The sequence below is a fragment of the Podarcis melisellensis genome (assembly GCF_964234715.1).
Source record: "Podarcis melisellensis genome assembly, chromosome: 4".
Classification (NCBI taxonomy): Eukaryota; Metazoa; Chordata; class Lepidosauria; order Squamata; family Lacertidae; genus Podarcis; species Podarcis melisellensis.
The window spans coordinates 28,834,769-29,111,201 of record NC_138531.1 but is presented as its reverse complement, the minus strand read 5'-3'; the positions used below and the strand labels follow the sequence as shown (position 1 = coordinate 29,111,201).

Below are 276,433 nucleotides of genomic sequence, written 5' to 3'. Positions count from 1 at the left end.
TTCTGCTTCAAGGTGAAAGTGCAATCGCTGCTCAGCTTCCAGGCTTCTATTTGGCTTCTGACTTGCAACCAGGTGAGCAGTCTCCCTGGCTCCAAATGTTAATGGGAGGCAACTTTCAATGGGATCACTGCCTGAGGGGAAAGTGTTGAATACTTCCTTTTCCTCTCATGGCACTCCTGATCATGACTGTCCCCCTGCTGCAATATAAATCAAACTGATTTATAGTGCCCCTGTCTAAGGCCAGCATTAATGTTTTAATGTTGTATTTTAATCTTAAATTGGTATTTTAATCTTGTTTCTTAAGCTGTATTTCAATCGATTGTTTTTATATTTGGTGTTAGCCGCCCTGAGCCCAGTCTTGGCTGGGGAGGGTGGGTATAAATAAAAATTATTATTATTATTATTATTATTATTATTATTATTATTATTATTATGTCTAATGTAAGCAGGGCTCCCCCCCCCCCCGTGGAAACTCAGCAGAACTCAGTTCCGGCACCTCTCAGGTGAGCTCCGTAACCTCTCAGGTGAGTTCTGGCACCTCTCAGGTGGGTGCCATTCTGAGAGAAAGAGGGGGGTGTTCAAGGTGAATTCTTTTTCTAGAAAAAAATATCACTGAATGTAAGCATGTACCTATATCTCTAACATAATTGTTCTAATGTCCACGCGGGTCTCTGAGCCATTGGAAATGCAGGTACTGAGATTCCAGTGTACACACTACAGTGAGAGCCAGTGTGGTGTAGTGGTTAAGAGCGGTAGTCTTGTAATCTGGGGAACCGGGTTCGCGTCTCCGCTCCTCCACATGCAGCTGCTGGGTGACCTTGGGCCAGTCACACTTCTTTGAAGTCTCTCAGCCCCACTCACCTCACAGAGTGTTTGTTGTGGGGGAGGAAGGGAAAGGAGATTGTTAGCCGCTTTGAGACTCCTTAAAGGGAGTGAAAGGCGGGATATCAAATCCAAACTCTTCTTCTTCTTCTTCTTCTACCTCAGGTTACATACGCTTCAGGTTACATACGCTTCAGGTTACAGACTCTGCTAACCCAGAAATAGTGCTTCAAGTTAAGAACTTTGCTTCAGGATGAGAACAGAAATCGTGCTCTGGCAGCGCGGCGGCAGCAGGAGGCCCCATTAGCTAAAGTGGTGCTTCAGGTTAAGAACAGTTTCAGGTTAAGAACAGACCTCCGGAACAAATGAAGTACTTAACCTGAGGTTCCACTGTATACCTTTGAAGTACATTCAAAGTACATTCTTCCCCTCAGAGAATTCTGGGCCCTGCGGTTTTCCCCTTCACAGAGTTACAATACCCAGCATCCCTTAACAAACTACAGTGCCCATAATTCTCTGAGGGAAAGAATGTGCTTTGAATGTGTTTTAAAGGTATAGCGTGTGCACAGCCTTTGTCCTAGTTGCGGACTGAGATGTTAATCAGTTCTTTTACAAATGTGCCTAAAATATACAACCACATGGAATGGAATAGCAGAGTTTTTAAACTGTGCAATGGTTTGGTGGGGATTGCCCTGAAGCAGCAAGCTAGTACATAGGATCCAGGAAAGACCGAGAGTACGAAATGGCAGGGGAAAGCGGGCTTAGAGGGACAACCAGAGATCTGTCACTGCTGCTGCCCCCAGAATCTGCATGGTGTATCTTCCATGGTGGAAGACACAAGCCCATCTCCACGTTCTTTGCCATGTACAACATGTTTTTGGAATGCTGTTATCAGGGGCTCAGTTTTAAATGAAAAGCAGCTGGTTCCTATTAGATGCTATCGGCCTTTCTCTCGAATGACCTTGCTAAAACGATTTCTTGTGCAAGACCTAATGCCTAATCCTAGCTAGCAATTTCTTGCATCACTTCCAGAGCAGACATCTCAGCTACAAAATACTCCCAGATACTTAGATATTATAACTTCCAGGCTCTACTTGGAATTTTTTTGACGTGATACGTCAACATCTTCTTCTTCTAAACAACGTTTTGAAATGCCAGACAAATATTTGGACAGTCTACAGTGCAGATTTTACACACTTCGCTGAAGGGAAATTTAGGGACATCGGTAGTGACTGGAGGAAAAAGAGGTGGGTGGAGAGATCTGTAAACACTGTATCTTGAGGCTTTAGTGAGGGTGGAGATATAATCAAAACCAGCGGTAGTTTCAGTCCACCAGCCAAAATGAAGATAAAATGCAGGGAATAATATTTTTAACAAATATTTTCCTATGTCCACCTTCTTCAAGAAGTTGTTAACAAATTGTCTTTTAAGGAATATCATGTTGCTGATATTGTTGCCTGTTGCTTCAGGTCTATTTCTTTCCATGAACAATGCGCACAATAGTGCTCATGCGATAAGATGTCATTAGTTTGGAACAGCTTTTCATGGTTGTTTAAAAAGAAGACGATCTAAGTCATCTGGGCCTGAGTGGGAAAGGTCTCAAAGCAGCAGAGTACAGAGAGATTAAATGAGGCAGCTATTGCTCCAATTCCCTTATTTTGTTTCAAAGCACTCAGAGCTCACTCAGTGCCCAAAGTGATGAAATTTACCAGTGTGTAACATGTCTTCGTACGGACCGTATTCCCAGTCACGCTCTTTCCTATTCTGAGCCAGTGTGGTGTAGTGGTTAAGAGCGGTAGACTCGTAATCTGGTGAACCGGGTTCGCGTCTCCGCTCCTCCACATGCAGCTGCTGGGTGACCTTGGGCTAGTCACACTTCTCTGAAGTCTCTCAGCCCCACTCACCTCACAGAGTGTTTGTTGTGGGGGAGGAAGGGATAGGAGAATGTTAGCCGCTTTGAGACTCCTTGTGATAAAGCGGGATATCAAATCCAAACTCTTCTTCTGTGCCAAACTAAGAGCACTGGTACAGGGCTATCTGTTCACTCTTCTTCCTCAGTTACATATGGTTAGGAAAATGTAACACAAATCTTCATTCTGCTGCATCAGAATAAGCCATCCAAGGCTTGCAGCCTCTGGGATCAATTGCACACTCAGTCATTACAAGTGGAGAAAGAGACCTCAGCAGAATCCCCTCCTCCACTTGCCCCGCCATTTTGGAGCTCCTGGTCCACTTGCCTACCAACACCTTGACAAGAGTCACGTACACCATGTATGAAATTAGAAGAGTTCAGCCTTCTGACTGGAGGTTATCTGGGTGACGAGAACAATGCTATTTCAAGCACTTTGCTGGGCAAAACATTAGCAAACCGATAAATCTCTTATCTGTGGCTGAGCCCATCATTTGATATTTTGACCTACGCAAGTTGGCGTGACTGAGCGCTGTCTGATAGCCTGTGCTTCACAAAGTAGGACAGAAAAGGCCAAATTTTGCTCGTAGCTTTACACAGAGAGTGGAGTGGACAAACATTGACTGCTTTCTCATCAAATCTAGGGCTGGAAAGTGGTTCGTTCGTATAGTGCGCAGAGCTTTCTTTGTCAAGTCCACTGATTAATTAGGGGTCAATTTTTAATTAAAAGCCTTAGCCGATTAACTGCATTGTTGAGTCCTGCCATGTAGCAAGCAAAATGACTCACTTTGGGCAACAAGAAGGAGGCCAGTCCCTCCTTCTTGGTGTCTGAACAGTGCAGCAATTTGGGCTCTGCTTCATGCAGGAAAATGTCTTAGGCCAGCGCTGGATTTAATAAAAGCAGGAGCAATCTTCAGCCTTTCAGGTCCTACCCACTACCCCCAGCCTGGAATGTAGAAGTCACATCATCACCATGATGTCCCTATTCTCTCCAGAAAGCTAAAACAAACAGAGAGAAAATGGCACCAGTGAGATTGTGCCAATGCCTGCTGAGCAACAGATCCACTGGATTCTTGGGAAGTGGGGAGTAATGTGCTTTAAATGTGCATTAGATTTGTTTTGAATGCATGGTGTGGATCTGTCCCCATTGCTGGGGCCCAGCCATGGGCACCTACATGGATTTTTCCAGTGTGGGAGGCCAAATTGGAATACTGAAAGGGAAAGCAGACTGCCAGTAGTTTCTCACATGCAAAAATAAGATTAGTGACAGTACATTTTGCCTGATACGTTGAGGTTCCAAAAATCCTAAAAACTCTCTCTCTCTTTGAATGAAAGTTGGGAACCTGGGAGGTCCAGTTTAACTGGGGGAAGAAACTGCCCCTCTTGCCCCCTCCCATGGACACCCAAGGTCCCAGCACACCCTTTGAAGAGAGGAATGTATTATCCCTCTTTTATTCACCCATAAGGAAGTCTCTGTGGTGCCTCAGCTGTTGCCCTTTTTAAGTCAACGCGCAGCCATGTGTCTTATCAGGGTTGCATTTGGACATGCGCCTAATCTTGGCTTTGATGCCTGGCTGCTACTGCTGCCTCTGAGGTGTCACTTCGTGTATTCACAGTTTGCACCCTGGCCCTTCTCTCGCTCCTCAGCCTTTACAAGAAAACAGATTCTGAGAACTGCCTCTGCTTCTCTGGCCTGTATCTGCTCCTCTCGCTCTCTGAGGCTGGCTGATTCATCTCCAGAGGTGATGAATTGCTGCTGATGTTTTCAAGGTAGTAAACAGCGCATTGGAGAACCGTGTAAGGCACACGACCCCCTTCAGAGCTTCTATATATAAATCTGCCTGAGGGATAACAGTTGTTCTCATGATATGCTCATGAGATACAGTGAGGTATCTGAAATAACTTTCTACCAAACAGAGCAGTGGAAGGTCCGAGGGTGATGCCGTTTTATGTATTCCCGTTAGTAGCAGAGCTCTGCCTCAGATTCCAAACCATCACCAGCGTTGCCTAAAGTATATGCCACATAGTTCAGCACTGGCCTGCAAGCTTTGAAAATGCATGCTTCACCCACGTTCTGCATTAAACCTAAATTCTGTGCAAAGAAAAACTGAATTCTGCAACCTGAATGATTTAAGGAAATTTACATTTGCTTATTTTGTATAATTTGGTTCTGGCTCTCCTTGTCAAACGAGTGTGCAGGAAACTGAAGCCACCAATCCCTGGCTACTATTCAGAACATGCGCCATGCCTCATGTCACAGGCCCCATGTGATGATTTGTCCGGAGCATATCTTTGCTCAGCTTGCTGGTTTTACACAGACAGCCAACCATAAGAAATGGGGGGTGGGGGATGGGATGGGTTAATGATGACGTATGCATGCCAGGGACACAACTTCATTTCTAATCAGCATTATCATCAGCAGCATCCAATATGTCACGCATATGGCCAGGGTATACATTGCATTGCAGGGGGCTGAACTACTGGGACCCAACTGGACTACTGCAAAGAGTTCTACGTGGGGCCACCTTTGAAGGTGACCCAGAAACTGCAACTAATCCTGAATGCAGCAACTAGACTAGTGACTGGGAGTGGCCGCCGAGACCATATAACAGAAGAAGAAGAAGAGTTTGGATTTGATATCCCGCCTTTCACTCCCCTTCAGGAGTCTCAAAGCGGCTAACATTCTCCTTTCCCTTCCTCCCCCACAACAAACACTCTGTGAGGTGAGTGGGGCTGAGAGACTTCACAGAAGTGTGACTGGCCCAAGGTCACCCAGCAGCCGCATGTGGAGGAGCGGAGACTCGAACCCGGTTCCCCAGATTACAAGACTACCGCTCTTAACCACTACACCACACTGGCTCTCGACACTGGTCCTGAAAGACCTACATTGGCTCCCAGTACATTTCCGAGCACAATTCAAAGGCTTGGTGCTTACCTTCAAAGCCCTAAACAGGTGTGGCCCTATATCTGAAGGAGTGTCTCCACCCCCATCATTCAGCCAACTGAGGTCCATCTCTGAGAGCCTTCTGGCTGTTCCTTCACTGCGAGAAGTGAGGTTACAGGGGACCAAGCAGAGGACCTTCTCAGTAGTGGCGCCCTACCTGTGGAATGCCTTCCCATCAGATGTCAGGAAATAAACAACTATCTGACTTTTGGAAGACAGCCCTGTTTAGGGAAGTTTTTCATAATCTGTTGGGAGCTGCCCAGAATGGCTGGGGAAACCCAGCCAGATGTGTGAGGTGAAAGAAAGAGAGAGAGAAAGAAAGAAAATAAATATTACAATTCTGTGGTAACATAGTTCACCAAAGGTATGTTCATATAATTTAAGATTCAGCAAAGTCCAAAGACAGATACATGCAAAATGTCAACATTCCCATCTCCTTCATGGAGGGAGTTTGTTCAATGCAGATTGCAGACTTCTGGGTTCTTGACAGCAAAAGGTTACCATTTCACTGCTCTCACCATGAGATTGGGGCCTCCATGTTGGCAACAGGTATTTAAACAGCAGCAGCACTTTATACATAGTTAATGGATTGTTTGGTTTGGCCCTGAGATACTTCTCCGCAGTGGAGAATGTTTATTTCCCCTGAACAGCCTCCACCACAAGTTGTCAAAGATCTCCTCTTTCTGTGCCTCTTGCTAGGGTAGGGAAGAGGGAGTCTAAACCCCGTTGGCCTCAGCCTGCACGGCCAAAGGTCTGGACTCTGAAATGATGGGAGTCATTGTCCAACGTCTGCAGGGCCACAGAGTCCCCATCCCTCCGCTGGGATGACACCAGCAGTTGCCTGCATCTAGAGAGAGGTTGCTTCAGAATGACTGTCCCATTATTCCCTTAGAGCAGAGGTCGTGACTGAGCTAGAGGATATGACGGAGTTGGAAAGGAAAGGAAACTGTTTCGCCGGGGAAAGCGGGAACATCTGTCGGTTGCTTGCGGCACAGAAAGTTGTAGAGAACAAATTGGAAGGCTTTAGTGTGGATTTAGACTGTCTTTCTGGCAAACAAAATGTTCCCGGAAAACGTTTTTGTGCTGTTGTTTTTTTCAAAAAGAAAGAAGAAAAATTCCCAGAAAGTACTTTGTTTCAAAGGAAATAGCAATCAATTAAAATGACTTTGTGTTCTCAAGAAAGGGGCTGAATAAACTCTCATCATACCTTATTAGGAAAACTGTCCTTCAAACATTCTTCAGACATTTCAGATATAGCGAAACGGAATCCAATCCTGAATTCCAGCTACAAATACACTATCATGGAATGATAGGAGGGGAGGAAATGTAATTCATATTTCCATACACTGGTTTGCCATATTCCATCTGGGGAATGCAACCACGTGTGTGATAGAGCTTTGGAGATATTGTGCAATTCAAGTCTGTGCATGTGTTGGTCTTCCTGCAGTCTAGCCCCCTTTTTCTTCCAGGTGGCTGCTTTGTGCTGAGATTTCTCAAGAAGTCTGCACCACATAACTTTCCTCAGTCACTCCACTAATGCCATGGGCGATGCTGAGTACACAATGTGCCTTGTCTTTTTTCTTGAAAGATGGTGGGTGTCAGAGTTGTCAGCAGGAAAGAAGCTTAATCAAGAGATTGCCTTGAAGACGTCTTTAGCTCTGCAGATGTACACAGGTGGGGAAGAGATAAGAGAGAGGGCAGAAAATGAGGTGTGTGGGGAGAAAAACTATTTCATTGTTTTATTGGATGTAGTTCATTCTCAGAAATGATTGTGTTCCAAATTATAAGTCGGAAAGAGCAGCCTATTATGAAACCCTTTGTGGCTGAAACCTCCCCAAACTTTTAAAAGATGTTAATGGGCAGGTGTTTGGCTCTGTAGTTGTTGCCCGCTGAGCAATCTTGGACCATAGCTATGATGGCCTGGGATTTGGATTCGGATGCTGAACCTGAAGAATCCCAGCCTGCACAGGATTCCCCGCCTCCAGAACCAGCTGAGCCAGGGCTGGGGCCTGAGCCTGAAGGGTCCTCAGCTGTGCTGGATCCTCAGGGGCAGGCACCAGCTGAGTCTGCTCTGGCTCCTGAGGGGGTGGAGGACCCATTGCCTGCAGGTGCTCCACTCTCAGCCCCGGCAGAGGAAGCTGAGGTTGCCTCTGGGTCCAGTAACCCTCCAGCCTCTCCTGAGCTCCAGAGGCTCAGGGCAGAGAGGCGGAGGGAACTAAGTTCCTGCAGTAGGAGTGCTCGCCTCCAGGCCAGGAGAGGCGAGTCACCTGAGGATTGGGGCTGCCCTGTGTCTCAGGGCAGATAAAAGCCAGTCAGCCGCAGTCCCAAGTTGCAGGAGCAACTTCGTTGGTTGACAGTTCCTGCCTGAACCCTGTCCTGCTATCCTGCTGGAGCGCCTGACCTCACCCGACTACCTGCCCTGCATCCAGCTTCAACTTTTACAAACTGCCTTCATACTGCACCTTTGACCTTGGACTGGACTCAGACCTCGCCTCTCGGTTAGCCCACAGGACCAGCATAATAGCTGTCAACTTACAGATTTGAAAATAAGGGACCAGTAGCCTCGAAAATAAGGGATCAGCAGCCAAAATAAGGGATTTTAGTCAACCAGCAGCCAAACAAAGCCTCAAGCGGTGGTTCCCACATGCAGCAACCTGGCAAAGGGGATACAGCAAGGAAAACCACCGTCACCTCACTGCTGGGAAGCGCTGAGCAAAGATGAGTCCCCACACAATGTGGCCGATTTGATTGGCACAAGGCATGCAAGCACCACCACCCCAGTCGTTCTTAGACTCCTTATTGGGTGAGCAATGCAACCAAGCAACACAGTTGGAGCCTTCCTCCTCCCTGGCCGGCAGGGAGGGAGGGAGAGGAGCTGCTTCCTTTGAAACCCGGGAAATTTAAGGGACATCATCAATCCGGGACAGCAGCGGGAAACGGCGCTGGGATAAGGGAGTTTCCAGCCAAATAAGTAACGGTTGACAGCTATGTCTTGGACCAGTCACTACTTTTCAGCCTGGCAGTGTTGTGAGGACAAAATAGTGACGGGAATAGTGCCTGATACCTGTTCCTCCTTGGATGAAGTGCAGAATAAAAATGTACTAGTACAGTCGTACCTTGGTTTTCAAACAGCTAAAGTGGTGCTTCAGGTTAAGAACAGTTTCAGGTTAAGAACAGACCTCCGGAACGAATTAAGTACTTAACTCAAGGTACCATGGTATAACTTTGAAGCACATCTCAAACGCTTTGGCTCCCGAACACTGCAAACCCAGAAGTGACTGTTCCGGTTTGCGAACTATTTTTGGAAGCCAAATGTCCGACAGGGCTTCTGATTGGCTGCAGGAGCTCCTTGCAGCCAATCAGAAGCCACACTTTGGTTTCCGAATGTTTTGGAAGTCGAACGGACTTCCGGAAAAGATTCCGTTCGACTTCCAAGGTATGACTGTACTCATAATTACATCATCATCATCATCATTGGAATCATTATTGTTAGTAGTGGTAGAACCAGAAAATGCATGGCTTGAGACTGAGACCTACCTTGATGAGTCACCTGGGACCGTGTTCCCAGGCTTTCTTCAGATACTGGGTGGTCTAGGTTCAATAAAGGACTAATCTATACTGGTGAGTTATAACATTATAAATGCATTTTTAAAAAGTGGCACCAGGGGCCACTGTACTGTAGTCAATGTAAATTTGCATTGAGAGCTATAGAATGTTTCTTTTCCTTAGCGTTTTTTTTTTAGATCAGTATAGATCCAGCCTCATATAACTGAAGCAGGGTTGGCAAAGAGTTTTGTCCCTCTCCCTTGGGAGACATAATGGAGGCTGCTCCACAGCTGGCCATGCCACTTAGTCTGCTACAGTATACTGCGATTATTTGGATGGATTATTTGAGGGAGGTACAACCTCCCGCCTCCTTTCTAATATCCAAGATCTGTAGCAGAAAGAGGCTTATTACTATACTATATAGTCATCATGTTCAGAGACGGTACACTATTCAGTGTGATTTAAGTGTGTAATTGGATAGCCCTCTCCATGGTTATAGCATCTGAAATGGGAGCAGGCAAGTGAAAATAGCTTGTTAGTATAACCGTGTGAATAGAATACAGAGAGAACTATAATTGCAGACCACAATACGGTTGATTGGATGCGACTGAAATATGAAGGGGACAAAGAAGAGAGTCAGGGTGGGTAGCCAGGTGGACATGGGCGGCTCAGGATACTGACCTATTGTGTGCAAGCAGAGATGGGCAAATGCTGATAGGATAAGAGGTGATCAAAAATAGATGTAAGAGGAAACAAGAGGCATTAAGTGGGTGGAGGCCAAACCCTCCTCGAGAAACAGTAACCTTTTCAAAAAAATAAAACAAAATTCAGCACTATAACATGTGAGTGCCTCACAGTTCTTCAGATGCTTCTTCCAGCGGCACACTTAGGATGTGCAGATCTGGCCAAAGATGAACAACATTTTTCCACCTGGGGGTTAACATCCTCTTCGAGCAGTTTTAGCCTATTGCTCTTTTATACCTAGCTCCCAAACATACTTACATAGTTGCAAATCCCAGTAATTTTACCAGTGCTGGCTAAGACTGAAATCTTATGTGGTAAATTTCACTGGAAACAGCAGAAAATGCTTCCCGGGACATGGCTGAGCTGTTAGTGTTTCTGTTTTCCCAAAGCTCTGATGAAACGCAGAGGGATCTGGGAGCAGAGGGTCTTGAGTTCAAGTCTTGACTCAGCCGCAGACATCTCAAACAGCCTTGACACAAATGTGTGAGATTACCTTACGGGGAAAATAAATGTTGTTGTTGTTGTTTAGTCATTTAGTCGTGTCCGACTCTTCGTGACCCCATGGACCAGAGCACGCCAGGCACTCCTGTCTTCCATTGCCTCCCGCAGTTTGGTCAAACTCATGTTGGTAGCTTCGAGAACACTGTCCAACCATCTCGTCCTCTGTTGTCCCCTTCTCCTTGTGCCCTCCATCTTTCCCAACATCAGGGTCTTTTCCAGGGAGTCTTCTCTTCTCATGATGTGGCCAAAGTATTGGAGCCTCAGCTTCAGGATCTGTCCTTCCAGTGAGCACTCAGGGCTGATTTCTTTCAGAATGGAGAGGTTTGATCTTCTTGCAGTCCATGGGACTCTCAAGAGTCTTCTCCAGCACCATAATTCAAAAGCGTCAATTCTTCAGCGATCAGCCTTCTTTATGGTCCAGCTCCCACTTCCATACATCACTACTGGGAAAACCATAGCTTTAACTATACAGGCCTTTGTTGGCAAGATGATGTCTCTGCTTATTAAGATGCTGTTTAGGTTTGTCATTGCTTTTCTCCTAAGAAGCAGGCGTCTTTTAATTTCATGGCTGCTGTCACCATCTGCAGTGATCATGTAGCCCAAGAAAGTAAAAACTGCCACCATTTCTTCCCCTTCTATTTGCCAGGAGGTGATGGGACCAGTGGCCATGATCTTCGTTTAAATAAATAAATACAGCTGAATCAATAAAAATGTTAATGGTGTGACAATTTCAGTCGTTGATGGCATGAGTGCATGTGTGTCACCTGACCTTTCCCTTGCTGTGTCTCTACTGCATACAAAGAAGTGTAATGAGATAGTTGTGGGTGGGAATTCGGCAGCAGGAGAACCAGATCAACTCCACCTATGCGTTTGCACCACACTGACCTCAGCACCACCTCTCCTTACAGTGGATCAGCAAAGGTTTCTGACTCCTTTTTGTTTTTTCTCAATAGCTTCTCTACAGTAAGAGATAATTTGCAGGTATAAAAACATAGCATATGCAAATGGTATGCAAACTTGTATCTTATTTTTTCGGGATGTGTAAGTGGTCACCCTACAAAAACTTGCAAGCCTGAAGTTTGCTCTTGCATGCTTTCAAAGATGTCTCAAGTCCTCTTCCAGGGTGTAAGGCTTGCACAGAAGACAAGTCAATGCAGAAAGTGTTCCCTGCAGGTAAAAAGTCTGAAAACCACTGTCCTAGATTGATGGAGAGATAGATACCTGTGTTTTGGCAAGGGAAGAGCATTTTGAAATCTAAACTTGTTTTTCCCCCACCCTGCAACTAGCATTAGACAGGGACTTAAGTCTAAAAACAACAACACATAATTAACAGCATGTGTTAACTGACCACTAAAGCTGTAATGCAGTGCGACTTTTCTTTTTTAGTTTGCAAATCACACATGAACACACGTTTCCTTGACAAATACGTGATGTAGCATTGGGCTGCTATGCGAAATGCGCAATTCAGATCTCGTGCTTTATGACGCTTGAGTGCTGTATAGACAGACTTCCGCTTACATATCCATCATTTGATATTGACAGCGTACATCTTTAACCTTTCGGGCAGATTTAAATATCATAATGAAAGCAGAAACAGTTCTGCCCTCTTGTGTCCAAGTCTGCTACTGCATGGTTTTCTATGCTGCAAAATATATTTAAAATGCATGTTTAAATATAGTAAAATGCAGCTGGGTGGTATCTTAAGATTCCTTGGAAAACAGAAAGAAGGTAAGCATGTATAGTTAAGTATCAGAAGAACATTTTTTGCATTAATCACTGTTTCTTTTCTTAAAAAAAGAAAGAGCTTTTCTTTTATATCATAGAATTGTAGAGTTGGAAGTGATCCTGAGTATCACCCAGTCCAACCCCCTGCTGTGATCTGGTACACATTTACCTGAAAGCAATATTTAATGACACCTGTGAAACTTACTTCAAAGTGACTGACTCCAGCAACAGGGGCTCAGGGTTTTATCTTAGATCTAAGAGCAGAGACACTTCCCACATTACAGACAGTGATGTCGCCACATGTTTAATATGTGCTTTTCACAATGACTCCTGCAGCATTCATCTCACAATGTGTTCACCATGAAAACGTGTTATGGAGAACCTCGGCTTATCACAGTGTGAAGGTGTTATATTCTCAAGTGAACAAAATTAGAAATAGATGTAGCTGCCATATAAGGTTCATCACACACACACACCCATATGGGGGAAAGGTAATTAATCCTGCAATGTTTGAAGCAGTCCTGAGAATCCAAGCTCCTAGATTCTAATTGCAGTTTCTCATGTTTGCAAGGGAAAGAAGCGGTGGGAATATATTTTTTGCTAAATGTTGGGGAGTGAGATACTGGGAGTATAACAGCAGGGGGCAGTGAAGGGCTTAAAATACAACTAGATTAATCAGTGCAGCACCTAAATGAGATATGAGATATTCATGATGGTCATTCCTAACATTCCCTTTATTTGTTTAAACCATCCACAAAGCAGGGCTCCAGCATTGCAGATGGGGTGGTTAGTCCTTTCTCTTGCACCCATCTTCCCCATTCATTTTCAGTTTTGCTATTTTCCCCACTGGAGAGTTCATAGTTCTTCCTCGTGGCTGTTTTTAAACTGAAATTCAGTTTCCCAGCTAACATACCATTTGGTCCTGGGAAATAAGCTAGGATGGGCTGGGAGATTGTTATCCATTAGCAGGAAATACAAGTGCATTTGTATTCCACTTCCATGACTCAGGGAAATCCAAGACCAGACACCTGCAAAGCCAGAGCATAGCTGTCAACCATCCCTTATTTGGTGGGAAACGCCCTTATCCAGTGCCATGTCCCACTGATGTCCCTTAACTTCTCCAGGTTTCATGCTCGCCCGGCTCAGGAGGGAAGGAGCGGCTCGGGGTCCTCTGCCTTGAGAGAGAGAGAGCGCGCACAAGCTGCCACGTCTCCATCTCTCCCTTTTCCTCCTCAGGGGCGTGTCGTGAGGAGACGGGTGGCGGTGGGCGGGCGGGCAGGCAGCCCCTCTCTTGCAAGACTTCCGCCACGCTGCCAGTGGAAGCCGGAGGCGGCAGCGGCGGCTGAGGAGGTGGCCTGAGGAAGGAGGAAGAGGAGGAGATGGGGAGGGACGCAGAAGGGCGGTGCCTCAACCACCTCATGCCGGACTTGCAGGTGGCATGGGTGAGAGTCTCTCTTCCTCCCTCCGTCTCTCTTGGGCGGGGAAGGGCCGATGGAACTCCTCGCGCCAGGACGACAGCAGCCCTGACATGCTGCTTAGCATACCCTCCAACCAGTGCAGCATCTTAATGTAGTGATTTCCCCCTCTGCATCCCTTTCATAACTCTATTTTATAAATCATTTGTCCATCCATATTTCAAATTTTTACTACAAGTTTTCTGTCACTCCTACCAATGTATGTAACTCTTTACAATAGTTTTTCAACTAAATTATAAACTTTCCCCATTCTTTATTAAAGAGGTCCTCTTCCTGGTTTCTAATTCTGCCTGTAAGCTTTGCCATCTCGACGTTGTTCATCAGTTTTGTCTGCTACTCTTCTTTGGTGGGAGTTGTAGACCCTTAGGATCATCTAGTCCAACCCCCTGCAAAACACAGTCAGTCGCAGCCAAAGCAGCATGGCTCCATCAGTGCTGGATTTCTGTATAAGCTAAGCAAAATGCCTTATTTTGACTGCTGATCCCTTATTTTCGAGGCTGCTGGTCCCTTATTTTCAAATCTGTAAGCTGACAGCTATGAGCCAGAGTTGAATTAGACGGGATAGCTCAGTGAGCAGAGCTGACTGAGTTGAGCCCCACATTGAGCAAAAAGATTCCTTCATTGCAGAGGGTTGGACTAAGTGACCCTCACAGTCCCTTCCATGGTTCTTTGAAATTAAATTCCTTTACGTTCCCTCCTCCCTTTACCTCTCTTTCTTTCCTTTCTCAATAATTTCTTCACAAACAAGGCTTCAGTTGGCTTCATGTTAAAATGGCTTCCACAATGAATGTAAATTCTACATTGACTTTGATATCTCTCCTAAAATATCACTGGTTTGCTCATATCTATATATAGGGTGCCTACATTCTGCATAGACTGGTTGCATGGCAACATGCGCAAATGGCTTTAGATAACTATTAGGTCCATAAATTGCCATATAGCATATATTCAACACAAAAAAACAGCGACAATTTGTTGTTGACAGAGGACAGCTGGACATATAAAGGGCCCCATTACCTTCTGTAGCTTAGGGTCTCATCAAACCTCAATCTGGCCCTGCTGGTGAGATGTGATATATTGCAAATACGATACATTGTGGTGGGCCAGAATGCTTGCATTGTTGCTGTGGGTTGCTTTTCTTTCATGAGAACAAAACCGTCTCTTTCCCTCCCCATTCCAATACTGTATGTACCTGCTTCATTCTATATTTCCCAGCTCCATGAATTGAGGGGGGGGGGTATTATTTTGGTAGAACTCGATTTCCTTCTATGAATTAATCAGCCTTGACAGATTTGCGACTTTCCGTGACCCTTAAATTTTACTGTCTGCTAGCGTGTCAGGCACCGATTTTCTTCTACCCCTACCCTAGAGCACACATGGCAATGATCTTCCTCTAACCTGACAAGGGCAAGGACTCATGCCCAATAAAAGGGCATCGTCTGTATCTCTGTAGAGCAACTGAGGTCAGAGAAGGAGGCTGGTGGAAATAATAAGGGCAGGCTGAAGCTGACTCGGTTTGAAGAGACATAATACGTTCCTTTGGGCCAGCCTCACTCCCTTCCTATTTCATTTGCCTAGATAGACCTACAAACAATGTTCAGAATCATAAGAGTTAGAAGGAGGCCAGCCACCTGGAAATAGCTATGGGAAAAGGTTTCACGTTCTTCCTAAGGCATTCTTGCTAAACCACCCTTAGGCGTGCCATATATTCATCCACTTTAATCAATGCTTTATTTTGAAGGTGGTGCCATATCTCAGAGGCTTTGCACGCAAAGTCGTTTTTATGCTCAAAAATATTTTGTTTCTTTATTTATACTTTTCAGGTTTGTACATTTCACTAATTTTATACATTTCACTGATTTCACAATCATTTTGACATTTCAAAACTTGACTTCCTCCCCCCTCTTTCTGTGGTTCCTGAAATTTGTTTGGTTAATATCTTCAGCATATCCAAATTAACTTAATTTGGTCATATATTCAATTCTTTAAAATGCAATAATCCTGCCAATGTTTTTATCTGTTTATAATTTATCAATAATTATTCAATAAACCATTTCCATTCACACACACACACACACACACACACACACACACACACACACACACAAGGTTATCTTGATTTCTTATTCTTCCATTAAGTTTCGCCATTTCTGCATATTCCATAAGTTTCCACGATCCATTCTTCCTTTGCTGGGACTTCTGTTTCTTTCCGTTTTGGTACAAATAACATTTTTGCCGCTGTCGTAGCATACGTGAGTAAGTTTCGATACATTTTGCATGCAAAATCTTTCCTGAAGACACCAGTGGCTTGGGTGCTACATTTGCAGGGCTGACTCAAGAAAGGTTGTTGCCTGAGGTAAACAAGATGACATCTCCCAGCCCCACTCCATATTCCATGTATAGATGGACATTGGAATCTAAGAATCACTTAGGAGGCAAGTGGCACACACAGATCTGTCATCTAACACCTTGGTCCTTTCCCCTACCTGCCTTCATCTGCTACCAGAGGCAGCCACCTAATGATAGAGCCATCTCTGGGTATTTCTGCTGCTGTGGAGACAAGCCTTTTTCTGTAGTATGTTATCAGTATGCATATGATGAGACAACACTGGAAGGACGCGATTTAAAGGGGAATTAGCATGAATGATACCGTCCCATACACAATAATTTATGGACTCTGGTTGTGTAAAATGCAGAGTCATAGCTTTCTTAACTGTTTGCTAATATGTTCTACTCCGAGACGGGTTAAAGACAAGTCCTGTTTAAAGAGCAGGATTTCTAGGTCGCCTGCATATCACCCAAGCTCGTGTGGGCTTCCAGGTTTCACAGAGAATCTGAAAGAGCTGGAGTGCAATACAAGATTGTTGCTATGGCAACACGCAGACGGCATCAGAAATGACAAAGTTGCTTCATTTTGCTGCACACTCTGTGACATCTGTTTCGCCCAGGAAGAAGAACCTATCTTGCAAATCCACGCACCTTCTCCAGAACAATGGTGGATAATTTGTACATATGACATGAGTGACATGTAATAGGGAGCAACTGAGGGCAAATGCTAAAAACATACTGAAAACGGGAGGCAGCAGGAAACACACGCTTGGGAATGATGAAACAAAAATAGTTGGCTCTCACAACACAATTACGCCACACCTCTGGGAATATGAAGCGCTGACAGCAGGCCCTCCATGTGTCCCTATTTTCCAGGGACAGTCCTGGATTTACAGAAGCCGTCCTGGTTTCTGATTTGGTCCTGGAATGTCCCACTTTTCCTTAGGATGTCCCTATTTCCATCACAGCAATGTTGGAGGGTATGGTAGGACGTCGCTGTTTTCATCGGAGGGTATGGAGCTATGTGAGCCCTGAGCCAAGGAGATATGTAACTCTGCAACCTTTAGAAGACTTCTGAAGGCAGCTCTGTACAGTTGTATCTTGGAAGTCAAACAGCTTAGTTCCTGAACATTTTGGCTTCTGAACGTTGCAAACCTGGAAGTGACTGTTATGGTTTGCGAACTATTTTTGGAAACCAAATGTCCGACAGGGATTTTGCGGCTTCTGATTGGCTGCAGGAGCTTCCTGCGGCCAATTGGAAGCCGTGCTTTGGTTTTCGAATGTTTTGGAAGTTAAACGGACTTCCGGAACAGTTTCCGTTCGACTTCCAAGGTACGACTGTATAGGGAAGTTTTTAAATGTTTAATGCTTTTATATAGGAAGCTGCCCAGTGTAGCTGGGGCAACCCAGTCATATAGGCAGACTAATAATAATAATAGTAATAGTAATAGTAATAATAATAAATAATAATAATAATAATAATGGGACGCCCCTATTTTCATTAGAGAAATGTTGGAGAGTATATGAGAGGACAGTTCTCGCTTTCTCGTCAGCTTCTGCTATGCTCCCCCTCTCATATCCCTCACTCATTGTGACAGTATGCCTGAAACGATTCGCTAAATCTGTAACTGACAGCTAGAAGAGGGGAGAGAGAAGGCCTGGTTCTTAAGATACTAAGCTGAGTTGATTTACTAAAACATGAGCCTCGGGGCATCCCAGTCTAATTCATGGCTCTGACATGCACTCCCCGGTTGACCTTGAGCAAATCACTTAGGCCATGTTTGTACTCGATGTCTCCGGTGACCCTCGGTTCAACAGCAATCAGAGGTCCAGAGCCAAGAACCGTAGGCCTTTCCACACATTGCCAGGACCTCCTTTGTTCTCTGCAGAGGTGCGCTGGAATCAGACAGAGGCTTGCACCTTTCCCCTTTGGGTTTAGCAACGGGCATGTTCCTTCAACTTTTCCATTAGTCATACGGCCGAAAATGAGAGAGGCGGATGGCCAGGAACAAAGGATTCCGACGCTCCCATACTGAGGCCCTGGGGTTGCAGCTGAACTCAGGGTTGCAGGAAGCATTATATATAAACCTGCCCTTAGGCATTTCGGGGAAACTATGTTTTTAAAACGGCCTTAAAGAAGAAAAAAATTCACTATATGTGCAGTGCTCCCTGGCAAAAAGTACCAGGTGCCTAGGTGCTAATTTTACACATTAAGGAAAACCGGGGAGGAAGTCAGAACTGGCTAATCGAAAGTTACAAAGGTCAAGCATTGTGGTCCCAGGGATAAAAGGTTTAAATTCAGTTGGATTGTGCCTTTTGTGTGCAAACCTGGCACTAGCATGGTGGGAGCGAATTGGAGGGGTGGGGAGTTAGAGATTGGCAAATCTGTCCGTGTCGGCTTATCCCAATTTCTCATTTTTCCCGTCTTATATTCGGCTCTTCACATTTCCACATCTGTTTCCTATTTACTTATTTATTAAAAGATATCCTCATGGAAATTCATCAACTTCTTCATGTGTGCATCTCCTTAATATACAATTTTTTGCATGCAGTTTTGCCTAACATGCACAGTTTTGCAAAGCGTTTTCCATAATGTAAAGCATATTTGTATTTTATTTTCACGAACATATACTGTATACAGCACTTTTTTTCAGTTGCAACTCACAGGAACTCAGTTCTGGCACCTCTCAGGTAAGTAACATTGCTATTCTAAGAGAACGAGAGAGGTGTTCATGGTGAGTTCCGGCACCTCTTTCTCTAGAAAAATAGCACCGACTCTGTCTCTGTGTGCATGTGTGCGTGCCTTTTTGTGCATGCTTTACTCTAGTCTGTGAATTTTTGCATGCGCTACTTGGCTGGAGAACCGTGCCGTGAAATCTGGAGCAGCGTGTATCTTGAAAAGTGATCATGTCTCAGTTCACACACATTGTTTCAAAAAGTTTTGGATTGTGAACTGAATCCAATTTCTCCTGCATCCTTAGTGAGAAGGAATGGGCATCACAGGACAGCCACATTGGGGGGGTGGGGGTGGGCAAGGAGGCAAGCCACAAGTTTACTGAGTGCAGCATACAAGGAGCAAGGCAGAGCGGACAGGAAAAGGAACCTGTTTGTGATTACCCACGTGCTTGGCGAATCCTACTGTTATGTACTGAAGTTCTCACCCTGGGCCAGCAGGGGGATACTGTAGATAGTTATGCAAATGAAGGATTGAAAAGTGGCGTTCAGTGATTGGATTATTTTGTATGCAAATGAAGGATCGAAAAGTGACGTTCAGTGATTGGATAGTTTTAGAAAATGGCAACAGTTACAATTGTTCTGGAGCTCTATATAGTGGTACCCCGCAAGACGAATGCCTCGCAAAACGAAAAACTCGCTAGACGAAAGGGTTTTTCGGTTTTTGCGTCGCTTCGCTAGACGAATTTCCCTATGGGCTTGCTTCGCAAGACGAAACATCTTGCGAGTTCTTGCAAGTTTTTTTCCTTTTTCTTAAAGCCGCTAAGCCGCTAATAGCCGTGCTTCGCAAGGCGAAAAAACCGCAAGACGAAGAGACTCGCGGAACGGATTAATTTTGTCTTGCGAGGCACCACTGTATAAGCAGGCTGACTGAGCCCTCAGCTTAGTTCTGTTCTGACATCTGAATAAAGAAGAGCTGTTTGAAGAATCGCTGTGTTGTCTGCTATGTTCGCCCACAACTTAACACCTACTATTGGGTGGAGACTGGAAAGAGGAAAACAACAGCCACCCAATTTTCTGCAACCACTAAAATGGCCTTGTCCATGCCCAGTGCCTCTGAAGCCTGTTAGGGGCTGGGAATGTCCCCAGCCTGAAGACCTGAAGACCTGCTGCCTGTCAATGTTGACAACACTGATGTAGATAGACCAAAAGTCTGACTTGGCTATTCTGATGTTCCTATTCTGATGCACACTGGATGTCACTTAATGTGTCTTCTGGGCTTAAAATGCTACACTGAGTGTTTTTGATCAGGATACTCTGATCATCTAGTGTGGAATGATGATTAAAAGCATGAGCTTCAGAGCTCACTTCAGACATGAACTCACTCCTTTTATTATTATTATTAAAACTATTTCACCTATGTATTGGAAAGACTCCAAGGCAGGTAAAAATAGAATCCGTTCAACAATGCAGCATTAAGCGGCCATTATCTCTCAACTCTCTTACGAGATTAATATATGCGGAGCACGTAGGGGAAAGCACTGCATAAAACAGTAATTATTATTATCGATCTCAAGTGACTACAAATATTTGTACTCATAACCAGCCGTGCTATCCTTGCAGCGGAATAATAACTATCTTTTAGACACTGGAGGGTGCAGAATTCAGGGCAGCTAGAAAAATTGCAATAGATCTGCTAACAAGGGACGCTGGTCCAATAAAGTGCTTTCTTGTTCTTTGGAGCAAACTTGCCAACACGCAGTGCTAAGCATTCTTCATGCACTTTTCTTTTCCTGCCACAAGAGGTCATCTTCTAAATAGCCCACTATAACAATCATCAGCCATCAATCTCTGCAGAAATTAGAACACACAAAGGAAGCAGCTGCACAGTATTCTTTTCCAGATATAAAACTATTTTTTGGGGGGGGTGATTTTATGTTGTTTTAAATTTCGCATAGTGTTGCGTTTTCATATTAGCATTGCATTTTAATTGGGCGAAGGGTGGGTCATATAAATTGTAACAACAGCAACATCTCTCATGGGTTGGAAAAGTGGGCGAGGAATAATAACAATCTGTGCTAACTGCTGCATCTGATGGTGGAGGTATCGCATCTATCTGAAGCAAAATACAACCAGTGTGTGGGCCCTTAAAGACGGGAGCTGCCTTATTTGAGCGTGTGCATCTGTAGGAGAAAGTCAGTGAGATGCGTCGAGTGGGCCGAACAGTTATGTCTGTTATACGGTGTTTGCGCGCACACATTATTGTAATATAGTGTTGCCATACATGTGGGGGGCCAACATGCCCGTCCAGGTGGATTTTTACATTTTTAAGGAAATGTCCAGTTTTTTTGGGGGGGAGGCTTGGGCTTGGGGGGTTGGGCTCGGGCTGCTATGCACACCATGGTCACTGCCAGCCTGAGTTGGTGAAAGAAGCATGTGGACACGGTGGCGGTCCTGCAGTCCTGCACGCTTCCCTCCGCCCTGGCTCGGACTAGCAGTGGCTTGGGCTGTCCTCTTCTTTGCTCTTTGAGATGTTGTTGTTGTTTAGTCGTGTCCGACTCTTTGTGACCCCATGGACCAGAGCACGCCAGGCACTCCTGTCTTCCACTGCCTCCCGCAGTTTGGTCAAACTCATGCTGGTAGCTTTGAGAACACTATCCAACCATCTCGTCCTCTGTCGTCACCTTCTCCTTGTGCCCTCCATCTTTCCCAACATCAGGGTCTTTTCCAGGGAGTCTTCTCTTCTCATGAGGTGGCCAAAGTATTGGAGCCTCAGCTTCACGATCTGTCCTTCCAGTGAGCACTCAGGGCTGACTAATATCTCCTAACTTCATGAACTGTACCATTTTCTTCTTTCTTTCTGCTTGAATGTTGCTGTTGCTATTGCTGTTGTTGCTGTTGTTGAATCTACTCCAAAGTTCATATGCAGCCTTTAAAAATCAGAAAGAAGAAATCCTAGATTGAATGATATTGATGTGGACGGGAGCTGGGTCTCATCAGGGCCAGATGGAGTAAGGACAGTAGAATGGAACCAAGGTTAGATGGAGGAGACAAGAGGCAGACAACTGGGGTTGTCACTACCTTTCCCAGCGCTCACATTTTCCTTCAGGTCACTTCTGGTGAATCCTCAAGCAGTTGAAAGAAGCTAACCTGTTTCCTGTCATTTGGATTTAGGGCATTTCTCACAAAATAATCTTTTGCTGAGAAACCTTTTTTATTTTTTGGAGCTGTCCCTGGACCAGAAGCAGCTCACCCAGTGGGGAGCAGCCATAAAGCTAGCTGCCTGGCATTTTACTAGGAGGAAGATGGGAGGTATATAACGCAGCTTGGTGTGGATGTTCTCCAGCAGTACATCCGCCCTGACCTCTCTGCCACTCCTCCTCTCCCTACTGGTCAGCGCCAGCAACGTTGCCAATCCATAAACTTCGGCACAGCTGTGGATTTGGTTTTCATATCCTCTAACTTGATTCTACTGTTTTTAGTGGAAGCAATGACCTTTTAACTTCCTCTTCCATTTCTCTGATGAAAATAGGGACATCCTATTCCATACCCTCCAACTTTCTCCAATGAAAATAGGTAAAGGTAAAGGTAACCCTGACTGTTAGGTCCAGTCACAGATGACTCTGGGGTTGTGGCACTCATCTCGCTTTACTGCCCGAGGGAGCCGGCATACAGCTTCCGGGTCATGTGGCCAGCATGACTAAGCCGCTTCTGGTGAACCAGAGCACCACACAGAAACACCATTTACTTTCCTGCCAGAGCCTATTTATCTACTTGCACTTGACATGCTTTCAAACTGCTAGGTGAGCAAGAGCTGGGACCGAGCAACGGGAGCTCACCCCGTTGCAGGGATTCGAACTGCCAATCTTCCAATCGGCAAACCCGCATCCCTTCCCAATGAAAATAGGGGTGTCCCAATCCCTAATAATAATAATAATAATAATAATAGCCCACCCATCTGACTGGGTTGCCCCAGCTACTCTGGGTGGTTTCCAAAATATATAAAAACATAATTAATTAAACAAACAAACAAACAAAAAACTTTCCTATACAGGGCTGCCTTCAGATGTCTTCTAAAGGTTGTATATCATCCTGGCTCAGAGGTCACATAACTGCATACCCTCCAACATTTCTCCAATGAAAATAGCAACGTCTTAAGGAAAAGCGGGACATTCCTGTTTATCAAATCAGAAACCGGGACAGCTTCTGTCAATCTAGACTGTCCATTGAAAATAGGGACACTTGGAGGATGTATTCCATACCCTCCGACATTTCTCCGATTAAAATAGGGACTTCCTAAGGAAAAGCGGGACAGTCAAAATGGAAACCAGGACGGCTTCTGTAAATCTGGGACTGTCCCTGGAAAATAGGGATACTTGAAGGGCCTGCCATTATCCCCTCACAGAGCTATGATTCCCAGTGGGAAGAGGGAGGGATTGTTAAGCCACTTTGGGGTGAATCTCTGAGGGATCTCCTAACAGCTCTCATCACCCATAACAAACTACAGTTCCCAGGTTTCTCTGGGCAAAGAAGTGACTGTTCAAATGGCGTCACAGTAGCTTTTGAAGGTAGCTTAGTCCACCCTTCCATCTGCTGCTCGTGACACCGATAGCCCACAGCTGTCTTCCAAGTAAGATTAGCACCTTCTCCTTAATGTGGGCTCCTGAGGGTGGCCTCTCCTCGCTGACTATAATTAAGCTCGTGTTTACAGGCAATGCGAGATTTCATTATTTCAAGGAGCGTTTGTGGCTGAGGAGAAGTGAGCGGATTTATTTCGCTCTTTGGTTTCACAGGTAGCGTTAGTCGGAATTTCCGCATTCTCGGTGATTTTTTAGCTTGAAGCCTAATGGGACTGGAGTTGGGGGCTGGGAGATGTGATTAAAATGGGCCTGCATTGCATCAAGGGAGTCCGGCTTTTGAATTAATCTAATACCCTTCATTAATTATTGACCAAAATAGTTATTCCTACTTCCACACTAGTTCATTACATACGAGGGAAATCGCAGGGGAGATAGCGCAGCAACAATAATAAGCCGTAAACTAAAACTCTTTCCCATTACTGCTTCATTTCTTTCCCTTCCCTTCCCAGATAAGGATATGGGTAAGAACACACGGAGGCATAAGAAATAAAGGAGTAATTAACAATTAAAGACCCTGTGCAGAGAAAGAAAAACCTGACTAAAAACCTTCCCTCAGAGTGGAACCGGCGTGCATTTTGACGTAGAGAGCTCCGTTATTACGGACAGTAAAATTCAATTTATATTCCAGTATTGGCAAGGCTTAAGGGTTGGGAACAACAAATGAGAACGAAGGTTTCTGCCAGGAGTGAATTATTTTTTACCTTTTTTTTTTTTTTTGGAAAGAGGGGTTTATTACCGCCATCTTGACAGATCATTAACTATATTTGTATGAACGGAAGGAAGGAAATAAATTGTCTGTCGCCCCTTCATCCTCACAGCAAAGCCAGAGTAAAACAAATTAGCTATTTACTTCTCACACGCACTATATTTGCTTTAATTAAATGCCATCTGTTATTCCTAATGCATGATCTCAAAGTAGCAATGGAAATATGGCATATAATAGTTATCCCTTCAGTCTTAGTGGGCCACGTGCAAGCAGGCAATGATTAGGGCTCTGCACCCACCATTGGTTGCGTAAATTAAAAGGAAATTTGGAATTCATAGGTACGTCTAGCGACAGTGGACGGACACTTTTGCTGAAAGCAATTAGTCTGCCATTTGATAATGATGTGATTAAAACCTGTAAATGACTTCAGCTTCAGCCTCTTGCAGTTCAATTAGGGTATGCACATGATGGATTGATGTGGAAGATATTTATAGTGCACAGTGGAGGACAGAGAGAGAGATGGCCAGTTGGCCTGAAAACTCATTGATGGAAGTTCAGATTTAGGCCTGAGAACTGAAAACAAAAGAAAACACACACTTATTTATATTATTATTATTATTATTATTATTATTATTATTATTATTATTATTTCCTGAATAGTCTTATTCTGCAAGGTCAATGAATTTTCTAAAACTTCAGTCATGCAGTTTCAAAACACGGACTTGCCAAATGTAATTCAGTGCCTGCTCATTCGTTTAGTAAGCGTGTACTAAAATGTTTGCCTTGTTCGTTGGATAGAAATGTGTATATAATTACATATTGTATGTTGTGCCTTACAGAGCAACTTGGGACCCAGCTATACAGCTGCAAATATAACGTTTTAAAGTGTTTTAAGTGCATTATACAAATGTGACACTAGGTGGCAATGATGAGCTAATGACAAATTCCGTATCCTACGGGGTTTGTTTGTTTTTTGAAAAAAAAAAAAAGCATTTTCACAGTGTTTTTTAATATCTGTGTAGATTCAGCCTTGGTGTTACCCTGAATCACAACCAGACTTAGAGAGTTCTTCCTATTACTGGCTTCCTTTCTGAAGATGGCTCCTGGGTGACCTTGGCTACTGTACTTGAGACGGCTCTGTTTTGTGGGTGGGTGGTTTTGGTTCTATGAGAAGCAGTGTGTTTCATCTGAAGCCAGAGTATGCTGGTCACTCACTTTAGGCTAAAAGAAATTAAAAAATGCTGCATCTAATCAGAGATGCTTTTTGCAAGCTTCTTAATAGTGTACTTTTTCTTTCTTGGCATATCTCCTCCTCCTGTTAGTTCTGGGGAGAAGCAACGAGCTGGGCAGCAAATCCTCCCACCTGGCTTCTGAGATTTCACTAAATGTCGCCCCCATTTTCATGCTTACCTTCACAAACATATGGCCTAGAAACTTGGGCTGAACATACACCATGCATTTATTTTTATTTTTAAAAAATAATATTTATTAAAGTTTTAAGTGTTACAAAAAGGGGGAAAAAAGAAAAACACCAAATTAAGCAAAAACAAGACAACACATCACAATATGGAAAAAGAAAAAAAGAAAAAGAAAGAAAAAACAGAAAAAATAAAAACAATTAAAAAAAATACAATTAACCTTCCCATAACTTATCTTTCATTTGCTTGTTTCCTTGACCTCCTCACACCTCCCTTTTTTGTATTCTAGTTCAGTTAGCTATTTCAGCAAATCGTTTCCATCTTTCCCAGTTTTTGCCCTATAATTTATCCTAATATAATGTAACTTTACTTTCCCTCCTTTTACCAATTAACAGTCTATTTTTATTTAATCCTTTATAACATTTCTGCTAAAACCACATGACTTCATTCCAACATCCTTCTAACATTCCTTATGTTATGTACTGAATTGAATAGGATCCAAACTGCAGCAGTCTGATTGGTCCTAGAACAATAGGATTCAGAATGCAGCAGTCTGATTGGTCCTAGAACAATGCAGCAGTATGATTGGTTGGCAGGAACCACCCAATCATGCTCCAGATAGAAGTGAATCCACAACCTGATTGGCTTACAGTAGAATTCTGGAATTAGCCAATCATGTGCAGCCCATTGTGTAAATAATGTATATAAAGCAGATACTTTGAGGGGACATTCATTCATTCCTCCTCACCACTATGAGCTGAATAAAGAGCATGAAATCACCTTGCGACTCTGAGTATATTTCACCTTTATTTTACAATGTTTCTGTAAATAAACTTTAAGTTTCTTCCAATCTTCTTCCACCGACTCTTCTCCCTGGTCTCGGATTCTGCCAGTCATTTCCGCCAGTTCCATGTAGTCCATCACCTTCATCTGCCATTCTTCCCGGGTGGGTAGATCTTGTGTCTTCCACTACTTTGCAATACACCATGCATTTAGAGCACATTCAATGCATGCCCCCCCTAATCTGCCTAATCCTTCTCTAGAGTAATCTAAGCATGGCTTTCATCACATACTTTGACAGCATAGGCGTAGCCAGACTTTATTGGAGGGGCAAGCTTCATGTGGGGAAGGGGCAGAACCGAGTTATCTGTGACACAATTGGTCAGTTAGTTAGTTTTATTTATTTACTTGATTTAGGGGCCACAAATGCTCACCCTGCCCCCCCCCAGCTACACACATTTCAATAGTGATTTGTTGAGGGGGGGAGTTTTTAGCCTCATATACTCATAGAATTGTAGAGTTGGAAGGGACCCCGAGGGTCATCTAGTCCAACCCCCTGCAATGCAGGAATCTTTTGCCCAACGTGGGGCTTGAACCCACGTCCCTGAGATTGAGACTCTCATGCTCTACTGACTATCTTGAATGTTCCAAAGATTTACGGAGCAGGAGCTACAAGGGAGAGTGGAAATTGTTGGAAACTGCTTCCCTTCCCTTTCTGCTGACGAAAGCCTTGTGTCAGCCAAGCGACCCAGGACTCCGCTACATTGGGAAAGAAAAAGCGCTTTATATGCGTTGTTTATGCATTCTAACACTGTGGCACCAGATGACGCTGTGGAGTTCCGTTTTTGCCAACCTGATTTCTCACACAAAGTTTACGGTGCGTTTAACTGAAACGCTCTAGATACAGCAACAAACTCAGCTGACAGCTCCTGGGTTTAAAGGGTTTGGGTTTTTTGTTTGGCTACCTTTTTGAATGAGAAGATCCAGTTTTGCTCCATACCACAACTTTCCCCCCCTGAAGCAATCCCTCCCCCAGTTCCTTCATGGCTAGGATTGGCTCCCCTTGCTTCACAGAGATAGCTGTCTATTCACAGCCTTTGCCCCATCTGTTAAAGTAGCAAGTAATTAAGAGTAGGACATTATCTATGGGTTAGGGAAGCAGGCACTGGAAGGTTTAGCGCTTAAGCTAATTCCATAAATCCATGGCAAAACCAGGGATGGAATTACAAAACCTGACCACTCTTGAGTATCTTGCTGACATATCCGAGCGAACACCCACCTCGATCCATCTGCAAGCCTATTTTTCTGTGGAAGGGAAAAAATGGAAACATAAGCCTTTCCTAGAGGACATATGGATAGTTAGTTGAAATTTAATGAACTGGGGCTGCTGTATTAGTCAGTATGAGCAGCGCACTGGTCAATAGGCAATCTGATTAAGGAGATTAGGGATCAGAAAGAAAGTGCACTTATTTTCCACACATTTATTTTCTCAGCCAGGCTTTTCACCATGAGTAATAGGGTGCGCTCCCTTCGGAACTGTAGACACCACTAAAGTGCTTTGGCTAAGAAAATTTTGCCCATCCGTTATGCGGATGGGCAAAATAATTTAGCCATGATATGTGCTTGTACAGAAACACAACAAAGGATTAATCTCCTGTGCGTTTGCTGACTGCTCAAGCCGCGGGCCCCAGGTCGTAAACACATCTCAGTCTCATCCTTCTTTTGGCAGGATTTACAGAGTTTTCTGTGCACTTAAGCCAGCGAGCTCTGCCCTGGCTGGTTCTTATTTTTAATGAACTATAACCATTAATTCTGAAGAGAGCATCCTTTCCCATATGTATGTATATATATATATATATTTGCTTTCGTAGATTTTCACGGGTACAGGAATGCAGGTTTTGGTGTTGATTTGCTGAGCATGGTAAACCAAAGTACATCTGTAGCTACTGGGACCATGTGAATGCTATGGCTGCCAAAGAGGAAATCAGCCCTACTTTTCTCCTTGGCTACAAATTATGGTTAAGGAGGAAAGAGCTTAACCTCAATCCTAGGTTCAGGTGACACACTAAGACAGGTGTGGGAACCCTATGGACCTCTAGATGTTGGTGAACCTCAGCTCCCATCACCCCTGGTTATTGGCCATGCTTGCTGAGGCTGTTGGGAGTTGCAGTTTAGCAATACCTGGAAGGCCCAAGGATCCCCTAAGCCAGTGATGGCCAAACTTGGCACTCCAGCTGTTTTGGGACTACAATTCCCATCAACCCTGACCGCTGGTCCTGTTAGCTAGGGATGATGGGAGTTGTAGTCCCCAAACAGCTGGAGGGCCAAGTTTGGCCATCACTGCCCTAAGCCATACTTTAGCTTAGCTGCCGTGATGAGTTAAAAGGACCAGAGACAAGCAAAGTGGCTGCAGTTTCTTCTGGGGAGGCAGCGTGTCTATGCTAAGCCAAGATTTGGCTTCGCGTTATGTGTGAACACAGCCATTACAAGGTGTTATGAGTAGAGGCCAAACAGACTTTTGAAGCAGGAGTAGGACTTGAGGAGCTGTGGCAACCTTCAGATGTCTGGCAATATTGCAGAAAACCGGAGAAAACTCCTGCCAAGATGCTAACTTTTATCTGGTTTCTCCCAGGAGTGGGAGGAGGGGGGAAAAAACCCTGACAAAATGAAATCCTTCCACCTTGCTGCATGTGGCGGGAAAGGAAGTGTTGGAGGTTTACAAGAATTTCCAGAGGAAGTCAGGGCACACAGCCTTCAAAGAACCCGATAATGGAATAAAAGATACAATGTTCACAAAACTACAGAGGGAAACTGCTGTCCGCCCACTTCATTTTTAGACGGCTACATGAATGCCAATGCTTGAGTGATAAATCAAGGAAAGCCTCAGTATCTAGTCTTCTTTTCCCCCCCAGAAAAAATAATAATGAAATTTTTGGATAGTCACACAGGATGCTGCCTGCATAGAACTTGTGCTGCACCAGGAGTAAGGATGTAGCTGTGCTGCTTACAGCTCCGCCATGTTTCACAATTGCAAGCGATGTAATGGGGGGGGGGGTCAACCTTCAGTTTTCTCTGTGATTAAATTAATATTTGCCATTTGAGTGCTTGGTGTGTGTGTTGGGGGGGGGGGGTTATATTCCCAAAACAGGACCACCCTTAACTACTGACAACCATTACATCTTAATTTTTTCCAAACAAGCAAAAGAGCAACCATTTCCCGGAAGTCCCCCAAATGCCCAACTCAAAGGAACTGCAACACAGAGCTATAACACAGAGTTAACCCAATCGTTTTTTAAATGCATTTAAGGAGCGGAAGGAACTGTCGGAATAGGGGGGTCGATAGGCCAGCTGACTCGGTCCCAGCTGGTGTGTCTTCCCTCAGCCTTGCCGCTGCAGAGCTCCATCAACCTCTGCTCCGACGTACATCAGTGACTCAAGCTTGCAGACATGAGCACACTTTACTCAGCAGTGTAAACTGCGCAACAGAAGAGGCTTGAGGCTGTAGACACATATTAAACTATGCATTTATTATACATAAATCAGGACAAAGAAAACATGGCATCTCTCCTTGCCATCTTCTTAGAGAGAGACTAAAAACAAAAGCAATACAGAGTGGAAGTTCTGCTCAGGCCAGCAATCTGTGCTGGAATGTAAACAGACATGTGACATGCAACAATCCCAGGTCTGCAGCAAAAGGTGGAATAGAATCCGAACAGAAACCATTCTTGATCCCCTCATCTGACTCCCTTGACCGAAATCTTTTCTTTAGTCATTCCTGCCTCAAATGGAGATATTTTTGGCTACACTCCTACACTTATCCCCGATTTAATGTGCCAGGCTTAATTCTCTCCTGTATCCCCACCTACCACGTGTATTTATAATTATAATTAGGTTGTCTCAGTAGGATGAGTAACACAAGCGTAATTAGGTTGCTTGGCTCCAAGGTGTGTTTCTTTAAATTAAATCAGGAAGTGAATAAGGGAAGTATAGGTGTAGGGCTAGAGCTGTTATGTGTTGTGTGCAAGCGGATGAGTAATGAGGCAGTATTATGCACCGTGAAGTGACAGCTCTGCATTCCATTTCTGGAATGTACGGCAAATAAAGAGATGAGGTGTTAACCTTCCCACACAGTAATGAAGTAGGCGGCTGGGCCTGCAAGAGTTGAAAGGGACAACTCAGCCACCAAAGGAAGCTCATCCTTGTCATGTTTTATTGGAGGTATGGGAAGCCTGTGGCCTTCTATGTGATGTTGGATTCCACCTCCCATCAGCTCTGGTCAGGATGGCCAAGGGTCAGAGATGATGGGAACTGGAATGTACCAGAATCTGAAGAATCACAGGCCTTCATTCCTGCTTCGCCACAATTGGGACAAGAATTACTAAGAGAGAGAAAAGGAATCCCAGCCAAATCCAGTGAAACATTTTTGTCGTTTGCCAACAAATACAGAACTGTTTGCGACTCTTGCCCTTTTTAATGCACACAGCACAGTTACACTGACTTATTCACTTTTGAGTAATAACTGAATGTTGCTCTCCTACACTTATGGAAAGAGCCCACACAGCCTGTGCTGTTGTATCAGTTTCTCTTTGGCTCAAGGAACCAACAGTGGGCAAAATTCAAACAAGGCTGCGTACACACCATATACCGGTATTTCAAGTACATTCAAAGCACATTGCTTCCCCCAAATGATTCCTGAGAACTGTAGTTACCGTATTTTTCGCTCTATAAGACGCACCAGACCACAAGACGCAACTAGTTTTTGGAGGAAGAAAACAAGAAAAAAAATATTCTGAATCTCAAAAGCCAGAACAGCAAGAGGGATCGCTGCGCAGTGAAAGCAGCATTCTCTCTTGCTGTTCTGGCTTCTGGGATAGCTGCACAGCCTGCATTCGCTCCATAAGACGCACACACATTTCCCCTTACTTTTTAGGAGGGAAAAAGTGAGTCTTATAGAGCAAAAAATACGGTAACTCTCCACAGAGTTGCAATTCCCAGCACCCTTAACAAGCTACAGTTCCCAGGATTCTTTGGAGCAAATAATGCGCTTTCAACATATAGTGTATACGCCACCTGGAGTACTTTTTGTTGTCAGGCTTTCTAACTTCAGAGAACCCTTTCCATTTGTCACTTCAGCCAAGCAAAACCCAGCAACATTGCAAAGGGCTCTGCAAGCAGTGGCGGAGGAAGGGGGTGTGATAGGGGTGGTCTGCCCCGGGTATCACCACTGAGGGGGGTGACAAACTGGGAAAAATAAGTATTTAAAAAATAAACTCATTGAAGCTCCTCTCCGAGAGGTGGGCGGGGCTTCCCGGGTCCCGGATGCCACCCTCCTTGCCTTGGGACCTTCAACCCGCCCCCAACCCAGCTGGCCAATCGGCTGGGGGCTGGGGGCGGGGCGAAGGCAAGGAAAGGGCTGGTGCTGTTGAGGCCGACTTCCCGATGCTGCTGAGGACAACTTCCTTAACCCCCTGCCAGCAGCGGTTGGGTTTTTTGGGTCGCTGCGGTGGCCTGCTGAGGAAGCAGCAGCCTACAGAGGCCAAGGCCTCCTGTGGAGTCTGTGGAGGCCACCAACAGCGGTTGGGCTCTGGGGCGCGCGGTCGCTGCGGATGACCTCCTGGGTTGCTAAGCCAAAGCTGCTTATGCTCACAATGTTCAGTAAATAAACCAGAAAATAACCCTTGAGGTTACATACTCCGCTAACCCAGAAATAGTACCTCAGGTTACGAACTTTGCTTCAGGATGAGAACAGAAATTGTGCTCCGGTGGCGCAGTGGCAGCAGGAGGCCCCATTAGCTAAAGTGGTGCTTCAGGTTAAGAACAGTTTCAGGTTAAGAACGGACCTCCAGAACGAATTAAGTTCTTAACCCAAGGTACCACTGTATCTTATTTTTCCTTCTTTTAATAATTTCAATGGGGTGGGGGGAGTGACAATAAATTTTCTGCAAGGGGTACCACTTGACCTCACTATGCCTCTGTCTGCAAGGAGTGCTTCAGAATTCCTGCCCCCAGCAAAGTAGAGAGGAGATCAGTGCTGTGCAAAGATATCGGCTGTTGTTAGTTCCACAATGCCTGCACTGGTGCACCCCCCTGTCAGTTGAGCCAGGATGGAGGATTTATCCAACACAACTTTGGCCGAATTGGGATGAGCCCTGGCCGAGCCCAGCCAGTTCAGCCAGAGATCTGTGGATTCCAAACTCTCTTCATTCTTGTGGGGATTTGGGTTTGGGCTGCAGCCTAAACTATTAGAGGCTCAGAAAGGTCACTTCCCTCCCTTTCCGTTTTCTGGTTTTCTACCCCCGTCCCTTGCCCCAGCACTACTTCTGTTGACCCATGGCTCAATGGCCCTCAACTTCCTGTAGTCAACTGAACTGCTGTCAGGTGTTTGGAGTGGCTTTAAAATTTCTTGTTAACCATCAAGACCTGATTATGTACACTTAAGCATGTCAATGGCCCATGAGGTGAAAACAAAGAAGTAGACCACACCTCTGCTGTATGCAACCAGTGTGGTTTACCTGTGTCGGTTTCCAAACAGAGGTGAGTGGGCGAAAAGGATGTGCTTTGTTTCCTCCCGCTCTTGCAATACCATGATGTAAGGCATAAAAGCTTTCCTAGGGAGGAAAAAGGAGACAGGTCGGCCATTTAATCAGGCCATACTTGTACTGTTGGTCACCACACTGCTCTCTATTGCAGTATTGGTTGCCACTGCCAGCACAATTGTATCTTATCAATGGTGCCCGTTCTCGTGTATTAAAAAAGACACATTGATGGGCACAGCATGATTCACGAAATTACGTTGATGTTGAACATTCTAGGGCACAGGTATACTAATAAAGGCAACCAAGTGTATTTCCTGTTCAGAGATTTGTGCTTTACTTTTGTAATAGCTTTTTTAAAAGGTCATCTGCCAAGAAGGGGGATAACTAACATACACCTTTCTGTGTCCACCAAGCTTATTCTCCAACTGCAGCAAATGTTGATGGCTCTGGCTGCTCCTTATCGCCAGCTGGATCAGTGACATCAGTACTTGACAAAGGTGAGGATGACAAGAATAAAGTTTTCCCCATCCTTACAACAGTAGGTCATAAGAATTCAACATGTCTCAGGCCTAAATGCAATAGGAAAATCTAAAAAGATAATGAATCATTAATATATTTATTTTTGCAGTTTGTTGTTTGTGTGTGTCTGACTGGGGGCTCTTGTCACGTGCTGTGTCCCACACTAGGACTTTGAAATCAGGCTTCAGCAGGCATGGGTGAATCTGTCAATTTTAGTTTGTTTCTTGTTTTTCAAACCTGCAGTCCAGTTCTGCACATTTCCACATCAGTTTGTTACTTTAAAAAAAAAGTTCCCGTGAAAATTCACCAGCATTTTAGTGCAATTTTGTAGCCAATTTCCCCCTAAAATAATGCATTTTTGTATGTTGTTTTCACCAATATATTCTTTTTTAATGCACCTTAGTAAATGCATTTTTGAACACATAAATATTTTCCTGGAAAGCTGCTTTGCAAAATTTTGAGAAGTGCAAATTTCAGACAATGACATGTTTCGGTTCTGCTTTTTTTACTACACAGCTTAGGTTGGTCCACCTTCAAATGTGAACTAAACCCAAATTCTGTTCCATTCATAGTCTTCAGAGACTAATCTGTTCTGCTGCTGGCAGAGTGATGGCTTTATGTGAAAGGGAGCCTCAGTGACTTCACACAGGGCTAGGGTTGCCATATTTTGAAGGGCAAAAAAAAGAGGACACATTTGCCAACTTCTACTTTTAACTATGACGACTCTCATTTTACATACCCATGAAAAAGAGGACATGTCCTGGAAAAAGAGGACATATGGCAACCCTAAATAGCACGAAAGGGAAAAGCAGTGGCATGCCTCATTATCAGCCTGCCCTGCCGTGGCAATTTGGTGCCATATCAAGGAAGGAGGCTGTGCTGGCAGTGCCATCACAATACTCAGAGGGTGACCTGCAAAGGACAGAAGATGTACAAAAGAATGCTAGGACTCCAGAGACTGCTCCATCCATATATAGAAGTAACTTCTAATACCTCGGAAAGTAATAATTATCGGTTTTCCCCCAACTGGCAGAGATTGCAGTGAGGATGACGGAATCTGTAATTATGTGTGCTATCTGCAGTTCAAATCTATATTAGAAACAGACTCTAGGTGAGAAAAGAACCACTAAGAGATCCAGGCCAGAAATGCATGCTAGGGAGAAACAGCAAGGAGTTTTTATGCCTCTGTTCTACTATTTTAGAGAGGATACAGAATCCAAAATATAGGCATAATTTAGAACTTGTAGTTGACTTTCTTTTACTTTTACACACACACACACAAAATATCTATATATTGATAGATAGATTGTGTGTGTGTGTGTGTGTGTGTGTGTGTGTGTGTGTAGGTTGCACTCCAAACCTTGACTGAGATACCACTGCATCTGCTCCCTGCTGATTCTGCCAACCAGCAGAGATTTTTTTTGTTCCCTTTCTGGCACAGCAATCACACCTGATGCTGTAGCATAGACCTGGAACTTTCTGCATGCCAAGCAGGTGTTCTCACACTGAGCTATGGCATACCCTCCAACATTTATCTAATGAAAATAGGGATGTCCTTTCTTCTTCTTCTTCTTCTTCTTCTTCTTCTTCTTCTTCCTATTTATTATTATTATTATTATCTGCCCATCTTGGCTGGGTTGCCCGAGCCACTTTGGGTGGTTTCCAACATATATGAAAACAAAAATAAAACATTAAACATTTAAAAAACTTCCCTATACAGGGCTGTCTTCAGATATCTTCTAAAGATTATACAGTAGGATGTCTGGTTATGAACTTAATTCGTTCCAGAGGTCCATTCTTAACCTGAAACCGTTCTTAACCTGAGGCGCGCTTTCGCTAATGGGGCCTCTTGCTGCCACTGCACAATTTCTGTTCTCATCCTGAGGTAAAGTTCTTAACCCAAGCTACTACTTCTGGGTTAGTGAAGTCTGTAACCCGAAGTGTTTGTAACCTGAGGTGTTTGTAACCTGAGGTACCACTGTATGGTTACTTCTTTCCTTGGCTCGGGGGTCACCAACATTTCTCCAAAGAACACAGGGACATCCTAAGGAAAAGCTGGGCATTCTGGTATGAAATCAGAAACCAGGACAGTTTCTGTAAATCTAGGACTGTCCCTGGAAAACAGGGTCACTTGGAGGGTTTGCTATGACACCTTCCTCTTTTTGTTGTGATACTTTGCTTGAGAAGTTGGTTTGAGGTCAACAAAGAAAAAAGGAGTTGTACACAACAGACAATAACAACATATACTGTAGATCTGAGCCATAAGAGACTTCATTACGGTGCGTAGGCTACAGCTAATTAAGTTGAATTTTAAAGAAGACTTGCGTAGCTTTGGTTCTCCGATACTGTTTGGCTGTCTGATATTGAAACTCTCCCATCAGGTATTAAATAATGAAGAGTGGTTTAGGCATAATAATAACTAGCTAACAGTGGATTAGACATCACAACACTGAACTAATATGACATGCCTACGCATTTAAAAGTGGAGCAGTCCAACAGGTCTGGGTGTCTCCCAAGACTCTTTGTTGTTCTCAAGTTAATTGTTTGTGGCGTTGTAGGTATCTAGTAATAAAACAAAAAAAAGGGGTGTAGTTCATTCAGGCAGTAATTCCACTACAGCACTTTGATTGTGTTGTATCTCCTACAATCTGCATTATCTATTATCTCCAGACCTAGAAATGTATGTCAACTGCTGCCACCTTCCCCACTCCCTTTTTATATTCAGGAAGCAGTTAAGAAAAAATCAAAAAGAAAATATCAGACCTATGGGATGTGTGGGTGACAAATAATAAGAGGTAATTACTGTGCAACTGAGCTAAGTATAGAGCATTGTGAGTAGCATTTGTTGTGTGTTTCCTGTCATAATTTGGAAATGAGAAGATGGAACATAAGATAACTTTGGCTGAATAAGGTTTTGCTTTCACGCTACTGAAGAAAATTGGACTAAATGTATTAGACAACTATTAGCAGCATCAGCCACCTACTGAAGTCTTAAGTCTTCGGAAGACATTGCAGGGAGAAGGACCAGTGTGTTTGACAAGTCCCATGCAATAGATATTGCACTTCAGGCTCGTGGGATCTACGGTATTTTGTTTTTGACTAGAATCTCAAAGTCTGCCAACTAGAGCCAAGGGCAAAACAATGATGTGGGGAGGGTGGTGTCAGCTTCAAATTGGTGAATCAGGAGATGGAGTTAATCACTGCACGCACACACACACACACACCATACAACTCTACATCTGTGTTACTATAGTTTGGGGTCTCGAACACAGAACTTCCAGACTGGCTAACACAACTACACAAGCAACTCAGTCAAAGGCAACCAATTAATACCCCAGGTGAGGAATAATAATAATAATAATTTATTATTTATACCCCGTCCATTTGGCTGAGTTTCCCCAGCCACTCTGGGCGACTCCCAATCAAGTGTTAAAAACAATACAGCAACTGGAACACCTGAGAGACAAGCACTTGGTACATGCAGTGCTACTCTTCTATAAGAAGAGGTGTTGGAACTCACTGTGAACGCCTCCCTTGTTCTCTTATACAGTAGTACCTTGGTTCTCAAACTTAATCTGTTCCGGAAGTCTGTTCCAAAACCAAAGCATTCCAAAACCAAGTCATGCTTTCCCATAGAAAGTAATGCAAAATGGATTAATCTGTTCCAGACTTTTTAAAACTACCCCTTAAAAAATGAATTTAACACGAATTTTACTATCTAATCATAAAATGAAAGCAATAATCAATGTACTGTACTATAAGATAAATAAGACAGTATTGTAGATGATAAAAAGTAAAATTATTTTTTTTCTTACCAGCACTGGTGATAGTCATTGTTTTATCCATTTCCGCAGTCACACAATCAATCAGTAGCTGAACTGGGTTCCACACAGTCACAAAAACAAATTAACCGAAAAAGCCTCAAAAACAAAAAAAAATAGATAGCAAAAAACAAAATTGCCAAACTTAATCTATTCCGGAAGTCCGTTTGACTTCCAAAATGTTCGAAAAACAAGGCGCAGCTTCTGATTGGTGCAGGCACTGCGGAAGCAATAGCCGACAACTGTATTGGACGTTCTGCTTCCAAAAAACGTTTGAAAACCGGAATACTTACTTCTGGGTTTTCAGAGTTTGGGAACCAAGGCATTTGAGTACCAAGGTGTTTGAGAACCAAAGTACCACCGTAATGGCAATGGCGCCCACCTGAGAGGTGCCGGAACTGAGTTCCAGTGAGTTCTGGCTGGAAAAAGCCCTGAGTGCATGACTAACCATTAGCAAAAGTTTACTTATATTTTAGCAATTTAAAAAACAGAGACACCACCTTGCCGACAAAGGTCTGTATAGTTAAAGCTATGGTTTTCCCAGTAGTGATGTATGGAAGTGAGAGCTGGACCATAAAGAAGGCTGATCGCCGAAGAATTGATGCTTTTGAATTATGGTGCTGGAGGAGACTCTTGAGAGTCCCATGGACTGCAAGAAGATCAAACCTATCCATTCTGAAGGAAATCAGCCCTGAGTGCTCACTGGAAGGACAGATCATGAAGCTGAGGCTCCAATACTTTGGCCACCTCATGAGAAGAGAAGACTCCCTGGGAAAGACCCTGATGTTGGGAAAGATGGAGGGCACAAGGAGAAGGGGACGACAGAGGACGAGATGGTTGGATAGTGTTCTCGAAGCTACCAGCATGAGTTTGACCAAACTGCAGGAGGCAGTGGAAGACAGGAGTGCCTGGCATGCTCTGGTCCATGGGGTCACGAAGAGTCGGACATGACTAAATGACTAAACAACAACATTTATATTTTACATGGGCAAAGAGGAACGGCATCACAAATTGCTATTAAGAGATTCATTAGAGAATGCTTCTCTGGAAACATCCTGTTAGCAGGTGAAATGCTTGTTTACGTATTTGCAGGTGCATTTACAGGGATGGGGAAGGGAAGGGCAGGACAGTGGCGAAGTTGGGGTTGTGTGGGCACAGGGACAACACCAATCCTGCGCTCTGGCAGGTGCACTTGGGGCAGCCCCAACCTTGCTGTCACCCTGCTCCTCCCCGTCCTCCCAGTGGCAGGGACCCCACACTGGCTGCTCCTAAGTTTGTATGATGCCCAAGTACCAAAATTACACTTGTTTGTTGCAACAGCTTCCCAGCCACGGCCATTCTCATTGCACTTCAGTCCTAGCAGTCTCCTGGCACAGGACGCTCCGCCTGGCTGTTTACTCCGACTCCTGTGCTCTGGAGGGAGGGAAGGAAGACTGGGGAGGGCGGCTGCTCTATTTCTTTATCAGCACAAGCTGTTGCCTTCAAACGTCAGCCCCCACCCCCTTTGTTCCCTAGCTGCGTATTTGCCTCCCATCAACACCTGTCTCCTTTTCAAATCAATTCTAAGTCAATCAATAACCTAAACAGATAAGCCATGTGTCTTCTTGGCTTAACATGCACGCATTCAATACAACTTAGTTAAATAATCAAATGATGAGTCATCGGCTCTTTTGCCCAACGTCTGGAACTCTTGACACTGTCCAATCTGTTCCACTCCCGGAGACTTTATTTTTCATGTCAACAATAGAGCCCTGTCCCCTAGAAACGCTGCTATCGGTGCATTCGGGCACAGATTAATTTTCAACCTGATTGCTGGTGACACACATGCATGCTCTGTAGCACAGACCATCTGACAGCTCACACTCTCGATTAGGCCAGTTTAGACCACATATTTGTGTTGGTTGAGCACACACCGACACTGGCCTTTGTAAGTTCGGCACAACTTCTGAACACGGCCTCTACACATGCATTTTATGTGTTCAGCCACAATTTTGGGGGCAGGAGAGTCTGTAGCTCAGGAAGAGAGCACCTGCTGTCCGGGCAGAACTTTCTAGACAGAAAGTTGTATCTCCCTATTAACAAATCTGTCTGGAAAAAGAGAAATACACATGCACAAAGGTAAAATTGTGAGGTAAGCTAATACTTAGAATGCATAGATCATACAGAAAAGTCGGGTGCTCCCAGGTGAGAGCTGGGAGGGCTCACCCTTTTTCTTTTTGGGACAAAAGTTGAGATAAACCTGTGAGAGAAGGCTGCATTCTTCTGTCTTCTTTTTCTTCTTTCTTTCTTTCTCCTTTTCTTGTTTTTTCTTATTTTTAGATTAGTTTGTTTTTTATTGTATTATGAAAAGTCCTAATACAACTTATTTTTTTTAAAAGAAAGATCATGTAGGAAAGTCATAATACTTTCCACACATTATCTCATTAATCCATCTGACAACCCTATAAGGTCGTCGAGCCAATATTACTATTTAATATAGTGAGGGCAGGGTATGAGAAAAGACTGGATTGCCAGGGCCAACTAGGGAGCTCTCGGGAGAGGCAAAATTTGAACCAAAGGGTTCCTATTGCACAACTCAGACTCATAGCTGTCAAGTGTCCCTTATTTGAAGGGACAGTCCCTTATTCCAGCGCCACGTCCCGCTGCTGTCCCTTATTGATGGATGTCCCTTAAATGTCCATTCAATGATGCCCCTTAAATTTCAAAGGAAGCAGCTCCTCTCACTCCCTCCCTGCCGGCCAGGGAGGAGGGAAGAAGAAGAAGAAGATTTTGGATTTGATATCCCGCCTTTCACTCCCCTTCAGGAGTCTCAAAGCGGCTAACAATCTAAAGCCATCGGGACTTCCGGTCGGCGCCAGCGTTAATGCCAGATTTATCTGAAACAAAATAACGGGACTTTAGTGGACAGAAACTGTAATATTTAAAATCGCAACAAAGTAGGGTTTTTACTTGGACTTTCACTTTTGGAACTTGGTATGGCTACTTCTCTCCCTGTTTCTTTGTTCCTGTACTGGATATAATGTACTCCCTCTAGAGGTCTAAAAGAGAGACTGTTGCTGTACTGAGGCAGAAACAGTGGGATTTTCCACTTGCAGCTGTTCCTGTGGGAACGACCTTGAGATATGAGCGGCCCACTGGATGAAATATCAACAAGATCCAAAGCAAAGCAGGCTCAGGCTCAAAAGAAAAGAGGCTCCTTGTCAGGAGCATCAGCTGCACAGGAAAGAACAACAACAGTATCAATGGATTCTATGACACAGGCTTTACTCAGGATAAATGAATCTTTAGAAGCACTTACCAAGCAATCTACAGAGAACTCTAAGAAATTGACAGAATTGACAACAAGATTGGATTTGAACACAACGACAATATCGTCTAATACAGATTCTATTAATCGTCTAATTCAGGAAAGTACAGAAACAAGGAGAATAGCCGAGAGCGCTAGGAGCACGGCCGAGGAAACTAAAGGGAAATTTGTTCCTATTGCAAAGAAAGTATATGAACATGATGCAGCCTTGGCCCTTATGGAATTGGAGAGGAAAGGCAAGAACTTGAAACTGAGACTGGTACCTGAAGAGGAAGAGGACAAGCTTGGGGAATTTCTTACAGACAAGTTCCAAGAATTCTGGAGTGATGAATTGGAGGAAGAGGAAGAGGATTTCGCAATAACTACAGCCTTCCGGATTGGCAGAAAGCAAGGCAAGAAACCAAGGGACTGCTTAATCACCCTTAGATCCAAGGAAGAAAGAGACAAGATACTGAATCTACATTTACGGAAGGCATTGGTTATTAAAAATTCCCAAATACAGATCTTCAAAGATATTCCCAGATATTTTTTGGAGGTGAGAACACAATTTAAAGACTTAGTTGACCTATTGAAACAAAACAACATTCAATTTAGGTGGGAATTCCCACAAGGGCTGTCTTTCAACTTCAAAGGGAAGAAAATCAAAATAAAAACAATTCAAGACAAAGAACACTTTTTGGAGAGAAATTTTGAGGACTTTCAGAAAGGAACCGTGAGAGAGAGGGAAATACCGGACATTGCAAACCTATCGTTTGGATTGAACCAAGCACCGACTGACGAGGAACAAGAACTTGGAGCAGTGGGTGGGAAAAATACACAATAACAAAATGTCCCTGCAACTTCTGAGTTGGAACTGTAATGGTCTAAACCATCCCCGAAAAAGAGATCAAGTTTTTCATATATTAAAGAAAGAACAGTTAGACATAATCTGTTTGCAAGAAACCCATATTGCCAGGATACACAGGAAACTTCTGATAAATAAGAGATTAGGACTGGAATTTGTTTCCTCAGACAAAGTTAAGAAAAGAGGAGTGGTGATTTATGCCAAGGAAAAATGGGAACCAAAAATGATTTTTAAAGATGAGGAAGGAAGATACCTGGCAGTAGAAATTCAAATTCAAGGGGAAAAGATTTTAATTGTTGGGGTTTATGCTCCTAATGAGGGGAAGGCAGAGTTTTTCAAGAAGTTGCATGAGACTTTAATGGACTTTATAGACTTTAAAATCATATTGATGGGCGACTTGAATGGAGTTGTCTCCACAAATATGGACAAAGCTCAAAGACAAGTAATATCCAAGGATGGGAGACTACCAAAGACTTTCTTTGAACTCACTGACACCATGGACTTGATTGACATTTGGAGAACAAGGAACCCTCTGGAAAGAGAGGGAACCTTCTTCTCTGAAGCAAAAATGACCTGGACTAGAATTGATCAAATTTGGATTTCTAGCAATCTGGCACCAAGAGTGAAAAAAACAGAAATCTGCACAAAAACCTGTTCCGACCACAATGCAGTTAAGATGGAAATGAAATTAACAACGGCTGGAACCTTTAGATGGAGAATGAATGACACCCTATTTAGAGATGAAGAAATTTATCAAAAGGCCCAAAAAATAGTGAAGGACTATTTTGAGATAAATTTGAGAACGGAGGTGGAGAAAAGGATAGTATGGGACGCAAGTAAGGCCGTGATGCGCGGTTTCCTAATCCAGCAGAATTCTATAAAGAGGAAAAAACAAAATGAGAGAAAGGAAAAGATTTTGAAACAGATAAAAGAAGGAGAGAAGAAATTGAGATCTAAACCAAAGTCTCAGGAGATTTTAAGAGAAATAAAATATTACCAGACACAATATATGGAATTGATGAATCAAGAGATAGAATGGAAAATAAAGCAAATGAGACAAAAGACTTTTGAATCAGCAGATAAATGTGAGAAGCTGCTGTCATGGCAATTGAAAAAGAGACAAAAGTTAAATACTGTGACATCCTTGGAAATAGATGGGAAGCTTGTTAACAAACCGAACGAGATAAGTAACTGTTTTCAAAGCTTCTTTAAAAAATTGTATGCACAAGGGCCTGTAAACGAACAAGAAATGGAGGAATTTGTTGGAAAGTATAGACTACCAAAAATTACAGAACAAAATAAAAGGATTTTGAATGAAAAAATTACAGAACAGGAAATAGAGGGTGCCATTCAGAATATGAAATTGGGGAAATCACCAGGACCAGACGGTTTAACTGCGAAATACTACAAAGCCCTCAAGGAATGGTTAATACAACCATTGAAGGAAGTATGCAACCAGATACTAGAGGGGAAAAAGGCTCCCGAATCGTGGAAAGAAGCATTCATCTCACTTATACCGAAGACGGGAACCGAGAAACATCAAGTTAAGAACTACCGCCCTATATCACTCCTGAATGTGGATTATAAAATTTTTGCAGACGTTTTAGCGAAAAGATTTAAGAGGGTACTGGCAGAGGAGATTCACAAGAATCAAACAGGCTTTCTCCCAGGGAGACACATGTCAGATAATGTGAGGAATATTATAGACATTTTGGAGTTGTTAGATGTGGACATTAACAGAAAGGTAGTTCTGATTTTTGTGGACGCGGAGAAAGCCTTTGACAACATTTCTTGGAAATTTATGAAGAAGAATCTCCATGGGATGGGGGTAGGCCAAGGGTTTGAAAACGGTATAGGTGCAATATATTCTGAACAAAGAGCTAAATTAATTGTGAATAATGTGGTAATGGATGAAATACCAATAGAGAAAGGCACACGACAGGGATGCCCTATATCCCCTTTACTGTTTATATCTGTCCTGGAGGTTTTACTAAACATGATTAGAAAGGACCAGCTGGTAAAAGGAATACAGGTCGGAACTAAACAATATAAGTTAAGGGCATTTGCAGATGATTTAGTGTTAACTTTGCAACAGCCAGAAGCTAGCACCAAAAGAGTTTTGGAATTAATGGAGATATTCGGCCAGGTCGCAGGATTTAAATTAAACAAACAGAAAACAAAGGTGCTGGAAAAAAATCTAACAAATGAGGAGAAAGATAGGTTTCAGAGTGAAACCGGGTTGGAAATAGCAAAAAAGGTTAAGTACCTGGGGGTAAATCTAACATCTAAAAATGTGAATTTATTTAAAGATAACTACGAAAAATGCTGGTCAGAAGTAAAGAAAGATCTAGATATATGGTCTAGGCTGAAACTTTCCTTGTTAGGCCGAATTGCTGTTATCAAGATGAATGTATTGCCAAGAATGTTATTCTTATTTCAGACGTTGCAGATTCTAGACAAAATGGACTGCTTCAAGAAGTGGCAGAAAGATATATCTAAATTTGTCTGGCAGGGCAAAAAGCCCAGAATAAAATTTAAGATTTTAACCGATGCAAAAGATAGAGGGGGCTTCGCCCTGCCAGACCTAAGACTCTATTATGAATCAGCAGCATTTTGCTGGTTGAAGCAATGGCTACTTCTTGAAGATACAGACATTCTTGATCTGGAAGGATATGACAATAGTTTTGGTTGGCATGCATATCTGTGGTATGACAAGGTAAAGGTCTATAAAAGCTTTAAAAACCATATTGTCAGGAAAGCATTGTATAATGTTTGGAATAGATATAAGGATCTACTGGAAAGTAAAACCCCTAGGTGGTTGTCACCAATGGAAGCGAAAGCAGTGAAAAAACTTAATATGGACTCTAATTGGCCTAAATATTGTGAAATTTTAGAATATGATGGTGAAAAATTGAAGCTTCAAAGTTTTGAGAAGCTAAAGCATAAAGTTCGAGATTGGCTACATTATCGTCAGATAAATGAGACATTTAAGCAGGACAGGAAACTTGGTTTTCAGAAGGAGAGGTCAAAGTTGGAAACAGAATTGTTAGAATCCAATACTAAGAATTTATCTAAAATGTATAATTTGCTGCTGAAATGGAACACACAGGATGAAATGGTGAAATCAGCTATGATTAAATGGGCACAGGACATCGGTCATGATATTATGTTTGTTGACTGGGAACAGTTATGGACCACCGGTATTAAATTTACGGCATGTACTGCCTTGAAAGAGAACATAATGAAAATGATCTATAGGTGGTACATGACCCCAGTCAAACTTGCAAAGATCTACCATTTGCCCAATAACAAATGCTGGAAATGTAATGAGGCTGAAGGTACTTTTTATCATCTTTGGTGGACCTGCCCAAAGATTAAGGCCTACTGGGAAATGATCTATAATGAAATTAAGAAAGTCCTTAAGTGGACATTTGTAAAGAAACCGGAGGCTTTTCTATTGGGCATGGTCGGCCAATTGGTACCAAAGAAGGATAAGACATTTTTTATGTACGCAACCACAGCAGCAATAATCCTGTTGGCAAAGTATTGGAAGATGCAAGAACTACCCTCTCTGGAAGAATGGCAGACGAAGGTGACTGAATACATGGGACTGGCAGAGATGACCGGCAGAATCCGTGACCAGAGGAAAGAGACAGTGGAAGAGGACTGGAGGAAATTCAAAATATATCTTAAAAATCACTGTAAAATTGTGGACTGATAAGATGTCAAGGGGCAGGAAACAAAGAATTACAGCTGTAAATCCTAAACTTTAAGTAAATTTAAAAGGGACTTGATTAAAAATTGACTGATGAGTTGCTCGAAAAAATGGCAAAATAAGGATGTAGTGAAGGGAAGGTATGGGGAAGTCAAATTATTGTTGTATGTTTTTCATGTTTGTGTTTTGTTCTGTATTGTATTGTCTTTGATATGTGTAAAAACCAATAAAAATATTATAAAAAAAACAAACAATCTAAAGCCATCTAGGTTGGTGGTGGCCATCAACTGTAGATTGATGGGAGCGAGTTCCATAGTTTAACTATGCACTGTGTGGAGAAGTGCTTGCTTCCAGTGTTTACTTTTAGCTTCCCAATAGCTAGAACTATGCAAGTCTCTAACTTACTGCCACTGGACTTGTCTTGCCTAGATTGGATCTTCTCTGTTGCTGACCTCTGGGCTACCAGCTCCTGACACTTCCCCTTGGTCCCATTTCAAACTCCTACTGATTATTTGCATCTCCCCCGTATTTGTCTTTGGCTTTGCATGCTTATCATGCCAGTTTTTGCAATCTCGTTGGATTTATTGGACTCCGTAGGCTTGGGGCCTACCCCAAGATGACACCTGCAGAAACTGGGCAGGTTGATCTGTAACTGTTGGGTTCTGTAAAGGTAAATGTAAAGGGACCCCTGACCATTAGGTCCAGTCGTGACTGACTCTGGGGTTGCGGCGCTCATCTCGCTTTATTGGCCGAGGGAGCCGGCGTACAGCTTCCGGATCATGTGGCCAGCATGACTAAGCCACTTCTGGAGAACCAGAGCAGCACACGGAAACGCCGTTTACCTTCCCACCGGAGCGGTACCTATTTATCTACTTGCACTTTGACGTGCTTTCGAACTGCTAGGTGGGCAGGAGCTGGGACCGAGCAACAGGAGCTCACCCCGTCATGGGGATTCGAACCGCCGACCTTCTGATTGGCAAGTCCTAGGCTCTGTGGTTTAACCCACAGCACCACCCGCGTCCCCCTGTTGAACTGTAGGCATGTATTAATAATAACTTAATTTGTTCACATTTCCCTTGACTGCAGTGTAACAATGTTGACTGCAGTGCTGCAATGTTCTTGGAAGTAGCGCTTCAGATTTACATATATGAGAGATAATTGAAGGTTCTGAAGCATCTTCTGCTATTTTAGGTACATCTCCCTTGTTCCTGTATTCTTCTGATGTGCCCTGGCAGCTGCACTATCAATCTAATATTGGAATGAGAGCACCCTCTAATTCACCGATCGATTATCAGGATGCGAGGACATAGAGCTGCCGATCCTTATCTTTGTCTGGTCATGTTGGTTTTGATAGTTTATCAGATCAATCACTTAGCAAATCTATCAGCCAGGGTTTCTGCTTCAACATTCTCTGTACTGAGGAGACAGGATCTGGGAAATTGAGTTTGATAGTTTAATACCAGTTTTGATGACTGTGTGTCAACACACTTTCAGCTGAAAGTAAGAGTTAAAGCTTAGACATATGAACCCCAGGAAAGCAATGATTGGTTGAAAGTGACAAATGTAAATACTGTTGGATTTGGTGACCAAAGAAACAAAGAAGACAGCTACCAGCTATTAGTGAGCTACATAGATGAGTTACCATATTTTTCGCTCCATAGGGCGCACCAGACCATAGGGCGCACCTAGTTTTAGCCCCAAAGAGCAAAGAAGCCAAGACAGCCAGTGGGATCCATCCCGCTGACTGTCTTGGCTTCCTCTTTAGCCACGCACAACCTCACCAGCCGGGAGAGGCTGTGCGTGGCTTTGGCAGAAGCCAAGACAGCGAGCGGGATGGATCCCGCTCGCTGTCTTGGCTTTGTTTTTAGCTGTGGGGTTGGGCGGGGGAAGCCCAAGCTTCCCCCGACCCCAGCCCCCAGAACAGGTCCAGGAGCGCTGACAAGATTGCGCGCAACCTCGCCGCCGCTCCCGGAGCTTGCGGGGCTCCCAGCCCCCAGAACAGGCTGCTATCCGCAAGCCTTCTGAGCCCGGTGGGAACTCCCGCCGCACTCCAAAGGCTTGCGGATAGCTTCCTGAAGCCTGGAGAGCGAGAGGGGTCGGTGCGCACCGACCCCTCTCACTCTCCAGGCTTCAGCGAAAGCCTGCATTCGCTCCATAGGACGCACACACATTTCCCCTTCATTTTTGGAGGGAGAAAAGTGTGTCCTATAGAGTGAAAAATACGGTACATAGATGTGGCATTTGAGGCCTACCTCCAGGAATAGCGAAAAACTGAATGCTCCTCATTTAAATGCCATGACACTCACATCCACGTATGCCTGTATTTAATTCACTGACAAAGCATTCCTTCAAAACTCTTGATCTAGTAAGCATGAAAAAACTTGATTGCAAGGTGAACATTATTCCACCTTTTGCCAAAGCAGATAGAATTTCTAAATCTGAACTACAGGAGTTTAAGATGAACACCATGGGTGAATTGATCATTAATGGAGTTGAAATATAGTAGTTTCCAACGAATGATGTCAGCATTGCTAAGAATGCCGACATGAATGAACATTCGCCATTTGCTGGAGTGGGGAGCATGGAAGAGGTAAAGATAGGAACCAAAACAGGAAAAACTCTCCCATACCTTTCATAGAAGTGCAGAGAGAGAATCACTGTGATTTTGTAAAGCTCTGGGAAATGTACAAAAACGGAGGATTTGAGAGCAAACATCCACATGTCCCTGTGCCATGACAAGCTGCAATTAGAAGAGATGGACTTCCAATATGCTGGTCTAAAAAACAAACCTGTCAGGATCCCAATACACAAATAGCAAAAAAGACAACACCTTGAGGAAGTCTACAGAATACTTATGAAGCTAAACAACATGGATTCCTTGGTGAATTGCAGCGGAAAGAAGATGTGCAATCTCAGTCTCAAAACTGGCAACCCAGGATGCAGCTTAAGGAGTCATACACACCTGGATAATATTGGCATCCAACATATCCTTTTGGAGAGAGACCCTTTGCTAGCTGATATAATGGAAATGGAATAGTACGATTCCGCCCCCCTTTGGTTGGGTGATGATTTGTGACAATTCAATGTCTTGCTCATTTGGCTCTACCCAAATCTAGGGGGTGATGTTGGGAGCAGGGAATACGACCATGCCTTTCCAATAGCCTCAATACATTTGTCTCACGTGCATAGCTTGCACTTCACTTGTACGATCTTTCCCCCGGATGCCATTTCTCTCGTGTAGCGCTCTTCCATCTCGCAAACTGGCACCTGTGCTTCATGCTGTGCAAGCATGATCTTCTCATATATCCCTCATATCCATCCTTGTGCAACAGCTCGTCACAGATAAACAGTTACAGGGTACTTTGCCGGATTTCAGCATGGAAGACAAACTGGGATTGTAAAACCATTTCAGCATGGAAGACAAACTGGGATTGTAAAACCATTTGCGTGTTGAGGTCCACCAAAACCCCCCCTTCCCAATAACTCACACATCACACATAATTTTTGGTTTAGGTTTTTGGCATAATTTTTTGGCCACAACTTTATTTGAATACAAATTGAGAGTGGTTGCTTAGGCATTGGTTATGACTATCTGTCCCCCCCCCGCCATGGGGGACAGCACTGACTCCCTAGTCAGCCCCGGAAGAACAAGGGACAGAGTCAGCTGGAGCTGCGTCACAGGCCCTCAGCTACTCCGCGCTTGCTCCTTGAAGCTTACGCGGCCCGCACCCTGCTCCAAGGGTTTGGACGAAGGGGATGGTAAGCTTCAGAATTCCTTTAACGGAATACCCGTCTACCGCAGCATTGGAGGGGCAGGCACCGCCAATCCGTACCCCTCCACCAACCAATTTTAAACCAATGCCTAACCGCCAACCTTACAAGTTGTGACGATTTGCTAAGCAGTAGGCAAAACCCAAAAGGCACGCACTAATCAGCCAATTGGAAAAATTCCTACTGGGCCCCCGCACCAAGGCGAACGACCCCATGACAGGCAAAGCAAGGTCAAGGCGCAAGCCCAAGCAAGGGAGGGCGGGCGGGAGATCCGGTGTCCACAGCAAAAGAGAAAGAGAAAGCTGTGGACCCTGCTTATAAAGCCATTGATCCCACCCCTAAATTGGCAACATCCAAATTGCCCCAGTAACAACAACCTCCAATCTGCTCCCAGGCCACTAGCCATCTGTGGCCTGGTCACTAACATGGGGTTTTGTTCGGCCCCAACCGCAACACGTGCTCTCTTTGATGTGAACACGCTTTTTGATCCTTCCAGGACTCCACAACATACAAAACTGGTACCTGATGAAATTTTCTACCTGTCCATCCTGAAACTCTTTCTTCTATATTAGGTTCAGTTATCACAGCTGCCTCTTCATGAGCTTCTCCTAAATTTTCTGTTGTTCAATCACAACATTTAGCACAGCTTGTCAGTTTCTCCTAATAACTACCCTCATTAAGCAGCACTGCTATGTTTTCCCCATCTTCCTAATAATGCTGTAGTGCATTAGTTCCTATTACAGCACTGAGGAAAGCTCTGATAGTGAGCAATCTCCTTGATGGTCCACTTCCTTCCCCGTGATCTCTGTTCCCATTTCCATATAACCAGTCTGTGAAATGGTGCCAGCGTATCCAGCTACAACTTGCACCAATCTCTCAGTAGCTTGGCAACCCATTTTACCACTGCAATAACAGAAGAGTATTCCATGCCACCTGCACTCCACGGCAAAACAGGTCTTACATTCCTGTTACAGCAATATATCCTCCTGTCTCTGTGTCAGGATGCTGTCATTGGCTCCCGGCTGGTTGCCCAGGAAAGTATAAAGACAAGGAGAAGTTGCTTGCAGTCCTTTTTTATTTCAGTCTTTACAGAGAGAGGCTATAGAAACCGGCCTCTTGAATAATGGCGTTGTCCAGAGTGAATCTCCACGCCCCCCCCCCCGTCTCACCCACTTCCTCATTCTCATCGTCTCCTCTACGGATGCTGCCCTCTGTCTTCAGGCTCTTTGCTCTCCTACTTTTAAGGCTCACCAGGTTCTGGGAGATGGTAGGTCTGGAATTACGCTTTCTAATGACGTGTCAGTCAGCTGTTCTGGCTCTCCCATCATTTCCCAACTTTCCCCCTCATTTGCCTCAGAGCTGTGACCTCCCTAATAATAATAATAATAATTTATTATTTGTACCCCGCCCATCTGGCTGGGTTTCCCCAGCCACTCTGGGCGGCTTCCACAAAGACCAAAAATACACCAAGATGTCACACATTAAAAACTTCCCTGAACAGGGCTGCCTTAAGATGTCTTCTGAATGTCAGGTAGCTGTTTATCTCTTTGACATCTGAGGGGCCCTACATCAACCGAGTAGGCCCTCTGCCTGGTTCCCTGTAGCTTTGCTTCTTGCAATGAGGGAACCACCAGAAGGCCCTCAGCGCTGGACCTCAGTGTCCAGGCAGAAAGATGGGGGTGGAGACGCTCCTTCAGGTATACTGGGCTGAGGCCATTTAGGGCTTTTAAGGTCAACACCAACACTTTAACCTCAAACAGCTGTTGTAAATCTATATTGTCTTCCTCCTCCCTGGAAGGGTCAGGATGGGGAGGTGGTCTCCACCATCCCTCCTCTGCCCAGTCCCTGACATTCTGGTTTCCTTCTTTCATTGCTGCAGTTCCAGTATAAAATTTTGAGTTTATTTTTTTGACATCAGTTGATCCTCTGCAATAAATTGCCATAGACGTTTTCTCCTTTGGAAACAATAGCCTTACTTTCATTCTCAAGGTTCTTCTTTGCAGATGCTTTAGGGTGTTATCATAATGTTCGTAACTTTGTTATACCATTCATAAGTTTCCCTTAGACTCCACGGCTCAGACTCTGGATAGACACATCTCAAGCAGTGTACCTCCTAATACTTGCCAGGAAATACTTCCTCTCTTTGGGTGAAGCTCTAATGGCCTCAAGCTCCCATCTCCAAAGGTTTCCTGGGTCTGTGACCTGCTTCCTGCTATCCTGGGTCCTCTCCACATTGAGGTTACTCTAACCCTTTCTCAAGTATTTCTTGCATTCCTTGTAGGTTCTGTGTGGAGCACAGAATGTCAAATACACCACAGACTATAAAGGCAGAACATTTTGCTTTGCAGTTATTTCTTTGGGCAAAATAGGCAATTCCCATAGTTTACATCAATCAGTTTTTTCTACCTTTATTCCTGCCTAAGAACAACCCTGAGGGCACCAGAGGACTTCTTTGGGGGGCAAGGCAATAGCTCAGTGGCAGAACCTGGCAGGTCCCAGGTTTAATCCTCAAGCAACTTCCGGGAGGACCAGAAGAGACTTCTGTCTGAAATCCTAGAGAGGCACTAGCAGTCAGATAACACTGAGCTAGATGAATTAATGACCTCATTCAGTATAAGGGAGCATCCTTGTTGCTATGAAAAGAGGCTTAATTCCTGTCTCTTGGTAATGCAGATGAACGGGTTAGTCAGCTAGTTTGGTTAAGGTTGTTCTTAGTCTCCAGGTGTGTGAAGCAATTCTTGCACTTGAAATAAAATGGAACTTAAAAGCAAATGGCTTGCAGCCAGGTGGGCGGGGTATAAATAATAAATTATCATTATATTATTATTATGAAATCCTGGAGGGCCATTGTCAATGGACAATATGGAGCTTGATGGATCCGCTAGTCTGACTCTGTATAAGATAGCTTTGTATCTTCATATGTTTAAGTTTCAGAATTCTAAAAAACATAGAAAAGCTTCCTAGATCAACCCAACATGCCATCTACTTTGTCATCCTGTTTTCAGCTATGTTGAGCCAAATGCCTCTGAGAAGCTCACCAAAATGAACAGTATATAGTCTCACATTGCAGAGGGTTGAGCTAGATCAATGTTTCACAAACTTGGGTCTCCAGCTGTTTTGGGACTACAACTCCCACCATCCTTAGCTATCAAGACCAGTGGTCAGGATCAAGACCAGTGGTCAAAAACATCTGGAGACCCATGTTTGAGAAGCACTGGACTGGATGACCCTTTGGGTCCCTTCCAATGATTCTATATAACAGACTTGCCCAACTTCATACCCTCCAGATGTTTTGGATTACAATTTCCCATCTGCCCCAGCCAGCATGGCTAATGGTCAGGGATGATGGGAATTGTGATCTAAAACATCTGGAGGGCACTTGAGTGAGGAAGCCTGAGCATACCCAGTATACTGGCATGGAATGCCTCTGAATATGAAAGTTTATGCTCAAGATCTTTTGTTCTTGAGATGCGAGAGATATTCCCTCCAATGGCATATTTGTATACCACTGAATTGTTGTTGTCTTTATTCAAGCTGATAAATTTCCTTGTGGACTGTCATAAGGAAGGGAAGCAAAGCCCTCATTTCAATGTCTCTTTGTGGTTGCTTTAAACCATTTGTCACGGAGCCAAACTTTCTGCAGCGCTGAATTAGTGAAATTCCAACCTGAATGCTAGAATTGTAAATGACACGCGTTAGCTCCAGGGTTTAAAAATATGCCATTACTCAGTATGTAGTGTCACCTAAAGCAGTATTCATGGATGCACATGCAATTAAGAGCTATTTCTCTCAGACTTTGATTCACAACTGTTTAATATCAATGACCTGGAGACAAACAACTTCCTATGTTGTCAGCGTAGGTTGGTGTGGTTGCATCTTGTAAACCTAAGGAGAAACTCAGACCAAGACAGAAAGCACTTTCTTTACCAAACGCAATCCAGTTTTGAGCCTAGATACATGTGAAGAGGCAGAGAGATCCTTCGGGCTACAAGTCAACAATGAACTGAAGGATTATTTTCAGATGATGAAATATTATCCTGCATCTTAACACAAGTTCCAAATTTTAAGTGGCTCCCCTTCAGATGCTTGGTCATAGTAAGTAGCCCAATAATGGCTTCACATAATCTTATATCCCAAAGTAAGTTGAGGGTTGTTGCTATTAATCAACCAACATTCAATATTAAAATACTTCTGAAACTTTAAGAAAGATTTGACAGGAGTTCAGATGGGTTGACGCAAGTACAGAAGTCTGCAAAACTCAATGGGTTTGTTTGTATTCAGAACTGTGTAGAGTATTATGAAGTACATAAATCTGGATCTATACGGTGCAAAGATAAAGAAGAAATTTCCGTCATTTCTTTTTGGGTCAATAAATGGCAACATTCACCACATTTATGGAATGTACCGCAACATTTATGTTTGTAGGGTTGTCACTCTTTGTGTTTTAAACAACTCCATGACAAGTAGAAATGGGCGTATCTGTCAATTTTGGTTTTTAGCTTTTCATTTTCCCCAGTTATAATTCATTTCGCCACATTTCCACATCAGTTTGCAAACTCCTTTTTTAAAAAAATTGCAAGCATTTTAGTCCAAATTTCTCCTAACATACATATTTGGGAATGCAATTTGCTTGATACAGTAAGCCCGCAACTTACACGCATTTAACTTGTGCGCACTCAGCTTTACACACACAGCAAAGAAAATATAAATAAAGAGAAAGGGGACAAAAATAGGGCAGGGTTCCAGAAAAAATGAATTTGGCAATCCTATCTGCCATTGAACCCAATGTGTCTTGACTATACATGATTCTGCCTTTAGGAGTGATCCCTGGAATGTAATCCTCGTGCAAGTTGTGGGCCTACTGTATACAGATTTTTGAAAGCAAATTCACAAGAAATGTAACGCATTTCCATACACCGTTTTCCCCACTATACACATTTTGTGCACAGATTATATGCATTTTTGTACACGTTGCTTCGTTGGAGCACTGCGCTGCAAATTTCAGAGAAGGATATGACTGCATTTCAGTTCCCATATTGTTTCAGGAAATGTGGATTGGGTAGGTTTGCCTTTAAAATGCAAATCGAACCAAATGTCTCCCCCATCCTTAGTGATAGGATGAAATCCTCCATCAAGACATTTTCCACCCATCACACCTTCTCTGTGCCAGGAACAGCAGAATCTCTACCTGTTGTGCAGCTACTGAAGGGATAGAGCTTTTTTTTTTCAAGACACAGGGAATGGTACAAATCCTAGATACAAATGGTCCGAAGAATGTCAGATAGTAAACCTTATTAAATCCATCCTGATCCTTACTTTAAATCAGGGGTCAGCAAACTTTTGGAGCAGGAAGCTGCTGTCCCTCAGACCTTTTGGGGGGCCGGACTATATTTTGGAAAAAAATAATGAACGAATTTCTATGCCCCACAAATAACCCAGAGATGCATTTTAAATAAAAGCACACATTCTACTCATGTAAAAACACCACAAATAACCCAGAGGTGCATTTTAAATAAAAGACCACATTCTACTCATGTAAAAACTCGCTGATTCCGTCTACGGGCCGGATTTAGAAGGCGATTGGGCTGAATCCGGCCCCCGGGCCTTAGTTTGCCTACCCATGCTTTAAATAACTTCAAAAGACAGTTACATCCACTCTCAAGCACCACAAACGTTACTTATTGATGCCAGAGAGCCATTATCCACAACGTTTTAAAACTCAACCTACATTGCAGCCCTCCCTGCAGCCTCCCTGGAAAGCTCATTTTGTGAAACAAGGTTGTATTATGCCTTTGATGCATTCGCTGTAGAGAGCGAGCCTGCAGCTCAGCCAGAGGGTTTGGCGTGGCACACAATCAGGTGACATTCTTCTAATTGAGTGTGTTGTCTCCACAGTTCTCATGCAGTGATGAATGTAGACATATATTTGGAAGTTTTGTCATTACATCATTTTTGGTCAATTGATCTGCCTTGCGCAGTTCGGACGACTAGATCCATCAATCGCCCGCGAAAAGAAAAGTGTGAACAGGTCTTAATCAATTAAACTTGGAAGTACTGCTTGACAGTGCCCTCAGGGATTCGGGCTGCTCTAGACATGGCTGCGAGAGCAGGAATTAGCAGCTTCCAGAACTAAAAATCTGACCTTGAAGGGGAAAAGGTAAGGCTCTCTGTAAATGTCAGTGGAACATTGTGGCGAAGAAGAGCAAAACAAACCTCTTTGTCTCGTTTTCTAGTGATTGCGAATGCTGTCCAATAAATGCTGTCAATCTAGCTCAGTTTACAATAACATAATAGTTTTCAACTTCCAAAGGCTGCTTCTTGCTTGGTTAGAGAGATAAGGTGTGTAAACTTCTCTGTTTGGAGGCCCAGATGATGCTGCCTCACATTGAGACATACCATTGGCCCACCTGGCTCAATATTGCCTACGAAGACTTTTGGTAGCTCTCCAGAGTTTCAGTCCAAGCTATCTCCCAGCCTTACCTGAAAATGCTGGACCTGGGACCTTCTGTACACAAAGCAGGTGTTCTCCCACCGAGACATGTCCCTTCCCCTAAACCTGGTCTACATCAGGGTTCGAAATTAGCAGGGTGCCAGGAGCATTTTGTGCCTAAAGATTCTCCAGGTTTTAAAAAAGAAATGTTATGTATGTATGCCACTACTATGGCCCAGGTTTTGTTAGCCCAAAAATGGAAAACGAGCAAGGTCCCAGCCAAAGACGAATGGCAACTTAAATTGATGGAATATGCGCAGCTTGCGGACCTCACATATAGAATATGAGAACAAGAAGAACATACGTTTAAAGAAGATTGGAAAATGTTTATTGAATATATGGGGGGGGGGAATTGTATACATCTGAAAACGTAGGCAGGATTAAGATAAATTCAACAGTGTAAATAAGTTTGGATGGATGTAATAATGGAATACGGAATGGTTTATTTTGTGTAAAATATGCAGGGATTTATCTTATGCAAAATGAACCATGGAAAGAGAAGAAGGGGAGTCATTGATATTTTAAGGTTGTTTAAATGAATATTCTAAACTGTCAAGCAGAAAATTTAATAAAAATTATAGATATAGATAGATATAGATAGATATGATAGATAGATAGATGATAGATAGATGATAGATAGATAGATAGATAGATCAGTGTTTCCCAACCTTGGGCCTCCAGCTGTTTTTGAACTACAATTCCCATCATCCCTGACCACTGGTCTTGCTAGCTAGGGATGATGGGAGTTGTAGGCCAAAAACATCTGGAGGCACAAGGTTGGGAAACACTGAGATAGATAGATAGATAGATAGATAGATAGATAGATAGATAGATAGATAGATAGATATAGATAGATAGATAGATAGATAGATAGATAGATAGATGATAGATAGATATAGATAGATAGATGATAGATACATAGATAGATAGATAGATATAGATAGATAGATAGATGATAGATATAGATAGATAGATGATGATAGATAGATAGATAGATAGATAGATAGATAGATAGATGATAGATAGATGATAGATAGATAGATAGATAGATAGATAGATAGATAGATGATAGATACATAGATAGATAGATAGATATAGATAGATGATAGATAGATAGAGATAGATAGATATAGATAGATAGATAGATAGATAGATAGATAGATAGATAGATAGAGATAGATAGATAGATAGATAGATAGATAGATAGATGATAGATAGATGATAGACAGATAGATAGATAGATAGATAGATAGATAGATAGATAGATAGATAGATAGATGATAGATAGATAGATAGATAGATAGATGATAGATAGATGATAGATAGATAGATAGATAGATAGATAGATAGATAGATGATAGATAGATAGATAGATAGATAGATAGATAGATGATAGATTAGATAGATAGATAGATAGATAGATGATAGATAGATAGATAGATAGATAGATAGATAGATAGATAGATAGATGATAGATATAGATAGATAGATGATAGATAGAGATAGATAGATAGATAGATAGATAGATAGATAGATAGATAGATAGATATAGATAGATAGATAGATAGAGATAGATAGATAGATAGATAGATAGATAGATAGATAGATAGATGATAGATAGATAGATAGATTCTCCATTTGCGAGCATCTCCAAAAGTCATTTTTGCACCTGGCTGACACTCAAGGATTACTGAAATATATGTGCTAAGGAAGTATAGGCTAAGGATAGGCTTGAAGTATAGGCTAAGCCTTTGAAGCCTTGAAGTACAGACTAAGGAGTTTAACAATAAAGAATAGAGTGTTTTGAAAACTGAAGTATGGTACCTATATTTTTTATTGTAAACACCAAATTAAACATATATTAACAATTTATGCTAAAATATGCTACTTATGTGAATTGCATATTAATTTATGCATATCAAAATATTAAATAAAAAATGTTGCTAACCACCCTACTCCCAAAGTGGTGACTAGACATTCTGTTTTGGCACCCACAACCCAGGTCCCAGAAGCCATTTGGCTCCTAGCTTTTCTACCCCAATTTCTAACACTGGTGTACATGTAGGACTCTCCCTCTATGTTCTTGTTTACGAATACCCACACAAACCTCATGGGGTGAGATAGGCTGACCTTATAATCCGGCCATACCAGAACACAAATAGTTGAAGCAGTAAACCTATGTTCATAGAAAACAATGCCCAGAACTAGTAGTCCTTTTGTGCTGTATACTGATATAAGGGACATGTGTGGCGCGTGGGTTAAACCACAGAGCCTAGGACTTTCCGATCAGAAGGTCGGCGGTTCGAATCCCTGCAACAGGGTGAGCTCCCATTGCTCGGTCCCTGCTCCAGCCCACCTAGCAGTTCAAAAGCACGTCAAACTGCAAGTAGATAAATAGGTACCGCTCCGGCAGGAAGGTAAACAGAGTTTCCGTGTGCTGCTCTGGTTTGCCAGAAGCAGCTTAGTCATGCTGGCCACATGACCCGGAAGCTGTACACCGTCTCCCTCGGCCAACAAAGCGAGATGAGCGCTGCAACCCCAGAGTCAGCCACGACTGGACCTAACAGTCAGGGGTCCCTTTGCCTTTACCTTTACTGATGTAAAAGATCTAATATCTGAACCTAACACAAATGGCTCTCCCCCTTAACAGCTATCCTAATTCTTTGCCCCTATGCTTACATTCTCCTCTGCATCCCATTCAGTTGCCTCCCGCAGCAGCTCTCCAGCTGCCATTCACTTGCCAACTGTCTGTCGCTCACAAATGGCACCCAACAGTCCATCTCCTACTGCCCAGCATTTTTCATCAACAATCATTAATAGTGGAGTGAGTGAGCTGGGAGCAAGCTCTTCTCTGCCTTCCTGCTTCTGTTTTCTAGAATCCTTCCCATGGGGCAGCTGGTGGATTATTTATTTATTTATTTATTTATTTAGGCCCAGTGAAGGGAGGAGACAGTGCAGCTGAGGTAGACTCAGGACAGTTGGTGGTAACTGGCATCTTCTTTTCCTGCTCCCCTCCCTCTCCTGAGATCCATCCCACAGTGTGTATGCACCTCCTGACAGCAGAACTATTTTCATGATAGATGCTTCATTGCAATTGACCTCTTTCTGTGTTCTTCCCTTTCTGTGTTCCCTTCTTCCTCGGAACTGCTGGTCCAATGCTTACCTCGGCCCAATTCAACAAATGGTAATTTTAGTAACGGCAGAGATTTCACCCAGTTGTCACATTCGGATGCTATCCTGTAGGATTTTCCTCCTCTGGCTTCCTCTCTTTCTCTGACCGGCGAAGATCTCCTACCTATTAACTGGGCTTGTTCTTTCATCAGGCTTTACTGTATCTCAGAACTAGTGGCCCAGCAGCTATGCAGCCATCGCGTGCGGAACACACACACCCCTCCGCACACTCTTGCAAATTGGTTGCCATAGCAACTCGCCACATGCTCAGAGCCTGAAACTCCACAGTATGGATTTGTTTCTCAAAGGTAGATTCTGAAACACAGACAAAATCAGCCAGGAAATGAGATCTAAACTGTGTAAGTCTGGGGGGGGGCGGGGGAACCCACACAGCAGCTAGAAAGTTGAGAGAGAATCCTCATGACTCCTCACTTTAAGCACCTCGTGTCATGCAGATGGCTTATGAACTGAAGAGTCCTAGGGCCCACCTAACCCTGTCTGCAACAAGACAAGTTGAATTTCCTATGTCTAGCAGATTCCTAAAATATGGAATGGGTTAAAGACACACACCTATTTTTAGGAAAGGCACGGACAGGTCAAATGTTGCTGGAGAGCATTATCTCCCCCAGGCCTCCTCCAAAGAACCTGGGTGCAATAGGTTATGTTTTGTCTACAGTGGTACCTCGGGTTACAGATGCTTCAGGTTACAGACGCCACTAACCCAGAAATAGTACCTTGGGTTAAGAACTTTGCTTCAGGATGAGAACTGAAATCACGTGGCAGCGCTGCAGCAGCAGCGGGAGGCCCCATTAGCTAAAGTGGTACCTCAGGTTAAGAACAGTTTCAGCTTAAGAACAGACCTCCAGAACAAATTAAGTTATTAACCCGATTAAGAATCTAGCTAACTAGGACAAAGTACACTTGAACATGACCCACCCAAACTCTCTATTGAAATGGACAAGGGACTATCCACTGGACACACCCTCTGTGGTGTGGGATCAAAATGTCTCCTATTGATTGGCTAAGGAGAGTTCAGCAGACCCTCCAAGTCTTCCTTTTGTCCAGGGACATCCCTGATTTAGAGAAGCCATCCCAATTTCTGATTTGATCCCGGAATGTCCCACTTTTCCTTAGGACGTCCCTATTTTCATTGGAGAAATGTTGGAGGGTATGGTGTTATCCGACCCCTGAGCCGTCTGAAGGCAATCCTGTATAGGGAAGGGTATTTTTTAAATGTTCAATGTTTTATTATGTCTTTATATGTGTTGGAAGCTGCCCAGAGTGGCTGGGGCAACCCAGTAAGATGTGAGGGGTACAAATACAGTAGCACTTTGGCTTACGTTACCCCTGGGTAACGTAAACTTTGGGTTGTGAAAGCGGCAAACCCAGAAGTGTTTTGCCGTGTGTGCATGTGCAGAAGCACTCTACCGCACCGTGCACATGCACAGAAGCAGTCTGCCACCACACATGCATGCGCAGAAGCTGTCACTCCAGTTGCAGAAACCTTGGGATCTGACTGGAGCTCCAGAAAGGATCCTGTCCGCAACAGGAGGTACCACTGTAGTAAAATTATCATGATGGAGTGGGAAGTTCCATATTTTCATCGGAGAACTGTTGGAGGGTATCGTCCAGTGCCGTTTACAGTAAGTACATTAAACTCCAATCTAAGGCTACCATCACTTTTGCTAAGCAGTAACAAGGCAATCATCTCTTCCTGTGCCATCAAAGGCTATAACTGCCTCAGAGCTCCTGGACTCTGCAAGTTTCCCATCCGCCACAAGCCTCCTGTGTTTCCCATGCATCCTTCATTCTGCTGGCATTCACTCTGCATATCTAAGTTTTGGGACTTCCTGGCAAAGTGCCTGCACTTGCATCTGTGAACTACTAAATTCCATGTGGTTCCTGGTGAAGATTTGCTGGGATAAACACAGCCTGGCTGAAATAGGTCTTCTTTGGGTTCCTTCTCTCTGTGCTTCCATTTCTAGTGAGCTCCATCAGGTTGTGGACCAAAGGTAAAGGTAAAGGGACCCCTGACCATTAGGTCCAGTTGTGACCGACTCTGTGGTTGCGGCGCTCATCTTGCTTTATTGGCCGAGGGAGCCGGCGTACAGCTTCCGGGTCATGTGGCCAGCATGACTAAGCCACTTCTGGCGAACCAGAGCAGCGCACGGAAACGCCGTTTACCTTCCCGCCGGAGCGGTACCTATTTATCTCCTTGCACTTTGATGCGCTTTCGAACTGCTAGGTTGGCAGGAGCAGGGACCGAGCAACGGGAGCTCACCCCGTCGCGGGGATTCGAACCGCCGACCTTCTGATCGGCAAGTCCTAGGCTCTGTGGTTTAACCCACAGCGCCACCCACGTCCCTTGGTTGTGGACTAGGCATGTCTTATTTTTTTGATTTATTCTGACACTCAGGAGCCCCGCACCCAAAGGATAAGAGAGGACGGATGGAACCCTTTCCCCCTTTTCAAGTCTTTTCCACTCCCCTACTCAGAAACCATACAATCACCAGGCAGCCTCTATGGCTGGCAACCACTTCACCTCTCCTCCTCTGTATCTGGGACACCTTCTAGGCAACTATTTAATTGTCATTTTGTTATATTTTGTCAATAACCTTTGCTTTCTGGAAAGGCCCTGATCTCTCCTGGTCCCTGAGTACCTTACAAGGGCACTCTGCTACTTGACTAACCTACCCAAGACTATGGATTCAGTCTTCCTTTGTATTTGGAAACTGTGATCGTTTCTGGGCTAGCTCTACTAGACCAGGCACCCCCAACCTGCGGCCCTCCAGCCTACAACTCCCATGATCCCTAGCTAGCAGGACCAGTGGTCAGGGATGGTGAGAAGTGTAGTCCAAAACATCTGGAGGGCCAAAGGTTGGGGGTACCTGTACTAGACAGAGATCAGCCTTTCCTCTAGTAGAATAAAGCCAGGGTTAAAGGGGGAGAGAGATCCCCCAGCACATTGGACTTTAATCCTCCCCACTACCATCATTCTTGTTCTGAAAGAACTTGTTCCCTGAACATAGTCCACAGGTGTGGATTTAGATGTGTAACCGTGCTTACTTGATTTCAGAAGAAGCTCAGTGGTACTGAGGCTTTCCTAGAGGGACCAACGTTCTCAGGATGGCTTCTCCCCAGAGGATCTAAACCGTGGGCATTGCCCCATGTGGGAGTTACGAAACTGTACAAGGAAGATTTCCAGGTGAAGATCTTGAAAGGGTCTCCTGTATCTTTAAGAGTTCCTGTGAACTTCATCAGGGGTACAGCTTTTCCCTACAGTGCTGCAGTGAGAGGAAAAGATGTATGTTTCCAGTGACGTAGCATGGATTGCTAGTGCCAGGGGCCATATGGAGGGGAGCTGTGAAGAAGGGAAACAGACAGAGTACACATGCACATTCAACTGCCTAACGGCATCCACATCACCCAGGAGATAGAGATAAGAAAATAAGAGTCATTCCATTGTCTGGAGAGGTTCACAGGGAGAAGCCATTTTCAATGGAGCCCAGTAACAGAAGTGTGCAGCTCTACTGACGCAGAACTGGGTGTTGAAATTTTGATGCCCTAACAACTTCTCCCCAACAAGGCTTCAAGGGGTGGGAAAGTACTACTACTACTACTACTACTACTACTACTAATAATAATAATAATAATAATAATTTATTATTTATACCCCGCGCATCTGGCTGGGTTTCCCCAGCCACTCTGGGCGGCTTCCAACAAAACACTAAAATACAATAACCTGTTAAACATTAAAAGCTTCCCTAAACAGGCTGCCTTTAGATGTCTTCTAAAAGTTTGGTAGTTATTTTTCTCTTTGACATCTGGTGGTTCCACAGGGTGGGTGCTACTACCGAGAAGGCCCTCTGTCTGGTTCCCTGTAACTTGGCTTCTCGCAGCGAGGGAACCGCCAGAAGACCCTCGGCGCTGGACCTCAGTGTCCGGACAGAACAATGGAGGTGGAGACGCTCCTTCAGGTATACTGGACCGAGGCCGTTTAGGGCTTTAAAGGTCAGCACCAACACTTTGAACTGAGCTCAGAAATGTACTTTAACCAACATTAGTCTTTTGGCAGATACAGTAATATGCATGTAGGGGAGAGACATTACCTGTTTCCTCAGGACTGCAATGAGTTCCAAGTTTATGTGCACGCCCAGGCATCTGAATTACAGTTTGGAGATATGAGAGCAACATGTCAAGCAATTTCCTGTGCTGCAGAAATCTAATATAGGATTGGGAAGAACCCTTTCATGTCCCTAAACTCCCTTCAGAAACTGGCCTTGTCCAGTATGTTTTTAGGGGGTAAACACAGGATTCCTTGCATTCATCCACCTCTATCTCATGCCTTGTCCTTGAATTATTATATGCAAAAAGATCCATTTCCTCATGCTGGATAGGCTACCGATATTTTAATTTTCAGCATTTGAGGAATCAGTGCCATGTTCCAAAGTGAACCGAGTTGTAAAGGAGCCCATTTTAACAGCAGGATAAAAATACTCTTACTACCACTTTGGGTGGAGCCATGAGCTATAGTTTATTTAGCATAATAGCTAATCCATTCCTAATGCCTGCTCTAAATCAAAGCCACTCCACCCTTCAGAATTATGTGCACACATTATGCAGCAGTGTTTAATTATATAGCTCCTATATGTATGTATGTATGTATGTTTATTCATTATGTAACAGTTTTTCATTGTGCATCCTTTATCTTATCTGTATGGGCAGCCGTGAAAGAATCAGTACTGAGATTTCTGTGTGTGTAATGAGTACTTGAAAACTACACCCTGAATGTTCAACTTGAAACTAAGAAATCTATTATATACCTTGGTAACCAAGTCCCCATCTGTGTAATATTATAAAAATTTAATATTCTATACCCTCAAATTCTCCACAGTATAATTAACTATTTTCTTTAAAGTATTTCTTAACTCACTGTTTATCCAAAGATCTCTAGGGTGGTGTGCAAAAGTCTGAGAACAATTCCCACACTTCTCTGGAAATCTATATGATATTTCTTGGTGGACATTGCTCAACTGAGTGCCAAGTGACATCTTCAAGCTATCAGCAATGGGGTTATTGCTAAATTTTCCTGGTTCTCAGAACTTTCCGACAGGAAGACAAAATTGAACGCAGTATTTTGGACAGTTATGGATTGGAAACTGCAGGTTGAGCAGCGAATGACTTTCTTGATATCATGCTGGAATTGGCTGGGAAGAATTATGTGTTTCTGAGTTTTGCACGGAGGGCTGCTCACTCACGGCTATTGCCTGCCAAAGAACATGTCACTGTATTGCTGGAAAGAACACAGAACAGAACCTAAAAATAACAAGGGAGAAATGTCCAGCTGTGGTGTCTGGCTCCAGTCCACAATAATAGAGTTTCTAATTTAACTGTGCAATACTCGCTTTTCTAAATATAATTGATGACTGAAAACAAGAGTTTCAAAGTGTGTTTGCCCAGAGTAATTATGAAGGTATCAGGAGGCCTAGCCTGCAGCAAACACAGCGCAACTGTGGTGGATGGCTCAGGGTCCATTGTTCAGCATAGGCTGTACTATAAACATGGTACAGAGGTGTCATTATAAATGTGTTCGCCAGGCTGAAATGAAGCCTTCAACTGTGATAATGCCCTTGCTTGCCTTGATGGGGGCAGAGAGGCATAAGTGAGTGTGTTTGGAAACTAGCTGGCTCTACAAAGATAAAATTTACATGCATTGTTTCTGCCCAGTTTAGGAATTTAGCCCCTGGAAGGTGGCTTAGAAAAGATGGAACCTTCCAGCTAAAAATAATTATCCATTCTGGATTCACCTTCAGAACAGCTGGGCAGGGGACAGACCATAAAACCACAAGGTGTGGATCATTTGCTCATCCATCAGTTGAATGAATTGGCCCATTTTTCAGAGCAGCCACTTGAAAAACATGGATGGCAGCAGTAAGCATCTTTTGTTATGAGAAGAGTTGGGCCTAGTTTCACTGGATGGAAGGTGTTGGGTTTTTTTAATGGCAAAGAAGAAGAAGAAGAAGAAGAAGAAGAAGAAGAAGAAGAAGAAGAAGAAGAAGAAGAAGAAGAAGAAGAAGAAGAAGAAGAGAAACTACAGTGGGCAGCTGTTTCAGACTCAAAGGACTAGCAAATAGCAGACCTTGGGGAAGAAATGGTAGAACTATCAAAGAGTTTGAAACCACTGGACTCATGTGGGATTCGATGAAACATCTGTGAAATGACAGCTACAGCTAAATATGAATCATTAAAGAAGTTTCTTATAACTATTTTCAGGGTTTCTCTGTGACCTAGATAATAGAGAACTGAAACACAGGGAGTGCCGCTGCAGAACAATTACTTCCTACCTGGTACAGAGAAACTAAGTCAGGCCAGTGGCTGCGGCTCAGTGGTAAATGACATGCTATCATTCTGCTGCCTGGCTAATGGAACGTGATCATTTCCCTAGGACTCAAAGCACTGATAGAGAAGGGGCGGTGCTCCACAGAGGTATTGATGGCTAAATGATACCATCAATGTGCACAGTACGTTCTACCTTGCCTCAAATGGCATAGCTCTGGGGGTAGTTTCCTCTCCTCCACATCTCTCATTGCTGGCCTGCTGTTTCATTTGTACTGCTTCTGCAGCTAACCTGTTGGCAGCAGCGTAGATCCACATGCCTTTCTAGAATTAAGCAAACAGAGAGATCACTCAAAAGTAAACAATTTTAATTGGGGGTGGGCGAAAGAGTTATATTGTATGAGAAAGTATTTTGAAGGATTATGTGTTGGGGGACGAGGAGCCCGCAATATCCTGAAAGCACACCAAACAATGGGTGGAAAGCAGAGGGCATTTTATCAAGTGGTGACTTACCACTTTGTGGATATAAAGGTAAAGGACCCCTGGATGGTTAAGTCCAGTCAAAGGCAACTATGGGGTGCGGCGCTTATCTCACTTTCAGGCCAAGGGAGCCGGTGTTTGTCCACAGGCAGCTTTCTGGGTCATAGGGCCAGCATAATTAAACTGCTTCTGGCACAACGGGACACCATGACAAGTGCCAGAGCACACGGAAACACCGTTTACCTTCCTGCTGCAGTGATACCTATTTATCTACTTGGGTTGGCATGCTTTCAAACTGCTAGGTTGACAGGAGCTGGGACAGAGTGAAGGGAGCTCACCACCGTTGCATGGATTCGAACCGCCAGCCTTCCAATCAGCAAGCCCAAGAGGCTCAGTAGTGTAAGCAGATTGTTTACATTGCCCCAGCATAGTGGCAAAGACATGGATGACACGACTTCTTGCACAGATTTCTGATCAGCATGATCTTGCAGGAAAATACTTCTCAACATTTACAAAGGACATTGTAGATGACCAGCTTACAACATGATTATGCTATATACAGTGGTACCTCGGGTTAAGTACTTAATTTGTTCCAGAGGTCTGTTCTTAACCTGAAACTATTCTTAACCTGAAGTACCACTTTAGCTAATGGGGCCTCCTGCTGCTGCTGCGCCGCCAAAGCATGATTTCTGTTCTTATCCTGAAGCTATGAGGCATCGTGTAAGTATTGGCAATAAATGTCTTTAGGAATGATAAAGGGGGAAAAGAATTCTTGAAACTCAGATTAGCAAGTGCTCAGCAAAGAGGCAGGGAGAAAAAAAGAGCATATAACATATTTCAGAAAAAGTGTAACCATAATGAATTAACACTGTTGATATAGGGTGTACTTTTGAACTAGCAAGAAAAATAAGGGAAAGTGATAGATTCAATTAGGAATTGTAGCTGTGGATAAAGAGTAACTAAGAAAAAAATGAATGTATGTTAATCAGCAGGCCTGACCCCGGCCGTATACATCCCAGAGTGTCAGCAAAATTAGCTAGCAATTAGCAATGTTTATTCCTTCGAAACCTGAGAGGAAAGGGAGAAATACACAAGCAGATGGGGAAAGTAAATCTTTTGCTAATTAGTTTAACAGGAGAAGTAGCAGTTATGGCAAGTACTGCCTAGTAAAACTAACCTAAATTCTGACTTAATAGAGAACAGTGCCTGAACAATTTCTATGCATGAGAGAGAGAAAAGAGCAAACCAGCAGTTGAAAAGAAAGAACATTGTACCTGCCTGCAGAAGAACAGTTGTAAGATTTGGGCTGCAGAAGCAAAAGCGAATATGGACTGAGGATAATCACAGATTGAGATTTATATTTCCCATGAACATTGGTGGCCCCAGAACATTGGTGGTGGGGCAGGAGGACAAGTATCTGCCCCCCCCCAACGAGATCACCTTCCATTTGCCACCATTTCTATGGTCCGGATATTAGCATATGTGGTTTTATTTTTGTCGTCCACCTAGAAATATACTTTGCCCCTGCTGTGGACCCCCTCCCACCCCATTATCCAATTGATGAGAGATTTCAGTGTATCAGCCCATACCGCAGTGTGGCTTTCCTTGGAATTGAGGCCACTGAAGACTGCATTATCTTTGTGATGTACAGTTTTATTTACACATACATACAGGCTAAGCATGGGACAGGGGTGGCGCTATGGGTTAAACCACAGAGCCTAGGACTTGCTGATCAGAAGGTTGGCGGTTCAAATCCACGATGGGGTGAGTTCCTGTTGCTCAGTCCCTGCTCCTGCCAACCTAGCAGTTTGAAAGCACGTCAAAGTGCAAGTAGATAAATAGGTACCGCTCTGGTGGGAAGGTAAACAGCGTTTCCGTGGGCTGCTCTGGTTCGCCAGAAGCGGCTTAGTCATGCTGGCCACATGACCTGGAAGCTGTACGCCGGCTCCCTCGGCCAATAAAGCGAGATGAGCGCCGCAAACCCAGAGTCGGTCACGACTGGACCTAATGGTCAGGGGTCCCTTTACCTTTACCTTACAGGCTAAGCATAAGATGGACTGACAATTCTGACTTAATAGAGAACACCCCAGCAGATCTTGTTCCCCCATTAGGTTTCTAGGATGACCCCCCCAAATTCATAGCTTTGGTTTCAGAACAGTGAGCAGGTCAAACCTGTGTCTTCTAAGCCCAGGCAAGACTAGACAAAGACTGGCCCCGGGTCTGTTGTTCACTTGCCTTTAGGATGACATGACCTCCGGGCAAGTCAAGAGGGAAGGCCCATCCCCCTCCTTCTGGAATCATCGCCAGCTAGTTGTTTCCATGGCAACATACCTGTACTTGACCAACTCTTTAGAAATGTAAAAAGGGTGCTTAACAGGGCTGGTGAGGCCATTACCTTTCCTTCTTTTTCTGTATCACTTTATTTCTTTTAATTGAAATCACTTCAATAAAATATAAATAACCAAAAAAAAACTTAACAAGGAGAATGGTTTGACCTTTTTAGAAGTTCATTCGGCTACAGACTCCCATCTTACAAATGTTACACAGGTTTGGACGGAATCCAAACCAACCCTCCAGTCCTACAACATTATAAAAACCCTCTCCTCTGGCAGTCCCCCACCTACCCCTTCTGTCAGTAATAGGGGGAGGGAGGGAAATAAAGTGTGACTATGTAAACTGGCTGAAACCTGGCAAAGAAGAGGACTTTGCTATATTTGTGCTCAAACTCAATAAAGGTGTGCCTTATTCTTCTTAGCTTAGAAATGCTTGCTGCATTTCGCTTGTGCTCTGCTGCACTCAGCCTAGTTTGAGAAACCAGATTTTGAAAGCAAGCCAAAAATGCCTCCATCAACGCCTTTCCTCTTGAACTCTAGTTACTCATCATTTCAGCAACTATTCACTTCTTTTTCCATGTTAGCTTAAGCTGCCTGTACAAATCAAATTACAAGGACGTTTAATAAAACAAAAAGTAATATTTCTGGAGCTTGTGTGGAAACATATAGGTGCACACCTGAACAGCTGTAATACCTGAGGTGAGTCCTCTGTTTGATTTAGCATTCTACCTCAAAAACTGGTAAGTAATATAAATAGCCTTCGGAAAGATAAATCTACTGATAGCTTTCATCTGCTTAATTATAGGTATTCTGCCTGCATTTTATAACACTTTTGTAAAGTGCAGACCAGGTAACAGATCCATTTTAAATATTTAGAAATCATAGACTGAGATTTGAAAATCTGATGGTTACATAACCAGTCAATTGCAGAGTTAAGATGCTTTTCATAACCAGTCAATTGCAGAGTTAAGATGTGGCTTGGGAGTACTATGAAACAAACTAACAAAAACCAGGGCAGTTTTGACATGCTCCTTCGGCCATCTTTATTCAAAATGGCCTCCAGTTATATCCAAACTAAGCTGAAAACCTGCTGCTTGATCTCAGGAATTATAATACAAAATTGGTTATGATATCTGAACAGGTGTCCAAAGACACAGCAATTTTCTAAAATATGCAGTAGAAGTGAAAATATGATAGTTTGGAAATCTTAAAGGCAGAAATCATAACATTTTTGCTTTTTAATCTCTAGTTCACTACTCTTGGTTTTGTGGCGTCATCAATCTGCAACTCCACTCTTGTTCCCGCCACCATTTTGATGGAACCATTCTGAAGTTACCTTGGTCCATGAACTAGCTAAGTGAGACCAAGTCCTAATTGAACTCCACGGAACAAGCAAGTCAAGACTAACATTAGTTACTTTGAAGCCACACAAATTATCTTCCACCTGCATACTTTAAAATGTAAAATCTTTTTACAGATCTACAGTAAGAGACAAAAGCAACACTTAAGTAATGGGTGTAGTGAATTGGTTAATTTGTTAGAACACATATATTATGCTAGTCCCTATTATGCTACAGCGTATCTTGTATTTTAATAAAGTACACTGTCATGAAACAGATTATGGATGTCCTGTTTTTCAGGCAATAAATTATATTTCTCTGATACTATGCCAAGAGACAGGTTCAGTATTATCCATAAAATGTCACCTGTTTGGAGATAATTTGATGTTTGCTTAAGCTGGTTAATTCATCAATTAAACTGACTGAGCAGGACAGTTAATCAACTGAAAATCATTAATCAGGTCAACCCCGTATGCAATGGACATTGGTATAATTATCAGCATAATCCACCAAGGCAAAGGTGGATTTAGTGTTTCAGTGATTTAACTTTGAAAACAAGGCTATACATACCGTAATCCTTGCTCTAGCCATTTGCAAACTCAGCTGGCAGGACCAGAGCCACCATTTGTGCCAAAAATAAAATAAAATAGGCATTTAGTCCAATACCAAGTTTCCTATAATCCAGGCTTAGCATTATATATATATATCACAAGATAAATAGTGGCCTTGTGTTTTTCCCTCCTGATTATTTCTAATTATTAAAAAGGTAAAGGGGCCCCTGACCATTAGGTCCAGTCGTGACTGACTCTGGGGTTGCGGTGTTCATCTTGCTTTATTGGCCGAGGGAGTCGGCGTACAGCTTCCAGGTCATGTGGCCAGCATGACTAAGCCGCTTCTGGCGAACCAGAGCAGCGCACGGAAACGCCGTTTACCTTCCCGCCGGAGTGGTACCTATTTATCTACTTGCACTTTGACATGCTTTCAAACTGCTAGGTTGGCAGGAGCAGGGACCAAGCAACGGGAGCTCACCCCATCGCGGGGATTCGAACTGCCAACCTTCTGATCAGCAAGTCCTAGGGTCTGTGGTTTAACCCACAGCGCCACCCAATTACTTAGCAGCAAAGTTTTTGGTTGTCTTCTGACTTCTTTTCCAAAACACATTCCAAAATTAATGTGTACAAGATTTTCTTTTCCATTTCAATGGACTGAAAGGCAGCTCAATATAGCATTCGCGTGAAATGTCTTAGTGTTTTCACCCATGATCTTCCACCGAAAGTGTTCTATTTTGCCCGTAAACTGATGCAGTAGCAAAAGCTTCAAGCTATAAACCACTCCAGCAAATTATTCATTTCCATGGACTGCCTAGCAAGAAGAAACATAAATATTGGCATTATGTTAATATGAAAAGTGACTATTGTATAATGTGTCAGGAGCTTTGGTACAGTGGCTTCATTGTTATTCATTCATTGCTGGGCTGTTCCGTGTCCTCTGCAGCAGTTTCAGTTCAACGCTTAAACACTGTGAAGTATTCCTTAAGTGAAAAAAAAGGACTTTGCGTCCTCAACCCACTTTAATAGCAGAAAGCTATTTGTGAAGACTGCATGTCCTCTGCTGATATTGGTTAGATCATCACTGTCACTGTGCAGATGGCCAGGGACATGCAGGGGATAAATATAGTGCCAAAGCCTTCGTATCGTTACATTTTGCTATGGATTTGTCTGGCTTGATCATTGTGAATGAGACATCAGGGATGTAACTGAACAGTTTAATGGTTGCTCCAGGAAAGAGGCAACAACAGGCCTTAAATACAACAGTATTTTGTTAAGAATCTGTAAGAACCATTGTTCTCTCTCCTACTGCCTGAACCTACTGAGAGCTGACCCTCTTGACCCTTGGGTCTGACTTCCAGAAATCTATTATGGAGATGCCCTTAAAGATTCAAGTAAAACTATTATCCTAACATACCGCCTTTCTAGAGTAATATGAACTCAGCGCTTTACATTGCCCTACCAAGAATGTTTTATAAATGTGCTGGGGGGCTTCATGATTAGGTTGGACTGATGCTTTTGGGGTGGGGTGTTAAAATTGTGATGCCAGGACTCATCTGTTGATAAAAAATGCTGTGGGTACCGGCACAAAATGGCTGCCATGGGCAACCAAAATATAAAAACATAGGTACTGGTAATGTCACACACAAATAGTCCTGGGTTTTTCATATTTCTTATTTATGTATTGCATTTCTATACCATATTTCTGCCAAGGCGGTTTATAAAGGTAAAATACTAAAACAAACAAATGAAATCAAATGTAGAGTTGGCCCTGTGGTGAAGAGCAGACAATCCAAACAAGGCAGGCCCTGAGGTTGTCCTTGTCCACCTCCCATCCTTTCCTCTTCCTTCCCACAGGCCAGGTGATCCATTAGCCCAGCTGTGGAGGGAGGGGGCAGTCCAGTTTTGCCTCCTTCCCTCACTCTGAAGCATCATCTTTTGAGTGCTGGCTTGCTTGCTCTGTTGCTGTCTTCAGCCGTGCTTCATTCTGCGTTTTACCTTTGGATCCTTCCTCTCCTTTGGGAATCTGTAGGAGGGGACTTGCGATGAACGTCTTGCACAAGGGACTCCAAAACGATCCAATAATGAAAGGGTCTGGATAGCTCAGTTGGTTAGAGCATGGTGCTGTTAATGCCAAAGTTGCAAGTTCGATTCCCATATGGGACAGCTGCTTATTCCTGCATTGCAGGGGGCTGGAAAAAGGGACTGAATCTCAAAAGAGAAATGTTTAAGAGGCAGAATTTTGTCTGGAGGTTGAAAACAGTTATTTGTGATGGAGAAATGCATCTACAATATGTGAAGAGCTATCCGTGTGTGTGTGTGTGTGTGTGTGTGTGTGTGTGAGAGAGAGAGAGAGAGAGAGAGAGAGAGAGAGAGAGAGAGAGAGAGAGAGAGAGAGAGATTTGTCTGGCTTGACTCTGAACAGTCCTGACAAAGAAAACATTATTCTCAGTGCACAATTCACCTACAGAGTTGGTGTCTCTGAGACAATTACTCTGCAGGTATGTACATATGTGGGAAACAGCCAGTCTTAGTTTGAAATTAAATAGAGACACAGGACCAGATTCAACAAGGCACCATTCATGCAATTCTCCCATTTATTAACTTAATGGTTTTTTTAAAAAAATAGAAGAAAGTGAGCTTGGTGGCAAGAGGTACAAAAGTCCACTGGAAGGTACAAAAGTCCATTGCCCATCAGACCTAAATTTGATGAGTGTAAAGCATCAGTGCAAGTCTTGGGCAATGACCCTAGCTCCCTAAAGATGACAGACAATTTACTAGAAGAGCATTCTGGCTGCAGCTATCTCAGGAACCCTAAAAACTGAGTTGCTCCACTGCAGCAGTTTTTAAAAAATGTACTCTAGAGAAACTTGGTGCTCTTTAACAATCTTCTTCCTTGCTGAGAAGTGTGGGACAATATTGCAGTCAAGCCAACAACTGATGTTTTACCAGATAGGCACATGAAGGTGTTGAAGCTCACAGAGCTTTCCTGTTTCCTGTAAAAATTACTAGAGAGAACTCTGTGAGATCACTTCCTTTGTCTGCCTTGGCAGGAAGCTGTAACACCACATACTTCCTTCCTGCCTGGGCATCTCCCTTTTTCCTCATCATGTCTCCAAGCTGACCACACGTGTATGTCTGAGCTCCGCAGCTCAGACACCATTTTGAACTTAATTTTTGTACTTTGGTAACTTAGCTAGTAGTTATAAACCTGCCTTCATTTTGCCACTGTAACTGCTGCTCAAGACCTAGAGTATGTAAGTAAATTCTACTTTTACTTCTTCACAAAACATGTATGGTTGTTATTTTTAAGAGGGAGGAAAGGGGTAATACCAGGGGAAATCTAGTCTGCCTTAAAGCATTGTGGATTATTGTTTCTAGAAACTTAGCTTCCAAGTTTAAAGCTGCAAAGGATGGTGCTCACTTAGATGAGCATGGAAGGATAATAACTACATAATATATCCTCTCCTTGTGCCTAAATCTATTCCCAAAAAGAAGCTTATTAATGGCAACCCATCCTTCTGGCTTGTCCTCCTCTTCTGATCATCCCAATAGGCACAGCTTCAGGGGTTTTGGTGCCCTCTCCTAATATTTCACTCATGCAAAAGAGGAAATCAAACAGGCTGGGACAGTGGCCTCTGTGAAGTAAGTCTGCACCCTCAATTCCTTCCCAGAACCCTCAGCAACACAGGTTTCCCAGCAGACATTCAGGAGTTCTTTTGTCGGTGAGTCACAAGAAGCTGTCTTATGCCGGTCAAGCTGCTGGTCCATCTAGCTAGCCATTGTCTATGACTGCGATGAGCTCACCAGGACCTCAGGTTTACATGTTATTGCCAGGGAATGAAACCATCATTTCACACACACAACGCAGGCGCTATACCACTGAGCGATGACCACTTCCTCTAGAGTGGAAAGAATTCTATGAAGCCAGGAAGTCTGAAAACCACTGCAGTAGTAGATTGTGCAATCTGGGTCTCCTTCTGCAACTGAATTGCCCTGTTTCCTACTAGAGTTCATGCAGCAGAATGAGTTATCCTTTAGAGAGGCGGGGGCAAGATCTATGTACAAAGCATCTCTTCCAGATCAGTCCCAAGGGAACAAGTTGGAAAGTCTGACTTTCCCATTTCAAAATAATAAGCACTGAGTCATGGGCTGCTATATGAGAGAAAATGAGATTACAAAGATTATTTTAAGATTTCAGCCACGTTGGTGATTCATGCTTTGCCTCATGTTTTTGAATTATGCTCCTGTCCATTTCTTTGAACAGTGCATTTTCTGCATTTTTGAAAACCTGTTCTCTAAGACAACATATGTAACAATGAGGTGTTGGTACTGGTTTCAAACGAAGCTTTCTATGCTAAGACTGAAAGCTTGGAATCAATTTTTTCGTCATTCACAGGCACAGAACTACCTTTAAAAGTTGGCTACTAAATGCATGTTCTTATGCTTATGATAAGCAGGCCAGCGTTTCTCCAGGGATCTGAACCATTTTAAAGCCTGTATTATATTCTAAACATTCTGCAAAATCTCTGCATTTTTGAATATAGCACAACAGTAAATGTAAAAGGGTTTTCTTTTCTCCTCTATAGTTTTTATACATATGCATATCCCATGGGATTCTCTCCCTATTCATGCTGTCCTTTCTGAAGATAGTATTTTGAAGTAGTAGCTGAAACTTAATATTTTGTGTGTGTGTGTGTTAAAAAAAAACCTTATGCATGATTCATTTGGTCACAGCAAGCCAGCACAAAGCACTCAGTGGCACTAAAATTCATATAGGTTTTCTTCTCCCCAACCTTATACTGTACAGTGGTTTTCGGACGTCTCCGTTGCCGAACGTTTCGGTTTTCGAACACCGAAAACCCAGAAGTAAATGCTTCCATTTTCAAACGCGCTTCAGAAGTCGAACGGCTTCTACTGCGTGTTTCTCAGTTTTCTCAATAAAATTGGCAGACTACCCTTTGCACCTTGGTTTTTGAACATTTCGGAAGTCGAACGGTCTTCTGGAATGGATTACATTTGAAAACCAAGGTACCGCTGTATAAAACATTAATGTCTCACATCGAATCTAACTGATCTGTAGAAAAGACCCTACGACCTGAAAACAGAGACAATGTACGTTCTCTTTAATAGCAACTATTTTTACAAAATCATATAGGTATTCTTAAAGTTCATCAGGACTGTTTATACTTAGAATGCATTTGTTGCCCTTGCGTTGTGTTGTGTTGTGTTGTGTTGTGTTATGTTATGTGTTTTATGTTATGTTATGTTATGTTTTATGTTATGTTTTATGTTATATATTCTGTACCAAGAAGCTCCAATGCAGGGACTGGAACATTTGCATATATTTATGTAGATCACTTTTGGTAACTATGGGGGGAGGGGGAGCTGTGCAGGACCCTCAGATCCTGTTCTCTTGTTGGTGAACTCTTTTGTGATTCCACCAGGAACTATCCATTCTTTGTCTACCTGCAAATGAGCTAAACAAATGACGCTACAAATGCCAAACCACTGAATCCTGCGCACGCTTACCGGGGAGTTAGGCCAAGGAACTGGATTGTGCTGCTAGGGCTCTTCCATAGGACCATTTTATTGTCCGTTCGTGACAGCTTTTGTTCACTGGGGTGGTTATGCGCAATGCTGCTTTCAACATTATTTGTATCTGCCAAGGTTTCAGGGCAGATATATTGCACTGTTTCCAATCTGTGCACACCTCACAGCTTCCTGCTTAATTCCTGAAACTTTTCATACCACAAATGTTCCAGGTGTTGTTGTTTTTGTCCCCCTTGTGTTGTGCTGTAGCAGAAGAGCATCCCTCCAGAGGGCAATAATGAGGAAATATTGAGGAAACACTGCAGAACAATTAAAAAGGTGGAATGATTTGTAGACAGTCCAGTATAAATCCGTCACTAATGAACTATTATATGTTGCAGAATACACCCACAGAAACATGTCTGAAGGAGCCCTTAAACTCTCAAATGCTGTCTTTTGTGGGTGATTCCCCTGTATTTGTCACATTGATTAATATTCAAAAGTCTTACTGTTCTAGATAAGAGGGTGGTTAAGAAACAAAACAAAAATTCCATGGCGAAAATAAGCACACCAAGACATGCAAAGGAAGCTATCTTCTGAAGAATCATCACTTCAGATAACATGCCAATGTTTTCTCTGCATCTTTTATTTGCTTGGAACACGTCAAATTATTATTTTTAAAACATACCGCTGTGAGATATGTTCTGTGATTGCAAATCCAGTTTTAAGACATTTCACAACATGTCAGTATATGTGGGCTATTTGCAGAGAATTACAGCATAACTCAAAATGAAAATGGAAAAATGGAGAGGCAAAAAGTTCTGCCTTCAGATCTTTGCTTAATGAATAGACATTTATACAGCTTATGGGTGAATTATGAAGTTGGGGAGAAATTCAATTTTGGTCGTTTTTACATCTCATTTGCTGCCTTGACACCTAATCTATTCCATTCTTCAGAAGCCCAATGTGCAGAGTGTGTGTGTTGGCGGGGTGTGTGTGTGTGTGTGCCCTGCATTTAATAGCTGCATTGCCTTTATTGCTGGTTTGGGAAATACTTCCCTAATGGAATATTTATCCATTATAAACATAGCATGACCTTTGTGCTCAAAAGTATACTGTCTTCATTTAATCTTTCTCCTCCTAGTTGCTACCTTTAGGATCATAAACACACACCTATTCAGACAGACAGACAGCTCTGTATACTTTGCAGGGCTGGCACAAAGGAGATGACTGCGCAAGGCAGATGTACAAGTAAAAATATGCTAAAACTAGAAATGTTCCAATCTCTGGGCTAGCACAACCAGGGAAGGATATACAGTACAGCCCCTTGTAATACGTGCAACAACCACCCCATTCTAGTGATGGAATATGGCAATTTCAACTTCACTTAGCTAGGTACACACCATGGGCATACACAAGGGGTGCAGCTGTCTCCCCAAATCAAGTAAAAACCCCAAAAAACTAACTGACCAATTGCATTGCAGATAACTCAGTTCTGCCCCCCATCTAATGTAGAGCCTGCCCCTGCTAAAAGAAATCCTAGCTACGCCAATGGTACATAAGGTAAAGGTAAAGGGACCCCTGACCATTAGGTCCAGTCGTGGCCAACTCTGCGGTTGCGGCGCTCATCTCGCTTTATTGGCCGAGGGAGCCGGCGTACAGCTTCCAGGTCATGTGGCCACCATGACTAAGCCGCTTCTGGCAAACCAAAGCAGCACACGGAAACGCCGTTTACCTTCCCGCAGGAGTGGTACCTATTTATCTTCTTGCACTTTGATGTGCTTTCGAACTGCTAGGTTGGCATTAACAGGGATTGAGCAACGGGAGCTCATCCCGTCGCGGGGATTCAAACCGCGACCTTCTGATCAGCAAGCCTTAGGCTGTGTGGTTTAACCCACAGCGCCACCCACGTCCCATACCACATATTTAAAGTCATGGTCAGAGTAGGGCTGTCAACTATCCGAAAGAAAATGCATGTCCGGATTGTTCCTGGGCGTTTAAAAGAGATTTGAGTATGCGGAAATAAGCAGTTGAAGCTTTTCACAGCACAGCTCAGTGGATAAAGGCACTTTCCCATTAATTCCAAAGTTGCAGGATCAAGACCCATGGGAGATGCTACGGGACTGCCTCTCCCGGTATGCCCCACGGAGAGCCTCAAGGTCCATAAATAGCAACACCCTAGTGGTCCCGGACCCTAAGGAAATTAGATTGGCTTCAACCAGAGCCAGGGCCTTTTCAACACTGGCTCCGGCCTGGTGGAATGCTCTGCCTCATGAGAGCAGGGCCCTGCAGGATCTGATTTCTTTCCGCAGGGCCTGTAAGACAAAGTTGTTCCGCCTGGCCTTTGGCTTGGAGCCAATTTGATTCCCTCCCCCTCTTTCTTTTTTTCTTTTCTTTTCTCCTCCTGCAATGAGGCTACATTTTAATGTTTCAATATTTTAATGTTGTATTTTAATTTTGTTTTTAAGTTGTATTCATTCAACTTGCTTTTATTATTGCTTGTTAGCTGCCCTGAGCCCGGCCTTGGCTGGGTTGGGCGGGGTATAAATAAAAAAATATTATTATTATTATTTTCTTTGAAGGGCTGTTATTCAATAGTATGGCACATACTTTGCATGCAAAAAAAAGTTCCAGGTATAATTCCTGGCGTCCCCACCATCACCTCCAGGTAGGCTGGGAGGCACCGCTGTCTGAAACCCTGGGAAATTGCTGCCATTCAGTGCAGACAGTACTGAGCTAGATGGACAGGGGTGTGACTCAGCTTCCTAGGTTCCTACAATAGTATTATAAAGGAGCTTCCTGTTTTCATACCGGCTACTTGCTACTTATCAAACTGAATTATAGGGGCCCGTCTAAAATATCATGGAGCTGAAGAGTTGGAAGGGACTCTAAGGGTTAATCTAGTCCAACCCCCTGCAAAGCAGGAATCTCACCTAGATCATACCTGACAGATAGCTATCCAACCTCTGCTTAAAACCCTCCAAGGACGGTGAATCCACCACTTTCCCATGGAGTGTGTCCCACTGCCAAACTGCTCTTACTGTCATAAAATTCTTCCTGATGTTTAGTCGCGATCTCCTTTCTTGTAACTTGAAGCTATTTGAAATATCTAAAAGAGGTTGAAGCAAGATCAAACAAATGTTGCTTCATCCTCTTTTAGATATTTGAAGATGGCTATCGTATTTCCTCTCAGTCTCCCCTTTACTAGCTTAAACAAGTCCAAGTCCAAATTTAATTTGCACACTCATACTAGCCCGGTAGTTTCAACATTGATATTTTCCTCAGCTCCCAGATGTGACGTTCAAACCCTCCTGTTAAAGAGTAAATTCGCCCTTTCTCCTTTTGCTGGCACTAAATAGCATTTCCAGTTCTGGGCGCTATCTAGTGTATTCTTGCAAAGGCTCACAGAAAGCTCCCATTCCGTGGAAAATTGCCATGGCTGCCTTGTTTACAACCAAAGTAACAATTCTGAAATGCACACGTACAGACACAAGAAACCGCACCAGGGCTCCATAATTATACACCTTAACTGCTCAGTTCTGGGTGGAGGGAGGGGATTGGAGTGGAGTGGGGAAACAATACCCAATTAATCATGCCCAGCCACCTTCATGTAAACAGCAGGGTGGGGTGGGCAGTCTTGAATTGTGCTGCTTTCATGTGCTATTCTGTTTGCGCAGGGCTGTGTCAGGGCTTATTCCCCTAATCTGTTCCCTGATAGGAATGTACCAATCTGCCTTAAACTGAGTGAATCCATTGATCCATCTACCTCAATTCTGTCTACACCAGGCATAGGCAAACTCAGCCCTCTAGATGTTTTTTGGACTACAACTCCCATCATCCCTGACCACTGGTCCTGTTAGCTAGGGATAATGGGAGTTGTAGTCCCAAGACATCTGGAGGACTGAGTTTGTGTATGCCTGGTCTATACTAACTTGCAGGATTCTGCAGACCCTCCAAGTGTCCCTATTTTCCAGGGGAAAGTCCCAGATTGATAGAATCCATCCCTGTTTCTGATTTGATCCTGGAATGACCTGCTTTTCCTTAGGACGTTCCTATTTTCACTGGAGTGCATGGTGGGATGTCCCTGTTTTTATCGGAGAAATGTTGGAGGCTATGGACCAGGGTTTGTCCCGCGACTGAACCTGGGACCTGCAGCACTGAGCCACTGTGATATGTCAGTTGCTGTGCACGTTGACCGCCATGTGCCAAGATGTCTGTATCAAAGTCAGCTCCATTGGATTGCTCTCGAGAAAACAGTTTTTCAAGCGTTTGCGGTGTTCACACAAAAAAGCTAATCCATTCTGAGGTCTGTGCATTGGTTGCACATAGTTGCCTTTCCCTCAAGTTCTTAACTTCCCTGCGTTCTCCAAATACAAGATGGCTAAACGTGTTTACCGCAAACTCAGAGCAATGTTTTGTTTTTAAATTATTTATCCTCAGTAGATATGATTTCAGTGGATCATTCAGCGATAGATGGATTTTATTTCTGTTTCAAAGGTCACAGGCCGATTATGAAGCCGCCGAAAGAAGGCAATCAGGCAGCTATGATGTTCTCAGAAGATCCCCAGCAGAGTTACACATTGGCCTCATTCTTGTGGTTGTTCTATTAAGCAATGACCTCCGAGAGGATTAAGTCAGTTTTGAGGCTAGATGTATGTAGGCACTTGTTGTTGCTGATGATCTAATGCACCAATTGCTGGGGGCGGGGGCAGGAATCACACCCTTCATAATTTATTTTCAGGCAGTGATGGGAACCTGGGGACCTCAATATGTTGTTGGATTCCAACTCCCATCAGCCCCAGCCAACACAGTCAATTGACAGGGATGATAGGATTTGCAGTCCAACAGCATCTGTAGGAACACAGGTTAGCCATCCCTGAAAGGCTGACAATTTTGTACTCATCAAAAAGTGTAGGCTTGCTTACAGTGCACAAGAAGCTCCCATTCATGAAGAACTCGGGTTGTCTAGACCTTGCATTTCAGGGAGCTTGCAGAATTGGTCTTCCCCGAGTTCTGCTTCTGACTTCTAGGAACTATATATCTGCAAATAAAGAGAGAAGTGCGGCTGAGAGGTCATGTTAAATATCAATGTTTTTAGTATGTTCTGCAAGAACTGATTATTTCTTTGACTATGGTTTTCTGTGACTGCTCAATGAAAGATTGGATTCACTTTCAAAAGTAATGGGATACATTTATATAATCAGTATTTTTATATGGTTAGGTTTTCAAACAAAATCTCTCTTTAAAAAAACAAAACACAATTTAGGCCAATAGGACCTGCAATCAATATTTTCATGTTTTTTTTATACACCTCCGGGGCAATCTTATATATGTCTACTCAGAAGTAAGTTCTTTTTTTAAAAGAATATTTTTTATTAACCGACCAATCACATCAAATCAAACCAAATTACATAAATTCCAAATTACACAGCCGAATTTTAAATTTTTGTTGGGGGTACCCATATTTCAAGTTTCGAAGGGGATCCAATCAACTTCTTGCTTCTTACTGCTGTTTTAATGTCCACAAATCTAATCTTATGATGTTCACAGTACTATCCAGTCCTTTCTTACTGTTTTTCCACATCTCTTGTTGTTATTTTCATATATTTTTCCTTTCTCTTTGTGACCTCTGATAATCTCCGCAAGCTGGTTAGAACAGTTTGTAATCCTGCGTGGATATTTTTTTTTATCCAGTAGCCATATCCAGACGTTTTCCATATAACATCACTTCCATACATCAAAACAGTCTTAGCGTCATTAATCTTCACCAATCTGCCTCCTTTCTCAAAACCTCTGAGGAGATTCACTAGGAATGCAGTCTGAAAACAAGTTCTTTCTTCCTCCCGGCTATAAATCCTTTGGCAAGATGGCGACTCCGAATTAATTGCTGCGCCATTCCAAAAGCTCTTATTGCTTCTCGATCTTCATAAAGCATACTTTTGGTTCAAGTTTATCTCCACACAGACCTTAATCATCCTGCTTGGATCAGTTCAACCGACGATTCTAATGAGGAGGGGTTCTTGTAAATCACATAGAAGGAAAGTAAAAAAGGTCCCCCCCCCCATTCAGTCCTGTTGTTGTCAAAATACCCAGCCTTTGGTGTATCTTCATCATAAAATATTCCTGTTTCTCCAACCCATCATCTTCTTTCGCAGAGGTCACTTAAATTAGCAGACTTCACTCCCCTTCTTCACTTGAAATATGTGCATTTGCTTCTTTTGTAATTAATTATTCCAAATTGCTGCAACTAGTGCGCGATCAGAGACAGTGTCCAGGAGAGCCGAGGTCCACACGGGGGCATTCTGCCTAGGGCCCTCACCCCCTTCTTTCGAATTAGGGGGTGATTTATGGGCACAGCAGGCAAGGGCAGTGTTCCCCATTTCCTTGGGGCAACAAGGGAGGCTGCCTACTTCCATAACAGCCTCTTAATTACCCCATGTGGGTCGGAGAGATGGTACTATTGTCGGCCATCTTCCAATGCGCCCCCTAGTGGCCCCCGTACTCAGAAGTAAGTTCTATTGAGTAATCCTCAGTGAGGCTTACTCCCAGGTGAGTATAGGACTGAAGTATAGACCTCCATCCAGTGCATTTCACAGATTATAAGCACTTACAGAGAAACGCAAACCATCTCTTCTCAGAAGTAAGTCCTGTTGAGTTCAGTGGGGCTTACTCCCAGGAAAAGCTTGTATAGAGCTTGCCTGAGACCTGGCGTGGGAGCCTTGTTAGAATAAAGTTATAAACTCAAACAAAAACACAGCTGGTACCTGGTGGGGGTCTTTGGCCAGCTTAGCTATTCAGGGTCTGGGGCTGCCCCTTGCCCACTCCCAGGTAACCCGAGTTAGAATTGCAGCCAAAGTTGCCCTTTGGAAAGCCTTTCCATTTGACCCAATAGCTTGCTATAATTCTCTCGTTAGTATGATACATTTCTACTTTTTCATAGATTAGATTAGTCATTTAAATTGAAATCAATAGCATTAGGAGGCAATATCAATTTCAGCCCTGTGCTGCTATTTCTTTAGACTATGTTTTCCAGTTAATTCCACAACTAATTAATTACAGCAGCCATTGATTGTACCGATGCCTTGCTCGTTGCATCTGCATATGCGACCAAGGTTATTCACGGACTGTTGACAACAGAGAGAACACAGCACAACAGCTTTTGTCTCAGAAATGATATAGGAGAAATGCCTGAATTGCCATTTTCCCCCTTTTAGTTATAAGCGGTTTACTTAATTATTATTATTATTTTTTTAAAAAGTCTGTGCAGTAAACAGATCTGCAAGACATCATGATTTGAGCCAGACAACATGTGTCTCTCGCTTTTTCCTTCTTCGGGTCATGAAAGACAATCTGCCAAGGACCAAAGTTTTCTTTTAATGTAGCAGATATTTCAGGTAGAGTTCCCGATGAAGCTAATGCAACCGCCCACATTGCCCTAAATGTAGCACTAGAATCGTTGTACTGGATTCCACTAGTGTAACAAGCTGTTAGTTGTTAATCTGTGTGACTGCCATTGTGGCCCATGCTCAGTGTGTGTAGGTGCAATTAAACAGTCATTAAAAAAACAACAACAGACCTTAAAAACCTCAGGACTTTATTCTCACAAGGAAAAAGAGCTGGAAAAAAACTGCCCCTGAAACTCCCTGCCCTTTGAAAAACTGGAGAACAGCAGAATAGCATTAACATTTTGGCGTCATCAAGATCTGTTGTGATGAGCCCGCAGCAGGTTTTTATTCTGATGATTCCTCTGTAGTGCTACACAGCCAGATGACAGGAGGAGGAGAACCTGTTGTTATTGACTCCACCTCTTATTTAGCCTTTGATCACGCTTGAGTACTTGGAAGTTGGGGGGAGCCAACTTATGCTAATTTCAAACAACTTCTGCTAATTTGAGATGCTCTAGCAGAGAAGGGTCCCAGGTGAACTCTAGAGATGGAGGGCCGGTGTGCATCAATGAGGATGTTCACGGTATCAGTTCAATGCCCCACGTTAACACGGGATGGGGAATGAAGCATTTCCAAGCCAGTTTCAGCTGCTGAGCAAAGTATAGTGGTGATGATGAACAGTCATGTGATGAGCGGCACTTATGGCGAGGGCTTGAAAAAGGGCTCAGTGTGATGATGTGGCAAACATTTCAGCAAATCTGAACGGTAAGGTAACGGTAAAGGTCCAGTCGTGGCTCTGGGGTTGCGGCGCTCATCTTGCTTTATTGGCCGAGGGAGCCAGTGTACAGCTTCCAGGTCATGTGGCCAGCATGACTAAGCCGCTTCTGGCGAACCAGAGCAGCACATGGAAACACCGTTTACCTTCCCACCGGAGCGGTACCTATTTATCTACTTGAACTTTGATGTGCTTTCGAACTGCTAGGTTGGCAGGAGCAGGGATCGAGCAATGGGAGTTCACCCCATTGCAGGGATTCGAACCGCCAACCTTCTGATCGGCAAGTCCTAGGCTCTGTGGTTTAACCCACAGTGCCACTAAAACGGAGCCATCGAGAACTGAGGTTTGACTGTACAATAAAGCTTAGTAGTTTGCATCAATCTGAAACTTGAATGATTGCATAAATAGAGCAAACGAGTAAGCTTTATTGTACAGTCAAACCTCAGTTCTCAAATGGTTCCGTTTTTGAACATTTTGGTTCCCGAACGCTGAAAACCCAGAAGCAGTGCTTTTTTCTGGGGAGATGCAGGGGTATGCATACCCCTAAACATTTTGTGAATCTAAGTTTGGCTCCACTGAGGGGCAGTATTTCAATAGAAGTAGGAAAATATGAGAGTACCCCTAAACATTTTTTTTTTTAGAAAAAGAAGCACTGCCTGGAAGTAAATGCTCTGGTTTTCAAATGTTCCTCAGAACTCGAACGTCCGACATGGCTTCCGCTTGAATGCAAGAAGCTCTTGCAACCAATCAGAAGCCATGCCTTGGTTGTCAAACGTTTTGGAAGTCGAATGGTCTTCTGGAATGGATTACGTTCGACAACCGAGGCTAAAATATCACACTTGTCACCAGAAAGGGCACGCACACAGGGAGATCGATCAGCATTTATGTTATCAGTTTTTGCTTTTTGTAAAGGAAGATGCATTTAGATCAGTCCTTACAGACGATGGAAAACGAAACCAACTTCAGGACCAGCAAGTTCTTGTGCAATGTTTACGGTTATTGTTGCCTTCAGTCTGGAATAAAAATGGGAACTTCACAATGCTGTTTATTTGCAGGACCATAGAAAAACTCCTTTGGGTTCACCACAGCCTACAACTCCATAGTTACTGCTGAATCCCAGCCCGGCAGTGACCTCCTTCGTTTTTATCAGTGGCACGGAAGAAAAAGCATATGCAATTTTTTAAATCAACACCGTTCCATGGAACTTCTATAAATCGAGGTCTTCTAAAAAGAAACTGTGGTTTAATTATGAGCTTTACCCACAAGGCAAAGAAAGAATAAGAATCACGATTAAATGAGGAAGTGATTCTTAGCTTCATTGTTGGATAGGGAAGCTGGCTTGAGCTATTGCATAGTTCTTTCAGTTAAAGCAATGACAAAGCTGAATCAATGAACATCAGTCATGTGCTGCTTTTTCTCTGGTTTGGCATGAAGCTCCTGGCTTGTATCATGCCCAAATCCCCCATTTCTAAACTGGGAAATTTTGACTTCCCTTTCCCTCCCAGTTTCTAAACTGGGGGACTCTGGCTTAATGTTGATGAATAACCCACAAAATAACCACATTCTGGCTTATTTTCATGGTTTTTTGAATCCAACATTGAGCCACAATTACCTGGTTTGGACATAATAGGGAACTCTAGCTTAATACAACCAGTGTGCAATTGGAATTGGTGGAACAAGGGAGGCGCACTCAGCCTTAATGCTCGTTTCTGGCTCTATAAACCGTGGTTTGTGAAGGCTTTAATGATCATGTGAACTAAACCACAATCTGGCCATCTGTGCCTGTCTCCCACCCCCCCAGACATTTCTTTTTTTATGGTAGTCTATAGACAAAAGGATTCAGTCTTAACACTTGCTCAAAGAATTAACCATTTCATAACTTCTTAATGTTATTTATGTGCAGTGTATTGCTCTACGAAACCATTCCTAGTCCGCATTTAATATTTCTGCAACAAAGTAGATCATGGTGTCCAAGAAACTTCATGAACACATGCTGACAGTCAAACTTTAGTCATATTCAGATTAGACAGATTGGAATGAAGGGACTTGATTTCAGGGGATCTACCCTGAGCACGATTAATGTTGGAAATCACCCACAGTATGATAACATATTTGTTTAAACATCCCAAGGGGAAAGAATATATATAAAAAGAAGGCCTGTTTGAGATCATTTTGGAAGTGGTACAAGAATAAAACAATAAAAGATAAAGGATGCCGCAGCATCCTAAATTCACCAATAAAATATCAGGGCTGATCATGCACAGCATGATGTTTTCTTAGGAGAAAGGCTCACCAAATTCAATGGTGCATATTTCTGAGTAATTTCAGCAGATTTTGAATTTAGGCTATCCATGAAAGGATGTTTCAAATTCCACTTATGGAGCCAGCCATAATACTATGTCAAGGTATTCATGGGCACATGGATTTGGCAGTTCTCACCATACTACCTCATTTAAAAAATAAAATCTCTCAGGAGCATGAGTGTTACAATGGTGAAAACTAGACATGCACATAGAGCTACTATCCACAAATCACTCCTTGCATACTGTCTCAGCTATCATGCGGAGTGATTTCGTGTAAATGGGCCCTCAGTTACATAGATCCACGTTTACATTTAGTTTTCCCACCCATTCCTTGAGGTTACTGGTGAGGAAGATGAGGTGCTATTAATAAAAGAATTCATTGTAACAGAATCTAAATTTGTGCATCTCAATTTACAGCAGGATGTTAAAAGCACCTTCTGATCATTTTGCTGCCTTGAGGACAGGAACGCGAAAGCATTTCCAAGTCCTGATATCATTCCTCTCTCAGTCTGTTTTTAGTAAATGTCACTGACAATTCAATAGTCATGGCAGTAAGTGAGAAGAGCAGCTATGTTACTTTCAGGCAGGATTAGAAACACATTGCCAAGGATACACAAGTGACTCAGTGGTAACTAATTAAAGTGGTGAATTATACATATGAATTCAAGGGTATGAGCCAGCCAAAAACATTTTTGAAATCTTTTTAATTTCCATGGGGGGGGGTATTTACAGTCTGATTCTTTGCAAAGTTAGGTGTACCTACGTCACCCAGCTCTGCACAGGACTGAGCTGTGTTTATTATTATTATTATTATTATTATTATTATTATTATTATTATTATTCAGCCACTGAGAATTAAAAGTGCTCAGTGTCACCCTAAGGCTACAGTCGTGAACACACTTTCTTGAGAGTCTCAGTGAACACAGTGGAACTATTTGTTTATTAAATTTGTAAACATGCACAAATGGGCTGTGACTGTTTGCAACATAAATATTTCAACATGGAAGGGGGGAGGGAAGAAAAGTCCATTCACAGTTTCAAAATTATATTTAAGAGAGTCTATTTAAGAACTAGCTGAATTTGCTAAGAGTTATTCTCAAGTAAGTATGCATAGAATTGTCATCTTAAATCTCAACCCTAGGAGCTCACTTTGAGATAAGTGTGCAGCACACAGGTTGTAGCTTTACCCAACTCACTTACCTGGCTATCGGCCTCATTAAACTTAGTAAGATGTATTTTCAAGTAAGCATACATAGCATTTCAAGAAAATGTGAGTACCTTATGTACTGAGAGAGCAATGAGTCTGCTAATTAACCTTTGTCCTGTGTATCAGATTTCCTCACTAACTCTGTACCAGGACAAAAGGAAAATTGAGATTCATAGCGGATAGCAAGCTAATTTCACATTGACCTCTCACTTAATACCTACTGATGACTGGGATTATTGCTGAACATGGCAGACCTTGGTTTGACCAGTGAGGCAACTGCTAAAGTTTTGAGCAAAAACTCATATTCAGAATCACTTAACACACCATAGTTATGCCTTAACTTTAAGAGAGCTTGACTATGTCATTTTTGTTTGAAAACTCTGAACACACTGGAAGATTTAGTTAAGAAAGTAGACCATGTAGGAACATAGGCACCCTAGTTAGGTGGCGTAGCGTGGGGGGTGCAGGGAGGGCCAGCCGCACCGGGCGCAACATCTGGGGGTTAGGGGGCACAAATCCATGGGCTAGGGGGCGCAAATTACTTGCCTTGCCCCGGGTGCTGACAACCCATGCTACGCCACTGTGCTAGTTACATTCTATACCTCCATGCAATTTTAGACTCCAAATATTGAAAATCCTTGTTTTGATGATGCAAAAGCTAATCTAGCTGGTGCTCCACTTCTCCCAAAAGAATCAAATCTGCAGCTTGGGAGTACTTTGAATGCTCAAGTTACAGCCTTAGTACAAAGCATTTTTTAAAACCAACTTATGTTGGATTGCTAGCTGTGGACAGAGGGTCTTACCAGAGTCTTTCATGCCTTGGCACCAGTGGCGTAGCGTGGGGGGTGCAGGGGGGGCCGGCCGCACCGGGCGCAACATCTGGGGGTTAGGGTTAGGGGACGCAAATCCACGGGTTAGGGGGCGCAAATTACTTGCCTTGCCCCGGGTGCTGACAACTCACGCTACGCCACTGCTTGGCACCATTGAGAATTGATTGCTGCATATAGGGCTTCCCTAGAAAACTATTCAGAAACCGCAGATAAAGCAGAAAATGCTGGCCAGATTTTTTTTCCTGGTCCTGACTGCTCAGAACACACACTGCCAGTACAGAAATGTGTTTTTCACTGGCTTCCAATTTGTGAGTGGAGGCTGTTCATGGTGCTAGTGTCAATCTACAAAAATACATAGCTTGGGATCAAGGTAATGGTGCCTTTCCCCCACATGAACCTATCTGTTCACCATGATCTGGTTCAGAGGTCTTGCTGCAGGTTCTGCCAGCTGGAGAACCAAAGTGGGTAGCAACCAGAGACATCGCCTTCTATGGGGTGGCAGCCTTGCCAGTTGTAGTTCAGCCCCCATTATGGATTAATTTTATTTTGCTGGCCTGTTTTATTTCCCTGCTTTAGGTTGCAATACTATGCTCACTTACCTGGAATTAAACCACACTGAACAAAGTTATGTTATGTTATATGTTATGTTCTGTTTTATGTTATGTTATGCTGTTTTATGTTAGTTTTATGTTATGTTCTGTTTTATGTTATGTTATGAAGTTGTTATGTTATGTTATTTATTATTATTATTATTTGAATTTATAAACTGCTCCATACCTGGAGGTCTCAGGGCAGTTCACAGAACAAAATCAAAATATAAAACCACAAAACATATAATCAAAATAAAAACAACCCAATAACCCCCCCCCAAAAAAACCCACACATTTAAAAAGGGCAGAGGACGAAGTTGGACTTACTCATGAGTAAACAAGCAAAGGCTTGTGCTGTTCCACCCTGTTCTTGGTGTTTACCGCTTCTTTTAGTGTTTATTGCTGCTGTCTACAATGCAGTTAATATTTGTATATTTTATTTAACCTGTTTTATTATTTGTTAGCGGCCTTTGCCAGACAGCCCTTAAAGATTAATTCTATCAAATGAAGACATAATTACTCAGCTTAAGGAAGTGTTTAAGATTGATAAAAAGTTAGGATTCCAGGTGGAGAAATCGAAACTGGAGACAGAACTGCTAGAACCTAAGACCAAGGTACTTTCAAAAATGTATAACTTGCTGCTGAAATGGAACACACAAGACGAATTGGTTAAATCGGCTATGATAAAGTGGGCCCAGGATATTGGGCACAACATTATGTTTGAGGACTGGGAAAGGTTATGGACCACCGGGCTGAACTTCACAGCATGTAATGCTCTGAAGGAAAATGTAATGAAAATGATATATAGATGGTACATGACCCCAGTGAAATTGGCTAAAATATACCATTCGTCTGATAACAAATGTTGGAAATGTAAGGAAAATGAAGGAACATTCTTTCACCTCTGGTGGACCTGCCCTAAAGTGAAGGCCTTTTGGGAAATGATATACAATGAGTTAAAAAAGGTATTTAAGTATACCTTCACTAAGAAACCAGAGGCCTTCCTTCTGGGCATGGTCGGCCAGAACGTGTTAAAGAAGGACAGAACATTTTTTATGTACGCTACAACGGCGGCAAGGATACTTATTGCTAAGAGCTGGAAAACCCAAGATCTACCAACACTGGAAGAATGGCAGATGCAGCTGATGGACTATATGCAACTGGCTGAGATGACTGGCAGAATCCGCGACCTGGGAGAGGAGAGGGTTGAAGAAGACTGGAAGAAATTTAAGATTTATTTACAAAAGTACTGTAATTTGGTTGAAGCCTAACAAGGAAGCCAGAGCAGAAATAACTGTCTACCATTAAATTATAATTTTTTATTTGAGTTTAACCTAAATATTGTACTTAAGAGCATAAACAAGATGATAATTTGCTTGGAAAAATTCGTTTTTAATGATGAAAGTGGAAGCGGGAGACGTGAGGGAGTCCGCAATAGAATGAAAGGATGTTATGAAACCTATTCTGTTTGTTAAATATGTATCTGTAAAAAATCTTAATAAAAATTTTTATAAAAAAACAAAAACAAATGAAGACATAATTAATCCCACCGGGTAATAAAAGGCATTGAACCAACGAAACGCGTAACATTTGTGGGTTTTCTAATATTAACAATTCAGCCCGGTATTGGCGCTGCAACTGTTTTGCACTCTTTAGACATCTGTTATCTTTGACACAGGTAGTTTTCCTGCCCTCCAGAGTGAAGGCGGTGCTTCCAGAGTGACATCACGACCTTGCCCAATCAGCCTCTTCGGAGGCTGTGACGCTGCGCCCGAAAGTTCCCTTCTTCTGGGAATGGTAACATTGGCCGGTTTCCTTTCCATTTTTGAGTTGGCGGTGCAAGTACAGCATCGCGCCCGCAGAAAACCCGACGTCTCCGAAACCGGCTCCCGTTTCTTTCTGGATCTATGCCCCCCCCCCCTCGCCTAGAAAAAACAAGCAGCATCAGAAGCACTTTCCTCCACGGGGCTGTTTTTATTTCCCACTCCCACCTTAAAATAGAGAGGGTGAGAATCACGCAGCAAACCGTGGGCGCGGATCCGAGCTCTCCATTTACGCGCGTCCCGAGTCCCGTTTTAACGGTTTCGATTCTCTTCCTCGGATAGATAGCGAATCCAGAAAGTTCGCAGGCTGGAATCGGGACAGGATTGGCAGGGAAGCCCAGATTTATAAGCTGCTCCGGGCCTTTTAAGAAACAAATCGAGGGGCAGCCTTCTCCAACGGGGGAGGGCGCAAAAATTAAAATACAGACACACATAAGGCGATGGCTGAAAAGTGTCCCCCCCAGCCAGATCTGGCGGAGTTAGGTGACCCCCCCACCTCTCTAATATTTCCACAGGGTTAGGAGGCTCCTAAGTCCCGCGCAAGGACCGGGCTACTTTTCTATGCGGCCCCGGTGCGCTTTTGCGCCCATTGCGCCCCTCCACGCGCGCGCTCTCTCCCTTCTCCAGAAGTCCCGGAGAGAGAAATAAAGAGTTTGAATCTCGGGGGTTTATTCCTATTATCATCACCACCATCATAATCAAAGCGAAAGAGTGCGCGATGCTGCTGCAGACCGAGAGCAAGAAAGCAAAAAAAAAGTCCCTCCCCAAATTAGAGAGGCGCGTAGGTGTGAAGAGCGAGAGAAAGAGGCTGCGGTTCTTGCACCGGCTGCTCCAAAAATAAAAAATCGTGTGTGGGGAGGAAGAGCAGGAATTAAAAAAAAAAGAGGGAGGGGGTTGTTGCAGCAGCAGCAGCAGCATCAGGAAGAGAAGGAGATCCTCCCAGGAGACGGAAAAGGAAAGCAGGGGAGAGGAGGGCTGCTCTCCTCCTCCCCGCCCTACGCGATCCCGGCGGCGGCAGGAAGGGAAGGGGCGGCCAGGGGAGGAAGGAGGAGGAAAAGGAAAAGAGGGAGAGGAGGGAGGGAGCTGCCTGCCTGGGCAGAGGGGGAGGGGCCCGCTGCTGCTGCTGCTGGGCTGAGCGGCGGCAGGAGCGCTGGGGCCTTGGACACGTCGAGCCGCGGGAGGAAGGCGGAGAGGAGCCCGGGAGGGGAGCGCGGAGACGCCGACGGCCCCCGAGCGCCCGGCCCGCTGGGCGAAGGAGAAGGAGAAGCAGAGCAAGCCGCGCACGGGGTCCAAGCGGGGAGAGAAAGAGGAGCAGCCGCCGCCGCCGCCGAGACAAAGAGCGGAGCCCGCCGGGGAGAGCAGCCTGCTCCTTTCCGCCTCCTCCTGCCATTATTAATCCTCCGCCCGCGCGCCTGGCCCGGGGAGCCCCGACGCGCCCGGAGGAGCGGACCACCGGCGGGTCTCCCCTTCCTCCCGCCAAGCCAGGTAAGGCGAGAGAGAGAGAGAGCCAGCAAGAATATCGCCAACTTGGAGGAGTTGAGGGGGGCGGGCTCGGGGCTTTGAAGCCCCCTCGGGGACCCCCTCTCCGCGCCCGTCCCGTGGCCGCGGGGCCTAGCAGGCGCGCCCCGTTGGGGATGCGGGGAGGGCGCACGGAGAGAAGGCAGCCTGCTTATGGACGGGCTGCCTCCGCCCTTCTTCTCCTTCTCCCTTCGGTCTCTCTCCAGCGCCGGGTTTTGCGACGGCGGGGTGGGGGGGGGGAGAGAGGCGGGGGTGGGTGGGTTAAAAAAGGATTCAACATTTTAACCCCCCCCCGTTCTGATTTATAGATCACATAAATCAAGGGGTCGTGACGGAGAGGGAGGGACTTTTCGGAGGGTGGGGGGTGGGGAAGCAGCTGCCTTCGCCTGCCCCCGCCCTCGGAACTATGGACGACTATTGTGGAATCTGGGGGAGAAATGGAAAAGGGTGCGTTTGGGAATGGGGGGGGGCAAGCTCAGGCATCTCGAAAGAAAGAAGGGACTAGGTTTCGGGTTTTGTTTTGTTTTGTTTTCAGGCGGGGGGGGGGCAGAGAGGAGGAGGAAAGAAGAGGCGGGGTGGTCCAGACGGAGAAGTGCTGGGTGTTGCAAAGCACTGCGTGGGGCGGAGAGATTGGGGGGGGGGGGAATCTAGGTGTGTGTGGGTTTTTGGGGGGGAGGGGACGATGAGGCTGGAAGTAGAGGTGGGAGTTTACTCCCCACACACCGGTCTGAATAGGAGATCATTTGCTGTTTGCAAAAAGGGGGGAGCAGGTCTAGCTTTTTTCTTCTTTTTTTTACTCCTTTGTGGACTGGAAGAAGTGAGGGAGCGGGACAGAGGGATTAAATATATGGCATGAGTGGTGGCTCTAGAGAAGTGCTGAAGGGGGGCACGGGGAGCTGTTTTTTAAATAAAGAGAGAGAAGCAGTGGCTTATACTAGTTGATTATTATTTTTTTGTATCAGGAAGCTTTTAGGCATAACGTGGATGGATGTCTCAAGAGCATTATGTTACTCCCCATATATGAAGAACAATATAGGGTGGTTGCAACAGAGCATTCTAAAGCTTCACATCTAAGTGACTAACCTGTGACCCTGCAGATGTCGCTAAACTATGACACCCATCATTTTTTATTATTATTGGTCGCGCTGGGTGGGGTTGATAGGAGTTTAGTTCAGCAACATCTGGAGGGCTTCAGGTTGGCCCCACCTGCTTTATTTAAGCACCACTATTAAGACACCTCTGCTTTTTGCTAAGTACTATTGCTACTTTTATTATTGTATGTAGATAGTCACTTAGTGTGATTATAGTCAGTCCTGAAGCTTATCTACTTGCAGTAAGGCCTATAATTGTGCATAGGCTAGATTCAGCTGAGCTGTTTTGGTTGTAATGCTTACTACTTTCTTCTTCCATGTTACAATTGATGGATCATCTTAAAACACTGAAATCTGTATTCTTTGTTAGCTTTTATTTAGCGCCATTTCAGATTTTTGTGCAGAGGCAAGCTCAGGTACACTCTGCAGGAAGCTGCAGCCAATCCCTGACAAGTACACCTGTATGATATACACGTTTGCTACATTCACATATTTAGGTGTATGCCAGTTTTGGGCAATAGCACCCTCTCAAAACATGGATTGAGAGGTGCATGCATCAGTTTGCATTGTTGGAAGTTTGGCTCAATCTAGGTTTTGTCTGTGGATATGTATCAGGGATGGGCAGAGCTGAATATTCAGATTTTAGCTTTCAGGAGGGTTTATAATATTTTAACAGCTACTTTCTCTAACGTTGAAGCACCTCAAAGGTGTTTCATAAATGGCCCTTCTCTCAAGTTGGATTTCTTGAAATCGTATTGAAAGTGTTTTGGATTTGCTACACAAGGAATTAAAGTGAGGAAGACTGCAGAATTTGCTTGGAAGAAATTATAACCATACTCCTTAATATGGACATTACTGGAATAGTTCTGCTTTGGTTTTCCCCACAGTGCCCCTGTCCAACATAGAGAAGATGATTTACTACTTCTCTAGAAAACAGGAGACCTTGGGATATATTCACGTGACTTAAATGATCATTATCTAACTGGATATCGGAGTAGTTAATATGTGTGTAAATAATAAAGCATAAAAGAGTGCACACTGCTTAGTCATCTTCACATAAATAGCCGACTCTGTTTACCTTCACTTATGTGAAAATAGCTTTGATGCTCTATAGGGAACTTAAGGGTAAAGAGTTGGTATCTAAATCAGCCATGATGGTTTTTATTATTAGCAATAGAACTCTGGAATCTTGGATTTTCAAAAAAAATTCTGACGTCGTAAATTTCATTTACTTTATGGTGGTATGTTCAGAAGATAAATCATGTCAGCAGATAAGTGTGATTTGCTATTGATTATTTTTTGCATTCATTCAAAGTATTTATAAATCACTTTTTAGACTCAAAAGCATCATATATAAAAAGGTACAAGATAAATTGAGACACATCAAATAGGGTATGATTATTAGGAGAAAATTGTTTTCTGAGGCATGCACATCATTTGCACACTTGAGAAAAGGCAGCAGTGAAAATAAGTTTGCAAGCCCCACTTAAAGGCCTGTACTTAAAAGGAGCCAGGCATAACCAGGAAGGAGCCACATAACTCTGGAGCCATCACTGAGAAGGCCTTGTCTCTTATGCATGTCAAACTTTACATCAGCAAGACTTTTGATATTGGTGTATGTGCAAGCTAACCTATTTCCAAATTGATTTAAAGGTTCATATGCAAACGTTGGGCCTGGAAACATAGCAGTAAACCTGTGGTCTCTATGATGTCCACAAAGTCTTTTTTTAGTGATCTCCCAACTCCTGTCTTCTCCATCAGGAGACCATCCCATTACAGTGCTAGGCTGAGATGTTTAAACCTCTTATGAGTGTACCTGCATGTATGATACATAAGGTGCATGTTTTGCCGGCCATTTTGGCCATGATCACCCCTGGCGTGTGGCTGGTTGGAGGGTTGGTCAGCTTTGAATGCGGCCTTTGAGCTGAAGACAGTTTGCATCAGTTGCATTGCTTATTAGAGAGGCGGCAAACACAGGTGTCACACGTTCAGATGGCCCCCACTAGCATCTGGATGCCTACATTTTATAATGACCCGAGTTTCCAAATCTCCCAGACAGTCCTGCAACACAGGTAGTCCCACCTTGGAGGAGCTGTTTCATGGGTAAGTGAGATAGGGCTGGTGTACAGGCCTGCACTGGTAAAAGGCACACCTGGCCACTGCTTTATGTTTTCAGGAGTGTGCCTCCCCCCCCCCCCCCAATATTTGGTTCTTCACTGCCCTATCCAGAACTGGTTTAATACCTCCCTATATCAGGAGTAACCAGAGGGTGTTTGCCACTGTACCGATTGTGTCTTTTTACTTACTTCCATATAGGAGAATGGGGGCTGTCCTTTTATACGAAAGCAAAGGGCCTACATTTTGAAGACTGGGTTGTGCCAAGCAGTCCTAAAAATATGTACCTCGTAGCAGGTAACTTACCTGGCCCTTCTCATACACATCCTGGCTGCCGTAATGAACATTTATTAAGAACTGTGCAGAACACTGTTGTTGGAAGTGAGGTCAGGACAGCTGTTCTGCTTTAGGAGTGGGTGTGGTGTGATGAGTGAGGATGTCATCCAATGGTCATTGTGGATTTTGGAGGAAAGGAACTCTCCTCCTCTATTTGCTCTCCTCAGATATGATTTCGCTAGTTTAGTAAATAAGGGCATATGTTCAGTGACATGTATTGTTTTGAGTCCGTTTAATGTAGCTTTTATAAAGCATAGATCAGTTCACTTGGGTGTTTCGTTTGAGTTTTTAGGGATATGTTCTAACTAAAAAACACTTTTTAAGGAATTTGGTGTGATACTTGGAATGCAGTCATGCCTCGGGTTGAATGTGCTTCAGGTTGAGCGCTTCCGGGTTGCGCTCCGTGGCAACCCAAAAGAAACGGAGCGCGTTACTTCCGGGTTTCACCGCTCACGTATGCACAGACACTCAAAATGACGTCATGCGCGGAAGCATAAACCTTAACCCGTGCACGTGCAGACGCGCAGTCGCGTCTTATGTTCTATTCAGGATGCGAATGGGGCTCTGGAACAGATCCCGTTCGCATCCCGAGGCACCACTGTACTTCACTCGGAAGGGGCATATGGCTGCAGCGGTGCAACACTTCATTAAAACCCATTTCACAGGCTTCCTATAACAAGTGCAGATGTATAGGATATGGGGCTAAGGCACTCACCAGCAGGTAACCAGATTGTGTACTCTGGAATAACTACATTGATTTTGAGGGACTTCTTTAACACCTTGTAGCTATATATGAACTTCAGATGTATATTGGTATGTGATGCTGGTTGCATTTTGTATTCTCTGTTGCGTGGAACGAATGCATTATTTTTTAAAGAAAAAGTCATGGCCTGTATATCGGGATTCATCAACTGATTTGAAAACAACTATTAAAAGTTGCTTCATGACGTTGTTTTGAAGCATGGTTTCTTTTCCAAATTTGTTTCTGTTAACTCACTTAAATTCATTAGTTCTCAATGATCCGTTGAAATGCTGTTTTATATATATATAGCCTCTAGTTGGTTACCGAACATTAGGTAATGCTTTGCAAGACATTGTCCTAGGCTACTTTTGCTCAATGATTTATTAAGCTAACAATCTAGCGCAGGTTTTTGTAGAAGGGAAATCATTTCTTCCAGCAGTATACCTTTTTTATATTACAAGTGCACCCCATGCACGCTTACTTGAAATCAGTAGGACTTACAAGTAAATTATATTTAGGACGGGTGACTGTAAAATAATAGCTACTTTACTCAAAACAATATGGAATTCATTATAAGCCATTTGAGCAGGTACCATAGTATTTCTTTGTTCTCCATCTAGCACTTAAGACACTCTTTGGTATTGATTGTTATTAAAGGGCAATGAATTGTAGTAATAGTACTATTTGATGGTTTTCATGTGGTATGGGCTGGTGAACATCTTCATGAGCGGAAGATTGAAAAGGAGACAATTTTTAAGGATAATCGGACAACAATTTGGAACTGGTAAATAATGGTATGAAGCTTGGCGATGGAGAATAGTGCCAAGAATAATGGAAATTACTGCTAAGAATAATGAATAGTATTGAAAAATGCTAGTAAATAGGTGATGGATGGGATGGGGAAAACGTTCTGTAAAACAAGAAATGAATACAAAATTAACAGAAGTATAAATAATAAAAGATGAATGGAAATAAAGCAAGAACGCTATGCTACTGACCTAGCTAGAGCTGAAACTTTTGAATCTTAAGGAGTTGCTTCACATGACATTTTTTCTACTGTGTAGTTAATTTCTAAGCAGTTTGCATCTTCACTTGAGCAGTTTGCTATAATGCATTTCTGTAAATTGGAGGGGGGGCAGGATTCCAGGAAACCAATGTCCACAGAGGACTCTCAACCTATGTTCTCAAAACAAAATAAATGCTGCTAAGGGTGATTGTGTATGTGCTTAGATTTCTTTGCCTAAAGATTGCGATTTTTTCAATGAGCAGATTATGGCCTGGTTTGCGCATAACAGTAAGCCACAGTTAAACTATGGCATTCCAGGAATGAGCAAGCTTTCTTGTGCACACTGCTCAAATCACACGGAATCCCTCTCCCTTTGCCACAGTGGGAACAGACAATCCAGGATGTTCCTTATTTCGTGAAAACCAGCACTTTGGGTTTGTTTCTCTGCAAACCATGAGAATAAGCCCGGAATAAACCATGGTTTACTTTTGTTATCTTCTTTGGATTTGAGAGAAACAAACTTTAGAGCTGGATTACGTGACATTAATCCAGCACTCTGGTTTATGTCCTCCTGAGGGAGGAAGTGTTGGATGTCATTTCAGCAGTATGTGGAGTCTGCACCTTCAGTTTGTCCCAGTAAACCATAGTTTGGCTGGCTGTGTTGCGTGAACCAGGCCCTTGGTGACAGAAACTTATTTTTCCTCTGAAGGTAGAAGCTTGGTATTATGTGGCAAAATTGTTTTGGTGTTAAAGAAAACCTGCATTGTTAGGGAGGCAATTATGTTGCGGGGAGAGGGGGAATTGTCTACAAAAGTCTTCCATGTGGGAATGTATTTCTCAAAACTTCTTGTTGCAATAAGTGCTTATGCTATTTAAGGAATTTATTGCTTGAACTAGCAAAATGAGTTTTGAACATACTTGTTGTGGTTTGCTTTAGTTTCTACAGTGTTTTAAATACTTTCAACAATGGGTTTGAAAGGCCAGCATAGCACTGTTGAGAATTGCACTGGATAGAATTTATGCATGTTTGCGCAAGCCAGAGGTAAACCTGATGTGGCCCAATTTAGATAAATAGGAGTCAAGCGCCTGAGCTCTCCTGATCTGAGTGATTACAGCACCCATGGTCTTTATTGAAATACCTCAACCGTATACAGGTTACTCCCAGGTATACGTGTGTCTTGGACTGCAGCCTTAGAATACTTTCAGAGTTAGTAGGCATGAACCGAGGAATGAGCATCCATTTTGTGTATTCTACTCACCCAGATTCGCTTGCAGATTTAATTAATTACATTTAATCATCTTGTCATGCACTGCATTATTCTCTAGTGTTTTACAGTAAACCTAAACAGATACCTTTTCTTTGGATTCAGTCTATGCTTTATGTGTTGCATTGTGATAATCTTGCCGTCTCGCAGAAGATACAAAGTATTGGATTTTCCGCTTTTATCAAAATAATAGACAGCTAATTGGAGCAAAACATTAAAATCAGGATTAGAAAATATTGCAAATTTTATGTGTCGGAGCTAGGATTTAGAAGACAGAACAGAACAGGGGGGAAACAGATTTCCAGGTGCCCAGATGATCAAAGATTTTTTAGTTTTTTGAAGCCCTACTCAAAATTTATACAGAGATGGCTCACAAGGCTTAGGCACTTTAAACAAAGTAGTCCACACTTCAGTTTGGCATGTTCGGTGAAGGAGTCTCCCCCAGTTTAACAACACTACTTTTATTTGAATTGTAAAGGTAGAACAGTGGTACCTCGGTTCTCTAACATAACCTGTTCCGGAAGACCGTTCGAGTTCCGAAACGTCTGAAAACTGAAGCTCAAAGGGCTGCTTGCACATTCAGTTGAGAAAATTGAAAAACACGCAATGGGAGCCATTTGAATTCTGAGGCGTGTTCGAAAATAGAAGCATTTACTTCTGGGTTTGGGGCATTTGGGTTCCGAAACGGTCGTCAACAGAGACGTTCGAGAACCGAGGTACCACCGTATAATGCATGCTCACTGAGACTTTCTGGTCTTTACCCAAAGGTGATGCCTCTAAGTAGACGGAATGTGGTTCCAGCCCACCTCCCGCTGCTTTTCTCAGTGAATAACTTTGCTGTATCCTCTTCCCATACCAAGTGAGAGCAGAGAAGAAACGTGAGCACTGGGTCGGTTAGCTCAAACCTTGCTTAATTCTTCCAAATGCATGGGTGCTGCCTCTTGCAGAAGACCCGGCAATCCTAAAATGTCCCCAATTCATTTGGATGCATTTTACATTCAGTATTGTTGAAACAAAGGGTACCGTTTCTCCAGTGACGAGTTTATTACATTTCTGTCCCACCTTTCCGCAGGGACCTTTATTTTCTTACAATAAGACAGTACCCCTGGTTCTTCTTCCCCCCTCTTGCCTCCGCCCATTTATCCTCAGAACATCAAACATTATGTACAGTTTAATATGACGCATGGGAACAGCCAATCAACCAACATAAGCTTGAAGCAATCAGGGAAGCAAAACGTATGCATAACTGAATAAAACAGCGAGCTAGAATAAATTTGCAGCTTTGCATATTGCTAACTAAGAATTTGTCTGATTCTGTTAGTAACAATATTTCCCGTACCCCCACCCCCCGCTGAATAATTCCTTCGTGGTTATTTGCGCCTAGTACATTTTTGTGGTATTTAGGTACTGTATCTGGTGGTCTATAAAATACTATTCTAAGTGGTTCTGAAATTTTAACTAATTCGTTTACTTGTAGGTTGTTACGGTTAATGTCAGTACAGTTGTAACTTGGATTTCAAACGCCTTGGCTCCTGAACAAATGGGCTCCCAAACGATTGGAACCTGGAAGTGACTGTTCCGCTTTTTGAACTTTTTTTTGGAAGCCAAACAGCCAACTGGGCTTCTGATTGGCTGCGGGAGCTTTCTGCAGCCAATCAGGAGCTCCACTTTGGTTTCTGAACCTTTTCGGAAGTTGAACGGACTTCCAGAATGGATTCCGTTCAACTTCCAAGGTACGACTGTATTAACTTTCGAGGAGTATTTTAGTCTGTTGATGAATCACTGCCCGAAAGTTTACTGTTATTAAGTATGGCTAAGCAAGGATCCCAAGAGTGTTCTTCTGTATATATTTGTAAGAGTGTTGATAAATTTATATCAGCAGGTATAAATCTATAGGTTGAAATGTCAAATGAAAGTAAAATAAGGTACTTTTCAGTACCATTAACACACTAAAGGTAAAGGTAAAGGTACCCCTGCCCGTACGGGCCAGTCTTGACAGACTCTGGGGTTGTGCGCCCATCTCACTTAAGAGGCCAGGGGCCAGCGCTGTCCGGAGACACTTCCGGGTCACATGGCCAGTGTGACATCGCTGCTCTGGCGAGCCAGAGCCGCACACGGAAACGCCGTTTACCTTCCCGCTGGTAAGCGGTCCCTATTTATCTACTTGCACCCGGAGGTGCTTTCGAACTGCTAGGTTGGCAGGCGCTGGGACCGAGCAGCGGGAGCGCACCCCGCAGCAGGGATTCGAACCGCCGACCTTTCGATCGGCAAGTCCTAGGTGCTGAGGCTTTAACCCACAGCGCCACCTGCGTCCCTATTAACACACTAATTACCAGTTAAAAACCCAGTGAACTCTCAAGTTAATCTGTGGTACTGTTAACAGTTGATACTTTGCAGTTGATTAGTAGAGAATCATCTTCATAGTTAGCCAGGAAATGATCCAGAATTAGAAGTTAGAGAAGACTGTGTTCTAGCCTGACAGCTGAGCATGGCAATACATTTTGTTCTCTTCACCACCTACACTTACTATGTTTGGAGGAGATGGGGGGGGGGGAATGTAATCATGTCTATTGGCTTTATAATCAGTTCAAATGCCTCCATCTTAAATACACTTTGGAAATCTTAACCCCAAAGTTGAAATGGATGGGAAAGTTTGAGAGATTTCCTGATCAAGTCTTGTTTTTATCAGAAGGTAAAATAGAATGTGCACAAAGGTACACAATGGCTGCTTTGTGCTAGTGGGAAACACTCGTGCAAGACTGGACCCCTGATTTTCACTGCTCCTTGCACCTCCTGAAAGTCGCAGCAGTATGGGATATTGTAAGGTGCCCTCGTAGGTAGGGGAGGATTGGGGAAATTGGTCGCCCCACTTTGAGTGATTGGTGGCTAGCGTAGTCCAAAGCCAATCCAATGAGCCTGATTTGCTGATGGAATGATAGGTTGTTCAGTGAACTATCTATAAAATTAGAGAAAAATAGAAAAGTTTGATGATAGGGGTATATGTCAGCTGAAGGGCACTTCCATGCTTTTTAAAATGGGAGTTGCTGCTATGGACTAATACAAGTATAATATTCCTGTATATAAGCACAATAAAAGCAAGTGGACTCAGGTGCTACTAATATAGCATTCATAGACATACCTCAAATGATCCCTTATTTAGACCAACCAGTGTATTTTTTTTATTTTAAGTATAAACTGTTAGTACTTATGCAAATTCCTAGTGATGATAGGTGTGTGTGTCAGATAGAATCCTTCTGAAAAGCTTTGCTCCTTATAAAATGTTGAGCAGAGAAAAGAATTATTCAAGATGAATAATAGTCTATATGTCACAGAGAAGATTGGGTTTAGTGTGGAAGACCCTTCTGATGGGTTGGGGTTTTGAGAAAAAGCGGCTCAAAATAAGGCGGTCTTTATTGCAACAGAATTATTAGGGTAAGTTAGAAGAATTATCTTTCATTAGATAATTGATCAGACCAGCGTTCACTGAACTGGGGAGTTAACACCAAACTCTACTTCAAGCCTGAATATTTAAAGTACAATTTTAAATATCAGGAATTTTTATTTCTGGGGGATCCTACTGCTGATAGTGCTTATAACCTTCCTGAGGAACACCTTTATTTTATTTCCTCTGCTTCCTTAAAATCTAGACTGAGAGACAGACAGAGCGTTTTCTGTAACACAGATCCTTGCATGTTTATTATTGTTATGTATTTTCTCAACAGAGTCTGAAATTGCAACACTTAGCATGTGGGGGGTTCACAAAACATTTTTGAGATGAGAAAGGGGTCTTTGTACTCATAAAGATTTGGAACCACTGATCTAGGGAGAAATGTAGGAATAATTTCTCAGCAGACGTTTTTCTGCATCGCCTTCATCATTTATTTTTGCTTGCTTGTGTTTTGTTTTTGTTTTCTGCTTAAAAGCTGCAATTTATCCTTTCTATTATTTCCTCCTCAGATCTGCACCGTTGCTGCAACTATTTCCCAAAGCACACCTATTTTAGGAACTGCCTTTATTTTTATACGGAAGTGCAACTTGGATTGTCACCTTCCCAAGTTACAATATGTTCCTGGCAGATAGCTTAATCTTACTGCTGTTTTTACGGCTTACTTCTCTTTGTAAGTGCTTTTTTGCACAGCCCTTTAAGACAAGACTAGGCAAGACAAGTCCAAGTACCTGCAAACCCAAGAAATCCTGTGGGGTGCTGTGATTTGTGCCTGGACTAGTTCTTTAATAGAAGAATGATCCTTCGAATGAATGAATGAATGACTGGCAGAGCTTTGGTTAATAAAAAGTACCATCTGAACACAGCCTTCATAAAGCTACTTGAAGGTGTACATTGTCTTGAAGGCTGAGTTAGCCCCCTCAGTGGTTGTTTTGCCACTACCGTTGTCATCCCATTTTAAGGGAAGGAGAAAGAGGGTAATATATGCATAGAACAATATACAGTGGTACCTTGGGTTACATACGCTTCAAGTTACAGACTCTGCTAACCCAGAAATAATACCGCGGGTTAAGAACTTTGCTTCAGGTTGAGAACAGAAATTGTGCTCCGGCGATGTGGCAGCAGCAGGAGGCCCCATTAGCTAAAGTGGTGCTTCAGGTTAAGAACAGTTTCAGGTTAAGAACGGACCTCCGGAATGAATGAAGTACTTAACGTGAGCTACCACTGTAACCTGAATTAAACAAAACAAGAGGTATGAATGTACTGTTAGATATACTGTATAAGCGCTAATGTAAAATGTGAAAGATTGTGATAAAAGGCAGACAGTCTTTATTGCCATGTGCACATACATGCAATGAGTTGCTGACCCATCACACAGTGAGGTTTTCTATCTCTGGTTCCCCTAGATTTTATATTCACGCTGCAACCTTCAACTGCAGTTGTACCTTGGTTTCCGAACAGCTTAGTTCTCGAACGTTTTGGCTCCCGAATGCCGCAAACCCGGAAGTGACTGTTCCGGTTTGCTAACTCTTTTCGGAAGCCAAACGTCTGACGAGACTTCCGATTGGCTGCAGGAGCTTCCTGCAATCAGAAGCCGCACTTTGGTTTCCAAACGTTTTGGAAGTCGAGCGGAGTTCCGGAACGGATTCCGTTCGACTTCCAAGGTATATTTGCAGGAGGACCTGTTGCCTGGCTCCCACAATAATTTTGAGCCCTGCTTAGATCCTCTGATTCTCCCCCTTTGCCTTTGGGCATCAAGAGAAAAGGTCACGGTGGACCTAAAGGCAAGCCTAGATTTGCCTTGTTGGCTCTCAGACAGTGACTCAGCAGTGGCTCAGAGACAGGAGGAGGTGACAGAAAGTATACAAGGCTATTGGTCTGCCCTGGACCTTTGCTGGGTCTTCAGACCTTACGGCTCTGCTCCTTCTCTCATGCCATGAACAATTTTATGAAAAGTTAGTACAGTGGTGCCTCGCAAGACGAAATTAATTCGTTCCGCAAGTCTCTTCGTCTTGCGAGTTTTTCGTTTGCGATGCACCGTTTTCCATAGGAATGCATTGAAAATCAATTAATGCGTTCCTATGGAAACCGCCTTCCCCCGACCTCTTCTGGCGGGCGGCATTTTAAAATCGCCCGGGACAGCGGAGGACTTCTCCGCTGTCCGGGGCGATTTAAAAGCCCCTGGGAAGGCAGGCAGGGGGGACAAAGGCTTTCCCGCCCCGCCGCCGGGCTTCGGGACATCGTTCTGAAGCCGGGCGGCGGGGGGAGGCTTTCCCGCCCGGCCGCCCGGCTTCGGGACATCGTTCCGATGCCGGGCGGCGGGGGGAGGCGTTCCTGCCCCACCGCCCGGCATCGGGACGATGCCCCGAAGCCGGGCGGCTGGGGGAGGCGTTCCTGCCCCACCGCCCGGCATCGGGACGATGCCCCGAAGCCGGGCGGCTGGGGGAGGCGTTCCTGCCCCACCGCCCGGCATCGGGACGATGCCCCGAAGCCGGGCGGCTGGGGGAGGCGTTCCTGCCCCACCGCCCGGCATCGGGACGATGCCCCGAAGCCGGGCGGCTGGGGGAGGCGTTCCTGCCCCACCGCCCGGCATCGGGACGATGCCCCGAAGCCGGGCGGCTGGGGGAGGCGTTCCTGCCCCACCGCCCGGCATCGGGACGATGCCCCGAAGCCGGGCGGTTGGGGGAGGCGTTCCTGCCCCACCGCCCGGCATCGGGACATCGTTCCGATGCCGGGCGGCGGGGGGAGGCGTTCCTGCCCCACCGCCCGGCATCGGGACGATGCCCCGAAGCCGGGCGGCTGGGGGAGGCGTTCCTGCCCTACCGCCCGGCATCGGGACGATGCCCCGAAGCCGGGCGGCTGGGGGAGGCGTTCCTGCCCCACCGCCTGGCATCAGGACGATGCCCCGAAGCCGGGCGGCTGGGGGAGGCGTTCCTGCCCCACCGCCCGGCATCGGGACGATGCCCCGATGCCGGGCGGCGGGGGGAGGCTTTCCTGCCCCGCCGCCGGGCTTCGGGACATCGTTCCGATGCCGGGCGGGGGGGGAGGCGTTCCTGCCCTGCCGCCCGGCATTGGAACGATGCCCCGAAGCCGGGCGGCTGGGGGAGGCGTTCCTGCCCCGCCTCCCGGCATCGGGACGATGCCCCGAAGCCGGGCGGCGGGGGGAGGCTTCAAAAGCCGTCCGGGGGCTTTTAAATCGCCCCAGACAGTCCCGGGGCGATTTAAAAGCCCCCGGTTAGGCAGGCAGGGGGGGCAAAAGTCTTTGCCTCCCCTGCCTGCCTTCAAAAGCCGTCCGGGATAGCGGGAAGCGCTTCCCTGCTATCCCGGACCGCTTTTAAAATGCTGGCGGTGGGGAGCAAAGCCTTTCGCCCCCGCCGGCCTTCCTGGACCTCTTCTGAAGTCCGGAGGGGGGGGAAAGGCTTTGCTCCCCACCGCCAGCATTTAAAAAAAGGTCCCCGAGATTTCCCTATGGGCTTTCGTCTTGCGATGCAAGCCCATAGGGAAAATCGTCTAGCGAAGCGTCGCAAAAACCGAAAAACCCTTTCGTCTTGCGGGTTTTTCGTCTTGCGAGGCATTCGTCTTGCGGGGCACCACTGTAGTTGACTAAGCTAGCTTATGACAAAGGGGAGTTAAGTTCTAGTGGCATGTCTATTTCTGCTGCCGTCCCAGTTCCAATACTGCAGCCTTTCTCAGCCTGTGGGTCCCCAGATGTTGTTGAACTACAACTCCCATCACCCCTAGCTAGCAAGGCCAGAGCTCAGGGATGATGGGAGTTGTAGTCCAACAACATCTGGGGACCCACAGGTTGAAAACCGCTGCATTATTGTGTTTAGATCTCTAGAATGTATTCTGTTGAGATTAATTGCCGGTGTGTGAAATAGCCAAATTACAACAATGGGTATTTTGTGAAGCAATACATTTTCATGTATAGCTAACAGTGACGAGTTTAATAATACACCAAAAGCCACATTCCTCTATGCTGCTGTTGTTGAAATGTAGCGATGTATCATTTCTCCTAACTACAGTCAAAACATTTTCCTGGCAAATGTCCAAGGATAAACAGCAGAAGTCAATAATCAAAGTCTTCAGCTGTGGGGAAAAGTTTATCCTGCTTAAAGTGTGTATAGGCCTCTGAAATGTTTTACTTTTAATTAAGCGAAGGACAAAACTCCATTCTCGAACAGTATCACAAGCAGTAAGGGACAGATACTTTAGCCACTGAAGGGGTCTTAAGTTGACTGTTTAGCCAATTGGCTTTTTAAAAACAAAAACCAAACTTATTGCACATCTGTTGAGTAGAGATATGAAATCCTGGGAACATTCAAGGAGGGAGATGGTCCTTACTCATTTGTGTTTCTTCTCAGAATTATTTGAAAAATTGGAAGTTTGGGGGAACACCTTTTGAAATATCTATTTTTAGAATGAGTACAATGTTTTTAAACACTTTTAAAAATGTAAAATACTCTATGGCATTGGAGAATCACAATCCTGGCATACAGCTAACTAGTCAAAGATGCATTTCTGTACCTAAAGGGTCCTGCCCTCTTCCTGACAGGAGTATAAAAAGCCGTCATCGCACATGAAGTGCCTCTTGCCTTTTTCTAGTGACTTTTGATCTAGTTTGGAGATGCTGGAAGCAAAGAGCCTGCTTCGGCTTTCCTGCTGACCTACCTCTTCCTGGTTAACCTTTTTCATGTCTCCTAATCACCCTCCTACACATTGGGAGTCAATCAGGTTATTGCCCTGCCTTGCTGGGTAATAAAAAGGTCAGAAGAAAGCAGGGCAGAAACTGCAGAAATTCTCCTCATGGGTGGCAAAACCTCAGAGGAAAAGATTCAACCATTTGGGTGACTTCTACAAGGAAGTGGAGCACAACTGGGTATATTCACAAGTTTGTGGGTATGAAACAAAGTCATTTATGGTTTTAAATAGGCCAAATGGTACCATTTTATATTTTAATTAAGTTAAAAGTGATGCATTTCATTTGTTCGAGCAACTAATAAAGTTTCGTTTGGATAAGGAAGTAAATATTGCACATATCTCCCCTACTACCCATTTTGTGTGTGTCCTCCCTCCCAACGAAATGTGGTGGGGAAATATGGGAAAACAAGTTTTTCTCCACAGCTTTAAATGTTTCTGGAGATTTTTACATTTCTACTATTAAGATGTGATTCTATCTTCCATTTTCCCATTCAGCACTTGGTGACCTTGGGCTAGTCATACTTCTCTGAAGTCTCTCAGCCTCACTCACCTCACAGAGTGTTTGTTGTGGGGGAGGAAGGGAAAGGAGAATGTTAGCCGCTTTGAGACTCCCTAGGGTAGTGATAAAGCGGGATATCAAATCCAAACTCCTCCTTTCCTTCCTTCCTTCCTTCCTTCCTTCCTTCCTTCCTTCCTTCCTTCCTGCCTTCCTGCCTTCCTGCCTTCCTGCCTTCCTGCCTTCCTTCCTTTTTCTCCCATCATCCACCAAAATTAATTTGGACTTCGTTAACGTGCAAGTAGATTGTGCCAGTTTGTCACTTAACAAATATTACTTATAAAATCTGGCAATCCCACAAATTCAGGATGGGATAGAGAGATACTTGGAATTTGTCCTTTGACAAATGATCTAGAGAAGGAACAAATGCAAATGATCAATTATTTTGGTTCACAACAAATAGTGAGCAGCGCAGAGATTATATTTAGGTGTGACAGTCCGCCTTACCATATGGAGCAAAACAGCTGTGTTCTGCAGCAAAGATAAGAAAATTTCCTTCTATTTTTATACTATTCATTGAGAAATGTGTGTGTATATGATTGGGAGAAGATGGTGGGAGGGAGAGAAAGCTGTTAGCAATCTTAGCTCTTCCCTTTTTAAACAGTGGCAGTGCCCTTGACTTCCCCAAACTTCTCACATACTCAAGTTTTTGGCTTGTTCTTTTAGGTGTAGTGCTCTTAAACACCAAGACAGAAACACAGAATGGGGAGAATACAAAACCTATTTTTAGTGGCATGCTACCACAAGCAACGGGGACGCGGGTGGCGCTGTGGGTTAAACCACAGAGCCTAGGACTTGGCAATCAGAAGGTCGGCGGTTTGAATCCCCACAACTGAGCGAGCTCCCATTGCTCAGTCCCTGCTCCTGTCAACCTAGCAGTTCGAAAGCATGTCAAAGTGCAAGTAGATAAATAGGTACCGCTCCGGCGGGAAGGTAAATGGTGTTTCCATGCGCTGCTCTGGTTCGCCAGAAGCAGCTTAGTCATGGTGGCCACATGACCCGGAAGCTCCCTCAGCCAATAAAGCGAGATGAGCGCCGCAACCCCAGAGTCGGCCACGACTGGACCTAACGGTCAGGGGTCCCTTTACCTTACCACAAGCAACAGCAGAATTTTGAGTGGTTTTATTTTGCTTAATTTTATTGCGTTGGTGGTTTGTGGGTTAATGGTTTTTGTAACTTTAAATTTCTTTATATACCACCCTGAAATCTATTTTTAGATGATGTGTGGTTTATTATCATAATTTTTAAAGAAATACATATAATGGAGATTTGTGCGATTAGCAAGTTGGTGCCTTTTGGCTGGAGTGAGGATAATTTACCTGAGGGTTGGCTTTTTTTGGTGCCATCGCCTTTGCAACTGTAATATGCGTGTTAGTCCCAAAGTTATGCTGAACTTGGAGGATCACCTGACCTGAATGATGAGACTAAAGAACCAAGTTAGTAATTGAAACTGAATCTTTTCAATAACCTGAGGCCTTGTTACATTAATTTACTGTGCTGATCGGAGTAATATGAGCACTCGAGTGTCAGATCTGAAGAACTCTGCTACAGCAGATCTCTCTTCAGGATTCCCTGATGCCTGTCATTTAGATGCCGTCAAATGTGTGCACTTCATGATGAGGGCTCTCTTTGTGAAATTCCTGTCTGTGGAAAAATTCCATTTTGAAGCTAATGGTATGTAATTTGATTGCCACTTATTGATCTTTGTCATGTAGAAAATATTAAGTTGATCAAGGATTGTTTCACTTCATCATGAATCCCTTGCCTGCCTTGGGAATAAAAGTATAAATTACTGTGCCGATAAGAGGTTTCATCTCAGTCCCTGTTCCCCCACCCCCAAATTCTATATTTCTTGAAAATGGAATTTAAAATTGAATTTTGTATATATAATTTTTCGTGTAAAACCTCAGCCACTGTTAAAACATGTACCTCCAGCACAGAGAAATGCTGCTACTTTTTGCCCAGTGTTTAAGTATGCATGAAAATTGATTAATAAGGTAGGTTCTTAACATACTTTTTAAAAAATATATCAAAAAATTGGGCCCTTGTATTAGTATTTACCAGTGGATTAATTAAAGTTCCCCATTGCAACGTGCTTTATTTAACTTGGGTTTTGAACCGCCATGGCCTTGTTCTGCTATTTGCCAGTGCAAAATGTCCACGTAAATAATGAAACTTGATATCACTTGGTATCATTTTATGCATGTTTGATATTTACTTTGTACGGTTCACATCTGTGTACAGTGACGGCCCTGTATAAATGCCACATTATTGGAATTGCGTACTTGTTTAAAATAGGTTGGGCAAATACATTGCAGATAAAAACTGGAGGTGATTTTCCAATAATACTGAAAAGGCCTGCTGCAAGGTAGGTGTTTAGTGCGAATTCGTTTTGCCCCCTCCCCTCCAAAAAAAAGTATTGTGAAAGTTGTTCCTAAATTTAGACAAGCAAGGGGATTGTGTTCCAATTAGGCAGTGAATTGAGAATGATAGATACTGCAGCTAAGAGCTTTCAGTATTGCATAGGTTGCTCTCTGGGTGGTGAGTTCCACTCCACAGTGTTCAGGTTATATAAATATTTTAATGACTTTTTTCATCCTTTACATCAAAACGGATGCTGCTTCCACCTTTTCGTTTCTCTCTTCCCTTCCCCCACTCAGTAACAGAGCTGTGATCTATTTACAGTAAATTGTCAGTACACCGTTGCTCCAGCTGTTTGTGGAGCTTGTTTTGCCTTTTAATTTCTTAGTATGTCATTGTCTTTCATATTTAAACCTCATTTCTCTTTGGTCTCAAAGCGTAAACTATTTTTCACTGTGCTTTTTGTGCAGTCTTTTTTTGAGGGAGTAACAAAGCTGCTCCGAAATGACAGATACCAGGAAGAAACAAACATTTTAATAAGCCTGCTTAGCTGAGAAGAAGATAAAATGATTGTTTCACCTGATAGGCCTTGGGGATAAAAATGCAGATGCTAAGCCACTTGTTTTGATTGGTTAAAATCAGGAAAAAGAAATCCTCTCCTCCCATGTTGATGTGAGTAAATATGGATTCCAGAAATGCTTGGAAGGATCAGGGAACTTAGAGATGTATGCCATCCACAATCTGGCCAGCATCTACCCTTCTATCCCAGGAAGAATCTATAGAAATCCAAATTCCTTTAAAGCTATGTCAATATTTCATCTTCATAACGTTCACTTTCACAGTCCATTAAAAGGAGGATTTCTTGTGGGAACAGATTGAACTAGGATGGCTGACCATAGTATTGGCTCCCTTCATCTGTATATGCACTAAGGAGTAGGTGCTTTTTAAGTTCCTTATAGCTGACAAAACTCCTCTCACCAGTGAAATGTACGGTGCTGGCTTTGTGCTCCCATTAAATCTTTACAGCTTATTTTTGAACCATTCATGTATGTCAGGGGTGGCTCCATGGCCCAGATTTGTCTTGTGGGTAAAATTTATGATAGTGGATCTGGGCTGCCCACCTGTCAAAAAAACCTGGCGTCGAAGCAGCATCAGGTACAAAATGTTTTGAAGGCCATGGGCTTCAATGCAGTTTGCAAGGTCCTTCTTAAAGGCAGTGTCGCCCCCTTCATTTTAGCAGGGGATTTCATGCAAAACGTTTCCTGAATCATGAAAGGGTTTGCATGAAATCCTGCCAAACTAAAGAGGATTTAACTCCCTGCTCATCACCTTAAATCCTGCAGATATGGTTGTGTGCCTTTGCTCCCTACTGAGAATAGGCAAGCAGTCAACTCTGGGCTTAACCCCACCCCCTGCTATTGGCTGACGTCACAAGTGATGTCACTTGATGGGCAGGTGGACATTGTTTGGAGAAAATGGCCTCATTGGCCAACAAGGACCCCTTGGCAAGCCAAGATTGGCCCACAAGCCAGAGGTTCTTACCCTCCGTGTATGCATTGGTACAAGCTAAGCTAGTCCTTTTCACTTTCAGTTCATAGGGCTGCAGAAAGTTTATGTGTAAGGGCCTAACCCGTTGTTATATGAGCCTCATGGCTGCCACTGAAAACAGCAGTCCCCTATTGCCATTATCACCTCTATTCTGGTAATGTCTAATATTTTTTGGCAAAGCATTTGAAGGGTTTTACCTCAGGAAAACATTCTGTTTCGTTAAAAACAAAAACCACTCCTCCCAACTTGAAAATGAGCACAGAGCAAGGGTTTGAACTTCATATGGACCATTGCGGTGAGAACACATGCCGCAAACTCCTTAATACTAGGCCAGACTATTTGCCCATATCGGCCAATAACGTCTCTTCCAACTGGAAGTAGCACAGCAGGATCTTGTGCAGGAATCTATTGTCTTACTTGCTGCTTGATGCTTTAAAAAAAAGAAGGATTTGACCCTATGAAAAGAACTGATGTGCAGCATGTGTTCTGCCACTGTTCTGTGGTTCATCCCTTGATATTTGAACTTGATCTTTAGAGTGGAATCTTGAGCATGTCTATAATTTTCAATCTGGTATTTCCGGCTTCAATGAATACATACGTTGGTGCAACCTTTTCAGTTTGCCAGATGGCACGATCATCCTGCCCCATGCACTGTTCCGGGGTTTCCCATAGCGCATCCCACACCCCGAGCCAATTTCAGTGGGAAAGGGAGAGCGGGAACCCCATTACACTAGTGGAAGCTCGGACTTCTACCAGTGGGACTGAATCCTGCCCATTGCATTTGCTCTCCCTGCCTTGTAAAACTAGTGTAGGTTTTGAACTTGAAGCACACATTGTCTTCCGGATTGCATTCTGGTATCTTGATGTTCATTGTTGTCATATTATAACTAAACAAGCAAATGAAATGGAACGATAGTTTGCCTGGTTTAACCAAAGGCCTCCTTTTGCTTGGTCAACATAGCATGACGTCTTTTTGCAAATTTTCCTTCCCCAGCAAGTCATATTGTGTGTTTGTGAGTTATTAGGCTGCTGGGGTAGGGACGCGGGTGGCGCTGTGGTCTAAACCACAAAGCCTAGGGCTTGCCAATCAGAATGTCAGCTGTTTGAATCTTCGCAACAGGGTGAGCTCCCATTGCTCGGTCCCAGCTCCTGCCCACCTAGCAGTTCGAAAGCACATCAGAGTGCAAGTAGATAAATAGGTACTGCTCCGGCGGGAAGGTAAACGGCGTTTCCGTGGGTTGCTCTGGTTCGCCAGAAGCGGCTTAGTCATGCTGGCCACATCACCTGGAAGCTGTCTGTGGACAAATGCTGGCTCCCTGGGCCTATAGAGCGAGATGAGCGCCGCTACCCCAGAGTCGTCTGTGACTGAACCTAATGGTCAGGGGTACCTTTACCTTTAGGTTACTGGGGTAGAAAGAGATGTAGGGTTACTGTTTTCAGAAGTAACTATACTGCTCAGCAGAGCAGCCTAATCCTGGGGCCATTGCGTAAGGGTTGGTTAGATGCAGAATTTAGTGTCTGGTGTTTGTTCATTTCTGCTATGCCCCTGGGCTACTATTCTGCTTGCTAGGAATTTGGTATTATCGCATATCACAATAAAAGCAAAACATGTAATGGAATTTTAAGAAGATAAAACACCTAGGACGTATGCTGACTCCAGAGTCAGATAAGATTTCATTCTATAACGCTTTAATTAATCTCAGAATGTTGCTGTCTCTTTAGATTCAGGGGGTGATTTATAAGCTGTTTATTAATAAAATATTCAAAACAATCTGCCTTTTTCTGAGCTTTTTATATCATCATGATTCTTTTGCTCTGGGAGGGCAAGGCAAGTTTGAGACTCAGGAATTCAGCCTGAGGATTCGGTTTTTGGAGGGTGGGGGTCGGAACTGCTATGCAGAAATGAATAGTAGTGGTGGTGGGTGAAGGCTTTCTCATGGACTGGACTTTCCTTAAGTGAAAACTGATCTATAACACAATAATAACATTAGTTTGAAAGACAGCGGTAACTTAATGAAGGTAACATAGGATCTCTGTGCATAGGATCCTAAAGAATTAATGTTCTGATTATGTACATTCACTTAGTTGGATCTATAGTGTGTTGAGGTTAGTGATTCCCCCTGCTTCAGTTTAGCATGAAACAGCCTTTTTAGGAAATTCCTTCTGAGCCTCAGGAGTGATTTTTAAGGGCTGCCATCCCCTCTGTAAGCATGGTTTGAATCATAGAATCATAAAGGACCCTGAGGATCATCTTACCCCACCCAGCTGCAGTGCAGGAAGATTCAGTTGTCCCACATGAGGATCAAACCTGCAACCTTCTTTGAAGACAACCCCATTTTTATATTTTCAACCAGTAATATTTGAGAGACTTTTTAATTCTGTAGCGGTCCTTTAGTGTGTTTAGTTTTCAGGAGGGAGACCTTGCATATTTATATGTACATACAGTGGTACCTTGGTTATCGAACGCCTTTTAAGTCGAACGTTTTGGAACTTGGACGCCGAAAACCTGGAAGTAAATGAAATGCCTCAGTTTTCGAACGCGCCTCAGAACTCGAACAGGAAACGTGGCTTCCATTTTGACTTTTCCGTTTTGAGGCTTCCGCTTTCAGTTTTCATTTTTCGAACGTTTCGGAACTCGAACGGACTTCCAGAACGGATTATGTTCGAAAACCGAGGTACCACTGTACAGTCATACCTTGGGTTGAAGTATTTTCCGGTTGAGCATTTTTGGGTTGTGCTCCACGGCGACCCGGAAATAACGGAGCGTGTTACTTCCGGGTTTCGCCGCATGTGCAGACGCTCAAAATGATGTTGTGCGCGGAAGCGGCGACTCGCACAGATGCGGGTTGCGTTCGCTTCAGGATGCGAACGGGGCTCCAGAACGGATCCCGTTCGCATCCAGAGGTATTACTGTATAGTGTTTATAAGCTTTTAATCTTGCTTTCCTATCCAAGGAAATAGAAGAGTAGAAGTCTTGACTTATCATCACAACACTTGTGTGGCATAGGTTAGCTCTGACTGTGATTGAGTCAACGGTACATCGTGAGCTTCATGGCTCAGCAGACATTTTAACTTGGGTCTCCTAGATCTCAAGTCCAACAGTCTAGATAATGTTTCACGGTGGCTCTTTAAGAGGTCTTAAGATCTGTTTGAACGTAGGTAGTTTACCAGAATCCCAGCCGTGGTACTTTACTTCTGTCATAACAGTGTTTAGTTGGACCCAGAATTACCAGAATGATAACAGAATTTAAGGAAGCCCATCAGCACACAAGAAAACAAATGGAAACACATTGCTGTGATCAGATGTCTAATGTGCAGACAGCATTTGCTAAAGGTGCTTGTTTACTTCTAGTGATTGAAGAGTGATTAAAGAATAAAGACCATCTATTCAAAGACAATTGGAGACCTTCTGCTATGGAGATGTTTAACTATGGAGAAAAGTGAACAAAAGTCAGAACAATAAAACATTATTTTGTAGCTAAACAACCAGGGGTGTCAAAAGAAAGAAAGAAAGAAAGAGACTGGCATTAATTTAAAAAGCACTCTTCATAACTTGATGGCCAAACACAGGGTAGGAATTTTGATGGTTTCTCTGAACGCAGAAGTTAGGTATGCCCTCCTTCACTATCTTTTGCGGTAAGAATGCTCCCGGATATAAAACAGTGACTTAATGTAATGCATAGAAGACTTCTCAGCTTCAGCATGAGTCACCCACTGTTATGTATATTCATTGATGGAGCAGACATCATTCAAATTCTGGAGCTTACTGATGCTCTGCTAGGAGTGGAATGTGTGCAATATAACATCTCAAATGAAACTATGCATACCACTGAGAGGTTTGTTGTACTGCCCTAGGACAGAACAAGCGCTTGCATTGATGTGGTCAAGGGCAGAAAGAAGTCGCTTGCAAGGAGGATTTGTGGAAGGAATTCCACCAACGTGAGCTACTCTTGAACAGCATGTAAAGAAGGCAGTTTTCTAGGTTGGTCGTGCCTGGAAACAGACTTTTGTTTCTAAGGCCTTTCCTTCCCCAAAAGGTTTAGGCAGGATTCAGGTGGGTGACGGAAACTGTACATGGCTTTCTTCTGGCTGCCCAAAATATCAGGACAGGGAATGCAAAACTTCCCTGTTCTCTTGTGAGGCAGAATGCTTCAGCAAATCAGTCTGATAAACCAGAATAATCTTCAGCATGTATGTTTGTTAAATTTAAAAACCAGTGTAACTATCTAAGAACATATGCCAGAATTCCTACTTGGTTTCCATTAAATTGCCGCCCTGTCTTCTGCTCTCAGACTTTGGCCTATCGACACAAGAAATCCACAAAGTTTTATTGATAAAACCAACTGTGTGTCATCACTGAAAAGGTCGGCTCACCAGCCACCTAACATTTGAAGATGGGGACAACTTGAGAAGGTGCACCTCTGGGTGGGCTTGTGGAATTGAACTGTTTTGGAGTACTTTCCGTTTGGGTGTGTGCACTCCTGTGTAGAGCCTTGGTTGTTTTTTTAAAAAAAAAATCAGGGATGGGGCCTTCAGTCTGCCATGGTGTTATTGGAGTCTCATCAGCCCTGACCCTTGGCGATGCTAGCTGGAGAGTTCTGGTCCAACAACATCTGGAGGGCCACAGGTAGACAATACAGTGCATAGAGCTGTATGAGGACAAATTCCCATCTCTTATTGATTATTGTAGTTTCTACTGGTACAGTTATGCGAAGTTCAAGCAAGTCCTGGGAACAAATTACTGATCTTTATTCTTGTATGGATTGGTACCATGCTGCTCGTGCTCTGCTTAAATTTGGTCTGTTGCTGAACATTTCTACTTCAGGTGGAGCCCATAGGTGTCTGTTAACAGAAGATACTGTCATTTTAGGAATCTCCCTTCTGAACGGTGTTTCTCAGAAATGATGGAAGTGTACGCCAACAGTGACTTGAAAGTGAAGTGATTGGAAATTTTGTGTAACGCGCCTTAACGGTTAAGCATTCTGGTTTGATTGTTGCTCAAAACATTATTTGCTTAATGACATAAGATGTGCACCTTGGATAACAAATTACCTTGAGCACTCATTTCCACCTAGGATTTAATGATGTTCAGGATTTAAAGCTTTCTATAGGCAGTGGCGTCAGTAAGGAAAGCTAAGCATGGTCTTGTTCTTCAGTACTCATTTCAAAACACGCAAAGTAGGGAGTGGCTTGAGAAAGAGAAAGGAAATAGAAATAAGCTTTCTGAAAAGGTTTGAAGGAAAGCTGTGACCATAGCTAGCTAACTTAATTTTATCTCGGAAGCCTTTGTGGAAGGGTTTTCCTGTGAGCAATCTAGATTATAACATTCGTAGGCTAGACTCTTACTGAGCATCAGAATCACTTAGGCTCTATGTGACATTCAAAAATTAAATGTATAAGTCTGTTAACTAAAGGAAGTCTGGATTTACAATTTTATTAAAGTATACTCACTAATAAGGACTTCTCTATGAATCAATATAGCCTCTGCAGAAATTAGCTGGTAGGAAATCTTTACAAAAGGACTGGCATTATTGCCTTGATAATGTTTTAATGTGAAAGAAAAGTCGTATAAAATTTTATATTGCTGGTATTCAGTACCACATAAAACCAGATACACAGGCTCCAGCAGCATAAATGCTATATATAATCTCTAACTAAAGACAGATTTTATATATTTGGTAGGATTGTTCCAAGATAAGAGTTTTCTTTATTGGAGGATATTAACAGCATCCCCAGCTTTCCATTAATATTAGGCATGTATTCTTTAATTAATTGCTCACTCAAGAGCATTATGACCAAGCATGGAATCTTTTAACAGTAGTAAATTCTGGCATGCTTAATGAAAATCAGTGGCATCCAAATGTATGTTTGGAAGGTTTCTCAAATTGCAAAATATTCAGAGGAGTATGTGCGAATAAGGATGGATAGACAGGTCAAAGTTGTGAAAAATATTAGGTTCTTCTCATTAACGTCATGAAAGTAAGATATATTAACAGGGAGTACCCAACACCGCCTGGGATTTTTAAAGAACCCACCAAATACTGTGTTTTTTAAATGGATTGTGTAATTGGCCACCTTAGACCCATCATGCCATAGTGACTTTTTGATTCGAAATCTTGATTCAAAATGGCAGCCAGCATACCAATGGCAATGAATCTGCTTCCCCTTCCTTGGGGAATGTCTTCACAGAGTTTGGAAATGTTATCTCTAGAGGTGGCCAAACCTATGTCAATAAAGCGGCACCGTCACACACAAGTCACCTTTTAGTGCACCATCTTGATTCATAATGGTGCCTGACACTCAAACACTGACCCCTCCCCACCCCCCACAAGTTTGGCAACAATGTCTGGGTAGGCAGCTGAACCTATGAAGAACAAACAGACAAACCACTTTCCAAAATATATAGTAGATAACAGAAATAGCCAATATGGTGCCCTCCAGAACAACTCTCCTCCCTGACCATTAGCAATGGAAGCTGGGATTGGTGAATATTATAGTCCACAGCATCGGCTATCCCAGTGTAGAATTTACAAAATATTCTGTTTTGTAAGCAAATTTTAGTAACCTTTGTTATGATTATAGTGTACAGTGGTACCTCAGGTTACAGACACTTCAGGTTACAGACTCCCTAACCCAGAAATAGTACCTCGGGTTAAGAACTTTGCTTCAGGATGAGAACAGAAATCACGCGGCGACGGCAGGACACCCCATTAGCTAAAGTGGTACCTCAGGTTACGAACAGTTTCAGGTTAAGAATGGACCTCCAGAACAAATTAAGTTCTTAACCCAATATCTGGGAAGTAAGCCCTACTGAATCCAATAGGCCTTCTGAGTAGGCATAGTTAGGATTGTGTTGCTATTTTCTCTCTTTTTCTGTATACATATGCATTTTAAAATTATAATTAATCATGTGAGACAGATTTTTACCCCATGCTAATGGGGCTTGGACCAAAGACAGCTCAGGCAACAGCTAGTCTCATTCTTGCTGGAACAAAATATGTTCCTTTCCTCCCACGTTGAGAGCAGACCAGGATGTAGCTCAGGGTTTGTGTCAGAGTTGGAACTATTTATGAAACTAATCCATATTTTTGAATGATTTCCACATCTAATCCTGCAGGACTCTCTATTTGAGTTTTAAAAGCAGAAACGACATGATTGGATTCGTGCTCAGATATTGTATTCAGATAGCTCTGAAGGTGCCATTAGATTGACAAGTCTGCAACAGCATATTGTTTAGCAATTTATAGCATTCTGCCATTAGTCTTTGACACAGTAGTACAGTCAACAATCAAAATACAATATAGCAAAATTTAAAAAGGAGGGAGCCTTGGAAGTCCAACGATAGGGGTAAGTTTGCTTTTTAATCAAGGCACAGTCCATATTGCTGCTGGATTTATAACCCTGTTGTGTTTATTTTTAGGGTATGATAAGCTATTGTTGACTGCGTCAGCATAAAGAATCACATTGTTAAACTTGCTTAATATTCTTTATGATCAGCTCCTGGTTTTTTAATCATTCTTATGTTTCTTAAGCTACACCAATTCAAGCTTAAACCTTTTTTTTTGCTTGATCTTTGGCTAGACCTGAATAATATGGGAGAATGACTTCTCCTTCTTAGTGAATCTGTAGTGCTTCTGCAACGTCCACTATGTTTTTCAGGCTGCAATCCTATATGTACTTACCCAGGAGTAATTTACACTGAACAACGAGGCTTACTTCGAAGTAGACTTAACGTAGGATCTGAAATGCTCTAATACTCTATATACACATTCTCAGTGCTGTTTTTGGGCAACTATGTGGTCTTTTCCCTTGGGAGATGGTTGATTATTTGAGTACCCATCTCCTTTTTGTTAGGGTCATGAAAAAAAAGATGTAGCATGAGTTTTAGTATCTTCTTCCCTTTGAATGCAATGGTGCATTTTAACCGTAAAAGCTGTCATGGTTGAAATAATATCCCAAATGTACCTGTAATGTTCAACTATTCATCACAGCAGTGTTTGTTTTTTAGAGCAAATGCCTTATTTCAGGTATATTATTGTTTTAGAATATGTGCGTTTTGTAGAGCGTCTCCAAATACTTAAAAGAACTTTTGACATGCTTTTCAATTTCTTTAATCCTTTTTACAGTTTTTTTATTATTATGTTTGATCATGAAGAGGTCAGGTGCAGAAGGTTTTAAAACCTATCTTCAGTGTCCACTTAAGGCAGCTAAAAATTACTGGGGTCCACTAGTCACAAAATGGTGGTGCAGTGACAGTTCAAAAATTGGTGGTAGATGGAGGCAGTGTTTACCTTTTTTTTTTTTAAACTGATCTCTAATCCATCTTTAGAAATTGCTAAATTCTTCACCATAGCATTTCCCTTTTGACAGGGAGTTCAATAACTTGGCTTTCCTTAAGTTAAACCTCAAAGAGATGTTTTCATTTAACTCTTTTCCTTCTCACCCTAACATACGTCTCTCAATATATTTTTACCCATCTCCTGTAATTTTTCTCCCATTCTCCATGTACCTTACTCTCACTCCCACAAGCTGTTAGTTTCTTTCATCCTTCCTGTCTGGTCCTTTTACATTCAATTAGTATAGTTGTTTCTTCGTTTTGGTGGTATAATGAAGTACTATGAAGGAGAAGTTTTCTCTTTTACCAGCTCCCCACAAAGCTACGTATCAGCCATGGCCTTAATTTAATTTAATTATAAAACATGGACTGTTTTCATATACACAGTAATATGCTTGCGGTACCTAAAGATTAACCGGACCTGGGAGTGGAGGAAGATTAGCTGTGTCCCTCTAATATTATTCCTTTTTCTAGGAAAAGCATTTGGGTTGCAATCAGTAACTGATTCTTAGGTATTTTTCAACTAAAACTTTTAACAGCAATCTGAAAGACCACCTCTTCTACAGTGTTATGATGTGCAGAGGGGGGTCCTCTTGGTAGCACCACTGCCCTTGGAAATTATGGCAGTGGTGGCTCAGAAGACCCTTCAGTTATGGAATTCCCTCTCCACAGAGGTCACCCGGCACTTCAATGGTATCACTTTAGTTGTATACTGAAGACACAATTCCTTACTCTTTCCTTTGGCACCTGAGGTATATGGTTTAGCATCCACCCTAGTCTCTTGACTGTAATTCTTTTTTAACTGATTTTAATACATATTTTTTTACATTACTGTAACCTGCCATAGGACCTCATGGTGAAGGGATGTGTGTGTGTAAGAAATAGAATTACAGTCAATCTTTGGTTGTCGAACGTCTCGGCTGCCAAACATTTCAAAAGCCGAACACCAACAACCCAGGAGTAGCTGCTTCCATTTTTGAACGCGCCTCAGATGTCGAACGGCTTCCGAAGCGCGTTTCTCTCTCTTTTTCAATGAGATTTGCTGACACCCCTTTGATCCTCGGTTGTCGAACGTTTCGGAAGTCGAATGGTCTACCGGAATGGATTATGTTCGACAACCGAGGTTCCACTGTAATAGTAATAGTAATAGTTGGGCACCTGGTTTTGTTTTGATTTGCTTACTGCAACCCCTACATGAAATCTTACTCTGTTCCAATGGCCCATGACTCTCAGAAGTAAACCCCCCCCCCACTCAGGGAGGGGGTTAGTGAGGACGTGGAGAGCTGAGAAAAGCATGGATCAGTAACTGCTTCTATGATGGCAATGCCATCTTTGGATACCATCCAATATGTCTACAGTATTGATGGGTTCTGAACTTTCTTGAGTTTGAAGCCATTTATCTGGTCTGTTGCTACAAAGGCTGCTCCCAGCTGTAGTGAAAGAGGAGAAAGTGAGACAGTGGATATTATGGCATGGATGTGAGCCAATGTAGTTACCTGAGACTAAATGCAAGTACATCCTTTGGGACTAACTGTGTGTGTGTGTGTGTGTGTGTGTGTGTGTGTGTGGTTTTGCCATAGTATAGTATACTTTGGTCAAAGGCTGATCACTCAATAAAGTTTGCTTGAGTTCAACTGGCTACAGTTCCCTAACATTTCTTCTGTGTAATTTTTTTCTTGTGAAAATGGAAATCGTATCTACATTTTGGTTTACGTTAATTTAAAATTAACACATACACCAAGTAAAGTAGAGTGATTAAAAGCATGTGTTGTCTTTAGCGTTCTAATTGAAAGCTTGTTTTTGTTTGTTTCAGAATCTTCTCACAAGCGTAACTCTGCTCAAGAGACTTAATTTTCTGTGTCTGGATCCTGAATTGTGCCAAAGGTAAGTTACATGGATTTCATTTGAACTAAGAATACTTCTCTCTTTCCCACTTAAAATCGCTGAACTAATTGTGTCTTGCCTCCATTTCTCAAGTGCTTTTATCATGTAGTATGCTTAAGGCTGCGACTGTACTATCAGTTCCAGGATGGTGACTTCTGTCACGTTGCTTGTGCTCACTCTTAAATATGGGGAGGAATCCTTAACTTAGCCTCCTTAACTACTTGTTCCAAGATATGGTGCAGGAGGTCTTTAATGTCATGCATTCCTGAGTGAACAGCAACGGAGGCAGTACCAGTTGTGTTACTCAGTGGAGATGGAACCATCTTAGAAATGTCTAGACCTTGGAAAGGATTTCTGTCCTCTCCCCTTGGAAAGGGGAAGACAAAAATCTTCCTTTGGAAGGATTTCTGTCCTCCCTCCTCACATATTTTCTTTCCCTCACCTCTCCATAAGGTTACAGTTTCTGGTGCCTGTAAAATTAACCAAGTGTATAAAATAATTGGTTTTGCTTCCTTTCTGAGTAGCAAAGTTTGATTATCTATCTGTGCCTCCTTGGATTTGCAAATGAGAGTGTTAGTTGTGGTATCATTGGTTATCTTCATGTTGTCGCCATAATTCCAGATAAGTTGATTTGTAACACTGGCATTAGTAAGAAGGGAAGCAATTACTGTAGTGTAACTTTTAATAATCCCCGTAATTCAGATGGGAAGATGCAATTGACTCTGAAGCTGATTGTGCAGGTAGCCATGTTCTGAAAGGGAATACAGTGGTACCTCGGGTTACATACGCTTCAGGTTACAGACTCCGCTAACCCAGAAATAGTACCTCGGGTTAAGAACTTTGCTTCAGGATGTGAACAGAAATTGTGCTCCAGCGGTGCGGTGGCAGCAGGAGGCCCCATTAGCTAAAGTGGTGCTTCAGATTAAGAACGAACCTCCGGAACGAAATAAGTACTTAACTCGAGGTACCACTGTACCAAATGGACAAGACCATTATGGAAATCTCTGGTCTGGAGGGAGTGGAAAGAAGCAAAATGGATCTGAGTGTGCATTGCACTTCTTCTGGGAAACAAGAATTTGAGGAGTTGGAGCAGTACCTATTAGAATTAAGTAGTCCTGTGTAGATTTCCATCAACCTAGAAAAAAGTGGCTTCATTTTCTCTGGTAAACTCTGCCATCTCCAAAGATCCAGAACTGGAAAGGAAGAAGCTTTATTCTTTACTCCAAGGGGCATAATCAGCTTGTTTCAGGTGAAAGGGAAACTGCAGAAGTTTTCTTTCACGATGGAGACGGACTTTCTGTCTTGTAGCCAGGGGCCATCTACAGGTACCAGCCAGCATCAAAGCAGTGTTATGCTTGTTAAGTTCATTTTGATACGGTTGGGTTTTTTTAATGATACAGTGATACTAACCATTGTCATCAGTTGATGAAAGAGATCAGCTCTCAACAGTCTCTGAAGCTAAGTGGGAAAACTGCACCTGTTGTTTCTTATGTGGGCTGCAGTCATGAGCCATATTGATTATTATTTTTTAGCAATTCCAAACGTAGAACAAATTGCTAGTCCTGTTTTTTATTTATTTATTGTAAGTAATGTTACATGATGGATAGATATCTGGTAAGACTATCCCTATCCCTTGCTCAAGTGCCCTTCAATATCATTTAAGAAATCAGCTTTTCTTGCCTTATCCATATCATTTATTAAATAGCTGCCCCTGCTCTTCAACCGAGGGGCAAAAGGCAGAGTCATAATCCATCTTATTTACATTCCCTTATCCCTGACTCTCAACCTTGCCTGGCTTTCACTAATCTTGTAATGTTGCCAAAGTTTTAACTAGCCTTCGTAGCTGTGTTTTTAACTGCGCCTTGATGTTATTCATGCATATCAAGTTGCAGGCTGTATTTCATTGGCCAGTTGGCAATCCTAACTCCTCTCGATTTCCTCAATCAGATTTATTACTGTGAAAGAATAGAAAATTACGAATACTACCAGTTGTGATACAGTGGTGCCTCGCAAGATGAAATTAATTCGTTCCGCGAATTTTTTCGTCTAGCGAATTTTTCGTCTTGCATTTCAAAATTCAAACCCAGAATTTTTTTTAAAAAAAGCAGAGTGGCCCAATGGTCACAGAAAATCATAAAAATGCAGGGGGGAAAAACAAGCTTCCAGATTCTTGCAAACCCCTCCCCAACACCAAGTCCTTGAATTCCAAACACTCCAACCCAAAATCCAACCCCCCCAAAAAAGTTTAAAAAGCTTAACTTACCAAATGGCTGCAAAAGAAGTTTTGGAAAAGCTTCAAAAATCACCAAAGTCTTTAAAAACCTCAAAAAAGGCTACTATGTACACTGCGTTCTATGAGTTGCTCCTCGAAGTCAAGTCGCAACTGTATTAACGGTGTTAAGAAAAAGGAAACAAACTTGCAAGACGTTTTCATCTTGCGAAGCAAGCCCATAGGGAAATTCGTCTTGCGAAGCAGCTCAGAAAACGGAAAACCCTTTCGTCTAGCGAGTTTTCCGTCTTGCGAGGCATTCGTCTTGCGGGGCACCACTGTACATGTTTCTATGGTGCTTGGATATGTATTGCATTATATGCATAATGATGTCCGAACTAAATAAGTAACTTGATTGTATTGTATCCATGCGAGATTCCCCCCCCCCACTGCCCAATTTGCAATTTTATTTAAACTGTAAAATATCTGCAGTATTCTGATAATACAGATTGGAATACATGTTTCCCTTTCAGAGGACAGAAGGGCATTTACAGACAGCAACACAGTAGACTCCCTTAGAAAGCAGGTAATAGCTTTCTAGGGGATTAGTAATCGGGTTTGCAATATTAGAAGTTTCGGAGTTTTGTCCTTTGTAGGTAAGATCAAGGTTAAATTTGCACAGTTTAGAAACCAATCCCCACCCCACCCCCACCTCCACCCCCGCAAATGATAGAAGTGCTGTGGTGCTTCTGGAAAAAGTGAATTGAGAAGAGCAGCGGCTCTTTCATGTGAAAATCAATAGGCCAAAAGAACAGATAGGGCCAGATCTCATACAAACTTCAAAGTTTTGAGACTGGCAGTGACTTGCACTATATATGAACCATTATCTGCATGCTGGAGGGGATAACTGCAACGTACCAGGTGACCAGTCGGGTATTTATTTCTCTTTCCCTTTAAACATAGGACTTAGCTGTTGTAAAGGGATTGTGTCTTGCCACACTAGACTGGGTGAAACACTGAAATTCTGTGACGATAGCTTATAGACAGAGGATCAGTGATTCTGCACCCAGCATGGAAATTCCCAGATCACGATGGTCTTGATTTAGACATTGTATTGGAAAGGCGAGTAAACATAATATTCTCTTCTGTTTTTATGCAGTGTGTATTTGCCAGATGTGAAATCCATGGGACTTGGTTGATCTGACACACACCACTCATTTCCCCTCTTCTTATATAATATCCAAAATGCCACAGATTCTGCTTTGGAGAAGTACTTTTGCAAGCAGAACTCTTATTTCTCAGGTCCACCCTCTTCTTTTGTTTATATGGAACCTGTGGCCAAATGCTCTTCATTGCCTTTCTCTGCCTAGAAATGTGGAAGGAAGGACAATGGGCATTCTTAAAAGCTGAATTCCAAGGGATCAAGGAAGGAGTTCCCTGGTTTGTTCAGCAGATTGCTCCACAAAGCAGTGAGGAACATTTGGAGTAAGGCAGAACCAATCTATTAAGTAGGCTACACTGTGACCCTTGTGGTTTGCTCAGGATCTGGTTGGGGTGCCTAAAGTAATAATAATAATTTATTAATAATAATAAATAATAATAATTTATTATTTATATGCTGCCCATCTGGCTGGGTTTCCCCAGCCACTCAATGTGGCAGCTATAGTAGAGGCATCATTGCCCAGATGGGCAGTAGTTTCCCCTCAACAAGAGCTGTTCTTGGTTGCCGCACTCTAGCAAGCTCCATAAGAGCCAGTTCAAGTAGCAGGTTGTTGGCACACGGAGACTCCATTGTAGTTGCAAGGTATTTGGCTAGGTCACTCCTGAAGGATTCTTCTAGTGTTTCGTATAAACTTATTTAGAATCTCATTTTCTATAGTCTCATTCTGACACAAGCTCTCAGGTAACAGGTTTTTACAGTTGTCAGGGTATGGCAGTTGTTAAATTTGTTTACATATTCACTAGCAAGACTTGCCTTGTTGGGTTTTTCACCCTTTAAGTTTATCTTTCCTTAAATGGCATCTCACAACATAGTCAGTAATAAATAACTATATACTAAAAACTCAGGATCATTTATTTGTTTTAAAACTACCTCATCTGGGTCTCAAAGTTGCTTGCAGAAACAAAATTAAAATAGCAGCAGCAGTAAAAACTATAATTAAAGTACAGCACCATAAAATTACCCAAAATAAGACCTGAGCAACAACAACAAAAGTCTCCAAGTCTCTCCTAAAGACTAACAAAGAAGATGCCATGTGTATTTTCTTTTTTGGGGGGGGGTGATTCCAAGGATATGGGGTCACCACAGAAAAGGCTTTGTCCTTTAATGCTTGTCAATATTACAGCTCTAAGCAGGGAGCCAGACACCTTAAAAGCTCAGGCAGGTTCATATAGGTGCAGGTGGTTGTTTTGATAACCTTGACCCACACTTAGGACTTTAAAGACTAATACCAGAATCTTAAATTAGAACTGAAAATGAATTGATACAGAATTCTACTGGCCAGAACGACAGTGTGACTTAGTTGAATTATCACCCACAGAAGTAAGTTGAAGATAGTCCAATATAGAAACATCTTTTCTGATTGGGATAAAGTTGTATCTTGCTGTGTGTGTGTGTGTGTGTGTGTGTGTTTGTGTGTGTGTGTGTTGTTAAGTGGCATTTCATTGTTTCTTCAGAAGATACAAAGGTTCAAAGTTTCCAGGAGTGTTTTTTTCCTGCATGAGAACATAAGCATATATTAGGTGCTTGTGGTTGCTTTTTTTGGCAGTTTGATATTTATCAGTGACATTTTTTTCTCCCAGCTGTGATAATTTTGACAAGGAACATCTGGTTAATCAGTGTTCATGCATTCTTCCTTTTAAAAAGCCACAACAGCCTTTGTAGTTTAGCACCGAACAGGTTCCCTGCAAGTTATACTCAGATGCCATAGCAATGTTGCTCCTGTAGCAAGAAACAGAACTGTGTGCACTTTCTGTAACACTGCCTCTTTTAATACAGGGTAGCAATGTGGAAGCTGCATTCTGGATTTGTTCACCCACCTGTCCTTTGAGCCAGTGCTAAAACTTGGGATGACTTGGGAAGAGGCAGAACTTGGGAGAATGAGAGCATTGCATGTGTATAATAATAATAATAAATTTATTATTTATACCCCGCCCATCTGGCTGGGTTTCCCCAGTCAGTCTGTGTGGCTTCCAACTGAATATTAAAAACTATGCAGCATCAGACATTAAAAGCTTCCCTAAACAGGGCCGCCTTCAGTTGTATTTTAAAGGTAAAATAGTTGTTTATTGCCTTGACATCTGCTGGGAGGGCGTTCCACAGGGCAGGCGCCACTACCAAGAAGGCCCTCTGCCTGGCTCCCTGTAACCTCACTTTTTGCAGCGAGGGAACTGCCAGAAGGTCCTCGGCGCTGGACCTCAGTGTCCGGGCTGAATGATGGGGCTTTTGAGACTGCCAATCTGCGCTGTGCATCTTGAGTCAGGACTAGACTCCTAGGATGGCCTTGGAGGCTGAGACTAGTGGGATAAGTGGTAGTATAGTTGAGTAGGGTTGAAGGAGGAGTGGTGCAACAGGTAGAAAAGGGACTTGGCCATGAGCCCTGACCTGCGAATAGCTTGCATAAAACATTTAGATCCAGAATTGGCCTCCACAGTCACTTATGGACTCACTGTTAAGACCGTGTTCATGGAAGACAATCTTACGCGGCTACGAGTGGTCGCCAAAGAAGATGAAGAAGAAATATTTTCTAGACTAAAGTCAGCTGGGTTAGAGCATGGTTCTGATAACACCAAGATTTCAAGTTCAATCCACGTAAGGGAGAGCTGCGTATTCCTGCATTGCAAGGGGCTGCACTAGATGAGGGTCCTTTGCAACTCTACAATTCTGTGATTCTAAGCTTTCTTTGAACAATAGCATATTGCAGGAGACTTCAAGTTTAAATTTGACTGATTTCAATTGTACAGTTAATGCTGCAAACAGAGCACCAGAACAATGTGTATTCTAGGTGGCATGTTGTTGATTTTGCAGATAATTAGCTGGAAGGGATAGGGGAGCTTCTTGTTGTTTTGGATTGTACAGAAGTGTATTTTTGTTACTGCTCCATCTTCACTGCCTCCAAAAAAACATTTGTTTTTGTCTTCTTGATGGGATCTGTCTTGCCTTCTCATTGACCTCCAGCACACCTATTTTTTCAGAGTGCTTTTTAACTTTCATTGCTTGCTGCTGTCCTACAACTCATGGGCAGAAACCATGCATTTTGGCCAAGGAAAGGACAGCTGGTGATGCAGTCGTATGTTTGTGTGAGCAGGGTTTATGTTAACTGTTATAAGGATTGGTTAAGTTTTTCTGTTAAAACTGGGCAAAATACGGTCAAGAAGGTACTGCAGTCAGATTTTTTTTTCCCTTTTCACTCTGGTCACACATCAGAATACCAAAAAAAACAACAACTCCATTCTGTGATGAATCATTTCATGATTAACAACAGATTTAAGGCTGAGCAATATGATGTACAGAATGCATTTAGCAATACTGTTTTAAAACCACATATATGCAATGTGCATGTACAGCTTCTGTGCTAGTAGTAGTGTGTGCAACACCCTTTCGTCTTGTAAGGAAACTGCATATTTTGCTTTTGAGGTGGCCCATAACTTGAGGTTTCCTGTTAACAAAGGATATGTAAGTTAGAGTGGCTGCTTGCTGTGTGCACATTGCATTGCACACTTTGACAAAAGAGCAGGCTTTTACATACCCAACACCTGCATTTCAGGGGAACAATGTGAACAGGGTTAAGACACTTGACACGGTATGTCCAACCATGTTATTGTAAAATGGGAATTTTTAGTCTAAGAATGGTATCTAACTGTGGAAGAATTGTGAAGGTGAGGGAGGATATAATCCTGTCTAAATTTTATCTGTTGCGATTGTAGACCTTTCTCGGTGCATTTACATTAAAAGAGAGTAAATGAAGTTCATATTCATAAAATCCATATTCAAATTGCTGCTAATATGGTGGTGGATATTACAGTGTATTGGATGCTAAATATTTGTAATGTATACCAGGTTAAAATGCACGAACACAAAGCTTGTGTGCATGTGTGTCTTTCGGTTTTCTTGTCTCTGCTGTAACCCCCTCCATTGCTCCAGCGACAGATCAAAAAGCTGTATCTTAATAGTGATGTGGTAGCATGCCAAAAGACATATTATACCAGTGGAGAGGATTATAGGGCAACATTGAAAAATGGGACGAGTTTTTGCAGGTGTCTCTTGATGTTTAACTTAGGCTCCTCCAACTCTGCTAGCCGACTTCTGACCTATTTCTGTGCTACACTTCAAACCATGGTTTTGAAGAGATCCTGCTCTGCTTTAATCTGGGTCAACAAACTGTTTAGTGGAAAACTTGTTTCACAGATTGCTCAGTCCTATGCGGTGGGAACATCCGTATTTGAAATTCTGTTCAGAGGGAGCTAGTGGCATGTTTCACCAAGTCATGGTGGGAGTTGGCCTGTTTTTGCATAAATTAACAACTGTGCCTTTAACTTAAAAAATAATAATTATGTGCTGATATGCCTAAGTAGACATTCAAAGCCGATTGCCTTTTCCAGAAATGAATAATACTTGCATCACTTGGAAATTTGGGACCTTATCCTTGTAGGTTTGATTCCTGTAAGGGAACAACTGCATATTCCTGCATTGCAGAGAGTTGGACTCGATGATCCTCAGGATCTCTTCCAACTCTACAATTATATGATTTTGCTCAGTCACTTTGCTGTAGCAGCAGCAAAGCATTAATAATAGCTTTACCATCCATGTAGTATATAGTCTCTGTGTTTCTGCACTACACTCTTGCTTGTTCAGATCAGGATCTCTGCTAGATCAGGTCAAAGGGAGTATGTCCACAGATATGTTTGGTCCATAATGTGGTGGCACAGCAATAGTATGGAGCCACACAAAAAAGGAGCTTGTGGATTGATTCTGCAAGCACCTTCAAAGCTGAGAATAATGTTGGAGACTAGGCACTTCCCATCACCGAATTCTAAAGGTAAAGGTGCCCCTGACCATTAGGTCCAGTCGTGACCGACTCTGGGGTTGTGGTGCTCATCTCGCTTTATTGGCCGAGGGAGCCGGCGTACAGCTTCCGGGTCATGTGGCCAGCATGACTAAGCCGCTTCTGGCGAACCAGAGCAGCGCACGGAAACGCTGTTTACTGTCCCGCCGGAGCGATACCTATTTATCTACTTGCACTTTGACCTGCTTTCAAACTGCTAGGTTGGCAGGAGCAGGGACTGAGAAATGGGTGCTCACCCCATTGTGGGGATTCAAACCGCCAACCTTCTGATCGGCAAGCCCTAGGCTCTGTGGTTTAGACCACAGCGCCACCTGTGTCCCATCACAAAATTCTGGCAGTGACCAAATGTGGTTAACAATTATGTGTCCTTGGTTCAGCTGAGAGTGCTATGTTACATTGCAACTTGTTTTCTTTTTTTAAAGTTTTGTTTTAAAATACGCAAAATGGTTTTGGTTTTGGTTTTAGTGTTAAGTTTGTTTTGGTCGTGTGAGTGGATCCCCTTACAGGGGACAGCCTAGCAACTGTCCATGCTGACAGTGTAGTTGTTAATGGGAGAATTTCAGCTTCCCATGTTCAGAATAATTTAAATTAATCTAAATGTGTATTGACAGTAAGAGGATCCAGAGCAGGCACAATTGTAATCTCCCTGTGGCCAGGTCATTTTATTGACCTGTGGTTTGACTATTTTGTGATTACTGTGTGTTAGCTCTGCGTAACTCCCATGGAAGAAACCCTAAAAAATAGAACAGTCATTTTAGCTAGACTACAGCTGTTTTGTCTGCTGTTCTGCAATCCATTCCTTCACTGAGCAGATAGTTTTATTGCTGCTATGTTGAAATGCAAGGTGTTACCGAGTCCATTAAAACTTTTTGTCAGGAAAGCAGGAATGGGGGCCCGGCTGATGTCAGTAGGCATTTTGGGGAGCCCATTCCTGCAGTTTGTTAATACATTAAGATTTAATTGAGGAGGTGCTTGCAGACTTACAGACCATTACTGTAGCAACAAAATACTGAGTGGCACCAAAACCTGTATAAGGCAGAGGCGAGCTGAGTACATCTGTTCTGCTTTTGAAAAGATAAGTCACAGGGTCATTCCACATCAAATCAATGCAAAAAACAAGGGTTTTTGTCACCCACCATCTCGGATTTTGATTAAACTTGGTGTACACCCTTCCCTTATGGTTGAAAGAAACCCCCTTACAGTTTTTTCCTCTATCTTAAACGGTTTTAATTTTATAGCACTTCAAAATTTCATGAAATCTGCATTGTCTGTCCCTCTTGAGACCCTCGGCACATGTACATTCCCACCCACCAGCCATAACCAATGATCAGATCTCTTTGAAATTTTACACAGAGCTCAATAAGAGGATGAGATAGAGGGGGGGAATTAGGGGGGGTTTCCTTCAACCAAAATCCAAGATGGTGTGTGACATGACGGTGTTGACATGACGTGGAATGACCCCACAGTTACTCAGATCTTCCTCTTGCATTTATTACACAGCAATAGTACATTGCAAGACAGAGCAAAAGGACTATAAGCGAAACTGGATATTAATTTTAGGTGCATAGAGTCAACAGAAGCCAATTGTGTGATGTGATCCGGTGGTTAGCGGGCCTGTTAATTTCCCAACAAACGACGTACCATCATGGGCGGTAGAAGGTTATTTTCTTCCAAAGATGAACCATGCCTGCTACTTGGATATTTTATCTGGTCCTTATAAAGGCATGTTACAGTTGGATTTGGATTTATCCCCTAATGAACCAACATGGACGACTGTCTGCATGAAAAGAAAGTGTGTGCAGGGGTGTGTGTTATATGCATATGCCTCTTGCTATGATCTTTTATAGCCTATGAACAATATCCTAAACACTAATCCCAGAAGTACTGTTTTTTGGGGACAGGAGGTGGGCAGGTGTGGAGGATTCCCTGGTCCTGAATGGGGTAACTGTGCCCCTGAAGGACCAGGTGCGCAGCCTGGGAGTCATTTTGGACTCACAGCTGTCCATGGAAGCACAGGTCAAATCTGTATCCAGGGCAGCTGTTTACCAGCTCCATCTGGTACGTAGGCTGAGACCCTATCTGCCTGCGGATTGTCTCGCGAGAGTGGTGCATGCTCTGGTTATCTCCCGCTTGGACTACTGCAATGCACTCTACATGGGGCTACCTTTGAAGGTGACTCGGAAACTACAACTAATCCAGAATGCGGCAGCTAGACTGATGACTGGGAGCGGCCGCCGAGACCATATAATGCCGGTCTTGAAAGACCTACATTGGCTCCCAGTATGTTTCCGAGCACAATTCAAAGTATTGGTGCTGACCTTTAAAGCCCTAAACGGCCTTGGTCCAGTATACCTGAAGGAGCGTCTCCACCCCCATCATTCTGCCCGGACGCTGAGGTCCAGCGCTGAGGGCCTTCTGGCGGTTCCCTCATTGCGAGAAGCAAAGCTACAGGGAACCAGGCAGAGGGCCTTCTCGGTAGTGGCGCCCGCCCTGTGGAACGCTCTTCCATCAGTTGTCAAAGAGATAAACAACTACCTGACATTCAGAAGACATCTTAAGGCAGCCCTGTTCAGGGAAGTTTTAAACGTGTGATATTTTACTGTATTTTTGGTTTTTATGGAAGCCGCCCAGAGTGGCTGGGGAGGCCCAGCCAGATGGGCGGGGTATAAATAAATTATTATTATTATTATTATTATTATTATTATTATTATTATTATTATATCAATTTATTTGCTCCAAACACCTCCCCATCTTTACCTGCCTCTTGTTTCCTCTTTCTTTGCCATATGTTCTTCTAGTAGCAGTTAGTATTTGTTTCCTTGGGGCTCTTTTGGAGATCTTATCAGCCCTTGCATTGAGTTGCATCACCTCATTTTGAAAGCCCAATTCAGGTTGCAGAAATGTTTTGCATTTTTTTTTGGTAGACGATTAGGAGTGCAGAATTCTGAGAGAGGGCGAGGGCCAAAGGTTCTACATGCTGACTAGCTGTATAGTAAAGAAATTGTAATGAGCTATCCTAGCTGGGGAAAACCAATTGTAACATGAATGGGATGGGGATTTCTATGTTCTCATTAGCACTCTCAGCTCTTGTGATTTATGTGTTCCTTCTCAGATGAAGGAAAACAAACAAAAGAAATCACTGGGTTAAAGCTGACCAAAAGTCCAGAGGTTGCACTATTATCAATTTACGATGGGGCGGAAGGTTTACAGGCTATGAAGGACTTGCTCACAGATTTATTGACAGCTGCACGAATTATTATAGCTAGGAAGTGGAAGGGGCAAGGTGAATATCAAATGGAAGAATGTTATAAAGAGGTGTGGGATATAGCTATTAATGATAAATTAACGTGTGCCATTAAGGTAAATGGGGAATATGCAGGAGAAATGATTTTGAGGAGATATGGAGGGTGTTTGTAGAATTTGTACTGTTGAAACGGAAAGGGGTCAAACCATCGCAAGAGGTTTTGAAATTTTGGGAGGCCGGATAGTTACAATGGAATGGTCTCGGGGATGGGGTGCACATTTTTATTATTATTTATTGATGATTATTACTTTGTCAAAATTGGGGGGGGGGAGAAAACAAACAAAATTTTGGATTTTGGATCAGGATAGTAATTCTGGAGCATTTTAAGTCTTTGTATTGTTTTAAAAGGGAACATTAGCAACCAATTAAAACTTACCCAAGAATGACAACAGGTTCATTCAAGCAGTGGACAGTCAAGGATGGGCAATCATATTAGAGAAGTTCAGCAAAATATTTCATCCACACTCATTGTTCAGGTTAGATTTCAAGTAGTATATTATGGGAGTTCCATTAAAACAAAAATGACTGGTTTTGCTGTTCTTAAGTTGTATTTCCTTTCACTCTGCATCTCATTGTCTTGATTCTAATCTTCACATCCTCCTGAAGCTTATAATCTCTTCTCCCCTAAAATGAAACTAAATTTCCAGCACCTGAAGTGAATTGCAGCCCAACAAATTGGATGCAGTGTGATTTAAAACCTTGAGGCAGGATCATTAAGTAGTCAGCCTGTGTGGTGGCAAGGTAAATTTTGGCTTAGACTGTGCCACATGCACACAAAGTTGTTGGAAGTGGATCAGAAAAAGGGTGAGGGGCTGATCTGGACCTATTCTATGGGAATGTGGTTTAGTGCTGCATCAGAAACGTAGCGTTTTTGCTCTGCAAGGATGTTCTTACTTTTTAAAGCTTGCTCTATGTTTTCAATCTTCAGTGGTGAAACAGAGGAGTATGTGCAGTTTTTCAATGAATGTATTTGTTTCATGACAGAGGGACTCCATGAAAGATGACAGAAGAAGTTATTGTTATAGCAAAGTGGGATTACACTGCACAACAGGACCAAGAACTTGACATAAAGAAGAATGAACGCCTCTGGCTATTAGATGATTCCAAAACATGGTGGAGGGTAAGAAACGCAGCCAACAAAACAGGATATGTGCCATCAAATTATGTTGAGAGGAAGAACAGCTTGAAGAAGGGTTCCTTGGTTAAAAATCTGAAAGACACATTGGGTAAGTCCTTTTGGAGTCTTGCATTAATTCTTTTCAGAAACCAATTATGTTAAAACGCCTGTAGGGCGAACATCATGTCTGCATTGCATATGAAAAGGAATGTGGATATTTGCTCTTAATTCGGAGCTCATAATTTTAAGTAGCAGAGAATTTGTTTTTGTAAGAAGCTATTTTTGTATTATCAAGAGGAAATGCAAGTAGAGAGAAATTTTTCTTTTGTCCTTAATCTGTTTATCAGATTTTCGTAAGAATGCACATGCCACACTCCCCGTTTTCCCCTACAAAAACAAAGACTTTAAAGTATGTCAAGTGTACTGGTAGCGCCAACACTTTGGATTGTGTTTTTTGTTGGTATACTTACGTCGAGTCGTGCACATGGGCAGTTGTGAAATTTACAAAAGCTTTTATCTCTTAATGGCCTTTATGTTTAAATTTCTCATTGGGACTTCACTGATTAAAGAAGAATGACTAGTGATCCTGTTTTCATGGTAACTTTCAATTTGTTAGACTTGTCTGAAACTTTTGAGTGGTATTGGACTAAGTTATACTTGGGCCCATTAATGTCTGTGGGTCTATTCTATCTTGGGTGTGCTCATTACATTCAGTGAGTCTACTCTGAGTTGAACTGCCTTGAATACCACTCTATCTCTTCCCCAGCTACGTCCGTGTGGTGCAGCCTGTGGGCTCCTTTGTTTTATAGCATGCTGAATTTTCTCTAGTCTTGTACCAAAATGATGGCAAGAGTTGAATGATCTCCATTTATCCTCCAATTGCTACATCGGGAATTTCTTTCCTTAAAATTATCATGTTACGCTTTTTATTCTACTTTAACCAAAAGTGGCATTTGCTCAATTTTATGTGATCGTCAAAGAAGCCGAGCAGTTCTTGTTTTGTACTTTGAGGATAAATATTGTGAATATGAGTCAGAAGTTTTCAAACTTTTTTGAGTCCATGACTCCCTTGACCAACTATATTCTTTCTGCGGCACCCCTGTGGGGCTCAGGAGCCCAGTTATGTCACCCCTTGCCTGCAGAGCTGGCAGCCCCTCACCCTTTTTCGAACACCCTCCCTTGTGGAGTGTTCCCTCAGCCTCCTATCCTCTCTCCTTGGGAGTCCTCTGGGCAGCCACAGCTGCCACCCCTGGTCTCTGAACTTCTCCCCACAATCCTAGTTGAGAGGCAGAGACGTAAGAGGGCATCAGAAGAGGGAGGGAAGGAAAGAGGGGCAGGGGCCAGTGTTGCTCACAGCACCTCTGACCACCCTTCAAGGCACACCAGGGTGCCACGCCACCCTGGTTGAAAATCACTCTTCTAAGTGATGCCTGTTGAAAATCACTCCTCTAAGTGATGCCTGTTTCCCTGTCTGTTATAATCCCATACCTTTTGTTTGTGTGTTCCTTCCCCTCCATGTTTCTATATTTATTACTACCATTTAGTTGCTGCTATGTTTTGTCCTTTGCCGAATTCAGTTACTGCCTAGTGGAGACCTAATTTTTTATCTTTACATGAGTGAGCAGAAATGCAAATCTGTGGTGGGAGAGGTGGCACATTACATGTGATTATTTGCAATATGTACCAGAAGCACATAGTCTTTCTCTTGCATATGGGATTTCTTATTTATGATGCAACTCATTGCTTGCTTTAAATGTGCTAGACAGTTGCCAAACTTACACAGTTTCCTGATACCTTTTTGCCGTGTTCCTCCACTTCCACTTCACATAATTGGCTGTGATTGGCAGAACGGAAAAGTAGACAGGATAATGATGCTGGGGTAATGATTATAAGTTTTCCTAGTTCCCCCAATAAATTTAAGTGAATCTTTTCATCATACAATACAATTAAAAAAAAACTAATCTAAATTGAAAGCAAAAACAAAGATGAACAAAGAAAATAGAAGGCCCTCACTCAAAGGTAGTACTTTTCTCAGTACTTTTCTCACTGAGAAGTGGGTGGATCCTCTCACCTGGGAGCTTTTCTTCTCCCAGCCCCCTCACCTTAGGAAATCTTCCCTTCCCTGCCTCTCACATAGGGTCCTTCACCAGCCAGCCATCAACGTTCATGTGTGTACAGTCTTGTAAAGATGGTGCCCTTATCTTCCTTGTAAGAATTCACCATGCCCCAGCATCTACCAATAAAAATATATGTTTAAAAAGTGTCCTTTTGATGACACAAAGCAAGAGTTTTTACCAGTTATCATTCCCAATCTCCATGCCCCTGCCTGGTATTTCAGTGAACCATCTTAATTTTGCCTGTTGATAGTGAGACAAAAACCACATCATGATACATCTCTAGCCCTAGTAAAGTAAAGGTAAAGGGACCCCTGACCATTAGGTCCACTCGTGGCCGACTCGGGGGTTGCGGCGCTCACCTCGCTTTATTGGCCGAGGGAGCCGGCCTACAGCTTCCGGGTCATGTGGCCAGTTTGACTAGGCCGCTTCTGGCGAACCAGAGCAACGCACGGAAACGCCATTTACCTTCCTGCCGGAGCGGTACCTATTTATCTACTTGCACTTTGACGTGCTTTTGAACTGCTAGGTTGGCAGGAGCAGGGACCGAGCAACGGGAGCTCACCCCGTCACGGGGATTCAAATCGCTGACCTTCTGATCGGCAAGTCCTAGGCTCTGTGGTTTAACCCACAGCCCCACCCTCATCTAGCCCCTGTCTAGCCCTAGTAGTAGGTAACTATTAATCTGGAATGGGGAGACATATCCTGCCCCCCTCAAAAAGCTCACACACACAATCCAACAGGGCCTAGGTGAGAACTCCATTGTAGATGTGCAACCGAGTGTGAATTTGTATCAGAACAGAGACGTGTTTTTTTAGGTTAGAGTGTCTTGCGTGAAGTGTGATCAGTGCCTTGTCAATCAAAGGTCTTGACTTCATGTTCCATTTAATGAAAATGAGGCTGTATATCTTTGAAGGCAGTAAGGCTTCAGACACATAGATCTGATGTATAATTAGATGCTGATGTAGCAGAACACATTGTGCTGTTTGGTGTTTTGATTGTAGTTGCTGATAGTTGTTTAAACAGAAAAACCGAGCAAATGCCGGAATTAACAGCATTTGCCCAATAGCGAAGATTTGTTTACCTCTTTATAGCAACATAGTTTCTTTTCCTTTATCACTCTCAGTTCACTTCCTGAAAATTTGACCAAAAAATAAATAAAAGGCACATTTATCCCAATGCTCACCAAAGCATGTGTATGTAAACTGATAATATATAGCACCAAAAAGATTACTGTGTATTCATCCAAGCAGCGTACAAATTATTTATAAACCATGGCTTCATCAATTTTAGATGTCTTTTTCCAATGAATTAGGAATGATAATTTCAAAAAAATAAAAAGTGAACTTTTACCTTATCTTAATAGATTTGATCTATCCACCTGTGTCCTCAGGTGGCGCTGTGGGTTAAACCACAGAGCCCAGGACTTGCTGATCAGAAGGTCGGCAGTTCAAATCCCCACGATGGGGTGAGCTCCCATTGCTCGGTCCCTACTCCTGCCAACCTAGCAGTTCGAAAGCACATCAGAGTGCAAGTAGATAAATAGGTACCGCTCCGGCAGGAAGGTAAACGGCGTTTCTGTGCGCTGCTCTGGTTCGCCAGAAGCAGCTTAGTCATGCTGGCCACAAGACCCGGAAGCTATACGCCAGCTCCCTTGGCCAATAAAGCGAGATGAGCACCGCAACCCCAGAGTCTGCTATGACTGGACCTAATGGTCAGGGGTCCCTTTACCTTTACCTAATAGATGTGATGGGAGATCTATGATTAGGATCTACTCTTTCTTTTTCTTTTTCTTTTAAAGTATAATGGCTACTTGGTCCCTGAATTGGATTGGCACTGGCAAAGCATGCCAGTCTTCTTCCCCACCTGCCCTCCATGCCAGTTAATAGCTAGGCTAGCAGAAGGAAGACCACGAAGTGAGGGAAGGTTTAATCGCTTCCTGCAGTCCCTACCCAACCATTATTTGGTTCTTAATAAATTATTTGGTTTTTTTTGTTTTTTAATGGAGATCCTAATGGATCACATGTATTTGCGTCTTTAAGAAATGTGAAGAAAGGCAGCAAGACACAAGGAATGATAAAAATGGCAAGGCTCCATCCGTTGACCTGTGTTCCTGCCCACTTCACTGTCTCCCTCCAGCTCAGCCACATTCAAGATAGGTTTAGCTTCTAGGGGAGTGAATTCTGTAATTGGTAGGTCAGCCATGGAAAGTTCCTCTTTATGTGCCCTTGCCATTTAGGTCTAAATGCTTTATAGGTCAAATCTAAGTTTCATGAATTGTGCCTGGAAGCCAGAGTTTCAGCGTGCCAATACTGTGTGCTCGCAATGACCTCTCTGGTTAGAAGGCCCACCACATTTATCAGTAGCTTCAGCCTTGCTCAAAATATATTTATAGCCTTGAGTTCATGAGGGCATGAATTGTTTGATATGAATTTTGAAAGCCAGATAGTGTCGGTGAAAATTGTTCCTGGCCTTCAGCACTCTGAAATCTTGACTGTAGGTTTTGTCAGATGTTGTGACAGTAAAACACAACAATTAACTGTACCTGAAACACTTTGGAGATATATATATATTAAAAAAATTTCCAGAATTTGTTTCTAATTTTTGATGTGGAGTCTTTGTTGATAATAGGACGTCCCTGCCCTTTAACAGCGCTTAAATGCACCAATACACTGAGCATGGCAATTATTTCAGCAATATTTGGATTTGGTAGCACAGATATTCACAGTTCTTGTCTTTACAGTTTTATGATTGTTTGAAGCTAGCGTAAATACGCCGTATGCCTGTTGCTTGGTTTTTCTTTTTTTTTTCTTTTTTCACTTAGCTTCCTGTTTGTTTGAAAGTTTGCTGGAAACTGTCAGTTATTTCCTTTTTTGAAGCAACGTGCTTTTGTTAGCAGCCAGGATGCCTCATGTGCCACCCCTCCCCATTTCACCACCAAAGGAAATGTAGCATTTGTTCAGATGTTGGCTTTGTTGTCTGAGGACTTTCACTAGGCTATAGGACTTTTTTATCCTGTTATGTGCACTCACCTCTTTTTAAGTCTCCGTTTGCATGGCCATTCTGTCTGGAGTTAATAGGGTTGTGACCAAATGTTTACAAATAATTCTTGAGCCTACAGCCTTAAATTTGAGGGTCCTCCATTTTGTACACAGTTTATTAGCCTTTTCCAGTTCAAAAGCACCCATTTATTTTTATTGGTCGATTGGTTTTTGTGGTCCTGTTTCCAAGGTGTCCAGAAGAAACGGTTCTGATATCTGGTTTCAGGTACAGAAATAAATCAGGGTTCTTGTTTTCCAATTGATTTTGAGAGCTGCTTCACACTGGATGTCATCACTGGCATTATTAAATTGCATGCATGCATGGATAGATATCAGTCAATAGGTGCAGCATGCAGTAATCCATTTGCTTATTTCTAAAATTTGTTCCTATCCTTCAATAGTCAAGAAGCCTGAGATTGTACATCCCCTGACATTAGCTCAGGCACAACAACAACAACAACAGCCCACCATTTACTTTGGGGTCCAAAGATGGAGTGTTACAGTTGCTTAAATTACAATATCATAGAATTGTAGAATTGGACAGGACCACATGGGTCATCTAGTCCAATCCCATGCAATCTAGGAATCTCTTTGGCCAATGTGGGGCTCAAAGCCACAACCCTGAGAGTAAGAGTCTCATGCTCCACCAACTGAGCTAACCCAGCTTTATGGAGCTAAAACAATTGGAAGTGAATTACTCAGAGTGTAGGGTGGGTCCTATCTATTGATATGGTGTCAAAGCCCAGGTAAAGAGCTTGTGGTGGAAACTGCGTAATGTTGATGCCAAGGACACCTCTGTGAGGAGGAGGGAAGTGCACAATTTCGAGGCTGCCACAGAGAAGGCCCTCTCTTCAATAGGCTTTAATGGCACTGCTGCATCATAAGCTATCAGTTGCTGATTCACACGCATGTATTTATCGAGTTCTATCTCGGGAAAGGATAGGCAAAGATTACACAAATCTCTAGTAAGCAATTGTCAAATGGAGTGATATCGGAATGAAGATGTTGAGCTGGTTCACACAGCTGGTTTTTACCCAACTGTGGTTTGTCTCGTCATGCAAACCATTTACTATGGTTTGTTGTTGGTCTGTGAACTGTGGCGTGTCCTAATATGGCATGTCGTCAGCACGGCTGCAAGAGCAGTGTAGAAACAAAAATCACGCTCAAGTCCAAGTGACTTTCAGTGGTGCTTTGCCTGAAGAACTTCCTCCTAACTCTGCTTGGCAAGGAGCTCTTTCCCCACCCCACTCTTCTACCTCCCCATCCTCACAAGAAACAGCTTTGCATTGCAGGTGTCATGCTGCCAAGGAGAGGAAACCCAAAGCAGGCATAGCTCACTACTTCTTACTAACATCCGTAGAGGGATAAATAGCAAAGCAATGAAGTTTAATGAACAGGATATAATGATATTCCAACTTAACCTTATTAAATGGTAGCAACAATTTATACGTGCAGTCATCTGGAAGAAATAAAATCAGGCATTCACATGGATAAAACTGAGAAAGTTTTAAAACTGCGGAACATGTGCAGTCCTGTATATATTTTTAGATATGGGGTTGCCAGACCCATAGTAGAATTAGAGTGAAAACCTTTCAGCTCAGCCCCTGCCTCTCAACCCTGCCTCACAGGGTTGTTGCGGAGATTAAATGAGGAAGGGGATAACCATGTTTTTGTCAAAATAGGTGCGATATAAATGATGGCGATGATGATAATGATACAATCCTTCTTTGGCAATCACTTGTAGCCGAGTAAGATTGTCTTCCATAAACACAGCTTTAACAGTGAGTCCGTAAGTGACTGTGGAGACCAATTCTGGATCTACACTTCTTTCCACAGTAGGGACGTAGGTTTCCAGGTGGGAGTTGATCACGGTGAGGATTTGCCAGATGTGCCTTTGTCCTAGCCAGTGTGATGCAGTGGTTAAGAGCAGTAGACTCGTAATCTGGAGAACCGGGTTCGTGTCTCCGCTCCTCCACATGCAGCTGCTGGGTGACCTTGGACCAGTCACACTTCTCTGAAGTCTCTCAGCCCCACTCACCTCACAGAGTGTTTGTTGTGGGGGAGGAAGGGAAAGGAGAATGTTAGCCTCTTTCAGACTACTTCGGGTAGTGATAAAGCGGGATATCAAATCCAAACTCCTCTTCTTCTTAGCACGTTTCTCCCTTTCGTCCTGAGTTTGAGCATCTTCAAAACCGATGACATCTTTGGTAAAGGCTGTTCTCCAGTTGGAGTGCTCGCAGGCCTGTGTTTCCTAGGGAGATATAATATCATCTCCCTGGCAAAAAAGGAACCAGCAGATGTGCCATCATGAGAGTCCATGACTCTCAGCAGATGGCATCCTAGAGAATAAGAGCAGAATTCTGGTCATCTGAAGAGCACTCAGTGTACATTGACCTCTGAATCTTGCCACACATGCAGAGGGACTAGCACATTGGTCTCACCAAGATATATCATTTCTGCCTGGCTCAACAAGGAGATGTGCCCGTGGAGTTGCCACTGCAGTGCCACCTACTGTTAGAAGAAAATGAATGTTTGGAAGAAGGTCACCACTCACAATCACTTGGGAGTGGAATCTAGGGTGGTCCTCTATATTGTGGTTTTTGGCATCGGTGTTTCTGACCAGCATCAGTGGAATAGACCCAGATCAGTACCGTGACTATATCCAGACCAGACTCCAGCTGCCCCAGGAACATGTGACTCACTAAGGCCGGCCTACAAATTGGCTCTCAGGCCGCGAGTAGAGGAAAGAAATGGTCACTATAGCTGATGCCGCTCTTCAGGAAACGTCTCCACTTCAAGCAAAGAGGCAACACACTCACTGCCAGTGTGTTCCTATCCCCCCTAAGCCCAACTGAACTTTACTCTCCCAGCATAACTTCGCACCCAACTCATAAGAAAAGAGAGTTCTAACAATTCCCTTCTCACCCTTCCCCCACACTTAGAAGGCAAGAATCACACACAGCAACATGAGTTAGTCCTAGAAGAGGTGCCATTAACCAATGCACAGAGGATAGCAAGGCTGAGGAACAGGAAGAAGACTGTGATTGTGTACAGATCACAAAGAACTTAGCAAATGTTGCCACAGACGCAGGAAATGGGGCAGTCAGAGCTCTTTTTATGAGCTGGACAAATGTGAAGCTGAGCACAGATTTCAGGACAGACAAGTTTCAGCCTGGTGCATGAGGCATGTCAGTACAAGTGTTTGGTGAACAGATGGACACAGCTACGAGGCAGTCAGATGCTGCTTTTGGGCGGTGCATCGCCAAGAGAGCTGCCTTGCTACAGAGGCAGAGGCGTTTTGGAGTGCCTTGCTGAAGCCATGATTGCTCTACTAGATGCACTCCATCACCATAACAGATCTATCAGCCAGTGGGAATATATGACACTTGACTATGCACAAGACCCATTTCAGCACCTACACAATCCCCTTCCACTCCCTCAGACTCCCTCAGTTCCTAGTGATCTTAACGTTGCCATATTTCTCCCTGGGAACCAAGAATAGGAGCAAATGGGTGAAAGGGGGAAATTCCCAGTAAGGTTTGAAATGAGTAATTTTTATTTAACAGTCAATTCGCTAAAAAAGTTTTGTGTTTACGTACATCAAGCAGCTTCTAAGGTAGGAGCAAAGTGCGGCAGGTTGTCGTAGTGTGGGAACTGCTACTGCTGTATGAAGTTTAAAACATAGACATTATTCAAAACGTTTAATAATTAAAATGAAGTTCTTTTGCTTTCTGAACCAAAAATGAATTTTTCTTCTTTAAGAAGAAAATTGCAAAAATTGTAAAACTGGATTTGCAGTAACTTCAAAATTTAAATTATTGAAATATTAAGAAATTAGTTACTTGGAAATAGTGTGATTCGGTCACTCTAAAACTGGGAATATGTGTGGGGTTTTGTTGGATAGCCAACAATAAAAAAATCAGTAAAGTCATAAGTAAAGGCAGGAAAGTGAATAATCTTGCTCTAAAAGCACACAAAAGTGATTCACCCTGCTTCACTAAATTGAAATTTCAGCCTTCACAACATAGGAAAACGGCCAAGTAAACAGCTATTTTTGTGGAGGAGGCTCAAGATATTAACTGATATGCATGAAATTTCAGATATAGCTATATAATCCCTAGTGTAGTAAGGTAAGACCTTTGGAGCAGGCTTTTTCAAAAAAAGTTTTTAATGAACCGCCCTAATCCACATAGCTTTATACAAATTGTTTTCAGGTTTGTTAAATCAAAATGGCTAATGTAATATCTGTAAACAGTGACAGCCATCACAGTCAATCAAAGCCTTAAGGATCTTTAATTATAAAGTTTGTTATCTATCCATCTGTCTATCATCCGACAGCAAACTTTATCCCAAAACATCATCTGCTCTAGACTTGGGGGGGGGGCAACATTAAATGTTGTGTTGTAGCTGCTATGTGAACGATGGAAGGTGAGGCGGGAATCTGCTTTTAGATCAACGAAGTTGTGATATGACATTAAATCAGCCTGATTTACACAGATAGCAACATGTTAAATCTGGGACTTCTCCTCTGACTGTTCCAGCTTTTGTTTCTTGTGTGTGTGTGTCCCTGTGCCCCCTACAACCAGATGCAGTAAAAGCCCTGCAGAAAATAATAAAGAGATGATTAAGCATGCCAGTCTCTCGATCGCTCTGTATGGTAGTTAATGATGACATTTTTGGAAGTTATGGTTGCCTGATATAAAACACGCAATTCTATTTATGGAGTGTAGCATGATAAACTGTCAAATACTGAATACCATATGCAAACAGCTTTTTGAAGAATTTCTAAGCGACTTTTCCCTGGCTGAGGTTGCATAAGGTAATTCTCTCTTTCCGCATCTAAGCTCAGAATAGTGGCCTGGCTATTGAAACTGCTCTCCCTCACGCACCTCAAGTTTTCTTTCCATTTTAATTTTTGTTTGTCTAAAATAGTATAATAAAGTAAGCCTAATAATTCAAGCAAGCCTAGGACAATTGTTCCCGGTTATTTTTTTTAACAAAGCTAGCAAAATGCCTTCAATCATGGGGGAAATATAGAATGAAGGTGTGGTTGCTGGAAGATATGTCTATTTCAGGGGGAGAAAAGAGAGAAAATTTCTTCTGCAGCAGAGAAATATTGGGCCATTTGGCTTCTCTGTCTATGGAACCCAGGCTGCTTTATTTTTGGCATGATAAACAAGATTTGCTACCACATGCAGAGCACCACTTCTTGAAATGGGAGCTAAACTTGGTAATCCCAGTTCCTTAGTGGGAGCGATTTTGCTTCCTCTCCCCCTTCAAAAAAAAAAAAGAGTCCTGTCAATTGCAGCCTGTTTCAAATAGGTTTCATGGGTCAAAACAAACTGGAGAATTCAGCCTGATCCTGTCTGTGTATTATTTGCCCTTTACTCCTTGCAGAGTTGAAGATGTTACTGAAGGTCGGGTTTTTTTTAAGAATAACAATTGGACATACTTACCTATTCCATTGACATCTTGTGCCTTTAAAGAGATTAAATGCCCTTTGAGTCATTCTCTACTTTCCCCTGTAAAAGCATTAACCAGAGACAAAAAGACAACTCCTGATATCAACTGTTAAAAATAGGACACAATAGGTGATGTGTTCTGCTTCTTATCGTTCAAATTATGACCATTTCTATTGTCAACCAAATAGCAGTGACATTTACTTTTCCAAATGGCATAGAAAAGCTGTTTTGTCCAGTAACTTCTGTCTATGTCTTCAGGAAAGCTAGAGCATAATTGTGTCCATGTTTACTCAGAAGTATACCAGTGGTAAGGGTGGGTAGGACTGTAGACTTAGTGTTGCAAGTAAGTGACCTGTATGAATGCCTGGTTTATACATGTGTCTAACAAGGGAGCAAAACAGAAACTGCCAATTTCACAACTGTTCCATTAAGTAGTTGATGTTTTGCCACAAAAGCTGTGTGAGCCAACTGGCCCATTTTCTTTCTGAGGGGAGGGAGGAAATATGTTGTCGTTTAGCCATGTCCGACTCTTCGTGACCCCATGGACCAGAGCACGCCAGGCACTCCTGTCTTCCACTGCCTCCCGTAGTTTGGTCAAACTCATGCTGGTAGCTTCGAGAACACTGTCCAACCATCTCATCCTCTGTCGTCCCCTTCTCCTTGTACCTTCCATCTTTCCCAACATCAGGGTCTTTTCCAGGGAGTCTTCTCTTCTCATGAGGTGGCCAAAGGATTGGAGTCTCAGCTTCAGGATCTGTCCTTCCAGTGAGCACTCAGGGCTGATTTACTTCAGAATGGAGAGGTTTGATCTTCTTGCAGTCCATGGGACTCTCAAGAGTCTCCTCCAGCACCATAATTCAAAAGCATCAATTCTTCGGCGATCAGCCTTCTTTATGATCCAGCTCTCACTTCCATACATCAGAGGAATTATACTCCTGAGTAGTAGAATCACTCTGGTTAAAATATTGTCAGCATATAACATTTTATTTGCTACCCCAAAGATGGGAAATACCTCAGCAAGAGATATGCAAAAACCATCCATGCACTTTTCAGCTGCAAGCATGCACTTTTTTCTGGATACAATTGCATTTGCAGAATTGGAGGCTTTGAACATTTCTAAAGCAGGGCTTGCAGTTCAGCTGCACGTTGCTTCATGGAATATGGAGTTTATATTTGTCTTTAATCCTGTCAGGATTGAGAAAGGGCCCCCAACTGGGGGGGGGGGACTCCATCACCCAAACTGAGTTTTAAAAGAAATCTGTGGAGAAAAGGGAAGGTGAAACTTGAGTGGAGTTACTAAGAATTAAATATAGGGCTTTGTTTCTGTGGAAAATAGCATTTCATGTTTGGAGCCAGCCTTGCCAGTTACTGAAATGTGCCCCCCCCCAACAGCTTTCTGCCTTAAAACAGTTCCCCACCCCTTCCCCTAATGGCTGGACAATGCTGGGAAAGGGATGAGGGAGTGTGGTCCAGCTGTGGCTTTTGATACCATACCATCTAGTGATTATAAGTTTCTGAATTGGCTCTGTGATTTGGAAGTTTGGGGCATGGTGATATAGTTGTTCCATTCTTAACTTGCAGAGCTGTTTCCAGAAGAGATTTTTTGCTTCATTTCCTGCTTGACGCTTCTGCTGTGGGGTACCCTCCGCTTGTCATTTGTACTTTCAGATATGTGGGGATTTGGCTGACATCAGAATTAGGTGAAGTGCTGGAAGTCTGGACTTTGTTAAAAAATAATAATGCAAAGCTGGATGATGGTCAGTAATGGGAAACTCCAGTCTAACAACGTTGAGTTTCTGTGGGTAAACAGTTCACAGATTCAGAGAGATGGTATTCCATCTGTTTGTGATGGCTGTGCACTTCTCATGGACCAAGTTTCCAAATTGGGGTGTTACTTGATCCGGTTTTGTTGCTGGGTGCCCAAGTATAAAGTACCTTTTACTGATTTCCTTTCAGCTGTTTCTTTTTGGAATTTTACGTATTGAATTGCATTTGGGGAAAGTCTATTCCTAATCACCATATTCGGCAAATAACTTCTGCAATTAACTGACAGTACCGACTTCTATGACCCAAAACTATGACTGAATAATACCGTATTTTTCGCACCATAGGACGCAGTTTTTCCGTCTTAAAAACTAAGGGGAAAAGTCTGTGCGTCCTATGGAGCGAATGCAGGGGGGGAGGCAAGCAGGAAAAGCCCCCAAGAGCCACACACAAGCTTCGCGCGGCACTTGCAGGCTTTTCCCCAGGAGGGAGAAGGGACTGACGCGACCAGTCAGTCCCTTCTCCCTCCTCTAGAAAAGCCTTGCGCAATCTCTACAGTCGTGGGAGGCTGTGCAAGGCTAAAGAGGAAGCCCGGGCAGCGAGCGCGATCCATCCCGCTCGCTGCCCGGGCTTCCTCTTTAACCGTGCGCGCCTCTCCAGCCGTGGGAGGCTGTGCAAGGCTAAAGAGGAAGCCCGGGCAGCGAGCGCGATCCATCCCGCTCGCTGCCCGGGCTTCCTCTTTAACCGTGCGCGCCTCTCCAGCCGTGGGAGGCTGTGCAAGGCTAAAGAGGAAGCCCGGGCAGCGAGCGCGATCCATCCCGCTCGCTGCCCGGGCTTCCTCTTTAACCGTGCGCGCCTCTCCAGCCGTGGGAGGCTGTGCAAGGCTAAAGAGGAAGCCCGGGCAGCGAGCGCGATCCATCCCGCTCGCTGCCCGGGCTTCCTCTTTAACCGTGCGCGCCTCTCCAGCCGTGGGAGGCTGTGCAAGGCTAAAGAGGAAGCCCGGGCAGCGAGCGCGATCCATCCCGCTCGCTGCCCGGGCTTCCTCTTTAACCGTGCGCGCCTCTCCAGCCGTGGGAGGCTGTGCAAGGCTAAAGAGGAAGCCCGGGCAGCGAGCGCGATCCATCCCGCTCGCTGCCCGGGCTTCCTCTTTAACCGTGCGCGCCTCTCCAGCCGTGGGAGGCTGTGCAAGGCTAAAGAGGAAGCCCGGGCAGCGAGCGCGATCCATCCCGCTCGCTGCCCGGGCTTCCTCTTTAACCGTGCGCGCCTCTCTAGCCGTGGGAGGCTGTGCAAGGCTAAAGAGGAAGCCCAGGCAGCGAGCGCGATCCATCCCACTCGCTGCCCGGGCTTCCTCTTTTGCCTAGCAGCCTCTCCAACAGCCTCTCCAGCTGCACAAGGCTAAAGAAGCCAACTTTTTAAAAATCTCTCTATCTCTACCTCTTTTTCTTTTTTTGTCCTTTCTCCACCCCCTTATTTTCCTCTGGATCAGTGTTTTTATCTAGATTAACGTTTTAGTTTGGAGGGGGGGGAATATTATAAAAAAGGAAACTTTGCAGCTTTTATAATAAAAACAGATTAAACAAAACACAAGAGAAGGAACTAGCATAGAAGAAGAAGAGAAAAGGGAAAGAGGGAGGATACAAAGCCATTTACCAGAGGTAGATCTTAACCCTTGCCTCACCTGGGAGCTTCTCTGGGCAGGAATTCCCTCGGCTTAAGTGGGGTGGGGGAAGAGTGGCAGGTAGGGGGGTACCTACCTAGACAGTGAAGCCACATGTCTCTCCAATGAAAATTGGGAGTGGGCATTGTGTGAAGTGGCTGTGGATCTCCTGCCGCAGAAGTGTAGGACTGCATAGAGTTGGGAGGGCCACCCGAGGGTCATCTAGCCCAGCCCCCTCACAATGTAGGAATCACAGCTAAAGAACAGATGGTCCCCCAACCGCTGCTTAAAAGCCTCCAGTGGTGGAGACCCCCAACAACTTCCGAGGTCACAGAATTGCAGGGTTGGAAGGGAACCCCAGGAGTCATCTAGTCCAGCCCCGGTGGACAGCGGGCACGATCCATCCCATTGTGCAAGGCTAAAGATGCTGCTCAAGGCTAAAGAGGAAGTGCGCAGCCTGTCCGTTGCTCTTTGGGGCTGGGGGGGGGATAATATTTTTTCCCTTGATTTCCCCCTCTAAAAATTAGGTGCGTCCTGTGGTCCGGTGCGTCCAATAGAGCGAAAAATACGGTAAAACAGCTGGCCAGCCTCTCTCCTACATAACAGATAAAATACCAGGGGTTTTGTAGGCTAACAGAAGAGCCACTGCTTTCAGAATTTCTGTTCCTTCATCCAGAGAATACCAAGAGTTTAAATTGCTGAAATGAAGTAACTAATCAGCAGAGCCTGTGAATGTGCAGAAACATGTGAAGGCTTGGTATAAACCTGCTTTCGTTGCAAATCGAGTGTTGCAAACTATAATTAGAAAATGGCAGAAGTCTGCAGAAACAGGTATCTTTATCTGCTGCCAAAATATATGGAATGAAAAGTACAGATTTCTTCATAGCACTGAATGTTGCCAGCTATGTCAGTGCTGCTGAGATGTGTTTGTTTGTTTGTTTGTTTTGGGGGGTAATTGATCAGGAGGCACTGACTCTCGACCAGTGTTAGAAACTCCGATATATAAGCTAGGTGCCAAATGGCTCCTTAAACCAGGGTTACGGTCGCCAAAACGGAATGTCTAGCTGCCATTTGGGGACCAGACGGCTCAAAAGTCCTATTTTTCAGTACAACTTTTTGGTTCCTGAAATTCGTTCTGATTGGGCAGATAAAATACCAGGGATAGAATTCTACAGGATGTGTTGCTAGTGTGTGAAAACAGCCAAGATCCAAGGATCCCCAGGCACGCACCTCCAGATGGTGGATATGTCAGGCGCATCATGGTGCCTGGGCATCTTCACTTGGTCACAAGTGGCTGATAGCCAGGTGAAAAATGCACCTGGCAAATTTTGAATGGTGCTCCTGACAGCAACCCATTTCAGATATTATGACTCCTGAATGCCAAATTCTGAACCAATATTGTAATGTATTTGAAACTTTATTTGTAAGAAGATTCAGTACTAAGAAACGTAATTTGTTATAAGCTTTCATGAATTTTTATTGAATGCATCTGCTCCCAGTTCAGTTAAATGTTGACCTTTTATTTGTAATACAGAAGCAAACATGGTCATGGGCTGCATTCCCTTCCATGACAGTGTGTGGTCCCATCAGAGCTGACCAGAATCCCACCATGGTCCTTGCTGTATGCTAGGCCTCTGGTTCTTGCTCTGCTTGTCATAACGTTGAGCATTTTGCTAGTATTGCAGAAATCTTTACAAGCAGTGAGTTTCCTTCCTTCTCTTCCATGTTGAAAAGTTTAAAAAGTAGTCCTCACAGTGGTCAAATGTTTGCAGATGTCGAGGCATTTAATAGAAGGTAGGTTGCAATCTTCAATTGAAGCATTTTTTCACTATTGAATTGTTAGTTACTGGAACATATCAAGTGCCTTGTTTTGTTGAAATTGGTTCATGGGTTTTTGTTGTTGGTTTAGGGCTGGTTCCTGATGTTAATTGCACTCTCTCACTGTTAGAAGGGACTTGTTATAAATATTTGGAAATCTTAATTGCTAGAAGTGTACATTGAAGTGGAAAATGGCTTAGTCACTGCCATTGAATGCGGAAATAATGAGGTCATTAACCTGAGATATGTACTTTGTCCAATTACTACCCATTCTCTTGATAGTAATATCTCTCCAGTTACCATCTCTGGTTCCTTTTAATAGTGCTGTGTATGTTGATACACAAGACATTGTTCAGTGGCGGTCGGGAAGTTTTCCTCATAGATCAGACCGTGGCCAACTTCTACTGCAGACTGAAGTACTGTTTTCCTGCAATTGTATCACACACCACAATAGCTTGGTTTCTTTGCTGTCACTTTGCCAGCTTGCATGGCCACTGACTTTTAGGCTAGAGGGAAGTCTTTAGTTACAGTTCTTTAGATAAGCACACGGAAAGATAGGAAAGGGAGTTAGCTGTGGAACGTATCGGGAGGAATCACTGACATTTTCCTCATTTAGTTAATGTGACACTTGAAGCTCCGTAGATTAATTTGACAAGCATCCTTGTGTGTCATTCCCACCCACCCCATTCCTCCTGCTGCAGTTTCAGCTTGGGTTTGGTACAGCAGATTTTTGTTTATGCCATTTAGGTGAATAATCTGCCAGAACGCATCAGGTATGTTCAGCTACCCCTAGACAGGCGTTTAACTTGAACTATTTTCGGTGTGTAATTAAGCAGTGATGTGGTCAACCCATAATGGCATGTGCGAGAGACAACTGTTTAGAATAGGATTTATTTTTAAAATACCTTGTGTTTTTGTCTGTTCGTATCAGAATTATTTCCTTTATGTTAACCAAAGCACTTTAACTAGATCCTGTATCAAACTGAAAGCCTGGGGAGGGGTCGGATTCTTTCCCACTCTAGTTGTACTCCAAATATATGTGTAAGATTATGGCTGGATGGTTTTTTTTCTATGTGTTGTCCTTGTTTTTCCACAGTTGAAATCCCAAACAGCGCTTGAATTCTGCTTGTCCCAGATAAACTGAGCCTGCAACCTAATTGAAATTCCATAATGAAATTCGCTACCTTCAGAGGTTTACAAGCAAAATAACGTGTGTGTGTGTGTGTGTGTGTGTGTGTGTGTGTACAGGGAGCATTAAAGAATAGTTCCTGTGTTAGATCTTTATCACAGTAACATTTGAATTTAATATTATTGTTTGAGCTGGTGAAAATTGTATTACTCCTTATGCTGCTAGCTGTTTAATAAATGCCTTGGTACTCTGTTGCAGGTTTTGAAAGTGTTGTGCTTCAAAACAATGCACTCCTGTGGGTTTTATTTTATTTTAAGTAATTGTGAGCTCCTTTGGCTGCTGCAGGTCAGACACAACTAAAAGCAGAATAGGAGATTATTAGGTGCACAGTACCTTTAAAATCTGAAATGCTGTGACATTTAATATCCTGTGTTGACTCCTATCCAGAACCATACCTAGTGAATTGCCCTACTGCTGTACTCTGCAACTGAGATCTCAGTTTGGCTGCACATTAGCAAGTTCCACGAATTTACTGCATGTCATAATGTAGGTCATGTACATATTTTAGTGTCAAAATTTACCAATAAAATGTGCACAAATAATTTCGTATATGTATTGCGCACGATCACACCATTTCTTGGTTTAAATGGTTTTTATTCTATGAAATTGCAGTGGAATAGGTTTGAATGTTAATGGGAGCCACGCAGAACCTTCAGACAACCAACTTTTGGTACCTTGTTTCAACTTCTTTCTCTGCAACTAAAATGGATTGAAAATCGGTTGGTTGCATTTTTAAAGAATTGTTAATCCCACAATGCAATACTAACTGGTTATAAAAAGAGTAATTTCCTTTTCTATGCTGCCAACAATTCTGTGTGTATTCATTCTCTAGTGACTTCGGAAAGAAATGCACTGAAAGGGCACATCAAAGCTTCATTTAGTAGCTACCCTTCTGAGAAGAAAAGAAGCTTCTTAAAAAGTTACTTTTCCCCCCTCTGGCAGTTTTCTGGCATCATAGAACAATTCCTCTATGTCTTCATTATTTTGTTGACACATCTAGGACTCGACTACATTGGCAAAGAAAAAACATTTTATGTGCGTTATTTATGCATTCTAACATGGTGTCACCAGAGGACGCTGTGGAGTTCTGTTTTTGCCAACCTGCTTTCTCATGCAAAGTTTGCAATGTGTTTAACCATGTTTTGTTTACTGCTTTTCAGAAACTTTTATTTATTTATTTTTAACAGGTTTGGGGAAAACAAAGCGGAAGACAAGTGCCAGAGACGCCTCACCGACCCCTAGTACTGATGCAGAGTACCCATCTAACGGTAGCAACGCCGATCGGATTTATGATCTGAACATCCCAGCGTACGTTAAATTTGCCTATGTGGCAGAAAGGGAAGATGAACTCTCTCTCGTGAAAGGATCTCGAGTCATTGTTATGGAAAAGTGCAGCGATGGCTGGTGGAGAGGGAGTTACAACGGACAAATTGGATGGTTTCCTTCAAACTACGTGGTAGAAGAAGTCGAGGAAGCGACTGCCGATTCGCCAAGTTTTCTCAGCTTGAGGAAGGGAGCCTCCATGAGCAATGGCCAAGCCATGAAAGTACTTCACGTTGTTCAGACATTGTACCCCTTCAGTTCTGTCACAGAAGAAGAGCTCAACTTCGAGAAAGGCGAAACCATGGAAGTGATAGAGAAACCTGAGAATGATCCGGAATGGTGGAAATGTAAAAATTCCCGAGGGCAAATTGGCCTCGTTCCGAAAAACTATGTAGTAATCTTAAGTGATGGCCCTACAAGTAACAGTTCCCACCCGCCTCCGATAAGCTACACAGGGCCCTCTACTACAGGACGGTTTGCAGGAAGAGAATGGTATTATGGGAATGTTACTCGGCATCAGGCAGAATGTGCTCTAAACGAACGGGGAGCGGAAGGGGACTTCCTTGTCAGAGACAGCGAATCTTCGGTAAGTGGCACCCATTTCAGAATCTGAAATTTTGCAAAGTGCTGTATTTCAATTTTGCAGTGTATCGTGCAGGTCTTACGAAATAGTATGGAAAGTGACCATTTCTCTTACGCTAAAGAAAGTGACCTACATCTCAGAATACCTTATATTGGTTAAAACTAATATATAAATATATTTGTTATATGCACAGGCAGAGAAAAACAGAGCAAACTAATCTAATATATGATGTGCAGTACATCTTAAAGGAGAAATGCAAATGGAACTTTTGGTGTCATTTTATACTTCAAAAACATTTGAATGCAGGTAGAGGTTCTGCTTAAAGCTTCTACAGCGACTTTTCGGAGCCTATAAATTATTTCGCAAAACAAGATCTTAACTATGCCGATGCACCTGAGGTCAAAACAAAATATTCACGTGAAACTTTTAATTGAGTTGGATTGTTAATACAATTTTCTTGGTTTTGTTTTGTTTCGACTAGAATTATTTCCTTAATACAAATGAAATTCCAATATTGCAGTGTGTATTCTACATGCGAGCAGACTGTGTAAAAGTTATCTCAGTTAAGTTCTCCTTTGCGTCTGGCTTCTTCATCGAAGTAACTTTGAAAGCTTCTAAGACAGAGGCCAGCAACCTTATCAGAGGATGGGCCGGCCGATGCTCGTCCGTCCAAGGATGGGCCGGAGTGTGGGCACACGCACGCTCTTCTGAGTTGGAGGAGCATGCGTGCACACACACTATTTCCTGCGCTCCGACCCGGAAGTGCGCCAGAAATAGTGTGTGTGAATTCGCACGAGTGCTTCTGCGTCCCACATGCGTGTGCACACGCCATTTCCGGCGCACATCTGGGTCGGAGGAGCGCCCGTGCGCATGCACACAGGCACCATCAACCCGGAAGTCGCTCACAACACCGGTAAGAGTGGGGGCGGCAGGGGTCACCATGGGCCACTTTTAGACAAACCTTGTGGGCCGCTACTAGCCCATGGGCCTTAGGTTGCTGACTCCTGATCTAAGAGAACAGCCATGTTTGGTCTCGCAGCAAAGGGTAGAATTACGATCTTAGGCATATTTGGGAGTAATCTTCCTGAAATCTACGCATAGCTAAGGAGTCCTGTGGCACCTTTCAAAACGGACTACAGTGGTACCTCGGGTTACATACGCTTCAGGTTACATACACTTCAGGTTACAGACTCCGCTAACCCAGTAATATTACCTCGGGTTAAGAACTTTGCTTCAGAATAAGAACAGAAATCGTGCTCCGGCGGCAGCGGGAGGCCCCATTAGCTAAAGTGGTGCTTCAGGTTAAGAACAGTTTCAGGTTAAGAACGGACCTCCGGAACAAATTAAGTACTTAACCAGAGGTACCACTGTAATTTATTGCAGCAACAGCTGCCATTGGATGCAGCTGAATAACCTTCAGCTCTTTTTCAGATGGGCTTTTTATTCTCGCCACTTCCTGTGGGTTTCACACAGGCTTTCCCCAGCTACCACTTTGAGATGGACTGGATCTCAAATAACAATGAATGAAAAAGCCAGTGTGTTTGGGTGAATTACAAATCTGTACACGCCCCCCGCTTATTTCTTAATTTGTTCTAGCTACCTTATATCACACTCGAGAATTTTGTTTGTATATTATAAACAGGAGATATTCTCTCATGTGTCAAGCCGGATTACTGAATTTCCTGTATCATTTATCATGTGTGTCTCCTCGGCTGCTGGCTTTGGCAGCAGTTGGTGGTTTTAATAACCATTCTCTAGCAACCTTGCAATTAGCTCTTTGCCCAGGGCAGCTAACTATTTCTGCAGGCAACTAGTTTGCCAGACCCGCTGCACAAGCTGTCCTATGTATGAGCCAGCTGGTAATATTTTCTCAGTAGTCGTGTACAAGACAGCTCAATCTGATTGTTCTCCCCTGCATATTTTTTTGCTTTGGGTTTTTTGCACTAGCAGAGTTACTAAAATAGTCAACGGCCTAGTTTTACTGCTTTTCCCATCATGAGACTTTGTGTGTTCTTTTTTTTGAAGTCATCTTAAGGGGATAGCTTTGCTTGAGTGGTCAGGGCACGAAACTGAGTCCAGCTGCAGTAGAAGCAATCAAGGGAAAAAATTGTCAGGCTTCTATTCCACAGCAAGAATATGGAGCATATAAACAAGAGATCTTATTTTGACCCTTTCAGCCTCCCAGGGGCAACGGATGTGCTTTGTACCAGCCTAAGATTGCTTCCTGGGAAAGCAGGATATTCTCTTCAGTTTGCATTCCCCTATCCAGGATGAATCATTATACTTAGCTTTTTAACTGCTTGTTTTAAAACAAGTAAGGTGAAATAACATAGTATACAATGCCAATAAAAAGGATACAACATAAAGGAGTAAGAATAAATGTGTGAGGATGTACGTTGGCCTGAAATTTACAAATTCCAAGGCAAAAATAAAATATATATTTCTACATTGGTATCTGAAGTTAGACTTTCAGCTTCCTATGAAAGGGATGGCAGAAGATAGATAAGGAAGGAGCTAGATCTTATGCTTGACATGAAGTAGGACTGCAAGATACTGAGGCTCCCCAGAACCTTCTAGGGCAGCTAGAAAAGCAAGGAAAAATCTAAAGGTAAAGGGACCCCTGACTATTAGGTCCAGTTGTGGCCGACTCTGGGGTTGCGGCGTTCATCTCGCTTTGTTGGCTGAGGGAGCCAGCATACAGCTTCCGGGTCATGTGGCCAGCACGACTAAGCCGCTTCTGGCGAACCAGAGCAGCGCACGGAAACGCCGTTTACCTTCCCGCCGGAGCGGTACCTATTTATCTACTTGCACTTTAACGTGCTTTCGAACTGCTAGGTTGGCAGGAGCAGGGACTGAGCAACGGGATCTCACTCCATTGAGGGGATTCGAATCGCCGACCTTCTGATTGGCAAGTCCTAGGCTCTGTAGTTTAACCCACAGCGCCACCCGCGTCCCCTAAGGAAAAATCTAGCCTTGTGCTAATTGCTTCTCACTCATACTCTGTGTTCCTCACCTATAAAATATGAGATTAATTGATTTAACTAGCTGTTCGTGCAGCACTGCTGTAAACCTTTTAGAATTTTGCTCTAGCATCCCTCGTCAGATGTAAAGTAAAATTTGTAGTTGACTACACAGGTTATCCCATTTTGTGATTCATTTTGCTCCTGAGCCAGTATTTCCCTTATGGTCAAGCTAGTGTTCCTCTGGCTACTGGGCTACTACTAAAATGAGGTTGCATTTTAAGCCGTATTTTAATTAACTGTTTTCCCTCCCATTACATTTTATTGTAATTTATATTTGGTGTTAGCCATCCTGAGCCCAGCCCTGGCTGGGGAGGGCGGGGTATAAATAAAATTTACTGCATGTAACAACACAAGCACAGCATTTGCCGTTTTGTTATTAAATCGCTCCAAAAGTATTATGCAACGTATAATATTTGCAACTTTTTGTGTTTAGCACACTTTAACGTACATCCTCTCATTGGTCCTTAAAACCCTGTTGTAAGGTGATTTTTTATTGCCATCCCTTCTTTCGGATAAGAAGAGGGTGAACAAGACAGCAGTAGCTGGCGAGTCCATGGCTAAGATGACATTTAAGTTGCCATTCACTGTTCATACGTAGCTCCAGGCTCTATGCCATTCGTGATAAACTATTAATTAATGAAATTAAATAAATAATATAATTAAAACACTGCCTTTTGTGAGCTTGGGTTTAGAATGTGAAGTGGGGGAGTTGAATCCTGAAATATGGAGGCATCTACAGTCCTTCACTTCCTCCTGGAGTCCCTGCCAGCAGCTCAAGATCTGTGGAGGTGTTAGGAGACCTTAAATGTTTGTGTGTATGCTCTAACTCTGCGCCACGGCCTTTCAAAAGATAGTTGTATGAAGTGGTGAGCATTTTCTATCCATTGATGCTCCCCATGTCTTAGGTCTCTGCCTCATAAATCTCTTCTGCCCACGTCCATGCATTTGCAACCCCCCAAGAATAATCCTTCCATAGGCCTTTAGTTACAAGGCAAATTTAACCTTCCCACTGAATTTCAGACGGGGCAGGAAACCAGCTGTGGCTCCAAGTTCCCAAATTTGCTTTTCAGGCAACTTGCTACCTATGAATTCTCACTTCTCTCTGCTGACTAAGAATGTCACCAGAGTGTTCCAAATACGGAACGACCAAGTTCAGAACCTGCTCTTACAAACTAGATGCACATTGCACAACCATCGTGATGGACAGCTATCAAGAGGAACTTCCTTGAAAGTGGCTGGTTGTGTGGGAAATTAGTCTAAGAATCAGTCTAAGTACAAAGGCAAAGGCAATGTTCTTTTCTGTTGGAAGTTGGACCATGGTATACTTTGGTAGCTCAAGAACTGTCCACTGCTCAAAAACAGAACAGAGAGCTATAGCTGCTCCCTTCGTTAAAATAATATGGGGAGGAAAGTTTTATTCTACATCTTAGAACCACATACACTGGAAGGATCTACAGCAAAGCCTCATACCACAGTTGAGGGTAATTAAATGTACATAGATAGAGGTTAAATACATTTTGACTGAGTGGATTGGACTACAGTATGCAATTTTCAGTGTTTCGATTCTTCCAGAAGTGACTTAGTGCATTACTTTGTCTACAAAATGAGGAAATGATTGAGGCTTTTGCTGAGAAGATCATGGTTATGTGAGAAAGCAGACAGCAGAATCGTGGGCTGGAATGAAATTTTCTGTTTTACCTTAGTCTACAAGAAATAGTGGGAAGAGGTGCAAAATAGGGCACGCATTCTGAAAAATCATAATGTGACTAGCATTACCTTTTTTCTATGAAAAAGTGAGTGTAAAAAAGTGAATGCAGAAAATGTAGGTGCATAAGTAACCTTTTGTGCCATAAAGGTAAAGGGACCCCTGACCATTAGGTCCAGTCGGGGCCGACTCTGGAATTGCGGCCCTCATCTCGCTTTATTGGCCGAGGGAGCCAGTGTACAGCTTCCAGGTCATGTGGCCAGCATGACTAAGCCGCTTCTGGCGAACCAGAGCAGCGCATGGAAACGCCATTTACCTTCCCGCCGGAGTGGTACCTATTTATCTACTTGCACTTTGATGTGCTTTCGAACTGCTAGGTTGGCAGGAGCAGGGACCAAGCAACAGGAGCTCACCCCGTCGCGGGGATTCGAACCACCGACCTTCTGATCGGCAAGTCCTGGGCTCTGTGGTTTAACCCACAGCACCACCCGTGTGCCTTTTGCACCATACGATTTATAATATTCAAGCACTTTCTAACAATTTTATTATGAAGCAATTTCCTCTTACAGTAGCAGGTGGTGGGTTTTCATTGTGTTTTGGTTAATCCTTGTACAATATCATCACACATATTTGTTTAGGTTATTAGGCCAGTGTGGATGGTGCAGGTTGGCTCTTCATTATAGTGCAGGCAGAGTCTTCTAGGTGCCGCTTAGAGGCATTGACCCCTAGCAAATAACCAGTTCAGATGTGCCCTTAAAAGTGCCTGTGAGCTACTATACAACTCCAGAAGCCCAAGCATGGGAAAGATTGCGTGCGAGCCATCCGACTGTAGCAGCTATGTCCAGTGGGAAAAGGAGCAGAAATATCTGCCAAGAGCTGAAACGAAAAAGGCAAACAGACACAAAATATAAAAATAAACACTCTTGGAACAAGTTCAAGGCAGACAGCAGGGAATACGGTAGTTTTAGGCTGCATTTTAACTTCAGTGCAGTATATAGGATGACAGTGCTAAGATGCAAAAAAAAAAAAGAGGTTTTAGACTTTAGTGGAACTATTTGCATTGTAGGGGAAAACAGTAATAAACAAGCTGAATTACTTTTACATTTTCTTCAAGTTTCCTGTGTTACCTAAAATATGAGCCTGTGGTGGGGAGGAGGAGAGCAGGAGCCTGACATTTTTGCAGCAGCTGTTCAAGTTCTTCAGATTCTCCTATTTGACTGTGCTTCTCTCTCAAAAGAACTAAAGTGCCTTTTCGCTGCTTTTTTTAAAAAATGCGTAAGAACCCCAAAAGGATCTCATTTTTGTAGCCTGATGGAAGAAAAGTGACACGTACTTGTATTTTATATGTAAATTTAGGTAGTAAATCTTGGATCTGGGAAGATGATCATTGCTTTAATGTCAGTCCTTGAGTAGGAACTCATTTCAAGTGACAGAAAAGCCCTATTACGTTTTCCCTGTCTGCCTTGCTAATAATTAGGCTGGGGCAGTTGCACATCTCCTGTTCAAGGTATTCTTTCTCTCTCTCTCCCTCCCTTCCCACCCTCTTTCCCAGACAATTATCTGCTGCCACCATAGAAAGCAGCCACAGCACAGTGCTGATGTTGTTGCCCTAATACCGTGGGAAATACAATGCAATTGTGGTGCAGGTGTCTCTGGCTTGCAGTCTTGTTTCCTTACAGCTCTGCCTATAATTACTTTTACTTTAATATTATAAATGGCTGCTCTAAGGCTTTCCCACTGCCACAGTCTTCGGGAGAGCACTAAGGCAGTTCATACCCAGTCAGCGCTCGAAGGGAGGACTGGGGGAGCTGGTCTTTTGCCCTGCTATTCATCTGTCAGATACCTATTTTGACAAATGACACATAACTTAAATTTTTGTTGTCACATAAATATAATATAAAAATTAGGTTCCAGTAGCCAGTGATGTCACTTCTCGTACTTAAGTTATGATTTCCATAAATTAATCCCTTGTAATTTCAGTGATATGTTTTTTTCCTAATAGAATTTGTTGCTGGAAAATGACAGAGATTGTTAAGCCGTTTTAGTTATTTAAATAGAAAAGCCTAGAAATTTTATTGATTCTTCTGAGACATTTGCTTCCTATCTCATTTTCATATTTTGAAACACACACACAACACCTTGGATTACACCAAGTCATACCTTGGTTTTTGAACAGCTTAGTTCTTGAACGTTTTGGCTCCCAAACGCCACAAACCCAGAAGTGACTGTTCCAGTTTGCGAACTATTTTTGGAAGCCGAACGTCTGACGGGACTTCCGATTGGCTGCAGGAACTTCCTGCAGCCAATCAGAAGCTGCACTTTGGTTTCCAAACATTTTGGAAGTCAAACGGACATCCAGAATGGATTCCGTTCAGCTTCCAAGGTACAACTATAACTTGATGTTACAGTTCATGTTCTCTGTCTTGGTTCCAGGTGGTTGTCTAAGAGTACTTATTTCTTCCTGGTGTGGGGAATCAGCCAGAAGTGTGTAGGCTGGCTGTCAATTTAGGAAAATTGGGCTGGATGTGGAAGACAAAATGTCTGGAACAGACAGCTTACAACCAGAGGGGTCTAAATCACTGGAAATTCCAGATTGCCTGGATAGTGTAGTGGAAAACCTCCACCCATGAACCAAGTGTAATCCAAAATAACTGCCAGTAAAATTTATGTTACTGCTTTTTAGCTAAGAGCAATATATAGCTTGGTCGACCTCGTTGTTAAGGTGGGGCTAAATATTTGAAATAATAGGCAATTATCAATTAACACTGTGTTGTTTTTCAGTAGTTACTGCCAATTGAAATTAGTAGGGAAAGAGGTGCTTCTTTATATCCTCCTAATGTAAGCATCCTAAGTAATGGATATATTCTTTTGTTTCTTACCTAGTTCTGTAGCTTGAAAGAAGCTCTTGGCAACCCATGGCTGGGCACACAAACTTAAATGAAATGTTTTGTCTGCTAGTATTTAACACTGCTATTTCTCCTCATTTATACAACCCTGGCTTAATACATTGGCCTTAAATGTGTAAAAGCAGATGGGAAGTTAATTGTAGTAAACAAAATAAATCTGCAACAGAAATGCATATCGGGAACTCGTCTACTTTTAAAAAGAGGCAAAAAAAAGTATATAACATACACACTAAAAAATAAAGCAGGTGTTTGAAACACCCATTCCTGAAGAAATGTTGGCAGCTCAGTTTATGGTGGAATAAGAGACACCGATTTTAATTACCTTTTTTTTTTGGAAGTAATACAGTACTGCAGATGTGCCATGTTGTTTAAAGTTAAATAGGATGAACTGTTAGATCTTTTTATATGCATAAAAGCTACTTGCTACAGAATAAATCAAGAAAGGCCCTCTTGTGGCCATGAATTCAAACGGCATGCTGCTTTAACTAGGCTCTTTCTGCATAGAAATATTTGGTATTTCCGAATTCATATAGACATACTTCTCTTGACACTTGTCGGCCTCTGGCTTTAAACCAACAATGTTTGCATTGAAGGTGCATAATTTATATCTGTATATGGTGCTGTTGAGGTTCTTTTGCTTAACTGAAGATGCTGATTATGATGATAGTAATTCGTATTTTAAAGTACCCAGTGCGCTGAGCCCAGTGGGGGGAAGCTCACTCGCAGCTCATTCACATAGCAGGCTTTAAAACTGCACATTTGATATTATCCTTTAACACTTCCTTTCCTTTTTCTCTTTGCAGCCCAGTGACTTTTCAGTATCTCTAAAGGCATCGGGGAAGAATAAACATTTCAAGGTGCAGCTGGTGGACAGTGTCTATTGCATTGGGCAGCGTCGATTTAATACTATGGATGAGTTGGTGGAACACTACAAAAAGGCTCCTATCTTCACCAGTGAACATGGGGAAAAGTTATATCTTGTGAAAGCACTTCAGTGACGTTGAAGATGGACTTGGGCCTATTGGGGGCCTCTTATAACTTGCAAGCCTTAGGTCCTAAATTCACTTTTATAGAGCAGAGCAGTCTACGCCAGTCTGAGACAGTCTTCAGAGAATGACCTCTTTCTAAAGTATTTGCTCTGTTGATTATATTCTTTCTCTTTTGTTTCCCCACCCCATTTTTCTCTCTCTCTTTTTTTTTTTGTTTTTTTTTTTGCTTTGTCTTTTTTTCCTCTCTCGAAAATTTGGTTGCTTCACGTTTCCCTCAGGTTGAAAATATCACTTAAGTGGCCATTCTTCCCTGGGTTCTACGCTCCTCTCTTCTGTGTACGTTTACATAGTTAGTTCACATAAACAAGGGGTTCTTTTCTCAATTAAAAAACAGTGTTAACTTGTTCAGATAGCTCACGCTGGCAGAACTCATCATTAAGAGACTGGGCACAGTTTGAATGCACTGAACCTGCAGCTAACTAAGTGAAATATAGTAGACATAACAATTGTGGCTGTGAGTTCTGTAGCTATTTTGCTTACCAAGTAGTATACTCCAGAAATTCCTAGTTTCTAGAAGCACTCTTTACATTCTCTACTCAGCTATTACATTGCCTCCTTGATTCTTTGTGAAGAGTACACTAACTAAAGCATTTTGTAATAGTACTTCTTAAACTACTACGGTAAAAATTGTAGTAATAAGAAAACTATCTAGCATACTTTGACATGTAATTGCAACAGAGATGTTTCATTGAAAGTTGATTACTTAGAGAATCATTGAATTGTAATGGTTGAATGTTTTGGTAATCTACAACCAAATGTGCCATCTACATAATGCTTTCTTTTCTTGCCCTTCTGCTTGTTTGAATTAAACAATTATGTATTTAATTCTTAAAGTAATATGTATCTGTAGCTGATTGACACTAATACAGACATTTAATAAACATAGCTAATTATGGGCGGGTGGGGCTTCCAACACATAACATGCATACGTTTTATATATGCATAACGGAACAAAAATTCAGGGTTTACAAACAGTGATGTGATTGGTAGTAAGACACACAGAATGTTATATGAAGAAAATGCTTTCTTTTTCCTTTTCCTTTACTTTTAACCTTCTTATGGTTTTAAATATAGTCTTGATGGCACATTCCTGAAAATTGAAAAGGAAAAAAAAAAAGGACCTTGATGATCCCAGAAACTTGCTTACCCAGCTTTTTGGATATTGTAATAAAAAAGGTATCATGTGAAGATGGAGTATTGAATTTATCCTTGGGTGATGACCTTAAGAGTCCTATAGCATGGTGGTTAAATGTGGTTAAATGTCACCACTTATATACTGACCGTGAGATTTAGGTAGTTTGATCAGATCGGCCAAAACAAATTGCAATGTTCTTCTTGTATTTAAATCTTGAATTCATGCCAAATATATGGACAGTTGCTTTGTTTGATTTCTTTGAATTCTAATATAATACTCACGTTCGGGAACTGGGCCTCTCGCTGCAGTAGTCTTTCAGGTTCTTTTAACTCATGTCAGCAATGGCCATTGTACCAGATGGTCTTTTCTATATGTAAGTTACCTTCTCAAGTTGATTAAAAGCCCACCACTCTTGAATTAGTTCCAATAGGCTTAGATGTCCTTAGAATGGGATTAGACAATTTCACAGGAAATGGGTCCATTTGCTGCAGTGGCTAAATGGATAATCCATATTCCATCCTTATTCCTCTGGACACCAGTTGCTTGTGCAAAGGTAGGAGGACAAACCGGTAGCACAACATGATTGCCTTTTTGCAAGCCTCCTGGAGGCATCTGGTTGGCTAATCTGGCAAAGAAGATGCTTGACTAGATGGACCTTTGGTAGAATCCAACAGAGCAGCTGTGACATTCATCTGAATTTTACTGGGACACAGCTCACTGGAGTCATCTTAGATTCTAGCCCAGAGTATGTGTGTTAAACATATTTAGGCCACAGTAATTTATTCTGAAGCGCTCACATTGATGTTGATAGAACTTCCCTACAGTTGAAGGAAGGCTGGATGTTTACAGCCTTAAACTTCAGTGGTGCTAAATAGACTTGAGTCCAAGTATGATCACCATTCTTATGTGCCACAGCTGTGAATGTGCTCCATTGCCAAGGGTCAGGAACAAATAAATTTTGAAGCCAAACCAGGAAATTGCCCCTTTAGCCTGGCAGAAGCTGGTGGCAGGCACATGAAAATCAATTGACAGGGGATCCTTTTCTCCACAGGGCAAATTTCTTCCACCATTTAAGGACAGGATTAAGCTATACATGCAATAAACACTTTAGTGAAAACAATTTCAGCTCATCTGATATGAATGTGGGTGATCTAGTCTTATGAATGTCTAATGTATTTTGAATAAGTTCATGGGCTTCGTACAGAGGTAGATCCACAGACATTCACCATGGTTTGTTTGCTTAAAAATAACAATACTAGTTTTAAATTGTATTGCTTTTAAGTACACTATTTTCATTTCAATTTTTTTTGTATTTATCTGATACATTCTTTTTGAATTGCTATTTTATATTTATTCAAGTTGAATAGTCTGAGTAAGCACTGTAGTTGAGAATATTTATGAATGAGTAAGAATGCAGTTCACCAAAACTTTGATTCAGCCCTATTGAACTTTATTGCAACAGTGCTTGTGTAGTTCCTTATTAATTATGTTGAACACTTACTTAAAAAAAAAAAACCCTCTAGAGGTTGGGGTACTGAACTCTACAAATTACTTGAGTTGAACAGGATGCAATAAGTTTTATACAATGAGTTGTTGTTCTCCATGTTGCTTTCTATTTCAATACGACAAAATGTTTGCCTTTGTTGTAAAAATGCATTGATTGATTGAGCTCTTGATAGTGAGATGTGAATCCTTTTTCTTCAAATAATTGGTAGCTTAATTTATCACACTTCAAATGCAAAATAAATAGCTCAGATTATTTCTTCCAGTGAGTAACAGCTTGACTTTGTCAGCACTGAATTCAGTAACTGAGTTGAACTGGTTTTAAATTCTTCCTGGTGTTCCTCACCACTTTGGTATCAATCTCAAAAAAAAAAAAAATGGTCCTTTTGCAGGCATAAAGGTTTGGGGTTTTAAAACCAGCCTCTTTTGTTGTTGTTAAATATAGAAACCATAAATTCATTACAAAACATTTCAAGTTATTAAGGTGGCATCTTCTTTTACAAAAAAGAGTTTTCGTGATGGTGAAGGAGGGCCCATTTCACACGTTCAGCCATCGAAGTGGCACAGTCCTTCCCTGCAGTTGCATCATCACAGTTTTCAGATGTTAAATTGGTTTTTTGAAGGCTCCTTGTAGTCTCCCTTCAATAGCAAGTTTCTATCGGAGATGTTTTCAAACCTGTGAACTCCCCACCTGACAATGGAGTTTGTTCCAGCCTCAAGGGACATTGTCTTATTACCCTCCACCAGTTTTTCTCTGCCTGTTGTTTTGTTTGCTTGTTTATTTTGGAACATAGACAAAAAAGAGCTAGTGCGGTTACCTCTGGCTTGATTTACAGTTGCTTTGTGATGGATGGCAGTCTTCCGCTAGCTGCTGGTGATTCTGAGAGATGGTTTTGGGGAGAGAGGTTCATCCTTCCGTCAGCTTTCAGACTGGTTAGCAAGGTGCTTGGCTTGGTTTCAAAAAGAGAAGCCATTGCTCCTTATATACAAACCTATTTCTTTAGCATTTGAACCTGTTCTTCTGACGCGGTGATCCCTTCTTTGACTGTTGCTGAAACAAAGGTGGAGTCGTTAAGAAAATAAGTTTGCAGACAGATTGGTGGGGAGCAATGGAGGTGGAGCCTGAGGCCTCCAATAGTGTCAAGAGGGAGGCTTATTCCTATGCATGGGTTATTTTCTGTTTGTGAACTGACGTCGTATAGCTTAATTCACCTTACTACACTCATATCTTTTTCATCTTTATGCTCTTCCTTTCTTGCTGCAGAATTTTACCAGTGTCAAACAGCTAGGTCAGGCATGGCCAAACTTGGCTGTTTTGGGGACTACAATTCCCATCATCCCTGACCACTGGTCCCGTTAGCTAGGGACGATGGGAGTTGTAGTCCCAAAACAGCTGGAGGGCCAAGTTTGGTCATGCCTGAGCTAGGTGTTCTCACTGGACGTCCACAAGAAAATTATACAGTGAAGGCACCATTATGCCTTCTGCTCACAACTTTAGCAGTGCCTTTACACTTTTGTGTAATCCAGACTCAGTTGTCATGAGAAGCAACGTTGAATGCTATTGCAATGTGATATTTTAGCTTGGAAGTAAATCAGCAACTATGCAGCCAAACATTTGGTATCTTGTTTTTGTGCCCTTCTGCATATGTGTGTCATCATTAATTTTCATTTCATTTCTATACCGCTTAATATTTTTACGAATAAATCTCAAAGCAGCTTATAAAGCATTAAAACATCAGATGAAACAACACAGAATAAAACATTAGTGAAGAAAGTCAAGTATGACGTTGCAGTTAGTGATATGCATACTGCAAGCCATGGTTTGGACGGTAACTAACCATGGGTTCGCCAGGAACAACTACCTTGGAGCCCTCTTGCTTAACTTTTTGCCATGTGGACTGTGTTTTTCATATAGGGCCCTCCTACTTTCCTCCCACATTTTGAGCACTGGGGGTCTTCACATGTGCTCTGAGCATCTCTTTGACCAAATATCTGTAGAGATCTAGTATCCTTGTGAAATGCATTATGCTTCATAAGGTGGAATCACGAGCTGCACATTTTTATCATTTCAGGAATGTGAAATATATTTTCATTTAGCAAACGATCCAGGATTTATGCTGGATTGTAATAATATCTAAGCCTCTAAAAATGTCTTTGTTTCCTTCTGGCATGTGCCTGTCACAGAAGTGAGATTGACAGGCAACTTTTTTGTATGCCAATATTTTTTTTTCCCCTTTGGGTCATTCCTTCGAACTTGCTGAGTTTGTCTTGGAGCATAATGGATTAAACAATACAAATGCTTTAAGGGGGCTGTAAAAGTAATGCATGTTGGCGTCATAATAAAAGAATTGTGCTTTGGCTCTGTTTCAAACAGGAATAATAATTCAAAGGACTTTAACGCTGGGTAGTTTCATACAATCTTTCTGTACAAGAAATTGGGAGTATAAGAATGTCTCAAAATAAATTCATGTTGACAATTCTGGGGTACCTTTTTTGCACTGTGGATTTGGAGCCCAACAACTGAATTAGACAGAATAATATATCAGCACGATAAATAAAACAGTATTTGGTAATTGGATGCCTGTCTTTTCCCAAGGAAATTGCCTGTGTGGGCAACTTTTTACAATTTAGCTGCTGGCTTGAATGAGGGTACCTTCTAGTTGTATTTTTTGTCCTTTGACTGTCTTGCCTGATGTCCCTCTTACAGTATTGTAAATTAATTTGATTATATTATCTTTGATCTTTATTTAATTGCTCATAATAGTTTTTAATGGTATTGTTGGTTTTTCAGATATAGCCCGTTCATTTGTCTTGATGTGAAAAGGAAATCAATTCCAGTCATTGTGCCCTCTGTGTCTAGTAGATGCATTTCAGTCTTTAAAGTTGTGTGGTAGGATACTACTATAGAGTGGCACAGAGGCTGCAGTCCTTTTACAAAATGGCCTTCCTCATCTCACACGAACAGTGACAGCTGAAAGAAGCAGAAGAAAATCAAACTCATGGTTTGTAAGTCCGTGTTTCAGAAGGTTTCCGATCAGTATATGAAATGTAACAGCACTACAGCTTCCTGGTTATCTTGATGAGTTTCCCTTACCACAATCTGAAATGCCTCCCTTAGCAGTGCTACTCGCTGTGTTGATGTGAATACCACAGAACTCCCTTCCTCTGCCTAGGCGACCAACATAACTTGAGCCATTTATTTCTGTCTTAAGAATCCTGAGGTAACTAAAATTTTGCTCTGAGAAGGATAAACAGTGAGTTTTGGAATCGCAGGTGTTAGGAGCGTAACTTCAAATTAGCGGTGTTGGGGTTTTCAGGAATTCTGAGCACTCAGTTTGACAAAACGGCACCAAAAGGAAGCTGCTCTGAATGTTAAGTGTTTCTCAAGTTCCCTCCCACAGTAGTTTGTATCAAAAAATCAATTTACTGGACAAATTTGCTTCCTTACATTACTTGTGAAAATGAGAAATGAAATGTTTTTCTTCTGTGAATTAAGGTGAAGTGACCTCTTTGCATTCCTCAGACGTGATGATCTACCAATTTCCAAAAAGATCTAATCCTCTTGGTTTTACTTAATGGGTGCAGAGTGAATTTGACAAGGAAAATGGGCATTGTATTGCATTGCAAAATGACACAAAAGCAGCAATGTTGCTGTGTAATGGCATGTATATAATTTATAGCAGTTATTGCACTGATAGCACTGTTGCACAATACAGTGGTACCTTGGGTTAAGAATTCGTTCTGGAGGTCTGTTCTTAACCCAAAATTGTTCTTAACCTGAGGTACCACTTTAGCTAATGGGGCCTCCCGCTGCCGCCACGCGATTTCTGTTCTCATCCTGAGGTAAAGTTCTTAACCCGAGGTACTATTTCTGGGTTAGCGGAGTCTGTAACCTGAAACGTCTGTAACCCGAGGTACTACTGTATAGAATCATAGGATCTTGTAATTGGAAGGGACCCTGGGGGTCATCAAGTTCAATCCCCTGCAATGCAAGAATCTCAACTAAAACATCCATGACAGATGGCCATCCAACCTCTGCTGAAAAGTCTCCAAGGAAGGAGAGTCCGCCACCTTCTGAGGGGAGACCATTCCACTGTCTTACAGCTCTTAACCATCAGAAAATTCTTCCTGGTGTTCAGTCAGAATCTCCTTTCCTGTAACTTGAAGCCATTGATTCAGGTCCTTTCTTCCAGAGCAGGAGAAAAGCTTGCTCCATTTTCCATGTGGCAGCCCTTTATATACTTGAAGATTGCTACCATATGAGTAATTGCTGTATGCAACTTGATTAAATGTCTGAATGCGAGGAGTAACATTGTAAGGCTTACAGAAATGTCTACATACCTTCCAGAAGCAGTGACAGATACAGTGGTACCTCAGGTTAAGTACTTAATTCGTTCCGGAGGTCCGTACTTGACCTGAAACTGTTCTTAACCTGAAGCACCACTTTAGCTAATGGGGCCTCCTGCTGCCGCCACACCGCCGGAGCACAATTTCTGTTCTCATCCTGAAGCAAAGTTCTTAACCTGAGGTAATATTTCTGGGTTAGTGGAGTCTGTAACCTGAAGCGTATGTAACCTGAAGCGTATGTAACCCGAGGTACCACTGTATTGGGGAACCACCAGAAACAAATTGAATACTGAGGAGTGCTGACCCAACTTGTTTTAGTGTACAAGAAATCCTGAAACAAACTTATTTCCTCAAAATGCATAAATTTGATCACTTGGAATACACATTTTTCTACTGTTGCAAACTTAAGAGTGAGGATGCCATGACTTTATTGAGCGTGCCCAAGATGAACAGGGCAAGTATCTTCTCGATATGTGTCCGTTTTCATAAACTCGTCAACACAGAATCTTGAAATCAATACAGAATCCAGAATTTACTTGAAGAAATTATCGTGTGTGTGTTTGTGTGTGTGTGTGTGTGTGTGTGTAAAATAACATCCTGCTTCATGGCTCCGAAATCCCCTAAAAATAGCATACAAAAGAAATAAATAAAGCCACACTCATGTCTTGTGCTGGGACAGAAATTCCAAACTGGCTATAGAGAGCCTGGATTATTCAGGAAGCATTTCCTGCCATTGCCGTCGTCATCGTTCCCTGGTCTCCTACCACGCTGCACTTCTCATCAAAATCCTTTGAGATGAGGGAGCAGCTGGAACTAATTCCAACCTATGGCAGGAAGTCTTCCCTTGTTCCCTTTACAAATCTAGGGACTTGCAGTCAACAGCTGTAGCTCCTCCCTGACCAGAAGGCAATACCATATTGTGAACTTGCTAAAGTATACTTTGAATTTCTTGGGATGTTTGTCTGGAGAAATGCGCACCTGAAAATTTGTGTTTGCTAACTCACAGGTGTTTGTTTTAGGCCGCTCAGGACTTAGCTAATCATTTTCTTGTCACAGGTAGGTAGCCGTGTTGGTCTGCCATAGTCGAAACAAAATAAAAAAATTCCTTCCAGTAGCACCTTAGAGACCAACTAAGTTAGTTATTGGTATGAGCTTTCATGTGCATGCGCACTTCTTCATTTTCTTGTCGGCTCACTGTTTTTAAATGGTGGTGTAGGTGGAACCTGCAGCAAAATCTTGCAGGCCAAAGTCCCACTCAGCCCACAGTTGGTTTGAAAAAGGGTTAGTCTTGTTTCCCAAGACAGACAGATGCCAACCACGGTGCAAAGGAGATGGACCTTTTGAGGGCTGAGGAAGAGTTTGTGTCAATTCGGTTGAGAAACCACAGACTTTCAGAAATAAATGGAATAGTTATGGAGTATGCCTCATAGTCATAGACCCAAGCAAGCTTATAAATGCCTCCAGTGATCATTTGTTTCTGCCTTTCGGAGAAGGGGAACATGGCATGTTGGTTAATTGTGCCCAGAACGAAGGTGAGTTGGGAGGGAAACCAGTTCACATTACATTAAAGGACATTAGTGCTTGGGAAGTCTTAACTGATAGTTCCCACTGTTTCAGAAGTGTATCTATCAGGCAGCCCTCAAAAGCTTTCTCCTTGAAGATGAATGTGCTACTGACTAATGACACATTTCACCAGCTAAGGCTGAGGAGGTTGTTTAATTAAAACAGAGTAGGTAGCACACATTACATCAAACATTTATTTTAGCTCTGAAGCTTGTGAAATGCATGGTAATAGATTCATGCAGGAATGCACTTAAAGGGGATTAATGACTTCTGTTAAGCAGGCGATTATTCATTTTCATTTAAATGCATTGCTCGGAGAGTTCTATAAATTAAAAAGAAAATGGCTAAGGAAACAAGGAATTCCACAATTGATCCATCCCTTTGCGCCTGTGACTTAGAATCTACAATCTACAATTTATTTATTTACGGCTATTAGCCCATAAAATATGTACAAACATAAAAGCACAGAAGCATAAAAACCGGTACATCTAACAACAGAAGGGGAACACCACAATGCAAGGGTGGTCATTGAACAGTGACAGTAACGGCTTGGGGCCCGGAAAGATCCAAGGGATGGTTCACAGAAAAAGGAGAACTGGAGACGAGATCCGTCATGCACTCTCATCATGACTGTCCGATTAGTTTTTGTTGTTGTAAATTTTTGGAGGTTTTTGTGTGAGAGATAACCGCATTCAGGAATCTCGCCACCTGCAGAGTTACAGAAGGATCTGTATCCTGCAATAGCAGTGCGGCATGTGACTCAACAGGCCTGTCAACCAAGCGCAGTAAAGCAGGACCCAGGAATTTAGTCCTAGCTATGCTATGTAAGGGACAGTTGAACATTATATGAGGAAGAGATTCAACTGTTTTCCCGAGTGACTTAGAAAGTTTTGTCCAAATACATTATTTTATCTCATTATGAAAATATTTACAGCCTTTTGTGAGTTGGCAGAATCTCAACTGATTTTCTTTCTTTTTTTTTTAATGCACAACTTGAAGGTGTGCATCAACAGAAGTCTAGCGCCCAGAGCAAGGGAAGTAATAGTACCACTCTATTCACCATGGTCAGGCCACCACGTCAAGTACTGTGTGCAGTTCTGGGTGCCACAGTTTACAAAGGATATTGACAAGCTTGGAACGTGTACAGAGGAGGATCTGACTCTTCATGGGGGAAGAGGTGGAATTCATTGTACACATTGATCAAGTGTTGCTGTCTCTTGATTATGACCCAAAGCCACAGTTGGCTGATATGTGCAAACCACCTGATTCCCCCCACTCTGCTCTTTTCAAGATAGAATGGAAGGCTGCAGCTCTGTGAATTACTTAAGCTTGTCCACTTGCCAAGAGATGATTGCACAATTAAAAAGATTGCATACTTTGCATACCTGAAAAGAGGGCAGGCAGAGGGAGTCCCAAGCCCTGCCAGAGAATATCTGGGATTATATAACCTATAATATATGTTTATTAAAAAAAGCAGGATTCCTTCATTTAAAAGTCCACAGTGTCGTTTAAAGTCTTGAGATGTTTGACTTGTATTTTATAAAATTTGGGATACTATTCAACGCTAAGCCACAGTAGTTGTCAAAAACACTTCATACTGCAATAACAATTCAGTTGTAATATTAATTCATAAATTCCTTGCAATTCTTTTAACACGTTCCAACTGCAAATTTAGCAAACTACATCATTTTTAAAAAGTATTGGATGGTCTCTTGCGAACTGCCCTGGGATCTTCAAATGAAAGGCAGTACTGTATACAAATTGAGTTTACTACTACTACTACAACATTGTCATCGTCCTCGTCATCAACAACAACAACATTATTGCTGGGCCATACACATTTGAGTTAGAAGTGCATTTGGATTCTACTTTATTTGATGAGTTATTCGGCGCACTGTGCTAGCAAGAAGATCTATAAAAGGCTTGTGGAATGCTAGAGAAAAAAGAGCTAATAGAAGAAGCCAGTGCTTCTAACCTCTCCACAGGTGAGTCTTTTTCTTATTATAGGGCGTGGTGGAGGCACCAATCTCTTATGCGTCATAGTTTCTCCTTTCAGACCACTGGTTGATCATTAAAAAAAACAAAATACATATCCTGCTTTTCTGTCAGTAATGTTGACATTCAAGGCAGCTAATAGTTTATAGGTTGCAGCAGCCTTAGCTCAGACATTCCATAACTAAGGCCTCCCAGATAAAATGTTGGTGTGCAATAAATGTGGGTGGTCTTTCGCTAAAGTACCTCTGGGATTCTTGTTTTTTAAGTGAATTTGCTTCTCTTCCCTCCCCTCAAGCACTTAAAAGTGGTGTTCTGTTGCTTGGAAACAAAAGGTTCTTCCACCAGTTATGATGACATCCATCACGGCAGGGAGTGTTTATATGGAATGTGGCTGTGCAGTTGTCATGGGCGTATATTGGCTAGTGCACTGGTGAGTCTCAACTTCCCTCAGCTCTCGTCTGTGTCATAATTTCAGACATGTTTTAATGTATATATTTTTACCTTTTCAGGACTCTGCAAGGTTGTATTACTGAAGCGTGTAATCGTCCGGCTGTGCAGATGCTTGGAAGCTGGAATAGTGTCATTGCTACATGCATGACCCAGGACACGCCCACGTCAAATCTTAACGCCAGTCACAAACTTGCTAGGTGGCTTTTAAGCAAGGCACTATTCTCCTGGCTTTACCCCCTCTCTGAAATAGGAAGACTGGCCTATTTTAGACGGCCGTTGTTGCATAAATGTGTGTTAAGGGCTTTGAACACTCAAGAAACTTAGGACTTTGTAAATTGTGCCATTGACCTCTCGTCACACCTCTTAAAAATGTGTTCTTAAGCTCTGCCCCGAAGCACAAATCTTGTATATCCTCCTGCACAAGCAATAAGGCTATCCTTCCCTCGTGCATCACACCTCCAGCTCTGGATCAGAGCTATTGCTAGTAAAGCACTAAAAAAATTGAAATCCTCTACAGTATTGCTTTTGTCTGGAAAGCTTTTAAATCTGAAATCCTCTGAAGACTGTGGATCTTTCCTAGCACCCTCTGCTATAGCTTAGTCCGGACGATATTCCAAGGTAGCCCATAAATATTTTGTTAGGCTGTTTTCATGTATTGAGTTTTTGATGGGAAATTGTATAATTTTATTAGGACACTGAATCTTCTCTCTCTTTCGCCTCTCCGCCTCTCCCTCCCCTCTTTTTCATGCAGCATCCGGAATGCATGACTTCATCTGCTTTATTAATTTGGACCTTGGGAACGCTGGCTTTCCATCAGAGCTTACTAAAATGTGCTGAGCAAACACCATTGCAAGTCAGGCTATACTGGAGCTTAGATTTACAGCCGCCTTATATGCAAGTAAGCTTCCTACTAGCGTCCTTTTTTTAATGAGATCATCTTTAATGATACAGCCTCGTCTTCTTTTACTAATTGGATTAGGCACAGAGGGCGTCGTTAAGGCACAAATAAATACTTTTAAACAACAGACCTTTTTTTGTAACCTTCCAGGGCTGTGCACTGCAGAAGCTTGTCCCCCCCCCCTTTTTTTTTTTAAATTGCAGATGCATAGCCATTAACTCTGACAGTGATCGTTTCTGTCCTTGGATGTCATTCAACTCGGATCCCCGGGAGATTTAGCAGCAAGTTCTATGCAGAGAGAAAAGCAGATGCCTCTTTAGTCAACATTGGCTTCGCCCTCCCCTCCACTGACTTAACTGCGGGGGCTTTATAGATGGCATTCTTTCAATAGATCATCATTGTTGTATATCTAACACATGTGCCCTTGAATAGTCAGAGGGGAATAGGGCTGTGTGTGTGTGTGTGTTTAGACAGAATTCAATGTCTTTAATTCCGTGAAGATTTCTGAGTCTTGTAATCGGGGCTTTTTTCAGCCGGAACTTGCCGGAACTCAGTTCCAGCACCTCTCAGGTGTGTACCATTGCCATTCTAAGAGAACAAGGAAGGCGTTTATGGCGTTCTTTTTCAAAAAAAAAATAGCACTGCTTGTAATATCTATTACATGAGATTGAATATACAATCATACCTTGGGTTACACATGCTTCGAGTTGTGCGGTTTTGGGTTGCGCACTGCGCCGAACCTGGAAGTACCGTAACGGGTTACTTCTGGGTTTTGGCACTTGTGCATGCGCAGAAGCGCTAAATCGCAACCACGCATGCGCAGAAGCGTCAGAATGTGACCCGCACGTGCGCCGATGCAGCACTGCGGGTTGTGGACACTGCGGGTTGCGAACGTGCTTCCCGCATGGATCACATTTGCAACCCAAGCGTTCACCGTATTCAGTTTGCTGTAGGGAGAGCGATATCCATGCAAGAGGAACAAGTGACAACTTTGTAACAAACAGAACACAGTCATCAGTAAGATAGATCAGTAAAACGCAATGATAAGGGGGGGAACTGCCGTCTTGGGATGTTAAGTTTGCCAGCTTTGTTAAAACGGGCACGACCTTTCACTAATTTGTAAGAGGTTGGTATAAACAAAGCAAAGACGGATAAGCTCTACCGTCCCACAGTGCTTTGATTTTCTGATTAAGAAGAGGTAGTAACAGTTTGTTCCCTTTACATTCATTAGTAGAAAGAGTATAATTAGTGGGTGAGATAATGTGGTAAATCCTGCACCAGTCGTGCTCCTCATGTACCAGGGATGGGGAATGTGTGGCCCTTGTTGGACTCCAACTCCCATAACTACTTATCAGAGCTGATAGGAACTGTAGTACAGCAACATCTGCAGGGCCACAGGTCCCTCATCCATGATACTTACCCAGTACCTATCCAAAGAACAGGGCAACTAGCACCGCACACGAAATATATATAAAAATAAAAAAATTGTCCAGTAGCACCTTAAAGGTAAAGATACCCCTACCTGTATGGGCCAGTCGTGTCCGACTCTAGGGTTGTGGGCCCATCTCACTTAAGAGGCCGGGGGCCAGCGCTGTCCGGAGACACCTCCGGGTCACGTGGCCAGCGTGACGAAGCTGCTCTGGCAAGCCAGCACCAGCGCAGCACACAGAAACGCCGTTTACCTTCCCGCTATAAAGTGGTACCTATTTATCTACTTGCACTTAGGGGTGCTTTCGAACTGCTAGGTGGGCAGGAGCTGGGACCGAAAGACGGGAGCTCACCCCGTCGCGGGGATTTGAACCGCCGACCATGCGATCAGCAAGTCCTAGGCACTGAGGTTTTACCCACAGAGCTAAGGGAATCTGTTCTAATGAGACTTAAATTGAGTTTTAGGGTCCCTTCCAGCCTTGTACATTTATAGCTGTTTGCGTTCAGAGTATGTATAAAAGGAGGATTGCCTCTTAAAAAAAGAAAAAAGATGGGCAGGCTGGCTTCTTTTGTTAAGTAATTAGCTTGGTATGTTCCTTTTTGCTGGGAGAGTTGACCTCTGCCTCACTAAAAAGATGGCCCATTACAGGTGATTTGTTGCCATAGGAGCTAATGATTCTTCTGGAAAGGAGTGTGTCTTTCTTACTCTCTCCCCTGAGTAAAGGAGATATTATCAAGGTGTCTGTGGGTGAAACAAAACAAAAGGGACTGAAGGTTCTTGGAAGTGGGATGGAAATGACCCTGTAGCTTGCTTTGCTCTCTGTGCAAAATCCAAAGCTCCATCTAGAATGAGGGAACAGCTTCTAATGGTGAGTTAATACTGTGAGCCTTCCATCTTATGCCCAGCCTGTATAAGTGTGTGTGTGTGTGTGTGTGTGTGTGTGTGTGTGTGTGTGATTCTTACATTATGGTCCTTGGCCTCCAAAGACCTTCATTTCAGGAGAACCAAACCCAAGGCCAGCACCTAAATGATATCAAGCATCAGAACAAGTTGGCCACAATAAGGAAATTTTGTCCATGGTATGACTATTTTCCACCTTCTAATTTCGATTCTCTGGCACCCTATCTGCATAACCTAGCAATTCCAAAATATAGACGCGCTTTTACCCTCGCAAGATTGAATGTATTGCCCTCGGCTGTACTTGAGGGACGATTCCAACAGATCCACACGAAAAACACTTCTGTCCCTGTGGAGATGGCAGTACCGAATCAGTGGTGCATGCCCTTCTGGCTTGCACTCTTTATAAAGAATTGAGGAATGAGATTATCACCCCTCTTTTATTGTCCAGTCCGGGTCACCCAACCTCTGCCACAGTATCTTTTCTCGTGGCAGATCAAGAGGTCCACTATTTGACTGCTGATTCAGGTCTTTAAACTGTGTTTTATATCTGTTCTGTGTATATTGCAATGTTCATTTGTTGCTATGGCCGATGGCTGACACAAATAAAGTTCATTCATTCACCCAAGGTGTATGCTAGGTGTCAGTGGGTTCAGTGTATCCTGCTGAACAGCAGCCTGAATGGGGGAGAAGGTGGAGTGACTCCACCTGTGGCTGATCAGCCTTCAAGGACACACTGATGAAAACCAGCTGGCTTCAGCCTTCTCAAGCAGAGCTTCCAGCAGCAGTCAGGTGCTGGTAATTACAGTTGTAAGTTCCAGGTCCTAGCTTGCTGTTTCCTGCTAGTCTTGAGCCCTGATCCCATGGTCATTCGATTCCCTGACCCCTGGACTGTCTGGGATTGCCTTTCGCTCGGCCCTAGGACTGGACCTGACTTCAGATTCTGCCTCTGCCTCCAGGCAAGTACACCTCCGAGACTCTTCTGGTTGCTTGGCCTCCCACCTCACTGAGCTCTGCATGTTGTTGTTCAGCAACCTGACAATGGTACTCGCAAGTCTATGACTGGGAACACTTAACAGTATTATAAGGGCTTTGTGTATTTTATTGTGTTTGTATTTTTAATTGTGTTGGTAGAAGCTATGTGAAGTGCTGGAAGTTCACAGCACCCAAAATCAAATACTTACATGAGAAATAGATTAAGCAGGGGAAATATTTAAATTCATTTGTATCAGTATCAAATGTTCAGCAGCTGATGCAACTTTTGACCTGGAATTTCCCCCAGCATAACTCAGTTGCCTGAATGAATTGAGCTACTAATTTTTTTTTTTGTCCATACGTGCTGGTGTATAGAGACCTCTGTCTTATAATACAAATATTATAATTTTAAAGAAGGGGTATGAAATAGGGAGTGCTTAGAAGGCCAGTCTGGTTATTGTCTCACAAAGGGTAGTATTTGCTCAAGAACTACCATTAAGATCAAACGCAAATTGGTCTTCTGCTGCCCTTGAGATGCTGAAATTCATGAGATACTGCCTGCTTTGTGATAGAGCATTTTTCACTGAAGACCAGGACAACTGCACTCCTACTTTTTTCTTTTGCAATGATCAAAAACTTCAAATTAAGCATATGAATAGGTATAAGTAAACATATTATCTCCTAATATATACATGTTGAATGCAACTTTTCCTAATAATCAGTTTTACAAAGCAATTTTGCCTAATACAATGTGTTTTGGGATATTTATTTTCACTAATAAATGCATTTATATGCACTTTTTGCCCTAGTATGTGCAAGTTCTTGCACATTTCTTAGCTGGAGATCTGTGCTACAAAATTTGGGGAAGTGTGGATTTTGAAGGATAGCTGTGTTTTGGTTTGCATATTGTATTGGAAGTGCAAATTCTGTAAGTTTGCCTTTAAATTGCAAACTGAATCAAATTTCCAGTGATCCCATTTAAAAAAAAAAAAAACCACTCCCATCTTTCTAATTATTATTATTCTGTACTTCTCTAATATTTAGAGAGGATTTTTTCTTTAAGAGCAAGAAGTGTGATAACCATAGAACTCTATCCTGCCCTGAAAAATGTCAAGTTCCTATTGCAACAGAGCCATTTATTACTGTCCATTCACATCCTTGATTTCAGAAATAGAAACCTAATGTTGAACCATCATCAGTTGTTCTTGGACCAAGTCCAGGCTTTTGATCAGATGCTGTAAATCATTACAGAACCTCAGAAGTCAAGCCTATGTTCACCAGCTGTATGCTCCATAAGTATCGGAAACATTCAAATTCAGATAAAGTGCAGATCAAACTCGAGCAAACTCAAATGATCTGCTGGCCGCTACTGGAAATCCCCCCTCCTTCGAGGCAGGTTCATACATGAAGGCAGAACTCCCCTGCTGGGATTAATCAAGCTTTCCCCCCCTTTTTGCAGTGATTTGATTAATCCCTGTAAATTATTTCACAGCCTTTAAAAAAAAAATCTGCACACTATTTCCAGTGTGATGAATAGAGCTACGATAACTGTTAGAAACGCTAAAAGCTTAGATGGCACCTTACAAAGAATGACTGTTCAAATATTCTTATTTAGCTGCACTGGAAATTCGTTGCCAAAAGGAAGAGAAGGAGGGGCGAGCGGAAGGGAGGCTCAGATGTGTTTACAAAGGTCAAAAGATTTTATTTTTTTCCTGAAGTTAGGCCAGCTTTTACATGAGCAGTTGAAAACGACTTGGTTTATGCCGAGCCGCTTCTGAATAAATAGGTCTCTAATGAAATATTGTACTAAATCAAGGACAAATTATACAGGCAATAAATTATTCCTTGTGGCCTAATGCTAGCTTTTGTTCGCCATTTTTAACCAGGAGATTAACATACAGTGTTGTTGTGTTTGTGATGGTGGTGGTTTAGTATAGATGGAGCAAATGCTTAGCATTAAATAAACTGAGGGGTTGAACTCTCAATTTATTAAGATCACGGTGTTCTTAGGGTGGGAAAGATCTCTTTTTGAGGTGCTTAACCATTGAATTCAACATTTAATTAGACTTATTCTCCTCCCTTCATGCCTGCATTAAACACATATTATTATTTTCCCCCTTTGATGAGTGCTATCTTGATTGTGTAATGATCTCTCAATGGGGTTAGTTGAAATATTCAGACTTATAACCGTTCTTGTTCATTTTCTAATGAGTAGAAGGGTGACCTGGCATTAATAGGCAAGTCAAGAAGGTCCTTCTGAGATCAAGGTTCTCCAGCCATTCTCTGATAATGTTTACCAGATGTGGTTCTGCAAGTGTTTTGCCTTAGAAAGTGGGAGAGGGCAAATATTCTGGCCTCCAAACAGTTATTTGAGAATTGGTATTTATAAACCAGCTTGGCTCTTCGAAATTTCTGCCCCTTCAGTTTTCCTTGTGAGCTGCAGAGTGTTGAGGGGCCTATGATGGATTTTCCGGGAGGCATCAAATCGATGCTATTTTTAAGGGGAAATGTTGGTGGTTAAACCAGCGTAAGTTGATGTTGGCATGCATAAAATTTGATTGAAGAACTTCGGGCATCAAAACAGACAGTGTGAAATTAAATTATGGGCACCTGTTTATGCAAAAATGGTCGTGTCTATTAGCCCTGCTAATAGTCAGCATCTGTTTGGAGGGCTTCATGGTTTCTGAACTTTTGCCCAGTCAGTGATGTGGACATGCAAACACGCAGGCACACAATCTTTCAAGCTGAGACACAAGTGACTACGGTGCTTAAGAGATAGCTCGGCTGAAGCCTCTGTTGCTGGACTCCAAATTCCATCAGCTCCAGCCTACATAAATAATGGACAGGGATGGAGGGCCACACAGGTTTCCCATTCCTGTTCTAGAGTGTTTTGGATGTCTCTCTTGTTTGCAAATGAGTCTCAGTGGCAGGGGGAGGCGGGAAGTGCGAGAATACAGCCTGACCCACTCTTTCACCTCTTTTTATAGTAGATATCAGCAGGCAATGTGCTTTGCAGCGTGGTCATGTTGACTGCTATCCAGCACTACATTCACAGTATAGAGCTTCTCAAAAGCAAGGCATTGCACACAAACTTGCACAAATAAAACCCCACTTTTTTGTGTGAGGTGGTTAAGCATGCATCCAGAATCCTGCATTGTTGTTGGACAGGGGCAGTGCTTGATGCAGTTGTAATGAAAGAAGAGTTAAGTGGGGGAAAGTTGCCTTCCTCTCTGCTCCAAAAGCAGCTGTCAGGATTTAAATGCAAACATTTTCATGTAGCATGTAATTCAGCATGAAAAACGCCCTTATTGTCTACAACATAATGCTGCTTTAAAGCCTAATTTTGGAGTGGGGGCAGGCCTTGTGGATGCCAGGACAATCCTCTGATTGAAATAGGAACGTCCTGCGAAAAAGCGGGACAGTCCGAAATCTAATCAGAAACTGGGGACAGTTTCTGTAGATCTGGGACTGTCCCTGGAAAACTGGGACACGTGGACAGTCTGCAATCATATGGAGAGTAAGGAGCTACAGTGGTACCTCAGGTTACGGACTTAATTCGTTCCAGAGGTCTGTTCTTAACCTGAAAGTGTTCTTAACCTGAAGCACCACTTTAGCTAATGGGGCCTCCTGCTGCCGCCGCTGCACGATTTCTGTTCTCATCCTGAAGCAAAGTTCTTAACCCGAGGTACTATTTCTGGGTTAGAGGAGTCTGTAACCTGAAGCGTCTGTAACCCGAGGTACCACTGTATAGCTAAACTGAGATTTGAAAGTGGGGTCTGTGATCTCTGAATTACAATTCTGAGCACACCGTTAAAAGAGAGCACAAAGAAAGGATTTGTTGGCAAAAACACTGAGAGCTAAGTGGAACAGCGAAAGCAGTGGTAAATACTTTTGCTGACGGAGAAGTATCAGGAAGTGGAGCGAGGCACCTAAGCGATTGCATATAGCTGCTTCAGGCTCTGGCCCCGTTTGGAGGAATCAGGGACACAGACAGCTCCTTCATGTGAGGCAGCGAGCGAACGAGGCTGTCAGAAGAGCACCAGACATTGAATAAAACAATGTAGAACAGCCGCACACACTTATGGCTTTATAATCCACCAAGAGCTTTGTTCAGCGGGCAACAGAGGGGCTGCGTGTTTGCTTGGAAGCAGGGCCGAAAATAATGAGTGCATGGGGAGGAAGGGACAGCAAGGCCAGTTCTCCTTTTCTGAATAGCAATCTCTCTATTACACAAGCGCTTGGGCTATTGTTAGAAGGAAAATAGGCAAGAGGAAATGGATGTATTTCATATTTTGCAGCTTTAGCTGGCCAAACGTTTAAGCCAAAACAAAAGGCCTGCTGCCCCACCCCAAATCTTCTGTACGGCAGTAGTCTCCTAAGACAACCGAGATCTATAAGCACATCAGGGTTCCTTTTTCAGTTGTTGGCATTAGAGATAAATCCATCTTAGACAGAGATCTGTATGTGGTCTGTGCACTCATAACCACCAAAAGTTAAATAATTGTTTAAGGCCAGGTGTGGGGAGCCTTTGATGCTCCAGATGTTGCTGAACTACAACTCCCATAATTCCTTAGCCATTGGTCAGAGTTGCCAAGGCTGCTGGGAGTTTTAAAGTTCAGCCAACATCTGGAGGGTCAAAAGCTCCCGACACCTGCTTTACACACACCCAAAAAATTGTTTTTTAGGCCTCAATATTCCACCTATCGTTATTTTGATCTCATACAAACATACAAAGCATCCAGTAAAATGATTTCTCTACAACTGAGCATTCATCATGCTTTTCTGTTCTTCGTTTAACTTCATAGTTTACCACGGCAAGTCATTCCAGCAGGGTTTTGTGCTGTACCACCAGCTGTGCCTTAAAGTCCCTTCATTTCAAGAGAGGTGTGGGGAAAGGGGGTTTTGCCCTGTGAGAAACGTACATCTAAGCCAGGGATTGGCAAGGTTTACCTCGCCTGGACCGGTTCACTCCAGCAGAATCCCTCCATGGGCTGGATTGCCTGCGTGCTTGCAATGTCCATCGTCTGCATCTGAGCAATGCAATTTCCGGCACCACAGAAGTGAGTCCCCATGCCGCACTGTGCCGGTTTAGCGTGGCTTGGTTCGGGGGCGACTTGTGGGCCGGTTAAATGACCCCCATGGGCCTCTGATCTAAGCTGCTCTAGGCCAGGGAGTTGGAAGGGTATAGAATGGTATAAAGGGACCCCTGACCATTAGGTCCAGTCACGGACGACTCTGGGGTAGCAGCGCTCATCTCGCTTTACTGGCCGAGGGAGCTGGCGTACAGCTTCCATGTCAAGTGGCCAGCATGACTAAGCTGCTTCTGGCGAAACCAGAGCAGCGCACGGAAACGCCATTTACCTTCCCGCCGGAGCGGTACCTATTTATCTACTTGCACTTTGATGTGCTTTCGAACTGCTAGGTTGGCAGGAGCTGGGACCGAGCAATGGGAACTCACCCCGTCGCCGGGATTTGAACTGCTGACCTTCTGATCAGCAAGCCCTAGGCTCTGTGGTTTAGACCACAGCACCACCCATGTCCCATGGAATGGTGTATTACTACATAAATTATAGTAATAAAGTGAAGCGCTTCTTGATGCCGTGAGCCACATAGTTTTACTACTGGTTTTACTACTGGGTGGCCCTGTGAATCCAACAATAACTCAAAACTCAACCCCATATGAACTGGAACACCTAAGGATGCATTATATTAGATATGTGGAGGTGCTTAATGTAGGCTTTTCTGGCTCCTGGCAGTTGATGTCTTGGTGCCAGAACCAGAATCTTCCCTCTCAAATGGGAGGAAAGAAGGAGCTGCTGATGGGCTCGGGGAACTGGCTGATAAAAGAGATGTCAGCACAGAGAAACAGACCTTTCTTTGATTTGCTTCCCTTATGCATACAAGTGTAGGTGCTGCTCCAGAACACTTAAGTATGATTCATCATTTCCATAAACAAGCTTTTATGGGAGAGGACATTCTTATTCTGGAAATGCAAGAGGAGGTGGGGAATCTGCCACATATCCCCCCCCCCATGTCTGCTTGCCCTGCTTAAATTGTACGCTTCGGGTAAGTGACTCGTGAACCCGTGGTAGTAAATGAGTTTATTTTTGTGCACTGGTGCTTTTTGAAGTGTGTCCTTTTGACAGCTGACCCATTGCAGTCACTACAAAGCTGCTGTTCACAGTATCTTCCCACAAAGTAACTCAAGGTGCATCAACGAGTGGCAGAGGAAGGGGCTGCAGGCTGCCCTGGCTGTCGTTACCGAGGGGTGTGTGTGAAAAATGACTTTTAATAAAATAAAATAGGGCTCATGAAACTTTTTAGGAGTGACGTGGTGACTTAGGCGCCTGCAGGTTCCATGCTGCCTGAAATGGCACTGAGGGACTTGCGTCTGCCTACTGCCTCTTCCTCAGTCGCCCTACAGCTCAGGGGGAGGCGGTGGAAAAGCTCCAAGCGTCAGAGAGGCTCGCCCCGCCCCCACAGGCAGATTGCCCCACCCCCAGCTGCAGGACACGCCCCCGCACCAGGCACCCGAGCAGCTAGCCACGCCACTGGCATCAACACAGTCTAGCCCTGTCAGGGGCTGAACAGATGCGTACCGTATTTTTCGCTTTATAAGACGCACTTTTCCCCTCCTAAAAAGTAAGGGGAAATGTGTGTGCGAATGCACTCTTATGGAGTGAATGCAGGCTGTGCAGCTATCCCAGAAGCCAGAACAGCAAAAGGGATCACTGCTTTCATTGTGCAGAGATCCCTCTTGCTGTTCTGACTTCGCTTTGCTGGAGAGGCGCTGCACAGGGAGGGAGAGAATATCTTTTTCTTGTTCTCCTCCTCCAAAACTAGGTGCGCCTTATGGACGGGTGCGTCTTATGGAGCAAAAAATACGGCACTTTCCCTTACACACTGCAGTGCTCTCCCTAAGCATGTTGCTGTGCAATTATCTGTCAAGCCTGGATTTTTTTTAGAAAGTAACTCTTTTCCCTCTTCATGGTGTGGAGCTGAACCTAGTCAGCTCAAGTTCACAGAAAGTAGAGGGTTAGCATTGTTAGACAGCAGCTTGTAAAACACTCCCCGTGTTTTCAGCAGGAATGAGAAGTTGAAGGCAGGACCAGAAACAAAGGACCCACTTAAAAGCCAGCTTAAGATTCTGTTTAGTATCAGGCTTGCAAGGTCTTGAAGTCAAGATCACAGTGCAGCTCCTGTCCTGCCTAGGGCTTCCTGGTGTTATAATACAGCACATTTTTTAGTAATCAAAAGTCAAACGAAAAGAAGAAAAATAACTTTAGCTGCCTCCAAATTCCGTTTCATTGAAGTAGGAATGTTTCCCCTCACTTTTATTGGCTATTATGTCCAAACTGGCTCCACATTTTCCATAAGGGAAGTCACTTTTTCCTGTTAAATTGAACAGTACCCATTCACAGTTCTTGGCCTTTTCTACTCTCCAAGTCACAATTTGTTAAAGTGCAGGACAGACACCTCCGCTGTGATAACTAAAGGGGTAACTGCCAAAACAAAATTAAAAACCCAAATAGTGATAAGACGAAATCATCTGAAAATGAATTTTGTTTATTTTAAAATATTTGCTTTTGTGAGCAAAAAAAAAAAAGTATTTTGCTCCCTTTGGTCTTTGGTTGCTAGAATATTTGCACAAGCTTCAAATAATTTCCCCTGTAGAATTCACATCCCGTTGCTGCTTATTCTCCTCCTGAAATGAACACCATATAAATGGCATCCAGGAACAATAATGATCTCTTCAGGCATAAGGAAAGCAGCATGAATAATGCTACTAAATAAATTACTCGTGGACAAAAATTGGCTTTACTTAGGGTAAGGCCCCATTGACAAACTGAGACTTGCATCTGAGTAAACCAGGGGTCAGCAAACTTTTTCAGCAGGAGGCCGGTCCACTGTCCCTCAGACCTTGTGGGGGGACAGACTATATGGGGGGGGATGAAAGACATCCTATGCCCCACAAATAACCCAGAGATGCATTTTAAATAAAAGTACACATTCTACTCATGTAAAAACACACTGATTCCTGGACCGTCCACGGGCTGGACTGACAAGGCGATTGGGCCAGATCTGGCCCCCGGGCCTTAGTTTGCCTACCCATGGGCCTTAGTTTGCCTACTTCATGGGATTGGTCTTGAGTTTTTTATAGGATTAAATTCACTATTTTATCTTTGAGCGTCTGGGCTTTGACCTGTATCTCAATACTCTGCAAGCAGAGTTCTGCTTGTATAAAAGGACTTTCCTCTCTTCTACTCTCCCTGTGCCCCCAATCTTCTCCAGAGGGTTCCCCAAACCTCTAAAGAATATTTTGAGAGTGCATGGCAGGCTACAGGAGAAGAGAGGGGAGTTGTGCAGGAGAGTGACCAGAACAGCAGCATTGGATTCAACCTTTACTCTTGAATGTGGAAATTAGGAGGTACCATTTAAAGCAGTTTCATTATTGGTATTTATGCCTTGGTTGAGTATACAATAAAAGTTTTTTAAAAAAGCAGCACCCTGTTCTTGAAATAGCTGCTACAACATAGCCATGTAGCCTTGCCAGTCCTCTGTCTGCTAACAAATGTTTACAGTGCTGGAAAATGGTTTCTGGCATTATGACCAGAGTTGTAGAATATGGAACAGATGAAGATAAATGTGAGAGCCAGGCAGTAACACAGACTCGGCAGATGTGTGCAGAAAGTAATGGTGTGGTGGCAACAAGAGCTTCAGACGTGTCACAGTTAATTCATCTTCAAACCAGATTGTAGCGCTCCAAATGTTTTGAGCAGCATGGAAGTAACAATCTTGCTCTGCCCCCAGAGGACAAGTGCATCAGAAATTTTGCAAATTGTGTCTGGAAAGGTTAAATAAGTTACTTTAAAAACAAAAATAAAGATTATCAGGTTTTGTTGCTTGAGCTTTCAAGGGACAGCAGACTGCTACAGAATCATAACATATTATGAAAATATAATCACTCTGTATATTGTTTTTCTCCAATCTAGCAGCAATAGTAGAGTTAAAATGCTACTGTTGTATACACGAGCCTCTATACAATTAAAAAAACAACACTGTAAGCACTCCGCTTCAGAGTTTTAAAGTGGCGCAGAGTGCCTTCCATCAGCTTGGGCTGGTGGCCCTATTGTGCCCCTATGTTGCCTATGTTCTGGTAGCCTCTAGGTTAGACTACTGCAATGTGTTATACATAGGGCTGCCTCTGATGAGTGTTCAAAAGCTTCAGCTGGTACAAAATTCAGTGGCCAGGTTGCTCACAGGGGCAAGACGGTTTGAGCATATTGTACTAATCCTGGGCCCCCTTCACTGGCTGCCAGTTAGTTTCTGGGGCCAATTCAAATGTGTTTGTGGGAGGTGGAGGAGGGTATTGATTTATTAATTTATTAATTTGTGTTTATCTTGTATTTTTATGTTGTGACCTGCCCTGAGATCTATGAATGAAGGGTGGCATACAAATTTAATAAATAAAAATTAAAGTATGTATTTTTTCTTTAAAAAAAAACCTTTTAAAAGGACAAAGCACTGAAAAAACCCCATCTTATTTTAGCAGGTAAACTGACCCAGGCACTTGAGGAAGAATAAATACTTAAAAGCAGATAGCCTTGCATAAAGAATAACAGAAGAAAGGAGAAATGAACAAATAAACAGAGACAACCTGGATAGGCAGAGCGGCCACCGAGACCACATAACACCCGTCTTAAAAGATCTACATTGGCTCCCAGTACATTTCTGAGCAGAATTCAAAGTGTTGGTGCTGATCTTTAAAGCCCTAAATGGCCTCGGTCCTGTATACCTGAAGGAGCATCTCCACCCCAGTCGTTCTACCCGGACACTGAGGTCCAGCTCCGAGGGCCTTCTGGTGGTTCCCTCACTGCAAGAAGCAAAGCTACAGGGAACCAGGCAGAGCGCCTTCTCAGTAGTGGCACCCGCCCTGTGGAATGCCCTCCCACCAGATGTCAAAGAGAACAGCAACTACCAGACTTTTAGAAGACGATCTGAAGGCAGCCCTGTTTAGGGAAGCTTTTAATGTTTGATGCATTACTGCATTTTAATATTTTGTTGGAAGCCACCCAGAGTGGCTGGGTAAGCCCAGCCAGGTGGGTGGGCTATAAATAATAAATTATTATTATTATTATTATTATTATTATTATTATTATTATTAGCCAAACCCCCATGATGTTGGAGTAATAGCAGAAGCATCACCTTGTTGGCACCAACCCTGCCCCTTCTGCCCACTGGAAATATTCAGGAAAAACCACTGGAATGAGTCAGCAAAAAAGCTGAGCCGGCCTAGTATCGACCAGATCATGAGTTGGTTTCAATGCATGATGGCGTTGGGCTGAGTCATTCTCTCTCTGGCCTTCCACTGCAACTGCTGTGAGCAGGAGAGCTGCAGATGTGATGGTTGCCTTGTCACTCCACAAGGAAACCCAAGTGGGAGTGGGGTTTGGCTTTCTCCCTCGATCCTCAGGTTTTGCATGCCTTTGCAGGTGGGAGCAGAACTCAAATCTGCAGCCAAATCCCCCCCCCCCTTTTTGCAACCCCCATCCCTGAAGCTTTGCAGCCCGCTGGGCAGCTGGAGGGTTTCTTTTCACTTGAGGATAAAATGGCTTCTTAAGCAGCTTTCACCCAGCACAACTTATAAAAAGCAGTGCTTGCTCCGATTATTGGTTTTCAAACTTGTGATGGATGAAGCTGCTTATGGTCTACCTTGCTCTCGGTATTAGGTGATGAGGCAAGCTTCCAAGCCACTTGAAGGAAAATCATTTACCAGAGGCCCTAGCAGGATGAGTAGGCACAGAACAGCAAGGGCAAAAGTATTCTGCCATTCCACCTTTAGTTCCCCGAAAAACTCTAAAAATCTGGATTCCGCCTCATCTCTGTTGATGTTGTCTCAACCTACAAAACCATACAAAGAAGACATTCATCACTTCTGTGTGTTTGTCTAAGTGAAGGAGCCATAGAAATGTCTGCTGGTTTTAAGTTATTGGTCCAGAAGCTGTGAAGTACTGTTGCGTAAACAGGAATGCAAAGAAGCAGGCCAACACTAATGGAGAGTCTAAGAAAACAGGAAGAACATATCTTTCCCTGTTAGCTAGCTCAGTCACTGGGTACAGAGCATAATGAATATAGATGTTATTTGTGAACCGTACGTAAGGCAGGATGGGGGTGGGGAGAAATGCAGAACAAATAGCAGCCTTAGTTTCTGACGAAGACTAAAGTTTTGAGTAAACAGGTGCATGTAATATCAAGCAAAAGATCTCGGTGGTGGTTTCTTTTACAGTGTTATGCTAATCATCTTTCCACTGGGTGACAAAATTCTTCTAAAAGAAGGAAGATAGAAATGACTTGGAGGAAACATCAAAGTTGCAATTCTTCTTCCAAAAGGCCAAAGATTGGAGTGGGTTGTGTGTATGTCTTAGTTTTGTAGTTGTTGTTGTCCAAACTAGCACTTCTTTACAACTTACTGCAAACAATATTACAAGTGAACATTCTGATTTGTCTCTCTGGGGTGTGTGCACACGCAGCCATAAAATGCTAAAACAGCGCTGAGTGTGTGTGTGTGTGTGAGGGGAATGGAAACCCATTTGAGAAAATACAGGGGTGCAATTGTTTTACGACAGAATGTCTGATTCTCAGGAATAAATAACTAAGCAAATGGCAGAGAAACAGGTGCATCACTTCTCTTGCAAGAGAAATTAAGCCAAGGATAAGATAAGGCCAGGGGCGAAGACTTGTCCTCCACATTGAGGGGGCGTGGTCACGTGACATGTCAGGTGATGCCACTGGCATGCGCCAGGTGGTGGTGGTGGGACGCGAGGAGGGTGATCTCCATGCTTGCTTGTCCCTGCCACAGCCCAGCTCCTGGGCTCCCAGGCTGCCAGGCTGCCACTGTGACAAGCAAGCATGGAGATTGCCCTCTGTGCCTGTCCCAGCCGCTGCCTGGCTCTGGGGTGCATGGAGGGTGCCTGGTGGCAGCCCCCTCAATATTGGGGGAAGCACTGCCCCCTGCCCAACAATATTGGGGGAGCTGAAGCCCCTTCAGCCCCATGTACCTGGTGCATAGATAATGATGCAGACTCAGATAACACCTAGAACTGAAAACGCAAAATATGATGCAAATATAGCTGATTGAAACACTCTGTTTAACTTTACAGTGGTACCCCAGGTTAAGTACTTAATTCGTTCTGGAGGTCCGTACTTAACCTGAAACTGTTCTTAACCTGAAGCACCACTTTAGCTAATGGGGCCTCCTGCTGCTGTCGTGCCGCCGGAGCACGATTTCTGTTAGCGGAGTCTGTAACCTGAAACTGTTCTTAACCTGAAGCGTATGTAACTTGGGGTACCACTGTAATTGAAAGGTTTCTTAAATATTGTACTCTTTGTGTCCCTCTAGGAAACACACACAGTTCAGCATCATGAACAAACTTTGCTCATCCCTAACTCTAAATCCTTAATAAGTTAAAAAGCATTGGTTCCAATACTGATCCTTGGGGAACTCATTCCTCCAGTGGAGAGCTATCCATTTATTCCTACTCTCGGCTTCCTGTTTCTTAATTGGTTGCTATCCCATGACACAAGTGGTCTGCACCAATATCCAGAAGCAAAATTTTTATTTCCAGCAAGAACAGAGAAATACTGCCTGTGTACTGTATGTGCCAAAATATACTTGTCTCCCTCATCTGCAAGAAATTAAGAAACATTAAATGCACCCTGAAATCTGTTGTTCATCATTCTGCCTAAACACACACACACATACACACACATTCCTTTAAGATGAGAACATGAATGAGCATCTGCTTGCAATCATCTTTCTTTCCCTTTTGAAATGCTGTCCTGCTGCCTGTGCAGAAATGCGATTCTTCCGAATTCATCCACAAAGTGCTTTGTGGAGCTTTTTCTGCAAAGGGTTGGATTTCTGCAAAATGGAATAAATATGTCCTTCATACATTGGTCCTAGTGTTTTTTTTAAAAAAAAATGTAATACTCTCCACTCCCCCATTACCCAGTTTCTTATTTCTTTCAGAAGTCCAAGGTGTCTTTCAAAAAAGAGTCACTTCTTCTGGCCAAGCACGAAGGCAGGAAGCCGCTTACTGAAAGGTAATTTTATTAAATAAGAGTATGTGTTTACTATAGGAATGGGGTTTTAAAAACAACAACAACAACAACAATTTGAATTTAGATAGAGAAAGAGAAAAATTGACTGCTTTATTTTATTGTACCAAAAGGTCAAATGCGGGCTGATTGTAGGAACTGTGGTTTAAATGTCATGGACTTGTAGTATTTTATTTGCTTAGGAAAATATAGCTTGTGACAGAGGTTTCTTTTAGTTCATTCTGTATACATTATCTACAATCCCTCCCCCTACTCGCATAACATTTGCCCCATTCAATGTGATTTTACTCCAAAACTGCTCTGGCTCTTTCATATACAGAGAAGCCTCTGAACAGGGGCTAGAAATTATATAGCAGCAAAATTAACTCATTTTAAATAGCTGAAAAACTGTTCACTATTATTATGTAATCTAAATATGAAGCACCTTATTAAGTAGCATTGTTTACATCAGTATTCGAAGACTTTTCTTGGGCCCAATCCAAAAGACCTTGCTTAATTAAAGGCTGCAATCCTATACACACAGTGGTAAGAGTTGCAGAACATTATCCAAGGCAATTCCAAATAAATATGCATAGGATTCTGCATGATTGAAAAACCTTTTTACCCCCCTGCTCTCCTTAACTTTAATAGGGGTTTCATGAGTTCTGGGTACCTTTTATCTGATATCAGTTGTAGGTGTAAATACACTTTTTAATCTTTAAGGGCTGATACTGTGTTGGTTTTTAAAAATTCTCCTCAGATGCCAGACAGGTTCCCACAACAACAAATCATTCCTCTTTAGGAAGGCATTTTGGACATAAGCGGTTGCTTTCTTTTTTATTTTTTCAATGGTTGTGCTTACGTCTAAATTCTTATGCACACTTTACCTTTCTCATACTGCAGAGTCTTACTATCCAATATTTTTTTCCTCAGTTTCACATTTAATTTGTTTCTGGAAAGGTAGGAAAAAAACCTTTTTACGTGCGGCATTTACTGATGATCAAAAATGTGATATGGTTGGGTTGATTTTAAGCTTCATTCAACCTGATTTTGTGGTCCAAGCTAAAAGTAAAATTTAAAAACTGTCTAAAGCGAAAAGGAAGGGAGGGAGGGAGAGAAAAAGCAGAACTAGACAATGCAGCTAATGAAGATTTGCATGTGGTTTAGATACTCTCTTAACACTGTTTATTTTAAGCAAAATAGTTATTCACCCTTAACATTAGCACTGTTAGCTATGCTTGTGTTTGGAATTCTGCACAGTGAGTTAGTGTATCTGGAAGGAAGCAGATTTTTAGTAAACAATTAAGGGCCTCTTTGGAAATACTGTAATCTGTTTCAGCAGGGGGGGTGTGTGTGTGTGTGTGTGTGTGAGAGAGAGAGAGAGAGAGAGAGAGAGAGAGAGAGAGAGAGAGAGAGAGAGAGAGAGAGAGAGAGAGGAGAGACTACCTTACTAGCCTAAGGCTCAAGGGGTAAACTTTTGTTCTTGAGAAATGTTTCTTTCACAGACTAAATTCTAGAGGACACATTCATCTTGCTAGAAACTTGACTTACCACAGGGTTGAATGGCACTATTCAGCGGGATGAAAATCCTCGCTATTACATATTTTACATGGCTGTTTATGTGTATATGTTTTAAAATTACAAATATGGATGTTTCTATGATGGCCTATACTTGTAAAGGTTTGGCGAAGTACCAGTAAGTAAGACTTACCACAGGGAAGGAGAAAAGGCTGCCTGAGGTACACTGCAGAAACCACAAATAAACAGAGTTGGCAATATCCTGTGCCTTTTGCAGCGAGGCTCTGAAGGTCTCTTCTGCCAGTGTGTGGCTCTGGTTGCCCTTGTCACATCCCCTAACCACCTCCTTTTACCTGCTTGTGAAAAGTCGCTTTCCTTTCCCAGGAGATGTCTTTGCAGGCTTCCTGCTCAGAGAGCAATGTGGGTGCTGTATCCTCCCTTTTCTGTATTGTGCTCATGAGGAACACGAGAGGATTCAAATTCCTGTCTGGATATGCCAGGGAACTGGTAGTATGGAGCTTCTTGATGCCTCTACCACTGGCTAATGGAGTGGAACTGCTGTTACCTTGAGCGCTGTGTGTGCAAAGATGCAAAGCTGTGCTGGGCACGATGAGATTGTTGGCTCCTTCAGGCACGGTCCTTGATTCGTAGGCTTTATTTTTAAGGCTGCAGGGAGCATGCTTGCCATTTGGTTGTTGTTGTGTATGCTTCCCCTCCCTCCTCAAGTTGAGCACAGCTGAACTTCCCTCAGGAGGAGTTCAAATCCCCCTATGCTGAAAAGTGTGGGTGCTCTGTTATCCAGGAGGGTACCTGGGGACAGCATCACGGAGGAAGCATTGTGCATCTCAGTTACAAAGCCATATAACTTTGTGTATATGCAAAATGCCGGGTCAGTGCACAAACATGCCCTGATGCTTCTCATACTACAAGAGAAAAGTGTCTCAAAGCCTTTTTTACAAAATCATCTTTGAACTTCTCTTGCACTGTTGAAATGCCCTTACTGTAAAGGGACCCCTGACCATTAGGTCCAGTTGTGGCCGACTCTGGGGTTGCGGTGCTCATCTCGCTTTATTGGCCAAGTGAGCCGGCTTACAGCTTCCGGGTCATGTGGCCAGCATGACTAAGCCACTTCTGGCAAACCAGAGCAGCGCATGGAAATGCCGTTTAGCTTCCCACCAGAGTGGTACCTATTTATCTACTTGCACTTTGAGGTGCTTTCGAACTGCTAGGTTGGCAGGAGAAAGGACCGAACAACGGGAGCTCACCCCGTCACAGGGATTTGAACCGCCGACCTTCTGATCGGCAAGCCCAAGGCTCAGTGGTTTAACCCACAGCGCCACCCACGTCCCACTAGATTCTATAGCCTCATTCTAATTATCTTTAAAACCCTTCAGTTCTGCAAGCATGTTTCCCTTAGGAAGCATTGTCCCCTGATAAATGGAAGCCTCTACTTAATAAAGCATTTGTGAAGCTGCATTAAGTTTCGGATCTAATACACAAAGCAAGGTAGGACCAGACTAGGGTAATTGTCCGGAAAATGATAGCTTTGCCTACACTGAAGCGCTTCCCATTTCATTCCTGTCTCTGACTCTTGTCCTGATGCAGATGCACAAAGGAATGCCAGAGAACAGAGTTGCAGCAGGGGAGTTTATTCAGCATGCAAAGATTCAGCACCAGTTAACTGCATGGTGATGATGTGAAGAGAAGCTGTCAAAGGAGATTACTTCTCCCCCCCCCCCCAATTGAGCATTCTGAAACATGAATGCTTTTGCAGAAGTATCTTCTGCTGCTGATTAGCACATATTTTCGTATCAAGTATGTGACAGCATGTGTGACAGTGTAATTTGGTGTGGGTAATCACTTTGTAAATTGGTGGCAATAGAATGGAATGCACAAAAATCCTTTCAGTTGGGCAAGTACAAAGCACTCATTCTCTGCAGTGAACACCACATTAATATAGAGTAAAACTGCGGTACCCAAGAGGCCACTATCTGAGCAATTTGGACAGACTTTACATATTAGATACTGAAATGTTCCAGTAAGAAGACTTTTTTAAAAATGCATTTTTAAAAAATCACTGATCATTTATACTGTGAACCATGTTGGAGTGGGGCGGGATTTCCCTGGCAGGACATTTGACTTAGTTGTCATCGTTTTTACAAACATTTTTGACGTGTGCAACAACTAAGTGATCTCAATCTTCACCAAAAAAGGCTTGCAGACTACTCTTCCCTCAGGTTTGAAATCTAAAAAGATGCAGCAGCAGCAGCAGCAAATGATTGGCTTGGGAGGGAGCAGGAAGTATTTTTCCTTGCAAATTCTTCTAGTGAACAGTTGGGGGCAGAGAAGTTCAGGAGGAGGAGGAGCCAGAAGCTGGTGGCCTCCCAGCTAAATTGACTGAGCGGCTCTGCACACCTTTTTTATTATTACAGATTGATGTGATGCCAGGATGTGGAAGGAGGAGCCTGGCTTCTCAGCAGAGCAGATGGTGGCCCTACAGCTCTTCTCTTTCGGATGGAAGTACAGTAAGGTCGGAACGCGGGTGGCGCTGTGGTTTAAACCACAGAGCCTAGGACTTGCTGATCAGAAGGTCGGCAGTTCAAATCCCCGTGACGGGGTAAGCTCCTGTTGCCCGGTCCCTGCTCCTGCCAACCTAGCAGTTCGAAAGCACGTCAAAGTGCAAGTAGATAAATAGGTAACACTCCAGCAGGAAGGTAAACGGCATTTCTGTGCGCTGCTCTGGTTCGCCAGAGTCATGCTGGCCACATGACCCAGAAGCTATTATTTCCCTCCTCTTCAGTGGTAGGAAAACTTCCTTCAATCCGCCCCCTCCCCTCCCCTCCCCACCCCATCAAACCAGGAACAATGCGGTCCACGAGATCTGCAAACTGTCCAGCATAATTGAAACAATTGCTGCTCCCATACTGAATGTTTCTGTCAGTTTAAATTGATGGGCAGCACTCCATTCTCTGCACCATCTGACTGAGAAGTTGCATCTCCTGGGGCAGATTCCAGGCCCTTCAGAACAGTAGCACCCCGCCGGTGACATCCACTTTCCAATGAGGCGTGCCCAAATTTCAGCGAGAGCCCAAAATCTATTCACCGCTAGAAGATTGCATAAAACATTTTCATTTGGGTTCTTGAGGATTGATCTATTTGTGGCATTTTGGTGTTCTAATAGAATATTAACTTTATAGTTCTGTTGCCGATATTTGTGCTGCATTATTGATTCATTTAATGGATCGTAATTGTTTGTGGGTTCTGTAGCCTTGCCTCGAATTGCTGTTTTTATGGCTAGAAAATTGAAGTAGAAATGGGGCGGAGGGGAGACCAGGAGCAGGTCTTCAGCTATGCAGAGCCCTAAGGCAGTGGCTGAGAAGCGTATTTCTTCATGACAAACAGCACAGCAGTAACACTCAAGCCCAACTAGTTGCGTCCTGAATCTTGATAAACAGGCACAGGGAACAACCTGTAAAAACATTTTCATCATGTAGTTGTTAGGCTGAATGATAACTATTGACTTTTCAATAGCTAAACACAGTGAACAACCAAAACTGATTTTGCCCAAACAGATTAAGGTAATGATTAGGAAAGACATGAAAAAAACCTTTATATATCCCAAAGGAAGCCCTTAAAAAAACATACCCTCCAACTTTTATCCAATGAAGAATAGGGAAATTCTATCCCATCATCATCATCATCTTACTATTTATACCCCTACCATCTAATTGGGTTGCTCCAGCCACTCTGGGCAGCATCCAATATATATACATTAAACATTTTTAAACTTCCCTATACAGGGCTACCCTCAGATGGTTCGGGCTTTGCATAACTCTATACCCACCAATATATCTCCAATTAAAATAGGGACGTCCTAACGAAAAGCGGGACATTCTGGGATCAAATCAGAAACTGGGATGACTTCTGTAAATCCAAGACTATCCCTGGAAAATGGGGACATTTTGAGGGTCTGAAACAGGGTGTGGGTCCTCCAGCCCGGAGGACAAATGCTGCATTCCAGATCTGTCTGTCCTTGGGACACTTCAGAGCCACCCCCTCTTTTGCCAGGCTATGTCTCCCAGCAATCTCGCTTCATATCCTCCCGGGTGTTTTTATCTGGCTGGAAAGAGTTCTTGAACTCTGACAACAATTTTTCATTTTCCTGGTTTGAGGGGCATGTGTGCACAGAATAGAAATGAGCCTGCTGTATAAAAGCAAGATGTAAATTCATTGCTCCTCCAATTTTTACCTCTCGCTGTACCCACAAAAAAGTCCCCCCCGGAAGGGAATGAGGTCCTCAGTCTGAAAAAGATTCCCCCCCACTCCTCCCTTAAATTCGCTTTCACAATGAGAACTGGGTTGCCCCAGCCACTCAGGGCAACTTCCAACACATATCAAAACATAATAAAACATTTAAAAATTCCCCTATACAGGGCTTGGACACGGGTGGTGCTGTGGGTTAAACCACAGAGCCTAGGACTTGCCAATCAGAAGGTTGGTGGTTCGAATCCCCGCGACGGGGTGAGCTCCTGTTGCTCTGTCCCTGCTCCTGCCAACCTAGCAGTTCCAAAGCACGTCAAAGTGCAAATAGATAAATAGGTACCGCTCCGGCAGGAAGGTAAACGGCGTTTCCGTGCGCTGCTCTGGTTCTCCAGAAGTGGCTTAGTCATGCTGGCCACATGACCCGGAAGCTGTACACCATCTCCCTCGGCCAATAAAGCGAGATGAGCACTGCAGCCCCAGAGTCAGCCACGACTGGACCTAATGGTCAGGGGTCCCTTTACCTTTATACAGGGCTGCCATCAGATGTCTTCTAAAGGTTGTATAGTTACTTACCTCCTTGACTCGGGGGCCGCATAACTCCATACTGCCCAATATTTCTCCGATGAAAATAGGAACGTCCTAAGAGAAGTGGGACATTCTGGGATCAAATCAGAAACCGGGATGGCTTCTGTAAATCCTGGGCTATCCCTGGAAAACAGGGACACTTGAAGAGCCTGGAGCCTTATCCTCAGTATTGTTCTAAGAATTGCTGGGTAGCTTTCCCAGATGAAAGATCAAATTACCTTAACACAGCCTGTCTTTTAAGCTTCCTCTAAGAATCCTGACAGTACCTCTCCTGCTTATGCCAATTAAACAGTTCGAGACATGTAAATAGGCAGACAGACATGCTTGAGCACAGACATCTGGAACATTATTAAGATACAGATGCAAATTGCTTGTTTAGATGTAATTTCCCTCCTAAGGTCAAGTGTTAGCCTCCTCCATTCAGCATCAGCAAAAATGCAAACTGCAGTACCCAGTGATGAGAGTCAAAATACTTCGGGAGGCCTTGACTGATGAGCTTAATGCTCTTGTTATTTGGAAGAAACTCATGACTCCTGTAGTTTTCTTGGAACTAACTTTAGAAACCAATTTGCCATGCCAAGTGCATTTAAGTTGCAACCTACTCAGTTCAATTAAGGTAATATATCAGCGCTCATTAGAAGAAATTAATAGCAGCAGAATGTCAGACACTATGTACTATGCAATTAGAGTTTCTGGCCCCTCGTGGACATTGAAAATTCCTTACTGGGCTTCACTGAAAGTGTTTTCTCTTATTAAGGCTTCTGGCAAAATGTGTTTATTTTTATTTGGAGCAATGCTGGTGACTGGTGGCTTTATTATAGGCCTGGCATTATGCGAACCTTTGAAAGAAATGATGTGTTCCTACCCTGCCCTGAATGCCTGCTTATATGTTCAGAACTTGATTTCTTGTTGTGTGGATATGTTTAACAAACCTGCCGGGTTATCTTTTATTTCCAGAATGGCACTAATGCCTTAACAGTCCATCATACCTAAACAAATACAAGTAAATTGAAAAAACTCAGACATTGTCCAGGCCCCTGCATGTAATCAGTTTGATGCACTTTGCAGCCATCTTTCCCCTTTGTGGGTTATGAATGCATACATACACATACATATGCATTGATTGTTTTGTTGTGTCTGTTTTAAGCAATTTATTTGTGCTTTTATCTCATGTTTTTATCTTGTGAACCGCCCTGAGATCTTTTGATGAAGGGTAGTACAGTGGTACCTCGGGTTACATACACTTCGGGTTACATATGCTTCAGGTTACAGACTCTGCTAACCCAGAAATAGTACCTCAGGTTAAGAACTTTGCTTCAGGATGAGAACAGAAATCGTGCTCCAGCAGCGCAGCAGCAGCAGGAGGCCCCATTAGCTAAAGTGGTGCTTCAGGTTAAGAACAGTTTCAGGTTAAGAACGGACCTCTGGAACGAATTAAGTACTTAACCCAAGGTACCACTGTATATAAATCAAATACAGAGGTTTCCAAACTGTGTGCCTTAGCATTAGTATGAGGGCTCCCAGAAAAGGGTCTGTGGCCTTTCTCTTCGTTTTGCTGCTGTGCTGTGCTGAGCTAAGCCATAGTTTGGCTTAGTTTCTTGCCCAGACGCAGTTTATCTCAGCTGTTTCGCTCCCCCAGACAAACCACGAGCCACGAACCACAGTGCAAAACCTTGATTAGTTTTTGGTTTGTCTAGAGAGTGCCAAACCACATGTCCAGGCTTGGGCAAGGCACTAAGCCAAACTATACGCAGCAGCAAAAACACCATGCTAAGCAAAGCGGTTGAGATCTACTCTCCTAGAGTCTGCTTATTCATGCCAAGTCATATTTTGGCTAAGCATGATGTGCGGAACAGATCGCAGTGTCTAGGAAGCTGCCTTATACTGAACCAGACCATTGGTCCATCTAGCTAAGTGTTGTCTACTGTCAGCAGCTCTCCAGCATTTCAGGCCGACTTCTCCCCCAGACCTACCTGGAGATGCTGGGAATTGAACCCAGGAACTTTCAAAAGACAAGCAGACGTTCTACCATTGAGCTATGGCCCTTTTCCTAGCTCACCTAACCAAACTCTCAACTCTGGCCTTTCTCTTTCTAACTCCCGGCGAGAGAGGGCCCACCCATTTCTCACCAGGCACAGAGCCACTTTCTTTGTTCCCTGAGTAGCCTATCACCGGGGTGAACTTTGGTAATATGATGTCCTGAGTAAGGACAAAATTTGGTGCTCCCCCCCCATATTTATTATTTTCACAATAATTCCTCTTGGTACAGTTGCTTTTATGGATCTTCTCAGTAGGTACCTGTATAAATATAATTATGATTATAATGCACCCCTGAAGAAGAGAATTTATTATTTAACCCACCCCCCCCAAAAAAAATCTGACTGCCACTCTGGGCAGCTTCCAAAAAAGATTAAAAAATACATTAAAACACTTTACATTAAAAACTTCTCTAAACAGGGCTGCCTTCAGATGTCTTCTAAATGTCAGATAGTTGTTTGTCTCCTTGACATCTGAAGGGAGGGCATTCCACAGGGTGGGCGCCACTACCGAGAAGGCCCTCTGCCTGGTTCCCTGTAACTTGGCTTCTCGCAGTGAGGAAACCGCCAGAAGGCCCTCGGTGCTGGACCTCAGAATCCAGGTAGAATGATGGTGCCCTGTGTGGGGTAACTGCCTGCAGTGCCCTAAAGCTGGCGCTGCTATCATCTCACCAGGAAGCTAGTTATTCCACAAATTAAAAGGGGGCCCAGGCCTTTCGCCTACCCCCACCCAAACTCATATTTATTTCGCATTATGGAAAGTGTGGGCTACATACACTGAAAAGTGTGGCCAGACAATTGCTGGAACTGACAGGACTCGGCTGCAAATAGAACGTCTCAAATGTGTTGTAAAATGCAATGTGCAAATGTGACACTTGATGGCGACAGTGAGCTACGCCAAATTCAATGTGTTTTTCAAAACGCTTTTTTAAAAAAGCATTTTGACAGCATTTTTTATATGCCACCTCAATAATCAACCAGGGATGCCAACTTGTAAACAATATTTATTGGGGGTGTGCAGGTAAACCCTGCCTTGCATATTCCATCACATGATGTGGTGCACTGCACACTATTTGAATGGACGCAGGTGGCGCTGTGGTCAAACCGCTGAGTCTCTTGGGCTTGCCGATCAGAAGGTTGGCGGTTCGAATCCCTGCGACAGAGTGAGCTCCCGTTGCTCTGTCCCAGCTCCTAGCAGTCTGAAAGCATGCCAGTGTAAGTAGATAAATAGGTACCACTGCGGAGGGAAGGTAAACTGTGTTTCCATGCGCTCTGGTTTCCACCATGGTGTTCTGTTGCGCCAGAAGCGGTTTAGTCATGCTAACCACATGACCCGGAAAAGCTATCTGTGTACAAACACCGGCTCCCTTGGCCTGAAGGCAAGATGAGTACCACAACCCCATAGTCGCCTTTGACTGGACTTAATCGTCCAGGGGTCCTTTACCTTTATTATTATAATTTGAATGACAGTGTCCATCATCTTGGGGTCGGGGACAAGCCCCCTCAAATATCTTAAGGTGGGGGGCGAAGGGACCTCGGCCCCCAAGGAGTTGGCTCCTATGATAACAACCCAGCATAGGTGCTCAATAAGCAGCAGGCGTCGCACCACCTTTATGCAAACGCCATGGAGGCTCAAGGAGCAGGTGGCCCCGAAGCGAACATCTGGAATGTGGGAAGCGCGCCAGCTGCCGCTTCAGAAATCCCCTTCTCTCACACACACAAACCCCGCGCCAAGCGGTTCTTTCTTTTTTTCCCCTTCCTCTACCGACGCTGAGGAGCGTCCATGCGCAGCCAGGTGGGCTGCAGCCTCTCCGCCAGCCCCTGGCTCGCCCTGCCCGCTGCTTCGCGCGCTCCCTCCTTCCCTCCCCTCGGCTCCTCCCCGCGTCCAGAGCACCAGCCGCCTCTCGCTTTTCTCCCCGCAGGCGAAGGGAGAGAGCAGCTCCAGGCGAAACCTCGGCCGGGCGGAGATTCCCGCCAAAATGGTGCCCGGGCGGCGGGCGCTCTCGTGGGCTGCGCTCGCGCTGGTCCTCCTCCTCGTGTGCCTGAGTCCCGGTGAGTCAGCCCCGCGCGCGGGAAAGGGGCTCTGCCCCACGCTCGGGAGAAGTGGGGCTTGGAGAGGTGGGGGGAGGGGAGAGGGCGGCGGGCACGCAGGATGATGCCCCCCAAGGCAAGGGGGCGCAGGCTGAGGCTGAGCGAGGCAGCAGCCCCTTCGTCGTCGTCTTCCCGCCAAAATTCCCCAAGACCGGCGGGTGTATGATGGCTCTGGTGGAGCTGGGCAGTAGGAAACTCCTGATCTTAGGTCATAAAAACGAGGTCTGGGCTTTGCACCCAGGAGGGATGTCCCCCCAGCAGATGCCCAGACACACACTCCAAAACAAAACAAAGCCCACTCCACCACTGCTGTTAAGAATGCTCCTTATTATTAAATGTGTGCGCATGCATGTGCACAGCTCTGCAAAGTGGTATACTTCAGATGTGGTGCATTTAATGTGGATTTGCTTTGCTGGAGGAAAGAGACAGTGTTCCCTTGCCTAAACAGCCAGCTGTGGAAGCAATCATGTTTTTCACTCCCAGCCCAGGACAGTCTCTTCGCTTTTTCCAGAAGGTATCCCCTTTATAACCCTGCTGATAGCGCCAATATCGCCACGTCGTATATATGTTGCCAAGTTTGCACGTTTGATCCCCGTAGGGGGCAGCTGCATTGTGGGGGTTGGACTAGAGGATCCTCAGGATCCCTTCCAACCCTATAATTATATGATTCTATGTCACAAAAGCTTCCATCCCACCCCCACAATTGGGGAGTTTATGTTAGACATGTCTGTTTCAAAGGCATAGCTGAGCATACAGCAAAGCAATCTTTGCAGATTGACAGTTACCAACAGAGTTCATTATGCTCCATTCCTTAGATGAGAGGTAGCCAAGGGGGTGCACCCCAGATGTGGTTGGGTTCCAGCTCCCATTTGACCCAGCTAGTAAGGGAAATAAATATAATAATAATAATAATAATAATAATAATAATAATAATAATAATAATAAATTTGTCCCCCCCCATCTGCCTGGATCTCCCCACCCACTCTGGGCGGCTTCCAACAAAGATTAAAAATGCATTAAAATGATGGGAGTTGTACACAAACAACATCTGAAGGGTACCAGGTTGGCTAGCCTTGCCTCAGTTTTCTAATCAGGTTTAGGTGCCAACTTCTAACATTACACTTGTCTGGAATGAGACCCCTTAGTTCCTTGGATTGGGGTGGGGCTACAGACAGGCAAATTTCTACGATTTACTATTGCAAGTAAGCACTGGGCGGAAAAGAGAAAGACCTTCATTTGGCGACAGAAGCATCTTGTTTCTGCAGGCTCAACTTTCTCAAATGCATTCACAACTCCTATTAAGAGAGCAGTGCTTTGCAGGAAACCTTGTCAATTCTTTCAGTCCTGATTTATTTTGATTTTGGATTCCTTTAGGTGTATCAAGAGGAAATAAACTTAAACTGATGCTCCAAAGACGGGAAGGTAAGTTTTCTGTTTCCAACTCATGGCTCTTTCTGCCTCAGCTGTTACTTGCCAGAAAAACAGCAGCTAACTCAAACCAGAGCCATCTTGGGTCTGTTTCAGAAGGTGGCAAGTGGGAGAAATTTTCTTTCTTGTAAAAAGAGGTTCACTACATTTCCCACCTGTCTTTCGCCTTGTGCAACTGTCCCATTAGGGACTGTGGGAAAGACCAGGTCAGTGAATGTCAAATGCACCCTTCAATCTAATTTTTGCAGGCTGTGATGGCCACTGTTGCAAGAAATCAGAGGAACACAGAACATGTAGTTCTAGGGTCTTGTCTGGGGTCATCCTTTGTATGCTAGTACAATACCCAGGGATACTTCACCGCAATTGTCCAGTATCACAGAATACTTGTTCTCATAACAAAATAAAAAAAATCATTCCAGTAGCACCTTAGAGACCAAGTTTGTTATTGGTATGAGCTTCTGTGTGCATGCGCACTTCTACATGCACACAAAAGCTCATACCAATAACTAACTTAGCTGGTCTCTAAGGTGCTACTGGAAGGATTTTGTTTTGTTTTGTTTCGACTATGGCAGACCATCACGGCTACCTACTACCTGTTCTCATGTTATGTTTGATATACAGTGTATGTTCTTGTCACACAAAGCAACACAGAATTTAGCATGCAAAGTTGCGTAACAGATCCACATGCAAAGGTTTTATATATTTGGATCTTCAGAATGGATTATGTGTTTTATTTATTGTTGTTTATATGCCATGGGTAGGCAAACTAAGGCCCAGGGGCCGGATTCGGCCCAATCGCCTTCTAAATCTGGCCCGCGGATGGTCCGGGAATCAGTGTGTTTTTACATGAGTAGAATGTGTCCTTTTATTTAAAATGCATTCTGGGTTATTTGTGGGGTCTGCCTGGTGGTTTTACATGAGTAGAATGTGTGCTTTTATTTAAAATGCATCTCTAGGTTATTTGTGGGGCATAGGAATTCATTCTCTCTTTTTTTTCAAAATATAGTCCGGCCCCCGCAAGGTCTGAGGGACAGTGGACCGGCCCCCTGCTGAAAAAGTGTGCTGACCCCTGTTATAAGCATTGAAGGGTACTTAAGAGCAGGGCTGAGGAACCTATAGAGTATAGATCCTTCAGGTGTTTGGACCCCCAACTCCTACTAGCCCCTTCCACCTGTCAATCCAAAACATGTAATTGATACCAGCTTGCGACAAGTGACGTTATCATTCTAGAGTAAGCAACCTTTAGGTTAAACCGTTCTTGTGTTTGCTGTCTCTTGCATTTCAGCTCCTGTTCCGGTTAAGGCAGATGTGTCTGTCAAAGAAGATAAGGCCAAAGAGTTTTTGAGCAGCTTGAAACGTCAGAAGCGGCAGCTGTGGGATAGGAGTCAACCAGATGTACAGCAGTGGTACCAGCAATTTCTCTACTTAGGCTTTGATGAAGCAGTAAGTGGCTACGTTTTCTGTTCTGGAACATCCGAAAAGGCAACTCACTGAAGCCCCCTCCAATTGTTATGTCAATTAATTTACTTTTTATTATTGTTTTCGTCGTCTTCGCGTGAAACAGGGTTTAGAGTATTTTCCTTTCAGACAGAAGCAGGCATGGTCTGGAAAGGGGAGTTTTCTAGTGGTTAACTTGGGTCTGAAGTTCAATGTGAAGTTCATTGAAGCAGGAATGGGATAGTCCATCCTAGCTCTTAGAACAGAACTAGGAAACCTGATCTGGGTCAGTGGCCAGATCGTCATCTTCCTTACACTTCATGAGTCAGATTGGACAGACAGATGGCACTACCCACTTATCAGTCATATGACATCACCCTGCACTGCTTGCAAATAGTTTGATACAGGATAAAAAGTGCTTTGAGACTCCAGGTACCTACTGCCCACCATCCAACTAAGATGTCAAACCTAATAACACTGTCAGAGAAAGGCAGGTCGATGTGTTTTCCTCCTTTTAAAGGAAACAGCAGTTGACCCGATGATTTTAATATAGAAGACAACTGACAGCATCACAGACATAAGACTGGCAATCTTGTGGCCAATTTTCTCAAGGAAAGCAACAATTTTACAACTTTGTATATATACACAAATCAGGAAGTAAAAGATACAACTTTTGCACTGTTCAATACTGTCTTTAGTTGTAGCATTGGCAGTTCCCACCTTTTAAAAAGAAAATGTAACAATGAAGGGAAACTTTTGGATAGTTTTCTTCTAAATATTGTGTGGAACAAAACTTAATACAGATTTTGCTCTGGGGATTTATACAGCAATTTGGTACACATATTAAAATGCAGCAGTGTATTACATGAATGTATTGTAGTACCTGAATATGGCAAAGGAAAATTTATTGAGTTTCATGGCTGTTGTGTGGTTTTGCTAGACTGGAGAGATATTCTAACAGTAGCTTAAATATTGAGGCTATAAAAACTACAAAAATGTAAACTATAATTTACTTATCTTTAAATCTATTTTTAAACAATTGTGAATCAAAAGTATTCATAAACCTGGGCAGATAAAAAGGTCCAATAATATAAATTCTGGCTTTTCTTCATAAGTAACAAGGCACATTGTGCTTTATTTGAAGATATCATAATTTGGATTACAAACAAACAAAACTGGCATCCTTTCATAGCCATAAACATTAATGAGATTGTTTTCTTTGGAGTGATACAGCATCATCAGAGGTTAAGAGCAGTGAAATGAGGTACTACTGTAATAAGAAGTGATTAAATATACAGCAAACATTTTTCGGGTTTGGGTTATAGGTCAGAATTTGAAGTAGAGTTGATTTTATAGAATTTCAGAGTTCAAATTAATATGTGAAACTAAAGTTTGGAAACCTCTCTGAGCTAGGTAAATTGTTGAAAACAGCCTATACTCACTCTTCATGTCTAGGAATTTTGAATTGGTAAAGGTAAAGGGACCCCTGACCATTAGGTCCAGTCGTGGCTGACTCTGGGGTTGTGGTGCTCATCTCGCTTTATTGGCCAAGGGAGCCAGCATACAGCTTCCAGGTCATGTGGCCAGCATGACTAAGCCACTTCTGGCGAACCAGAGCAGCACACGGAAACGTCGTTTACCTTCCCGCTGGAACGGTACCTATTTATCTACTTGCACTTTGACGTGCTTTATAACTGCTAGGTGGGCAGGAGCAGGGACCGAGCAATGGGAGCTCACCCCGTCGCGAGGATTCGAACCGCTAACCTTCTGATCGGCAAGTCCTAGGCTCTGTGGTTTAACCCACAGTGCCACCCGCGTCCCTTTTAAATTGGTACAAAGTGCTTAAATAGGGAGGTTTTTAATTTAATGTGAATATTGTGCAAAATGGGTGCCAGTCTAGAGTAGTGAGAATGAGTCCTCAACACACGTGATGTCTTGGATAAGAATAGGCTCACAGAATTCTAGAGTTGGGAGAGACCCCGAGAGTCATCTAGTCAAGCCACCTCCAATGCAGGAATAATTTCCCCAGCATGAGGCTCAGACCCATGACCCTGAGATTAAGGGTTTCATGCTCTTACCGACTGAGCTATCAGCATGATCAGGCTGCGGGTTATGTTTTCAAATGTGAAAGATTGTGCAGGCTTCTAATCAACTTTTTAAATATTGCACAGGTTTCAAATCATTTGGTTTGGTTTTTTTATTCCTAAAACTGCTTTGTTTCTTCTCAGACCCGTAACAAAAAAATATTATTCCTCTGCATATAAAAGAATTGCATGCATAAGTTGATTTGGGTAGCAGTATGAATAAAAGAGAAACCTTCCAATGCAATACAGGAAGCTGTTACTATTTACAAAGGTGCTGAACCCTTGTATGGCGAAGTTGCCGCTAGAAGCTAATTGCTACCACTTATTTTTTTTCTTGTATGCAGAAATTTGAAGATGACGTCTCCTACTGGTCAAACCTAGGCCGCAGTGGCCATGAATATTACGGTGGTTATTACCATCACCATTATGATGAAGACGCACCTATTGGCCCACGAAACCCACATACCTTTAGGCATGGAGCAAGTGTCAATTATGACGATTATTAATCTCATCTTCCCTTCTCTGGATTAGAACGCCAGGAAGACGGATACCGCCCAAAGGTGCCTCTTACGCTTCTTTGAAATTAACTAGTTTGTTATAAACCTTAATAACAAAAAAAGTTTTTATATCCACTCAGTAGCATAACATGTATAAACGTTAGCATTAAACTTTCTTGATAAGTATTCTTCCCACTATTTTTGGTGAAATTATTGTGAGACAGCATGGTTACCTTATGAAATTTCAGTTATCTTGAAGGACAGCAGGTGGCATATGGCTTTGGTAAAATCAATGTGCCCCCCCCAAAAAAAGTGTGAATTCAGACTCTAAACATTCCTATACTGGCAGAAACAATTGCTTACAGGGTTGCAACAGGAACTTAAGAGCCTGTTGGATCAGGCCATTGACTCATTTAGTCCAGCATCTTCTCACAGTGACCAACCCCCCAGATGACTATGGTGCACCCACAAAGCGAACTTGAGCACAACAACACTCTCCCCTCTTGCGGTTTCCAGCAACTGGTAGGACTATCTTCCATGAATTTGTCAAATCCTATTTTTAAAGATGTCCAAGTTGGTGGCCCTCAAAATAGTTTGTCTTCAATCCTCCAAGTTAGCACGGGTGCCATCATTATACTGTTATTATAATGTTCTACTACTTTAAATAAAACAGTACAATACTGTTCATGTAGGGACTTTGCATTATAACTAAATTAGGGGAATATGAATAATGTGTTAATTAGTATTACAAATAGCAATGTAGTTTCCTCTGTGTTTGCTACAGTGCAGAAAAAAATGGACTAGGCTATATAAACTGTAAGTGCCTACTCATTTAAGATCATGAAATTATCTTTGACTAGGTTGTACTTTATGAAAAGAATTGCTTACAACCTTATACACTGTTACTACTCAAGAGGACCAGTTACTGAAAGAAAGAGAGACCACCAATGTAAGTTTTCTGTAACTTTGTCAATATGCATGAAGGCACAACACACGGTTGCAGCGTTCTTACATGAAAAACTGATATTTGTAAGTTTCAATATTTTATTAAAATAGCATATTCAACCACTGGTAACCAATAATACATTAACTTTCCCCCAGATTGTGCACAACACAGTAGTGATTTAAAATAGCATTTATCCATGAAGGTCAGTGAAAATATTTTCAAATTCAAGTGTGCAACTAGAACTAAACATTTGGGGGGAGAAAACCCAATTTCAAAAGAATACATAAAGCTCTCATACAGAATTCTTTTTATTATAATCCTATAATACTAGATGCCAGTGTTTTCGATCATCTGACAATACTGCTTGCTCTTTTTTTCTTTATGCATAGTATCTCTCATTTAAAGTACCCACTTTTTATAAATAAATTGGCATTTTCCCATCCCATCTGCAGCTTCACAAAGAAACCAGTAAATAAAACTGTCAAGGACAGTCACAACAAAATGATCTCACAGCAAGATATAAAAACTTGAAGATACTAAAAAAAGGATGCTTCTATCCTATTTTACATAAAAAGACAGATTTAAAAAGTGCAAGGCAAAGATTGCAGTTTTCTTATTTAGGCACATCCACTTCTTTAAAGCAAGCTTCAGAGTGAAATTTCCAGTTTTTCTTCATGATACCTGTTTCTGAAGTCTTTTTAACAAAAGACAAATTATACCTTTCAAACACAAGGAAAGGTTTTCAATTCCTTTCCGACTTAAAGAGTTTTTAGTTATGTCTGGTTCTTCCTTTTTTTATCCTGGCAGGTTTTGGTTTAGGAATATATTGATTATTTGCTTGATATTCCAATTCTTTGCGAAAGTAATGAATTGCTTTATTTAAGCCTTCTTCCAACGGGACCTGTTACCAAAGAGAGATACAGCCGAATGAGTCAAGTTATAAAAGTGCTTATTTGCTCATTGTGATTGTCAAACAGGGTTATTTATTTAATTTGCTTAATGCATTTATATCCCACCGTTCCTCCAAGGAGCTCTAGGTGGTGCATTTACAGATACTTCACCAAATAACCTAAGACAGCATTTGCATCAAAACTTAGTAGCTCTATCAATTGGCCCGTTCCTACCTTAAAATTTGTGAAGTAGGCAGGGCTGCCCCCCAGCTGGAATGGTGTCCTGGCACCTTTCAGAGAGGGTCTCCCCATGAGCTGGAGGTGCAGCAGGGCTTTGCTGAGGATTTTCAGCGAAACAGGCAGGCAGGGGAAGCCTGAGAACGTACTCTACCATCTGCCTCCCTGGCCTGAGAAAGCAGGGCAGGCTGCCTCTTTTCCTGATCAATGGGGGAGAGGATCAGGAGTGAAGAAGTAGCCCAAACTCGATCCCTTCCACCCCATGTGATCTCCATGGTATGGAGAGAGTTCACGGGCTTGGGGAGCAGGCTGCTCCTTCGCCCGCACGTGTCTGGGCTGGATGGCAATTGCCTGCCTTCTCCTGAGCAGGTTCGCTGCACCTTTCCTCTTGGGGAGACCAAATGCACCAAGAGGAAAGGCTCGGACAAAGGCAGGCAAGCACCAAAGAGCCTGAGACTGTATGAGTGGCAGGTGGCGGGGGAGATCAGGCATGCGGGCAAAGAAACCCATCACCCCCGCAATCTCCCCCTGCCTCCACCACAGCTGCCTGCTGGGGGAAAGAGGAAGACAGTCCATGCAAAGCCAGCTGAGGCGGCACTGCAAACAGAGCATGATAGAGCCTGGCTCTCGAGGAGACACCCCCCCCCAGCCCAAAGATGGGCTCTGGGATGGGTCTTCTCAGAGAGGTGCATTCCCACACCTTTGGGACCGGGGGGGGGGGAGCACTGTAGGTAGGTAACTGGCAATCCTTAAGTACCACCTTCTCCTTTGCCCCTTCTGATTTATTCCTCCTCTACACTATTAGCAAAATATGGAGGTGGGGAGAGGCACACCTCCCTCTTCTATTTCTTCCGCTTTCGCTGGACTACAACTCCCATCATCCCTAGCCGCGGGGGAAAAGAGAAGAAGAAACTGCTATGGTATGAGTTTGGGACCACTTCAACACGTGTCTGCAGTAAAATCTGGCAGTAACCATAGACTAGAGTACTGCATTCATCGAAGTGATAAAAGTTGCAAAACTGTGGAGTGTGTTGGAAGTATCACAATCTCCACAACCTTCCAATAGCTTAAGGCAGGAGTGAAGAGTTCCTATAGGAATTTGTAAAGCTACCTGGAAGATGGTAAGTTGGGTTCCCAAAGTTCTCCCTGAGGAGAACTGGTGGGTTTTGAGGGCATAATAAGTAGAATGCCCAACTTTGCCATACCTACCTTTTTGTACCTCTTTCAGCAGATCCAGTTTACTTCCTGCCATTTCCTATGTTGCAGGGGCACTTGCTCACAGATAATGAAAAATGCGACTGGCAAAACGAATAATCAAGCTCCCTCAGAATTTTTGGACTGTTACTCACTTGAATAAACTGGAGCTAGGATTGCAGCAATTATCTATTCTGAGTAAGGAATTCTCAGTCTCTTGCTCCAATACTTTTCTCTTTCTTCTGCCTACTTACAAAATACGCAGCCTAGAAACAAGTTAGCCGCAAGCCAAAACTCAAAAGTAAACCTCACTGGGCGTTATTTGTGTACAGAATGCACCACTGAACTACCTCCCTTTTATTATTTTATTTAGGTAATTTATAACCTGCTCTTCATTAAATCAACACCAGAGTGGGGTACAACCTAAGGAAGCTCTCTGAAAAAATCAAAACCACAACGATGATAAATTATACATGTAAGAATGTGTCTGAACTAAGGCGGACAGATATTTGTTGCACACCTCTAGCATTTACTCCCCACTGAACTATATAGTAGAAAACTATACTAGCTTCTGGGGGGCGGGATGGAATAGCAGAGCTTCACGCAGGCTTAGTTTCAAACCTACACCCAACCTGCATGCAGACACACACACAAAAAGCATTTTGCTTTCCTACTAGCAGTGCTACTGCTAAGAAAATGGATGTTAAGGATTCTCAAGGCATCTCCGTCCGAAAGGCAGAAAGCACAATTAATCATTACCACTCTATAATGACCTACTGTTCAATAAAACTGGTTTCAATGGGAGCAGAGTCAGATCCACAAACACACATTTTCCTTCACTGCCTTTGTTAAAATCACTTTCGCTCTCAAGGGCCCCTGCTTATTTGCTCTAGATTTAACTAGCTTAGCTGTTTGTTTTAAAGATGAATACCAGAAGTGTGGCTATTATCTATCAAGGAGCAGCGGCAATATTGATTTTTTGGGGTAGGTGGGGGTGGAGAAGAACTCTTCCCAAAAGGAGGTAGCACATCATGGAAGGAATTTCATTAGATTTGCCCTGCACAGCAAGGAACACAGAGCATTATTCATTTCTTGGTGGTGTTGCCTTTCAAAAATACTTGCACACAACACTGTTAACTCTAGAATTACATACCACAGGTTCCCAACCAAGTAGTAACTTGGCTTTCTTGATGTCAGGCTTCCTTTTCTGAGGGTCATCTTGAGCTTCTGACAGAAACTGGATTTCACTTCCGCTGCCTGCCAAAAACAACAACACCAAACGCGCAAATATTACAAAGCTATATTGGTTTCTGGTGATCGGACTAACAGTTTCAGAAGTCTGAAACAAATCAAAACAGGTAGTTTTCAAATGCCCCCCCCCTATGTTTTCCAAGACAGGCTGAAACAAAGGCTTCACACACCTACACCCCCCCTAAAGTATGGTGTACAAAGTCAAGAAACCACACAGGTCCAGTGCAGTTAAAATGCAGCCCCATCATCCTTGCAGTTGGAAACCCAGAAAGTCCAACCTAGCATTAAGCGCAAGTAACAGTTCTGGCAGAAAGTAGCTTCCTTGTCCACACCTCCTGATGCACCCCTAAAAATGCTCCACTGGGGGTCGGGGTACCCTGCTAAGTAAGTGAGCTGGGCTGAGGTACAGGGGTACACCATCATGGAAGCTTAACTGGCTGCAAGCCAGTGTTCTGCAAGCACACAATCTCTTCTGCCCATGTAAATACTTTTCCTTCCTTCCTCCTAAGTCCCATCCACCTGTTCTAATTTCTCATCTACTGAGGTAAGAGTATCACTGAGAGGGCTGGAGTTGCCCCATGTCCCCAGTAATTCCTGCCACCCTTCATAAAGCTGGGGAGATAACTTCTGAAGCAGAAAGTATACTATTTGCATGCTGTAATATTCTGAATCACACAGCGTGTTAACAGCTCCCCCTGTTTACCTCAGGCATTTACCTCAGGCATGTTAAAAAGTGGTGTGGAGGAAGCAAGTGTGTGTTTTCTCACTTGTACCTCATGTGAGTCCAAACGTGTGGGGAATCAGAACACCCTGATAGGGCAATAGCATTATTTACCATTAATATTTATTACTTGCTTTCCTCACAAAAGTGACCCAAAGCAACTTAAAAGTATACCAACCAACCAATAAAAAAACTACTATGAAGTTAGGCCTTACAGAACTAAGAGAGGCCCCAAATCCCTGAAACCTTTCAAATTACAGGCCAAAAGCCCAGGTAAAATGGGAAGGTTTCGACTGATACCTTAAAAAGATAAAAAGCTGGCACCAGGCATGTATCTCTTATAATTTCCCACATTATGCCTCCAGCCCAAAGTCTGCAACCAAGCCGAAGTGGCTTCCTGGCAGCAGGGCTATTGCTGCTTACTAGGGCGCCAACATCATGGGAACTACCCTTTCGTTAAGCAGCGCTGCTGGGAAGCTAGTGGTGTTGCAGCTCCACCCCACCAGGTGAACCTCTTCTCCACTCATGCGGTTCTACTGGATAAACCCCAACGGGTACAAGTATGCAAGCTGTTCCACGTTTGTTCAGGGCAATTATATGTCATACTTACCAACGAGTTTCTTAATTAACTGGGCAAACTCTAAAATAGAGTGTTCTTCTGGATTCCCCTAAGGATATAAGAAGCACTATTAAAATGACATTTTACCCCCCAAAAAGAGCTTTATTTTGCAATAAGGTAACTAGCAAATAAAAGGACTAGATTAGGCATAGGCAAACTCGGCCCTCCAGTTGTTTTGGGACTACAACTCCCATGATCCCTAACAGAACCAGTGGTCAGGGAAGATGGGAACTGTAGTCCCGAAACATCTGGAGAGCCGAGTTTGCCTATGCCTGGACTAGATCCTAACTTTTGTGCTGTGAACAGGATGTGGTTTCCTGCCTCCCCCTTCTCTCTGCAGCCTCCTGTGAAGAGCTGTCTTGAGAGTGGGAGTGAACAAACCCTCACTAATGGAATGGCAATTGTGTGAGGTGATGCTCAATGGGGAGGAGGAATAGCTAGACAACCGTGATTCCCCCCTCCTTATGCAGACGGAAGAACCCACCACACACCAGCAACCTTCGACCAAAAATGATTTCACTAGTTGTTACCACATTTCAGAGCAGGAGTAAAAGCCCACAGGTAATATTTACAAATGTGAGTCTAAACTGCTTAAGGCAATTTCTGTTTCCGTAATACAATCCTGGGAGAGGAAACTTAGGTGGGGAAAGTCAGAGTGTGGAATCTGACATTGAGTTAATAAGATCTTTCCACCGATGCAAGCAATTCTGCTTGCTGGATGGAACGATCTCTGCTCTCCCCCCCCCCACTTGCTGTCCTGGGGGGTTCTCCTGACCCCAAGAGTGGACTTTGGGGGTTGCATGGGTCACACGAGGTGGGGGAAGCCCCATTGTGCCAGCATGTGTCCTTGTGGCTTCTGCTAGTGCACTGGGTTAGCTGAATCTGGCCCAGTCTCTAGCATTACATATGCCGAAGTCCACACACTGCAACACTGAACTGAACTTCTAAATTCTGGCTTGCAAAGGCTTCGCTCACAATCAAAAGCCGATAGTATCTGAAGAAGAGGAAGAATGCCGGTAAATTCACAATGCCGATTGTTCTCAGTGTGCTGAGGAAGTTTGTGGCAAAAGGAGGAAAGGGAGGGAGGGTACATCGCTACCATTATTCTCAGAACTTCATAGTGCCAAATGTTTCTCCCGTGACTGGATTCAACGGATTAAGAAAATGGGCAGGTAATTCCAACACAGGGTCTTAGACTTAGATCAAGGAGAAAAAGGCCAGAAGAAAACCACTTGCTTACCAAGTTAACAGGACTGCTGACATTGCTGTTCATTAAGGCCACCAGCCCATTCACAAGGTCACTGGAAAAATAAAACAATATATGACAACACAGCTTGAGCAGAGTTACTTCCTCATGTGTTTTACAGCCTGACTGTCCAAAATGCTGATTTTAGGGGGGAAACTAATGGCATCAGTTCTGTGCGGCGGCAACGTTAACAGAGTTATCAGCCCTGAAATAAACAAACCATGGAACCTTAGGTGGGCTTCCAGCGGAGCACATTATGCACTGGAGCAATGAATTTCTGCCTTATCCATTTCCATACAGCAGGCCAAACAAGATGCATTCAAGTGGCGCATTGAAGGAACAGTTCACATCCAATTTAAAAGTACTAAAAACTGATTTACTTGGCCACAAACACAATCTGTGTCTGCCCTCTACTTAATTATGCAGTGTCCATTAATCTGGGGAGAAAATTCCAGTAGTACTGATTTGTTTGTTTTTTAAAGAAAACTGCGCTTTCATGTCTTTGTTGCACTAAATTAGGGTGGTTAGGGTGGTTATCAGGACATGTGCAGGATGGGACAAATACTGCTATTCAGCTACAAACTTAGGGAAATCCGACTGCCCTCTCCTCCACCTCAACTTCCAAATCAGTCAAGCTGCCACTGAATAACACTAATCAACAGCATGATTTAAAACCTCCGGAGAAGTCATATTTGACTGTAGCAGAATTTTATTATTATTAAAGTTTTTTTTATATATACAGCAAGATAAAAAAGGGAGGAAGGAGAAAATAGGGGACTATAGCAGCACTTTAAAGGTTAAGCAATCTACTGTGCCTTCATCTTAAAAGCCCCGCTGACTAAAATAACTGGTTTCTCTTTCTAAATACAAATTGCATATCCATTGTGCAAACACAAGATGGCAGCAATGGACCGAGTCCTCTAACTCTAACATGATGATTTTTCAACCCAGAAATATAAACTAGTGTCTTCTGAAAACCTGCACTTTGGATTTCAGACTGCTAAGGCAGCTATTTCCTACTTTAGTGCCTGCTATTCTGTTTTTAACAAAATTTGATGTTTATTTAGCACCACAGTGGCATTCAAGACACTGGAAAAGCAGAGGATACTGAAAGGAATAGGATAGTGCTGGGTTTTTATTGCAACCATCAATAGGAATCCTAATCTGCGTAACCATGATGCAAATGGGATTTTATTTGTATCCTGCCTTTCTCCCAGTGCATTTTAAAGCTTACAACGCTGGGATATTCACCTGTTTGTGTCACCTATGCGGACAGAAGTTCTGCCAGAGTATGCTCTGCATTGCAGGGTTCAAACTAAAAAGGATCTTATCCTGCTAAAAAGGATCTTTGGGGTGATGTGAGAGACTTCTGCCCAAGACTCCACAAAGCCATTGCCAGTCAGATTAGATAATACCGGGAGGTAGAACGATTGCAGCTTCTTAAAACTCAACGAGGCAAAAGGACCTTTGCTGAATCAGTAGTACAGGAAACAGGACTACTGTTTCCAGTGTTGTCCGCAGCTCCTTTTTCTGACGTTAGCTTCAGTGGGACAAAGGCTATCATATGTCCAGTTGTCAAGGGGCAGGCAGAGCTAGAAGGAACTCCATATCCAAATTTATCCCAACAGTTTATGGTTCCAAAATTACCCCACTGTTTTTCCGGGCCAGGACCAAGGTATTAATGTTGTGAGCCACTTCTGGGAATAATTTTGTGGGCGTCATCAGGCAACAAGTGATGATGATGATGCATCTTTTTTTCTTAATGTTTACACTACTGTACCTACGCTGTTTTCAAGTCAATGTCTTTTCCTTTCATTCAGAACTACCAATGTGCCCATTGATAAAATCGCAGCACAAAAAAAGGAATCGCGATTGATCATGCAATTACATCAAGATTCCTTTTTTGCATGCTGGTCTAATCGAATACATACAAGTATTTGCATGCATCAGAAACTAGCGAGAAAGAGGGGGGCGCAGAGGAAGGCATGAACTGAATACCACATTGAATTAGGCAGAGAAAAAAGGCCTGCATGGTCCCATTCATGAAACAAAAAGAATTCACTACTCCCACGCGAGTAGTGCTTTTCACATAAGTAGTGCTTTTGCACAATCCAGTCTCAGAATCCACTGGACAGCAGCTGTTTTGTGACACACACTAAAAGTTTAAGCAGGGGCTTAACTATGGATTCAAATTATTCTACCTTTTCCAAGCTTTCAATGCAAGGAAGAGGCATTGGGTTTGAAAGGTCACAGACTGCTACCCTTTATGTTCAGGTTTTTAAGAAAGGAGCAATCACTGGTTTCACACATTGGTATAATGGGCTGCAAGCTGTAAGGGCTGAGAAATACTGATCTATAGACTTGGGATAATTAATGCTAAGGAAATAGCAAAAAGAAAACTAATGAAACCGGAAAGAAATCAAACATTCTGACATCACTGTATGACTAACATTGAAATATGCTTTTCTCTTTCCCAGCATTTAATTTGTTTTTTGTTCAGTGTCCCTTCCTCAGGTATACTGAAACAAGGAAGGTGAAACAAACGTACCTGACATACTGAAATGCTCTGGTTTGAGTCCCAGGCCCATATACCTAGGGGAAAATAAAATAAAATGAGTATTACTGATAAGAAGTATCAATATGCCCATCACTTTTACTGACAAACATGTAATTCCTCTCCAATTCGTTTGTGACAGTGTGTTGAAAGCAAAATCTGTCCTGGTCTGATCTGTAATTTGATTATCTGTGGCTAGATGCACAGGTTAAACTAGCTCATATACACCTCACAAACACTTTGATGGTCATAGGGTGGCATAAATGAGTCTCACCAAGCAGTCTTGTATCCAGAGTTTGGCCAGATCCAGACTGATCTAGCTACAGATTTTATTTCCTTTTCCCTTTACTTTTCATAACATCTCTGCACCAATTTTTTCTCCATCATCTTTAATGTGCCACTCACAAAACAAAGTTGTTGTTGTTTTAAGAAAAGAAAAGGAAGTGTATTCCAGTTCATATGGAATGAATTTTTGTTTTGTCAAGTGGAAGGGAACAGATCTTTGTATATGGGTTGACAAAAGGAAACAAGATTTGAAGTCATTCCCTGCGCCTTTGCTTGCGGTTTGCAGAGTTAGAAGAATTTGCACCCTTTTTCTTTTCCTGGGGCTAGATGAGCGATTGGTAACCTCAGCTTGTGCCCTAGCAACAGTCTTCTGAAAACACACACAGGCTACAAGAGCCCTGCTTGTACACTGTTGTTGGCCAGAAAGCAAAGCGTGCCAATCTTCAGCAGTTCACTGGAGAGAATCTCATGAGATTTTACTGCTCTTCAAAATGCACATGAAAATATACATCCCAGCTCTATCCTACTAATATAAAGTATTAATGTAACAACTGGTCATGAAACTAATCCATTATGGTCACTAAGTTTAAAAAAACCAACTTAATAGGAAGTTTCATTTTCTTATTTTTACTGGTACCCAATAGTGTCGTAGGGACGCAGGTGGTGCTGTGGGTTAAACCACAGAGCCTAGGACTTGCCGATCAGAAGGTCAACGGTTTGAATCCCCACGACAGGGTGAGCTCCCGTTGCTCGGTCCCTGCTCCTGCCAACCTAGCAGTTTGAAAGCACATCAAAGTGCAAGTAGATAAATAGGGAAGGTAAATGGCGTTTCCGTGTGCTGCTCTGGTTTGCCAGAAGCAGCTTAGTCATGCTGGCCACATGACCCGGAAGCTGTACGCCGGCTCCCTCAGCCAATAAAGCGAGATGAGCACTGCAACCCCAGAGTCGGTCATGACTGGACCTAATGGTCAGGGGTCCCTTTACCTTTACCCAATGGTGTCAACTTGACGGACAGAAAGCATCTGTCTGTGGAAGACCAATTCCCCCTAGTTCCTCCCTTAAATCTGCTCTAAGCATCCAGGGAGCCCTGAACAGGTTTAGGGAGGGAAATCTTCAAAGGTTGTCCCCTTCCATTGATGGATGCCTCTCATCAGCAGAGCCACCACTGGATACAAAAACAGTAACTCAAGCACCCAACTACCAGATGCTATCTCATAACACTAGGCATGATTAAGGACCAGTCCAATACATACATCCTTGCCATTTCTTGACTGTAGCATTAAGGGATGGCTGGATGCATGAATAGCTGTCACAGATAAATGACCACAGTCACAACTGCCGGGTTACCCAATATCAACTCAAGGTCCTTTTCAATTGGGACAGTTCACATGATTAGCAAAGAGGTATTTCATTTTGGTAAAAAACCAACAACATTATACATGCATGGTTGAACAAGTCCTGTGCGGAAAACAATTACACTGAAGCTCTATTTTAGCTGATGTTATGGAGGTTTTTTCCAAGCAGAATACAACTGGACATAAGAACAGATTTGTATGGAAACCTGTCTTTTAGTATATTTACTAAGACTGCAATCCTACGCACACTTACTTGAGATCAAGTCCTATTGAACACAGTGAGACTGCACTATAACAGTAACTGAAGACCTGAATCAAATGACTGTCACAATAGTTTGATTATGTGGTTCAGCGCAAATTCTTTATCCGGAGAACTTGAAGTTCTGCACCGTTTTAAGACATTTTAGTGAACATACAGGACCGTTCAAGCTCAGGGTTCATGTTCTTAAACCTACACGATTCATACAAGTGACATTTCACAAAGCGACAATTTATTTTACTTGGAAATCTTCCTCATAAATCCAATGAACAGCAATTGAGTTCAGAGGGCAGGATGGTAAATACGTACAGTTAAGGGTTCTCCCTGAAGAGCCTGCAGGATGAAGTTACTAACAACTCTGCCATCGTTCATGTGCATCCGAGGGCCAAAAGTATTGAATATTCTTGCCACTCTTACTTCTACGCCCTCCTGGAAGAATAAGAAAAAAGCTTTTTGGTTTTTAAAAATGCACTGTTTTTTTAAATTTTCTATTGCTACCCTACCCCAGAAGGAAGATGACAGTCAACGAGACACACGAAGCCAGCTTCTGCATTTGCTTATGAAAAGGGGGAGAAGAATCCCACATTGCCGTGTTATCTTACAATTTTCATGCCTCTATGCCAGAATAAGACAAAAACATACCCAAATCACTTAACGTGGTTTTAGCATATTCCATACTACCTACATAATATTGCTTTAACCATGTCTTTAACCATGGAGGTCCTAGTTTCAACCAAATGGGTTCCTAATTATTTATTTTTCATCTACTAGACCAGGGGTCAGCAATCTTTTTCAGCAGGGGGCTGGTCCAGTGTCCTGCAGACCTTGTGGGGGTCCGGACTATATATATATATATTAAGAAATGAACAAATTCCTATGACCCACAAATAACCCAGAGATGCATTTTAAATAAAAGCACACATTCTACTCATGTAAAAACACACTGATTCCCAGACCGTCCACGGACCGGATTTAGAAGGTGATTGGGCCGGATCCAGCCCCTGTGCCTTAGTTTGCCTACCCATGTACTAGACTCTCAGGTGCATGAAACACTTCAAGTGAACCAGCAAAACTAATATTGCAGAGTTTGGCCTTTAAGCAAACCATGTTTGTAGCCCAAGCACTACCAGGAATAGGAGGCAGTCTATACCAATTGTACAGAATCCTTTCATGCCAGAGAATGTTGGATTTTCACCAGAATCCTTCACTCATACCACCTAAGTGACCTTGTATTTCTGTATCATGTGTTGCAGCTCTCAGGTTCTGAACGTTTTTGGCCAAATGTCACAATCATTACCTGCTTCATATAGGCATAGCACATTGTTTCGGCAACCCTCTTTCCTTCGTCGTAACATGCTCTAGGTCCTATGGGATTCACGTGACCCCAGTAATCTTCGTTTTGCGGGTGAACTTCAGGATCTTGAGAGTGGGGGAGGGAGAAAGAGGGAGGGGGAGAGAGATCGATCATGAGTTTCACTTTTCAACAGCACAGAAAGGATTACTATTAAGATACTCTCTAGAGCAGGGGTTAGCACACCTTTTCAGCAGGGGGCCGGTCCACTGTCCCTCAGACCTTGTGGGGGGCCAGAGTATATTTTGAAGGGGGGGAAATGAACAGATTCCTATGGCCCACAAATAACCCAGAGATGCATTTTAAATAAAAGTACACATTCTACTCATGTAAAAACACGCTGATTCCCTGACCGTCCACGGGCTGGATTTAGAAGGGAATTAGGCCTTAGGTTGCCTAACCATGCTCTACAGCAGTGGTTCTCAACCTGTGGGTCCCCAGATGTTGTTGGACTACAACTCCCATCATCCCTGAGCTCTGGCCTTGCTAGCTAGGGGTGATGGGAGTTGTAATTCAACAAGATCTGGGGACCCATAGGTTGAGAAAGGCTGCTCTACAGAGTAGTGGGCACCAGGGTTGAGTTATAGTCTTAGGACCACATATGGGATGCAATGTGAAGACACTACAGAGCCAAGCTTGGGCATTCACCAGCTCCACGAGGGGCAAATGAAGCCCATTTAGAGTAACGTCAATGCTTCCTATAAGTCTGTCACATAAGAAGTTATTCAGAGCTAGCTGGCCATTTTTATTCGGTCTGAAAAGATTTAACTTTTCACACTCAGCTTCTAAAATGCTTTCCTAGGGACTAATGGCTAGAGAAAGGCTAAACTGGGGTAGGAAAATGAATTCAGCATGATTCCCATCCAAGGACCAATGATCAGCTTGCAAAAAGCATGGGGCTATGAATGTGCCCGCAAACCACCCTTCTGCCCCCCCCCCCATCATTCCTTGCCCCACACGTGATGTCATATAGGACATCAGATGTAGGACAGGTGGGTGGGACTTGCTAAAAATGACCAGAGGTTTGTTTACTGCTGGGCCAGAGTAACTCACAGGAAGACACATACCCTACAAATGTCCCATTAGCACAGTGGTACAATAATCACATATTACGCAAGTTGAACATTCTGCTTAATTTGCAGGACCTTCACAACAGGAAAAAACTAAGACAAATGCAATAGTCCCCAAACAGGTGGCATCTAAACATACTTCAGTGATGACTTAAGGAAACATCAGAAATTCCCAAATCAAGGCTTTATGGGGCAGCGTCAACCAAGCCATATTATACCATGCACTGGTGTTCTATTCATTGAATGCAGTAAAAGTATTATAGGGACCAAAGAATGAAAAGGATAGTAGTATATTGAAAAGGCAGAGGAGGGATTGATCCTGGAGTACTGAGGTAAAAGTCAAGCCCAGTTATCCATGGAAATTAATGCCCCCTAGATTTTAAAACGAAGATCAAGCTTTTTGTTTGCGTAGGTGAGCAAAAGGAACATTTTAAAATAATATCTTCATCAAAAGCATAGTAAGATCCATTGACTGCAGGGCAGGGAGGTCAAATGTGAAGGAAAACGTAGCAGATGGAGAAAAACTCTTGCCAGCTCTCCCCGCCTTGCTTAAAACTATGCTTGGAGGCCTGCATACTGATGGGACCTCTCCCTTCAGTAAAAGGCTGGCTCCCAAATCAGCCATTGCCAAGTCCACTTCTTACCTCCATATACTTCAGAGGTAGATGCAAGAAGAAGCCGAGCTCCAACACGTTTTGCTAACCCTTAAAAGAAAAAGAAAAAAACAAGAGGGTGAACTTTAGTGAAAATGAACGGACTCACGCTTATCTTAATTTAATTTTGACCAAAGGGGGCTAAGCAACCAGGAGTTCCACATTCCATTCAGTAGCAGGCTTTGTTGTAAAAGCTTTCAGACCGAAATGTAACTTCTCATCCACACACACACAAAAAAACCCTTTAAAACTATGCTTTAAAGTGACTCTGCATTACTCCAGCAGAGCAGACCTGCTGCAATTCTGCAGAACTGATGTGGAGAGCCTTGTGGCATCATAAAGAGGTTCATTATTGCAGCACAGGCTTTAGCAAGAGTTCGTCTCAATGGGTGCCATCTTTGTTGTTTTTGCTAAGAGAGACTTCACATGTGGCTTTGGGGGATCAGTACCTGCTTCTGTCAACCTAAACTACTTCACAGGGTTGTTGCGGGGATTGATGGGGAACGGGAGAGCCATATATGCCACACCTTGAGCTCCTTGGAACAAAAGATGGGACAGAAATGCAAAATGAAATACCCAAAAATGCTTACTCTCATCCTGCCCATTTGGAAGCCTAGCACAGCAGCCATGAAAGCATAGTTAAGGATTTTCTGAATGCTTCAAGAAATTCCCTGCTACTTGGTATAAGACTACAAGTGTCCAAAACAGTTAATGGCCTGTCTGCGTCTATATAATAAGGCAAGGATACTACCAAGAACCCCAAATTTCTGTAAAAGGAAGTCAAGAGAATACCTCTTTGACCAACTCTTAGAATGTGCTGAATGGCATGAAAAGTGACTTGAGATGGTATAGGAAGTTATTTGTGGCAAATATCCTGAACTATCCTCAAGTGCCAAGAATATCTTCTTTGTAATGACATCAGTCTGCATCACTGGGCATATCCCTGGTTCACCCCATCACACTTGTTCATGCAACTGGCTACCCTGGGACTGAGCATGGCAAAAATATACTGTTTGACTTCCCTTAAAATTAGGGATAAGGAACTGTGTAGATCCAGATGCTGCTGGACTACAAATCCCATTATCCCTGGCCATTGGCCATGATGGCTGGACTACAGATCCCATTATCCCTGGCCATGTTGGTTAAGGTAGATGGGAACTGGAGCCCAACAAACTCCAGAAGGTCACAGGTTGCTCACCCCTGCCCTAAGGCTTGCTGTTTTGGCATGCAAATACTTGAAAGATGTTTCTAAAGAATATTTAAGTCATTTACAAATAGACATACAGGTGCAAAAAGGATGCTGCGCCTTTCTCCAGTAAAAGTCAGTAGCAAGGCACCGTACCATTTCAATGAACATCAAGCTGCTTATTTCACACAATCCATTCACTGACTCACCCAACATGTTCAGCGTCCCTATGGTGTTGGTCTTTAGTGTCTTGATGGGATTATACATGTAATTTGGAGGGGAAGCTGGAGAGGCCAGGTGGTAAATTTGGTCCACTGTGAAACAACGACAAAAAAGAAGAAGAGAAGAGCGTTTATTTTACACCAACTCAGTTGGGAGATTAAAAAAGGGGGAAGGAGTTGTAGGTATTCAGGGACACTTCCACCATGCCAGATCTCTTGGATGTGGGAACAGAGCCAATGAGAGAATTGAACTGACAGAAGAAAATGGAAGGCAAGAGTCCAAGAGTGAATAGCAGCCCAGATTTGGAGACAATCACTTCTTCTAACTCTAAGAGCCTACTTGCAAGGGTCTACTCACAAGTGAGGCAAGACAACAGCATGGCTGGAAGGCTGAGTTAAAAGGGCAAAAGGAGGATGTTCTTTGGCTCCTCTCTATAAGAGAACCAGAAGCTACAGTATGATACATCTTTCTTGTGATGTGGAAGAGCCCAGGGACCTACAACTTGCAGGCTTGTCCCACTGTCCTTCCTCACGCTATTCAAATCTCAAACTCAGCAAAGAATATGTTAAAGAGGTTGAAGCATGCAATGAGCATGTTCCTATGGGTGCAGAACTAGGAAGATGGGTATAAATGATGAGAATATAAACTTATAATATATCATTTTTTTAGTTTAAGAGGAGAAAAACACCACTCCATTCGGAGCGTACAACCAATTAAATATTTATTCCAAATCCCATTTCACATACAAACGATTTAGGTTTGAATTGTTCCCCTAGACAAATTCTCATCCAATTATACTGAAGCGATGCAAAAATTATTGAAAAACTTTTCTAGTACTAACTTAATCCTTATGGGTTATCGCTGGTTTCTTTTTAACGTTTTTGGATGAAAGCTGACTTTCAAAACAATTTTACAGAGAAATCTTTGTTTATAGAGCTTGGCTAGTCAGTTCTAAGGGTGCCATTTAAACAGGCTTATGTGATTTCCGCATTCTGTGGTGTTTTTTTTTTCCTTGTCAAAGACACACAGCAAGCACTTTGAACTGTGAAGTATCTTCTTGTTGAGGAAGAGTCACACCGGAATTGCCTTTCATTATACTCAACAAAAAGAAACTATATAATTCATACCCAGCCAAGGCTGAAATTGCGTGCTAAAAACAGGCTGCCAGTTTAATAACGTCCCACCGGTATTATTTAACCAAAAGCATTTGATTGTACGAGGGAGGTGTTGTAGACCATTAGCAAATTCCAACTGCACAGCTACACCCTCATGATCCAGAAACAAAGTCGTTAGGGGATCTAATTAAACTGGAGTCTGGGATAGAATCTTATTAACCCCCGTTTATATTATAGTCTTGCAAACATGGCAAATGTTTCCCCCGGCTTCTCAAGACAGTGTGTGCCTCCTGTACATTTAGATAAAGATTCATGAAGTTCTGTAGCCTTAGTGAAATAACTCCACCTTATAAAAAGCACTTATTTCATGTATTTTTTCACTCAACTTGACAATATCTGTAAATATATTTGCATTGTGTATTTGTAGAACCTGTACTGTGAGGGCAAGGAGGCAAAACATGCCTGTGGCATGTGTAACCTCAAAAGGCAACATATATAGCATTATTCCAATGCTCACATGCTGGTTTGTAAGTACCACTGAGCCAAACCATAGCTTACAGCATGAACAATCAAATGTGTAGGCTTTCCAGTGAAAAGATTGGGTGCGCTTTGCAACTCCTGATGTTAGTTACTGCACAGCTGTGAACACAGCCATGTTTTGGCTTAGTGTTTTGTCAGAACCGAGGCTCATGGTTTAGTTCAGTTGAGAAAATTCGGAAGCTGGGCTATTACTCATAGTTTGCCTGGGGCAACTAAGCCACAAGGATGGGTTCAGACATAACTCAAACCATGGCTTAGCTCACAGCAACAGGTCTAGAGGAGGTAAGCAGTTGTGATCTTTTCACCAGGAGCCCACAGATTAAGTAATGGCTTAGCTTAGTATTATAGGCACCGTTTGTGTGTGTGTGTGTGTTTTAAATTTCACCCATGTTGTCACAGTGTGAAAACAGCATGGGTGAAGAGTTAAAAGGGAAGGGAAGGCAGCAGAGAACTAAACAGCTCAACCTCTGTAATTGCTTGACCATGAGGATGTTACAGAATCGGAACCTGTTCTCATGTTTCTAAGCCCAATTGTAATAAGCAGATTTGAAAACTCAAGTGCATCCACAAGCAATTTTATTCCAGTAAATTCACTGAGGAAGTACAGTATTGTGTACTTGTGATGTCAAGCTGCAGGTGAATTAATTTTGGGGTGTGGTGGTGGTTGGGAAATAGCCCTTCCCCGCTGTTCCCACCCAATTTTAAATTGGATTAAACTTAGAAAGTGCCTGAAATTAATCAGATTCAAAAAAAGTAAGATGTCTAGCCTCAACGTGCCCCTGGTATCACAGGGTATCTCAAACTAAGTTGTTCTGGTTGTGCAAGGAATCTCATTTCTGCAACAGCACTTCCCCTCTGTCTCCTCCCCATGTCATCCGAATCTAATGCAGGGATTCCTCACAATCCCCCATCAGATTGAGGGTGAGGCGGGGGGGGGGGCTGCGGGAAGCGCATGGGGAAAGAAGAGGGAAGGGGAATTCTGTGGCAAAAGCTGAAGCCCTTGTGCTCACAGGCAAACTTTGTGGGGTACAACACTGTGATATCGCCCATGGTCCTCCCCTTTCGGCTATCTTTGTGGATATGGTACCTTCAGCTGCCCAATTCCCGTGAGGGCAGTGGTAACTTTCCATGCTCCCAGAAGCAATTGCATGTGGACTTAAGGAAAAGGGCAGAATTTGCCAGCCACACAGAGGTGGCCATTTACGAGACGACAGAAACAGGTCCCTAATGTTGATGCACGAAGCAGCCCAGCTTGTGTCCTCTCGGGGGGCACTCACCTTCAATGTAGAGGGGCTCTACGACATCATGATTAATCAGTTCAAAGTTCTCGTGGCCAATCCAGTGTTCCACGTTTCTTTTCCTGCCCGTAAAGAAGTTGTCCACAACTGTAACTTCATGGCCATCCATCATTAGTTTGTCAGTAAGATGAGAACCCACAAACCCTGCTCCTCCAGTTATCTGCATTAGGACAGTTTGCATATAAATGTTTCTTCTCTTTTAAAAGGAAAACACCAGACAAAAAGTCCACAAACATGAAATGAAATCAACAGCAGCTTTCAGAGTTTGTTTTTGTACATCTCGATAGGGGCAGGGGAGGGAAAAATAACTCTGTTTTTGTTTTAAATTCAGCTTCAGAGTAGTAATAGATACACCTCACTCCTCGCTTCATGCAAACACAGAATTTGTGAGACTCAAAGTTGTTCCTGGGAGGTCAAAAGTTAAGGATGATGCCTCCTGTTAAGGTAAAATAGCATGTTCCAAACTCAAGGAATAGAGGTTTATCCCACACCACCCTAAATTCACCAGAATAAATGGAAATAAGGAAAACTAGGGAAGATCCACACAGGACTTTCACCAAGGACCATCATGCAAAATCCATGCTTCTTTTCACAATCCCTTCCCTCCAATAATGGATGAGAAACAGCAAGCATTCCTGCAGTGCAGTGTGGTTTGCAACCCACTGTACTTAAATCAGATCTGTCAGGGCCAGTTATAGTCGACGTGGTTCCCCTCCAGATGAACTACAAATCTCATCAGTGGCAGTCAGCAAAGTCATTGGATAGGGATGATGGGAGTTGTAGTTCATCAACATCTGCAAGGCTGGCTGGCTACTCCTGGTGTGGATTAACTCAGAGGGCAGGTGCAGATGTCCAGAAATAGGAATGGAAGTCTGACTGCAGGTGGCTGCGATGATGGGATTGCCAATTTGACTTACTCCCATGTTTTGTTTTGTTTTAAAAACAACCACACCTCCTCTCTGTATCTGGAAAACTTTCATATATCTGGGGAGATATCAAGGGAGAAAAGTGTTGATCTGGACATCTTTCTAACAGCCTAGCTTTCCATGCATGGGAGTGTTTTCCATAGTGGTAGGGAGGTTTTCACAGACACAGTTATCACCAGACTGAAGCACGATTTGGGCAAATCTATGGAAAATGCCAAATTAGAGCGGAATATGTTTAATGTTGCTACACCCTCCTTTTCACAATGCGGGTTAGGACCTCGAGAAAGATAAATGCATCCAGAAGGAAGGAATGCATTTTTTAAGCAAGTGCTTATTTTCCCTGTGCTGCAATCTTTCCTGCAAGTGTCTCTCATCAACTTAGTGCACAGACAGCGAGCCTGAACTATAGGTCACTCGGTCCATAGCTGGTGCCACTTAAAAGTTCGCTCATTTCACACAACATTCCAAAGGGCGTAGAAAATAACCGAGCACTATTGAACCGCTGAAGAAAACAAATGAGCTTCAGTCTGATGTGGCAACTTTGTAAGGGTCAATTACATAACAGCCAATTTCGGTACTCTGCTAAGGCAATCCAAATAGCAGCTGTGAGATTGCAAGTGATTACTAATGCTTTGAACAATTAACAGTGGAAGACTCTTACAGCTACCGAAAAAGTCTGATGATTCCCAACGACGCACTAACTTGGCTATTTATTTGTTAATTAATATATTTGCAAAGGTGATCCTTACTTCATAATGGGGGGATTAAATTTGCTGAATTCATATATTTTTTAAACACACACCAAGAACCTTTTTTTTTACTTGCCTCACAGGCCAAACAATTTAAAATCTAACTTTCCCCTTATTTGATTCAAATGTCTGACAACAATGTCATCAGTAAGAGACTGAGAAATCTTTCACCCACTTTTAAGCTCATCAACATCTCAGAAGGTTGGATTTTACATTCACAATATTGACTGGGTTATACTTCAGTCCATGTATCACTTTGCAAATTATGGCAGCCATAAAGGAAGCAATACCCTAAAGTTTCCAGGCAACCTATTATGGCGTTGGTCCCACCTATGTTCCAACATGAGTTTGACCAAACTGCAGGAGGCAGTGGAAGACAGGAGTGCCTGGCTTGCTCTGGTCCATGGGGTCACGAAGAGTCAGACACGACTAAACAAATGTTCCTTTACACATGCATTGCTGGGGTGGTGTTCAAGGAAGAAACTGCCTCCCATTGACCTCATCACTAGGATCATTCATGAATTAGCACTCAAAGCCAAATCAGTAAGCCCAACCATTCTAGAAGTGTTGTGAGGCAACCACTACACCAGGCTTCCTCAACCTCAGCCCTCCAGATGTTTTGAGACTACAATTCCCAGCATCCCTGCCCACTGGTCCTGCTAGCTAGGGATCATGGGAGTTGCAGGCCAAAAACATCTGGAGGGCCGAGGTTGAGGAAGCCTGTACTACACCCTTCCCAGTAAATTAAGAGCAGCTTTGCTAGGTCAGAGTGAAAGTTTGCTGGATCAGCCTGGAGGAAGGCAATGCTTCTTCACAGTGGCCAGTCATGGATCCAACAGCTGTTGATCAGAACCCAAGAGATTTGCACTCAATAGCAGACCAGAGGCTACCAATAGTAGCCACAGAACTGCCTATACTGACTGAATTACTTGACAATGTGGTTCTTCCCATCCATAGACATGATCTTCATGAAAATAAAGTGTCCTCCTTGTACAACACCACAGCAATTGGATTGCAACCCAAGTGCTTGCTTGTATGAGTAGAAGGGCTCCTGATTTCGTCCGAATCCCATTTTCTGCTCCCCCGCACCTTCTGAAAGACCATTCCTGATGAACACGTACTGCACAAGCTACTCATTCTAACTGACACAACCTGTTAAAGGTTAGCACAGTCATTCAGGAAATCTAGGCAACTGTGTGATATGCATCTTCATCCTGATAAAAAATAACCTTCTGGGGGTTACCGTTCTCTTCTTCAGTTTTGCATACAGTACGTATGGGCTCCCCGGCTGTCTCACATCAAACACTCACTGCTTAAGATCAGACCCTCTTAGCTTCAGCAATGTCACACACTTTTTACAGTCCTGCATTTCTCCCCAGAGTGCATTTAAGGGCTGAACACAAGCACATTCGGGAGAGGTGACATCAATGGGTCTTCTTGTAAGTAAATGGGTTTAGAATCAGGGTGTCAAAGCGTTCTTAAAGCCTTACAAAAACCCTGGGTTGCTACGTATTAGGTTTACTCCACCAAAACTACAAAGCTCCAGTTCTATCAAACAACAGGGCACTTATCAAAAGGACAAAGGACCACCAAATCTTTAATCAGAGTCCAATGCTGTGCTCACAGTAACATCAACAGAATTTCTGATTCACAGCTTTAACAGAAAGTTCATGACCAACACATTGCTATTAGCTAAGAGTCAATTAGTTTCCATGTCATTTAATTACCAGGAATATTTTAGGTCTGCAGCTCCTACACATTATTTAGTGCAGGGTTTCCCAAACTTGGGTCTCCAGCTGTTTTTGGACTACAATTCCCATCGTCCTTGACCACTGGTCCTGCTAGCTAGGGATGATGGGAGTTGTAGTCCAAAAACAGCTGGAGACCCAAGTTTGGGAAACCCTGATTTAGAGATTCAGGACAGCCAACGTTCTTCTACTGGTGTCAGCTGTTCCTTTGGCTCACTTTTCCAAAGGCTTCTAGAAGTTTGACACTGAGCAATTCTGCCGATATCAGCTGCTCAATTTCACCTTTAAGGAAAACTACATCATCATCATTATATTATTATATGTAGAAAATAACTTCATCATGTGGTAGCAGTTTGCCATGTGATATATGCACATGTGGCTATTTCTCAGAATGTGCAGGTAGTGTGCATAAGGACTATATACATGCAGACATGCATGTACAGTTGTACCTTGGAATCTGTTCTGGAAGTCCTCCTGACTTCCAAAACGTTCGGAAACCAAAGCACGGCTTCTGATTGGCTGCAGTAAGCTCCTGTAGCCAATCGTAAGTCCTGTCGGATGTTCAGCTTCCAAAAATAGTTCGCAAACCGGAACAGTCACCTCCAGGTTTGTGGAGTTCGGGAGCCAAAACGTTCGACTGGCAAAGCATTAGACTTCCAAAGCACAGCTGCATTACGCATAGGATTCAAATTGCTTCTGGCATGAAGTCCCTTTCACGCAAGCAATTCTGCCTTGCAATTTCATCCTGAACGAGACGGCTGGACAGCTGAAGTAGGTTGCCTCCAGCACTTAGCAACCACAGCTACTCTGCCTCCGATGTCACAGCTAACAGCACTCACAGATTTGTCTAAGCCTTTTAGAAACCATTCAAGCTGCCACCACAAACTCCGGCAACTACCGTATTTTTCGCTCTATAAGACGCACCAGACCACAAGATGCACCTAGTTTTTAGAGGAGGAAAACAAGAAAAAATATATTCTGAATCTCAGAAGCCATAACAGCAAGAGGGATCGCTGCGCAGTGAAAGCAGCAATCCCTCTTGCTGTTCTGGCTTCTTTGATAGCTGTGCAGCCTGCATTCGCTCCATAAGACGCACACACATCTCCCCTTACTTTTTAGGAGGGGAAAAGTGAGTCTTATAGAGCAAAAAATACGGTAATTCAATATACCTTGAGAGTATATTTTGCCAACATTTGTGCATTTTCAAACAGCTACCAGCTTTTCCAGGGTGCCCCACTGCTGAATTTCTATTCATTTACGGTTATTGTGGAGGGGAGGGGACCTTTTCTGTGGTGGCACCCCATTAAAAAATGTCATCCCCAAGGAGCCTCGCCTGGTGCCTACTTAGCATTCCTTTGAGCACCAGTTGAAGACCTTGATACTTCTTCAGGTGTTTTAATCTTTTAATCTCCAAAAATCTGAAATTACTGGAGATGTTCAGAGTTTCTATTTTCTGGTGCTTCTGAGAGCACATTGCTTTTAGCCTCTGCTGCTGTCTTCATTATGATTTTTTTATTTTATGGTTTTGTTTTACATTTACTGTTAGTCACCCAAAACTTCCACTATGGGGCAGCATATAAATATTGTTATCAAATGAAAAAACCACACTGGAAAAGCAAGACTGCTGAAATAAGTCAAAGCAAGGACCAGCATGAAGAACATCTTTTGAAAAATTATGCCAGTAAGAGCATCACTCCCTCAAATTCTGAGTTAAAGTCTGTTGCCCGTATTTTGCTTTTTAATACAGAGAACTATGTTCTTTCTAACAAACTTCATCCTTCACAGGAATCATTTGTGATCTTTTATTTTTCTCTCCCTTTTGAGGTTTCCTTTGGCTTCTCTTAGCATACAATCCATGCCCACTTAGAGTCAACAATACCACAGTGTCTGGGTGCTCAGTCCAGAATTGGGTACTCAAATATTGATTATTGCTTCTTAATGATGCCATCCTTAAGACTATGTCCAAAATTTAAAATTAAATTAGGACGAGCTAAAAAGCTAACACAAGTACACTGAATTTTCTTTTCAATCTGTGCCTTGCCACAAAGACAACGGCCATCTTGTCGTTTCTTCTCAATAAACCTATGCAGAAATTTAGGTCACTGATTAGTTCTAAGCAAGTTGCCAACTCACCAAAATTCTTTTACGATCCTTTTCGGATAGGAACTTCACTGGCGGGTACTTCTGAGTAAAACTATGAAACATTTCAAAATGGAAGAATGAGAAATTTCAAACCTTACTGAAGCTGGAAGACTTATCACTGGCACATGTGTTTATCCTACGATGCCCAGTAAACATTACATGAGAGAATCACAGACCATTAACTCCTGGAAGCCAATATGAATTTGTACAGTGGTACCTCCGATTGCGAACAGGATCCGTTCCAGAGGTCTGGCTGGATCCCAAGGTTTTCGCAACCCGAGGAGAAGCAGTAGACCGCTTCTGCGCATGTGCATGCGGCGAAACATTTCCGGGTTTGCCGCTTTTGCAACCTGAAGTTTAAATTACCTGAGGGTAAAGTAACCCAAGGTGCTACTGTAAGGAGTTGTATCCAACATTAGACTTAGGTGATCAAACATTATAGCCTCCTTAGAAGTCACTAATATCGAATGCCGTGGCATAAAGCACAAGTTCTTTGTTTACACTGTGAACTGATCTGCAGCTTCTCTCACTTATCTTTCTGGATGAAAACAGGAACAGAAAATGCTTCATTGGTACACAGTGTTGGATGACAGATGTACCACCAGTCTGCAATAGTACATTCTATTTTAGGCTACTTTTAAATATAAACATGCAATGAAAGGGAGGCGGGGAGAGAAGGTGGTGACAGTTCTAAATATCTAATTAGGTCACGATGACTTAAAAAAATAATAATTTAAAACTCCCTAGACTGTTGAGGATTTAAACAGCTACCTCCCAGTCATTAACATATTCTTTATTCGGGAAAGGTACTCGAGAAGGTTGTAGCCATACAACCGTAGTCACACTTAGATCAAGAAAATTTGCATTCATTCATTTCAACCTGGCTTCAGCACCGACACAGCTCTGGTTGCTCCAGCACTGAGAGACACACAGGGGAGTGTGTCCTAGTTAATTCTCCTTGATCTGTCACTACCTGCAAAACCATTTCCAAAGAGTTGCATTAAGCGAGCTATGGTCTGCTCCACTGCTGCTGTGCTGTGGGGTCAAGCAAGGTTTCACTGTGTCCCCAATGCCCTATGTAACATCTATCTGAAGCCATTTCAGTCGCTGTGGCTTTTAGAAGGTACCTTTTCTCCAGTTCTCGGATCTTCTCTCTTAAAGGCGCGACAACCTAAAGGCAAAAGCGACAGTCAACACCCAGTGTGGTTTCCTTGCATCAATATATTTGCCCGCAAGAACAACAAATCAAGATTTGTTTTTAAACTACAGATCGTAGTTAAAAGTGGAGAGAGAGCTTTGACTGTGATCCTGGGTTCAGACAATACCCCTGCTAAACTCTGTCTTAGTTGCCACACGGAGCTAAGGCACAAGGGAATGGCAAGGTAGATGCTATCTCCTCCTTGGGAACCAGCACTTTTGCATTAAGCCATAGTTTCTTATTTAAAATGAAAGTGTTCATAGAGAAAAATACAAAACTTACTATCAAATATCTTTCTTATTCAACATTAGTCAAAATAAGATAGACATAGTGAAAAAGGGAAAAAAGGAAGAGGGAGATAATAAGAAAAGAGAAAAGATAATGCTCGGAAACTAAAAAAACTTCTGATTCTTCATCTGCTATATATAAACAATATTCACTTCATCCACCCCAATATAACACCCAACAAAACCACTTTCTATGAACCAACTTTATCTTCAATCCCCAAATCCAAGTGTAATTATTTCCTTTTTTCACAAAAAAGTCTATGAGAGGTTTCCAATCTTTAGTCATAATCAAATCTTTATAGACCAGCACAAGTAAGGTGGGGTACAATAATTAAAAGCCAATCTTTAGTAAATGTTAACACTGACTTTCCCCCTGATTAGACATGTCGATTTTGCTATCTCAGCTAAGTCCATTAATTTTGACAACCATTCTTCCATTGTTACATTAAGCCATGGTTTAGATTAGCTTTACAAGATGACACAGCCATAAAGAATTGAGGGGTGGGTGCTGCAGTTAGCTGCATATTAGCACCACTGAAACTAAGATAAATAATGCCAACAAGAAGCCAGCATTTTACTCCCATGACCCATTTCCTGACATACACTGGGAGCAGACATTTGGTGTGCAAAGAGAAGGAGGTTGCATTATTTTGGTTGCATTATTACTGCGTTTATAAATTTTAAGAACACTGATGAATGTGTTACTACAGTGTTTTTCAACCTTTTTTGGGCAAAGGCACACTTGTTTCATGAAAAAAATCACGAGGCACATCACCATTAGAAAATGTTTAAAAAATTAACTCTGTGCCTATATTGACTATATATAAAGTAATTCTCTTGAATAGGAATCAAATAAACACAAAGAAAGTATTTTATAATTACTTTATTATGAAATAGTAAGTAAACAGAAATATGAAATACTTTATTTTTAAATCTTTCGAATTTTTCAATTTTTCCCACGACACACCAGACAACATCTTGTGGCACACTAGTGTGCCGCGGAACAGTGGATGAAAAACACTGTGTTACTACCCACCCACAAAGGCTGAGGACATGGTGGGGGCAAACGGAAATTGTTTTATATATATTATTATTTACAACTAACAAGTAGGATCTCAAAGTATGAATGTTAAAGGAAGACATCTACAAAGTAACACACTGGCGTGGAGCTGAATGATTGTGAATTTTGGCAACATTTGAAGAGAAGAAAAATAAAAGTGGCAGCTCCACCGAGGGAACGGAATTGAAAGGAAAGAAGGCTGACACTGAAAGGAAAACAGTGGAAGTCTGCAAAATGCTGACTGTGGGGAAAGCAAGGATTATAATACTGGATATCCAGCGTACTGACCTCTTCAATCTTATTTTCTACTTTCTGATCACTATTATCCTGGATAGACCTGTTAGGAAGAAAACCATAAGGAAAACTTTTAAAATGGCCAAAGATCCACCAAATCCAGCAATAGTTCAGCTAGATAGAGTAAGCCCTCAATTTCCATGGGGGTGACTTTACGGGAATCACACCTAAAGCCCCCAAAATGGGCATAGTCATTAGGTGCAATGGTGGGTGGGATTGCCAAAGTCTCCCCCCCACAAGAGGCTTGCCCCCCCCTTTAAATTTTGTTTTAAAAAAAACAATGCCAAGCATGTAAAACTGAATGCACACAAGTTAAATGAGAGTAAGTTGCAGACTTACTGTGGAAATTGGGGAACCTAATCTGGCCCTCCAGATGTTGTTGGACTCCAACTCCCATCAGCCTTAGCTAGCATAGCCAATTGTCAGGGTTGATGCGAGATAGAATCCAACAACAACTTCCAATTCCTTCTGCCACACCTAGAGTACAAAACTTAGTTGGGAAACCCTACATGGGTAGAATCACCAAAGGGGGGAAAATCCTCCACAAACTGTATGTTTGCAAACTGTAAGGATTCTTTCACAACATAGGTCAGTTTTTCCTCAAACTCCTCAAAGTTGTTCTTGAAGTACAACTCCCATCATCCCTGACCACCAGTCCTGCTAGCCAGGGATGATGGGAGTTGTAGTCCAACAATAGTTGGGAGACCCAAGTTTGGGGAAACACATTGACACAGCTGCATAGCATGTAGGATGCACATGAAGAAAAACTCCTGGGTTCGTGCAGACCCAGCTCCTGGCACATAGAATGCCGTGTGTGATCTGAAGCTTGGGCCATGCACACCTTTGCATAAATGCTATCCCAGATATGATGCTCTATAAAAAGTGTGAGAAGCCCCTGAAAGTTACAAGTCAATCCTGTGCCCTTTCATACACCAGAAAACTGTGGCTATATATGCCCTTGTTCTGGAGTAAGAGTTAAACCAGGAGTGATTAACCTCTGGCCCTCAGTGGTTGTCTGCAACCTCCCATCATCCCCAGTTGCTGACCGTGCTGGCAGGGGATATTGGGAGTCAAGAGTCCAGCAACTTCTGAAGGGCTAGAGGTTAGCTACTCCAAAGTTAAAACTGTTTTGTTACCTTAAGAGTCGTTTGTAGAAAAGGTTCACTGGGTGAAACCACATCCCCAGCCGAACTTGTTTAATCTTATGGGTATCAAGTGCTGATAACACAATCAGAGCCTATGAAACCCACACAGTTATATGGGTTTCCTACAGCAAAGAACCCAGCTCACTTTCAGCCACAGGATTAGCACCAGTAAATGTTTATTTTCACCAATGGAGTAATCCAATCTGACTCTCCACTTACAACGGGAAGCAGGAGTGGCCTTTTTCCTTCTTTCTTTGGAAGGAGCATACAGTTATTTTCGGAAACACAGTTCTGCTGAATGCAATCTCGTCATAATTGATAAAGCTTTTGGAACACTGACTGCAAAGCACACACAAAAGAATTGGGGCAGAGGGAGTCGAGGATATAGAGTTGTATCTAACACTGTGCAAACAGACAGGATGTATTCCCCCTCCTCTTCCTGCACGCCCACAAATTCTGCTCCAGACAACCCCCTGGAGCAGATTTTTGAGGGTGCAAAAGAAGAAGAGAAAGAAGTTTCATTAGACAAGCAGAAGTCTATAGAGTGAATGGAATGGTTAACATTGGACAAGGCCCATAGTTTTTGCAAAGACGACAATCTCTTCCCCACTCCGATATACCTCTGAAGGACATTTGCATGGCTAATCCCAACAGAGATATTGCTCAAAGAAGCATGCTCCTTTCAAAAACAGCAGCACGCCACTCATATATTAACTCCAGCATAAAAACTGCTCCTGTAGGACGCATGCAATGCCTTCACTAATGACAAATCTACCACTGTTGTTCCCGAGTTTGCACCCCAGGAAGGAGAAAGGGGAAGAGACAGTAAAAGGGGGGGGGGAGGGCAGAATAGTTATAGGGCCTTGTCCCACACTTGTGGATGGGCCTTTTCAACTGCCACTTTTTTCTTCTCACGCCAAAAATTTGTGGCTGACGACAACATTTTTAATCAGAGAAACTGAATGTTTCCCGTTATCTTCCATGCCATGGAAGAAGGAAAGGAAGGTTGGGGGGAAAGATACTTTTTGTTGTTGTTCTGACAGAAAGAATAATTCTACTTCACATCCTCACAGACATACAAAAGGGAAAAAAGAAGCAGTCATTGTTACCTCATGTTGAGCACATTGCCCCATACAGCTGTGGGAAAAGAAGAAGAATTAATTAGTGTTGCTTGAAAATATTTTCAAATCAATTCAGAAGACATTCATTTCAAGTATTAATGAGGTGAGCTTCATTAGGTTAAGAGCACATATTCAAGAAAACAAGTCATATTGTATATATCAAATGATTATAGGACTATTGGGATGCTGAAATATCGCAAAATAATTAGCCCTCCCAAAGTACTGAATGTTAATTGTCACAGTCAGGAAAACATTCAGCATCTCAAGCTGCAACAAGCTTCAGGTAGCCCAAATCTGGATGTGCTTAATATACTTCTCCTTCCCATACAAATTACTTTACAGAAGGTTTCCAAGTAGGAATTAACGCACAAGATGTATATTATCATCACATACAACAATCATACTAGACTGTTCTGTGAAACTTCCCACAGGCGGCGGCGGGGACACCAGAAAAAAGACATCAGATATGACTAGATACCACCAGGTTACAAGTTATTTTATTTACAGAAGTACCATATGCATAGAAATCCTCTAGCAAACTAAATGGTCCTTAATTTTCCACTTTCCCACATCATATGCCCCACTGAGCACACATCATGTTTGAAAGGGGAGCCATGAAGATCCGTGACCTCAGCACTGTGGGTTTGAGCACCACATTGGGCAAAAGATTCCTGCATTGCAGTGGGTTGGCCTAGATGAGCCTTGTGGTCTCTTCCCACTCGACAAATCTATGATAAGTCAGAGAGGGGCAACCTTCCGTGGGTCAACATGCCGGGGATGGGTGGCGGCACAGAGACAAGAGCAGGCAGTGCAATGGATGTAACTGTTCAGCTCTGCACAGTAAGCTAGCTTCCATACACACTGACACAAATCTCTCTCATCACCCAAGAAAGAGGCATTGTGCCAGTTTAAGGACGCATTCCAACCTGGCAGAAATGCTTGAGGGGCAAAGCAGAGCCGGTGAAGAGAGTTGGGGGTGGTGGCGCATTCAATCCTTACCGCCTGGTGTCCCCTGCTCCTGGCCCAGAAGAACAAGGACCCCTGGGAGGAAGAACTCATGAGGTAAAATAAATGCCAGCCTGGCCCCAGACATCAGGTTCCTTATCCACAAAGAACCCCAGCTGCTCCAAGAATTGCAAGGTGTGAAGCAGCTTCAGCTTCTGCTGCTGGCCAGAAGACCAAAGTCACCTTCACCCCCCCTCAGGAACTCACACCATTGTAGTCAAGGAAGAATGTCAGATAGATACAAATACCTGCTTACAGTTCCCTAATTTATTCTGGCATTGTCAAACACATTTCTCTTCTCTGTGTTTTTTCTCCTCTGCACCTACCTTGTGCAGATTGTCTCTTCAGTTTAAAAAACCTGAGAGCTGGTCCTGGGTCTCATTTTTGCATCTGGTAAAGGTAAAGGACCCCTGACCATTAGGCCCAGTCACGACCGACTCTGAGGTTGCGGCGCTTATCTCGCTTTATTAGCCAAGGGAGCCAGCGTACAGCTTCCGGGTCATGTGGCCAGCATGACTAAGCCACTTCTGTGCACGGAAACGCTGTTTACCTTCCTGCCGGAGCGGTACCTAATTATCTACTTGCACTTTGACGTGATTTCAAACTGCTAGGTTGGCAGGAGCAGGGACCGAGCAACGGGAGCTCACCCTGTTGCAGGGATTAGAACTACCGACCTTCTGATCGGCAAGCCCTAGGCTCTGTGGTTTAACCCACAGCGCCACCTGCGTCCTTTTGCATATGGGCTGTGCCTATTTTAGGCAGCACTGTATTGAAATTTTGACCGTCAACGGCCACTGAGGGCGGGGGGGACAATTTTTCTTTGCGAGGAATGGATGTTTGCGAAGCACTTGTCTTGCTTCCTGGGTGCTTTCACGTTTAGTGGTTTCACGTGGAAATATTCTACATATCGTTAAGAGTGGCCAATTCCTTTCTTCGGCTGACGGCCACGTTTGCTATTGGCCAAAGCTTCCCAAGAACCTAGCTCCTGGTGGTGACAGAGCATGGCCAAAACAGAAGTGGGAGCAGCTACCCCACATTCTCTCTTGTGCATGCAGACATGAGTGCAGAGCACAAACGTGAAGACACAGAGCATAAAAAGGTAAAGGACCCCAGGATGGATAAGTCCAGTCAAAGGCGACTATGCGATTGTGGTGCTCATCTCGCTTTCAGGCCGAGGAAGCCGGCGTTTGTCCTCAGACAGCTTTCCGGGTCATGTTGCCAGCATGACTAAACCGCTTCTGGTGCAACGGAACACCATGACGGAAACCAGAGGACACAGAAACGCCGTTTACCTTCCCACCGGAGCAGTACCTATTTATCTACTTGCACTGGCGTGCTTTCAAACTGCTAGGTTGGCAGAAGCTGGGACAGAGCAACGGGAGCTCACTCTGTCGCAGGGATTCGAACCGCCAATCTTCTGATCGGCAAGCCCAAGAGGCTCAGTGATTTAGACCACAACCCTAACCCTAACCCATAGATACAGAGCACCCCACCCCTGCTTCTCTGCCAACCAGCTGGGGAATGGGGGTGGGTTTTTCCGTACTATTGCAGTTCTGGGTAGAAAGGAATGTCTCTGCCTAGCTGTGTTAGAAACTCAGATATACAGTCATTGGGGTGGGGGTCCGCCTTCTTTGAATTCTATGGTTTTACATATCAGGACAGAATCATCTGTTCCTTAGCAGGTCTTAAAATTAGGTAAATGCAACCTCAGATGAATAACTGCACATGGCATATTACGCCGCGTGAGGATTTATCATTAAGTTCTACTATGAATGAGTAGGTTAAAGATATACAAGAAATGCAAGCAAGCTTCCAAACACTTGTGAATGCGACTGAAAACAGAATGCTAGCTGTTTCTTATTTGTCTACAGGGAAAATAGTATCAAATGCATTGTAATTAGTGTTTCTGCATTTTAAAAATCCTTTGTTGTTTTAAGCTACTGATCACAGTAAGAGCACCCAGAAACACTTAATTACTTTAAAACTATTAAGAAAATATGGGAGAAAACGGAAATAACCATCTTCAGTAAAGTGTGATTTTATTCTTCTGATGATGGCTTTATAAATTTAACAAGCTGACCATTATGTGCGAAAGAAAGCAACAATTCCAACCTTCTCTTTAATATACAGTATTCTGAATCCAGACACAGTAAACATTCAAATTCTTTGGTTCCAGATTAAGCTTATTTGAACAGTGTGTGTGTGCATTTTAGTATGTTCTATGGCCTTGTAATTTTAAATTGTTGCAAGTTGCCCTGAGGAGTGCACGGAACGCAAACACCCACACACCACAAAGCATTTATTCAGTGACCTTAATTTGCCTTAAGGGCATGTCCACACACTTCCAAGGCCCATTCACTACACAAGACACACTTAATGGACTGGTTGCTAGCCAGCCGGGTTGCCAAGAGCCATGAGAACAAATCAACAAACCTGCCCCAGATTTTAAGCATGCCTTCCTAATAATGTGCATCCTTCGCAGAATCAAAGTACCATACTTTTCCAGCTATAAGACGCCCCCATGTATAAGATGCCCCCTATTTTTAGGAACTCAGATTTAAGAAAATGGGGGAAGATGGGGGGGATTACTCAGTTGAGCTTTTTTTTAGGGGGGTTGCCGAAAATCGCTCATGCACACAGGTCGCAAAATCCGCCTCCCGTCTGTCCCATCGCCGGCAGAAGCTGCCAATTGCCAGCCCAACTGACTGAGAGTCAGCCAATCAACACCCCCCATTGACGCAGCAACCAGTCACATGCACAATAGCTGCTGACAGACACATCAGCAACCAATCAAACGTCCACTCTATGCACTACCCATGTATAAGACGACCCCCACTTTTCAGCATGCTTTTTAAAGGAAAAAACAGAGTCTGATACATGGGAAAGTATGGTATTTTCTATGGCTGATGGGTGCTTAAAATGAAGAAGATGGTAGAACAGCTTTTAAACTGATCCTTTGGGGGCGGGGAGGCAACAGAAGCTGGTGAGCTGTCTACTTAGGGATGAATCATTCTCAAGAACTGGTGGCAAAAATGTCTATGGTTGTCCAAAGGGGATGCGGTGGACTCAAGGATGGGGACATGGAAGCTAAAGATGGGGAGAAATGCTACATGCTGAAGACACTTCGAAAGAGATACCAAGGACAGGTGGTTTTTTATCTGCTAATGCAAGAAGCCTCCAAGCCAAGATGAACAAGCACTTTGTTTCAAAGGAGGCACAGATATAGTGAACGTAACTGAAATGAACTGAAACCCCGGGTAAGGATTCCTTCTTGACCACACTCACTTTTTAGGATGCTCATTGTTCATCGTGTGAATTAGGAAGGGGATGATGCACTGTGAACAGGAGCAATAGATCCGCTGAAAGAGAGCCGACAACATGCCTGCGAGCAGATCATGCACAAGAGCTCGCAAGAATCGGGCATAGGCAACGCTGAAAATGTTTAAACGTGTCCCACCAACAGCACCAAAACAGTAGGACCTTACAACGGACACCACACCTTCTGGATGCAACCAACGGCAGCTCCCAGAAACTCTCTGGATGTAGGTGAGAGAAGCCAGCTAACAACAACAAAACGTATCACCCTTTCAGAAAATACTTATTTATTAGTTGCTCTGAGGCCAATCTCTCACAAAGCAAACGTACACAGAAAAACAACACAATATACCGTATTTTTCGCACCATAGGATGCACTTTTTCCCCTCCAAAAATGAAGGGGAAATGTGTGCGCGTCCTATGGTGCGAATGCAGGCTTTCGCTGAAGCCTGGAGAGTGAGAGGGGTCGGTGCGCACCAACCCCTCACGCTCTCCAGGCTTCACACCCAGCGCTGGGCTCCCACTGCTTGCGGAGACTTGCCTGCATGCCGAAGCCTGCGCGCACTGAGCTCAGCGCGCCCAGGCTTCGCGGACCTCTCCGCAAGCAACGGGAGTGCTCCCACGGCTTGCAGAGAGCTGCCTGTTTGGGGACTGGGGTCGGGGTAAGCTCGAGCTTCCCCCACCCCAGCCCCGCGCCTGGGGGGGAAAATAATTTTTTCCCCTTTATTTCCCCCCCCCCCAAAAAAAACGGGTGCGCCCTATGGTCCGGTGCGCCCTATGGTGCGAAAAATACGGTATAGAACATCAGTCAGCAATGATCATTTCTCCCTTAAAAAGGTAAAGGACCCCTGATAGTTAACTCCAGTCGCGAACGACTCTGGGGTTGCGGCGCTCATCTCGCTTTACTGGCTGAGGGAGCCGTTTGTCCGCAGACAGTTTTCTGGGTCATGACTAAGCCGCTTTTGGCGAACCAGAGCAGTGCACGGAAACACCGTTTACCTTCCCGCCGGAGTGGCACCTATTTATCTACTTGCACTTTGACGTGCTTTCATACTGCTAGGTTGGCAGGATCTGGGACCAAACAACAGGAGCTCACCCAGTTGCGGGGATTCGAACCGCCGGCCTTCCGATCGGCAAGCCCTAGGCTCTGTGGTTTAGACCACAGCGCCACCCGCTTAGTAACACATAATTTACTACCTGGAGTTAAGCTACTGAGACTGCTACCATTCCAGAGGAACTTAAAAGTTCACCTCAATGGCCTTTCGGATTCTGTGCTACCAACAGAAATTTGTTGCGTTAGTTCTGTAAAATAAATGCTTTTATTGCCGAGTAACAATTTCTGAGCACTCAAAAGTGAAATATTTTGTGCCTTTGACAGCACAACGCTTTTTGCCTAGCTAGCATACTATTGTGACTGCTATGGGGAATATTATTTACTCATGGGAATTTACATACTGTTTAACCACCCAAGATCTCTAAGCAATTTACACAAATTATAGAATGTCCATCAAAAAAAACACACCCCAGTTATAATTGAACACTTGCGTGGCGGGCTGGATGGGAGCGGTGTCACAAAACTAGTCGGCATCATAGGCACCAAGTGGATATTGTTTGTACCATAACTAGGGACAAGAAATACAAGTCCCTCCTCCACATCTCCACCCTCTTGTTTATGTGTACTAGTTTGTGAAACATTTCTATTCTTAATTACTATTAATAATAATAATATTACTAGGAGTTTTCAAATGTGCAGCAACTGTAACAACTAACACACCTTGCTGAAGATTACAAGCCCATTCCACTACACACATAGGCTATTCCAGATAACTAGCTGAAATGAACCCGAGGCACACTTTCAACAAACACACTCAAATACTTTCTTTCATTACCCACTTACTTACTCAAATATTTCTAGGCCTTTCTGGACCACCCAAGACAAGAGGCGATGTCTACAACATACTTTAGAATGTAAGCATTACTTCACCGGTTAAAGCAATAAGCTGAAGCCCTAGGGCTTGTCCTTACATTAAATGACTACAATGCCCCTAAATAAGGAAACCCTGGAGACATTGTATTACGCAAGGAAGAGCTTGCCCTTAGTTTGCCTCCTGCTCTATCTGGACTGTTGTTTGTTTCTCCTTTTAAGCGGAGTGGAAAACTGCTATGAGCCACCAGGAAAACTCTGGGGATTTTCTCCTCGCTCCTTATCAGTGCTACAAGATAGTGCATCAGACGTGCCTGTATTGCAACCCTGAAATGTGTAAGCCTGAATATACAAAAAGCCCTAAACCATAGGTTTCCAAACTGTGGCCCATGGTTTGGACCATCATTATTCCACAAGCGTCATTCAGGTGGTCTGCATGGTGTCTGTGGATTAATGGTTGAAGAAGAAAAAAAGAACAGCACATCAAATTAAATATTTATATTGATTTTTAATTGTATTTTTGTTGCTTTTAAATACTATATTGTATTTTGTTGTACTACTTCCTTCCACTGCCACCACATTCAGGGATCTGACCACTGTTATCTAAAGCAGAAATGGACTCTTGCCTTCCTTCCGCAGCAAAAACAACAGAGCCATGTCAGTGCTGAAGTGTGCAGACTCTAAAGCAAGGCCCATGTTAAACTACAGCTGAATGGGAAAGCAGATGATCTGCATTCAGAAAGTCTCAGATTTGATCTTTGATCACTTCAGTAGCAGACCATGGGGAAGGCACCTGCCTGATCTAGCCCTGTGGGTTATATCCTGTGCTGTCTTTCTAGAAATAGGTGCCCACCATGAATGCCTCCCTTGTTCTCTTATAAAGACAATGACACCCACCTGAGAGGTACCAGAACTGAGTTCCTGCTGGGGAAAAAAGCCCTGGTTATATCCATCTTCTCCAATCTGTTGTTCCTCCAATATTTTTGACTATAATTCTCATCAGACCCAGCCACTGTGGTGAATGGTGAGGGATGATGGGAGCTCTAGTCCAATGACATCTGAAGGTGGCTTGGTTGGGGAAGGCTGGACAAGAGAGTTATCCCAGGATATATGTTCAACTTTGCCGCTGCTTCAGCCTTCATGTTACAAAACATGTGTGGAATATCTGCCTGTCCAGTACGTTTCCTCTGCGCAAAACCTCTGTGCATTTGTTCTGTGCAAAACCTCTGTGGAAAACCTCTTCAGGCAGTAGCAGAGTTGAAGACGTTAGCCACAGCAAGGTCAATTAAAGTACAAGTTGTTACTTAATTAGTTCAGGTTGTGAACTATTTGTGGCATGCGAAAAATTGCCATTTTTCTTTATTACACTTTTACAGTGCCCTGCCTCCATGGCGTCAGGATGGCATTCAAGGTTCTCCTCAGCCTATGTGACGCCAAGACAAACACGGCCAACTTTTTCTACAGATTGGCACTGTACTCATAGGCTGTACTGTGCTTACTGCCGACAGGTCATCTGATTCTTCTTTTGCACATACAATGCCAGATACTTCGCTACCAGTCAAACCCGATATTTGCAATGGTACAAAACATCAGGATCTACTGCCATGACATTTGTGCACACACACACCCTGTGGAAAAAGCCCACAAGCTGGCCTTAGTCTAGAAGGAGCCTCCTTATGTGCGCCATTCAGTTTCCAGCATGTTTCCGAAAATATCCTCCAACTGACCAATACCTTCTAATGGATGTGAAAAGGCAAATCCTGCTTGTGGTGGTGAGATGGACATTTGCCACAATGCAACCCTGGCAAGGGGAAGGGGGGAATGTGATGAGAGAAAAAGAGAGACTATAAGCCTGGACACTGGAAACAGGTCCTGTGAACAAGCCATTAGTTTAGTTCAGAGAACCAGCAGCAGAATGTTTTTATTAGGTTTCCCAGCCAAAAAGAGACACAGCTGTGGTAAATGCAAATCGTAAACACAGGACACAACTATCTTTTTGTTTGACTCAGCCTACGATGCGGACACCACTTACCTTTTTTAATTTAGCAGGACTTACTCCTGAGTAGACACAACTATTACACTGCCATCACCTGAGAAATACAGAAAAGCTTCTCTCCTCCACTGGCAAATACACACACACACACACCACAAAATCCCAAAGCACACTCTGGTCAGTGTTCAAATACGGACTTGGGGCCTAACCTGGAGGCCCATTCACAGTTGGAGGTTTGGAGCATTTTGCTTTTAGACTTTGCTAAAGTTTCGACGCTTTTGAATTATGGTGCTGGAGGAGACTCTTGAGAGTCCCATGGACTGCAAGAAGATCAAACCTATCCATTCTTAAGGAAATCAGCCCTGAGTGCTCACTGGAAGGACAGATCCTGAAGCTGAGGCTCCAAGACTTTGGCCACCTCATGAGAAGAGAAGACTCCCTGGAAAAAACCCTGATGCTGGGAAAGATGGAGGGCACAAGGAGAAGGGGGCGACAGAGGACGAGATGGTTGGACAGTGTTCTCGAAGCTATCAGCATGAGTTTGACCAAACTGTGGGAGGCAGTGGAAGACAGGAGTGCCTGGCATGCTCTGGTCCATGGGGTCATGAAGAGTCAGACACGACTAAACGACAACAAAGTTTGGACGACACCTCCTTCCCCCCCCAAACACCCCTCCCAGCCACCCAAAGGGGCAGAAAGCGCCATCAAGAGGTTTCCCTCCCGCCCGCTGAAAAACAAATACGTAAAGAAGCGACGGGGACTTTGCAAACTTCCACCAGAAACTCTTGACTCCCCCACAGAACCTTTTGCAAAAGAAGGAGGAATTGCTCATCTGTCTCCCCACCACGTCGCTCTCCTCCCTCCCTTCCAGCGTTTGGTGCAACTCCTCAGCTGCTGCAATTTGCAAAAAAATGAAAAACCGAAGAGGTGGAGGGAAAGCGCGCGGTGACCCCCCTCCATTTTGGGAAGAGGCGAATGAATGGGAGCCCCCACCCCACCCAGCCTGGGCACTTACAGGCGACGTAGGCGACCAGGGCGAGCCCCATGAGCAGCTTCATCCTCCTCCTCCTGTTGACGGCGGAGAGCACGCGCTGCAGCGCCCCTTTGCTCAGCATCCCCGGCGGGGCAGGCGGCGGCGGCACAAGGAGGCCCGGGGCGCAGCGGACGGAGCTCAGGCGCCGCCAAGCATCTGCCAAAAACACGACGCCGGCGTCCCCGGAGCGCCGCGCCACCAGCAGCAGCAGCCGCTGACGACGGAGGAGAGCCAATTCCCGGCCGCGACGACGACGCGCATGCGCACACGGGCCAAGCGGCTCTTCCTTTCCTTCCTCGCCGGGCTCGGCCCGCTATTTCCAGGCGACGGAAGGGGAAGGAGATGACGCGGAGGTGGGAGGGCGTGAGGTCACGCTGGCACACTGCGCATGCGTGGGAAGAGGGGGGGGGGAAATTGTGATTTTCCCCCCCTCCTTCCTCGAGGGTTCGCTGGCTTTGGTGGGGAATTTCAGATTAGGAGTGGATAGAGGCTGGGCTATGCAGAATTAGATGACAGGAAGGATTCGAAACCTGCGGGACCAGACATTTTCAGAGGACTGGAATAAATATGTGAACTATCTGAAAAGCAATTGTAATCAACAGTTGTAGGATTACAAGAAGTTTTGTAAGGAGGGATATATTAAATATTGCAAGGGAGATTATGAAGAGAGTTCTTAGTTAAGAAAATTAAAAGTAATAGTGAAATTAAGAAATGTAAATTAAGTGAAAAAGATTGGGAAATTTTCAGATGTGATTGATGGAAGTAAGTCAAAAATTGTATAAGATATGAAAATGCGTTAAATGATTGCTGAAAATTATATGTTAAAAATTATATATATATATGGAGTGGATAGAGGCAGTTGGTTTTGTTATGCAAATTTTTTTTTAAAAAGATATTTATTGAAGTTTTTTTGGGGTTACGCAAATTTTATATACCATATTTTTCGCTCTATAAGACGCACCAGACCACAAGACGCACCTAGTTTTTGGAGGAGGAAAACAAGAAAAAAAATATTCTGAATCTCAGAAGCCAGAACAGCAAGAGGGATCGCTACGCAGTGAAAGCAGCAATCCCTCTTGCTGTTCTGGCTTCTGGGATACCTGCGCGGCCTGCATTCGCTCCATAAGACGCACACACATTTCCCCTTACTTTTTAGGAGGGAAAAAGTGAGTCTTATAGAGCAAAAAATACGGTATGTTGGAAGCCTCCCAGAGGGGCTGTGGCAACCAAGTCTGATGGGCGGGATATAAATAATAAGAATTATTATTACTGTTGTTGGAAGAGGGCGTCCCTATTTTCATCAGAGAAGCGTTGGAGACTTTGCGTTCCAGGGAAACATGAGCATCGGCATCTGCTGCCCCTAAGAATCTTGCTGCCTGTGTAATGATTACTAAATGCATGAAAAAAACCTTTTGATGTCCCAAATAGGTAAAGGTACCCCTGCCCGTACGGGCCAGTCGTGTCCGACTCTAGGGTTGTGCGCCCATCTCACTTAAGAGGCCGGGGGCCAGCGCTGTCCGAGGACACTTCCGGGTCACGTGGCCAGCGTGATGAAGCTGCTCTGGCAAGCCAGCACCAGCGCAGCACACGGAAAAGCTGTTTACCTTCCCGCTATGAAGCGGTACCTATTTATCTACTTGCACTTAAGGGTGCTTTCGAACTGCTAGGTGGGCAGGAGCTGGGACTGAAAGACGGGAGCTCACCCCGCCGTGGGGATTCGAACCGCCGACCATGCGATCGGCAAGCCCTAGGCACTGAGGTTTTACCCACAGCGCCACCTGCGTCCCATTTGATGTCCCAAAGGAAGCCCTTAAAACAACATACCCTCCAACTTTTCTCCAATGAAAATAGGGGCATTCTATTCCATCATCATCATTTTACTAGGTTCCCCCAGCCACTTTGTGCAGCTTCCAACATATATAAAAACATAATAAAACATTAAACATTTAAAAAACCCACCTCTATACAGGATTGCCTTCAGATTGCTTGGGGGTCATATAACTCCATACCATCCAGCATTTCTCTGATGAAAATAGGGATGTCCTATTCCATTAAAAAAAATAAATACCCTGCCTATCAGACTGTGTTGCCCCTGCCACTCTGGGCAGCTTCCAGCATACATAATAAACATAATAAAAGGAAGAGCTGTTTTGACAGCAGAGCAGGGTCCCTTAGAAAAGTTGGTGGAGGTTTTTAAACAGGTTGGGTGGCCATCTGTCATGGATTCTTTGGCTGAGATTCCTGCATTGTAGGGACGTTGGCCCAGATGACCCGCAGGGTCCCTTCCAACTCGACAATTCTATGATTAAACATTTAAAAAACCAAATAAAGCTTCCCTATACAGGGCTGCTTTCAGATGTTTTCTAAAGGTTGCATAGCAGACCCTCCAAGTGTCCCTATTTTCCAGGGGTGGTCCCAGATTTACAGAAGCTGTCCCAGTTTCTGATTTGATCCTGGAATATCCCGCTTTTCCTAAGGATGTCCCTATTATCGGAGAAATGTTGGAGAGTATGGTAAGACATCCCTATTTTCATTGGAGAAATGTTGGGATGTCCCTATTCTCATTGGAAAGATGTTGAAGGGTATGGTATAGTTGTATAGATAAGGATCAGTGACCCTCTGTCTGGTCACTAGGGTCCTACAGCCTTCCCACCTCCTTCCCAATGCTAGGGTGGTGTTGACTAAGCTTTGTGAAGGAAGAGAGAGGACTCTAGGACCCCCGGACTCCAACAGAGTCTTTGTGTCTCCTTCCCAAAGCCCAGGGCCTTGCTTACCCAACTCGGGAAAGGAAGCATGAGGAATGTTGTTGAGGGCGACCACAAATGGCCCTTGGGATGGACCACCTTGCTCTAACCACTGTACCAGACTGGCACCTCACTACATCCAGTATGTTAAATTAGCAGGAATTGCTTGAGTTAATATGATGGGAAGTAAGACAACATAGTTATTGCAGTAACGATTCCTAGATGCCAAATCCCAGGAAGATGATGGTATCATCAACTCAAGGTCGTCTTGACCATTTCAGGCATTTGCTGTCTTAAGACAGTGCTTTACAAAACTCTGATTCCATGAAGTCCTTTCTACATCATTCTTCCCTGCAGGGGAATCTCATATCTGCCGCAAACCCCTGAGCATTGCACCAGGTTCTGGGTATGGCTGTAGGCAATAGTTCACATGGGACACCAGCCAAACCAGTGGTGGGCTGATAATACGCCCTCAGACACTCACCCTGCAGCTTCGTGTTGCGGAAGAAGACCAGTAGTGACGGGAAGTTGTCATTTCGGGAGATTTGTTTACTATTACAGGTTTTCAGCTTGCAAGAATCCGTGGTTTCCCACACCAGTTTGAAAAACACTACCTTGTTTGAAATTACACACATTCTGCCTTTCCTGGTAAAGCTTTTGTGCAATCCTTCCTTCCTGACTTCAACACCAGTTACTTCATTTGCTTCTGATTTACTAGCAGCTGCCCTTCTGGGAGCACAGGTAAAAGGCAAAGGACCCCTGGACGGTTAAGGCCAGTCAAAGGCGACTATGGGGTTGCGGCGCTCATCTTGCTTCAGGCCGAGAGAGCTGGCGTTTGTCCACAGACAGCTTTCTGGGTCATGTGGCCAGCATGACTAAACTGCTACTGGCATAACGGGACACCGTGATGGAAGCCCGAGCGCACAGAAACGCCATTGACCTTACGGTCACAGTGGTACCTATTGATCTACTTGCACTGGTATGCTTTCGAACTGCTAGGTTGACAGGAGCTGGGACAGAACAATGGGAGCTCGCAGCTTCCCGGGGATTTGAACTGCCGACCTTCCAATCAGCAAGCCCAAGAGGCTCGGTGGTTTAGACCACAACACCACCCTCTCTCATGGAAGGACAGGTACTTAGGACAGGTTCCTATAATGCAACCTTTTACCGAACGACCGCTGCAAGTTTTACGCCTGTTGCAACCCTGCCTTCAGAATGAAACTGATGGTGTCTTTGTATATATGGCCAGCAGGCAGTTTGGTATCTAGGGGGTGGCGCCCCCATCTCACTCATGAGAGGCTCTTCATACATTCGGTAACAACTTATGCTGAATTTTAGAACTCGTAGCTGAATATGTTCTTATGAACTCCTATGTGATTCCAGAAGAGGTATTGTTGGGATAAACTCAGCTCAACTGATCCCAGTTTTAAGTGTTCTCGTTCGTTCCCACTTCCAGTGGATTCTACCTAGCAAAGCCTTGTCACTGCTGAGTAAAGACTCTTATTCTTAAGTTCATGTAGAATTTCCCCCATTGCTAATAATTCTGCATAAAGAAGAAACAGTAAAACTCTCTCTTATGTGCATGTGTGTGCTCTCACACGCCAGCCTTTAAATTCCCACTGAAAAGCAAAGCAATTCACACCAAGCAACTTTGTTGCAGCATAACTTTTAATCCCTTTCTCTGCTGTTGGGGTCTCGGGGGGGGGGGTCGCCTTTGCAGTTAACTATTAAATTGCCATGTCGTTATATTTTCTTAATAAAAACCAACTGTTGAAAAGTTCTGGTCTCATCACTTGCTCTCTCAAGCAATGAGCACTCTCACATCACAATGCATAATTACGCTGCGCTCCTGTATATATTCGTAGCAGTGCTAGTTTCAGAGCCAGCTGCACCAGACAGACAACAGCCTGCCCTCTGGCAAAAAAGAGCAGAGGTTGCAGTGGGAAACCCTCAGTATGTTTGAGCTATATTCTTCCCAGTCATTTCTATTCCTGAAGGGCATATTCCCTGACGTAACTGGTGTGGGTGTGTGTAGGGGCATTTGTCTCGTGTAAGCATGATAACAGCAATCTGAAGGACTTTAGTTAGAAATTGCCAACTGTCTCTTCTCTTGTTTCCAACTCTGCCCTGTTTTCAAACTGTTCCTTTGCTTATCGGTGATATGTGTCGTCTTCTGAAGTTTGGGTTAGAGGCCATCGGGGGGGGGGGATCCCAATATCCTCCACTCACTATAAGGACTATTCAGGATCTAGTCCCTGCCCACTCATTCACAATTTGCGAAAGACTGGCAAATAGTTCAGTAAGAGATTTTATAAGCAACATTGTGCCTAGGTGAAGGGCACATGATGAACCTGAACGTTCCCTGTGGGTGTCTGTGCTACAAGGGCCAATTCAGAATTCCTGCAAAGGCACTGCAGAACATGAGTCAAAGAATGTGGATGTATTGCATGAATGGGTAAAAGTAATGCTTCTTTGTGACAGTATTCACAGTGGCGGAGTACCATCGCCTCTCTCTTTTTGCTGCCTATTACACTTTTATCAAAATATGAGTCCTGGCATCTCATTTTAACCCCTGATAAAAGAGCACCGAGTAAAAGGATGCTTTCTCCTTTTAATTTTCAACTCAGCATCAAGTCTGAAAGTCATCTTCTTCCACACACAATTTCCCCCTTTGTTTTCATCTTTGGGGCTCTCAAGTTTTCAGTCAGAAGTTTTTATCTTAAGAGAGAGGGATAGGGCCAAGGGATAAATGTAGAGGCTGTAAAAGTGGTGGCTATTTGCTAAATAAGGGAAGCAGGTGACACTGTGGGTTAAACCACAGAGCCTAGGGCTTGCCAATCAGAAGGTCGGCGGTTTGAATCCCTGCACGTCAAAGTGCAAGTAGATAAATAGGTACCTGTCAGGGAACTGACATCTAAAGCGCCGGAGGCGCAAAGGCTCACTGAGGGTGAGAGAGCAGTAGCAGCGGAAGAGGGAACCAGTAGAGGGCGAGCAAGAACTCCAAGGGAAAGTGAGTCGGAGGGATGGCTCAGAGACGCTTCAAGCGAAACCAGTGGGGAGGTCTCAGGACCTCCTATAGGGACACCCACACCTCGACGGAAACTGTCACGCCGAGAGGCCAGACGACGTGTTTCCGTTAAGGAGCTTTTATGTTGGAAACGTTTCCGAAAGCAGCCACTTTCGGATGCTACTAGTGATTGACGCAGCCATGCTGGAGGGGCTCCGTCACAGGCAGAGGTTTGAAAGCCTGATCAAACTCTGAGGGACTTGCATTTTACGCACAAGCAGCTCATCGTCCCATCACAGCAATCCGAAAGTCTCCGAAAGCCAGCTTGTGCAGGGAGAAGCATCATGAGCAATCCAGCCGGAACCGGGGAAGCAGGAGCAGCTGGAGGAGGTCCAAGCCTGGAAGAAAGGTACAGGGCGTTGGAGATCCAGTTGGCGCTGCAAACGGCGAGGCTTGAGGAGAGGAGGGCTCAGGATGCAGAAAAGGGAAAGGAGAAAACCACCCCGCTCGCCAGAAAGGTGCCAGGATTGGTGCAGAAATTCGGGGGGGATCCCAGGAACTATCATGCCTTTAGAACGGAGATGCAATACGCTCTAAACTTGCAGTTTGATGACTTCCCCGATGAGGAATCGCGAGTGGCGTATGTGATTGGCCATCTCGAATCCGGGGCGAAAGATTGGGTTAGACCCCTGATGGCAGCGAATAATGAGATCTTAAAGGACACGAGGAAGTTTTTTCGTGCCATGGACCTGATGTTTTCCAGCGATATTGAGCAGGGGGTGGTGCGAAGGCAGTTAATGGCTTGCCAGCAAGGAAGCAGATCTGTCCGTGAGTACTGGACTGAATTTACCATGTTGATTCACAAATTGGGGTGGGACCTATCGGCGGAGCCCATCCAAATGCTTTTCGAAGAGGGGCTTTCTTCAACCGTCAAAGATGAGCTTTCCCGGGGCCCCAGGGCGGAGTCTATGGACCAGTTAACCAAATCTGCGCTGGCCATAGGAGCGCGCCAGGAGGCGAGGGCTATGGAAAAGCGGGAAGGGAAAGGAGACCGTTGGAGGGAGTTCCGCATTCCAGACATTCCAGAGCCACCTTTCCCGCCGGCAGAGCCGATGGAAGTTGGAACAGCGCGGGCGCGCGCAGTTTCAAATCCCAGTGAAGGGCGGAAAAAGGAGGGAAAGAGCGCCAAGAGATGTTATCTCTGCCAACAGCCAGGGCACTTTGCCAGAGTTTGCCCACAAAGAAAGGAATGGCAAGGGATGGCAGGAGCTGTTGGGGGAAAGGAAGAGGAAGGCAAGGAGCAAGTAAAAGCCAACGCCTGGCTGCCACCGTTGGGGCACAGCAGCCAGGCCAAAGAGCAATGAAAGTGCCCATGCCAGAACCCCCCAGACCCGCTTTAGTGATAGAGGTGTTACTAGAACTGCCAAACGGACACCCACTAAAGGTCAAGGCGCTTTTGGATTCAGGCAGCTCCTGTAATTTCATGAGTAAGGAGTTTGCAGCTGAGCACCAGATACAGACTATCCCTTTAAGTAACCCCTTGCAGGTGACTACGATTGACGGCAGAGAGCTGTTGGGGGGAGAAGTTAGCCAACAGACTGTCCCGATGATAATGAGAGTGGCAAGGCACACCGAACAGATAGCGTTTAATGTGGCCATCCTGGGAGGAGCGCCCATCATTTTGGGGATGAGCTGGCTGGCGCTACACGATCCGCTAGTGGGCTGGCATCAGAGGGTGGTCTCCTTTGGGTCAGCGCATTGCCTAGAACACTGCAAGGAGGGGAAGGTTTCGGGAGGAGACAGAGTCACCCTAGCGGGGATGGAAGTGATGGACAAAGGGAAGGTGCCCCCGCAATACGCAGATCTGAGCAACGTATTCAGCGAAAGGGAAGCAGACAAACTGCCACCGCATAGACCCTTTGACTGTCAAATCAACCTACTCCCAGGGGCCCAACTCCCAGTAGGCAAGCTGTACGCCATGTCAGACAGGGAGATGCAGGAGCTGAGGGAGTTCATTGACAAAAACTTGAAGCGAGGTTTCATCAGAGAGTCCCGAGCGGTGGGGGGCAGCCCAGTGTTCTTTGTGGACAAAAAGAACACAGACAAACCGAGACTGGTGTGTGACTTCAGGGCCCTCAATGCAGTGTCGGAGCCCCTGGCTTTCCCTATGCCCCGAATTGATGACATTTTGACCAGAGTAAGGAAGGGAAAGATTTTTACAAAACTGGACCTGCGGGGGGCGTACAATCTGATACGCATAAGGAAGGGAGATGAATGGAAGACCACCATGTTTACCCCGTTGGGAGCCTTTGAATACCTCGTTATGCCCTTCGGTCTACAAGGGGGCTCCGCGTGTTTTCAAGCTTTTATAAACCACGTTCTGGGACCTTTGCTCTACAAGAATTGTGTGGCCTTTTTAGACGACGTGTTGGTGTATTCGGAAAATGAGGAACAGCATGTGAGGGACGTTCGAGAAGTGTTGGGCAGGCTGCAAGCCAACCAGCTGTGGGTGAAACTGGAGAAGTGCCAGTTTCATACCAAGGAGGTGGAATTCCTGGGGTACCGCTTGTCAGACAAGGGATTGGCCATGGATCCAGGCAAGGTCCAAGCGGTACTGGAATGGAAGACACCGAAGACCAAGAAGGACGTGCAAAGATTCTTGGGATTTGGGAACTTTTATCGGAAGTTCATCAAGAACTTTGCCCACTTGACGGCGCCCATCACCGACTGTCTCAGCAGCAAGAAGAAATTTGTTTGGACGGCAGAGGCGGATCGAGCCTTTGAAGAACTGAAAAGGGCTTTCGCCTCGGAAGAACAACTTCTGCATGTGGATTTACGAAAACCCATGAGAGTGGAAACAGATGAATCCGACCGGGCGGTAGGGGCGGTCCTTCTTCAACCGGGGAGGAGTGCGTCGGAGTGGAGACCGTGTGCCTTTTTCTCGCGGAAGCTGAATAAGTCCGAGAGGAATTACACGGTGTATGACAGGGAACTACTTGCCATTCACGAAGCATTCCGGAGGTGGAGACATTTATTAATTGGGGCACAACACAAGGTGCAAGTGTGCACCGACCACAAAAATTTAGAGTATTGGAGAACAGCTCGAGTGCTCAACCAACGACAAGTGAGATGGGCACAGGAATTCTCCAAATTTAACTTTGAGATTTGTTATGTGCCAGGCCCAGAAAACGTCAGGGCGGACGCGCTCTCACGCAAACCAGAATATTGGGAAGGGGAGGGGGTGATCGAAGAGAGACATGTCATCCCGGAGGACCGCTGGGTGTGTGGGGCGGCGATGGTGGGGCAACGAGAACTGGTGGAGGAAACGGAAAATGATGAATATGCCCAGGATAAGCTCAGAGGTCTCAGGGGGGAGGGCGAGAGCCCCGGAGGTTTTGAGGAAAGAAATGGGGCATTGTATTACAAAGGGGCACTGTATATACCCGAAGGTGAATTGAGGGGGAGAGTACTCAAGCAGTTGCATGATAGCCCCACGGCGGGACATTTTGGGCAACACAAGACCATGTGGTTGGTTACCAGGGAATTTTGGTGGCCTAAGGTGAGGGAAGATGTAAGGGAGTATGTAAGAGGGTGTGACCAATGTCAGCGAGCCAAAGGGGAAAGAAGGGCGCCGGCAGGGTTATTAGAACCTTTACCCACACCAGAACGGCCTTGGGAAGCGATATCAATAGATTTTATGACGGATCTGCCAAGGTCCAAGGGGAAAACAGCCATCATGGTAGTAGTAGACCTGTTAACTAAGATGTGCCACTTTGTAGCATGCTCACATGCAGTCACAGCGGAAGAAACGGCGAAGTTGTTTGTGGAACATATCTTTAGGTTGCACGGGGCTCCCTCGAGGGTGATCTCAGATCGAGGCAAACAATTTACTTCCAGGTTCTGGAGGAAGCTCATGAGCTTGTTACACGTGGAAGTCAATTTTTCAACTGCCCGGCACCCTGAAACCAACGGGCAGGCGGAAAGGGCAAATGGCATTCTTCAACAATATCTTAGGTGTTATGTCAATGACAGAGAGAACGATTGGGTCGAAAAGTTGGCGTTGGCAGAATTTGCCTACAATAATGCGGAGAATGTGTCCACAGGGATGAGTCCCTTTTTGGCTAATTACGGGTGTCACCCCAGGGCATTTCCAGGGGAAGGAGGGGAGAGATGGAGCGTCCCAGCGGCTGAACATTTTGTAGAAGAGATGGAAGCCATCCATCAGCAGCTCCAGCTCAACTTAGAAAGGGCTAAGGCACAATATAAGAAGCAGGCAGACAAGAACAGAAGGGAAGGTGAAACCATAAGGGTGGGGGATCAAGTGTGGTTGTCAACCCAAGGGTTGCCGTTCAAAGGGGGTTGTAAGAAACTGAGGCCCAGAAGATTGGGACCCTTTGAGGTGATTCAGCAGGTCAACCCGGTAGCTTTCAAACTCCGATTACCCAATCACATGAAATTGCACCCAGTGTTCCACAGGTCGTTACTGTCACCATACAGGGGAGGAGGTGAAGGGGAGCACGTCAGGGGACCAGCCTTGGAAGAGAGGGAACGCCGCAACCATGTAGCGGAAATCCTCGATTCCAGGTGGAAGGGAAATCAGGTGGAGTATTTAGTGGCGTGGGAAGGGGAACCGGAGTCAGAAAACACCTGGGTAAGTGCGCAGGAAGTCAATGACGAGGTTTTAACAGAAACGTTCCATCAAAGGTTCCCGAGGAAACCTCAGCCGATAGCAAGGTTTAGGAGGGAGTATTTCGGCACCACCGATGAGGAAGAGGAAATGGAAGGGTTCGCGGAGTCGGAGTTGGAAGAGGGAGTGGGCTCGGATGACGAAGAGTACCTAGAGAGTAGGAACAGCAACAAGTGGAAGGAAGTGTTCGCGACGTCGGAAGATGAGGGAGGTTCTTTCAAGGGTTTTACCTCCTCACCGCCAGTAGGAGAGGAGACGGGAGGGGGTGAAGGGGGCCCTGGAGGGGAGGTGGATGTCAGGGAACTGACATCTAAAGCGCCGGAGGCGCAAAGGCTCACTGAGGGTGAGAGAGCAGTAGCAGCGGAAGAGGGAACCAGTAGAGGGCGAGCAAGAACTCCAAGGGAAAGTGAGTCGGAGGGATGGCTCAGAGACGCTTCAAGCGAAACCAGTGGGGAGGTCTCAGGACCTCCTATAGGGACACCCACACCTCGACGGAAACTGTCACGCCGAGAGGCCAGACGACGTGTTTCCGTTAAGGAGCTTTTATGTTGGAAACGTTTCCGAAAGCAGCCACTTTCGGATGCTACTAGTGATTGACGCAGCCATGCTGGAGGGGCTCCGTCACAGGCAGAGGTTTGAAAGCCTGATCAAACTCTGAGGGACTTGCATTTTACGCACAAGCAGCTCATCGTCCCATCACAGTACCACTCCGGTGGGAAAGTAAACGGCGTTTCCGTGTGCTGCTGTGGTTCGCCAGAAGCGGCTTAGTCATGCTGGCCACATGACCCGGAAGCTGTATGCCGGCTCCCTCAGCCAATAAAGCAAGATGAGCGTCGCAACCCCAGAGTCGGTCACGACTGGACCTGATGGTCAGGGGTCCCTTTACCTTTACTATTTGCTATACACAATTACTTTGTATGCTTAAGATATTATTCTACCCTGCCTCAGCTGAGGAATTTTTGAGGTAGCTTGATAGAAGCAAAATGTAAGACAATAATAAATATCCACACAAATCTGCAAAACAGTGCTGAACAGCAAATAAAGTTCCAGATTCAACTACCTGGTTCTGTTATTGGACTCTTGCTAGCACAACAGGGGCTTCCTCCTTCCACCTCTATGCACCCCCACAGCTCCCCCAAATGCTAGGACAGCATGCAGGGGAAGGAAAGGGGGGGTTGTTCCATTGGGCACTGAGTGCTGTGTTGAATTCCAACCCCCTCCCCACCCAAAAAAATCTGCTAAGACTCAGAAATAAGTCTCATTGAACTCAAAGGGTCTAACTTCCATCTAAGTGTGTATAAGATTGAAATCTAAAAAGCAGCAGGCAATGAAACACTGAATAAAAATGCCTGGGAAAATAAAATGTACCTGACACATGATCCTTGTAATCAAAGTTCCTGGGTGTAAGGACCATAGCTGTCAACTTTCAGATTTGAAAATAAGGGATCAGCAGCCTCACCTGTCCCAGGGACAGTCTACGGGATATCTAACAATCTGGGATAGCAGTAGGAAGCGGCGCTGGAATAAGGGAATTTCCCACCAAAAAAGGGAAGGTTGACAGCTATGGTAAGGACTGTGTTCTATAATCGTGGTGCTACCACAGAAAATCTGTGCATATTAACAACGAATAAGAGAGCAAGAGAGATAAGGAACAGGACTGTCTAATAATGTGGTATTTCCTGACACTGACATCGTGGCTAAGTGGAAGTGTTTGTGGTAATTGCAAAAACTGGGCTATATTTGATATTTGTGTGGCGGGGGAGTGGGTGTTTTGCATTAATGCAAAGTTGCTGTTCTTGCTGCAAATATTTTTCTGTTGTTCCAGAGTGTATGCACAGACAAGAATGTGGGCAATGGAGGCAGACAAACTGCGTAACAAATGATAACATGGATTAAAAAGTAAGCAATCATCCAGTGATCTTCTGGCAGACTGTGTGGGGGCTTTCCAGTTACTGATCACTACATTTTTCTGCAATAGATTTGTAAGTTATACAAAGCTGATTTTTTTTGAGGGTGACATTCAACCACATTTTACCCAGAGTAGACCCATTAACATTAATGGCCATGGCTAAATTAGGCCCATTAATTTAAATGGTGCTCCTCTGAGTAAAAAATTATTGGCATGCCACCCTTAAGAGTCAAACTGGATGTGACATGGGAAAGTCATAATCAGGAACCCCTGTATTATTTGTTAAGTAAAATGCAGCCATCAGGTAGGGTTGGCAAAGCAAAGGTTTGAATGCGGAGGATTCTAGTTCAATCCCCGGGTTCTCCAAGGCTAGGAAAGTCTCTAGTCGGCGAAGACAAAAATGACTTACTTGAATCTATGAGCTGACACAGCAAATGGCATGTTCCTATGTTTATATAATATTTAATATAATCAGTCATTTATTTCTCAACTTTGTTATTGGCTTTCTTAATTACACTTGAGCAGTGCTTTCTTTTAGCATCACACACGATTTGGCTCTTCCGATTGTCGAGTGTTAATATTGCTATGCAATTTCCACCATAAATTACTGGTGATCATCCATTTACAGTGGTACCTCGGGTTAAGAACTTAATTCATTCTGGAGGTCCGTTCTTAACCTGAAACTGTTCTTAACCTGAGGTACCACTTTAGCTAATGGGGCCTGCCGCTGCACGAATTCTGTTCTCATCCTGAAGCAAAGTTCTTAACCTGAGGTACTATTTCTGGGTTAGTGAAGTCTGTAACCTGAAGTGTCTGTCACCTGAGGTACCACTGTATAACTATGTTTATTACTGGGGACATTTCCAAATCCTGAAGACTGGTGTTTGATTTCTTCTCATGGTTTGCAGAGAAAGAAACCATGAGCGATGGGTCCACTTAATGGTAAGCCAGAATTCTGAGCGGTGATACAATAGACATTTTTACATCTCTGAAGGGTTGTCACATGGATGATGGAGCAAGCTTGTTTTCTGCTGCTCCAGAGAGTGGGACTTGAGCCAATGGATTCAGATGGGAGACACAGACTAAAAGTTAGGAAGAACTTTGTGATGGTTAAGAGCTGTTCGATAGTGGAATGGACTACATCGGAAGGTAGTGGACTCTCCTTCATTGGAGGCTTTTAAATAGAAACCGGATGTTCATCTGCAAGGGATTCTTTGGCTGTGATTCCTGCATTTCAGGGGGCTGGACTAGATGACCCTCAGTGCCCCAACTCTAGAATTCTATGATTCCATATTATTCTATGAATTGTAGTTTCTTTCCTCCTGCTTGCGTTTAGGATTGAGCCAAGGCACATCAAAACTCTGTGGTAGGAAGTCTGGGTTGGTTTTTTGCTTTTGCACTTGAAAGGCATCGTGTCATGAACAGTGCATACGTTGTTCATTCTGGATGAGATAATGGAATTCCTTCACTTTGGAAACTTAACCAAAGTCCAAGGATGAACAGCTTTCGGTGGTACAGTAAGCCTTTTTTTTTGTTTTGGTTTGCTTAGAGTGGTTAGGGTCGCTTCCAGGTGACCTGTTAAAGAGCATTCATCCTGATTTGTTTCTGGGGTATCAAGCAAATGTTAGCCCACACTTACCAGTGCATTTTCTCATCACTTTCCTTATGGTGAAAAAGGCTAATTTTGGAGGGGAGGCAAATCAACTTTAATGGCGCAACCTGAGTTTCCTGGGACGTGACCGAATAGCAATGGTCTGGAAGCACTTGAGGTTAATTTGGTACAGGAGAGGTAAACAGCTGGATGCTCATAGCTGATGGCTTCCTCCCAGAAAGGTGTTGCATTTCTGCAAGAACCAAACACTTGCATGGAGGGATGTTTAATTCAGCTCCATCTCGAATTCAGCAGCTGTTTGTGTCATCACCCGTTTTGTGCTGGGTGAGGCATGCAATGCACTGCACGTCTCTCCCAATGTTGAAAAATCCAGTCATATCTGTATAAGAACCAACAATGGACAGAGGTGTGAACTTAAAAGGGGCTGCTTGTCCGAGTGTACAGTGCCTTCTGGGATGAGTATGGGTTGTCTTCCAGATGGCCATAAAATAAGTTACCAGTAGCTGAAACAGTACCGAAATGAGAGACATCCACCCACTTACTTGACAGATTATGCTGCATAAAGCCAGTGCATTCTTGTTTTCTTACATCATCATCATCATTTTGTTGCTGCTGCTTTGTTCTGTGTCCAGTATTTTATTTTATTAGTTTAGCTTAATTGTTGTTGTAATGTGCCATGACATAATGTATGAAGACAACCACGAGGGGGTTCCTGCCATTGTCACCCCTAGTTTGTTTTCAACCAGAGCCTGGGCTTTTTCAGCTGTGGCTCCAATCTGGTGGAACGCTCTGTCACAAGAGACTAGGGCCCTGCGGGACTTGACATCTTTCCGCAGGGCCTGCAAGACAGCTGTTCCACCAGGCCTTTGGCCAAGGCACAGCCTGACCCCCTCCTTTGGTAATTCTTCACAGAACTCTAGCCCAATGGTTGCCATCAATTTGATTTGAACTGATTTTAGAATGAATTGATTTTAGAATGCTGTATTATTTTACTGTTGTTAGCCGCTCTGAGCCCGGCTTCGGCTGGGGAGAGTGGGATATAAATAAAATTTTATTTATTATTATATATTTATAGAGACTTGCAGCGGTCTCAGAAAGCTCCACCTGCAATTAAATAAAAATGACTGTTCCTGTTACTACCCACCTGATTCCTGTTTCTACACGATACTATAGTATGCCAAGGGGTGGTCAGCGTGTGCCCTCCAGATGCTGTGGGGGACCAGAGCACCCATCACCCCTTTCTGACTCTGAAACCATTGAGCATTGATGATGATGAAGAAGAAGAGTTTGGATTTGATATCCCGCTTTATCACTACCCTAGGGAGTCTCAAAGCGGCTAACATTCTCCTTTCCCTTCGTCCCTCACAACAAACACTCTGTGAGGTGAGTGGGGCTGAGAGACTTGAGAGAAGTGTGACTGGCCCAAGGTCACCCAGCAGCTGCATGTGGAGGAGCGGAGACACGAACCCGGTTCCCCAGATTACGAGTCTATCGCTCTTAACCACTACACCACACTGATGACCATTACAACCTGTCTGGCAGAATAGTCCAACCATAGCCAACACCACTAGCTAATGGGAATATTTCAATGACTTTACTGTTCCAATAGTCCATTCACAATGTCCTCTCCTGCAGAGATTGTGGGTGGGTGGGCAGCACACTAGACATTGGCAGGGATGTTCTCTTAGTGTGTGTGGGGGGGGGGGGGAGGTAGAAATCTTGCCTGGATCTCAGCTGCACTGCAAGTGCACAGGAAGGCGAACATCTAGTGGCTTTTATTCTATTCTATCATTGTAAGGTTTTATTTGTCCCAAATGTTGTGGGTGGTGTGATTTCCATGTTTTGGAATTCTTAGGCTATCGCTTTGCAAAAGCAAAAGCACTCAAAACTCGGCACATGATCAGAGGTGTGGAAGTTTTTCTTGATTTATTTATATATTTTATAATTTGTATCAATAATTTGCATCCAAGCATGAGCGGAATGGTGGCAGACAATTTGCTCACCCCCCCATCAGCCGCGCCCCATCCTAATGCAGAATAAAATAATGATTCTTCTGGTAGTCATTCAAGTTTCCTTCCAGGTAGAGAATTCCCCCAGCTGGAAGCTGGAAACTTTAGTTGCTTTCTGATCTTTCTTGATGTACTTACAAGGCAGCTTGTATGGGAAGAGCACATCTGGCAGTCGAAAACAGCACCACCAAGTGTCGCTTTTGGAAAATGCACCAATGATTCCAATAAAACCATCAATATAGTGATGCCCCGCAAGACGAATGCCTCGCAAGACGGAAAACTCGCTAGACGAAAGGGTTTTCCGTTTTTTGAGCTGCTTCGCAAGACGAATTTCCCTATGGGCTTGCTTCGCAAGACGAAAAAGTCTTGCAAGTTTGTTTCCTTTTTCTTAACACCATTAATACAGTTGCGACTTGACTTTGAGGAGCAACTCATAGAACGCAGTGTACATAGTAGCCTTTTTTGAGGTTTTTAAAGACTTTGGTATTTTTGAAGCTTTTCCAAAACTTCTTTTGCAGCCATATGGTAACTTAAGCTTTTAAAACTTTTTTGGGGGGGGTGGATTTTGGGTTGGGGTGTTTGGAATTCAAGGACTTGGTGTTGGGGAGGGGTTTGCAAGAATCTGGAAGCTTGTGGGTTTTTTCCTGCATTTTTATGATTTTCTGTGACCATTGGGCCACTCTGCTGTTTTTTTAAAAAAATTCTGGATTTGAATTTCTGTGTTCTGGGTGGCTGGGGGAACAGTTGGGGAGGGGTTTGCAAGAATCTGGAAGCTTGTGTTTTTCCCCCTGCATTTTTATGATTTTCTGTGACCATTGGGCCACTCTGCTGTTTTTTAAAAAAAATTCTGGGTTTGAATTTTGAAATGCTCTTTACAGTATGTGTGACATTAAAGAGCACTTAATAAACTCTTGTTGTACCAAATTTGGCTTTGTTTGGACTTTTTTTGACCATAGGAACGCATTAATTGATTTTCAATGCATTCCTATGGGATTTCGTGCTTCACAAGGCGAAAAATTCGCTAGACGAAAAAATTCATGGAACGAATTAATTTCGTCTTGCGAGGCACCACTGTAAAAGGAAATACTGTATGTAAACAGTCTGCGAAAAACAGGATATTGTAAAACAAATGCGAAAGTTACAAAACTATTACTTTTTTTTCCTGACTGGCCTGCCCAAAAAGGAAATCCAGTATCACCTAAAGAGGGAAAAGGAATCTGGTTATGTGTCATGGCAAAAAATCAGACATATTTCAAGTCTGGGTGAAATTCTTTCCCATCCCTACTTTCATATGATATAAACTTTAAATGTTCAGTGACTTAGAATATTTGTACAAAGTCAAGAAAGACTTCAGAAATAGCCTGCCCTTTATGTTTCTGATATGCCATACCCTCCAACATTTCTCTGATGAAAAAAGGGAACATCCCATTCCATAAGGATAATTTTACTATTTAGACCCCACACGTCTTACTGGGTTGCTCCAGCCACTCTGGGCAGCTTCCAACATATATAAATAACATTAAACCTAAAAAAACCCCTTACCTATACCAGATTGCCTTCAGATGGCTCAGGGATCGGATAACTCCATACCCTCCAACATTTCTCCAATGAAAATAGGGACATCCTAAGGAAAAGCGGGACATTCCGGGATCAAATCAGAAACCAGGATGGCTTCTCTAAATCAGGGATGTCCCTGGACAACAGGGAACAAACAATGTTCGAGGACAAATTTACAAGTTTGTTTGTTATTGCATTCCCTCATCGCATCTCTCTTCCTTTGAGTTTGAGGGCCTCTTCTTCCTGTTTGCGTGCACCCAGAGCTCCAGTACTCCTGCTGCTGTTTGTCTCCATTTTGGATTGAGCAGTATCCTCGCCTCATGTAAACGGGGATTTCTTGTCCACAGGTGGTTCATTTGAGTAGAATTGCTTGTCATAGTGTCACAGAGGGGACAGCCACACTATACATTTAAAGCACCATGGCATTCATGACTTCCTGCAAAGAATCCCGGGAGCTGTTGTTTGTTATGGGTGTTGAGTTCTAATCCCCTCACAGAGCCACAGTTCTCAGAGTGGTTTAGCAATAAATCCTTCTTCGCAGGAAATTCTTGGAATGGTAGCTCTGTGAAGCAAACAGAGGTCTCCTGAGAACTCTCAGCAAGCTTAAAAAGCTACAGTTCCCATGATTTTGTTGAAGTGGCATCACAGTGCAGAAGTGGTCTATTGGCCTTGGTTCTCTTCTGCTTTCTAAATTTCATTTTCACTCCAAACGTTTCTACTACAGGCCTATGTGCTTAAGTGAAAAATGCTTAATTTCTAAGGGCTAGTTTTAAACCACATGCTTTTAGGAACTGGATTTTCAATCACAATGCTCTAACCCAGGCATAGACAACCTCGGCCCATCCAGATGTTTTGGGACTACAATTCCCATCATCCCTGACCACTGGTCCTGTTAGCTAGGGATCATGGGAGTTGTAGTCCCAAAGCATCTGGAGGGCTGAGGTTGCCTATGCCTGCTCTAACCAAGACAAAGCATCCATTGTTGATGTTAGTTTTTGCATCTGGTTCCCACCAAAATCAAGACCAATCATTCAAGACCCCCTTATTTTGAGACACTGATCTTTTCACAACTTCATGACGCATTTACAGATGCCCTGAGCATAGCTGGATAGAAGATACCTTGGAATCTCAGTTAAATAATGGAAATGTAATACCGTATTTTTTGCTCTATAAGACTCACTTTTTCCCTCCTAAAAAGTAAGGGGAAATGTGTGTGCGTCTTATGGAGCGAATGCAGGCTGCGCAGCTATCCCAGAAGCCAGAACAGGAAGAGGGATTGCTGCTTTCACTGCACAGCGATTCCTCTTGCTGTTCTGGCTTCTGAGATTCAGAATATTTTTTCCCTTGTTTTCCTCCTCCAAAAACTAGGTGCGTCTTGTGGTCTGGTGCGTCTTATAGAGCAAAAAATACGGTACTTGGTTGTAACCAGATTTTATGCACCATCTCATGTTCTGTCCTTTGTATTTGGAGCCTAGGGCTGGCGGCAGAATTATCATCTATTCTACTGCTGTATCTGGACCTGTCGCCTCAGAAAGTGGTAACTGAACTTCCAACGGATAGCTAAATTTGCACTGCCAGCTAAGAAGTTGTGTTCTACTAATACCAAGAATTATAATGTACTATACATTTTAATCCAATGTTTCATTACCACCAGGAGAATGGTCCACATGGTCGCTAATGGTCGTTCTGTGATTCTCCGTGATTTTAATTAATGTGCAATTCTGTAAATTATACATTCTATATGTTGCAAAGGCCTTTAGTTATGCACTGGTTAGTTTTGTCTGGACATGCTGACATGATTATTCAAGACATTTCAGAAGTGCTGCTTTATGTTTTAGTATCGTGTAGATATTTATTTTTCTTTAGAACTTTAAAAGCTGCAGTATAAATGAAAGAAACAACAAATTGGAGTGGGGAAAGAAATTAAGTTTGCAATCTGGTAAAAAGCCAACGTGATGTGTCTGGGTCTTTCTTTCTGTGATATGTCAGCAAGCAGATCTAGAAAACCAAGCATTTATTCCAGGCTGCTTTGACAGCTTACTATTTAATAATGAAAGTTCGTCTGTTGGTCCAAGTGGGCACTGTTTGCCTTTGAAATGAGTTTGCCAGAGTTCTCATTAAATGCTCAATTTTGTGTGTATATTTCCTGTTCTTATAGATTGGATCACCATTTTAAGGGCAAGCATACAACGAATTTGTTTATTCACATCCACTTTGCCCTTTTAAGGTTTCGTGACTTGTTTGGACAGCATTCCTAAGCCTTGCAAAGCAATTCTCGGAATCCATATTGTGTCACCAGAAATATTTATTAGACATTTTCAAAACCTTTCCTGGAAACAGCAATTGACAATTGGTTCAAGGAGCACAGAGGAATCCTTAACAAAGCACCAAACCTAATTTCACTTGCAAATAAATAAATAAATAAATAAATAAATAAATAAATATTATTTATACCCTGCCCATCTGGCTGGGTTTTCCCAGCCACTCTGGGCAGTTCCCAACAGAATATTAAAAACACAGTAAAACATCAAACATTTAAAACTTCCCATACAGGGCTGCCTTCAGATGTCTTCTAAAAGTCAGATAGTTGTTTATTTCCTTGACATCTGATGGGAGGGCCTTCCACAGGATGGGCGCCACTACTGAGAAAGCCCTCTGCCTGGTTCCCTGTAACCTCACTTCTCGCAGGGAGGGAACTGCCAGAAGACCCTCGGAGCTGGACCTCAGTGTCTGGGCTGAACGATGGGAGTGGAGACACACCTTCAGGTATACTGGGCTGAGACCATTTAGGGTTTTAAAGTTAGCACCAACACTTTGAAATGCACTCGGAAATGTACTGGGAGCCCATGTAGGTCTTTCAGGACCAGTGTTAGATGGTCTTGGCGGCCGCTCCCAGTCACCAGTCTAGTTGCGCATCGAGGTCCCCCAGGCCACCCCAATAACTCACACTTCACACATCAATTTTTGTTTAAGGTTTTTGGCATGAATTTGGCCACAACTTTATTTAAATACACACACGTGAGTGGTTGCTTAGGAATTGGTTACGACTATCTGTCCTTGCCCCAGGGACAGAACTGACCTCCAGATTCCAGCGGAAGCCAGTATGGAAGAACCATATGGGGAGAAATGAAGCTGAGCATCAGGCCCTCATCTCTCACCCACATGCCCCCTAGGGCTTGCACGGCCCAAGTCCGATGCCAGGGACTAGGACGAAAGGGATGGCAAGCCCCTGGATTCCTTTAATGGAATTCCCTTTCCGCACCACCATTGGAGGGGTAGGCACTTACCCCTCCACCAACCAATTTTAACCAATGCCTAACCGCCAACCTTACAAGTTGTGATGATTTGCTACGCAGTAGGCAAAAACCAAATGGCAACAGCCAATCAGCCAAATGACAAAATTCCTACCAAGCCCCTGCTCCAAGGCAGACGACCCCATGACAGGCATAGCAAGGTCATAGGACAACGAAGCCCCCCTTTTCAGGGAGGGTGGGCGGGTGTTCCTGTGCACGCAGCCCAAGAGAAGGCCTCAGGCTGTGAGCCCTGCATTTAAGACCTCTGACCCCTCCCACACTTTAGCAACATAACATTCTTCCCAGCAACACTCCTTGCCCAATCACAGCATGTGGCCAATTTGCCCAACAACAGTGGGGTGGCCTTTTTGGCCCCCACCGTAATATGTGCTCTCTATTATGGAGAACACGCGATGCCGCATTCTGGGTTAGTTGTAGTTTCCGGGTCACTTTCAAAGGTAGCCCCACATAGAACGCATTGCATTTGTCCAAGCAGGAGATAACCAGAGCATGCACCACTCTGAGATAGGGTCTCAGCCTGCGTACCAGATGGAGTGGGTAGACAAAGTGAAGCAAGGTATTTTTTTAAAAAACAAGGCTTTGAATTTTCCAGTGCAAAGTGTGATTTTGTATCTCCCCTATACTAACCAGCTAGACTGGTGACTGGGGGTGGCCACTGAGACCATATAACACCGGTCTTGAAAGACCTACATTGGCTCCCAGTACGTTTCCAAGCACAATTCAAAGTGCTGGTGTTGACCTTTAAAGCCCTAAACGGCCTTGGCCCAGTATACCTGAAGGAGCGTCTCCACCCCCATCATTCTGCCCGGACGCTGAGGTCCAGCGCCGAGGGCCTTCTGGCGGTTCCCTCATTGCGAGAAGCAAAGCTAACAGGGAACCAGGCAGAGGGCCTTCTCGGTAGTGGCGCCCGCCCTGTGGAACGCCCTCCCATCAGATGTCAAAGAGATAAACAACTACCTGACATTCAGAAGACATCTTAAGGCAGCCCTGTTCAGGGAAGTTTTTAATGTGTGATATTTTAGTGTTTTTTTGTTTCTATGGAAGCCGCCCAGAGTGGCTGGGGAAACCCAGCCAGATGGGCGGGGTACAAATAAATAAATTATTATTATTATTATTATTATTATTATTATTATTATTATTATTACCAGTAGGAAATTCAGGGCTGTCTGTAGTCCGGGTTGGAAATCTCAAGTCTTGGGGGCAGAATGTGTCTCTCTAAGCCACTACTGGCTGGCTGGCAGTGATTATCCAGGGTTTGAGACATTCCCAGACATTTCCAATCCTAGCAGAAGATGCGAAGAATTGAACCTGGAACTTTCTATAAGAAAAGCAGGTGCACTACCACTGAGCTGGTAATTTTTTTCAGCCAGCACAAATGACAATCCTGAGCATTTTATTATTATAAAGGTATCTGCTTTCAGTATTAGTGGAGAACATGTGCCATATTGCAATATACAAAACTGTATGGCCTTAATGTATATAGCAGGGTCCATTTTAGCCATTTATTTGTTCATATAGGATGCTGCATATGCTTGCTGCTGCTGAATTCAATCCCTGAATAGTTAGTGACAGAAACATTTCCTAGCAAGCTTTTCAGACTAAATAGGAAACAGCTGCCATCAACAGGTGTTCCTTATAATCTCTGCAGAGTGTTGCTGTTGCTGTTGTTGTTTTAAAAAAGAATAAGCAAAGATACCCTTCCCATTCGGAACTAATCACCACCCAACTCAGTTACAGTGGTACCTCGGGCTAAGTACTTAATTCGTTCCGGAGGTCTGTTCTTAACCTGAAACTGTTCTTAACCTGAAGCACCACTTTAGCTAATGGGGCCTTCCGCTGCTGCGCCGCCAGCGGAGCACAATTTCTGTTCTCATCCTGAAGCAAAGTTCTTAACTTGAGATACTATTTTTGGGTTAGCAGAGTCTGTAACCTGAAGTGTCTGCAACCTGAAGCGTATGTAACCCGAGGTACCACTGTATTTAATTAATCAACTTAATTAATTTCTCTCAATTCTTAGCAAATCCATAGCTGTAAAAGAATGACCATCTCTTCTAGATAATGTAGCCTCTAAGGCCCTGATCCACAGAGTGGCTGGGGAAACCCAGCCAGATGGGTGGGAGATATTATTATTATTATTATTACAGTGGTACCTCGGGTTACATACGCTTCAGGTTACATATGCTTCAGGTTACAGACTCTGCTAACCCTGAAATAGTGCTTCAGGTTAAGAACTTTGCTTCAGGATGAGAACAGAAATCATGCTCTGGCGGCGCGGCAGCAGCAGCAGGTTGCAGTGTAGCGTGGGTTGTCAGCACCCGGGGCAAGGAAAGTAATTTGCGCCCCCTAACCTGTGGATTTGCGCCCCCTAACCCGTGGATTTGCGCCCCCTAACCCTTACCCCCAGATGTTGCGCCCGGTGCGGCCGGCCCCCCTGCACCCCCCACTCTACGCCACTGGCAGGAGGCCCCATTAGCTAAAGTGGTGCTTCAGGTTAAGAACAGTTTCAGGTTAAGAACGGACCTCCGGAATGAATTAAGTACTTAACCTGAGGTACCACAGTATTATTATTATTATTATCATCATCAAACATTATTTCGGACAGAAGTGAATTGAATTAGGCTTGTAGACTGTAAATGTTCATATAGCAGGCATGTCATGCTGCAATTGGTAGCAGCCTTTCCTACTCAATTAGATGAATTGAACACACACACACACACATTGTTAAAAACAAAATAAAAAATCTGTTTATTTGCCTCTGCTGTGCTGGATCCATACCAGAACCGGGAAGCTGCTTTATCCTATTTTCTTATTCAGCAACACTGTCTGGAATATACCATTAATTCTCAGAGGAAACAAACAAAGGCAGTGGTATGCAAACAACAGAGCAAACCAAAAGTATAGTTTTAAGAATAAAAACCAATCAGACTCCTAGGAAAAAAACCAATCCCCAAATTAGTCTATTTTATCGTAACTGCAACATCTGTGTGTGCATGTTTAAATTATATTTATTGGGGAATGTGCACTGAAAACAAGATTTAGTTTGAATCCCACTTAAGTGCTTCAGAAAGCTGACCTACATGGGGAAATGCACAAATGATTATACCATTGTTGTTTTTTGTACACAGTGACAGAAAATTTGCAAGTATAGTAGGCCTTTCTGGGTCGATGCCAAATTTCATACATACAAACAGGTGTTTTCATGCAAATAGCCTTAACATTTTGAGTTTTCAAAAAGGAGTTGTTAATAACATCATATTTTGGGGGGCTCTTACATTTCTTTGAATGAAAATGGTGCCCATAATGGTAAATAACCCACAAAACGTTCGACAGATTGGTGCAGGATTAAAGAGTTGCAATGAGCGGAAAACAGGTTTGAAGTTTTGTTTTCGTTTCCTGCTCATTTGACAGTGCCTGATAAATTCTTTCTATATCCCTCCCAAAAACACTGTGACTGGAGTAACAAAGGAGAGTTAAAGTTGAGGTTATTCAGTGGTTGGAATCCAGAACTGTCAATCACAAAATGCAACCTGTCTTCTTCCTTCCGTCACCTGACATTGTACTTATAAGAGAGAGCATCGGGATGTTTCAGTTTTCTGAGACACAACAAGCTGTGTGCATACTCCCTTTTGTTCTGTGCCCAGTGTGCTCCTACTACTGATTGGGCAAATAGTGTACACATGGCATTAGCTGTCCACCTATCCTGTTGTTTTTTATGAATTACTGCTCTTTGAAGCATTCCCCCCCAAAAAACTTGGTTCAAACCAAATTGAAACAGCTGGCTTTTAAGCCAGTCATGCACACACATAAACATTCCTGAAGCTTCAAAAAGAGCCCTGTTTGGTGTGTGGGCTGCTTTGGAGAACACTGATTTGGGTTGGGAGATGTAGGGGGAAAGCTTTTTTGAAGCCTCAGTATCAGCCAAGGTCATTTCAGATCTGCTGAGTAACGGCGCAAAGATTGCAATTAAAATGTGCACGTAGACTATTCTATGGCCTCCTGAAGGGTCTAGCAGAGTGTTTGTTGAAAGCCTGTCTACAACCCTTCAGAAATAATGAGAAATGTGCAATCAGACTCTGCAAAAAGAGTTTGGCTAAGGCCTACGTAAGGTTACACTTTTGCTTAAATCTGCTGACAGTTAATGATTCCTACAAGAGAGGTACACAAAGCAGAGCAATTATTGTTTTGTTTGTCTGGACTATGCATTTCCCACAGAGTCAGGAGCATTGGATCCTGGGGGCCGAGCCTTTTTGCCCCCTCCCCAATATTTTTGGGGTAGGGGCCGCTCCCCCCACCTAATGTCCCAAAAGCACAGAGGTGAAGCACAAAGCCGAGAGTGGCTTGGCTTCAATGGTTGGCTCCTTCTCTTCCTCCTTTTGCTGCAGAGAGGAAGGAGGATCAAAGCAGCATTACTAAATGTGTTTGTTGGTTATACAATAGAAAGACCAAGTTTTATTGTTGAGAGCTCAGGCTGAGAAAACATGTGAGTTAGCCTGACTTTCCCGTAAACTCGTGTCTCCAATTCAAGACGCCGAATGTTCCTATGAGTTCCAAATGAATGAATTCCCCACCCCCACCTCAAAATGCATTAACTGGTATATACCTGCAACTTACAATAACACTTCACTCATCTCATGAAGTCGGTTCTGGCCCAAGAAAGCTTATGTTGTAAGAAATCTACGGTGCCAGAAGACTTTTTCTTGCTTTTAACTGGTACAAGTTACTTCTGCATCTTACCTGCAGGGGTCATGCCATGACCAGGGTTGCCTTGTTATTCATACATTTGAAAGTTTAAATGCAGCTGTTCACAGGATCAAACAAGGTCTAGTAATAGGATCACTGGGGGGTAGGAGGAGAACCACCCTCCAAGAAACTAAATGAAGACTGCTGGGCCTGGTATTTCTGTGACTGAACTGCATTCTTCCAGGCATTTCCAGAAATATGCATTTGACACTGTACACTCCTGATTTTTGTAATGCCAAGCACTGCAAAATTAAAACCTCTTGACTCATCTAGTATTTTTTAATTAGAATGAATATTTGCATTTTGGGGACTGCACTTTGTTAAGGGTGCTCAACTCACTTAGCTATAATTCCCAGCACTGTTATCTAACTGCAGTTCCCAGGACTCTTCTTAGTTACATCCTCAATATACATTTAAACCTCCCCCAAATAATAAGGGGGGAGTGTACAGTGGTACCTTGGTTTACAAACGCTTCAGGTTACAGACGCTTCAGGTTATAGACTCTGCTAACCCAGAAATAGTACCTCGGGTTAAGAACTTTGCTTCAGGATGAGAACAGAAATCGCATGACGACGGTGCAGCAGCAGCAGGAGGCCCCATTAGCTAAAGTGGTACCTCAGGTTAAGAACAGTTTCAGGTTAAGAACAGACCTCCGGAACAAATTAAGTTCTTAACCAGAGGTACCACTTTAGTTTGTTTAGAGCAGGGGTAGTCAGCCTTTTTATATCTACTGCCCATCTTTCTCGATGGTAAAATTTCCTTACTGCCCACCAGTGCTTGATGGAAGGACGATTCAGCTTGTGCCACAGAACCCTCTGCCGCCCACATAGAATCCTGAAACTCCCATTAGTGGGCAGTAGGGACCAGGTTGACAACCCCTGATTTAGAGTGAGCAGAATTTTACCCATGTGAGGTGTAAACAACAGTTCCCAAGGTGTGTTTTTTGGTGGGGGGAAGGACCCATGAACTTTAAACGTATGGTCTTGATGTTATCTTGTATCATCATCACTTTTAATATGTATATCATCTTTCTATTTCTATTCCCCAAAGTGGTTTACAAGCTGAAGAGGCAAAGAATGCACACCTTATGACAACCCCATCCAATGCAAAAATGTGATAATAAAACATAAATTTAAAATAAGCAATTTATACCGAATAATGTAATATTCAACAATCCATTAGAATCGTATAGAACATCAGCATATAAAAAATTAAACAGAAATCCACTCTTAACAATTATAATAATTTCTAAACTATAATCCATAATGGCAAGTCACAGTGCATAAAATAATACATGTATCAATACCTTTGTTGTTGCTGTTTTTAAAAAATACCTTCACCCTGAGTTCCCAAAAACATTTCTATGCCTTTTAGGGCACGGTAGTCTGCAGCCTTTGATGACCTTCATTTCATCTCTGGTTTTAACAGATTGTCAATGCTTACCACACCTGAGGGAATTCTTTATTTGTCTGTAAACATCCCTTTGTCCCAGAGGATATCCCTGCTGTTTAGTGTGCTTGAAATTAGAGGCAAGCCTGGAGTTTATATGGCCATGATGGCATTCAGCTTACAAAGACATAGAACTTTTACTGCTCTACTGGGTTTTATATTACTTTGGGCCAGCACTAGTGTTAACGTTTGATCGCCAAACGGCCTCTTCCCTGAATTTAACTCCAGCTAATGGATTTAACTCCAGAAAAGTTCTGTGGACAGCAAAGAGTGTTTTCGGGTTTTTTTGTTTATTTCTGTATACTGCCTTCAAAGGATATCTGCCCTAAAAGGCAGGGTAGAAATCTTCAAACAAAGAAACAAATATGAATAAGAGAACACTCCAACATGGGTCACAAACCTGAACTGCAATGACACATCAGTTCAAAAATGCCATGTAACAATTTCCTGCATTTTAGATGAAATATAGATACTGTTACACCCTCCCCACTTCTTTCAGCAGGGAGAAGTTCCAGGGTTGCAACATTTGTTTTCTTTTGGAAGGAAGTCACTGGAGGTTTATTGGCATGTATGGAATATTCACATTTAATTACAACTATCCTGGTTGAGTATGGGCTGAGGTTATACGTTGAGCAATCAAATGGACAGCTGAAATCCACTGTTCCCCCAAAAGTTTTCCAAGGTAGACAGACAGCCCAGTAGTCTAGGCTGTTCTCAGGGCCCAAATTCAGCTCCTTGTGTATCCCTCAGTTCCCTGATGACCTGATTTGTTTGCAGAGCGATTAGACAAAGTTGGCTACTTAGGAACATTGATTCCAAATTGTTTGCGGGGAGGTTAGATGACATTGTGTCCAAGCAAGTGTTATCCCACACTTTCCACTGCATTTCCCCATCATGTTCCATATCACAAACAGTCTGATTGGAAGACAGAAGATGGCTAAAAGAAGAAAAAGCAGATTCTTTAGTGCAGGTGATTCCCTGCTTCCACCACAGAGCTACATGGCCTTCCTCTGTTGCTGATCCATGACCTCAGGCAGGGAAGTAGGAGGAGGTTCCTGCACTGGCCATTTCTTTTTCCTTCCTGTCATTCACCTTGCATTTCCAGTCAAATCTTTCCTCTTGGCTTCCTGGCCTTTGTATCCTGCACTTCCAATACGATACAATACGATACAATAATCTTTATTTTCATTGTCCCATACAGAACAACGAAATTGAAAAAAATCTGCACCAGACATTCAAAAACCAACACGCCTGCTATCCCAACTATCCCAGCCTGGTTAACCCCCTAAAAACTCTGATCCCCCATAATTGAATGCAGTATACTCACATAGAGACTACCTTACACTGCGTTTAAAACCAAAATCGCATTTGGATAGAAACTGTTTCTCAGGCAGCTAGTCCTAGTCTTTATAACCCTGTACCTTCTTCCAGAAGGCAGAAGCTGGAAGAGATCATTTCCGGGGTGTGCACTATCCTGCACTATCTCTGCAGGTTTCTTATGACACTTACGGAAGCATAGATTTGATCCAAGGTGGAAAGAGTGCACCCAATTATTCTCTCCACAGTCTTTACAATCTTGGACAGCATTGTTTTTTCCCTGACCGCGCAGCTCCCTAACCATACACACAGACCATAAGTTAATACACTTTCCACAGTGCAATGGTAAAATGCCATCAACAGGTCCTTTGAGAGATTATTTTTCCAGAGGATTCTCAGAAAATACAGGGTTGGACTAAGGCATGTAAACTGGATCATGCTCAGTGTGGCAAACTTTTAGTTGTTGTTGTTGTTGTTTTAAGAAAGCTGTGCTGGCGGAGGCTAGGGATAGATGAAGGTGTCCATTTCAGTTCTAGTTAGTTGCATCTTTGCTGCTTACTGGGAAGTAGAGCAGGAGAGGTGATATGGCATTGAGGTTGACGTGGTGCTACTGCACTAGCAGCAGTGCTGGGTTGGCTCTGCTGGTGCAACTGCACTGCACTAACCTTACCGCCATCTCACCCCTCTACTGCCCATATAATGTCAAGTGAGATGGGAGCGGGTGGTGCTGTGGTCTAAACCACTGAGCCTCTTGGGCTTGCCGATCACAAGGCCAGCATTTCGAAGTCCTGCAACGGGATGAGCTCCAGTTGCTCTGTCCCAGCTCCTGCCAACCTAGCAGTTTGAAAGCACACCAGTGCAAGTAGATAAATAGGTACCGCTGTGGCTGGAAGATAAATGACGTTTCCATGCGCTCTGGCACTCGTCATGGTGTTCTGTTGCACCCAAAGTGGTTTAGTCACACTGGCCGTATGAGCTGGAAATCTGTCTGTGGAAAAACGCTGGCTCCCTCGGCCTGAAAAGGGAGATGAGCGTAGCACCCCATAGTCAAGTTTGACTGGACTTAACCATCCAGGGGTCCATCACCTTTACCAGCTAGATGCCTCCAGGAAAGGCTGAAGATAGAGAGGCTGTTATTGGTCCTGTAATCTCTGTTTCAGAGGTTTGTTGCCTCTGAATGTGTAAAATTTAGTTATCATGGTAAAAGCCATTAATACAAAGCTCTCCTCCCTGACTGCACCTAATCTTCCTTTAAAGCCATCTAAACTAGTGTCCATCACTATGTCTTATAGCAGCAAATTATTCTTGAGCTGTGATAACCCTTTTTGATGCTCTTGATGGAATCATTTTGCAGGGCATCAATTTCTAGTTTTATGGTAAGTTATACTGTTGTCTCACAACAAGCCAAGATATGGAGATCTATAATTGCATAACCAAGATTTTCCTAGTGTGCATTTGTTCTTGGAAACAAAAATCATATTCCAATTTGATTTCAATCAAACGCACCCACACCCCAATGCCACCAGCATCAAATTTTCCCTGGCTCCGTCGCCTTATATAAGCCTATACTTACTGCTAGAAAATGCCCGGCAAAGCTGATATCAGCCTTTTTAATATCTAGCAGCGCATGAATCCCCACGGAGAAGGATAGTTCAGAGCTTTGGCCAAGTCTGATTATCTGAAACTACAGAACACAGCCTGGAATTACTTTAGATCCCGCAGGCTTTCAGATTTTTTTTAAAAAAATTGTCTTTCTAGGAGCATAAAGGTTTGCAACTAATTAAAGTGCCTCTTGCAATCTCCTAGGAAGTTCATTGCCGTGTCATTCTACCTACTTAACTCCTAATAACAAACCTCTTACAAGAGATGAGCTCCACATCGTTTTAAAAAACCTCCAGCTCTTATAAACCAACCAAACATGCTCTTTTGTTTCTTATTTTACTGACCTAGTAGAGCTAACCAACCCCAAATGCCCTAACATCTGCTGTAAGCATGGCAACGGCATAAAACGCAAACACAAAAAGGATAATGCTGGCGTGATTTAATGCAAAGCCTTGCTCCATGCAGTTCAGACACAAAAATGAAGTATTCCAGAGTTAGTTGTTTTTAATTTTTATTTTGTTTGTGTAGGCAAAACAGATGTCACATGGCACTAATCAGCTGCAGTTCTTTCCTGTACTTGTCATGTGGTCTCATTGATCAAAGAGATGAGTTAGATATACCGGTACATATTCCCCCCCCCACACCCTGACCTACTAAATTTTCTCTGCCAAACAGAAGATGGTGGCCTGATCTGTGCATCACATTAAACCATAGTTTAAAACAAACTATGGTTTAATGTACTGGTGCGGCGCAGCTCAAAAGCTCCCATGGCTTTCCTCTTTTGCTTCTGCTATCGTGCCACAGATAATACAAACCAGAGTCTGGCTTGCTATGTTGTCCAAACCTAGGCTTGTAGTTGTTTCCCTCAAACAAACCATGAGCAGAAACCAAGTTTTGTTTTTGCTTTGCCATTTTGGATGAAGAAAACAAACCATGAGCCCGGTCTCAGACAACATGGCAAGCTAAGCTTTGCCTTGCTTCATCTGAGGCAGTAGCGAGGGAGGAGTGTGCTAGGAATTTTGAGAAGGGTGCACCGGCATGCTGCTCATTCACATTAAACCATAGTTTGATTTAAGAGAGCACATGCTTTGTGAAGCATATCTCAGGTTCAATCTCCTGCCAGCTTCAGGTACGGTTGGGAAACCTGGTTGAAACCCTGGTGAGTCTCTGATGAGTGAGAGAAACCAATGGTCTGAGTTAAACACCACACTTATTTTTCTTCTGAAAGGGGGATGCACGAATGTTGCTAACCAGTAGCATGCACTGCAAGTCTAATACAGATGAAAGATGTTGGAAAAATTATTAGAAGCTCTGATACAGACCCAACAACTACAAAAGGATGAGTAACTGAATCCATGTTCTTACTTTTGTCTTAGTTAACCGAGTTCAACTTGAAAGTCAATAGTCCTATGCTAAAATAAAAAATAAAAATCAGATTTTAAAATCTGAAGCATCAATTCACATTAAGGTAAATTTATTTTGACCATGTTAGGATAAACAGAAAGTCGCTCATTAAGTTGTGCCTTGACATAATATGATGAAGCGTGACAAGCCCCACAGCAGATAGAAAAGCCCATTGGGTCTAAAGCACTGAGATAAATATCTTTTGGGAACTGTTTTCTTGTTTACATATTTCTCTGATTTAGTTTCTGCTGCTGCAGGGGAACTAGCCTTGATGTTGTTTTCCAGAACATTTTAAAGTAGGAAATCCACAACGATACCATTCAAGTAGACAGTGCTCTTTTTCTAGGAAAAAAAGAGGTGAACATCACCCTCCTTCTTTTAGAAGGGCAATGGCGCCCAGCTGAAAGGTGCCGGAAAAGAGTTCTGGCTGGAGGGGGAAAGCCCTGCACTTAAACATGCTGACACATACGGACAACCACCTCTGTGAGCAATGAACGTGTGAGGGGTGGAGTGTTGGGCTCATGCTCATTAGCTAATGAAGAGAAAACTCCCCACTCCCATGTGTGTCCTTTGTTGTCCCCAAATCTGTTCCAGTGCGTTTAGGAGGCCTGTGTGGGGAGGAGACGGGTGTTCTGCTGCGCAAGGAGACTGGTGGAACACGTTGACTGCAACCCAAAATTATGACCAAACCTAGGCAGCTGAAGGAAAGCTGTGGTCAAACTGGAGTAAAATTTAAAACACCTTTAACATTGAAGACTTGCCCTTGAAAATGAAAGCTCTGGGTAAGTGGGAATGCTGAGTTAGAAGAGTTAGAAATGCATC

At 43.4% G+C, this 276,433-nt stretch overlaps 4 protein-coding genes and 1 long non-coding RNA gene across 6 annotated transcripts; 2 read left to right on the top strand and 3 right to left on the bottom strand.

The window, feature by feature from the left end:
• Nucleotides 1-90,964: 90,964 nt before the first annotated feature.
• Nucleotides 90,965-162,287, top strand: NCK2 (NCK adaptor protein 2). Of its 2 annotated transcripts, XM_081907459.1 has the most exons (5): nucleotides 90,965-91,352; nucleotides 120,700-120,770; nucleotides 133,333-133,574; nucleotides 151,698-152,419; nucleotides 160,854-162,287. In XM_081907459.1, exons 3-5 carry the CDS (start codon nucleotides 133,349-133,351, stop codon nucleotides 161,046-161,048), a joined length of 1,143 nt encoding a protein of 380 aa, XP_081763585.1. In that variant the 5' UTR covers nucleotides 90,965-91,352; nucleotides 120,700-120,770; nucleotides 133,333-133,348; the 3' UTR covers nucleotides 161,049-162,287. The 2 variants fall into 2 exon arrangements, with proteins under 2 accessions (XP_081763585.1, XP_081763586.1); XM_081907460.1 differs by lacking the exons at nucleotides 90,965-91,352; nucleotides 120,700-120,770 and adding an exon at nucleotides 132,687-133,089.
• LOC309368060 (uncharacterized protein) lies at nucleotides 144,281-147,022 on the bottom strand. Its single transcript, XM_081907818.1, has 2 exons — nucleotides 146,355-147,022; nucleotides 144,281-146,300 (listed from the first exon to the last, which is right to left on the bottom strand). Exon 1 carries the CDS (start codon nucleotides 146,967-146,969, stop codon nucleotides 146,358-146,360), a length of 612 nt encoding a protein of 203 aa, XP_081763944.1. The 5' UTR covers nucleotides 146,970-147,022; the 3' UTR covers nucleotides 144,281-146,300; nucleotides 146,355-146,357.
• LOC309367874 lies at nucleotides 157,672-165,040 on the bottom strand. The gene is made up of 2 exons (XR_014167409.1): nucleotides 164,556-165,040; nucleotides 157,672-158,020 (listed from the first exon to the last, which is right to left on the bottom strand). It is a non-coding gene; the product is annotated as an uncharacterized lncRNA (long non-coding RNA).
• Nucleotides 165,041-187,617: 22,577 nt separating this feature from the next.
• ECRG4 (ECRG4 augurin precursor) lies at nucleotides 187,618-205,523 on the top strand. Its single transcript, XM_081907500.1, is given in 7 exon segments — nucleotides 187,618-187,695; nucleotides 189,322-189,388; nucleotides 189,391-189,395; nucleotides 199,714-199,843; nucleotides 201,257-201,304; nucleotides 202,596-202,753; nucleotides 205,176-205,523. Coding segments are annotated over 7 exon segments (627 nt in total). The 5' UTR covers nucleotides 187,618-187,638; the 3' UTR covers nucleotides 205,338-205,523.
• An 831-nt stretch (nucleotides 205,524-206,354) lies between these two features.
• UXS1 (UDP-glucuronate decarboxylase 1) lies at nucleotides 206,355-244,494 on the bottom strand. Its single transcript, XM_081907444.1, has 15 exons — nucleotides 244,243-244,494; nucleotides 234,979-235,006; nucleotides 232,719-232,767; nucleotides 231,013-231,056; nucleotides 229,877-229,937; nucleotides 224,300-224,480; nucleotides 221,355-221,459; nucleotides 219,951-220,010; nucleotides 218,183-218,304; nucleotides 217,195-217,314; nucleotides 214,981-215,024; nucleotides 212,427-212,487; nucleotides 211,178-211,235; nucleotides 209,749-209,852; nucleotides 206,355-207,175 (listed from the first exon to the last, which is right to left on the bottom strand). The coding sequence occupies exons 1-15, from the start codon at nucleotides 244,340-244,342 to the stop codon at nucleotides 207,044-207,046; spliced, it is 1,269 nt and encodes a 422-aa protein (XP_081763570.1). The 5' UTR covers nucleotides 244,343-244,494; the 3' UTR covers nucleotides 206,355-207,043.
• Between the last annotated feature and the right edge of the window lie 31,939 nt (nucleotides 244,495-276,433).

Coding starts and splice junctions, on each gene's coding strand:
- NCK2 (XM_081907459.1), top strand. CDS start 133,349: ATGACAGAAGAAGTTATTGTTATAGCAAAGTGGGATTACACTGCACAA. Junction 133,575..151,697: donor AAATCTGAAAGACACATTGG/GTAAGTCCTTTT, acceptor TATTTTTAACAG/GTTTGGGGAAAACAAAGCGG. Junction 152,420..160,853: donor TCAGAGACAGCGAATCTTCG/GTAAGTGGCACC, acceptor TTCTCTTTGCAG/CCCAGTGACTTTTCAGTATC.
- UXS1 (XM_081907444.1), bottom strand. CDS start 244,342: ATGCTGAGCAAAGGGGCGCTGCAGCGCGTGCTCTCCGCCGTCAACAGG. Junction 221,460..224,299: donor AGAGCCCCTCTACATTGAAG/GTGAGTGCCCCC, acceptor GTTGTTTCACAG/TGGACCAAATTTACCACCTG. Junction 217,315..218,182: donor GCTATGCCTATATGAAGCAG/GTAATGATTGTG, acceptor TTATTCTTCCAG/GAGGGCGTAGAAGTAAGAGT.
- LOC309368060 (XM_081907818.1), bottom strand. CDS start 146,969: ATGGATCGCGCTCGCTGCCCGGGCTTCCTCTTTAGCCTTGCACAGCCT.